At 32.2% G+C, this 229,531-nt stretch overlaps 8 protein-coding genes, 1 long non-coding RNA gene and 1 pseudogene across 10 annotated transcripts; 3 read left to right on the forward strand and 7 right to left on the reverse strand.

Moving 5' to 3' along the window:
* Positions 1-1,804: 1,804 nt before the first annotated feature.
* On the reverse strand, positions 1,805-15,122 carry LOC113401311 (RYamide receptor-like). The gene is made up of 6 exons (XM_026641164.2): positions 14,437-15,122; positions 8,724-8,922; positions 6,462-6,530; positions 5,088-5,246; positions 2,416-2,506; positions 1,805-2,051 (listed from the first exon to the last, which is right to left on the reverse strand). Exons 1-6 carry the CDS (start codon positions 15,069-15,071, stop codon positions 1,855-1,857), a joined length of 1,350 nt encoding a protein of 449 aa, XP_026496949.1. The 5' UTR covers positions 15,072-15,122; the 3' UTR covers positions 1,805-1,854.
* Positions 15,123-45,904: 30,782 nt separating this feature from the next.
* On the reverse strand, positions 45,905-50,000 carry LOC113401237 (uncharacterized). Its single transcript, XR_003369124.2, has 3 exons — positions 49,849-50,000; positions 46,030-46,104; positions 45,905-45,956 (listed from the first exon to the last, which is right to left on the reverse strand). It is a non-coding gene; the product is annotated as an uncharacterized LOC113401237 (long non-coding RNA).
* Positions 50,001-56,681: 6,681 nt separating this feature from the next.
* On the forward strand, positions 56,682-70,409 carry LOC113401280 (leucine-rich melanocyte differentiation-associated protein-like). Its single transcript, XM_026641119.2, has 6 exons — positions 56,682-56,838; positions 65,719-65,804; positions 67,970-68,111; positions 68,718-68,857; positions 68,938-69,143; positions 70,086-70,409. Exons 1-6 carry the CDS (start codon positions 56,788-56,790, stop codon positions 70,163-70,165), a joined length of 705 nt encoding a protein of 234 aa, XP_026496904.1. The 5' UTR covers positions 56,682-56,787; the 3' UTR covers positions 70,166-70,409.
* Positions 70,410-71,999: 1,590 nt separating this feature from the next.
* Positions 72,000-94,991, reverse strand: LOC113401310 (SH3 domain-containing kinase-binding protein 1-like). The gene is made up of 15 exons (XM_064215412.1): positions 94,794-94,991; positions 91,072-91,216; positions 89,491-89,596; positions 88,860-88,980; positions 86,128-86,310; positions 80,832-80,958; positions 80,069-80,192; positions 78,917-79,023; positions 78,558-78,755; positions 78,042-78,121; positions 77,249-77,459; positions 76,721-76,838; positions 76,399-76,492; positions 75,886-76,121; positions 72,000-75,699 (listed from the first exon to the last, which is right to left on the reverse strand). The coding sequence occupies exons 1-15, from the start codon at positions 94,816-94,818 to the stop codon at positions 75,547-75,549; spliced, it is 2,028 nt and encodes a 675-aa protein (XP_064071482.1). The 5' UTR covers positions 94,819-94,991; the 3' UTR covers positions 72,000-75,546.
* A 1,481-nt stretch (positions 94,992-96,472) lies between these two features.
* On the reverse strand, positions 96,473-97,401 carry LOC113401126 (NADH dehydrogenase [ubiquinone] 1 beta subcomplex subunit 2, mitochondrial-like). The gene is made up of 3 exons (XM_026640869.2): positions 97,195-97,401; positions 96,786-96,912; positions 96,473-96,634 (listed from the first exon to the last, which is right to left on the reverse strand). The coding sequence occupies exons 1-3, from the start codon at positions 97,290-97,292 to the stop codon at positions 96,548-96,550; spliced, it is 312 nt and encodes a 103-aa protein (XP_026496654.1). The 5' UTR covers positions 97,293-97,401; the 3' UTR covers positions 96,473-96,547.
* Positions 97,402-98,601: 1,200 nt separating this feature from the next.
* LOC113401125 (uncharacterized protein) lies at positions 98,602-104,424 on the reverse strand. Its single transcript, XM_064215325.1, has 4 exons — positions 104,248-104,424; positions 103,903-104,046; positions 103,461-103,542; positions 98,602-98,808 (listed from the first exon to the last, which is right to left on the reverse strand). The coding sequence occupies exons 1-4, from the start codon at positions 104,266-104,268 to the stop codon at positions 98,687-98,689; spliced, it is 369 nt and encodes a 122-aa protein (XP_064071395.1). The 5' UTR covers positions 104,269-104,424; the 3' UTR covers positions 98,602-98,686.
* A 3,931-nt stretch (positions 104,425-108,355) lies between these two features.
* Positions 108,356-143,460, forward strand: LOC113401121 (protein draper). The gene is made up of 18 exons (XM_026640861.2): positions 108,356-108,587; positions 123,211-123,427; positions 130,001-130,296; positions 130,982-131,228; positions 132,235-132,366; positions 132,579-132,696; positions 133,053-133,264; positions 133,485-133,630; positions 134,183-134,333; positions 134,885-134,991; positions 135,715-135,876; positions 137,951-138,157; positions 140,499-140,657; positions 140,760-140,936; positions 141,601-141,768; positions 141,844-142,173; positions 142,412-142,537; positions 142,748-143,460. Exons 2-18 carry the CDS (start codon positions 123,342-123,344, stop codon positions 142,939-142,941), a joined length of 3,018 nt encoding a protein of 1,005 aa, XP_026496646.1. The 5' UTR covers positions 108,356-108,587; positions 123,211-123,341; the 3' UTR covers positions 142,942-143,460.
* LOC113401308 (SCAN domain-containing protein 3-like) lies at positions 119,625-121,392 on the reverse strand (annotated as a pseudogene).
* A 7,977-nt stretch (positions 143,461-151,437) lies between the features above and the next one.
* LOC113401124 (uncharacterized) lies at positions 151,438-152,849 on the forward strand. Its single transcript, XM_026640865.2, has 2 exons — positions 151,438-151,548; positions 151,621-152,849. The coding sequence occupies exons 1-2, from the start codon at positions 151,507-151,509 to the stop codon at positions 152,743-152,745; spliced, it is 1,167 nt and encodes a 388-aa protein (XP_026496650.2). The 5' UTR covers positions 151,438-151,506; the 3' UTR covers positions 152,746-152,849.
* A 1,852-nt stretch (positions 152,850-154,701) lies between these two features.
* Nachralpha4 (nicotinic Acetylcholine Receptor alpha4) lies at positions 154,702-210,853 on the reverse strand. Of its 2 annotated transcripts, none has more exons than XM_026640864.2 (10): positions 210,603-210,853; positions 188,830-188,984; positions 184,338-184,518; positions 181,958-182,073; positions 172,882-173,050; positions 170,475-170,611; positions 164,692-164,838; positions 159,892-160,086; positions 158,286-158,499; positions 154,702-156,401 (listed from the first exon to the last, which is right to left on the reverse strand). In XM_026640864.2, exons 1-10 carry the CDS (start codon positions 210,789-210,791, stop codon positions 156,207-156,209), a joined length of 1,698 nt encoding a protein of 565 aa, XP_026496649.1. In that variant the 5' UTR covers positions 210,792-210,853; the 3' UTR covers positions 154,702-156,206. The 2 variants fall into 2 exon arrangements, with proteins under 2 accessions (XP_026496649.1, XP_026496648.1); XM_026640863.2 differs by lacking the exon at positions 184,338-184,518 and adding an exon at positions 184,573-184,753.
* Between the last annotated feature and the right edge of the window lie 18,678 nt (positions 210,854-229,531).

A 229,531-nucleotide genomic window follows, 5' to 3' on the forward strand; every position in this document is an offset into this window, starting at 1 on the left:
TAGACTAAACTAAATGAAAATGTCGAGATTGTCCATTAATCATAAAAAAACAAAATTTAAAAGTTGAACTGCAGTAAAAAGTAAAATTGTAAATGAAAATAAAATGTATGTCTCATATTCTCAATTCTATTATAGTCTCAAATTCGTGTGTTATTGGAGTAAAGTTAGAAATTAATTATTTTTGTTTTTGTATTTTTCATTTTTGATTGAATTGTCACAAATAGTATTGATTTTATTAGTCTTTTTAACTCAACAAAATTTTCGTAACCATAAATATGGAAACTTTATCCGAATAAGCCGCTCAAATTGTGACATGCAAAGCTAGGATTAACGATCGAAACATTGCTAGAAATTCAAATTTAAGCTAGTCAACGCTTTCTAGATTAACGAAGGTTTGTAGAGAGGTTCTTACAAAAACAGACCTTTTACCAGCAGAACTTGACCAACCACTTGTCGTGACGACCGATTTATTGTTTCAACTTCCCTACGAAATCGTTTACTCACGTCAATAAACATCAAACAGAGCTGAATGAAGTGCGTGGAGTAAACGTGAGCACGAACAATAAGAAGGAGACTTAAGGAAGCAGCAATCACCCCTTTTAGTCCAGCAAATAGTCAAAGCTATCTGCAGCTCACTGACAAGCTCGTTTAAGATTTGCGCGTGTACATCTTAATTTTACTGAAGAGCAATGAGCCTCCATATTATTCACCGATGAGTGTAGGCCATGTTTAAATGATGCAGACGGTCGCAGAGAGTTGCATTGAGGAGCGTGTTCTTTTTTTAAACCGGTTCGTGTATGATGTGGGGTGGCATTGATTGTGGGTTTGATGGCACAATGCTATATAACAGAGGTTTTAGAAGCTTACGTGGTACCTTACATGAAATAAATAAACGAAAATTTGATGTAATGCAAGATAAAGACCCCACGCCGTTGCACAAGCTAAACAATATTGCGAAGAGATTGGTATACGTATCATGAATTAGCCAGCACGCAGCCCGAATCTTAATCCCATTCAATATGTTTGGGACAGTTTAAAAAGCTGTTTATGCGAGAAATCCTGTGCCCACGACAGTGGCAACACTAAGAACAGCTAGAATGGAACAATATTCCGCAAGAACGTTTAATAATCAGATCTATTCGGATCCGATTAGAATTATGATATGGGCACCTGGATGCAATGCAAGGTGTATAATAATATTAAAAGAAAAAAAAACTTCGCTTCAACTTTTTTTTTAATATATATTTTTACAATAAACCAATTTTTGTTACATTTATCGTTTTTGTTCAAAAAATGTGACGGTCCTTTCCGTTATAAGAAGTTAATTAACCAAACTATAGGTTTAAATTTAAATTTATATAAAAAGTTGGAATACTTTGTTAAAATGTTTATTTCAAAGGCGTCTTGAACATTCAGTTATAGTTTATGACTAGTCAAAATTCTTCTCTGAAACACGCTGAATATAATAATAAAAATAAAAAAAAGTGATACGCGTTCCAAAAAATTGCGAAATTTAAATATAGATTAGTATTTATATACCATACGTATAAAAATCTAATAGCCTTTTTGAAGTAAAGTCTTGGGAGTAAGGCCGACTCATGCCGTGGTGGCAAACGGTTTGATTCTCTCGTGCGTGGCGTGTACTATATAATATTATTATAATAATAAGAAAAATATATTTATTCCATTAAAGAAACACAAGTTTTTTGTTTAATTTAATCCATATTTAATGATTGTATTCTTTTTTTTTATTATAAAATATTTCAATTAGCATCAATTTCAATGTTTCACATCATGTTAAATATCTAAATTAAATATCATGTCAAAACAAAACGATCGTAATTTTTCAGTGCACTAGTCGAAATGCGAACGAACTGAAACAGCGCGCGCCGGCGCAGGTGGTCGAGACATCGTAGACGATGATTGCCGTAACGATGTACATGAAGTACATTTTCTATTTAACTCAGAACTACTTAGACCATCTCGGGTGATCTTACGTTTGCATCTGCTAAGACTTCTTTGTGTTGAGTATCTATTCGTATCCATCAAATCTGAAAAAAAAAATTATTGTTAAATTTAAAAACGAAACTTAATTAATTTTATCATGTAGGTATTTCTTCCAAGCAACATTTTATGTTATTTATTTAACATTTTTAAGGACATACGTAAATATTCAATCGATATTTTTGATAATATTGATTTCCAGACCTTAGAAATGTGTGAGTTACGGAATAGCACAGTGCACTTATATTTTCGCACATACTTGTGCGATTGGAGTGGATTGCAGATGGTTAGTCTTCCTTGAGAATAGCTGCCATGGCGGTAATCAAGCAAGTGGAACATGTTCAGTAATAGTATTATTGAACCACATCCAAAATTAAACGATTAAAAATGTATGAGTTAGTATAATATTACCTGACAGTGGAATTCTCTCACAAACACTCGATCGATGACACGAGCGGCTGCCTGCACTATTGTTGTTCAAGCGCAGAAGTTTACCGAGAACCTGTCGGAAACAGCATTGCGTGTTAATCTTGTGTGAAATTCACGTGTGAAATATGTATGGGGCAAAGGTTAAGCAAAAAATTTGCATTGCAGTATTTTGTTGCTACGAGAATGTGTTTTTTGTGTCGTTGCCTTTTATGTAATATTTTAAACTCCGGTATGTTCAAGTTGAAAAAATGAAGACGTGTTCGTGAAAACGTTCTACAACTACATGAATTTAATGATGAATAAATTTGATGAATTGAGGATAGCGCACACTCATGTAATTGTGGAACCAAACTAAGACTCGCGTTCACGAACGAAACTGGTGCTACTAAACCAGACTAACAAAAACAGTTAACTAAAGTCAATCAAATAAAGTTGGGATTATTTTTTTTTAAAAAGTTTTTTAAAGAATATAATAATTTTAAAAATTATTTTAAAATTATATCTTAGTTAAAAGTGAGGTTATGTTGCCATTTTATTGTTTCCAATATACTATAAGAAGCTACTAATTATTTTTTACTACTAATTATTATTTTTTATTACTATTTATTTATTATTTTTTTTATTTTTAATACATACACATAAAAAAATAATCTTTGTAAAGCTATCGTGTTATTATTTTTTTAGTATAGTGACTCGTGCTTGTACTTAAAGCTAGTGACGGAGGGATACAACAGAGAATAGCAGATTACCTTTAAAATAAATAAACATTTTCATTGTAGTCCTTATTCTGTTTGAAACATTATCTTCAGAATGTTATAGGGCAGCAGACACTAATTTTGAGGGACTCTATACTGTATACTGCTGTTGAATTCTGACCGCTTACCCACAAGGGGCCATTCGTGTTTTACGTAAGCAGAATTTTTGTAATTATTAACCTGACCCTTACCAGCATGAGTATGCAACGCTCATACTCAAATTCCAATATTCTTACGTAAACATTGGTAAATATTTATTTTTATCTGTTTAAGTTTATTTTTTGTTATTTACAGTAAGCATTACGTGAGTTTAGAAAAAATAATTTATAGGCTATAGAAGAATTTGATTCACATTTATCATTTATTCAAGAGATATAAATAGTGCTGATATAATCACCATCCATCCTCCGCCCCCGTCCCCCGTGTCATCAAAAATAAGCAATGCAATAACCCTTTGATGTTTACCTAATACTTGAAGGGACCCCAATTACTTCATAATAGGCTTGCTTCATAAATGCTTGTCTATTCCAGGTCGAAAAACGACAAATTAAAAATAAATCGTTTGAACCTGAAAAAGTCTAGTCGAAAAAATATATTTTAAATTTGATTTTCATGAAGTTGAATTTAATTGATTTACAACTTAAAGTCCTCAATTACATTTTAGGATAAACTTGGAAACCGAATTTCGTCGTTCGATCACGCATTCTTATAAAATGAATAAAAGCGCATTGATTTTATAAGAATGCGTGATGTATAAGTTTAATTAATATTTTACAAATGAAAGAAGATTCTTGAAACGTTGAACGTCTTGAAAAGTTTGTATAACTATTGTCGAAATGTTATCTTTGCGAGACCACTGAGGACATTTCCTGGATTTAATTTGTCCAGACTCAATGATTATGTTATTGTCTTTAGCATTATCAAATTAAAACTATCGAGCTTTAATTTGAAGATTTGTAGAGACAAGTTCTTTCAAAAGGAGACCGCTAAGGTACCGGTCGAACCCAACCAACCGCCCTTCTTGGCAACCGATGCTAACCTATGCTTATTTTGTTAGCGTTGCAACTTCCCTACGAAATAGTTTCCTCACGGCAGTAAACATCAAATCCGAGCTCAGTGAAATATGTGGAGTAAACGTAGTGGGAGGCTTAAAGGAGCGGCAATTACCCCTTTTCGACCAGCAAATGGTCCAAATCTGTTTGCAGCTCATAAACAAGCTCTTTTACATTTGCTCGTGAACATTTTAATTGGGCTGAAGAGCAATGGGTCTCCATATTGTTCACTGATGAGTGTATGACTCTAATGTTAAAATGGTGAAGAGTCTATCGTCGACGTGTAGACGGAAATATACTCAAAGCTGAATTAAGGATAGTGTACCATTTGGATGCGGTTCGTGTATAGCGTGTGGTGGAATTTCGATGATCGGGTGAACGGAACTGGTGTTCATCGACATGTTTCGTCAAAACGGTAGATGAGGTGATTCGACGGCACAACACTATATAACAGAGGTTTTTGAAGCTTACGTACCTTACCTGGTGGTGGTTTAAAAGGCGAAAATTTTCCTGTAATACAAGATAATGACACCACGCCGCTGCACAAGTTCGAGAATCTTGCGAAGAGGTTGGGATGCGGATTCGGAAATAAACTTTTATGCTATGTTTTTCTCATAGTAGATAGAAAGTTTCATTGTCCAGAAAAATTACTTTGGTTTCGAAATAGTACTCTTATTGTAAAAAGTCAGAACCAGTGTAATTAAACAGTAATCCCAGTATAATTATAACATTATTGGAAATCTTTCATAATATAAAGGTACCATTAGAAGAAGAAGACCCTCGTTTGTAACACATTTATACATTAAAAATAATGAAAGATAAAAATAAATCTGACAAAAACAATTACCTGTACGAATCCGCTGCGGTATCTCACGTTCATGTAGCAGTAAATAATTGGATTGTAGCAGGAATGCGACATAGCTAAACAGTGGCTTATGAACCAAACGTACGGCATTCCCGGCCATCTGCCCCATTCCTCGTCATCTTCGTGTGCCGTCCACAATAACTGATAACAACAAATAAAACACAGCACATTAATATTATCCTACTGGCACATTAAAATTTCATACGGAATGAATAATTACGACTTTTTCACGGTACTATATTGAAAAAATGATTCTTTTTGCGAACGCGAAATTCAAAATTATCCCAATAATCGTCCTATAAAACGTTTTCAAAGTTTCGTAGTTGCATAAGAACCTATAGGAACGGCTTGTTACACGTAACTTTAAACCAATCGGTTACTAATTTATATACAATAACGTAACGAACCCTAAATATACCATTGAATTGTTTATATAATAGACTTTCATACTTGATAACGTCTGTAATACCGCCAAAAACAATATTATGGAATGACACATAAGTAACGAAAAAAACAAAGTAATTTAGCATGATATATTTCTTTAAAATAATATAGCTCTGACATACACGTAATATATATACGTATATATAATATCATAATTTGATAAATACCAAATGCTTAATAATAATGTTCGATACTCAAAAATACAACTCTTGTTCAAACAAATAGTTTCAAATAAAATTGCTTCGGTACTGAAAGAATGATGAGAGATGATATTATTAATGATCTCATATTAATCTTTGACATGAAAACGGTAATATTTTATTTGTATTTTCAGAATAATGTTTACTATTAATGTTACTCGTGAATGGATTATTTATTTATACTTAGCCTACATAAATACCTACATTTTAGAAATGTTTCAAAAATAAGATTATTATTACAATAAAATATCGTGTACGCATGCTCTATTAATAATAATTATTAAACTAATTCTTATTGGTGAACGATTAAAACATTGTTCATCGTATTTAATCAAACGCAGATTTCCTCTGTCTTTCGTTATTGATTGGACATTTAAAAGGCTAAGATACAGTATAGATGAATTCGCTCACGAAAGCCCCTCTACGTTAGATTATTATCAGTGTGCATTAGTACGAGTGACGTTCATCCTTACACAATGTCTTAGTGTGCGTGATACGGGTAAGAGTAAAGTCAGCAAAAAAAGCAAATTACCGGTGTTATATTTATTTTGTCTAGTTTATTTTTATTAAAAAATAATTATATGTATGTACATATTTTTAATGTGGAAGGGCGTATAGTTTAACTAATTATACCGTAAACAACATAAGTACATAAAGTCATAAGTATGATAAAAACATAAATGTAATATAAATAAATTACAAATATACTTACGATAAAAATATTCAAAGGTAGCCAACACACGGTGAATACAACCACAACGGTTATCATCATTTTAACCATCTGAAAAAAAAGGGTCAGTGTAATATTTCCTCATACACATTATGCGTGAACTTAAACTATGATTTATATATCGCATGTAAATCAAATCGTACGAATCAAATGCATAGATATCGCATGTTAATCAAATCATATGAATACCAAGTGTGTTTTCAAACCAACTCTGACGTTACGAGAACAATTTAGTGTTGGAAACGCATCTGTAGATCAAACGTCGATTATTAACTATGACAGCTAAGGAGATGATTTAATAAATAACATCCTTTTAGCTATATTCTGTTGGAAACCAATCTTATGAGCAGTAAATTAATATTTCTTAAAAACCATTTTATAAAAATATATTACCATTAAATTTCAAGACAACGTTAATAAAATCAAAATATTATTAGTTAAATAGTATACGAGCTGGTCGTCCCAACGTCTCGGTAAAATAACAATTTTATTTACTTCCCGTTCGCAGCGCCTCCTATCAGATCGAATCTAAAATATCTAGGGACTCAAATACTCACAAAACCAGACATCGATATCGATCCAACCGTTTAGAAAGAGTTCAGTTACATACACACGTACAGAAGTTATATATATATATAGAGAAAATATATAAACATTAACATATAACATAGAGAAAATATATAATTAGCACTGGATGGAATTTAATGTCGAAGCTTATGCCTCAAGAAGATTATTAATCATTCATAGAGTATTCATAATGTACAGCACGTGAGCAGGTATTAAAACTTGCTCTTTAACTTCTTTTCAGTTAAAAAATAAGTTCTAGAAAGTTCAACAAGTAACAGTGAGCACTAAGGCCACAAGAGTTTTGAAGCAACTAGAAAAGGGAATATTGAAGGGATTATTTAATTAACACTTTTGGATGAAGTTTTTACCTTCAATTTCTTTAATTTTCAGTTATTGTTCATAAAAAATCCGCCCATTAGTACAAATATATACGTATTGTTAAAGAAGACGAAACAATTCGTTTGATGATATAAACACATTTTTTAAACTCAAGTTCTTAAATTCAGAAAATCATCACCAAATATAAAGTATATAAATCGTAGTTACAAATTCATTATCCATAACAAAGTTTCAGTTTATATATAAGGTATTGTTAAGGTATTATGAGCTTTACGGTGACTGTGTCGGATATTCTCATTCTTCCATAACAAGCCAATCATAATTAATTATTACTAACTATGAAAGTAACAAGGGACTGTATATATCAGACAAAAGACAAGAATCTTGTGAATGAGAAATTTTATTTTTATACTTTTAATATAAATGTAAATGAGGACCCTCTTTACACAAAAAATACTGTAAAATTTTTTGATTCTTAACTTAGTGATTATGCTTCAAAGTTATTTTAATTAAATCTAAGCCTAACATCGTTGTGGGCATTGATGGCGCCCTTCAAAAGATACTCCCTCGATAGCACGCTCAAGCATTGAATCACGATTTGTAGTCAATACTGCGTGAGTCAAAAACGCCTAATGTAATACAAGCAAAAACGAAGGTTATACGTGGTATGGCTGGGGTATTATTAAATCTGCGTTAATCTGGATAAAGTAAACGCCACCTCGATCGCCAGAGCTTAAATTTGGTTTACAATAAACACGAAATAAGTTGTTCAAAAAATCCAATATGATAGGTGTATCATAAAATACCTCTGAAGTACAATGGTAAATTAAAGCAACGTATGGCCTAAAAGTTTTATTGGCAATTTTGACAAAAAGAGGCTACACTAAGTATTACCAAATAGACGAAGTATTAAAAAACTTCATCAGTTTAACTGGTGAAGTTTTTTCTATTATAGTATTGTATATATGTATATATTGTATATATTGTATTGTTGTATAATTGCCTAATTTCTCTTTGATAAAAAAACAGTATTATTTGTAATCACAAGATATTTTTTAAATTCTTGTAACTTACATGCCATTTACGAGATTTAGTTTAAATAAAATCCCGTTATGTTAAATATATTGTGTTAATACAGTCCGTCATAAAACGGGCATTCAAACACTTTAAGACTTTACATCCAGTTTACATGTATAATCTAAATATATAAATATAATTTCATGACAATTTTTTTGAAAAAGTTTATAGTTATAATGCGAATATCCGCATATACATACCACATCACACAAACAAGGTATTTTTTATATATAGTACTATGTTTTTTATTGAAATACTTACCTTTCGCTTAGAGTGTTGTATTCGCATATCCCGTACACTCTCCGCCTCTCCAGGTGGTCGAACGCCCCACACTACATAAGCAATACGACCGTATGAACAAACGAGTGCGGCGAGCGGTAACGCAAATTGGAATATCAGTAACGCATAAGTGTATTGTTCGCTCTGGTCAGGATAGGCCCATTTCTCGCTGCAAACATCCCTAAAATTAAAAATTAATTGTATGCATCATTTTATCAATAGTTTATCAATTATTATCAATCTATCATAAATCAGAAAATTACACTTTTTTTTCTTATTTAAACTCTGTACATATATGCGAATATGGTTCATTTTTGGTTCTTGTTAGAAACAATAATAATACTTCAAGAAAGTTGCGTCGACGTAGTGGTGAGTGGATATTCGCTCATCCATAGTTCTTCAAACAAGGTACTAAGGTAATAGTTAAAAGTGATGTTTTCCAGTTTAATTAAAATTGTTGATTTCGAATACTTTATTTCTATTTTTTATGCAAATGAGCCTGATATGTCTGTGAGTAAGTGGTCACCACTGCTCCTAGACATTGATACTATAAAAATATTAATCATTCCTCATATTACCAATGCGAAACCAACTTTGGGAACTAAGATGTTATAACCCTTGTGCCTGTAGTTACATCAGTCACTACCCTGCAAACTGGAAAACAACAATTCTAAGTATTCCTTGGCGGTGTATTATCTGATGCGCGGGTGGTAACTACACGGACGAGCTGGCCAAAGCCCTATCATCAAGTAAATATTATTTTCGCACTTTTAACCGTCTCTCTTGCTCTATGGCATTCACCCCTTCCCTTTCAGCTTTCAACGATTGATTACAAACACAATAGTTTTCGGCGTATTGATAATGTAATGAATACATTACTCCTCGGAAAGCTAATTATCAATGTGTTAGGAGGCGTAGCTGTTTTCCTACGTACAAAATAACAAAAGATAGATCATATATCGATGTGTTGATGAGGTAAATGTAATAAAACATGTAGTACTAAGCTATTGTTAAAATTACTTTTTTTATTAAATTGGAACGAAATTGCTTTTTGTTAAAGGTGGAATAGGGCGGTTCCTTTTCCGTTGATTTTGCATATATCATTTTGTTCGTTCACAGCGACGCGTGTAAACAAAAAATATTAAACAAAAATGACAAATTTTTTGATTACAGAACCGATTCAACATTGTGAAATATTGGCATTCGGCATAGAAATTCCTCGGGTAAACTTTCTTCATAGTGAATATGTCTGATATCACCTTTAACAATATAGATATATCAACCATACTGACTATTGTTACATTATATAGTTTGTATATAAAATAAAGGTCTCATCTGTTTAGACGTTGATAGAACCATCTTTGGGACCTTGAAATATATTTTTCTTTTTAATATTTACACTTCTCTATTTTATATTATACGTATTTCACGATACTTTTATGGATTTCATATTATAGTTTACTTAAAATTTTATTCAGATTTTGCGAGTTATCTGAAGTTCGGTTGGGTTTTCCCTTGAGACAAAAAATTGCGACCCATTGTAATAAGCATCATAAACCCTTAAGTATTACCAAGAACTTTCTGACGCAATAATACCATTTGATGTTATATCTAGTAGAAACTTACAAATAATAATAAGAATCTGTATATTTAATCTCATCGCGTACAGGCGCGTCAGGAAGGCTTTATTTTATAATATTATTAGTAACAAGAACATGAAAGTCCCGTCAATAGTCTAAATTTAAAGCGGCTGAATCAGCTAATCTCAGCTTCTTTAATAATAATCATTTCATATTATAAAGTCCTCCTGAAGTGTCTGTACGCGATAAGCTCAAAACTACCAAACGGATTTTTATACGGTTTGCACTAATGTACGAAGTGATTCATGAGAAAGGATTAGGTATGTAATTCATTAAAGTTGTGTAAATTGGCTGAAATATGATTTTGATAGAGCCGAGACGGCCTAGTGGTTAGAACGCGTACATATTAACCGATGGTTGCGGGTTCAAACCCAGGCAAACACCACTGAATTTTCATGTGCTTAATTTGAGTTTATAATTCACCTCGAGCTCGGTGGCGAAGGAAAACATCGTGAGGAAATCTGCATGTGTCTAATTTCAACGAAATTCTGTCAAATGTAAATCCACCAACCCGCATTGGAGCAGCGCGGAGGAATATGCTCCTTACCTTCTCCTTAAAGGGAGAAGAGACCTTAGCCCAGCAGTGGGTAGTTTACAGGCTGCTACTATTATTATATTATATATCATTATTATTCGTTTGTTTATTACCGTAGAGTTGGGGTTGGGGTATTTTCTTTTCCTATTCGTTCTACTCTATCTCGAGTCATAAAAGTCACAACCTCATTTATTACTCTTGTACATGTTATCCTTCAAACAGTCCAACCGTTTTTTTTTTTTATTTTCTTACTTATCTTTGTTGTGAACGTAAACACACGTTAACACTGTTTTATACGAATGTACTCGTATTTCTATAATTATTGTCTCATTTAGCTTAGTGCTGACTGAGAGGGGTATTTCATTTTATTGAATAATAAAGCTTCTCATACACAGATAAAAAAACTAATCAATGTAAATAAAACCGCTACCTCAGTTGTGATTGGTAGTTACTTATAATCAGCATCACATCTGGTTGTTCAACGACTTTCATTCAAACTTGTTACTTTTAATAGTCTAAAAAGACTCGGTCAAAACAAAAGAATTAAACAAAGGTCTCCCCAACTAGATGAATAAAACATGGAAAAACAGTCAAAGCGTGGCTGCAATGCAAGCTTTGAAGCTTTAAGATGTAAAATCTTATTAGTAATGCATATTTTGAAATTATGAATTAAATAAACGCGGAGAATATGAGCAAGTGATTTATACTAATGAATCGATTTAATTATAATTATAATATACATACAAGTCGATTGATAAATGTCTAGACGTTACACTAAATGACAAATCTTCCCGGTTTACATGCATCATTTAGATAGATCCATTATGCTATTTATTACAGTCATATTGAACCCTCGTATCACGTGCCATTTTATGGCCCTTCGACGGCTTATTACCGTCATATGAAAAAGTGTTGTTAATGTGTTATTCGAGCGTTATTGGAAAAAAAAATCTTTATTTACTTTACTCTTATGTAAAGTTAATAAAATGTTTTTTAGTATCTCAAATCTCATCTTTATAACCCATGTTAAATATGTTCTATAATATATTTATCTTACATTGAAACAGCCAATTTATAGCTGAGTAAGCGCGGCTGTGTTGTCTCTTTATAGCAGGGCGTATAGTGGTACTCATATTTAGTACTTACTGTTTCGGTCATTCGTATCCAGTAGAGATACTTCTTAATGAATGGGCTATTGGGCTATCGAAAGGAATAATGGTTTTTTATAAACTCTTCAGCTTTGTTATATTATATTCACGCTATAAATTATAATAGAATAAGAAATATAGAAAAATAAAATAACCTTTTATAAGTAGGTGCTTATATCGAAATAGTCGTACATTTGACTTGCCTTGCTTTGATAAAAGCTTTGGTTCAAAAACATACTACAAAGTCTGCTAACCTTTTTTTTAATTTGAATTTATTTCTAAAAGAACAATAGGTATGCTGATGGTTTTAAAAAGTAGCATTCCGGGTTACGAGTTTTTTTAATTACATCAGCGTGTTTTGGAATGAAAATTAACACTCGAGTTTCGCTATTTGGTTTTTACGAGTCAGACATAACTTTTTTGTATGTTTACACGAATCGTGCATTTTGAATGTTTTAGAAATACCGCATCCCTAATGAATTATGTTTACCTTTTATTCACTTATTTTTTCTTTGAGCCAGAACTGTATATAATAATTAAGTTTTTCAAAAATCATTTTTTAAATAAGACAATAGAATAATAATACAATAAACAATGAAAGTAAATTGAAACAGCTTGGTGAGATTAAAGTCAAGCCTTTCTCAAGGGGCCCTTGTCCAGGAATTTAAGCATTAAATATCTATTGCTTACGTAAGATCTATAGTTAATTATTATTGATCTCTACTTATTTCTATATTTACTATACTATATATATGCCTCTATATGTGCCTCGTTGGTCTTGTGCCTATAAAGCCATAGTTCCCTAGGTTCTCGTTTCCCCAGGTCGGGCCGATCAAAAGTTATTGTCGTAATATAATAAAGTCTAGAACTTATAAGTGTGTACACTCCATTGCCTCGGATAACACATAAAGCCGTTGGTCCTGCGTCTGAACTCTTTTCGGTCGTGTCGAATTTGCCGTCCCATCAGATTATGAGAGTGCACCTATACTTGCACAAACACTTGTGCACTAAAATGTGGTACCATCCACTCATCAGATATTCTGCCACCAAGCAGCAATACTTGGTACTGTTGTGTTCCGGTTTTAGATTACCGTTTAGTTGGTGTTGGAGTATTTTCTTATACACACACACATACACACACACACACACACGCACGCACGCACGCACGCACGCACGCACGCACGCACAAACACACACACACACACACACACACACACACACACACACAAACAAACACACACACACACGCACGCAAACACGCACGCACACACACATACATACATACACACACACACATACATACACACACACACACACACATATATTAATACATATACATTAATAAAAGAAAATTTTATTGCGTGAAGCTATTATGGCATTGGAATGTAATTGTGTGTGTAATCCCAAAAATATTTCAGGAATCACGTTTATATCGATTATTACAAGCCTTTGAAATTGAAATATTATTTGCAATTCAACTTATCAGTACGAACAATGCTGGTCTATAGAGGCAACGTGAAATTATTTTGGAAACACAAGGGCTGAGACTGAAACTAAATTGACACAACAATCACATTTCGCAGAATTTCAGGCCGTCAATCAAATAAAGGACATCGTCCTTTATGGCCCAAATATGAAGCTGCTGGACAAAACAACTTTTCCTATATTCTGTTATTACTGTATTATAACACCAAATGGAGGTCCATTATGTTTTAATTGCGTTCAAAAATCGGTAATTTTTCTAATAAATGTAATGTTTCAAAGTTCCTTATTTTAAATTTAAACCAAATAAAAATACTAGCAGACTATCTATCGTATTATCTATTGAGATATATTTTATTAAAGATACGATACATCCACATACTTAATTTAATTTAATTTAATAGCGCTGTCGTTCTCTGTTCTCTCTCTCTCTCTCTCTCTCACTTCCATTATTATTGATTTATAATTTAAATTATTGTATTCCTACGGGAAATCGATACATTAAAAAAAAAAAGAATAAATCTTTGATATATCGATAACTTTCCGAGATAACAATACTGGAAGATCGATTGCTCGAAGCTAGCTACCGTAAGGTGATCGCTTAAATGGTTTAGATCTGATGTATACCCCATACCAAGACAGCGCCAAAAATGAACCTTAATGATGTATTGGAAGATTTTAGCAGGAAACATAAGAAAACTGCTTATATAAAAACTTATATTAATATTATGATTATATACCATACCGTTATTGCTGTAGGTTTTTTGTAGAGTCCAAAATTGAAACATCCATTTGTGTACTAGATATAAATCCTGGATCCATCCTTACTCTTGTTTTGTCTTTGTAATTAAAATATTAATTTAATATGTAAATATTGCTGTCATACTTACAACTCGCAAACTTGGTGCCATAAAGAAGGTTTCTCTAGTTGAGAAACTATTAATATAGGTGCAGCCGTTGCTAAAGCCCCGCACCAAACTGAACACATCACTAGTTTAGCAACCGTTTTTCCCATTCTCGGCTTCAAGGGTCTTGTTATCACAAAATACCTATCCACTGATATAGCTAAGAGTGTATATGCACTCACTAACACTGACACCGCCTGCGAATAGTTCACCAACTTACACATTAATCCACCAAACGGCCAGTAACGTAAGATGAGCATTGACACAAACGAAAATGGTACACAGAATAATGTCATTAATATATCACCCACAGCTAAGTTCATTATAAAAAAGTTCGTCACTGTCTTCATCCGCGGTGACGATTGCACAACGAAACAAACTAACCCGTTACCTAAGAGTGCTATCACAAAAATAACACCATAAGTGACGTAGACGCAAGTCTGGAAAACACATGTCGATAAATAATCTTCCGACTGTGATTCTAAAACGCAAACGAACTCATGTGCCGTAAAATTTAAATCAGTTCCATTCAATGATTCATTTCCGGTATTTTCAGGTAAATACAAAATTGCAGGCAATACAGGTACAACATTATCTGTTAAGTTATTCAGGTGATTCATACTTATCTGTTCTCAAGCTTTTGCCATTTTATCGAAACCAATTTCGACTTCCATTATCTGAAAAAAAAAATGTTATGATGTGACAACGCATAAAGATTCATTATTAAAAAATACAGTGCTTTTTACTGGATAATAGAAATTTTAATATGACATAAAATGTATTTTATATTTTATTTGATTTAATACGAAATTGATAATTATGTATTGGTATTATATGATATTGTATTTTAAATTAACGATCGAGTAGCATCCGTTAACAAGCATTTATCCAATAGTATTTAATATGTAATATTACTTAAAATAAAAAGGTTAAAAAATATAATAAAATAAATATTTATTATATGTGTGAAACAGTATGCTTTTAAATATATTTAATGAGGAGGAGGAGTGTTATTGTATACATTGTATTTAATAAGTACACATACATATAATAATGTCGACGTACTAAATATAATGTCATGAAATACATTTTTTTTAAATGTATATGTATAATGAATATTTTGCCGTGCAAAATTGATTTTCGCAGTGTTTTGATTCAGATGAGAACAGAATATGCGGCTAATTTTCGTTAAATTATTAATCTCTGTTAAATTATTAAAACAATTTGATCATTATTTCTGTCCTCCTACACACTATTGATAATAACAGGTGACTTTAATTGCATTCTATGATTTAACTAATTGTAACATTAATAATGAAATAATATTGATGCCGATCATACAATATCATATTTAAATTCGTGTGACAATGTTTTTTTTTTATGACAAAGGTAGGCGGATAGGCTAAGGGGCCAACTGATAGTAAGGAATCACCACCGCCCGTAGATATTGGCGCTATAAGAAATATTAACGATTTCTAACGACAAGATTTGATCTGTAGTTCCAGTGGCTCACTCACTATACCGTAACACAACAAACGCTGCTTGGCGGTAGAATATATGATGAAAACCCACACAAAACCACACACAATCCTACCACCAAGTAGAGAATGTGAGTTAAATTACGGTACATTCAAATAAAACGTTAAGAAATTTAAATCAACTAATAATTGTGTTGATACTATACCATTTACATAGTGATCCTTTGTGATAGGGCTTTGTGCATCACATGGTTCCCAAGGTGAGTGGAGCATTTACGATGTAAGTATTAGTTAATATTTCTTACAATGTCTATGGGCGTTGATGACTACTAATAGTCAGGTGGCCCATTTGGCAGTGTGCCTATATATTAAAAAAAACCATTACAAATTTCCATTGAAATCAAGATAGAAAGTCTATTATTATTAGGTTTTACTATTTTATATCCCATTATCTAGAAAGGCCACGTCCATAGAGACATAACTCTATTTGTGTAGACGACACACTAGCAAGTAGTAAGCACGTATCCATTCAATGTTTTATTAAAATCCTTATATACTTTATATATTAATTTATTATTATTCACCAGGAAAAAATACTATAATTTTAATATTATATATATATATATATATAAGGTATAGCTTTTGCGAAAAAGAATAAGCAATTAAATAGCATAAATAAGATCATCCAGTGACAATATTATCAGTTATGTTAGCATAAGTACATAATAAATTTTATATGAGGTTATTTTCAGAGATAAATATAATGTAAAAACCTCTTTCATTCCTCCTACGCGGCTTACGTTAGCGGTTTATAAGGGTATAAATATTTTATTTTTTATACCTTAATTTTCTTTTAGTAATTTGTATATTTATTGTTGATATTAAAATAAATAATGGTTTAATTTATATTTAATATTTGTAGGTTTTATACTTCCTATGAGAGCTTTTTTTTTGAATGAGATAATATAATCATAACCGTGTTGAATTGCAGTTTCGATCCCCTGGACAAAAAACGAACCAGCCCCCTCACTTGCACTGTTACTCCAAGGATCAAGTGACTCAACTGCAAATGGAACAAAGTCATAATTTGAAATAAGAAATGGATATTTGGATCGTTTAACTTTTACCACGATTTTTTTTTGTTCTAAGATTCCAAGGTATTTGGTTGGGTATTACGCTGTTTCATTGTATTTTACTATTAAATAAATGATTGGGTAGTTAAAGTTTAAAATTCTCAAACCTATCGACACAGCTATCAGTAGCTTGTGGAAAACATAGAGCCGTTCGATAAATCACGCAAATCATGTTCATAATCGAATCACTACGATACATCTATATTTAATGTACAGTTTTCGGTAAAATAATATTAATTTTACAAAAACACTGTCATACAAAATAACATTTACAGATAGAATGTGACTGAATGAGTGTTTTTGGATACCAATTTTTTTAGGTTTTTTAAAATATATTTTTATCTGAAGTCAACATATTTTGTTAATGTGTATTTTAAACGGCCTTCCGTGGATTGACAACCCATATAATATCAGTGATGAGAAAGGTCTACAAAAGGAATGTTTGGAGAAAATTTAGCAAGTATTGTCTTCAATCTTTTACAATCATAATTACCGCGCTTTTATCGTGTTAACCGATCATCGAGAACCGGTTCTGGGGCCTCATTTTTGCTGATTTGGGTTCACCGTAGAATGCTCCCTACGGTCTATTTTGAGAGAGCCAAATCACCTAGAAATCCGTTTATAGTCCAAGACAACTTCAGAGGAGACTTATGATGACTGTTGGTGTTTTATGCACTTCCTACGAAACAAGAATCTTTGAATAGTTATAGCTAACACCCCTTTCGTTAATTTCGTTTTGTAATATTTACTCGGCTTCCGCCGGCGATAACAAACGCCTTGGCTAGTGACCGCAAACAGACTTGATCACAACCCTAGTGCTATGCTTCTGTTCATAGCTCTCCCTCCCGTCTCCACTGACCACGTTCTAAGCAGAGGAGCAATCGTATAGGATACCCTTAAGCCTAGGTACAGGCATTAACTGAAACAAATATGGTTGTCTAGTTTAATTTTCATGACGTATGGTACGACTTTTGTGGTCACTGATTTTAAAGAAGTTATTTGGTATGAGTATTTAAAGATTTTTTGTATAGCACGAGTAGACCATGGGACGTGCAAATAGGCCATCTGATGGTAAATGTTCACCACTACCCATATAAATTGGTGCCGTATGAAATTTAAACGATTACTTACTTAATTAATGCGCCAAAAACCTGAGATATTATGTTCCTTGTGCCTGTACTGGCTCATTCGCTGTTCAAAATGGAACACAACAATACTAAGTATGACTGCTTGGCGCTAATATATCTAATGAATCGTGTTAGCTACACAGACAAGCTTGCATAAATCTCTACGACCAAGTAAAATAATTCTGTAAAGAAGTGTAATCTAGTTTTATTTACGTCGGACCGGACTTACTAAAATACAATAAACCATCTATGATTAGGGCATGTAGTGATTCACTGTGCACTCTCGCTAATTGATGTAATGTCAACATACTGAATGCTAATTGATATGAAAAAATACGCTTCATAATTCATTTGCTCTGTCTAGACTAGCGTATCTGTGTATAATATGTCATACTTCTAGTCACTTTGTTTTATACTTACCAATTTATATAAATAGTTTATTGTAGTGGATAAACAAAAGGTATTCATTGTCAACATAAATAATAATGTTATTAATAATGTATGTTCTTCCGGTTCTTCTCGTTAGAATCTACATTCCGAACCGGTGGTAGCTTTACTTTAAATAGTTTGTTAAATGACCATTCAAAAGTGCTTGTAAAAGCCTACTTGAATAAAGTATATTTTGATTTGATTTGATTTGATTTGTCTATTATATATTAAAAAGTAAATAAAGTGAATGTAAATGAAACCTAAAATAATGGTATTTAGACAGTTATTAGGTATACATATATTTGTATTTTGTATTTGAGTTGTGGTATAGACGTATTGTATATACTAATATTTGCCTAGTGATGGAAAACAGACCATAACCTTTATTGAACATTCGAGGAAAACGGAAATGAATTTACATGTTTTGAATATTTTTACTGGTAATACTGAAACTTGTTATTAGCTACCAAACAAAAAAAAAATTGGTTGGCAGAGGGCTACTGAACTGTTTTGTCTTTGCCTATTTATAGAATACATAAATTAAGATATGTAACATCATAGAAACACCCGTTAGACGTTGCCCTATTTGTGTGATTATCGCAGATGACTAGCTAAATTAGCTATTCAATTAACAGCCCAGCATTTTTACACAGCCTAGCATTTTTACTAAGAGGCGCCGTTCAATGAGCGGTCGAAAAAAACCTCAATTCGCAATTTTTTACATGTTTCGCACTTTTTGCAATGTTATTTAATGATTTTAAATAAAATTGCAAAATGAACATATGTCCTAATCTAACAAACAAAAATATTTTAACTAAAGCAAATTACCCTGTTTAATGAATCATGATGTTTACGTTGAATATTATTTGTATTAAACGGCGCCGTTTAACTACAAAGGCTAAGTTTATAATTAAAAAGCTAATTAAACTAGTTGGCTACGACACACGTAATATGTGAAAATAATAATATTTATATAACATTTTTAATATGGAATAGTATCAAGGAGATTCTTAATATTTGTCTTTTCTTTGAAACTAGTTAGAAACAAAAAAACGGTTTTTATTTTTCTTAGAAAGTAAGTACTTATATAATTACCTACATGAGCCTTAAATAGCGACAGTAGTACATAAATATTTCAGATATTTTGAAATCACAGGCAGATATTTCAATTACGTTGTATAAATTACATTGCATTTCTGCATGGTGTTAGAAGAGATCACTTTTCGCCTGAGAATTATATTTGCAATTCAACGAGGAAATGCAGCTAGCATTCTTGCTTCCCTTCTACCCGGTTAAAAGTATATCTAATTTTGATTCGTATACATTTTAGTAAGTCCTTTATATAAATATTATTATGTAAAAAATGGTTGATAAATTATATTTGGTAAATTATAATTTATAAAATTATTTTTGAACCGAATCAAGCTAGAGACGGCCATTGTATATAAGTTTTTTTTTTGCGAGATTGTTCAAGTGTAAGTGAGCCAGTGTAACTTAGGCACGAGAGACATAACGTTTAAGTTCCCAAGATTGCCCATTGGCGTTGTAGGGATTAGATATTTCTTACAGCACCAATATCTATCATCGGATGGGTCACAACCCGTTCACCTTAAAATAATATACAAAAATATTTAAGATAACTTTTTTCTTTTAACCTTATTAAAAGAAATAAAACTCCTCGGCGAATACACTTTTTTTAAAACAATAATATCAATGCTGCATATTTTTTTCATTCCCCAATTTAGCTTAAAGTTTGTGTTAGGAGTAGGGACGACAATAGCCCAAGGGATCAGGATCGAACTTGTGACTTTACATTGCGGCTCGTAAACTATAGAGCTTTTGACGTGCTACCTCCATGCGCCATATTGTGCCACAGAGAAAGATGTTTTTATTACACAGACTCTTGCAACGACGACATCACGCTCTACGCCCGGGAGGCAAATAATGCTCTAAGGCTCTAATTGCGCTGCTTAGCAACGCGATAAGAAATTTGGTTTCTAAAACTTACTAAGACCGAGGTTTAACTAAATCTAACTCCTCGTAATTTGGATCATTACGATAGAAAAAAAAAATATGGCGCAGAATCCACGATAGAAAAAAAATAATTAATAATATTCAATGCATTGTAGTTATTTAGTCTGTGTATAAGTTACAAAGTTGTTTACGCATTTAAAGACGTGTCACTGTGAATGTTACCTATATTTATCAGTTGTTAATTTTGAATAATTAGTGATAAGTTGATTGTGTAACTATTTGAATGAATAAATAAATATTTTATATTTGTAGATCTATAAAAATTAAATGCATGATTTAGAATATCTGTATCGTCTTCTATATCTTCTATAAATATAAATCGTAACTGTACATGGAAGATATTTGAGAAAAAATTGTATGTATTTATTAACGCAATAGATCATAAAATATGATTTTTAGAATTTTTGTCTGTTTTTCTGTTTATCTGTTCGTTAGTTACCGCTCATCTCGGAATCGGCTTAACTGACCGGTTTTTTTTGGTAGTAAACTCGGGATAACATGTAGGCTTTGTTTTATTAAAATCGGTTCACAAATAAAAAAGATATGTCAATTTAAAGAAAATTACTATATCAATTATTATTTAAATATTTATTGTAATAATGTCGTCAATTTGATTTGGTTGAAACTTTAGTAAAATGGTTATTATTGACAGCTGATGTAAAAACTGATAGATTCGGAGAATTTGTAATTTCTAATTTGTCTAATATAAGTTGAGCTCTCATCAATCATATGAATAGGGTTCAACGTATACTGGTCACACCTGTCGCCGCTGCCTATAGTATTGAATGACTGCAAACGCGCGCACGTATTACAATATTATTTAAAACGCTTGCAATGTATTAATTCTCCGTAATATATTTGATAAGAGCCGAGATGGCTCAGTGGTTAGAACGCGTGCATCTTAACCGAAGATTTCGGGTTCAAGCCCAGGCACCATTGAATTTTCATGAGCTTGCTTGGCGGTGAAGGAAAACGTGAGGAAACCTGCATGTGTCTAATTTCAACGAAATTCTGCCACATGTGTATTCCACCAACCCGCATTGGAGCAGCGTGGTGGAATATGCTCCAAACCTTCTCCTCAAAGGGAGAGGAGGCCTTAGCCCAGCAGTGGGAAATTTACAGGCTGCTAATATAAATGTAAATGTAATGTAATATTTGATAAGATAGGTTAATACGACCTAATCGTAAAAAACAATTATAGGTACATTTTTAAATCATAAGTGTTTTTTTCTTTCTTTTTTTAATTTCTGAATATTTTTTGTTTATTATTTCTTAACTAAGTACAGTACGGTAGGGTTCATCGAATGGCTTTTATTTGATTTAAATCTATCTATATCTACTACGAAAAGGGGGATGAAAGGTTTTAAGTTGTTGAAAGTATTGCAATTTTTAGAACAAGAAGCATAAAACTTATATTTTAGGCTGTACACTTATAAACTAACATATCATGACTAGGGATTGCAATCCGGAAAAACGGATCCGGTAATCCGGCGAATCCGACATCATTATACGTCTACCGGATCCGGTACCAATATACCGGATCCGAGGAACGGATCCGGTGCTAGCAATTTTGAGAAAATGATAGAACTGTTGCATGAGTAGACACTTTAAATGCGCTTAATTGTTAAAAACTCTTTAATCTAGGCTTGATTAAATTACATCGTTAATGTACTGCAGAACATACTATCAGCACTGCTTAAAAAACTTCGGTTTTGATATTAAACTGATATTATTGGCATGAGCAAGAGTCATGGTCAAAGTAGGTAAGCTTATGAATTGTTATGAACAGCTGTGCTTCGCACATTAGCTATGATTAGCTATGGTCGATATTTTATATAAAAATAATGAAGAGAAGGCAGATGACCGCCTGGCAACAACGCCAATAACATCAAATGAATCAGATACAGATGACGAAGACACAACGAATGATGATGAACAAGGAGTTACAGTTACAATAACTGACCCTCGTCATCCTTATCTTTCTAAGGCAGAAGTAATTCTTAGATACAATGAGATTCTTCAATAAGTGCGAAAAGTGGTAAAGCTTTTCAAAAGATTGTCTACTAAAAACGATATGTAACTGCAAACGTTTGTGACAGACGAAACAGGTAAAGAATAACGCCTTACTTTGGATTACCGCTAAAAACCTAATTAATTTTTTTTTTACCGTTAGTCGTTGAAACTATTTTTTTTTATTTATAATACAAACTCATTACTGTGGTAATTGTGCCACTCGTTAGACAGATTTATCAAACAGTATTTAACTGAACCGATCCGAGCGGATCCGGCCGGATCGATGGGAATCCGGTCGAATCCGGCCGGACTGAAAATCACGCCGGATTTTAATCCCTAATCATGACACCCACTAAGAAACGAATTTTGAAAATTCTACCCCTAAAGGGGTGAAATAGGGGTTTAAAGTTTGTATGGAAGTCCGTAATTTTTTAAGTTAGAAAGATGAAACTTTATTTTTGGGATACTGATTAAAAAGGAGTAGATATTTATTTAAGTGTTTCTGCACATTCTACCCCTACGGGAGTGAAATAAGGGTTAAAAGTTTGTATAGAAGTCCGTCATTTTTTAAGAAAGAAGCATGAAACTTTATTTTTGGAATAATAATCAAAAATGAGTAGATAAGTATTTAAGCATTTCTAAATAATCTACAACAAAGGGGGTGAAATAAGGGTTGAAAGTTTTTATGGGAGTCAGTCATTTTTTAAGTTAAAAACATGAAACTTTATTTTTGGGGTACTGATTAAAAATGAGTAAATACATATTTAAGTTTTTTTTGATATTCTACCACTAAGGGGGTGAAATAAGGGTTGACAGTTTTTATGAGTGTCGTTATTTTTTAAGCTAAAAATTTGAAACGTTATTTTGGGATGCTGATTAAAAATGATTAAATTCGTATTTAAGTGTTTCTAGATATACTAAAAAATTCTCTAAGGGGCTTAATAGGGGTTGATATTTCTTATATAAGTCAGTCTGGTAGTCCGTCATTTTTTAAGTTAGAAGCATGAAACTTTATTTATATGCTACTGATTAAAACTGAGTAGATACGTATATAAACGTTTCTGGATATTCTACCTATTAGGGGGTAAAATAAGGGATGAAAGTCTTTATGGAAGTCCGTCATTTTTCAAATTAAAAACAGAAAACGTTTTTTTTGGGATACTGGTTAAAAATGAGTAGATACGTATTTAAGCGTTTCTGGATATTTTACGCATGAGGAGAGAAATTGGGTAGACATTTCGTATACAGGTTAGTCTGGAAGTCCGTCATTTTGAATTTAGAAGAATGAAATTTTATTTTTGGTGAAAAATGAGTTGATTCGCATTTAAGCGTTTTTGGTTATTTTACCCTAAGATTGATGAAATACACACCAATGTGGTATACAAAAGATCTTAAATTAACATTTTAAGTAAGTTTGTAAATATATTCATATTATACACGAGCAAAGCCGCGTGTAACAGCTAGTATATGTATAATGTAACAAAACAATGGATTTGATTTCCTTCAAACTATATTTTCGTGTTTTTAGAACATTTAAAATATTTAATTAAATAATCTCATTACAGTTACAGATTTTTTATCGTAACATTTAATCTGGTTTAGATGAAAACATACTCTGGGAAATGAAACGATCGCCTCAAGGTTGTTTCAAACAGAATAGGATATAAAAAAAGTATCGCTGATCTTTTTAGACGGTACACCTCAGGCCTGAGGTGTTTCGTTTCGATCCAGTGGTAGATTTTATTGGCAATCAGTAAGTAAGAGTACCTTTCTGCTTCTACATATCTCTCAGAATACAGATTTTTGACGTTAAATTTAACGACTGTTGAATATGAAATAATGAGGGTTGTTTGTTTTTGCTTTTACGGATCAGTTGCATTGAAGTTTATTTAGCTAGATCTTCTCATGTTTGAGCATTACCTTCGAAAAAAAGAAGGCAATCGACAATCTTTTTAAAACACTAAAATCGATGTCCAATCCTATAATTTACAAAATAAATAAACTACTTTTTACCTTTAGGCGTAAAATATCAAGAATCGCTTAAATACTATTAAATTAGTCACATGCAGGTTTCCTCACGATGTTTTCCTTCACCGCCGAGGATGAGATGAATTATAAACACAAATTAAGCATGTGAAAGTTCAGTGGTGCTTGCTTGGGTTTGAACCCGCAATCATAGATCAAGATGTACGTGTTGTAGACAATAGGCCATCTCGGTTGCTAATACGTTTTACATGTATGTCCTTGTCCTTGCCCTTTAGCATGCCTCTAATACTTTCCTTGGCTCTCTGAATTTTGCGCTTTGAAAGAGATAATAAATTGCTGAAGCTGCTTAGTCATACTCAAATGCAATTACTTTACAGATAAAGTTGTCGAAATCTGAAATTATCTGCCTCGTATCAAATTACAAGCCAAGAAAATGACATCCCAACACGCTTATAAAAGTCGTTTGCATAATATATATATTATGCTTTTTTATATTACATTATAATAAGTGTATATAAAATGTTTGCATGTATGTATCTTTGTAGACATACATATGTATTGCTTATGTATCACTTCTTATTCTTAAATTTTGTAGTCACACACGTTAGTTTAAAGTGCACATTATCCAGCATTTCTGTTCTACCTTAATCCTGAAAAGAGGTTGCCTAGCTCTAAGTAAGCTATTATTTTTTTATTTTATGCTATTTAGACAAATTAGTCTAATATTGTATTTTGCGACAAATAATTCTAAATAATATTTTTTAAAATGAATCGAAAGTCTCGCAAAGAAGAAGAGTGATTTCAACTGGATATCACTTTATTAGGAACTAAGATATATAAAAAAAATTAGGGCTCGTGAATCAGTTAAAAATTATTTTATTATAGACATAATAGGTACTATAGCCACGAAATTTGAAATAAATTCAAATAAATAAATACATTTCCTGCAAACTATAAGTTTTAAACTATATTTTTTCTCGTATAAATAAAACAGCTTAATACAGTAAAACCATAAATTATCACAGTGATAAAACGTATCCTTTCCTATAAATAGGTAATTACCAATTTCACAAGGTCTGGAATGGGCGCGGATTATTAAACCTTCCTTCGCATTATTGAAATTAACTCCACTGAAAGATCCATAGTAATTAAGCGCTGTCATAAATGACTCAGCGTATATTTTGATAAAATATATATTAAAGTAAATGTTAAAAAAAATACTACTAGATAAATTTTACTGTTAGTATAATTTTCCGTGCAAAGGACGAGTACATAATTGTATACCTATATACATTTTTTTTTTTAATTTTACTACAATTTTTTTTTTTAATTAACGATATTTTGCATTATTTATTTTTAATATTGACATGACATTGTAAGGCGTCCCCTACATTTTATCATCGAAAACGAAATACAAGTGCCACCGGGCTGTGCGGTACTGTGCAGAGTCTGGGTGCTTTCAGTTCCTACCTAGGAACTGCTGAGTTTTTGAGCAACTATTTGACAATACAAAGATATTGTCGAAAATTTTCTCATTTTTCACGATACCCATGTACAATGTAGACTATAATTCAATTTTTTACCTGCGATTGTCTTTAAATCCCAATTTTGGCTTTAAAGTTTTAAATGAAAAATGTGAAAAAATTTTTGAAAGCCAAAGCTTGTTTTACCTTTATTCCGTGGTAAGTAATATCGAAACAACACCCTCAGTAATTCTGTATATTAACTTTAATGATGTCAGTTTAATCCACGAAGACGCGCCCCATTATTTTCCATGGTGAAAAAACGCGGAGTGCGTGAAGCACAACCCAAGCGTTAGTCTCGAGTCGACCACCGCTCGGTGTACATTAATTAAGCTTAATTCCTAATACTCAGTCATCGTAAAATTTGCTCTTGTACGTTTATTTTTTCGAAATTAAAAAGTGGTAAAGGGATAAACTTATATGCTAATTTCCAAAAAATCCACTAGTTGTCTTAGATAATGCAACTTACCTGAACTTCTGTTCGGAAAAATACCAAGTTCCAAATCCAGGAAATTAGAAATGCCATACGCAAATAATACAAAATTTATCACATGAACCTTAATCCAATCAAAAGCATATGGGTCATAACTACGAATTACGTTGCCGGTCATAATATTGTTCAAAATTATACTACCCATTTAAAATGAAGTTTTCTATACATTAAACAGCGACGTTTAGTTCAATATTCATATATATCGTCACACTGAAAAAAAGGGAACGAGTATATGAAATACTTTGATTTAGATTTAATTTTTATTATAACTAATGATCCATCGGGCATTTAATTTAAATTATAAATGATATATTTCTTGGTACAGGGATATTTATTTCTTTAAACTTATAAGAACTTACATACCCGGTTAGAATGAATTTGCTTTGGCTGTATATTATGTATTCAATAACAGACACAGAAATAAAGTAACAACGTTTGAAAAATTATTAAATATCAGTGACAATATTCTTATTAAAAATCTCTTATTGCTTTGCATTTGCATTGCAGATATATTGAACTATATATCTGCATTCGATATACACTAATAATGTAACCAATGTAAAAAAACGCTACAAATAAATAAAATTTATTATAAAAGGATGCGAAACTTATATCACTGATATCATTGAAAAGAAATTACGCTGTACGTGTATACGAAAAAATTGGGACTGTTCCAAAAGAACATTGAATTTCGGTCAAGTGTGTACAATATCAAAATATATATTAAGATATGGATGTCAATGTCAAAAAAAAAATCGGTTTTAATTTTATTGTAATAAATTGCTGGTGATACTCCATTACCGTTATAGTGACGTTATGTGTTTAGAGTGTTTATAAGTTTATACAGTTAAATGTTATATTCTAATAATGATAGGTCAATCATTAATTCCCAGCCGGACCACTTAACATGTCCCCAATGTACTAATGGAAGGCTTTTCAAAAGCCAAAAAGGCTTAAAAATTCATACAACCCCGCTGCCATAGCCTTCCATTAGGAAAATCAAGTGATAATTTTTCTAATTTACCTACTAATGCAAACAGTGACTTAGATTCAATTTATTTTGAAAATCTTTTAACAAAATGTCATCAAAATATTCCATTAATAAAAAGAATTCCTAGGGGAGCGAGAATATCTCTAGCTAGATCTTTATTCATTGTACTTCAAAAATGTATTTCTAATAGTAATTTGGCATGGCAAAATCTTTTACATTTTCTTTTAAATTTTTTCATGTCGATAAAACCAAAAATGGCTCCTTATCGACTACATTAAAACAAAATAGTTTATTAGATACCCAATTTTCAATTCCAAAATACTTACCAAGACCACAAAGTTATGATTTCAAAAAATATGTTGAGAATAAAGCAATGGATGGAGATTTTAAGAACGCAGCTCACATTCTTTTTCTAGCGATACCCTCGCACCGTTTAATGATTTAACGTTAGAATCCTTGCAATAAAAGCATCCTTTGCCAAATACAACTGTGCTTCCAAATCCGCCTACTCAGAACAATTTTTTACAGATTAATGATGAGAATACCTATGCCGCCATTATGTCATTCTCTAGCGGGTCTGCTGGTGGCATTGATGGTATCACTCCACAACATCTTAAAGATCTTGTGAGTGTCTCGGCCGGTGCCGCTGGCAGAGCCCTATTGAGTGATATAACTAATCTTTGCAATTTTATCCTATCTGGTAAGATGATTTTGGCGCATAAAACAAATAAAAAGTCTGAGAAAAAGTCTTCATTATCCAACTTTAAATTTTTTTATCTATACTATCATTATAAATGCAGGGCCCAAGAATGGACATAGCTTCATTTTTCTACCCTTCAAAGGGATAAAGTTCGAGATGAAGGGTTGTATTCATGTTCTTATAGGATTTTAGTCACAAACTGGATTCCAAAGCGCGCGTTTAGGTAGTAAAGTATATTTAATGACTTTATAAAAGGAATGCAAAATAATATGACGACAAAAACAAGACTGATTTCCGTCAAGACTACAATTATAAAATCATAATAAAATGTAAATCTCAAATGAAAAATATAAAGTTCAGAATAAACGTATAATTAAATTCAAACTTTTTATTACAAAATACAGTTTACCAACCTAGATTCCAGGATAACTACAACTTTAAGTTACCATTATTCCTTAGAAAAGCCGCAGGGTAAGTTAAGGTTACCTTTACTGTATTATCTATGAACAAACAACAACATTGAGTATAATTCTTTTCTATACTAAGTAAATATTTTACCAAGAAACAATGCATTTCAAGAAGAGCGATGACTTTAAAAAATAATTACTCTTCAAAAAATAAATGGATCAGTCGAGTGACTGCCAATTAGGCTCTTTTGACCAAAAGTTTTTAAGTCGACTTTATAAAATAAATAATTTAAACCTTGACATGGATTTATGTGCATCGGAAGCTGCGATCTATTATATCTCTGATTTATATTTTACCCCAGCTCCTTGCCTCCAATAGTGAATAATTCAAATTACAGAAAATAATTGCGCAAAATAAATACCGTAAATTAAAAGTAGATATAAAACGTCAAATTGGTGTGAAAGAAATGTCCGCCAGACGTCCAACACGTAAATAATAAATTACGGAATAAAATAAAAAAAAGACAGGCGTCGTGAGGCTCCCGATTGGAACGAAGTTGCTTTCGCTATGTTGTATTAAAATACAGGTACAATAAAATAAATTAACAATGTTTGACAACCAAGAATTCAATTACAAGAAAGAAAATTTGAAAATCCCGAGTGAATTAAAACAGTAACAAATAATAACTTTAATTAATATTATGTAATAGAAAGAGACCGAAAGAAGGAGCAGGACAAGGAAAAGTCGCCTGAGGGAGATCGTAACGTTCTTTCTTTACGTGACGATTTCTGCCAAATCACTCTACTGTAAGCTACGTAAAAGAACTTCGTTCCGAAAAAACATTCATTACTAAACGAAAAATGAACGAATTGATTGGCGATAGGATATGTTAGTCGTATAATCTGTTAAATCAATATTTTAATTTTCTTGGCGAAAAATATGCTATAGATCTAATCAGTTCGGCTTCGTGGCCTTTGTGATTCCTTAATTTATTTTATTTACAGTATCACCAGTATTCATGCTGTTTCGTATATGTCGACGCATGGATACAAGGAAGGCCGTTGACGGACTATTTATTATTTTAATTAAGAAATTAAAGTATTCACTTTATCTTATTATTATAAGAAATATAAGAAATATTATAAGAAATAATCATAATAATAGGTAACATTGCTTTTGTAATAGTTGTATTTATAACTTGAAAAGGGATTTGTGATTGTTTGTTTTCGTCTGTGAAAACAAGCTTCTGTAATTATGTTTATAAAAATAATGATTAAAAACGAAGTGTCTGCACTAATAAAATAATATCTATTGGTTTTACAAATATTGAATTTTATTTGATTTATAGAAGCAGTTTAACTTTAACTCGAGCTATGTGAATATTGTTATTAAAAACTTATTGAAAAAAAGCCGAAGGCGCCATTGTGCATTGAAAACTTGGTGAAAAAAAAGCTGTGGGCGGAATATAAGATTATTAACTGTTAATCACAGTTTAAAAATTACTAGATGTTGTTATTTTGTTTTGTTTTTATTATTTTCAATTACGTGTGACAGAAAATGATGATGTGTTTGCAGCTACGCCAGCTGACGTCATCATTAATAATCCATACTAATCCATACTTCCCTACTAATATTATAAATGCGAAAGTAACTCTGTCTGTCTGTCTGTCTGTCTCGCTTTCATGCCAAAACTACTGGACTGGAATGCAGAATGTTGATTTTTTGCTACTAAATATAACTACCAAGAAATTAGTTCTTGTAATTATAAATTTAATAACTAAAATTTGTGCTTTGAATAAAAAACAATAATTACATAATTAATTATTATTACAATTGTCTAGAAATAATTGTAGTTAGATCAATCATTTAGAGTATGTTTAAGTTTGCAAGGATATTTTAGTTAACCTGTCGGTTCAATAACATCGATCAAAAAGTTTTGTTAGGCCTTGTAACACCGATGTTTCTGATACCTATATGAAATAATATTGCTATCGAGTTTTGACTAAGCCAAAACACTACCTTCGTGACGTTGTCGAAACCTATATCTTTGATTATCTATGTATCGGGTATATTAAATCTAACAAACACATTTTTTGAAGTTATACTTCTTTGGGCACGTTTTGAAAAAATATTGAGAGCACATTTATAAGCCTATATAAGTAACTCACTTTTTTTTCACGACTGTTCATAAACATTGCCACTGTAAGAAATATTAAACATCCCTACATCATAAATACACCGCTAACCTTATAGCCTATTACAATGGAAGTAGGAACAAGATATACAAACCTTAGATTTACGTATTTCACGCGATTTGCCAATAACTCAGCTATATTGTACACTACTAAGAGTTTATGATCAATATATCTTTAATGAGCCAAAATGGCCCAGTAGTTAGAATGCGTGCATCTTAACTGATGATTGCGGGTTCAAACTCAGGCAAGCACCACTGAATTTTCATGTGCTTAATTTGTGTTTATAATTCATCTCGTGTTCGGCGGTGAAGGAAAACATCGTGAGGAAACCTGCATGTGTCTAATTTCAACGAAATTCTGCCACATGTGTATCCACCGACCCGCATTGGAGCAGAGTGGTGGTGCTCAAAACCTTCTCCTCAAAGGGAGAGGAGGCCTTAGCCCAGCAGTGGCAAATTTACAGGCTGTTAATGTTAATGTTACATCTTTAATTTTAATACACATTTAATTATTTATTTCCACTTTAATTTTACTTCCAAAATTCCGATAACAGTTTCGTCAACAATCAAAACGCCTTTTTTGTGCAAATCCATAGTGAATATCATAGATTATTCAAGCTCTCAACCAATGATATCGCGTCAATTTGCTGTCAAATGTTTTTTATTTAGCTTTTTTCCTGTTATGGTTGGAATAGAGAATACGAACTAAGATACACCTTCCTATCCTCTGTGCCTGTAATTACTCTGGCTCACTCATCCCACAAACCTGAATACAAGTTAAGTGAATATATGAAGTAGGTGTATAACCTACCCAAAAAGGCTAGCAAAAAGCCTATCCTACCAATAGTATTTTGTCTTGTAAATAGTTATTTTTTTGTAAATATTCAATTATAATATTTTTTTGTAGTAATTATATCCAAAGATATGTTAAAACTTATATATTTCAATTTCACCATTCAAATGTTTGGATTTAAGTCGGACTCAATACTTGTAGATTTTATGATTTATATGATTTTTATTTAATTTAACGATTCGTTAGGGATATGAGTAAAAAATGGATATAATGATAGAAAACGGTATGCCCTTGTCAGTATTTATATATAAATATATAGACTTTATATTTAATTTACAGAAGGTTCTTACGGAAATGCGCAGAAAACTGGACATCAGAAAACTTAAGAACATTCATAGCGTATTACAGCGTATTGACATGGGTTTTGTAACAGGGACTGTGTGCCATAAAAATATATAAAATTACCCTCGTGTCAAGCCGGAACGGGTCGCAATTTCTCAATAATTCCACTTAAGGGTTTTGAAATATGTTGTATTCCGTATCTACCGGTGGTAAGCTTTGGACGTTAACGTTATATTGGAATCAAATAACAAAGCATTTGATGTGATATATTTATTATTGTTGATTTATAATTAAGGCTCGTAATTAATTTCTCATCAGTGCTTGTGATATGTTATCGGGTGCCATTTAAAACATATATGAGCAAATATATTTTATATCTATTTATGTTTGTCTTTTACTATAGACTTAGGGTCGTGGAGTAATCGCAGACTTAAACGCAATCAGTATGATAGATGGGGTGCGGCAGCAGTGCTAATAGCAGTAGCTCCGAGCTCATATGGACCGCGTAGGTCCTATAGGCATATATTATATCTATAATGTTCATTTACTACATGCCTCTAAACTGAGTTATATGTTATAAATATTTGAATCTAGATTATTTCTGGCATACATTCAGTAGGACCCTAGGGCGCCACATAATACTCTTTAGATTGTTATGCGCCAGTTTCATTTATTCCACGGTAAAGTCAAAAGAATAAGGTGCACGCTGACATCTTTCTTACATTTATCATCCTTGCATTATGTATAGATATTCATATTAACGTGACGCGTTTAGTCCCGCCCTACCACGGTAGATCATTTTAACATTTTTGCACTCGGATTATGCGTACGCGATTTTATATCGATTACATTTTTAATATTGAGTACAATGTAATTTTTTACACTATTCTTATTCTTGCATAGTATAGAAATATTCCTCTTATGAATCCCCTATGTTAATAAAACATATTACATAAATTGAATAATTTCCATTCGAGTAACATTGGATAATCGTTTTCGAAATAATTTATAGTGATAGTGAATATTAAAAAATATATTTAAATCTGCCTTTGATCTATTATTTTACATAGCGAATGCACTTTCTTAACTTTATTACGTACAAATATAGTGTACTTAGAAGAAATTAAGGCCTGTTCCTCCGTTATTTATTGAGAAGAACAATCAAACAAAAGTCAGCGGAACTTCTCTGTGACAGGTGATTTAGTTTAGACAAAACAGTGGAACCTCGACAGTTGGTTTGCCTTAACGCAGCAACAGAGTAATATATTGACGTGATTGCTTTGATGCTTTAAGGGCTGAAGACTGACAAACGTTTTACATAGGATGTTATGGCACATTGTATACTAAAATATTATCCACAGATTGCGGGCATTCCCGAGCAAGTATTCAAATTACCATGTGCTTAATTTGTGTTTAAGATAAACATCGTGAGAAAACATGCCTGTGACGGATACAATTTTGAAACATGTGTACTCAATAATCAACGCACTGGAGTGACATAACAACAGGGCATGAAAACAATGTCCACCGTCTTTTTCTAGACCATGACGATCTCGCAGAAGAAAGTCACGGCCAACGGCTCTACGCCAATTCCCTGTGGAGCATTACCGATACGATTGCTCGCATGAAGAGGTCTTGTCCAGTCTCTCTGACCCATATTCCATGCAGGGCAGGTCTCCAGCGTATGCTGAGCGGTATCCAGTCTATGCGTATTCGAATAAGCCTTGCCCAACAAACTCTAAAGTTAATTTAACGGGTGTCAATATATTTAAAATTGCTATTATTAAGGTCAACAAAAAATCATCATAATATTATAATACCTAAAAAAATATGGAACTGTCTTAACGCTTGGTCGATAATTTACGATCACATTTGTAATGACCGTCTGTAAGTCTTATGATAGCCGATAATAAACTACGGTAGCCGATTTTTATGTCGATATTAAATCGATTTTAAGTTATACTATGGTTCGATGATTCTTATCAAAACATACAATTGTTTAAATAAACCTATTCTTTAATTCTAATAAATTGTAAAATTTCCTAGAACTAGCGGAACAAACAATTTGGTAAGCTAAATTCTCGTAACCAGGAAAATTGTTTATAGCAAACAAAAAAACATTTGATTTGCAAACAAACATTTGCAAATATTATTCTAATGGGGTTTAGGTATACTATTGTCGTCTGTAATTCTATTGGTTCATTAGCCCGCCCAATGAGATCACTTATATATTATCCAATTAATTCTTTTTATAAAAAAGATTGATCTGTCACGATAAATAATGAGATGATTGCGAGGGATTGTAATATATATGTCGGCGCAAATAATAAAAAGACGCTGATTTGACTTTTTTTTAGAGGCAAAGTGCATAATGGCGTGGCAGTTCGAACTAACGGACGAACGTCGGGGCCAGCTCAGAGTCGGGAGACACAGTTCTCGGTCAACAAGCGTTGGGTGCAATCGCATTCCTCCGACGGAACGCTTGCCTCGGTTACTCTAACCACTTATTATCTAGTTAAAGACTCGTGATTAAATTACTACCAGAAACGCTTAAATGCGAATTAACTCACTTTTAATCGGTAGCCCAAAAATAAAATTTCGACCTTCTAACTTCAAAATAAAGGACTTCCAGACTAACCTGTATACGAAATGTCAACACCAATTTTTCCCTTTAGACATAAAATATCAAGAAACGCTTAAATATTAGGCGTAAAATATCCAGAAATGTTTAAATACGTATCAACTCATTTTTAATCAGTATCAAAATAAAAAAGGTTTATGTTATTGATTTAAAAAAAATGACGAACTTCCATAAAACTTTTATCCCTTATTTCACCCCCTCAAGAGGTAGAATATCAAGAAACGCTTAAATATGTCTTTACTCATTTTTAATCAGCCTTTTTAATTTAGCCTATGGTCCTTTCTCAGGCTCTAGACTATTTGTGTACCAAACCAAAGCGAGACAGACAGACAGACACAGCTACTTTCGCATTTATAATATTAGTATGGATTGTGAATATTACTGTGATTACTGTGATTTATTATTGTGCTAATTGTGTTTGTGTTACTATCTTCCCCCATTAGTTGATAATATTACCATGTCTGATACGAAAGATAATTACAGTCCTGATGTTCTTCCGATATATAAAACGTGATTTAATTTTGTCATCTTAAACTACTGAAATTCCAATATATTAAGTTAATAATAATAAACGTCTTAAATCCCGTGCAAAGCAGCGCGTAACAAGATTTGGGTGTAAGAAGCAATTTTTAAAACCTATAAAAACAGTCACTGTTGTCTATCTATAGTCGATTGAAATATTTTTGTAACAAAAATACAATAAACATTTTAAATCAGTGTGATGTGTAAACCTATTTTTAAGTCAGGTAATAAGTATTTAGGATTTTTTATAAAACCCATTTTTTCTTAAACTTAGTACAGACCGTAAGGGTTCCACTGATGAACAAGGCTTCTGTTATAAAGACGATTTAGAGCTGTTTTTGTTTTGAAACATAGATAGGCGGACGGACAAATGGGCCACCTGGTATTAAATTTTCACTAGCGCCCATTACATATTCATGTAGACATTGGCGCCGTAAGAAATTTAAACCATTTCTTACATCTTCGACGTGCCAACAGCATTGTTATGTATTTTCAATCAAGTCGAAAATTTGCGTGAATTTAAAAAATTGATACATTTATTCCTATATACTGGTGTACCGATTTTCCTAAAAATACGTCGTAAAAGAGACAGTGTTTGGTAAGTGGCCTTTTTATTTTTTGCTTGTTTCTCGAAATATATATAGCTTGTCTCAAAATAAAATATAAAAATTCTACAAAACATCACATATGATGATAATAAATAGATGACTTTAGTAGATATGCTGCCACTATATGACACTTTTTACTAGTGGAAATTTGCATTATTAATAATGACTAACTGAATGATTATACTTGTTTTTTTATGCTGTCTTAATATGAGAAGGATTACATATTAATAGGATAATCGTGGGTTTTGATGCATTTTAAATTAACATATGTTTGATTTTTGTTTAAAAATATGTACATATAATGCTTAAGCCCCGGGAAAGGCCGTTAAAAAGGATATTTGGCCAAAAAACAAAACAGGCCAAAAGGATATTATTGGTTTATTTGCAAAGACAAAGTATAGCGTAATTATATTAATTATTATTCATTATGGTTTGATGGAAACTTGTAACTTCAAAGACACATTTTCTACTAATTTATCCTACATCTTATCACTTACTTCCTCAAAATAGTCACAACATAAATAAATAAATATTTATCATATTAATAACATACATATAATCACATACATAATAATATTTCTACTTCATCTTAGTCGTGAACTATTTCACAAATATTTTGCCCTTTTAATAGTGTTTGTAGCTTTTTTTATCGACCTGTTTTGTATTTTTATGATTTATTAATAACTAGCTGTAGACTATGAATATATTTACAAATTAACTTAAAATGTTACGTTAATGTAATACCTCTTTGTATACCACATTGGTGTGTATTTCAGCCCATAGGGTAGAATATCCAGAAACGCATACATGCGAATCAACTCATTTTTAATCGGTAGCCCAAAAATAAAATTTCATGCTTCTAATTTCAAAATGACGGACTTCCAGACTATCCTATATACAAAATGTCAACTCAATTTCTCTCCTTAGGTGTAAAATATTCAAAAACGCTTAAAAGTGACTCAACTCATTTTTAATCGATAGCCCGAAAATAAAATTTCTAGCTTCTAACTTCAAAAATTACAGACTTCCAGACTAACCTGTATACGGAATGTTAACCCTATTTCTCCCCTTAGGCGTAAAATATCAAGAAACGCTTAAATACGTATCTACTCATTTTTAATCAGTAGCCCATAAATAAAGTTTCATGCTTGTAACTTGAAAAATGACGGATTTCCAGACTTACCTATATAAAAAAATGTCGTACCCCTATTAAACCCCTTAGATGTAGAATATATAGAAACACTTAAATACGTATATAGTCCTTTTTAATCAGTATCCCAAAAACAAAGTTTCATATTTTTAGCTTAAAAAATTACTGACTCCCATAAAAACTTTCAACCCTTATTTCACCCCCTCAATGGTAAATTATCTAGAAACGCTTAAATACGTATCTACTCATTTTTTATCAGTATCCCAAAAATAAAGTTTCATGTTTCTATTATAAAAATGACGGACTTCTATACAAACTTTCAACCTTTATATCACCCCGTAGAGAGATATGCAGAAACACTTAAAAATGTATCTACTCCTTTTTAATCAATATCCCAAATTCCCTCCTGAGTGGGTGTCATGATATATTATTTTATAAGTGTACAGCCTAAAATATAAGTTTTATGCTTCTAGTTCTAAAAATTCTATAAATGACGATACTTCCAACAACTTATAACCTTTCATCCCCCTTTTCAACCCTTTACAGCACTTTTTTCCAAATAAAAAGTAGCTTATGTCCTTTCTCAGGCTCTAGACTATTTGTGTACCAAATTTCATTTAAATCGGTCCAGTAGTTTTGGCCTAAAAACGAGACAGACAGAGTTATGTACTTTCGCATTTATAATGTTAAGTATAGTATGGAAGTATGGATTGTTATTTCCCTCGCTAGAGAGCTCCGATAATAACCGCGTCCGATCGCTGTGCGATCAAAGTGCTACAGGGAGAACCGCGGCCTCCGACACGCCTATAACACGCTCCCGCCGCCCTGGCCGGCCGGTACCACCGCAAACGCTACGTTCCGCAATTTTTAAATCTGTAATATCTTCGAAAATATTCATTTAAATCATATGCTGCAAAGAGCCATATAGATGAATATTAAATCAACAATGTATTTAAGGTATTTCATTGGATAAGGATTAATGCTGTATAGGTTAAAATCGCTTCAAAAATTATCCAATATTTGTGGTAAAAAATAAATGACAAATGTTATTGTGGGTTATCTTTAAGAGATAGACATATACCACCGTGGACTTTTTTGTAGACATTTTTGAGGTGTACAATTCTGTAGTACATTATTTTGATCTATCTCAGTGTTCAGCCAGCGTTTGCAATATATGCGCAAAAAATGTGTCTTTTTACGACATCACATTAGAAACCGCTAAAATTTTCAGTGTTTATCTACTATATTGTCCACGTATTATATATACAAAATCATTATCTTTCAATCACTCTACCTATTAAAAAAATCGCATCAAAATCCGTTGCGTAGTTTTAAAGATTTAAGCATACAAAGGGACATAGGGACAGAGAAAGCGACTTTGTTTTATACTCTGTAAAGATATATCAAAAGTATGAAGTTTGAAAATTATAGTTTTTATCAGAATACTCGCTTTCTTCAAAGCATTTTTATAACAAGTCATGTGATTAAGGTGATTTATAAAAATTGTATATGCGTAATTGGTTTCGTGCTCCGTTGACTTTAGTGTTGGAATATCGTTATCGTAAATACTATAAATTAAATGATATTTACTATAAAAATAATATGGATAATAATTGTACACACATTTTAATTATATGGCTTGTCCAAGGTGATCCCGACATTCAATTTCCTTGAAATGTATTAGATATAATGATAGTAATATACATATCTGTTTAATCACAATTATGTAATTTACTAGCTGCTCGTCCTGATTACATCCGAGTAAAATATTATAATATTTCCCGTTGTTGGTTTAGGTCTAATCTAAGTAAGCTCAAATACACACAAAATATTTAATCTAAATCAGTCCAACTATATAGGAGGAATTGAGTTATATACGCACGTAAAGTAATCTTTATAGATTTCTTTTTCTTTTATAATGTAGGTAAGCGGACGGGCAAATGGATCACATGATTGTGTTATCACACGGCGCTGTAAGAAATATCAACCCTTCCTTACATCGCCAACCTTGGGAACAATGTCACAACAACACTGAGCACTACTGTTTGGCGGTAGAATACCTGATTACGGGCTTGTACAAAGCCCTACCCCCACGCAAAACTATATTCAGTTCATAATAATACAGTAGTATATATATATTTTTAGTTGGTTTAAATAGATAGAATTATGACACAATAATAATCTTTGTAATTGATGATTGGAAAAGAAAAACTACTGTTTCTTGTTGGTTTTTCTCGGTACCGTCTACATGCCATACCGGTGGTGGCTTTAATTCGTATCTGGCAAAGCTATTTGAATAAAGTATATATATTAATATGAAATAGCAGAGCCACTATGCTAGCAGTACTTTGTAATATTTATAATATTATAAACCAGCTTATACACACTGTATGCTAAATAGTAAGTGATACCGTATAATAAATATAATAGTTTTACTACTTTTTAATGCACCTTATTTACATAATTATATATTTTAATATACTACAAGAACTTACTTAATTCTTCATAAATATCCACTATACAAAAACTTTTTCGAAGTCACAAAACTGTTTAATTCACATATACTTTTAACAAGTATTAAAATTAAAATCAAAGAAGTTGACGCAAATTTTACAACTACACTGTCATTGTGCTAAACTTTTTTTTATTAGTTTTTTGTATCTTGCACGAAAGTTAACGTGAATAGCATGTAAAATTTATTAGACGTCGCGCCTGCCCTTCCTCCTACAACGGTATGCAGTTAGACGGCCGCCCGCCCAGCGGCGCATGCCCGAGAACCTGTAGGCAATCTGAAAATGATTACAAACTTTGTCGGAAATATTAAAAAATAAATAAAGAAAATAAAGATAGAAAAATATTTAAATTGATTAATTGTAAATGAATACTCTTAACACCTTTGGTTAATTCAATAAATGATATAAACAGAAGTCACTTTTGACGTTTGTTAGCTAACTTCTAAACTAAACGTTGGATTTTAATGCGTTTTTGCTTTAATATATTTCTTAATTTACAGTATCTCATGTTTTGTATTCGAGCCATTAAAATATTTTTTTAGGGTGCATCAAGTTTATTTAATACTAAATAATACGGTCTTAACTTTACATATATATTATTAGATTATAAATATTTATTCATCCTCTACATATTTTTCACGCTTCAAGTCTGGATGGCGGAAGTACATTATGATATGATTCTGTCATTGCAGTTTAGCATACAAGGAATTTTCAACGAACTGCAAATGTGGCAAACAGTATGTGATGTTATATACCTGTGCCTGTCCCTTCGAAGAACTGAGGCGAGATGTTACATTATACAATAAAAACTAAATGAAAACAACAACTCATACAATTATTTTTGAACTTTTTATTTCAAAGAACATAATATCCATTACGTATAATTAATATATTATTATCAATGATACAAGTAAAAAGCCAATTTAATTCGTAATGCGTAGATCCTAAGTCCAAAAATATACGATGTCACCTGCTTGTTTGTGCCGGGCTAAGCAAACAACAGATATAAAAAAACACACCAGAAAATATTCGCAATTCGCAAACGACGTGCTTGATACTTGATATAACATTTAATTGATAAAACGATTATTCTAATGGTTTGTACAAAAAAAGCCCATCACACACTGAAAAAAGGTATACGAGATAAGAAACAACAAATAGCAGAATCTAACGATGGCATGACATAGTCAATATACAACTAAAACCCACTCATCAGATATTCTACCGCCAAACAACAGTACTCGGTATTGTTGTGTTCCGGTTTGAAGGATGAGTGAGCCAGTGTAACTACAGGCACAAGGGACATAAAATCTTAGTTCCCGAGGTTGATGGCGCATTGGTGATGTAAGGTATGGTATGGTAATATATCTTACAGCGCCGTTGTCTATGGGTGGTAGTGACCACTTACCATCAGGTGACCTATTTGCTCGTCCGCCTACCGATATCATAAAAAAAATAGTACTTAGGCACTTTGTATTGTAATACTTTGTAATAATTTTATGACAAGGAACTAACTTCTGACGCACGGGTGACGCACAGTTCAGGAGTCAGAGCTGTTTCTTATAATATTTATGTAATGGATTACAATAAAGTATTATTACTAATATTATTAAAACAAATAGCAACTAATGTCAAGATCCAAAATTGCCTCATTGTAAAAATAAATGTGCAAGAAAATAACATAATTATTAAATTTTAATAAATTAAACTAATAATTGTGGCATTATGCGTATCGAATCAGGACCTCGGAGTAAATATCGCATCAAAAATAGTAATTGTAAAGATTTATTAGTTACATTTTTGCAAGTCGATTTAATGAAATCGCTTCTGATTAATGTTAGTTATATCTCTGTAATATCCGAAGTAATTAAATACGACATACAACATACAATCATTTAAAAGATAATTATTTTAGGTCAGACAAAAACCACATCTGAGCAACGTCAATCTACATAAATTACCAACTTTTATGCTTAACCACATTATTTTATTCTATGTGATAGAATATAAAAACAATATTGTATTTATGAAAACAGTAGAAATAAAGACGATTAACGCCGGTAAACCAAATAAAACGCCTACATTTTCCTGATTTATATTCGAATATAATAAAATAAAAAATATAATTATATAATATAAAGTTTCATGTCTCTAACTTAAAAAATGACGGACTTCCATACAAATGTTGAACCCCTATTGCACCCCCTTAGCGGTAGAATTTCCAAAATTATTCCCTTAGTGGGTGTCTACTCAATGAAACTATCCTGACTGACTAACTATATAGCTTTTCATTATAAAAATATAATCGATTCTATGTAATGATCCAGTCGATAGCCGATGCTACTGTCAAATTAACGCAGATGAAATATATCGATATATTTGAGTCAAACCTATTTTTAACATGTTTATTTATTTTCAAAATAATATCTATTCAGATATACTACAGTTGCCAATACGGTACTATAGTAAATTAATAATACAAGAAATAAAACAATTTGATGAATTATAATATAATTATACAGATACATCGGGTAGCAAGTGATAAGGAAACCGACGCGAATAATCTTGCATTGGTTAGGTATGTATTAAACCTATTTGCGAGACATTCATAGAATGTATTTAAGTTTTGTTCGAACACGAATTTCAGCTTCATTTGTGGTAATTTTATTTCGGTCGCTTTGAAATAAGTTCCTAGTTATTATACATTTTTGGAAACCTAAGACAACGGTTATGTTTTTAAAATATTCTGCAGGACAAGTTTCATACCGATTTTTTTTTGTTTTTGTGGAAAAAAAAATGGAAGTAATATCGTTTTCCGTCTCGCATTTTTACATTTATACCGATAATTACTGTTTTAATATTGGCAAATAACCAGTGTTTCATTGTTTTTATAAATTAGAAGGAAAATAGATTTTAATTGATACTTTTTTTTAAATAAGTTTTTGTAGTTGCATTTTTGACTTATTTTGAAAATATCTAAACGTAACGATGGTGTAACGACGCTCAAATATGAACACGGAATTTTGGTATAAATATCATACGTTTATTTTTATAATTAATAAAATTTTGTACGTTGCAGCCCGTAATTAATTTAAGTAAATATATCGTAAGCGTTATTAATTGACGGTAACAGATAGCTTATGTATATTGTATTTTAAATTTAAAAATAAACTCCATTAAGAGTTGAACATTCTTATTAAATCGATAAAATTCAAAATGAAGTGTGAGAATTATAAATTATCTACTTAATTAAATTTTATGTTTTTTTTTTATATTTGGTGCGATTATTTTAACACTTTTGTTGGATTAGTGGCCTGTGGCCGTAATTCGAATTACCTAATATAATTGGCCATTTGATAAAATCGGAAAAAAATATATGAATGCATATTTAAATATTTTTTTTAGATCGAAATGTTTATTAGTAACTGTGAAACAAAATCATATCGGTTGACAAATAGAAGACCAAAAAATAATATACTAATATAAAATAAACAAAAACTATTTTGTCTTTGCATTTTATATAGTGATTTAATTTAATGTTATTAACCATGTTCTGTTTTCCAATAAGTATATATACATATATTGTTTATATATATTATTTTATAATGTTTTTTTTTATGCGCCAATCACGTGAAAACTATTGAACATATCGGTATGAGTCTACTTAAGGCCATTATTTCGTTGAATTCCATCCAATTTCCCCCTTCTTTCATCGAATACCCAAAATAGGACATATAATATACAAAGAGGACGAGTATCAGCTAGTATACAAATAAAACAAAATATAAATGAGTAAATTACTATCGCACTAAAAATGATGTATGTATAGTAGATAATGCATAAAAGTTATTTATATATCACGCAGATTATTCTCGAAATATAATACATACGGCTACGCAAACAGCAGACGTACTTCCTCCTTTCAATTAAAAAATATACTGGGCCGAGAGAAAAATGTTTATCGTTTGCGATAAACTATTTTCATTTAATAAATATAGATCTAATGCCAGCTGTCAATCTCGTATTTAATTTCGTTTGTTCGAACCACAGCTTTTAAAATTAACTGAATGTGTAATTCACAAATAAAATGTTGTAATGGTGTGTAATTTGTAACTGACACGGTGGATGACTACTACATAAAATATATTTGTTATAAAAACTGTAATATATATCTTTTTTCAGCATATTAAATTAATGTATTGTTAATCATATCAGAAATCGATGATCGCGATATACACGGTCTGCCTGACACGATTATTAATTGTATTTTAAGTACAAAGGTGAAATAAATATTCAAATATCGATCATGGAAATGTTGAACATTAAAACGATTCCGTAAATAATAGAAAAGAAGGGTGACTAAATAAAAAGAGATCATTGTCGCTTTCGTAATGAACGCAATGGCGAATGTAGCCGTTTTAGCTAAATTGGGCGAAAATATTCATAAGTTTGTCAATTAGAATAATCCTAGATAAGCACAGTTACGAATAAAAAGACGACATAAATCCAAATTTAATTCTAATAATTATACACAGATTTTTACATTTAATATAAATATAAAAATAGTATGTAAATCATTTGTGTTTCTAACTTAAAAACTAACGGACTTCCATGCAAATTGTCAACCCTTATTTCACCATCTTAGGGGTAGAATATGCAGAAACGCTTAAATACGTATCTACTCATTTTTAACCAGTATCTCAAAAGTAAATCTTCATGTTTCTACCTTAAAAAATGACAAACTTCCATACTAATTTTCAACCCTTATTTCACCTCCTTATAGATAGTATATCCAGAACTGCTAAAATACATATCTACACATTTTCAACCATTATCCTAAAAATAAAGTTTCATGTTCCTAACTAAAAAAATGACGGACTTCCATACAAACGTTCAACCCCTATTTTACCCCCTTAAGGGTTGAATCTCCAAAATTCCTTTCTTAGTGGGTGTCTACTCAATAAAAAGATCCTACTCACCAAATTTCAAGGCCCTACTTTTAATGGTTTACGCTCGGCGAGGATGAATCAGTCAGTCAGGACTTGTTATTTTATATATATAGATAATACACATACATATGAGTTGATGCAAACTTCACGACAGTAAAACATTCGAATATCTTTATGGTCAACAATAAAAATATTAACGACAACTTTTCGTTTATGTTGCAGGATTATGTTCTCAAAATAAACACTGTCGACTTATAGCTTGGTGCAATACATTGTGTTTACACAATTTTTTTATGCACATGAAACAATCAGTTAAAATTAATACAAATAATATTAAAAACTGAAGTGATAAACTGACAAAGGTTCTTATGTTCCTGTTCTCGAATGAGTACAATATATATTTTACTATTAGAGATTTATTTCATAGACCACAGTAACGTAAATAAACTTCTATGGGTATTTATAAAAAAGTTGATGTTTTATATACATATACCTATATCTGTATTCGGCAAAATTGACTAAACACTAAACACCACAAAAACCTGCGATCTCATTTACAAATAAAACCATACAGTTATGCGAGTCTGTCTAACTATTTGTTATTAACAAAAAAAACTGTCATGTAAACGAGGTTTGAATGGCGAAAAATATTGTAGGATTATTAATCTTACTGTAAAAACAATGGATAATATTAAAAAAAAAAAAAACATTTATATATATATATGGTATATTTTTTAAATAAATATAACAAATTACAGTATACAATTTACGTCATTTAACCTAAAAATCAAAATCATAATTTCCTTTGTTGGTAATAAGGCGTTTTTCAAGGCCGCCTGGGTAGGTACACCCAGCTCGTCTTAATATTAATTCTACCGAACCAAGCAGCAATACTATACTTGTATTGTTGTGTTCCGATTTGAAGGATATAAAATCTTACTTTATATTTTTTAAAGTCAAATTTTCTATGTGTGGCGGTAACCACTTCAGGAGGTCTCTCCAGTCTGCCTAGCTATTTCATATAAAAAAATACCCATACTTTTTATATAAAGTTATTAACTTCATAAAACTGATATGCATTCAATACATCATTAAATAAAAAAACTCCACATAATTGGATACGATAGAAAGACCGAACTATGGTTAAATTATCCTTAACACATAAAGACTTATATGTTAAGGATAATTTAACTACTATATACAATAGTTAGAATAAATAATTAAAATACGGCAACAGTACAAAACAATATCAAGTCATTTTTTAAACAATGATTTTAAATATTTTATTAGCAATTATAATATTCGATCCCTAGAAGCAATTTGTTAACGCTACATTAGTATCGATCTGTTTTTAATTAAAACAAAACATCAGTCTTAAAAGCTTTATCAAAACTTCAGCAAGAAAAACTCGTTAAAAGTCCTTTGATAATGCCATTGTAACTGTTTTAACTTCCAAAACATCAACGCCGTTCGTCCCGCTGGAAATATAGAAACTAATTAACAATAAATAACTCACTGCTATTGAAATATATTTTAAAATTAACGACTTACTTTTCTCTCCCAATGCCAGAGTCCTAAAATCCTCCAAATGGAACATCGGGCTTGAACTTTAAATAAGTGTTGACCCTAAAGGTGACGTAAATATTTTGCTATAATTTTTTATCGACAAAATAATAACGAAAGTCGAAATACTCGGCTGTTTAATCTTCTCAATGATAAAAACCGCATTAAAATCCGTTATGTAGTTTAAAAGATCTAAGCATACTGAGGGTGGGCAGCGACTTTATTTTATACCATGTAGTGATAAGTAAGTATCGTAAACAGTAAATTGTTTTATTATATATATACAAAATAATTTCTCGGAGGCAAAACGACTTTGTAAATAGCAATACAAGACAGACGTAGCCTTACCGGCTTAATACATAGCAATCTTAATAGTAATCGGTATAAATTCAAAGTGCAGTGTCATCTAATGACAAATAACTGAAAATTGGATAGCTATCTCCACATAAACACATGCATAGTATATGTGGCATTTTTCTATTAATTATAGATTAATCTATATTAAATATAGATGAATTGTGATGAGACGCTAGCAATAAAACCGATGGTATTTAAACATCACCAACTTTAACGACTAGCCACCAACACTGCGGTAAGGCTCACACGTTGATCAGTGCCATTAAAATGTAATTTTACCATACGTAGATAAATTTCTTGTTATTTTTTTTAGCATACACAGACGTATAATTATATATAAACTTTTCTGTATAATTTTCTACGTTATTTATTCACTACGTTATTCAGTATTAAATTTTGTTGTGAATCCTTAATCTATTCTTCTATATTTTAATATTATAAATGCGAAAGTAACTCTGTCTGTCTGTCTGTCTGTCTCGCTTTCACGTCAAAACTACTGGACCGATTTAAATGAAATTTGGCATACAAATAGTCTAAAGCCTGAGAAAGGACATAGGCTACTTTTTATTTGGAAAAAGTGCTGTAAGGGGCTGAAAAGGGGGATGAAAGCTTGTAAGTTGTTAAAAGTATTGTCATTTTTAGGACTAGAAGCATAAAACTTATATTTTACTCTATATACTTATAAACTAACATATCATGACACCCGAATTTTGGAAATTCTACCCCTTCGGGGGTGAAATAAGGGTTCAAAGATTGTATTAAAATCCGTCATTTTTAAGATAGAAACATGAAACTTTATTTTTGGGATACTGATCAAAAATGAGTAGATACATATTTAAGCGTTTCTAGATAATCTGCCTCTAAGGGGGTGAAATAAGGGTTGAAAGTTTTTATGGGAGTCAGTCATTTTTAATTTAAAAATATGAAACTTTATTTTTGAGATACTGATTAAAAATGAGTAAATACGTATTTAAGTGTTTTTTTAAATTCTACCACTAAGGTGGTGAAATAAGGGTTGAAGGTTTTTATGGAAGTCGTCATTTTTTAAGCTAAAAATATGAAACTCTATTTTTGGGATACTGATTAAAAATGATTAAATACGTATTTAAGTGTTTCTAGACATTCTACCTCTAAGGGGTTAATAGAGGTTGACATTTCTAATATAGATTAGTCTGGAAGTCCGTCATTTTTTAAGTTAGAAGCATGAAACTTTATTTTTGGGCTACCGATTAAAATGAGTTGATTCGCATTTAAGCGTTTCTGGATATTCTACCTAAGGGTTGAAATACACACCAATGTGGTATACAAAGAGGTCTTAAATTAAAGTAATATTTTAAGTTAATTGGTAAATATATTCATATTCTACGCGGGCGAAGTCGCGGGTAACAGCTAGTTTCATATATTTATATAAAATTAAGAACTCACAACAAAATTGTAAATAATATATTCAACCAAAAAAACAATATGTCTTTTACGTTAAGAGTGTGCGACGTTTATGTTTTAAATTAGATTACATTTCAAATATTACTATGACGTGATATTAACACATTAACAGAATTAAAAGAACATTAATTTCACTTATAGTTTTGCGAGTTCATCTTATCTGATTTACTCCACCAGCTATAACATTATTCGCACATCTAACGACATATTCGTTGATTACTTAGAACAATTGTACGAAACATTCTGTATCTAACAAATAAATACTCTAATTAAAAATAAAATTAAGGTAAAACGCTAAAGCTAACTTACTTAATAAAACTACCACTGACTGACTGGACACGCACAGACTAATGTGGTCCGGTGGGATGAAAAGTGTGTAATTTCGCACGCGAGTAAGGAATTTCTATTTTTTTTAATAAGTACTTTACTTGCTGGTAAGGCGTTGTGCAAGCCATTTACAAGCGTTTCTGAGTCGGTACCGCCCACTTATCATAATTATATTATACCGCCAAACAGCAACAGTTAGTATTTTTGTGTTCTGGTTGAAGGGTGAATGAGACACTGTAACTAGTTACGTTACTCTACGTACAAGTTGGTGGTAGAGCTTTGTGCAAGCCGGTCTGGGTAGGAACATAACATCTTAGTTCCCAAGGTTGGTGGCGCATTGCCGAAGTAAGGGTGGTTAATATTTCTAACAGCGCCAGTGTCTATGGGTCCATTTGCCGATCCGCCTACCTATTACATAAAAAAGTGTTAGGAATAAATAATATTAGTAAAATGTATTATTTTGTTCTTTGATTACTGTATATCATATTTGACAGTACGGCCAGACGGCTGTGTTGGAGTAAGGTCCCGAAGGACTCTGTAGTAATAATCGGTATATAGTATAATTAGTAACTAATCAAGGCCTCAATAGTGATCATTATATAAGTGTATGCAAAAACACAGATGCATCCTCGATCCTTCACAACCAGGCCAACGGCGATTATCAGATTCCTGGCCTCTACGAGAGTTTGTCGACAGAAAAACCCAATTACTTTAAATAGAGCTTGGACATAGGAAATCAGAATCTGTGACCTTATAGATAGTAATTACACCAACGAGGCAGTCCAAAAAATATAAGACGCATCAACATAACAGAGTACCTAATCTTTCATAACATTAATAAAATGAAACTCGACTACAGAAAAAAACATAAGATTCTAAATTGGCGGAACATCGTTAGTCATATCAGCCATATTGAATCTAATATAAAATATAAAGTCTATGACATGCAAAAGCTAACAACAACTCAATGGTCAAAATATTATAAGTACTTGTGTCTCCTACCAAACGAGAAGAACTAAAAAAATTTTTAACACTAGTTTCTAAAAAAAACCTAAAACAACAAAATATCATATCAACCATAGAAAGCTAACTTATTTTTCAGTACCAACTTTATAGTTCTTTATTTCATAGACACCTTGGTGAGGTTATCGTAGTTTATTTCTCTAAGAAATAAGTGTCTAAAATTGAAAGTAATTATTATTAATTAGTAGTCTAAATATTAATCACCATAAGATATTCGGCCTCTGCTTGGTTTTTTCTTTTAAAATATTTAATTAAATACGCTAATATTATGAACCAACCCGAATAACGAACCAGACTTATACGTGTATTGATAATGTGGTTTGTCATTGTAAATATATGAAGAACCTTTTTTTTAGAAATTTAATATTTGACCACTGTTGAAAACAAATTTTTTTTTTTCTCAAAGAAGTCCCCAAACAGACATCATCCAAGTTTGTATTTAACTAACTTAAAGTAATTAACTAACTTTGATCTACTATTATAAATAATAATACGTATTAAGTGATTAATTTATTGTCTACACGATTTGGTAATTATATATAATGACCAATCATTTATATATAATAGCTATTTAATTACTATGACTGTAACATATACAATAATGAGAGTTAATAAAAAAAACTTTTTTGGGCTAATGTTTTCAAAAAAAGTACTTACCAAACTATTCCAGCATCGACATGTGTGCTAAACAGCATAGCATTATCTAAAGAAGTTGTAAATATGCCAGCTGTGAGCCCGTAGTTAGAAGCGTTTTCACGATCTACTACTTCCTCTAATGTTTCAAATTTCAGAATACTTTGTACCGGTCCAAAGATATATCAAACACTAAAAAAATCTTTATTATTTTTTAAATACTGAAATGAACAGTTTATAAAATGTACATATCACAAAATAGTTTAGTACAAATTACTCCTAATTAAAAAAAAACTTGTTTGTTATTTGACTTGTTTGAATTATGTAACAATATATTTAAAAAATATATTTAAACAATATATTTGAAAATATATGTTAACTTACTAATACATTTTTAACTTAATCTTAAGTATTAACTTAACATGTTTTAATTGCTGTAACATTGTTATCTATAAATTATTGTACTTATGTAAATTCTTACTTACTATTGTTTTATCAACGTATTTTAAATATTGATGTACACATTTTTACAACTCTGGAAACCTTTCCACTTATACTTACTAACTCTATTATTTAAGCAAAATAAACTTAATTCGTCATCTCCTTAAACAATCATGTTTCGGTACAATTAATTTTTGTATTTAAGAGTTAAATAAAACAGTTAAATAACGATTATCTCTGAAGTTTGTAAATATAAACATAACACAAATTTAAACAAGCTTACAAAGAAATGATAATATTAGAATTCCGAATGTATCTGCCGGGCTTCCCGCGCCTGTACGTATTATTTGATTACAGACTTATCACAATATACAGTATTTAAAAATGTGTCAATTTGAAATATGCTATATTAAATAAACATTCGTGTTATAGGATTTAAAAAAATGTTCTTAGCGATATTGTAGATACTGAATCCTCAGGTCACAAGCACTCCCATGAAAAAACTGTTTATCTCATAAATCTTGATGAAATATATGTTGTAAACTTCTTGCTACTTTAAATAAAGTGTACACTTATAAGTAATACCTTTAATCACGCAGCATTAGCGCGATAATATTGTTTTCTAAATCTATTACGTACAAAATTGAAATAATTAAACAATGGCAAAATATATATATATATATATATATAGTTATTATTTTTAGCCACTTAGAATAAGTAAGTAATAAGAAAAGTAATATACCGATCAAAATTCAACGTTTTATTTCATATAAGTGTCTAAAAGCTTTTCCGAATATTGTTTAACTATACATTAAAATAGTTACATTGATTAAATAAACTAATTCCCGTTTACGAAGCTTAACTAAATCTTTATTAAAAATCTTAGACAGAACAAGAAAAATGTTATTAGTTGTGTTGTAATGTGGATTTCTGAACATATAAAACAACTGTGAATTGGATGCGGTAAATTATACCATTTTTGTGGGTAGTTACACTTTCTTCTGAATTATTTATGCTAATTACCTATTAATTAATTTTAAATATTAAATGTCCCACTATGAGTAAAGGCTACAAACAGTTTGTTCCACTTCACTGGGACTTGTTAGATAAACATGTGCCAGATTTATCCGATACGTGCATTTCCTGATGTTTGATCAGAAAACAGCTAATAATATTAATATAATATTATGTATTTCATACGAAAACTCAGTGCTCGGTTATTAACTTGCTTTAAAGATCTTCGTGTTTTATCAACTGGATGGCCCAGTACACTAGACTAGGCTTTTGTTTCTATGAAATAATTAATTCTACTACAACAAATACGTATCTGTAATATTTATCCTAACATTAAAAATAATAACAGTAGAATATAAGATGAAAAATAAACAATCTCAAAAATAAAATTTGAAAAAGAACAATATTTCAGATATTTGACCCCACAGATAAAAATGAAAAAACTACGTATTTTATCAATCACAAATGTAATTTTAATCATCTTCGTTTCCAGGTATTACTTTAAAGCCAAAATATAATACAAGAATAGCTTTATGGTGAATTTATACTCTTGTGGACTAGGAAGACAAAAGCGAACAGTATCGATGTATTTTCATTGGGCATTCGTCATGTCAAGAGCCGAGATGGCCCAGTGGTTAGAACGCGTACATCTTAACCGATGATTTCGGGTTCAACCAGGAAGGCACCACTGAATTTTCATGTGCTTAATATGTGTTTATAATTCATCTCGTGCTCGGCGGTGAAGGAAAACATCGTGAGGAAACCTGCATGTGTCTAATTTCAACGAAATTCTGCCACATGTGTAGTCCACCAACCCGCATTGGAGCATCGTGGTGGAATATGCTCCAAACCTTCTCCTCAAAGGGAGAGGAGGCCTTAGCCCAGCAGTGGGAAATTTACAGGCTGCTAAAGTATTCGTCACGTGATGTGATAACATGTATTTTAAATAATGTTCTATGTTTAATTATAAAACTAAATTCATTAATAAAAGTAGTTACTGGAGTTTGACTAATTACTTTGGACTAGGAAAACTTCAGTTTCATTAAATTGAATTTCGAAGGTCCAATTCGGACTTTCCTAGAATTAGACACAAATTCGTTAGTCAAAGGCAACATACTCTTGTTTTAATCTGTAAGGCTTATCGTGAGATCTGAGAGAGTAGTCAAGCTAACGAGCAACTGAATATCGGTCTTGAACATAACACGTATAATATAAATAATACATTACACGATAAAATATTGTTGAATTATGTATTTTAAGTACACATTGAAAACGACTAAATTATATTTTGCTAATAAATTTTCAAAATGAGTGGAACTTGTGTCACTTTGTATTTTTAAGCCTTTTTGGCTCCGGAAAAGCATCCCGTTAGTACATTACCACATTCACATGCTCTGCTTGGAGAACTCCTCCTTCTCCATGCTGGTAGTACGCATGGACTTGGTTCGTCAGAGTGAAGTCTACGCGTTCCTCTGCAGATCCCACAATGGTGACTTGTTGTTTGTCCCCCAGGGTTCTTTGATTTCCCCCACACTCTTTTGTATATACATGTTATGCAGATGATAGTACAGTGCATAGGGTGTACCATGGAAGCGCAGTAGCCGGGCGAGCGGAAACTGAGGAGAGGTGGAAAGATCTTGTTGTGGAACTCGATAGGACATTAAAACTCTATGTCAAATGAGGTTCTGATAATAATGTCGAGTTTAATGCTAAGAAAAAGCAGGTATGCGCTTTCACAGCGAAAAAGTCAACATTTTCCCTTGTATGGAAAGGAAGGTGGCAATACGCTACTGATACAAAACAAAATTGCCATGGTGGGTATTGTGGGTGGGTGTATGTACGTTCGTTGCGACCTTAATCCAAAGGATTATATCGAGGCTGCGTCACGAAAACACGGAGTCCCGAACAAGGTGTGGCGTTTTTTGACGCCACAACAACTGCTCCTGTTATATAAAACGCAGGAGCGGTCTTGCGTTGAATTCTGCTCTCATCTTTGGAATGGCTCCGCAAAGCACTTAAGAGAGGCCTTGGATCGGTTGCAGCGATGTACGGTCCGCATTATTGCCGACGTAAAAGACCCAAACACTTCAAACCTCTACAATTGCGTCGAAAGATTGCGATAACACACGTGTTCCTCTTATAACCTGGGTTCTTTCAAACGAGCCATGAAGAGGCACCTTGCGGGTCAGCATGACGGTGGCTAGTGCAGTTTATTCTTCCTGACTGTACTGACCGTCCTCGCATTTGGTAGTCCAAATGGACACCAACATTTACCATCAGGTGGAGTGGAGTCAGCCTACTCGATAAATATATAAAAAAAGAAAGAAAAAAAGTAGTACCTGTTGCATTATATAATTATTTTTATGATTTATAACTTTATTATTTTATCTTTAACGAAAAATATTTAGGCGCAGTGGTCCAAGGTTAGTTTGCTTAGTTTTCCTCGCCATATTCAATAAAAAATGATTCAGCTTTAAAAGTTATGGGGGTTAAAGAAGGAATAACACCCGATTATAAATTTATAATTTAATCTTGTTACTAAAAAGTTATCATGAATTTGTCTAACTGCGTAATGTATAAAAAAGAAAACAATAATTATTATAATGATTACAGTAATGCTGCTTTGTACACGATATTACACGTAGTGCTGTCGGGGATTAAAGCATAATTTTTTTTGGAGTTGCTTACACATGACAGCCACATAAAGCTAGCCGTGCTCAAATGAGTGATCCGAGGTATTACATTGAATCACCTGCGCCGCACTCTATTAAAATCGCTTTCGTGGCCTTAAATTTCTAAGAAGGGCTAAACGGCGACTTACAAATTAAACTTATGACCTGCCAGGAGCGCTCAGGGACTTATAACTTAACTAGATAGTTAGTAGAATTAACCTGTTTCATAACTCTCTTAATCGTGTTAAACTCTAAATTAACCCCTGGTACAAATCGTAGAATTTCTATGTTTATTATAGCGGCTTGGTCGTTATATAAGGTCAAAATAACTCATTAGCAACGCCAGAAATTATTAGATAACCAGATGATGATGAGCTCTTGCATCAATGAAACAGTACAGCAGAGGTTTTCACTTAAGAGCACATTTCCTAGTTTCTGTGGATATATATTGTTGTCTAGTAACAAATCTGAATACTTTTGCCCGATTCGCACTTGTATATTTATTGTCAAATGCCTGAAGGATGATGTAACACCACTGGAACTCTTTAAAAAGTTTTAAACCGCATTAGCCCTGCTTCCACGTGGTATTAAATTCTGAGTGACTAATGTCACCACAAAAAAGTACAGTAATACCCATGGTGTGGTCATTTTGTTTTGGCTCTATATACTGCTTCCACCGTTTTGCGGTTTGCCATAGTGCATTAAAACCATATAACAGTCGTTGTTTCTTGAAATATGTCTGCGCTGTCTAAATCGATTAGAATCTTAAATTAATAGAAAAACCTTCATAACTCTTGGACATCCCATGGAAGAATGGTAGTTCCTGCCTCAGTTTCAGAGTTTTCTGGTGAACCTAATGGTATTTTATTTAGAGTATGTTCAAGTCGAATGACATTAAATCGTGATAGACGTTGGTGCATTTAACTTACTCTTTCTCTCTCAGCTTATAAATAATTATCTTCACTCTGACACATTGTTCATAGTTGTTGTTTGCAATCGTTGCCGATATTCGTCTTTTCTTGAGATTTCTGACGATGTTGTATCGTTCATGATTAGCTATTAATAGAATTTCTCGTTCTGAGTTAATTTGAGCTATTGCGTTATCCAACCTTGAGAATTTCCTTCAATAAAGGCTTCAGACTCACATGGTAAAGTATGAGCTAAGTGATCGGCAATCCGATTCACTCTACATTGTTCAGACGTCTCCTGAAACTGAGCATTCGTCGTCAGAACTCTCTAAGAATATCACCGAGATTCTGTGCCAGTTACAGTCTCGGACTCACGTATCAGGGACGTACGGCATTTCGATCAGCAGATAAGAGTGTCTAACGTTGTTGATTATTCTCTAAAGCCAGAGAGGACTCAAATAGTAATTCAAAAACGCAATTGCTATTAATGCTAAGCCAGGATTTCTGTAGTACGTAATTCGGCCTGACGCTTTTGAGATGCAGTAAATCTCGCCTCATAATCTTCATTCTTCTTCTTCAGATTATTGTGATCGAGTTAGTTTCATTATTTCGGGAATTTTTCTTCATATGTAGGTATTGGTTTGTTTTTTTTTCAAGGCATTTTTATAACGAATAAGTACTGACACGACAATTTGTAAAATTGTTGTATACCAAGAACAAAATAACGTAGGAACTCAACTTGTCGAAGTCAAATCTTATCGACCTGATAAATAAGAAAAAAAAGTAAGTTTTAGTAATAGAAATCTAAATCTTTTATGTTAGCAATGTATACTATGATATTCTTTATATACACATATAAAATATAAATAGCTCTTACCAACTGACGATTATTAAATCGATATTCTTCTCATCCATAACACATATATATCTAATCCATAACACTCTTGTATTTTATAATTTTAATATTTGAAACTGTAACAGGTTTTTATTATAGAAATTACATTGTAGCAGTAAGAATGTATTGACTTTGCAGAGTTAGCAACTTATTATAAGTTTTTAACTTGATTTACGATAGATCTGACCACTTGAGGAGAGTTCAGACTGTCATTTCAGCTGTTTTAATGGGTAAAAATCCTACATATGGAACCAGAGAAAAGCGGAGTTCCCCCGTCACCCAGGTAACATTCTGAAGGATTTCAGTGCGTGAAAACAAGATGCCGCCTAATAATATCTATTAGGTAGTAGATACATTCAATTACTTTTGGTAATTTTTTGATAATGATAATTTGAGCTGCGCGGTTTTTTTGCCTTTCTAGTAGTTACGATCACCACCGCCATCCATTATAGACCAACAGTGAAATATATTATTAGAAGAAAATTAAAATCACAAATAGCAACACTGGGACTGGTTATATAAGGACGACGGTTGGCGGTACTCGTCTATCCGTTTAGCTGTCCGAATATCTAGCGATTGCCTGTCATAGAATGAAAATGTCGGTTCGCTGCCATTAAAATATTTTTAAAAATATCATTTCATTTTCTATTTGTAATAATATATTAACGTTGTCTCGACATTGCCGGAGAGTATTTTTTTTTGTTCTAGATATTAAATTTAGAATCAGTAGTGGAATACATCATATAATGTGGAATTTGCTTCTTTATTTCTTTTCACTAGCTCTTCATTACATGTTCATCAAATATAAAAATCGATACATCGTTATTTTGACATATCGATGTTCTGTTGTTACATTTTTCTTGTTTATCTAGATATACAATAATGACAACTGTCAACAAATAACTTGTTTTGCTTGAATTTCGAATTGTTGTGACATGTGAGTGATATCAGCCTAAAGTTTTATTTGTTTAAAAAATATTGTGTATTACTTTTATTTGCGTTTAAATGTTTTTTATAAAAGTTTGCATCGAAAATGGAACCCTCCCACATTAATGCCTTTGCATTGTCCTTCGATAAAAATCGAGTAAGTTAAGAAAATTATTTATTTATTCCAAATTCATATAATATATTTTAAGAGCATGTACTTTTTACTCGTCGTGGACGCAATTCGATTAAACTTTTTCTTTACTCGTTTTTACCACTGTACTTTTCTAATAACATATTGTGAAGTTCATTTTCTATTTAAAATGAATCTTAAATTTTATTTCATTAGGAAATTAATATTTTAGCAAAAAAGTAAAAAAAAAATGAGCACAATGAGGTAAAAAGTACATAGCTCCTGGAAGCAGTAGTAATTAATTATTTATTCAAATAACTATAAATTAATTGCAATTAAATGTATTTCAATGATATGTGTATGTCTCATGTACTTTTATTATTACTGTTTTGATTATTATACTTTATTTAATTCTTCTCACACCAAACTTTTTATTTACTTAGCATAACTACATATAGTAATAACCTTGGAGTCAGTATAAAATTAACATATTGATCAACAGTACATTTACTGTAGTATTAATAACCGCCCTAGGACAAAACTGCATCTTGTATGTTAAAGATAATATATGGAGCTTCAATCCACCATGATTGAAATCCACCAATCCATTTAAAGTGAAAATATATCACCTGACCAGTGTAGGATTCCTCACATTGTTTATTTCATTGCTGAACATGTTATAACAAGTGGAAACTGAGTGATGCATGCTTTGATTCAAAGACTGTACTATGCTGTTCTGCTAAAAGGCACATTTCCTACCGCTCAGCTATGTGATATTAAAATATGATAAATACAGTCAAAATCTGTTATAACAACGGAAGTGACTACTCACATTTAGCTATAAAAACCATTGTAACAACCGGTTATGTTTTCGAGGTGCAAAATATTTTTTTATGAAGAAGTTGTATTATTGAATTTGTCAGCACATATAAACCGATAGGTATTAATAGGAAAAATATATTAATTTATGAAATTAAATTATATTTTGTTTATTTCAATGAAATCATATAAAATGAGAGAACAATATTATTTTTCTGTCATTAAGTCTGTAATTATAGTTTACGATAACAGCCATTGATAATTATACTGCCCCCATTCAAATTGTGTACAATACGGCTGAGCTAGTCATTCTAAAGATATAATTTTCCGAAAACATCAGTCAAATCTGGTTGCTTAATTCAATATGTCGTAGAAAGCAATGTTTTTGATAAGGTGGTATAGCATTCAACAGCGACTTTTGATTTTGGTCAATATATTGTCAATTTTAACTGTATGTAGGTGATAGTGTGGGCAGATCAATACACAAACAGTCTGAACTTTGTGACTTAATAAGTGATTTTTTTTTAATGTTTATATGAATCTGCAATCTTTTAGGTGCAATGTACAGTCAGAGTGAGAAAACCTTCGTCAGTTTTCAAATTAATTCTTTTATCAAGTCGTAAACTCTTAGTATATTTTGAAACTAAAGCATTAAACAGAAAACTGCACAAAAAATTAAACTAACATACTATGATAACTAGGTTCAAAATAGTGTACATTGCGACGCAATATGTCATACTCCATCCGTAAAGCAGGTTATCGCGCATACTGAGCACACGAAAATAGACTTACCCCGACTGTACATATGTGCATATTGGTACATACATATGGACTATTAATTATCAACTCATCAGGATACTCATGCACTTGGCCATCTGGTTTTAACTATGTTAAGTACAACAAACAACTTTTTTATAATAATAATGTTTGTATATAAAAACATTAAAATTATATTATTATCATTATTGATAAAATTAAAGCTCATTATTATCTAGCAAATAAATTGAAATCAAAGAAATTGGTTCATAAATAAGAGGATATAAATGTATTGAACTGCTATCTATATACATAATGTTTATAAACTCTTATATGATCTGGCGTTCAATATTAAATTTACTATGTCAAAGTGTATCAATAATTGAAAACAAATAAGATAAGAGTATATCAAACCAATGAGTATATTTTATAGATTATCAAACCCAGTTAGTCATATTTATTAACCAACATAATAGAGATTGAGTTATCAATGTTTCAGTTTGAATTGTGATTGCGTATTCAAGTAGCTACCGTATATATGATGATGATTTATGTTTTTGTCTGCCTGTCTAGCCAGGTCGTTATTTATTTATTTAATAAATTGAAAGTTAAAAACCTTTTTAAAAACAAGCTTTTATTAAAATGCGCTAAAAAGAATGAATACATTTCTACGTTAAAACTTTTACTGTTAACTTATAACGGAATTTCACATTTGACACAATTTATATGATATAAAAGCTTGTCGCGTTAAGTAAGGAAATTTTTTCTTAGAGCAAAATGTGGCTCGTGAAATATTTCGATGCCAGACAGGTATTGATTACAATATTTAATTATATTTAGATTGGTTTTCGAGATAAGTTTTCGCGACAGGGGTGTGAAATATTTTCGACATATAAGAACAGGGATATAAAATATTCCACTCAACATTACTACAAAAAAGTTTAATTATATTGCCACTCGCCTCCTAAACGTTTAATGAATCTAAAATTTCCGGCTTTTTCTTCCTAGTGTATTTTACGTGGAAGCATTTCTTTGCATTTAAGATCGTACTACTGCAATTAGTGTTATCCAAATAAGATTCAAACTTAATCATTGGTTGTTTCATACCATATTGTAAAAATTTGTTTACTAGTTGACTTATCGAAGGCACTACCGAAGTCTGTCTATATGGCGTCAATCTGTTGGCCCTTTTCTTTATCTGATAGAAGATCAGATCCATGCTGGTAAATGGCTCAATTTATCAATTTAATACAATATCGGAAAGCATCAAAGGATTGATCTAGGGCGACATTTTAATACCCATTCGATCACCCTTTCTATAGACTACAACTATTTGCGCTTTCTTCCATTCGTTCTTAAGTCTTAGTCTCTTTCATTCTTTCTCTGTCTTCAAGGGATTGATTAAAAATTATTATTGGATAAGCAATTCCTGACCCACATCGCTTAATAAAAATAGGAGGAAGCCTACCACCAACTTATACGAATATGAAACGCTTAATCTCAATAATTTGCATTGCATTGTATTTTCGGTTTTTAGAATGAATAACTCGGTATAAAAACTCGCTAGCATGGTTGACATTACGAAGACCGGTTTTTACTTCCACAGTCCCAAGGTGGACCACCTACCATCAAGTAACCAGTCTGCCTTCCTAAAACAAATTAATAAACGATGCGCATTTCTAAATAATGGTATTTCACTTTAAAATATGATTAACTACGAGATACCATTACTTCGGTATTTTGATTTCTTAATAATTAATTATAATTATTATGTCGATAATATATATATGTAGATGATGGCAATTGTTTTGACATAACTGTGCCTAATGATAAAAATTATAGGTTTCATTTTTTCAAAAATTTGCGTTCAATATTTCTGATTTATTTCGACAAAAGACGTACGCATTATTTTTAAAACGAGCTATAGCCTTTGGGATTCTCTAAAATATTTGAAATATCTGTTCACTTAATATTTGCAATTATTTTTTAACCACTATTCAACTCAGTATTACCGTAAAAGAGATAAAATAATTCTATGTTCTAAAAAGGCGCATTTACGCCTCATAAAAATAAGAATATTTTATACGAATCATATAAATAACAATGAAAACAAAATAACATATAAAACAATCAGCTCCTTCCAATATTTTTAATAACATAAAATGATTATCATATCGTAAACATCTCTTACAAAGAGTGTTAAACTCATATACGTATATGTTTATTTCTTTGGCGCACATAACTAATTATAATCAGTAAGAGCAATATATGTATAATCAAATAAGTGATAAAGGTTTTATCTACTTTTGTACCTTCACCGTTTGTGATACTTTAAGATTCTACATTATATTATTTCATCGTGAGTAAATGAATTAAAATAAAATATATAGCTCGAAATGACTGAGCATTTGAGCAAAGTGTCTGCCAATTTTTTTCCCTATTCAGGAGATAATGAATCAATTCAAGGCAACGTGAACAAACTTTAATAAGATTTTTTTTCGACATTTTATAACTACGCCTCCTATAAAGTAGAGGCCTTGGTGTTTGTTGGATTTTCGTTTTTAGTATGGTCTTGATCATAAGTTCGAGATACATTGAAATACTCATCAACTCTTTAAAAAAAAATACCGAATTTACAACTTTCTTCATAACGAATCTACCTACCTGTTTAATAGTGAAATATTATATACATTTAGACCCCTCCAAAAATAGCTAAAGAATACGGCGACGACAACGTTAAACGCGGTATAAAAACTTGAGACAGTATAGTAAAATTTTATGAAGCCCGCAAACGACAGATTCCCCTCAAATTACCTTTCTTTTATGTCTAGTTCAATTGTAGCTACAAAAGTAATTCAGAATATGAACGCACGTCTATCAAAATTTGATAACATATAGCCATACCTTTTAGGCAAAAGACAAATCTTAAAACCTTACGAAAAAAAGCGGTGAAAAATATGTTTACCGTCACTAAATGGACATCTCGTATGTTATTTTTATTTCTTAACAAATACTTTATCATATTATGTTTTTGATTAAAATTACATATCTAACAGGACAGCAAAATAATTTAAATTTTACTTAGCTGACTAAATGGTACATCATGGTCGTTACGAGTATGGAAAACCACAAAACTTCAGGGATACTTTTGTTTTGGAATAATCAGAGACAAGAAAGGGAAATTAAAAAGCCTCCGGATTTTACTATTCTTTTTTTTGCAGAAATTACAAAAAAATGGCAGATAATAAATATTACAAACAAAAATGTAAAATTAATTAATTTAATCTTAAGTTATAAAATATCTAATGAAATAGTAGTAGAATCGACCATATAGTGTGTTGGTGACATTCACTTTAACAAAATCAGATGACTGCCTCGCTACCATACTCGCTCTACTCACGAAGCTCCGCTGGCATGCCAGCAGTGCGATTCTGTAAGAATTCACTTCGTGTCACACTCGTGAAATATTGATTACCGATTTATAATGATACGCCATTTTCACGCATGTATTTTATAAATATTATAATTATTACTTTAATTCTCTTCGTTCTTAAATTTCACTCTTATTTTTTTATTTGTATAAGATCTTCGTTTGACGAATGAAAATATCAAGTGTTAATTGTTAAATATTATACATTACAAGCGACCATTGGCAGTGAGGAGCGGTCGTAGGTAGTGATCAATTTGGGGGTGAATGGCAACAAAAGAACATGTTTGTGATAATTTAAAAAATAATTTTTAATTTGTTATTGTTTCGTATTCAATGTTATTTATGAGATTTTTTTTATTGTTTTTTATTCCTATTCACATTTTTTATTTTCCATGTAAATTGCATTTCCGTCTATTTTAAAAGTTAAAATTTAACGAAAATAACTCAAAAATAGCATAACTGTTTATCTACTATTCTTAGTTGATTTAAACATTTGTGTATTCATAATGTGCATTCTGTACAATGCTTAGATTAAGGAATACACATTAATTAATTTGCGCCATATTTAATACCTACCTAATGGCTGTATCAAATGCATATATAATATTATTAAAATGTTATAATTAGAAAACTAGTTTGCATAAAAAAGAGCTTATTTTATTTTATATGGACGTGTGAGAAATTCAGAAAGCCACCGGTTTTTTGTTAATTATTAGTCTTTTGATAATCTACAAAACTCATACGCTCGTTTTACCTCGGTCTCGGCACACAATAACCTGTCAGTGTATAACCTGCAACAAGTAATGAAAGTCCAGATTTGGAGTATTATACATACATTATATATATGTTAGGAAATTACCACAAAATTTAAATAACATTTTTTTTATTTATAAACAGAAGCTTAATAACTAATTACCATATTTCTAACTTAAACAATTAAAAACTTCCATACAAACTCTTGTTCTCTGTTTCCTTTTAGATGACAAATTTACAGAGGTCATTTAAATTTATTTAAGTCGTTACTTATTATTATTAATATTCGGTTTGCCTTTTAATTAAATTTGTATTTCTTTAAAATACTTATGTTTTAAAATAAAGTTGTTATATACTCAATATCCCAGCCCCAGAGCCCAGAGCTCAACATTTACATACATACATACATTAGCCTGTAAATTTCCCACTGCTGGGCTAAAGCCTCCTCTCCATTTGAGGAGAAGGTTTGGAGCATATTCCACCATGCTGCTCCAATGCGGGTTGGTGGAATACACATGTGGCAGAATTTCGTTGAAATTAGACACATGCAGGTTTCCTCACGATGTTTTCCTTCACCGCCGAGCACGAGATGAATTATAAACATAAATTAAGCACATGAAAATTCAGTAGTGCCTGCCTGGGTTTGAACCCGAAATCATCGGTTAAGATGCACGCGTTCTAACCACTGGGCCATCTCGGCTCAACAGAGCTCAACAAGACCCTAAATATCAAAATTAGTTTGAATCATAATTTTATGGTAAACCATATAAGTAAAGAGGTTGTTAAATGGTTTAGAAAGAGAGAGAAGATACAGACATTAACAGACAGCGACATATTTTTATACAATTTATTATTATTGGAATTGCGGTGGTGGTCGATTTTCTGTTTACATTGAGTTAATTTAAAATGATTCCTAACGCATCCATTTGTCATTGCTATACCGTGCTGCGAACATAAAGAAACAAAGAGATAAAAACAATTTTAGATTGTAAATTGAAACCGTAGTAAGGGCGAGCACTTTAGCAAAAGTATTGTGTTATACTACCGACCTAAACCTTTCTTTCTGCGTCTAATGAGGTGCTTCATATCTTGTTAATATACAACAATTTAACATTTTTATTAATCGAATATGTTTATATATATATTAATAATTTCGACGAAATTCTGCCACATGTGTATTTTACCAACCCGCATTGGAGCAGCGTGGTGGAATATGCTCCTAACCTTATCCTCAAAGGGAGAGGAGGCCTTAGCCCAGCAGTGGGAAATTTACAGGCTGCTAATGTAATGTAATATTAATAATGTTATGTATTATACAGATGGTATATAAGTATAGATTTTGGATTCAGTTAATTATCAAAAATTTATTAAGATCCACAAATATTCGTTTCAAAGTGACATTTCAAGACTGGTATCCTAAATTATGAAATGATGAATCGGTTAATTTTCTTGAAAACCTTATTAATTAAACATTACACATAACATTAACAGCCTGTCAATTTCCCACTGCTGTGCTAAGGCCTCCTGTCCCTTTGAGGAGAATGTTTTGAAGCATATTCCACCACGCTGCTCCAATGTGGGTTGGTGGATACAAATTTGGCAGAACTTCCACACATGCAGGTTTCCTCACGATGTTTTCCTTCACCACCGAGCACAAGAAGAATTATAAACACAAATTAAACATAAAAAATAGTGGCGCTTGCCTGGGTTTGAACAGGCAATCATCGGTCATTGGTTATAATGAACGCGTTCAAGCCACTGGGCCAACTCGGCACTTATTAAAAATAGTTTATTAAAAATAAAATACATACATACGTACATCTCCATTACCAAATCGGTTATCCATCGGGAGCTGTAGCTATACACTTCCAACTTACAGACTGATCTCCAGATCCTGAGGGATCTGCGAGGTATTATCTAGTCAATATACCAACAATGCAATAGTTTTAAGCTACCAAGTAATCTTACTTAATATCTTAATAAAAAGAATATCATAATACGTTCCCCCGTAGTACCAAAATGAAATGTACCTAAATAATCTAATTTCACTTGAATTTCTAAATCGGTTCAATCTCAAATCAGGGTTCGTTAAGATCAGTTTAAAATCGAGTTTCTGGAATTTAACTCGTTTATAATATTTTATGATTACATTTTACGAATTCATATTTTTTAATCAGTAAAAAAAACAAATGCACTAAAATATCGCGGCGTACCCATTAAACTTACAATACCGACAACAAATGGCCTTTTACCAAAAGCAATTGCATTTTAGTTATAACAATACAATATACTGTAATAGATAGACCCTTCGTTTCTTAATGAATGTACAATATTGGAATATTGTAATATCCAATTAAGTCCACAATGTCAATATACGGACTATTCAATTATTATTTTAAAATAACAGCACAAAGTCAATTAGTTATGAATAGCCGAATGAAAAGTCAACAGTTTGAAGGCTATTTCAATTATGACACATTTTGGTTAAAGTTGTACATTTTCATGATACGCTTGACTTGTAATATTCCGTTTGATACACTTACTAGTAGCAGTCTTCTTAACTGGACGTAAATTTAAACACATTTGTTGACAAAAAAAATAATTAAACAATATTACATGAATAATTATAAGTAATCGTAATATTTTATTTTATTAATTTATGATTTAAATTGATCGCTGGCGTTTAAAGAGATGCTTAAGAGACACAAACATTTGGGTTTTTGTATCTTGGATACTCTATCACGCTCCCAGCTGGACGAATTCTTATAATGTTGGTAAAATTTTATTATATGTTCGTTGTTTATTTACATATTCATAGCAAAAAAAAACTACAACAAATTTTAAAGACCTTCGGTGTTTTCGAATGTAAGCCGAAACCAGTTCCCTTTTGGTTTTGTAAGATAATTTATTTATAATAAAATGAATTTGTTTCTTTGCCTTGCCTAAAGTAAAAATTCAAAAAAATATATAATTTACATTAATTACATTCGTAAGATAAACTACTACGCTATTTTAAATTCGTTCGATAGGATATTAGGTTGTTTTGCATGACTTGCGTCTTAAAATCAACCTTTAGGTCAATACTTTCTACTCGACGAAAAATTTCAGGCATTTAAAATACATTATTGAAATAAACGTCCTTGTTTCAGTTGAGCTATTGCGGCCAAGACTGTCAAAGGATACCGCCATCTTTATGGAATATGTATGGAACTAAAGTTTATTACCTGGATCTAAGGTAAAAACTCACTATCTACTTGTGGCTCATTAAATAAATATATAAATACATATATATTGGACAACATCACATACATTACTCTGATCCCAATGTAAGTAGCTAAAGCACTCGTGTTATGGAAATTCAGAAGTAACGACGGAACCACACACACCCAGACCCAAGACAACATAGAAAACTAATGAACTTTTTTCTACATCGATACGGCCGGGAATCGAACCCGGGACCTCGGAGTGGCGTACCAATGAAAACCGGTGTACACACTACTCGACCACGGAGGTCGTCAATATTATCTATTTCGTGAACTTAACATGTTAATGTTACCAAGTTTTATAATTATACCTCAAATTGATAGACTATTTGTATCATTTGAAAATGGTCAACATAATATCATCATCATACCTAATTGTAAATCAATAATATATACATTCAGAATAATTCTCATAAACCTAACAATATGTATCTCATTGTACAGTCAGAGTAAGAAAACCTTCGTCAGTTTTCAAATTAATTCCTTTATCAAGTCGTAAATTCTTAGTATATTTTGAAACTAAAGCATTAAACAGAAAACTGCACATAAAATTAAACTAACATAGTATGATAACTAGGTTCAAAATAGTGTCCATTGCGACGCAATAGGTACTCCATCGGTAAAGCAGGTTATCGCGCATACTGAGCGCACGAAAATAGACCTTAAGGTGACGAACCTTTTCTTACCCCGACTGTACATTAATATGTGAATTGACTAGTCTCTTTCGAACCTAAGTCAATGATATTTTTTGGTTGTAATCCATACTTTCATACTAATAATATTATAAATGCGAAAGTAACTCTGTCTGTCTCGCTTTCACGTCAAAACTACTGGACCTATTTAAATGAAATTTGGTACACAAATAGTCTAGAGCCTTAGAAAGGACACAGGCTACATTTTATTTGAAAAAAGTGCTGTAAGGGGTTGAAAAGGGGGATGAAAGGTTGTAAGTTGTTGAAAGTATTCTCATTTTTAGGACTAGAAGCATAAAACTTATATTTTAGTCTGTATACTTATAAACTAACATATCATGACACACACTAAGGAGCGAATTTTGGAAATTCTACCCCTAAAGGGGTGAAATAGGGGTTGAACGTTTGTATGGAAGTCCGTAATTTTTTAAGTTAGAAACATGAAACTTTATTTTTGGAATACTGATTAAAAACGAGAAGACATTTATTTAAATGTTTCTGCATATTCTACCCCTACGGGGGTAAAATAAGAGTTGCAAGTTTGTAAAGAAATCCGTCATTTTTAAGTTAGAAAAATGAAACTTTCTTTTTGGGATACTGATCAAAAATGAGTAGATACATATTTTAAGCCTAAAGGGAAAAAGTAGGGATTGACATTTTGTATACAGGTTAGTCTGGAAGTCCGACATTTTAAAGTTAGAAGCATGAAATTTTTTTTTTGGTTATCGTTTAAAAATTATTTGATACGTATTTAAACGTTTCTGGATATTTTATGTCTAAAGGGAAAAATAGATGTTCACATTTCGTATACAGGTTAGTCTGGATATCCGTCACTTTGAAGGTAGAAGCTCGAAATTTTATTTTTGGGCTACCGATTAAAAATGAGTTGATTCTCATTTAAGCGTTTCTGGATATTCTACCCTAAGGGGTGAAATACACACCAATGTGGTATACAAAGAGATATTACATTAACGTAACATTTTAAGTTAATTTGTAAATATATTCATATTCTACGCGGGCAAAGCCGCGGGTTACAGCTAGTTTTGAATATTTTTACAATTTTATGATGTCTGGAACCGAATATCTGGCTAATTAGCGAGATTATGATACTCACGTTATGTTGTTATTTTTATAAAACCATTCATTAGTAATTTCTATTCTTCTTTTAATAAATAAAACTGTCAAAAATACGACGTTGATCTCAATACTTCTTACATACAATAGTAATATTCCGAGGGGCAATTAGATGTTCATTTTCGCAAATCATCTCATCTAGGAGACTAATCGAACTCATTTAAAAAAAAAAAAAAAGCTGGATATTTTTTAGATTAGGTAACTACATATTATTAAGAGGTTTTAATATACTAAGTGACATATTTAAGATTATATAGATATATAGTAAATATTATTGAAGTAAATAGTCATATTTTCTATGTTGTTTTCAGTTACAATAACATTGAAACTTTAAAAGGTCTGGAAAATTTCAAGGGATTGGAAGAATTAATATTAGACAACAATAAATTAGGCGACACTGTTAATTTTCCACACTTACCGAGATTGAGGACTTTATCGATAAATAAGAATCAGGTAATCCTCTAATTATACATTAATCAAACACCAGGTAAAAGTGACTTAAATATTAAAACAAAGCGGTTTGCTTACCAATCGCAAAATATTAATATTTGCTGATAATTTGTATGTAAATAAATTGCCTGTGGCCCGCGGGTAAAACCCGCGTTAGAGTTGCATTATACATGCTTGTTCATACAATTTGTCAAATTGATTGACGGGAATGATTACCGTTCGAGCTTCCTAAAAAATGGGCTATCTTAAGTAATCATAATCAATCAAATAGGACTTGTAGACTGTCAGAGTAGCGCGTAATGCAAATTCCAGTATAATAATTTAAATTGGTGCACTTGTTTAATAAATTGAAAGTATTTTCACCTCAGATTTCTTGAGATTATAATGTTGAGTCCAAATTTCAGCCATTTCTTAATATTATAGAGAACACTTGATTAAGTTTTCTTTGAATATATATCAAGCATTTTTGTTTTAATAATTTTATTGGAACAAAAAATGTTTTCTTATGTTAATTAAGTTACGAGTGCGGACAGAACGAATCGCATTCATTATTGTAAGGTAATATATTAAATTACTTTAATTGATCTGTGTTTGTAATTGTATTTTCAGATATCAGATTTGGATAGATTGATAAATGAAATAAGTAAGAATTTCCCATCACTGACATACCTGAGTCTTTTGAGTAATAAAGCATGTCCGAACCAGCTCTCTGATAATGATAAAGACGACGCTGACTACCAAAGATACAGGTGAAGCATAGGAACTAGATTCCTTTCACATTTTGCTATAGATTTACTTAAAGACCTTAAAAATTCTTCCTTGATTTCAGATATTTTGTACTGTACAAACTGCCAAATTTACGGTTTTTGGATTCAAAACGAGTTTCAACGGCAGAAAGTAAGGAAGCGGCCACACGTGGCGAGTTTATGCGCGTGCGCAGACCCACCGGCGATAAAAACTCCTCCGTGGTGTTGCCTACAGGCACCACTTTGAGACCCTTACCTGTGGACCTAAACGCATTGGGCAAACATAAAGGTTACATAATTTAATACAATTTTTTTTTTTTTTTATTAGAGACTTACTCGTATTTAGGTCAGACGCTAACATTGTGCATTTAAAAAAAAAACTGTTCTTATTATTTTATTAACCTATCAACAAATTAAAAAAATATATGAAAACATTGTGTCTATGATTTATTGAAATCTTATTACTCATTAAAAGAACACTTTACGGATAGAGATGATTGAATTTTAAGCTCAATTTCCAACTCAGGACTGATCAAGAACAGTAAATGTGGATACTAAGCTCATTGCTTTAAAAGACCACTTGTGCGAGTTTTTTTGCCGTTTTTGCTGCCGTATCTTCCGGCTATTTTTGGTTGAGTTAAAATATCGTCAATATTCTAAAATGCTTTATTTTTAAATGTTACTTAAATAAAATATTATAGATTTGATTATGACTAATGCTTATAACAATACAGCCATTTTTATGTCACACTTAATCTTTACAAAAAAATCATACTTTTGTTTATTAATCAAATCAAATCAAAATATACTTTATTCAAGTAGGCTTTTACAAGCACTTTTGAATCGTCATTTAACAAACTATATTAAGTGAAGCTACCACCGACCGGTCGGTGGTGTAGATTCTACCGAGAAGAACCGGCAAGAAACTCAGTAGTAATGGTTCTATCATTAATGATACTGATGAGATCTGCTCCATTGTTGGCTTTATAAAAATTTTAATAATTAATAAAACTAGTTGTTGTCCGCGTCTTCGCTTGCATTTTATAGGTTGGTCAACTGATATTAGACATAAAAAGTCCAAGTCTTCCTTGGAGTGCAAGCTTGCTTCATACGAAATTTCATCAAATTCGGTTCAGTGGCTTGGAAAGAGAAACAGACAGACTGACAGATAGAATTACTTTCGCCTTTAAAATATTATAGTATGTTATTCATATTTACTCTTTATTTTCAGGTGCTTACGGAAAATGCCTTTATAAATATACGGGCAAACATTCAGAGGGGAACAGGTTTATACTCAATAGTGATTTATGATCATGATATATCAAGATATTGGTGATGTAGATAGTTATTTGTATAATTATATTGATAAACACACGCAACAGTGTACCAGATATTTACTTTTCAAATATATGAAAAACTATTTTGGTAACGAGATTATGTCGCACTAAGGTCTACCCTCCGTCTGTGGAGGTTTCTATTCCCCGACAATGCCTGTCTATTATGGTAACTAAAAATAAATCTCGGAATTTGAATTTTAACTTTAATCACCGATTCCTTAGTAATATCCTTTTTGTAATAGTTAAATATATATATATATATTATTTCCAATAAAGTATCTAGATGATGCTAGTATAATAATCTCAAACAATACTAAATTATTTATACTGTAGAAATTACGTTATATTTGTATACTTGACGGATATACCTGCGTATGATATCACGTTAATGTTGTAATTGTTGCGTGTATAGTTATTCTTTAATACTGATGAATCAATTGTTGCCAGCACTAAAATATTTTATTTTATTGGAACATGCCATATCGTTTTTCATTGTAATTTAGTAATATTATTGATGAACTAATTATAATTTGTTTTTTTTTGTATTTTAGCCATAAGCGCACATATTTTTTAAATATAGATTTTATAATTTTTTTTATAAAATTGTACTTTTTTGCCTAGAGCAAAAACTGCCATTTTTACATCTGTGATTATTGATACATAATATTAAAGTTGCGTCACAATTTGTAGTATTTGTTTTATTATCACATATTAATCCCTACTTACAAGACAAAATATGGAACATATTTTGTCATTACATCACAAATACACGAAGCGAACGTTCGACGCGGTTTATAAATATCAATCGTAAAATTATATAAGTATAGTAATATGTTTTAAATAAATCTTATTATATTGTACTGATTTGGAAATATTATTATTTAAATTTCGTGCTGATTTCAATATAATGTTAAAAATAATTTCCAAAACTATGAATCTTTACATAAACAAAAGTGGCGTACCTATTCGAAATGACGCTTGAAATCGATTGTAAAATTAAAATAAACTTTAAAAATAAATCAGTTATGTGATACATTCAAGATGTATATTATTTCCTTTAAACTGTCTGTCTCTTTACTTGAATAATGTACGTACTCATCACTATATGACTCAAAGCAGGTTCCACGATCAACATTTTGTTAAAAGTTCAATTGGCATTTTATAATTATTAAACAATATTTTTGGATACTGTGTCAACTCGACCCGTGGTCAGTTATGATAAAGGGATGATCAGGGATGAAGTATTCTTCTAGGAAACGTCTTCTCTTTTGCTTAAACTCCAAGCAAATAACAATACAACGAAACAGTCCGAACATTACCTTCCAGTGTCTGCTGTCACGAAACTTCCGGCGAATAAATGATCATACACAATGTGCATTGAAATCATGGAAAGTTTTTGGTATTTTTTTTAAGCTTCGGGTATTATTGTTCTCGACGAAGATTCCTCGTCTGCCAAGCCTTTATAGTTTGTTATTTGTACATTCTCTTTGAGTTAAACACTGACATTTTAGTAAAAATATATGTGTGTTTAGTGTCACAATAAACATATTTTCTGTGACAAGTTATTAAAATATATAATCATTTAAACTCGTAAATAAACAGAATCAACACATACCCATCATTAAAATGCAAATCACGCCACTGTATTCAGGCAGCATTGTATTCAATTATTTAATGAACTGGTTATGGTACACTAACAATCAGAAATAAGCTTTAAAGTTGCATGCCTCGAATTTCTTGATCTTGATCTATCGAGAACTTAAACATTTTTGATCCAATATAATTGAGGAAATAAATAAAAGAAAACATAAAGGTACAATCATAAATTTATTTATAATAATACGAATGTAATGATTCGAACAACTTAGGAATGCAATGGACCGGGACAGTATATGAAACATAAGTTAAGTACTAAAAAAATGTTCTTTATCATACAACTAACTGTGGTTTATCTTATAAACCTACGTGTGATAATCAAATTTCGTACTTCCCGACAAGTTTACGTACATTTAAAACATCTACAAAATATTTATATGTATATACATGAAGAGTTAATAAATGCAATTATTGACGTGAATATAAATCAAACGCCTCAAAATTTCACAAGACAAGAATTGACACTAATTACTTCATACGAAATGTTGTTGCATCTACCTCATTCTACGCCTAGTGCTAGTATTTAACGGTAGTTATTATATCGTATTAAACCTTCAGTCATGATTATGTTTTAATCTGAAATAATCTTTTCAATTGTTTTTTTTTAATGAAAGTCTACCAACATAATCATATTCTTTCTTTAGGGAGCGGCAACCTCGCATAACTAATGTAACAATATAAAAAATGTCAGGTACACGTATTTAAAACTCGTTATATAAATGAATATTTTTCAAGCAGTACTGGTTATTATTTTTTTCTAATAAAATTGTATTCCGTCATTTTGTGTTTCTTTTTTTTAATATTTCATAATACTCGGAGGTCATAGACTAAAATAAATTACATATTCATATCGTGGTCTTGTTTGTTAACATTTAATGACATAAATTGTCTCTCGCGACGCTGTTTCTAAAATGTTGAAACACGATTGTTCCGAATTAAAAATACGAATTCGTTTTTAATCTTTGATATTTATTTAAGTGCTTTTATAAAACCATATTCTTTAAATATTATTGTCAAATTATAAAAAAAAAAAGAAAACAATAATTGTAAGTAGGATTCATAAAATACATATCTGTTCAAAACATCCTGATATATATCAACGAAATGACAATGAACGTGTAAAATCACACGGAGATAACTATGAAATATATATTTGAAATGAATATGATAAGTATTAAAATCATGAGTTTACAAAGTAAACTCTGCATACACTTCAAATCTAAATTAAATGTTTACAAATAAGAGCAGGACAAACAATATTCAAATAATACATTTCCAATTTCATATACACGAGCTATTTAATAATGACAGATTGTCATAAAAACAAGTCTACAATTAAATTTACAAGTATCCAATACTGTCATATTGACGCTATTAAATTTTGTACTACCTATGTTATTATAAATGTGAATATTTAGTTTCTACACGTTAGAGTTCTGCGTAATAAAAATTCTATAAACGTTTATTATTGACATATTTGTGCACTATTAAAGCCATTGAAACAATTTACATATTAATTTTAGTATATGCGTTAGGCAATATTTATCACAAGATAACCAAAACTACGTCCTCTAAAGCGATACTAAGCAATTCATAACGACTCAATCCAGTCCATCGCTATATATATATTTAAAATTATATTTTGTTAGAAACCATCTCATAATAATAATTTAACTGGCATGTCTGTAAAACTTTGATGCTAAATAGTTAATTAGGCACTAATTAATTATTATATAAACATAATTTATTTTATAATATTAAAAGTAGATCTTTAAGATGTATTAATTTAGTTAATTTCAACGGAAGAACTAAATAAACATTCTAAGTGTAATAGGATAAAAACACAAGACGTGGTCACAGTTATATAAATAATGGATGGTACAACACAACCTTAAAAGTTAATGTTACATACAAGTTACCGTTACATTTTCTTTATAATAAACGTTTTAATCTGTATCGAATGTAAATATTAATTATTTATAATGTACATGAAATAAATACAAAGATATGTTCCAAGAAAAGGTACAAATATGGGGTTATATGAAACCATATGGACATGTATGTTTGTACAAATACAAAAATATATTAACTACATGTATAATATGGCTTTCATAATATAATATATTCCCTAAGTATTAAAGGGAACATTGGTTAGTCGATAACAAATATTACCTATTCAAGTTGAAAGCGCATTAAAAGAGAATAACAAACACTATGTTTAATATTGAACTTTAATTTTAATGACATGAATTTTATTAGAATGATATCAATGTCTTATTACTTATGAGTAACATAGCAAGTTTAATATAAAATTAAAGATAAATACTAATTGATAACCGCATGTGCGTTGTGAATTTGGCCCTAAGATGTCATAAGTATGTACACTTTGCTTACGAACATGGAATGTGCAAATCACAATAGATGATCACCACGATGGTACCATCTATTTAATCACAATCTTTTTACCATCTCTATAGATAACTTACTCAATTTACACTTGCGAAAAGCAAAATTAAATGGCACGATACTTTTGTAAAAAAAAAAATGACTGATCAAACCTAATTTCGAACGACTTACATCACCAATATACGAAACCCCACAGTATAAGTACAATTAGAAAGAAACCGTTTAGTTTAAGACATTTTACATTATGTTATATTTTTAATTGGGTTCATATTAACTTCATACAAGACATCCGAAGCTATTACATACTATTCCATATAGTCACTGCCACGATGTCCCAGCCAACTTGATCAAAATGCCAAAGAATAAATATCGCCAATGATTTAATTAAAATCGCTGCAAAATTAATGTTTTGTATATACATAGATCTCTGCAACATATGTAAATTTATATCGGCAATGTTTTATCTGTCGCTGAACGGTTTCTTGTTTATGTTGAGCGTTAGATGATATTACCAGTTCGTTACATAAGAGCGACCAAGTCATAGACGCGATAATTGCGCAGTAAAATAAATTTTATCCGCTATTTTGGCCGCGACGACAAGGATGCGAGATGCAGAGTAATATTCGCCTAACCTACATTCCGACCTCATAATATCTTATATAAAAATTCAGACTACGTAGTAGCACTTAGAAAAACAAAACAAAATAAAGAGTACTATTAAAAATGAAAACATTCTCAACAACACCTCACATAATATTAAAAATCGAATTACCTACAATAATCTTACCTAAGGCCCTTACCCTTTCTTCTAGAATGTACATACGGACTTAAGTACTGACATCTCATTAAACTGTCAAGGAATTTATTATATCACAAGCGTTTAAAATATTAACAATTCTTGTATAATGACGACATTAAACCGAATATGTATCAAATGCAGAGTACACAAAAATTCTCATTGATTAATAAGGTACTATTATTAAACAGTCAAATTATTATCATAATATTCTGTCAATTAGTTAAAAATGCGGGATCCTCACGCCTGCGTGGTACTGATGGGTTCAAACAAAACGACTTAGAATATATCGATGCTACTGTAACATGAAATTCGTTCTAATTATTTCGCCAGCCGATTGCAATTTTACGGCAATTGTAGTATTTATCGCATTACTAATAATTCTAACCTTTATTATTAGACTTCATATCGAATATAAGATCCGATTTTACTCGAATGTCATTTCAATCCCAAATTTCAATCCACTTCGCGGGAAAATGTCTATAGAAACACTTACATTACACTTGTGTGACGCAATGAGCGAGTTTTTCTATTTCTAACTGCAGCGCTTGACGTTTGTCGGATTCTTGTTTTAATTTATTTGTTAGATCTTTAATGGCAGCGTTAAATTTCTCATTTTGTACTTCTAATAGCTTCTCTAGGTTTAATATCTGAAAAAAGTATTTATAGAGTTATAAGTATGTTTACAATTTTTGCACACATTTAACGAAATATTGGCGCGTGGTCTAAAATAGTTTGACAAATATTAAACTTCCATAATGAAGTCTTCAAATTATTTTATTATTATATATATGTATGGTAAACATTTGTTACGAATAAAACAATCATCAACTCACCCTGTCATTGAGCTGAGCTATTAACACCTCGGAACCCTCGGCGTCGGCGATGGGGCGGCTCGGCGAGGGAGGCGCGGGCGGCGCGGGCGACGCGGGGGGCGCGGGCGGCGCGGGCGACGCGAGGGGCGCGAGGGGCGCGGGCGACGCGGGGGGCGCGGGCAGCGCGGGCGGCGCGCTCGGCGGGGGCGGCGCGGGCGGCTTTTTGATCTCGTCTAGCATCGAGATTATCGTTCGACCTGGAATTGTTTCGTAAGAATATAGATTATACATGAAGATGATTGGAATGCCTTTTTGGTTAAGAGAAAAGTTAGTAATATTGCGGACTAATTAGTGATTAGGTTTTTCTGTTAAAAAAATTCTCAGTAGCAGTAAGCAGACTGTCCTTAAGACTCCGACTTAAACCCCATCGAAGGACATAATAATTCGAAGTTTCATACTAAACGAGTTCGACGTTTAAAGAAATCCTTTAATTTAAAAACAACGAGACATTCATCATCTAAGTAATTAACGTACCGGTGGCGGTGGAAGACTGTAGCGTTGGCGGTTTGCTCGTCGGAAGTTCCGGTGGAACGTCTTTCTTAGGTTCTGCAGACTGACGCGATGTCGTCTGAAAGTACCAAGATAAAAACACAAAAATCACAAGACTGACTGCTCTATAATAATAACTATGATAATTATTTATAAACAAATTAACCGAATAAAAGATAATTATTAAAATATTACATTAAAATAAGATTAAATAGAATGAACGAAAGAAAAAGCTATCAATAAAAACAATAATAATCCCACTTTGTATCATTATATTAGTATGTTCGTATAATTGTAAATAATTTACCGCTATACTGAGCTCTAAGCTCGCCAGCACAGATATTCTATTGTTTATTGATGAAGTACTCTTAGACATTTCCATGGAATGTGACGATCGCTTTTCTTCTAAGCCACACTCCAAAATTCTGTCAAATAAGAAAACAAAATATTAGAAAAATCACTGAAAACCATTTTTTAGATAATTCCCTAGGAACGATTCGACTGTTACTAAGATATTTTTTTCATATTTCTGCTTTTCTACTTCTTGTCTCATGACACGAATAATTACATCACGATTGAATCATTTAACAATGACCTTGTAATCTAATTCAATGTATATAATTAATTATAATGGCAATATTATATTGTGTCATGGTGTAATGACTAATCTCTATTAAAGTAGCTATTATCATCATAAGGTCATCCCAGCGCCGTAGCGAAAAATCAATAATTATCAAAGAATACTTTTTTCTGAATAGATTAATTTAAAACTTTCTAAATCTGGCTGTATTGCTAAAATCTATAGTCAGAGAATATCTAACGAAGCTGTTATCACCTGTCCGTGCTTCCCCCGCCCGCTTTACTAGCAATACCGCTAGCTTCAGAGGAAGTGGACACCGATCTCGATTTGCCTTCGAACCCGAAGCTCGTCTTCTTCGCTTGGTTCAACTTCAACTCCTCCATCCAGGGTGCTTTGTGCTTTTCCCATTCACGAGTCCGAGGTTTTGTCTCCTCCGCTTTCTCCGGCGCCGGCTTTTCCGAGGGAACTGCTGACGAATCTAAGCATTTCAATAACCTCTATAGCTTCTATACAAATTATTATTGAACTCAATTTCAGAAAGAAATAAATGTACAACAGGCGATTAAGGGCTACATTTAGATTGCAATGTGTATAATATATCATAGAAATAGTTTTTTAAATTCTTTGAATACTAACTACAGCCTGTCTAAGAACCGACTGAGGGAATTTTTGTTAAGCGTAGCCATCAATTGAACACGTAAGCACCTCGACCATACATATACAGCCTATTCCAATCGAAGAACGAATTAATATAAATAAACCTTCGATTACATATTCCATGGGATTTGTTAATAGTACAGCTAAATGTTGCGCTACTGACCGTTTTTGATAAATGTGTCTTTATTTATAATGAACATAGAACATTTAGGCCTCGACCAATGATCGAACCGAAGGTTGTTTGTTTGGCCTTTGTCTTCTTTTGGTTGGAATAGACAATATATGATGGTCACAACACACAGACAAAATGAAGGCGTGTTTAATTTTCGGATTTGTAAGAGTCGGCGTTAGGCTGGCAGTGTTTAGCTTAAGGACAAGCGAAGCGGCTCACCCTCGTGTCCGTTGGTGAGGCCGACGTGCGTGTCGTCGCGCAGCGCCTGGCTGGGCGGCCGGCGGCGCGGCGCCCTCGCCCTGACACACACACACACACTCGCATCACTTCACCCTTGGTTGTAAAAGGAACTACGTCATCTGGTAGTGAGTGGTCATCCCGAATGACATGAATTAACAATGTTAAAAGTATTGCTCACCCTTCAAACTGCACAACAGTAATATAAAAATATTTATGTTTGACGATAGAACAACCGATGAGTCTTTCCCAACAGTACCAGACTATTACGCCAAAAAAAAATATCTTTAGTATTTTTGTGTTGCGATGTCCAATAGACACAAATGACCACTAACTGACCCAAACCTATTCACTCGGTGGCACTAAAAAAATGTTATATTAACCAACCCATGGCAATCACGTTTAACGAATTAATAATAATTAAAATTCGATTCAATAATATACGCTTTAGAACAGACATATCTATACTCTCCAATAAATAAATAATTCGGGTCACACCTGCCGGCCCTCAGATCATTCAAGATCGAATTCCTTTCGATGTGATCGAACGTAGTGGCTGTGTTGGCATTGGCGTTGGCATTGCTGTTGGTGTTGGCGCTGGAGTTGGCGCTGGACTTGCTGGCCGCGCTGCCGTCGGTGCGGTCCCACTCGCCGCTACTGCTGCTCCCACTCGATACTGTCGTCCATGATTTCTCTCTACAAAACAAGATTTTTTAATCAATAATAAAACATTTAACAGCGATACTTATTCAGATAGAAATAGAATATATGTTTTAGAGATAAATAGGTGTCGTATGAGAATGGTGGTGGAGAATGTGAAAGATATGATTATTTAAAATAATTAAAAAATAACTCACGTCTTCTCTGATGATGGGATAATTTTGCTTTTCAATCCACTGAACAACCCACCTACGCCTGAGGTCGGAGTAGGACTTTTCTTTAATGGCACTGAAGGTTTCTTTATCTACAAACAGATAATGACTTTAAAGATAATCTTACAAGAAACTTTATACATCGTAAGTCGCTTCATTTGTCTGTATCGAGGAATGTTATTTAATATGGTTTCATTTGACAATCAATAAATAAGTGTAATGCTTTTATATTGAATAAAGAAATTCAGATTTGACAATTTTTTGTTTCTGAATATGTTGGAGTTAATGAATGCGAATGTAAACCCTATTTTTATACTTTTATAACGAAGTTTGGAAAGGTATTCGTTTAATTTAAAAACATCTTAAATCAAAAATCAAAAATCGTCGTTACACTAAAAATGGATAACTATAAGATATTACATTTGTTTTTTGCATCGCAACTCTTTCATTATTAGTATTTAAGTAGTTGTATGCATACGAGATATAATGTCGGGCCCCTAGCGCTGTAATTAAGCTGGGTTACTTATTAATTATTCAACAGATCACAGTAGAGGAAAGTATTCGTTTAGCGCTATTCACGGGCTGCACTAAGCACCACCGGGAAGGCTAACGGCGTTAGGCGTCGTAATAATGTTATACGAGTTGTTCAAAGTTTCCTTAATCATAATTCGTGAGTAGTATGTAACTTGTCACAGATACGTCTGACAACACTACGAATTTTAAAAGAAACCATTATTTGGGCATTGAGTGATTCCAGACTCGAAATAACTGGAATCCAAATCAGACACTATTCTAAAAAAAAAAGCGATAACACGCGCGAGACGAGGGATTTCCCGAATAGTCAATTATTTTTGTTTCATTCGACATCATAAAAATCGGAGCCTCGCATAGACACTGAAAATGATTGACACGGTAAAACTCATACTTGAATACATTAGTATTTAATTCAGCTCATTGAATTTAAGGTTTATTCTTGACTTCGAAACCAAAGGGGTCTTGCACAGCTGAATTCGCCAAAGTCCTCGTTTGGCAGTAAATACCCACTACAATTATTGAGTTAGTGAGGATTTTAATGAAAGAATTCGTTTTATTTTGTTCAATATAACGACATAATATAGTAAATATGGCTCATCTTACATGTTCTAGAGTTCCATCTATAACCGTCTCACTTTGTATAACTTTTTCTGATTCACTTTTGTATGTGTGCGTGACTGCACTTTGTGTGCTGCTTTCTTTGCTTAATGTATTTTCTTTGTGCATGCTGGAACAAAAAAAAAATTTAAATCCATACAATATCAAAAACAAATGAAAATATTTTATTTTAGTACTTAGGCGAGGAACCGTTAGAAGACGAATTAAATAAAATCGACATTATTATCCAGTGTACTCACTGTTTGAATTCTGAACAGAAGTTATGTTACGAATTAACATAGTATTCCCAGAAATGATATCGGAGACATATCACACACATCAAAGGCTCATTATAAATTCACAAAGAAATGTTCGATCAGCGCTTTTGATATCTATTGCTTTTAAAGAACATTATCCCCATTACAAGGAATTACTAATATTTCTATCTACCATTCCAATGAAGCATAACGGGTTAGGAGTTGGCGCAACAACAGTCCAAGGAGTCAGAATGGATCCTGCGACTTTTTATATCACTAGGCGGCCCTTAAGCCATTGCACTATGGTCGCTATAAACTTGTATTGTTGAAGTTTCCAAATTTCTCCATCAACATTGTTATTGTTATATATATATATGTATATATAATACAAAAATGTGAAAGTTTGCCTGTTGCCGCCAAAACAAAGCCAACATCAATTACTAGGTTGGATTTCCTTAAAACTAAATTACTTTATTTCTGAAATATTTATTTAGGAAAGTTTTTTAACACACCTTACTTTAGAAGTAGTCAGATCTTTAACAGAGGCGGTTTTCTCGGTGAATTTGTTGAGTACGGGATAGAGCTGATTCGTCTTCGCAGGCGTTCGGTCTGGTTTATTTTCTTCAACCTCTTGGGCGACTGGAACAGTTAATATAAAATATATTTATTTTAATTCAAATAAATTTAACATACGATCAGGTATATAGCCTTCCAGTAAAAAAATCCTACACGCACTAATTAATAGACTCGTCTTTTTTAAAATATCATAATTCATATTTAAAACGAATGTTCCGCTTACAAATAAACTTTTTGTATGCTTTTTGGATTAAACTGATTGAGATTTTAATGGAATAGATAGGCAGACGAGCAAATAGGCTGATGATAAGTGGTCACAACCGATCATAGCCCAAGGCGCTTTAAAAAAATATTAACCATTCCTTATATTGCCAATGCACCATCTTGGGAACAAAGATGTAAGGTCCCTTGTGCTCACCCCTTTAACGAGAACACAACAATGATTAATATTGCTGTTTCGCGGTAGAACATACGATGAATTAGTGCTACCTACCCAGATAGACTTGCACAAGTTGATTGAGAATTATTTCAATTACTCGATCTTTATATCCGTCTTAAAATTATAATAAAAATGTTCTAAAGAAATAATTATTAACAGCGTCTACGGCCGGCCGCGGTACGATAACAAAATAATACGTTTATTATATTTAAAGAGCATGAAAGATGATGAACGTTTGTTCATCAATTAAACCTAAAACAACAAGGAATTCGAATCTCTTTAAAGATAAAATTAGCCTAGTACATTTTATAATGATACAACGTAAAAAAACTATAATACTAAGTATTTTATATTGTACAAAGATAATACTGTATTATATTGACGATAATATTTCAAAATATTTGTTAACAGACCAGACATTATAGCAACATACTTATTTTAAGATGAAACAAGGATATCAACAACCATAACGCAATCACCTGTATCTTTATTACAAAACATATTTATTAATAAAACGTATTTAATTCAAATTTTTAATTTACTTTTTTTATATTTTTTACTATAATTTATTTAGGACAAAGGATATAAAGTAATCGATTATCGTATAAGTATCTATTATTTTATAAAATCGATAACTCTTATGGTTCTTTTAATTATTATGATTGTTTACATTTCAACACACTACGACTGACCTTTGCAACAACTTAAATATGTGTTGAGGATATAAATATATACACATATACTGTATTTTTTTTCTATTATGTAATCTCTCTCAGTTTGGGTTGATTGATGGTGGCTCATTAATAATAAAACTGTTATACGACGCAACTATTAACTAGTATTGATATCTGTATTATTACTATGTTATAAAATAAACTACATTAATAATAAAAGTTGATAACAAAACATTTTTGACGTTTTTACATAATAAACATTAACTTAAATAATAAAAGAAACTATTTTCAAATAGAGTGCGATTTTTTAGAAGGTTGACTGACCTCTAGCATATTAAAAACAAAATATCTTAAATTACTTACCATTGAATGCAATTAAAATCGTAATTAATTAAATAATGTTCGAAATTACTTTTCGCACGAGAAACTATTTCAATTGATCGTCGATGAGACATAGAAATAATTAGTTTTTTAAGTGTCAGAAACTCTACTAGTACGTCTATCGTTTCGTAGTTATTAAATTCATCGACTCATCCGTTAAAATAAACCTACTAATGAAAATACGGCAAAAAAATACTGATAATATAGAACAATATAAGCACGAAGTCGCGGTCGCATACGATTATTTACGCGCACTACTATTCAATAGATGTTATCGATATACTGATAGTGTTGTTTTTAATCGTAATAAAAACCATCAATTAGACTTGATAATCATGAATAATTCAGAACTTTTAACTTTATTAATACATTTCGTATTGTTTTTACCAAAAATATGGAAACACAATAAACAACTCACTCTCTGAGCCCATATTTGGCGCGCACTTAAATTAAAACTAAAACGAAAATTGAAACGAATCGAATATCGCTACGGCGTTCACTCGACACTATTAAAATACTGCGCTAAGCCACGACACGATGATGTAAGGTTACGCAAAATCACGACTTCGTCCACTCTCGAGTCGCAACCTTCATAAGAAATGTCAATAGCAGAACATCGTGTATTATCCGTGGGCGTCCACTGCTAATATAATTAAGTCAGTGTATTTATGTACGCGCCACACGCACTATTAAGGCTTTAATTGGGTTAAACTTCGAATTATTTTCTTCAACAAAGATATGCCTTTGCGCTATCGTAGTGGGAGAGTCAAGGACTGTTTACATCACTACATTATCATATACGTCTAATTGATAAGCAGTTTTATTAAAGTTCTTTAACCGTTAATTTACTTTGATCGAGAAATAGTGTATATGGTATTTATAGAAGCCTATTTTTCATTTTGAAATTTCAATCAGTAATCTATGATTATCTATTATTACATAATTACATATAATAAAATTGAAATGTCTGTTTGTAATTTTAAAATAACTGCTTTTTACTAAATGCTTTTTACTAAATGTATGTATACAAGGTATGTACATATACCAAAATAACATATTTAGAAATTTTTGTCTGTCTGTTTGTTTCGGCTAATCTATGGAACGGCTGTACCGATTTTGGCGGGAGTTTAATTGACAGATAGCTGATGTGATGAGAAGTAACTTAGGCTAGTTTTATTTTAGAATTATATATATAATAATAATAAAGTCACGCTGCAATGTCTAAATACTGTCCAGTACCGCGCGAAGCACTCGCGCATGCCACCATTCCGCCGTCACGTCAGGTGCCTCCTACCAACGATTTAATATCACAAAATCTGCCTAATACAGAATCAATAAGTTAAAGTAAAATCTGCGAACTGAACAATAACTTTTTTGATAAATTCAAAAGCGAACGAAGTCGCGGACATGGCTAGTAGTTATATAAGAATAATTTAGGTTAAAGCTTAAATTAGTAATCAAATCACATTTTATCTCAGTTACGCACATCTTAAAAAAATCATGATAATAGGAAAAATCATAATTCCATATTTGAAAACCTCAACGGCTTTGCCCTTAGTCGTCCTACACTTAATAATAACTTGGATGTACTTTGTTGCATTAATCTTTAAAACCGATAATAATATTAACTTTTATCGACAAATTAAACATACGATATAAAAATTATTTATGCAATGTTATCGAAATTATTTCATTGCATTCGGGTATTTGTGAAATTAATTGTATCAGTTGAGAGTTTTGGTTGATTTCTTTTGTACATTTTGTCACAGAATTACGTGCCTTTTTTTACCTGTTGATGGTTAATATAATCAAATGGCTGCACTGTTCGATAACTATTACGTTTGTGTATTTGTAATGCAACCATGAAAACTGCCAACGCTGCATGCACTAAGGAAGATCAATCTTTAAACACCGCGATGTCTGTTTTTATAGCCATTGTCAAATTAAAGGTTACCTGGAAAGGAATCTAGTCCTTACATTGAAAGCACATGAAGTCTTGTAAAAAAATTTAAAAAGTAAAAGGCCGTTTTATTTTTAGGCACTTCTCATTCTCGCAAATGTTTGCGCAATACATATCCTATTCCTGCTTAAGATGAGGATGCGAATGTAAATATTTGATAAAGCTATGTTTGTCATACAACTTGAAAGTAAAACCAAGTGGTTACTTAAGTTTATAGAGTACACTGCAAAAATATATGACAACAAATTTTATTTATCACGATAATAAAATATTTGTTATAAAAATACTTATAATTTGATAAACAAAAGATTAAAATGGATACATTCCAAGTGTGACATACGGCGAATGTTTATCGAAGTTGTCACACTTGCAGTTAACCTTGTGACGACACATTATTGTAACAACTTTTACGTCAGGTACCGACTAATCGGTCACGGATTTAATTCCTCCTTCTCATTTTTTACGTTTATTTTTTACCATTAACTTTCCATATTCATAGCTCGACAAAAAATAAAGAGTTTAAAATTATTTAAAAAAGCGAACATACATAAGAATTAAAATAGATACCAAATTTATACATATACATATAAATATTTAAGATTTTACAATTATTACATGGCTATATATATACCTATAATAATAAGTCATATTTTCGAAAAGCGAACCAAATGGAGCCAAGGCTTTTTTAAAATTAAAAATGCGGGTTGAAATCCGGGTAATAAGTCATATCGAACTAGGCGTTGAATGGAAACAATGAGGAAAACTGCAAATTTCGGAAGAACATGTGTCATATGTGGATCACAATCAACATTTGAGCAGTACCGCGCTGTGGCAAACGAGCAGGAGGCTCATCTGATGGAAAGTGACTACCACCGCCCATGGACATCTGCAAAACCGGGAGGTGCGTTGTGTGTGAGTATCTTGAAGGTTCTCAAGTCTTATCGGTCGGAAAAAACCGCAGGCGAAAGCTGGTTCCACAGAGTGATTATGCAATGCAGAAAATGTCTTAAAAATTCCCACTGTTGAGGCTTTTCGGACAACTACGTGGTGCTGGTTTAATTCGATAATTGTTCCCCTGAATAGTTCAGTTATTATAAAAGGGTTATTTTTTGATACTTTACAAGTTATTTGAAAAATACAATATTAAGCTATATATTAACACCGCCAAATGAGTATGCAAATTTTTAACTCAATTAGTAATTTTTCAAGCCATTAGTATCATTCACACATAAAAAGTCGTCACAACATTTCTTTTAAACGGATACATTTTCCAACAAAAAGCACACCCTAACACACCGCAATTTTTCCATAAAGCATTTTTTTTTCAATCAACGTAACGATTTCTTTTCCCTAGCTATTTATATTAAAATTCTATATTTATAGATCAATCAAAATATTTTGCGATTTTGCGTCCGAAAGGTTAAAAGTATTCTCGACCTCAAATCCGCCAAAAAGTAACACATGATATTCAATTCAATATTTTAATTAACTTGTGCGAACTTTTGTACACCTCATCGGAACTCCAATTACAACCCTCTGCCCAAAGGTCGTCTTGAACGGATCGCTATTTTAGCGATAATACCGCCTCTTATAGATATTTATGTAACATTTATCTCTGTTTATTATTTTATATTGTTGGTGTGTAATAAAGTATATTTGTTCTCGTTTTCTAATTCCGGATCCTCAGGTTATCCACTTCCAACAATTGAACAGCAACTAAATGAACTTGCTCTACATACAGATGAGGAAAAATAGGTGTGTAAAAAATGTAAACTCACCAGCCGGTAACAACTGCACGAAGTTATCCGGAAACAGCCCCACTCGCCCGTGCAGCTCGCCCCTCCACCAGCCGCGGTCCAGGGTGACCTTCGACACGATGTTCACTATGTCGCCCTCCGACAACGATATCTCGTCGTCGTTCACCGCCGAGTAAGGGAACAGCACGCGACATTGCTCCTTTACTGTAACAATTGTACATTAATACTTAAACAGTTTTACTTAAAACGTTATTCGTAATATAAACTAGTATAAATGATATCAATTCACTTATATCTTACTAAATGTGAAAGATTGTCTATCACACTATATTTATGTTATTAAAAAGTTTTACATCATAAATGATTATGAATAGTGCTAATTAAATTTTATTTGAAGTAAATCTGAGTATATATTTCACTTTTTTTACGATCAAACATCAAAGAAAAAAAATACAGAGACGTGCCGTTTTCCTTGAGAAAGGAAATTATAAATTTTTATTGATTAATAATCATTCGACACCTAAAACAAGACAATAGAATAATTACTACTACTTTAACAGCGTATATTAATGACTAATTAGTCGTCAACGACTTAGCGATTGAGCGGCGTCTGCGCAAAAAGTATCTATGTACCTGCTTTTTGTTTCTTTTATATTTTGTTTTGTAATTATTGTATAGTTTTAAGTCTATAAGTGTTGACAACGAATACCTATGTACGGATAAATCCAATAGGGTTTTTGTTACATCGTTTTAAATACAGTACAATATAAATAAAATGTATATTCACTTAAAATAAATAAAATCACTATCATTATCACGTAATTTTGGTTCATAGCTAAAAGCCAAGGTTTATGCATCTCATTTCAAATATAAACATACATTTAGTAACTCAGTCGTACAACAGTGCCTTTTGAAATTTGTTACATTACAATTATAAGATTGAATCGAAGACAATGCTTTATCATTATCAGACGCCTTGGAACCATGGCGAGGGATGACTCAATGTTGACACATTATCTTATTACAAGCAATAAACGCAGCGCAGACTGAATGAACTGAATTATGTTCCTGTTTAGTCACTGAATCAATTCATATTACTAACACCAACCGCTGACGTTTCACACCACGCAAGTGCATTAACCCTAATAATAGGATTAAGTATATTGCGCTCTTGAATTTGGTCCGATATATATCAAAACTGGCGTTATAAACGCGAAAGTATCTCTGTCTGTATGTCAACTTATAGCGACTAAGGAATGTATAATATTGGCTTAGTATTAAGTAAGGTGCTAATTTTATTTAGCTCAAACTGCGAAAAGTAAAAACGTAATATATATCATCTATCTATGTAAATAAATATTAATGATTTTTGAATATGTGTTCCTAAGCCATTAATCCGATGGTGATGATTATTTAAAAGGTTCTTCTGCGTATGTATAACATAAATGTTTTATGAAGATACGGGTAGACCCTTATCTATCAGTGCAAAGACGAGACGGAAAGCTAGTATTCACCTAAAAAAATCGCATACGTTCCTATACTATTCATTCAATTGAGATGAAACATCGTAGTTGTTGGCAGTTGCATCGAAGTTTCTGGCAATCTACCATGAAAGATAATTGTTTACAAAAAAATTAAAGACGAATTACAATGCATGTCGAACATCAGTCAATAATAGAATACACATAACGTTTTTATAAACTGCCAAGCATTATCATATCAACCATTTTGGTAAAAAGCACCAAACTTGTATTGTGTATTTTTAATAGTCAAAATAAGAAGGTTGATCAGCTATCCTGTACATAGGAATGTAGTTTCTTGAAACAAAACTAGTTAATAAAAGAAAAGTAAGTGATATCATCGTTTTTTCTAGTTGTGATGAGAAATTCTTAGAAATTCGTACCCATATAGCGTTATAGAGAATAAAGTCATCAGGACTTTTTCCGTTACGCATTACGAGTAAGACTTGTATCAAATCACAGACGACAATAATATATGCGGTTAGTTTTACGCTGAAATAGAAACAAACGACACTTTGTCACAGTATGTACACCGGTAATGACAGTCAGTTATCTACTTTAACGGATTTTGATGATTCTTAAAAGTGCCCAATTGTTCTAGGCTATCCAAAATGACGTCATGCGATCTTTTTTTTCGCACTAATTAATTGACTTTAAAAAGGAGATGTTTCTAAGTTTTTTTTGGACAATTTTGTTTTCCTTTATAGATAGTAGACTTGTCTTCGGAACTGAAATGCGACGTAAAAACCCCTAGGATCTGATCAGATATAACATGAACCGTTTTACAGACAATCTCATTAACAAATAAAAACTCACGGTAAAATGACAAAAACACGTTGATTTTTTTATTAACATGTTGATATTAGTAAATTGTTTGAGATTTAACAATGGACCGCGTCTATAGTCATTGGATTTTTAGCAAGAAATATAAGCACAACCCGTCTTAAACACAACAAGCATCCGGGTGCAAGCAGTGTTCTCGCTATCTCCTCTACCCTCCCCAATAAGATGATTTCGGGATTTTGCACACGAAGACGGTCTAAAGATAAGTTATATTTCTAGTTAATAGTATTTACTCGCCCGTACCTCCGAAAGCACGTTAAGCATGTTCATCATGCCTTTAAACTTTTACCAGATAGCAGCTGTGTTTGCCCGTATACTTGTCGTCCGCAATTTGGTTCCACTTATTTCAAAAGATTATTAATTTATACTTGAATTTAGTATAAAACTCACCCGGTTTGGGCGGCAACGCCGGCGCGGGCTGCGCGGGCGGCGGCTCCATCATCACCACGAAGTTGGACGGGAACACGCCCGACCGCTCCGCGCGCCGCCCGTACCACCACCCCTCCTCTACCTGCACTCGATACGTTGTTCTCTTTGTTTGATTAATCAAAGAAATATCTCTGCAATACATAAAGCACTCAACATGAGCTACTGCGCCCATTCGTTTAAAGGTGTGATGATAACCTTTTCATTTCCGCTAATAAAAGTCGCTACGTTAACCTAGTATCATTTTATCTTATAATAACCATACAACGTGAATGAACAGGCAGGTCAAATACTGTATTGCCATAATTAAGTTCATAACAATTTTCTTTTTAAATTACTTTTCCGCAAACAATTATTTTTGTTTAGAGAATTACACTTTCACAGTATTTTTAAATCATACTCGAAATGTTTATAAGCAAAACAAACTTTAGACTTACATCTACAAATCTACAGGAATCTCGTATGGTTTTTTCATTGACATACAAATACTTATACTTACTTACTTACTTACTTACTTACTTATACTACATAGTTCGGAATGTTTAGCTATTGGATATTAAGTTGTACCAACAAAAATGCAAAACATTTTACATACCTCTCCTAGTACTTCCAACACGTCACCCACACACAGAGGTAACTCATCAGGGTTGGCAGGTTGGTAGCTAAAAACGGCCCGACAGCGCACTGGCACCACACGCGATCTATACACAACACAATTCATTATAATTACAATAACAAGGTATTAGTAAATGAATTGCCCTAGTTTTAAGCAATTGCTTTTCAGAAAATCTACATATCCTACGTGTTACGAATAGGAAGTATCATGTTCAATTTATTAAAGATTTTATTTACATTATTTCTGAAATCACTGTATATCCTTGATGCACCTGTTTATTAAGTAATTCTTACAACTTTAACACTGTATAATTGCTGCATACCTCTAATTTTATAAATAACAACTATATCAATTTATAAAAGTTATTACAATAACGAAAAATAGCTAAATGTCTTAATATATTCACTAAATTAACTTGTTTAAAGCTTATAATTTAGCAATAGAGGAGTATAAAATGTAACTAACAAACTTTACTTGACTAACACAGCTGGCAAACATTATCAAAATCATATCTAAATTGATAAGATAACATGCACAATCATTATTATTCTACTAATCGGGAGATACTATAGAACTAGTCATTACAAGTAAATAAAATTAATTGATAGTATTAAAATATCTAACATTTCCAAAAGTTTATACAAAAACATTTATTGTATATAAGTGCATTAGTGACTATAAAATAGTGTTGCATATCGATAGTCCACTATCGATAGACTATCGATAGTTAAGGTGTAAGCGATACTATCGATAGTCTATCGATAGTATTGTCACGTGTCAATACTATCGATTGTATCGACACTATCGATAGCTTCCCATGAGCAATACAATTGATACTATCGATAGTTTTGTGCTATCGATAGCCAGTAATTTCCGATAGTATTACTTTCTCAAGATAAGTAATTTAGTAGGCCAACTATAGTGTATGTTTAAATAAATGAAATTAAATTTACCACAATATTTGTTTTTAGAATTAAGACATTTTGTGCGGAATAAGAAGTAATGAAAAATTTAAATGTGAAAAATGATGTCAATATTTTTTGTGTTTGATTTATGAATAAACATTATAAATACTCATAACATTAAAAAAACTTTTAGGAGGACAGTGGCATTACAATGAAAATTTTTTGTAGTAATCTTGAGTTTAGCGATTAGAATACATTACGAATACATTACTTACATTAAAAAACTAATACTATAAAAAAATCGCTGGCTATCATAGTCTAAAACTATCGATAGTCTAAAACTATCGATACTATCGATAGTAGCAATAGTATCGCTACTACCAATAGTATTGCTTACAGAGAGCTAGCGATACTATCGATAGTATCGATAGTATTGCCACTATCGATAGTATTGATCACGGAGAGCTATCGATAGTATCGATAGTATTGATCAATACGATACTATCGATAGTACTATCGATATCCTGAATAGTTTTCGAGGTCAACTATCGATAGTCAAACTATCGATAGTTCTGCAACGCTGCTATAAAAACATCATCTGTTAACCATAAATTCCTCCTAATCTTAAAGTTACACAGATAATATAATAATATACCTGGCATTATTATGTTCAGTTAGCACCGATACAAAGTTATCAGGAAACATTCCACTTCTTCCTCTCAATTCTCCATTCCACCAGCCTGTCAGTCTTTCCAAGTCTCTTAATATGTCACCGGGTCTCACCGTCAACTCGTCTGGTTCTAATGCACCATTTTTACAAATGTATAAAAACACTTGTCAAATTTTTACATAATTAATGCTGTGTAATTAAATTTTAATTTTTAAGTAAAATTGTAACCTTTCGTACTGATTGTAGTTATAATTTGTACTATTCAAAAATATATACTTTAATATATGCAAAAGGCACATTTCATGTTAACTTTTTCGTAAGATTTATTATAGTCAAGGCAATTTCAAGGTAAGTATGGCTTTGTGAATAAGATTGCAGCTGATCAAAATAATTTTGAGTAATGTATTTTAAGAGTGCTTATAGTGTCTGTATTAAATATATTAATTTATTTAACCAAATTGATTGTAATAATTATTAATAAAGAAGAAATTTTACATGAAGAGTATTTATTGTATTTATATATTTAGACAAAAATATAAGTGATAAAAATAATCAATAAAGGCTTATCAATGATATACAGTAGATATTTATATTTGTTTAAATTTAAAAACTAGTAGAACCCAATAACACATGAAATAAAAACATACATATAATAAAATCCCTATTTTCTTAAAAATAAAGAACTGTATCATTAAAATACTTAATTCACCAAGTTTAATGCAACTTTTAGCACATAATTATCAGTACCCCTAGTACGAGTTTCAATACTTCATGCGTTAATAACGTATCGACTTCTCGAAAACGTTTACGAAGTATTTGTATTCGGTAGTATGAGTTTGACATTACACGTTTGCGATAAAACCATGATAACCATCGAGCTACTCGAAATAGACTACACCACAATTTATATTTCCATCTCACTTACACGCGCAATAAAAAGTGAGAAAAATATATTCGGCCATATTTATTGTATGTGACATTTGTATTTTCTATAAGTATTGTCTCTAAAATTTTGAAGGTTATATTATCTTATTTTACAATGTTTATTTTATTATAAGAAATAAAAACTGAATGTATTAATTTGTAAGTGTTTTAGTAGTGGTGAAAAAAGAAGAAATTACATTGAAACATGATTGGCTTAAAGATTAATTTATCGGAGTTTGAAATTATTATAAAATTCATCAAGAGGTATGTAAACATAAATTTATTATTATGCTTAATATACAATACGAACCGTTATAATTGTAAGGACCGTAAATTTATAATAGAGATTAGAAACGTTTTAAAAACTTATAAACAGTGTATATTGTTTTTAATATAGAGGAATTTCATTTAAACTGTAACTAACCTAACCTACAAGTATTGTAAATTTAATTTCCTTACAATTTTACGTTGATATACTTATACATATTTAAATTGTTGTTCTAATTTGTTTATAAAGTTGAATTTGAAACTAAGTTGCTTACTTTGCATTTAATTACGATATCTTCAGTGATAATTTAAACAAACATACATAGATTAATTTAAATAAATTGTGTAAAAAATTCCATAATAAATCAAACTTAACCAATTCAAACTTATGTGTAAATGATTATGTTATATTGATAATACCCAAATGATGTTTGCGTTTCAGTATATTATAATAATATGCATATCTAATTATCATTAAATATATAGACCTAATATTTCTATTATTAGATTATAATTATTCTATGATCATGATTATTTTATATGTTTGTGAATGTTGTAATAATAAAATATTGTTTGTGATTACAGTTCCAAAGAAGAAATACAAACCTAGACACTACTACAAATATATACATCCATGCTGCATTTTCCAGTGTGATGCTACATCCATAACTTCAAGAACCTTTGTAAAAATATAGTTTAATATATTTAAAACAAATAATAATTATTTCATAATTTGTGTTTTATTTTTCCTAAAATATAATTATATGTACTACATATGTACATAAACTTTTTATTTCAATTAAACAATAAAGAGTTAATAGTTTTAATTGTCTGTTTTAATACACCCAATTATTGAAAAAGTATAAATAACAACAACATAGTATTTTACTAAACAATAAGAGTGTTTTTGAAGTTGATTATTTATTAGAGTATTCATAACAAATCACAATAGTGAATAGTATTTATATATATGTTTGTATAGATGTTTCTTATATAATGATGCAAATTTTTTAAATAATTCTTAATTCAATTTCATTTTATAAAATCACAGGAACCATATGTTCAATAAAGAGACAATCCATTTTTTAGTATATTTATTGTTTGAATTAAATAAATAGGAAATTAATATAGAATTGTAGATTGCAGTTCAATGCATGGTCACTTGTTTTTTGGATGTTGTCTGCACCAAATCATTGTTAATAGCGTATCTGCTCCAAATAAAGGATTGGTACACTGATAGCCTGAAAAATATATTTATTTTATTTTAAAATGATTACACTAACGAATAATTGTTAATTAATAATACTATGCATGATCCCCATCATATCTTCAAAGCATTCTCAACTGCCATAAACCAATGAATATAAAAAAAAAGTAAAGAATTTTTATTGTTTTTGAAAATGAGTACTTATTTAAACAATATACATATCACAATGATATCTTTTGTTTTAATATTTAGTTCTCTGATATAAGCAAATTAATGACATTATGATAGTAAATTTAAATTATTTTACACAATTATCATTTATTTTCAATGTAATTAAATAACATGTTAGGATGCCATTTAAAAATAAATTTTAAATTTAGACTCACCTTGCGTTTGTATCATATTTGTAAATATATTTAAAATAAATTAATATTTATTATTCATTTCTTTTTCACATGTTAACACAAATAATTTTTTCTGAGGCAATTCTCAAGAAAATATGTTTGTTTAAAATACGGCTAATTAAAGATAAATTTCACCACAGAATTCAAATTTGTTGCTTTTTATTGTTATAAAAGGCTACCATAACGGTTGTAGCTAGTCTTCAAGCATAATATTGCCTCACACGCTTAATAGTTAAATTTTAAAATGATGTTTCACTTGCTCTCACCTAAATAAATCAAGTGAGTTCAAACTCGATAAGAAATTAACGTAAACGTCAATTTACATGCGTAAATCTGTCAAAACTGTTACTCGTACTACCAAAATGTCGAAAACCGCCCGTTATTTCGACTTCAAACTCGATAACGTTGATTATAAAAATTCGTACTATTTTGGGGCGCTGATAGGATTTGTATGAAAAAAAAACCGAAAGTAAATTACTTGAAGTTAACTGTCAAACTCGTACTAAGGGTACAGATTTGTGTATGAGTAAATTCTTTAAGAAATGTCATATGGTTTGTTTATTAACATTAGCATGCATATGACATCACAAAGCCATGAAATGAATCATACCATACGACAAACTTGGCAATACTCAAGAACGCACGTATGTTTTTCAAGTATCTTTTGTATGTATATGTTAAAATACAGTAACTAATGAAATAGACTAGCTACTCAATGAAACGTATGTACTTCCGTAAGAGTAGGTGATTGACCTGCATTATTATTGCTATATATATCACATTAATGAAAAAAAAAAAATTAAAGCAGGTGTCGTACTGCTACCTAAATCATGTCGTAAGTTACAGTTATTCATATACAAACAAGACCTAAGCATTACCTACTAGGAGTGATGACGGATACTCACCCTTTTGATTAGCAATAGGCTCCATTTCAATGATATATATTTAAAATCACATCATCTCATTTCTTCGAGAAACTTTTTATATCACATGCACAAAATTATGTTTCAAATAAATTTTATTACAATCAAACGAGGGCGACTACGAAATATTTTCGATTCACGACTCACGTCAAATCACATTTCAGAACTCAACACATATAATATGGAGGTTGCCAGATTGTAAAATTATAAACCACAATATAAATATTCAAGCTTATTCGAATGAATACTTTTTAAGTATGTTTATTATTTGTTAATTAATCAATAACAAGGTTCTTTAAAAAAATTCAACAGTCAATTTCATTTTAATTTATCTTAATAAAATATAATCTTATAAAAACTTGTAAATATAATATATCAAAATCCTATTCAAACAACAATTAAGAATATACAATATGTAACAAGATTATTTAAAAAATATATTAGAAATTATCATACAATGACACAATACCGATGATTAGGTTTGTCAGCCTTTATATATCAACATGTAGTTTATTCACTCAGATTATTTCAATAACATTATCTTAATTACCAGGGCTGGATTTAAAGACTGGAAGACTAAAACAAAAGCAAAATGGAAGCCCCACATATTATTTATTAAATAAGTGAAAAAATATGTTTTTATCTCATTTTCTTTTATTATAAGAAATGAACGATTTTTTTCTCTTTGAAAGAACGGATGATTTTTCTTGTCTATAAAAATGTATTATTCTTATATTGTGAGGGTCACGGTGCTAAAGCAGAGAGCCTTTGATACCCTCCCCTAAATTAGGCTCTGTATTATACTATTAGAAATTCTTAATACTTTAGAATACCTATATAACAAAGTAACTGACTAGCTATATATCCTGACTTACTTAATCAATTATTACTAAGTTATCCATTCCATATATTCCACTTAGTACTGGTGAAACTTTGGGTTAATTTTAACCCATTGTATTTTCTAAAATTAGTTATAAATGTAAATACTATTACACTGTTCTGACACTGCACTAATTCATCTTACCTCAAGGATGACATATTTTTATTGCATAAAAGTTATGTTTATTTAAAATACTTTTGTCATATAAAAACTACTGAGTATAATAACACTGTAAATGGGTATTTTCATAAAAATATATATGGTGTATATTTTTAAAAAGATAGTATTGTGTAATATTTGTATGAATAAATTAAAATATGTATTTTTAATACATATACATATTTAGCACACTTGATTTTAAGAAATCAGAATTTCTATATACTACAATAAACATTATATATATATACTCTCTGTTACTATATATTTTGTATTTCATATGAAGAAATTACTCACAATAATAGAAATTTGCGAAAAGTAACTAGCTATATATAATACATAAACTATTAAATTGGATAGAGATTATATTAAAGCAAGAATAACAAGGGATATAAGTTATATGAATCACAAATATTTTTTGTATTATTACCAAAACAGTATTGAGATGTGCAAAAATTATGTGATCAATTGGTAATTGATAACATCAACTTAAATAATCCTAAGAAAACATTATATGTAGCTTTACAAGTACTTCCAAATTACATTAAAAAGCAATTTTCTATCCCTCACTTGAATGGTGAGGAATTCATTTCTTCTATTAGAATTCTTGGGTATTTAAAAAATGTTATATTATATTGATTAACAAGATTTATTCACAAATTATATTACACTACTAGCGATACACATTATTATATTTAATTTAATTTTTTAATGGGCCGTTAGAATCTGGAGGAATTCCTAATTCTTCATCCGACCAAGTGCTTGGATCTATATATGGCCATTCTCCCTGCAAATTTAAAAATAATTTAATTACAAAAGGTATTCATTTTTAGTATTTTATTGTAATATTATGTATATAACTGAAAAATCTTTATGGTAATAATGGTTAATGGGTTAAATAAATACTGGTTAATACTTCATTTACATGGACTACTTACATAAATATGTTCAGGTTCAGTAGCAATGTGGTACAGGATCCACCACCAACATATTCCTCCAAGCACTTCAGCTAAATAAACAATTTTCTTTGATGCTGGGGGAGGAGGCACCCGATAGGTCCAAACACTAAAAAACATTATTTTATAAAAAAAATATTAAATATTCTATGATAAACAGTAACAGCCTGTTTAGTCTTACATTTATATTTTATTTTTAAACCAAATATTTCGGAATATTTGTATAATAAATATACATCATTTATAAAGATACGTAAATCGTTGCATAATACGTATACATAATTTATTATATCGTTTTATATATATTATCAAGTCTATTTCTTGATATCGTTATATGTAGCACCTCATGACATAACAACTAATCACGGTATTACAATCACAAATTACTAACCCATGGCTTCCATTTCTTTTGACTTGTTTTATGTTGGAAGCAGCATCTTTCAATGTTTTTGTAAATAAAGCCCTTGTTAGAAGCGTACGTCCTAACATTTTGTGTAAAATGAATATTTAGTTTTGTGTTAAGACTGTTTTTGGCCAATAAATCTGAAAATCCGAAAATCTCAGCTGTCAGAAGACAGCTGACTGACAGTGACAATACTGACATATCATTTTACATATTTTTTTCTTGAGATAGACATACAAACGTAGAAAATTATACCTCCTAGGTCAGGTAAGTTCTATTCAAAGATGATTTCTCATTCCAATTCCCATTTTGCTGTCACTCTGGTGCGTGTAACTGCGTGTGTGTATAATCATAACTACTAAAATCCAGTCAATCGATATACAGCATCGTAATGCTATTAAATTATTTCTTTTGTATATTATATTTTTTATAGATTTTATTTTCAATAGTATAGATAATGAAATTACATACGAATCATAATAGTAGGTAGTAGGTTAAAATAACTAATCAAAGAGCTAACACTAATACAAAAACATAATCAAATTGAGAAACTACTTTTTTTTAAGTCGGTTAAAATGTATTATAATCAGTAAAATGTGTTTTTTTATAACTGATTTTTTTTATATATAAGTTAGAATTCGATTTCAATGCTGATCATTTGATGCAAGAAAAAAGTAAAATAAAATGCCTACTTGCACTATTTTGAGTGAAATTAGTGGATATCATACTAACTATTATAACTGTAAAACCAAACTAGACCTTTATATATGGTCATTTATTAAGTGCTGCGAAATTGAACCGAATCGGTTTACAGAAATATCTTACAACCCGTTTTTATGGGTAAAACAGAGTTAAAATCACACTGAAATGTTAAATTTTTGAAATCATGTACTTTTACCAAATAATTTGTCAACTATACGCAATGTTTATTTACGATTTTTTAAATATTATATTAATAAGAGACTAAGCTTTAGTTTATCTTTTTTGCTCAAGTATTTGGCTCAAAATCCATTTAAAGAAAACTCGCGAAAACTGCTAATCTAGCATAAACACTCTTAATATTACCAATATCGTATTTTCTATAACAAAAAAAAAGCGCCAATATAAGTTGCTTGTATATTACTACATTGTATTTGTTTAAATTAAAATATATATCAATATCATTTTAAATAGTTAAGCTATCATATTAAAAAGTTAATGAACCACAGTGTTTCCATTATCTTTGGTTAGAAACAGAAGTCCAGTCTTTTCATAAACAGCATTCTTAAAACTTGTTAAATTTGAGACCCTGGTATAAAAAGTAAAATATGTTAATTCAAGTAAAGTTTTTTTGGAAACATTCCATTTAATGTTCAAAAATAAGGATAAGGCAGGAAAATAATAAATATTATAATGAACAAATAAATATTATTATTTAACCAAACATTTTAATCTTATCTAATGACTATACACTATAATACATAAATTTTATGTGTTATATTTAGTTTTTATTTGCTTGATCTTGGCAACAGGGTTGGCCTCCATTTATACCATCATTTATTATTGCTGCATCATTGTATGGAATATTATCAAGCTTAACTGTGTCTTCTGTAATTTTAGCCTCTGGAATAGAAAAATATATGGTTTATAATTAGTTGACTATTTGTATAGTTCATATTTATACAAATATTAGACAAGAAATACATAAAAACTTGAATTTCACCTCGACCATAAATAACCTGATATAGAGCCAAATTAAAAGTTATTATTTATAGGTAGCTATTGCCTACTACTTTGAAAGTAATACTTTGTAGGACATTACTACAATGACTTAAACTTATATCTATAAATCTTTATCTGAAAAAAGAGATACACATCACAAAAATACTACAAGACTGATTTTAATGAAGGTTTTGTGTTTTAGACACATATATTTTTAAATTAAAATTAAATTAAAACATATTTATTAACAACCAGCGGCAAATTGTTGTTTTAAATGCCACACAGAGTTGTAATATTAAGGCACAGATAATAAAATATTAATATAATCTTATATATAAAAATAAATGGCATTTTTCGTTGTCACTTTATAACTCAAGAAAGGGCTCATCTATCATAACCAAATTTTCAGGGTTTGTTCGGACTATTTAGTAGATGGTTTATGTGAAGTTTGCACAAAATCGGTCGAGTGGTTCTTCATTTATCACATTTTTTGTAACAAATGATTTCAATAAATGGCGGGTCATTTTGTTAATGGAGATTTTTAGAGGGGAATTGTCTGTCAAATTAAAAGTAAGTATCAATTAAAAATGAGTACACTCAACCACCAGTTTCAATAGGTAATACGTCTTAATTCAATTTATTATTTCCAAATAACCCATGGCATAGCATTAAATACTGGCATGTAACACAATTTCTTATTTTAAAAATGATTGAGCTGTCATTAGAAATAATGCAAAAATCAGAACATCGATTAATTTCTTAAATAAATATATTACTTAATTGCTAGCTATTTAAAAACTAAAATCATATAAATATTTATTTACGTTTGTCGATTTAAAAGTAGCGTGTACTTTCAATTTTTAAATTTTACTCAGTTTTTTAATGCGCTGTCGGTGTTTCATGTAGTTAGCAGGCTTTATTTGAATTAAATTGTCAAACGCATTTACACAAACGGTAAGTTTTGAACTGTTGAAGTGATTACATGTATGTGTGTTTCTTAATTTGAAAAAAACATATTGTTATGATTTTATTATTTTGTAATGGATTATTTTATTGACATTTTTTTAAACATTGACAACGAACGCAGTTATATAGGTACAGGGTGAAATTTTGTTGGTTGTTTTCCCGCAAAGAATTGATTTAGTATTCAATACCTACTCCTTTTGTATTTTTATTTTTACGCGAAACCGAATCGATATCTTGCGGGAAAATAACCACCAATATTTCATCCCGTATATTTCCAGACACACATGTTTTAATACTGATACACCACTATTAATGTAGCAATTTGTTTTCAATTTCATTTTTTCTTTTGTATATGAAGGATGAAGGATCAATGCCACGAGCCAGACGAGCGAGATAGGTCGGTAGGTAGGAGCGTAAAACAAATTATGTGACATCACAAAGACGATCACAGACTGCAGATGAACGCACACAAGCTAATGCATCGCAGCGTGAACGTAGTGCATGAAATAGATCTGCTGACCCTGTGCCTGTACTGAATCTTCCACGGCGATCACGAATACGTCGTGCTACTTTGACTGAAACGATGTGTGCTGCTTTTAATTACAACAGTTAGATTGATTATACTATGTACGGATACATAGGAATGATGGACGTAATATGTCCACATTGTGATGCGGCAAAATTTTCAGGTGAATCGCCTAATGGCAAAGTTAGATTAGATTAGATTAGAAATTCCACCCGAACCATTGTATTCATTAATATTTGGGACATCTCAAACATCGAAGCATTTTTTGAGTCATATTCAACAATACAATTCGGCATTTCAAATGACTTCTTTTGGTGCTACTAAAATTATTAGAGATAATTTCATGCCGACGTTTAAGGTAAATACTTCAACTGGATTGTCCCATATTTATATCAATCTTAATCATAAAGTATTCGATAGTTTTAAAAATTCTTATCCAACAACCTAAATTGCATACATGTTACAGATTCAGGGCCAGATTTATCATCAAGTTGGTTCGTTATTGCCGTACCCCGACGTTGATCATCAATTTTTGCAAATGTATTTTATTGGTGATGAAAATCGTGAATTGAATCAACGTTGTACAATTGTTTCTAATACAAGATGAGAAATTTTCGAGAGCTACAATGGTTTTTCCATCAGCATAACGCATTAGTTCAATTGTTTAAAATTGCTCTCGATCGTATACCATCTGATAATCACAAAATCGTAATAAGGGCTAATAGAACACCTTTTGTAGAGCATGCCAGGCGATTCAATGCACCGACAATTGATAAGGTTGCAATTGTAATTGTTGGTGATCAATTTCAATTCCGTGATATTGTACTTCATCGCAGAAATGAGGAATTGCAACGTGTTTCGGAACTTCATCGTAGTTATGATGCATTACCATAACCAATATTGCATTGAAAAGGTGATGATAGCTACCATATCAATATACCAACGACTGATCCACAAACCGGTAAATAATTAATCCTATTTTCTGTGTGTTGACATTTTCATTTCTATAATTTTCCAAAGTCACATTTTGCATTTATTTTCAGGTCTACATATACAGAAAACAGTTAGTGCCATGAATTTTTATTCGTATCGATTGATGGTTCGTCCACAAGCACAAAATTATATCTTGAGATGTGGTAAACTATATCATCAGTACGTCGTTAATATGTATGCCAAAATAGAAACTGAACGTCTTAATTTTATTCGTTTCAACCAAGCAAAATTAAGATCCGACGAATATATTCATTTGCAAGATGCGATAGCGAATGATGCTAATGTAAATAACATCGGGCGATTGACTATATTGCCAACTTCATTTACTGGTAGCCCACGGCATTTGATCGAATATGCACAAGACGCAATGTTTTATGTACGAAACTCGATCAACTTCTGCTGATGAAATAAATGCATGTTTGAAGTCTTCTTCAGAATTACATAAATCATGTTTGGTTGAGAGAACGCGCCATTTTAGCACCAAAGAACATTCATATCAATGCTATTAATTTTCAAATTCAAGAGAAACTGCCAGGTGTATTCACGACATATAAATTAACTGACAGTGCTATGAATCAAGATGAGGCATTGAACTTTCCAGTTGAATTTTTAAATTCATTGGAACCGGTTGGTATGCACTGCTTAAATTTTCTTTTTCTTTCATTATATTATTGCGAAATATTAATCCACCAAAACTGTGTAATGGCACCAGATTGGCAGTGAAAAAGTTATTGCCAACTTTGATCGAAGCTACGATCTTAACTGGTAAATCTAAAGGTGAAGTTTGTTTGATACCCCTTATCCCTATGATTCAAACTGATATGCCATTCGAGTTCAAACGATTACAATATCCTGTTCGTTTATCATTTGCGATGTCCATCAACAAGGCCCAAGGGCAAACACTTCACGTTTGTGGTATGAATTTGGAAGAATCATATTTTTCACAAGGCCAACTTTATATTGCCTGTTCCAGAGTAGGTACCCCCAGCCATTTGTTTATTCACACTCAAAATGGAAAAACCAAAAATATTGTTTATCCAAATGTTTTGAATTATTTTTTTAAATAGCTAACATACATAACGATTGACGACCTCCTTGGTCAAGTAGTGTGTACACCGGTTTTCATGGATACGCTACTCTGAGGTCCCGGGTTCGATTCCCGGCCGAGTCGATGTAGAAAAATTTCATTAATTTTCTATGTTGTCTTGGGTCTGGGTGTTTGTGGTACCGTCGTTACTTCTGATTTTCCATAACACAAGTGCTTTAGCTGCTTACATTGGGATCAGAGTAATGTATGTGATGTTGTCCAATATTTATTATTTATTATAACATAACATAATCAGCCTGTAAATTTCCCACTGCTGGGCTAAGGCCTCCTCTCCCATTGAGGAGAAGGTATGGAGCATATTCCACCACGATGCTCCCATGCGGGTTGGTGAAATACACACGTGGCAGAATTTCGTTAAAATTAGACACATGCAGGTTTCCTCACGATGTTTTCCTTCACCGCCGAGCACGAGATGAATTATAAACACAAATTAAGCACATGAAAATTCAGTGGTGCCTGCCTGGGTTTGAACCCGAAATCATCGGTTAAGATGTACTCGTTCTAACCACTGGGCCATCTCTGTTCTTGCTAGCAATTAAGTAAATATATTTTTTTAAGAAATGAATCGATGGTCTAACTCATTTTTGTATTATATCACTTTATACATAGCGATGCACATACGGGCCACTAGTATTAAATATAAATGTGTAAGTATTGTTGATTCATCCCTTTATGACATCATAATTATATTAAACAACTTTAACCTTATAAGATAGCTTAACTATTTGAAATCCCCTGCTACATAGCAGGGGTTCTGTGTAAGTTTTTATAGACTGGAGGGAGACAAACTAATAGGATTCCAAGGATTCACAGTCTGTGTGTCTTGTCCTGTTCCATTGTGTGGCAAAGAGAGAAACTATGAGAAGTTCAAGGAGTTCTGATTCACTAAATATTTAGATTCACTTAAAATTTCACTTGAATCAAATCAAACAAATAAATGTTAGGGCAATAGTTCCTCACCAAATACACCTGGTTTGACTTGTTTTGCTTGAATAACCTGAGTTCTCAGTTCCCTTTCAACATCTTCTCCATATTTAATCAACTATAAAAAGAAGAAATTGGTACCATCATTGTTATATTTACTACAAGAACAATAAGAAAATACATTCAATCATTTTTGGAATAAATAATGTTAAAATCTAGTAATAAAAATTCAGTTTAAGCAGTATTATTTAAAGTCTATCAGCAGAAATTTACTGATTTTCAATCTGTACCATAGACGAGTATACCATTTTAATGCTTAAGCAGAATGTTTGAAGCTTATTCCAGCACAACACTTTTTTATCAATATTACATATATTTGAATTTGAATATAAATGAAAAAGTTATTTTAATCCTTGTTGATTTGATTATTAATGAGGCTTAACATTTTCAAAGTTCAAACTATATTCCATAAGCTTACCGCCTCTATTGCTTCTTCATTTTCAACATTTCTATTTTTATTGTATTCATCATTGATTCTCAACCTAGCTGCAGTTAAAGCTCGTTCATCTCCAGCAAAAACTCTTAATCTAGTGCGGTGTAATTGTTTGAAGCTTTTGAGAACCTAAAATACTTTATAGAATGAATCTCCTAATGTAATTCTTTGCTTTATATCATATTTGATCCTATTGACATATTTTATATTTCGATGATTTCTTCTGGGATGACTAGGAAAAACTCAAAGAAAAAAGGAAATGCAAAAAATACATTTTCAAATACTACACACAATATTGAATAAGGATTTTTTTACCGATCATAACATTACCATTTTCTTTAATGAACTCATAATTTATATATAAATGGGTACATAGACTTATATTTTTTTTTTAAATATAAAAGGTAAAATTAAGTCGTAAATAAGGTACTTAGTTGGCTATTATTAAATTAATATTTTTCTCGCGCATTCTGACACAAGTCACAATTGACATAGGTATCTTAGAGAATTTCACTGATACCTGCATTTGACAGTTACATTACGACATTAAGACAAAAATGCGTTCTGTTTCTTCATCAAAAGCATAACACTTCGCCTTATTGTTTCCACTGGTTGTCACTTGGAGTTTGACTGGACTGAGGAGAAGGACTGTTTAATTTTTTGTCCAGAGGATCGGAATTGCAATTCAACGGGAAAATGCTGCTAACATTCTTGCCACCATTCCACGTAGTCATGATTTATATAGTAACTATTTTAAATTCTTCTAAAATTATATTTATATATAGCCTTAATATTAATAATTCTTATGTAAATAAAGGAGCCGAGATGGCCCAGTGGTTAGAACGCGTACATCTTAACCGATGATTTCTGGTTCAAACCCAGGAAGGCACTACTGAATTTTCATGTGCTTAATTTGTGTTTATAATTCATCTCGTGCTCGGCGGTGAAGGACAACATCGTGAGGAAACCTGCATGTGTCTAATTTCAACGAAATTCTGCCACATGTGTATTCCACCAACCCGCATTGGAGCAGCGTGGTGGAATATGCTCCATACCTTCTCCTCGAAAGGAGAAGAGGCCTTAGCCCAGCAGTGGGAAATTTACAGGCTGTTAATGTATGTATGTAATGTAATGTAAATCAAGTACTACATAGATAAAGTATAGTACGATTTTGACACATTTGAAATTAGATCTGCATAAATTAAGCTTGGTTCCCCTACTTTATTAATATAGTATTAAAACAAATGTAAGTCTTACCTTATATTATTAAAGATCATTGAAAATTAGAACATCGGAGTAAAGTGCTGCAAAACAAAAAAGCTAATATGTTGTAATTACGTGGCATAACAAAATATACTTTGGCAGCCCTGAGGTTTTTAATTTATCTGTGGTCTTAGGTTGAATTTGAAGTTTGATATCATCTTGTTTATTGTTCTTGCATTTTGTCTTACTTATTATTTAAATGTGTACTCAGGGGGGTGACAGTGAAGTACAAAAGATATTTGTATGGAAACTAGTACCATCTAATATACAAGGCGTGTCGTCTAAGCCACCTAAAAACGCTTAAATGACACTAGATGTCGCTACAGAGCCTGATCTTTAATTCTTGTAATTATTTTTATTATTATTACATTTTAAATATGCAAATTGAGAAAATCAATATTAAAAAATTGTTTATAAAGTAAAATCAAAGTCATTGTATACTTATACTAGGTTTCCTATTTATATGTTTAGTCGATGTTTTTTCTAAATTAGTTTGTATAAATTAATGACTAAATAAGGGCCGATTACCGTTGATTCTCAAGTATTCCATTTAATATTTTATCATATTTTTTTTCTTTTACCTTTTTGTAAATTTTTATCAGTATACTTGGCATGTAGGTATTATGAATTTTATTATGTTTAACTAAACGATCTGGCTTTAATACAAATATTAAATTTCAGGTCCACTGAATCATTTCCCTAAGCCTCAAAAAGATGTAGAAAGGTTTGAAATCTGGAAAGCAGTGTTAGAGAATGACACTACAAAATAAGGAAATATGTACATCTATAACCAAATGAGAGTATGCAATAAACCTTTTAAAAATTATTACATATCACCAAGCAACAGGCTAACAAGAAATGCTATTCCAGTTCTGTATATTAAGAAAGGTGAGAATCGGTTGACATATTTATCAATATCATTTTATCAGTCATTCACATAATTACAGAATCAAAACTATTAATATAACTCAACTCTATAAAAAAATCCTTCTTTATTGATCTTAGCAATAGAAATGCAAAAATAGATTTAAATTCATGCTATACAAGCTGTAGGTAACTTATAGTACATTCAGTGGTGTACTTGTATCCCTCCTTAATTATATATATTAATATTATAAAGACAAAAGATTTGTATTTTTGTTTGGATGACATTTGGCACACAGATAGCTTATAACCAGTATAAAAATGTAGGCAACTCATTGTTCCAACAAAAAATGTCCACCCACATAAAGCTGCTACAAAATTATATGCAAGACAATTTTTATTTGTACCATGAATCACATCTCAAGACTATATAAAAATATTACTTGTAGAGAAAAATTATAACATAATTCTTGTTGTTACAGGTGATATGTCTATTAGTGCATCAACACCCACTGAAATATCTACTGAGACGGGTACTGCAGTTTTGATGGATCAGGCCACTACAAAAAAAAAAAAAAACTAAAAACTTAATAAATTGCAGGTGTGATTTCTCAATCCTTACTTGTAGTAACCATAAATTGATATTAGTTAATTATTTAATAATTTATCAATTAATTTAATAGTCAATAGTTGGTGTAAAGGAGTTAATAGAATTTTAACAGACAGAAATGTAGATTTTGACAATACTGATAAAATAAAATTACAATCTTTCAATTACAATAAGTCATAGGAAACAAAAGTAATATAGCTTATGTTTTCTATATTCATATATGTATAGTTCATATTGTACCTCATTATAATTTATTATTTAATTATATTTTAACTAAGCAATCAACAATTACCAACTTGTGTAATTTAGTAATGTAAGTAAACATAAATAATGTGATTTTCGTAATTGTATGGATAATGTATAGTGCGAGGGACACACCATGATTTTAAGTAACACTATGGTTGTTGCAGAAATGTAACTTATGGAATATACTTTTTAAGATATAGAGTGGCCATAATGTTGAAGAATTGTTTAGACTTTTAATTTCTGAGCATTTTATAAATGTTAAAACTTGATTAATCATGTATGTTTAAAGAAAAATACTGAACAATAAAAAAATATTCTACCTTTTTACAATTGTTTATGTTCAAAATATACAACATGTAAAAGTTCTACTAAACCAGAAAATACAATGTGATAAATTTCTTTCCAATTTTTGTTTTTCTGTTTTAGTAAAACTTTTACACAACATCCCTCGAAGTAAATAAAAAGTAATTATAATTTAATATATATACACGCTCTAAGAAACCAGCGCCAACTAGCGCAGAGGGCGGGTAACAATAAATAGCTGATTCGCTTGTGGCGCGTCTATTTCAGTACTGCGTTGCAGAACTATCGATAGTTTGACTATCGATAGTTGACCTCGAAAACTATTCAGGATATCGATAGAACTATCGATAGTATCGTACGATCAATACTATCGATAGCTCTCCGTGAGCAATACTATCGATAGTGGCAAACTATCGATACTATCGATAGTATCGCTATCTCTCTGTAAGCAATACTATTGGTAGTAGCGATACTATTTCTAATATCGATAGTATCGATAGTTTTAGACTATCGATAGCCAGCGATTTTTTTATAGTATTAGTTTTTTAATGTAAGTAATGTATTCGTAATGTATTCTAATCGCTAAACTCAAGATTACTACAAAAAATTTTCATTGTAATGCCACTGTCCTCCTAAAAGTTTTTTTAATGTTATGAGTATTTATAATATATCATAAATCAAACACAAAAAATATTATCATCATTTTTCACATTTAAAATTTTTATTACTACTTATTCCGCACAAAATGTCTTAATTCTAAAAACAAATATTGTGGTAAATTTAATTTCATTTATTTAAATATACACTATAGTTGGCCTACTAAATTACTTATCTTGAGAAAGTAATACTATTGGAAATTACTGGCTATCGATAGCACAAAAATATCGATACTATCGATAGTTTAGGTTAAAAGTAATGGTTTTTACAAAACTATCGATAGTATCAATAGTATTGCTCATGGGAAGCTATCGATAGTATCGATACTATCGATAGTATTGACACGTAACAATACTATCGATAGATTATCGATAGTATCGCTTACACCTTAACTATCGATAGTCTATCGATAGTCTATCGATAGTGGACTATCGATATGCAACACTATTTCAGTATATGTATATTATCTATGGGTGTACTGAAGTGGACGTGTAGTGAAGTGGACGTGTAGTGAATTGGAGATGTACTGAGGTCTTATTTGATTTTCAAGTTATGTATATTTATTTGTCATAAGGAACAGTGGAACTTATAATCAGTTATTTATTGTATTTAATTACAGACTTTTAAATGTGTGATTTATACAGTTGCTACTATAGTGGTTTTCAAGTGTAAATTAGTGAATGATTGTGGTGATATCTTCAAACAATCAGCTAATTTGCAGTTTCCGGTAAGAGATAAAGGATAACATTAAATTATATTTGGGTATGTGGTAGCTTTCGTTTAATAATAAATTTATGACAACTATGTATACAATATTCAATTTGTCAACTGCTAGAATCATAGTTTAACACAAAAGAAACGTCAATATCAATGTTTTAAACAGATCTCAAAGATATATTTATAATTTGTCTAAAATTTGATTGACATTTGCCTAAGTTATAGAAATAACGTATAAAAAAAAATTTAGGTCATATCATGAACTTTGGTGTTATTTTCTTTTTTCTATATTTTTGTATTAAAAGATTATTTGACATTTAACATAGTTATTAATTTCTTATTTGATTCTGTCATTGACCTTGTTTTATATATATATTAAAGTATTAAAAAACTAAGGTAGTACTTTGAGTGTCAGCTTTATATATACTGGTTACTATCAAATACACTAAGTGCATTAATAACGCAGTTTGATAGTGATCAAGTTCACAGATGTATCAAAAGATAATAATAAACAGTTATCAATTTCTAGACAACATTACATAATCTTTTATTATTATACATATAAAAATAATACATAGTAGAACATAAAAATTAATAATGTAATTTCAAGTACTGATAATTGACATTCACTTAAACAAAGTCCTATCTGTGACTAGTTAGTCAAAAGATACTCAATAATAAATAATAGCCAATATTGATAATATTTACAACAGATAAGGCAATTAATTGAATTTATTTATGTTATACCTTTTCAAGCCTAAAGTTTCAAGTATAAATAAATAACTTTTTAAATTGATATTCAACAAAGAAAATACTGTTAGTATTATTTTCAATATATATTTAAATGAGTATTTGTCATAATAGTATGTGGATAATTAATAATTGTGTAAAGAAAAATTGTAACAATAAAGTTGTTAATCAAAATATTGATTGATAACATGTTTATCACAATTTTTAATAAAACATTGTGTCGACTTTTGATCATAGGTCACATTAGTCATACTATCACTGTTATATAAATATAAATAATACCACATGTGCTTATTAGCTATTCAACTTAAAACTATGATACCTCCGTTTACTGGAACTTATGAGTAATACTGAATTGTTATAATAATTTATTCCACACATGGTTACCAGATTTTCTACAAAGCATTCGTAGATATTTTAGTATTACATTTTTTGTTCACATGTCTGCTGTAAATAGCATAATGTCAAAAGTGATCTGCTTGAAGAATTGCCTTTACTGTGAATTGTTAATATATGAAATCAATACAGCACAATATTTATCTTTCTGTCATTTGACAGCAATATGTCACATTCATTTATCAAGTATAATGGTTCGAAATTGTATTTAAATTGGATTATTATTGAAAACAATTTAAGTTATTTTGTTAGTCTTATTGTTTTCATTCAGGCACGCAATTAAAGTTTAATATTATTTTCGTTTTCAGCAACCAATTTTATTTTTGTGGATAGAGATAGTGGTCAGACATAGAGACGACATAGGGACCTATAATCGACACATAGCACTTTGCGACCAACTCTTAAAACCAAGCAAAGCGGTGTTCGAGTACAATTATTATATAGTTGTGCTTGTTTGTTTCATTTGAATTCACAGAAAACTGAATTCAGTATTAAGAAATTCGAGTTTTATAATGTAGATTAACAATGAGAAGGAATGGAATTAATACTTATAAATTATAAATGTTTGTTTATAAATAGTACATTTTAAGTGTTATAGTTTATGATAGAAATAAAATGGGTAAGTAGGGTCTTAAACAAAGCAAAAAAAACAGATGTAGCAAAATACCTTTGTGTAAGTAAAAATCTGATATAATATTTGTTAAATATTCAGTCAAAAATAGAAATACAATATTTGTAAGTTTATATGATTTGAAATAACATATTAGCCTTAATCAAAAAAAATAAAATTAAAGTACGCATCAGAAAATATAAGTCAGGAGTTATATGAATGAACAACCAGGTAACAGCTATTGTCTTGGACTGTATTTTGGCAAAAAAGTTAAAAAAATAAGTAAATAATATATTTATTAAATTACCAGGAGTTAGTAGTTTAGTGTAAAGCATGTTTTATTTTAAAAAAATATTATTTAGTATTTGTGTCGGCAGTAAATATAATTATAATTTAGTCATAGTTAAACATTTAATCAATTCATAAAAAGGCGGGAATTCTATACGTAAATATGCAGGAGATAATATTAAAGTTGAAACAAAACAAAATTAGTATCAACAATCTATTTCAGATGTTTATTTATATAAACTACCATTTATTTACTTCCAGCACCGGTGCGTATCGTAATTCAAACTGATTGTACTCAAACATTTCTTTTTTCCTGGTAATTGAATGTTTTATCATTGTTGCATCCGGGATGAGATGGTTGACGTGTCAGCGTTATTCGTCCGTTGTCTGCACGTACTCACAAGATAAGTTACAACCTTACAGGCAATTTTTAATGCGCTCATTTAAATGAGTTACGAGGCGAACAACTCATGCCATACGCAACTTAGGTAATTCAGGTAAAAAAATAAGTCTTTTCTATATATATATATATTTATATTATACGAATCAGTTGTTTTTAGTATAAATATTTATCTTTAGTCATAGACATGTAAATAAATATCGCGAATACTAATGTAACGCATGTCAAAGAGGTTAGTCAGTGCCATACCCACACGTAGTGACCTGTTTAGCTCATAACGGTCATAATTGTTTAGCTCTTCATCATCGTCTGGTGTTTTGTCAATATATACGTGACAATTGGATGGTTCTCGCGTTTCTGTTTGATATGTTTATGTTTATAATACACATACTCCGGTTAAAAGAATCAGCCAGCGAGTGACCTCTTTAAACTGATTAGGTCATCTTCAATGTGTCTAACGAAATAATTAACTACAATAGATCTATGTAGTTAAATTTGTTGATTATAACGCGAAGTAACGGTATCAATAAATTGAACAGCTAATTAGCCGTACCTACATAGTTTAACAATTTTTTTTTGTAATCCGTTGATCATTTTTTTAAAGAATTTGAAATAAATATAAAACTCTTTTTTTTTTAAATCAAATAGTTGTACACATAGATCACCCAGATTCCAGAAGAATAGGCGAAAAAAACTTGCTGACAGTTACATTCTCATCTTAATACACTCTATCTAAGCAGTACAAAGCAAATCAGTTTGGGTAAACATAAGACCATCCCAGACAAAAGTACATCAAGCAGTAACTCCCATTACAAGTTAAATGTTGGGAAGAAAAATAGATTTTTTTAATTATCTGTAATACAAAATCATGTAAGCATTATAATAGTAACCTTATCTTTTTAGATTTGTCGATGTATTTTATTCGTTAACATCGTGCTTCGTGTACCCAGAACCTTATTTTTTTATAAACTGTTAATATCCGAAATTTTTCATAAATAGTTATGTTAAAAATAAATTGACATAGCGTCTAAAGTTATTGATCTACGTAGTTATTTGTGGCGCAAAAACGAGGTAACCTACTTATATTGCTTTCACAATTTCTTTTAGTGCAGAATTGCAGGTACCTATTTGTTATTACTTAAGACGTTAATTATAATTAGGATTCTCTATATTTCTTTAATTACGCAGCGTTATTTTGATAAGGTTGTATAACTGCTTATTCGGTAATAGGTCTGTTCAAGTGTAAATGTTGAGCCAGTATAATTAGATGTATACAGAGTGAAGTGATTAATAAATATATTTTGGGGTTTATGTTCTGGGTCGAAACTATTAAAGTCCTTAATAATAACAGCCTAGATTTTGGAATGTTTCTGTGTTTATCTAGTCCTGTGCAAAGTACGTACCACCTTTGGCACTTTGCCTTAACTGTTTGGGAGGACACATATTATTGCGCGTTAAACCTTATACAATTATCTTACGCCGTTGGCTTGTCTCCATTGAGTATAGCCGTCGTATCCGAAATCGGTCAGGAGAAAATAATATTCGTAAAAGCGAAATAATAAATAATATGTGAAGAGGTAAAATATTTATAAAATATGTGTAAGAAATGGAAAAATAAATATTTTTCCTTCTATTGTTATACGGTCATAATAACACGAAAATAAACTAACAATATTTTTTTACTTGATACCACATACCACAATTGCCATTGGAAATGATAAGACCAGTATAAAAACAATACTACGACACATCGCACCCAAAGCTACCGAATATCATCGATTAATTTATAGATAAGCAGCATCCGAGTTGAACTACCAATATTTCACAGCTTTTATATAGTCAGTCAAACAGATAGAGGGTATTACCTGGATTCTTAATGTTGTGTTTCATTAATGTATTACTAGCAATCTGTCTTAGCGGATTTTCTGTCACACTCTTGTAAATAATGAGGTATTATACATATAAACAAATATTACATAACATAGGTAACCAGTGACAGGAATCGAGCCATGTGTTAACTTTGAACTGTGTTACATCCTTATCCTAACTCTTAGGCCCTATATATCTCGTCTGTAAACATCACGTGTCTACGAAATTTCTAAATAAAATATTGATGTATTTTTAAATTAAATCTTCCCAGATAAATATCAACATAATAATGAATACCGCATTAAAATAAAACTTATTAATAATAGTGTAGAATACTTTTTTATTTTTATTTAACTGATAATAATAAAGATTTATATGTTTGTTAAAAAGTAGACTAAAATCTAATGTGTTTATTTTAGACCTAGTACTTAAAGTTCAAAAGTTGTAAATAGTATGTATCGTTTTGTTCAAGTGGCATTTGGTTAAAAGCTAGAATGGACTAAAATGTAACGGATTCCAATCCCATAGAGTTTTAGTACTAAGTATTTTTAGATTCAGCCCACTCATCCAGTTTGAAGTTGGTTCGTTCGCGTTCTGCTATAATATAGTCTATAAAAACATCGACAACTGTTTCGAATTTTATTTGATGTTTTATTTTGTTAATGTCGTTTCAAATTATTCGATGGAATAAAATTGTATCTTCTGTTTGCTAATTATTTAATACTTAAAAATACAAATATTAATGAATAAAGTATCACGAGTATTAATAACATATTTTTTTCTTGGATATAAAATTTAAGTCTAACCACGTGTTTAGTAGCTTTTATCTATATGCAATAAAAATTTTTCATGTTAACAGTTTCCTTGTCCAGATAGCCGTCTAATAGTCCACAGATGCTAAACAATATGATTTAATCGTAAGTGATACACACACAGTTAATAAACCATTGGATGAAAAAAAAGTAAATAAGGTCGATGTTGAAAATACTGCCTTTATTAGCGAACCGTAACGAAAGTATACTTGGTGGTAGGGCTTTGTGCATGCCCGTCTACCCAGACGGGCATGCACAAAGCAGTAGGTAGGTACCACCCACTCATTAGATATTCTACCGTCAAACAGCAGTACTCAGTATTGTTGTGTTCCGATTTGAAGGGTGAGTGAGCCAGTGTAACTACAGGCACAAGGGACATAACATCTTAGGTCCCAAGGTTGGTGGCGCATTGGTGATGTAAGGAATGGTTAATATTTCTTACAGCGCTATTGTCTATGGGCGGTGGTGACCACTTACCATCAGGCGGCCCATTTGCTCGTCCGCCTACCGATAACATAAAAAAAAAGTACAGTATCGTACTTTGTTATGTTTTATATAATATATATTATATACTTAGCTACTGAACTGTATCTAAATTTTATTTTAAATTTGTATTAAGTAAGTTAAGTAAATAAGTAAGTTTTTTTACATTGGATATTATTTTAAATCAATTTTGTGGGAACTTTAAAGAGCGACCTTTAGTACGAATTCGGTCATGTTCGAATACGAATTTCCACCAGCGTCCTTTCTGATCATTTTATTTCGGTTGCTTTGAAATAAATTCCTAGTTTTTATACATTTTCGGAAAGTTAAGTAAACGATAAAAGAGCGTACTCTTTCCTGAAAGGCCGGCAACGCACCTGCATGCCTCCCGGTCTTGCAGATGTCCATGGGCGGTGGTAGTCACTTTCCATCAGGTGAGTCTCCTGCTTGTTTGCCACCTCTAACATAAAAAAAAAAAAGATTATGTTTTTAAAATAATCTGCAGAACAAGTTTCATAATGTTTTTTTTTTGTTTTTCAGGCATATTTGAGGGCAAAAAATTAAAAAAAATATTGAAATAATATCGTTTTCCGTCTCGCATTTTTAAATTTGGGCCGATAATTATTGTTTAAATATTGAAAAATATTTAGTGTTTAATTGTTTTTATAAATCAGAAGAAAAAAGTAGATTTTAATCGAAACTTTTTTTTAAATAAATTTTCGAAGTTGCAATTTTGACTTATTTTGAAAAAATCTAAAAAACGTGATAACTCAAAAATGGTTCACTTTTGCATCATGCATATTTGGGTTAAAATTATCGGAAATAGTCACCCCCTATCACCTCCTAACGGGAATGCGTCAAATTACCAATAACCCTATATATATAATCTAATTTGGAAGGTATGATTACTGTCGTGTGTCACGCGTAAAAATATTTCAAACCAGTTTTTTTTTTTTTCCAATAATTAGTGGATAATCCTTGAGGTTAGTTTATTCAATTAAAACTATCGATATCGGGTCTAAATCGGTTAAGATAATATGACATACTGATTACTATTAAGAAAGTTAAAAAACAGTCGTTGCATATTAATTTATACGTCTGTACCACTGACATTAACCACAGGGCCGTCTTAGACCATTCCGGGGCCTCAGGGCAAACGAAAATATAGGACCGGTAATGATTATCAGTTTGCTAAATTGTCAATATCAAGTTTCATTCATAGAATGTTATATAGTATATACCTTCATTATGTTTACAGTGACGCCAGTTCATTTACAATTTCGAATCAGGGAGTTGCGAGTACACGAGCGTGCAGCGGATCTTGCCAACATTTTACCCTTCCGTAAGATTGAACAGTTCTTTGTTCTAACATTGTATAAAAACGGAGTTTCCTTTGATAGTATCTATGATGTTTTCCCTAGTAACGTTTATCAATGTATTATTTAAATTAAAAATAAACAATAGTTTCATTTGACTTATTTTAAAATAATCGGTTGATATAATTAGATTTTCTTTCATACTTCTATTAGTCCGATATGAACTAATGATCCATTAACAATTATTTACGCTATTGACCATTATTATCACTATCGCATTTTTGATACAGTATGATTAGTAGAATACAATTATATTGCTTTCACCAACTCGCATTGGACCAACGTGGGACCAGGGAGAGAAAGCCTTGGCCTTAGACATTTACAGGCCGTTAGTCTTACTTCATCTGGTCATTCTGTGCCGTGTACCCAGAAGATGGATTTTATAATATTCATATACATCATTATGCCTTACCTTACCCTACCCTGTTGGGTAAAGTAGAATTAGCTAGTTTATTATACAATCAAATTATATTTTATCAAATTAAATTAATTTCTATTCAGGACATAATTATGATGTATGTCATTGAAAAGAATAATTACTGAGTATCTTCCTGGTTTTTCTCAGTAGAATCTTTTGAGGAGGCTTGGAGCTTATTCGACTTAGCTGCTCCAATGCGGGTTACCAATTGTGTATCCAGCATAATATGACGGAATTTCAGTGCAATTTGACACATGCAGGTTAATTCACGATGTCTTCCTTCAGCGTCAAGTACTAGATGAATTATAAAAATTATGCATATTGTGTTGCTTGTTTAGATTTGAATCCGCAACCACCGGTTAAGAATCACGAGTTGTAACTACTGGACCATATCGACTTATTAAATAATTACTTTATTTCGAAACATAAGTGCAAACTAGGATGTATTTGATTTGGTAACTGTATTGGTAACATTCAATCGATTGCAAATACTCAAATGCAATATAATATTGTGCATTATATACTATACTAGCTGAACTTGCGACCTTAGAAAACTATACCTATAGCAAACAAATGTTACCTCCCATTTTATACCCTCGAGGGGTGAATTAAAAAACGGACTATGTTCTTCTCCGGGACTCAAACTATTTCTTTTATAAATTTTATCTAAATCGGTTTAAAGGTTTAAGCGTGAAGAGGTTACAGCCAGAGTTACTTTCTGATTTATAATATTAGTATAGATTATGTATTATGAATAGTTACAAAAAGTAGACTTAACCCTTATCAGACCATAAGGTTATTACCACTTCACTGAACTATTGAACTACAGATTCGTAGTACCTTCTACTTTGATCTATTTTTAAACAACATATGTATAAAATAATATCAAAATCAGTGCTAAATAATTTCATATCATATATGGGTTAACTAAATTAAAAAACATTTATTTTTACACCTAAAACACGGTAAGGTGTATTAAGTTCGTTGACCTCACTTGATTTTAAACGTTTACGTATAATTTACTCGCTTTATAAAACAACCAGCTTGTGCATATCGATGCAAATATTGCAACCGTTATTTTACTTCTTGCGGTTTGATTTTCCTAGTATCGATGTGGTCTCTGTTTATTTTTAAAATATTGAATATATTATATAGTATGAAACATGAAAATAGGATACAAATAGTTTTACTCTTTCGTAGAAGAAATGAAATGAACGAATTAATAAATTTGATACTTTGCAGTAACATTCTATAGCTATTAAGTTAATTATATTATTTAAAAACTTATGTATAATAACATTTTGTGTATCAAGATGGAGTGGATAGAACACTTGGATCTTTATATTCAATGATAATGGGAAACGTCGTGAGAAAACCTGCATAATATGGGGGCTCTAATTCTACGTGTTCTATTAACCTTTATTAAAGAAAGGAGGAGGCACTTGTCCATTTTAGGGAAATCAATGGGATGCTGTATAATTTTGTACGTATTATCACTCACAAAAGCAATGATATCAAAAGTTGACCACGTGCAAATATACCGCTCATATTTTGCGATGGTGTGGGACAAAGTACACTACAACGTTCACTTTAGGTATTTGAGCACACCAGACAAATCACACACCACAGCCACCAAACCACACAGATAAATATATTACACATTATTAATTTTGTGGATAACATCATTATCATCCTCCTGCCCTTATCCCAGGTCGGCGCAGCATGTCTTCTTCTCCCATACTTCTCTGTCTGACGTCATCTCACAAGTAACATTAACAGCCATATCGTCTTTCATACAATCCATCTGTCGTTTCTTTGGTCCTCCCCTTCCTCTATATCCATCCACGTTCATGCTCAAGACCTTCCTCACAACATGGTCCTCATTCCTCCGCATAACATGCCCATACCATGACAGCCGGCTTCCACATAGCTTCTCGGTTACCGGTGCCACGTTCAAACTTGTGGATATTATTGTAAGATATTACCGTAAGATTTACCGTAAGATATTAATGTAAGATATCATCATATGATTTTCAGTGTAAGTGATTAATGACTAATTGATTAAAAATTTGTACATTGCAAATAAATTGAGGATTTCCGAAAGATTCGAGATCATAGAGCCGAATAGACACCGATATACTACAGATATGGTTATCTCAACGCGTGTAATAAAAATGCTTCAATTATTCTGTTGATTAATTTGAATGTTAGTTTAATACATTGAAGTACTAGTTTTGTTACTCTGCACCTTACGTCACGGATTATTATTCAGACTTCGTTGGCCTTGATCGGTTTTAGCGGAATTGTAATTAAACGAATCGAATAAAATCAAAGAACTAGGTTTCCTTCGATATGCAATATGTACGTAAATAAAATATGGTAGAAATAAAAATCAGAAAAACTTTAAAAATACTCTTTTTTCCTGCTGTCTTCAAGCCCCAATCTCAACCGCCATTACTCAAAATCCTGTCTACTCCAGTCCTCGATTGAGTCGAAAGTATTTTCCTACAAGTTTCTTTTTTTAATATTTTTAAGAGTGTACAATAAATAAGAGTACTAGTTTTAAGGTTATAAATTACGAAGGATAGTATCTAAACCTCTTCAAGTTAAACATTTACTTCCGAAGAAACCTCTCTAAGTAAAAAGTTTTTCGAGTTTCCGCCGAATCCAGACTTACCGAGGCTACTTTAGTATAATGTACATACGTTTATTATGACAAATAATGATTAATCACAAATGTCAATTTCACTTATTAGTAAAAAATATCCTAAGAACTGCTTAACGTTTTAAATTATATTTATAATCTTCATGTGGGCCATGCTTAAGAGTCCGTCTGATTCGAATCTTATGTCTTTATGACAAACATATATATACTTGTTCTTTTTATTCCGGGAGTTTGAAATTATTACCATACCATTACATTAACTTTGAGAGACTAATTATTATGTTGAGGCCGCATACATTAAGATACCGCGAATTTTCGTGCAGGGAAACATTCGGAACAAATTTCAGAACTTCATGCCAAGCCGAAAACATATCGCTGTGCTGCATCGTGCAGCTTCGTTTGTGCCAGGGAAGATATGGATATGTTATTGAATCGAATCTGAATACGGATATGTGAATAATATTTTTCCGGTTACGTATACAAAATTATTTTGGATTATCCAATTGTTTCGGATAGTTTCAATTACCTATATTAGTTAATTTAAATCATAAAAGAGAAAACAACACCGGTTACGGTTTCGCATAGATTTTTCGGATGTGTAACTTACTTTCTCAAAAGATGAATTTTAAATTGAACTGGTAATCTGATATACTATGATTTTATTACGGCCCATTTTTATTCTACTGTTAGACAACACTAATTACTTAAGCTTAAAGTTAAATTGAGTCAGTGAAATTACAGACATTTTTGTCGTGGACCACTTTCAAAATTTTACTGGTTTCGGTGGTGCTGCTACATTTCTACCACATTCTTAAAGTCGCCAAAAAATAAAAATTGTGTCGCTTCTTAGTTCTGTCCCTATATTCCGATAGGTAAAATAAAAACGAAAAATGGTACATTTTATAACACTTTATTTATTAAAAGAATAGAATTACATGAAAAAATTAATAAGGTAATATAGGTTCAGGTCATAATTTTAATTAATGGGAAGGATGTATTTGATGGAGTGTCAGCAAACAAGTCAATGTTTGGCTTTATTTTTGTGAGCAATAACCGCAAATGCCCCGGCTCTATGATGTTTAATTTGTTCCTTTTTTTGTTAATAGGTTTGAAACGGCACTAAAACTCCTTTCGACAAGGTATGACGAGGGAAAAGCTATTAAAAATTTCCTTGCGATTTCCCACAGTCCAGGATATTTTTCGGGTATTTCTGCTTGCAGCCAAAATGTTTGGTAGCCTTTTCTAAATTTCACCTTCAGCTCCTCATTGGTGCTTAACTCGAGCAGCTCATCTTGTAATACAACATTGGCCACTTCCGTTTCATCAAATGGATTTATGATCCATGGTGGTATATCCATCGTCAGCATATCTTCTAACCTGGTTTTGAAGTCATCATGCAGGGCACTTAAATGTTGACTGTAGGTATGGATATCCTCATCAATACATCCTACCTGCGACAAGTTTGGAAATTGAGAGAATTCGCGCCGACTAATGTTTTGCTTCATAAATTTCAATTTCCCAAGAAAAGCCGAAATTATCCCCTTTGTTTTTATTAAATTCAGGCTGTCACCTTGTAACTGCAAATTAATATCATGATTTTTTTTAAACTAATCTGTCAAATACGTAATGTCTGCTTCGAATTTGATCAAGTTTTCTTTTAAATCTGGATCTTTACTTTCTAGGAACTCTAATACGGAATTGAAAACAGAGTAAAATCTCGTTAAGCATGCACCTTTCGACAACCAGCGTACTTCAGTATGTAAGAGTAGTCGTTGGAAGTGTTCATCATTTTCGTCGCACAATTGAGCAAATAAACGCGTATTCAATGCATTGCATCTGATTTTGTTGACAGCTTTTATTACAAAATGAAGAGATTGGTTCAACCTGTCACTTAAATGTTTTGCCACAAGATGTTGTCGGTGCATTACGCATTGAATAGCTGTAAGTCCTGGTATAATTCTTTTGAAATGACTTATAAACCCACGATATCGCCCGACCATTGCAGGAGCTCCGTCTGTTGCCACTGAAATAATGTTTGTAAATGAAATCGATTTTTCCGTAAAAAAATTACTCAGAACATTAAATATTGATTCGCCTTTAGTGTCAATCTCCAAAGTTCTGGCAAATAGCAATTCATTCTTGAATTTCTTCCTCCATAATAAATCGGACATATGCCAATAATATTGCTTCATTGCCGGGTAACGTTGACTCGTCCAGTTATATAGAAAAATGAGTTTTTTGCAGATGATTGCACAAAAAACTTTCGATATCAGAGCTCATTTCATCAATGCATCTTTGTACAGTATTGTTACTTAATGGAATTCTTTTAAGTACGTCAAATGGATATTTGTGCAAAACAGTTTTTAAAACCTCTTCAACAGCGGGTAAAATTAATTGTTCTCCGATAGTGTACGGTTTTCCAGATTTTGCTATAAGTAATGAAATATTGTAAGATGCCCGCAAGCCATCATCGTTACTTTGTGATGTTGAAGCGAACATACTGTGCATGGTGGGTCTCTCTTCATATTTTTCCTTCAATGTTTGAAAATATTTTAAATCTTTACCTATTTTATCAGTATGACACCTTTTTAGATGATCTTCGAGCTTTGATGGTTTTATAGAGTCATTGCTCAAAACTTTGTTGCATAATAGGCACATGGGCAATTGTTTGTCTGCCTCTGATGGAACAAAATCATATTTCAAATAATCGACACTATATTGTCGACATTTTTTCTTTGCTGTGGCCATAACAAAGTTTTTTTTGAAGATAGGTATCACACCGCAGGCTTTGTCAGCACGCGGAAATAGAATTACGGCTTTTAAAGGGACCAACTAATAAACCGCTAAGACAAATACAGACGTTTTCACAAAACGGTAACAATTTTAAAGTACCTAATTTACCACTAATTTTTAATAGTACAAATAAAAATTGGTGTACTCAGTATCGAAAACTGATCATATTTGTGTAGGAAAAAAAAAATCGAAATACCAAAATTGTCCATAAAAACGATAACTAACATTTCATCAAATCAATGAGTTCACGCGCTCCGTGTATTTGCGTATTTTTTGTCTGCGGCTTCATTGTTAAAACGTGACAAACTGGCATCGAAGCTCAAGCCCTGCCCTTTTCCCGTCGCCCGCGCACCGCTCGCTCTTTCCGAAAAGGAATAGTCTTGATAAAATAGTTACTTCAAAATCAATTTAAAATGACTGTGAAATTACTGTTTTATAAAATTAGTAGTTATTTGCAAGAAAAATTTCAAAATTAATTGCTCTGCAATATTGCTTATTCGGCCTTTTTAGACAGGTAGTGCTTCTCTCGTGAAAAAACAATTGAATATAACGTGCTGTGTTTGTCTTCAAATCGAAAGAGGACAATTAAAATATCTGTAAGTTACTAAGTTACCTATCTATACAAGCAGTTGTGATCAACCGACTAGTACACGTAAACAAAATACTTAAGTACTATAACAAAAAAAAGGTGGGTACTTACTTTTCTCCGGCACTAGCAAACACTGATATCAATTTTCTCACACCTTTTTTACATGAAATTGTACGTAATATCGAATACGCAAGTTTGGACAAGTAACAGTCGCTTGCCATAATAAAATATTATCTGCTTAGTTAGGTACTTAAAACAATGTAGGTAGGCCCTTATAAAACCTATGCTTACATTTTTGTTCTTTACTATCAAAAGCAGATAAATTTTCGTGGACCCCCATTAACATCTTATGGACCCCCATTTTTTATTCACGCCTACGTAGACCCCCAGCAAGTCTCCCGTGGACCCCTGGGGGTTCACCTGGACCACTTTGGGAATCACTGGGATAAACGTTTAAGTTTATTAAGACTTATTACAACGTTTAAGTGGTGGCATTTATCATATTCATCATTTAAATCTTGTTACTAAAATAAAAATAATAAAGATTAATAATTTAATTTACACTTATGACGAAACAAACATACTGGTGAAGTTGAGGTGATCAGTAATTAATTAAATAATAACAAAGATAACATGATCCATTAAGAGCGTTTATGCTGGTTAGCCTTGTTCACGAGTTCTTAAAGGGACTGTTAGCCAAATATTTATCAGTTACTTAATCAAAGAATGCTGTCCAAAGTTTAGTCTCTTACTAATAGAATTTATTGAAAATAATCTATTTTTTATAAAAAAGAATAGTGTATATAAGGAATTACTAAAATTCCTATTTACCATTGCTTTTAAGCTTATCGCTTGTTAGGAGTAGAGCAGTCAATAGTCATAATAGCCATTGTGCAATTGGCGCTTAATATATATAAACATTACTCATATTTGACATTTTAGTTAAAAATACATGTTTTCAAAAATTATACAATCTATTATCATTTGTTTTTGCCCATAACAATGAATTGTAAATTATTTGTGATTTTACAAACATAGGGAGTTACACACACTCAAGCTTAAAATGCCAAAAATTGACAAGCGGCAATTGGAATAAGCAGTCTTAATTTAGCTAAGAAAAGATTACTCTGTAAAGTAAATGTGACGCTCGATTCATTGTATTTGTTATTTTTTCTTTGTTCTAGACAAAACAATTCATAATTTGCTACAACAGGCAACGAGAGGAAAGGCTAAACAAGCGCTGAATGCATATCGTCACGTAAACAATACATTTGCTATGGAGTTGTGGTTTAGAGTTGTTTGAACGGTAGCCGATATGTGGAAGACTATAGTTTTGCTGTCGCTCGCTGCAACAGTCAGCGCCCTGCTCGAAGGACCAAACGTTTGCACCAGACAGGAGACGTGAGTATCCTTTATGTAACTCTTGCTGTCGTTTAATGACCACTTATGTAAACTAATAAGCAATACTTAGATCTTCCGTCTTGGCTATTTGACAAAGATTATTGCCTACAAAAGTTTGTATATCATTACATAGATTCAGATAACATCTGCGATAGCTGAATGCTATTACGATTCTTTGTTTTAGGTTTATGTTTTATGTATAACCTGCACAGTGAAATCTTATTTTGTGTGTGTCAGCAATATAGACATTTTGTTTTAATTAAATGAAGCTACAAAAGCGACAATTTTTCGATTTTACAATACGTAATCCCTAAAAGGGCACTGCAGACATTATTTTATTTTAAATTTGATTCATATATGATTCATGAATTTTATGAATGAATGGCTAAAGCTAGATTATTAGTCGCGCTATGTATGTCTTACTGGTGGGGAAAAGACTTTCTAAAAATCTAGTTTGGAGCTTATTGCACCCGTCTCTTTCAATCGACGTGTTTAATAATCTTGGTGATAGAACTTTTTGCAAATTCGTCTGCTTAGGTACCACCCACTCATCAGATATTCAACCGCTAAACGGAAATACCTACTTGTATTGTTGTGTTCTGGGATATAAATTCTTTGCACCCATGGTTGGTGGCGCATTGGCGATGTAGGGTATGGTTAATATTTATTACAGCGCCAATGTCTATGGGCGGTGAATTATTTCCATCAGTTGGCTGGTTTTGCCAAGAGCCAACCTAAGTTATACAAAACAAGACATTTAAATGTGTCAGATTTCCTTAGGTTTAAGCATAACATGAAAACTCTTGGTACCTGCCGTTTGGCTGAATTTTTGCACCAAACAAGCATGATTATATTTATTATGACTATTTGCTAGTAGGTATACTGCTAAGGAGGTTTAAATATTTGGAGGTTTTTGAATTAAATATAAGTAATACATATATATATATAAATATGTTTATTAATTGAGCGTTATTCTTTTATTTCTTTTAACGAGCATATTTCTATTATTTCTTATTGATATTTTTATTGATTTCTTATCGTTTAGGCATGTAATCAAGGAGTGTTTTATACGCTTAAAAAAAAAAATCGATAAAATTATGCAACACATATATGTATGTACATATTAGTCTTAAATAAATAAGATATCCATTACGATGGTAATGCGTAAGCGTATTTAGTCTAATTGATAAAAACATTGAGTGCACATTATACACAAACGAATACTTTTATTGTTAAATATCTTTCTGATAATTACAATTTCTGTACTTATTGTGAAATAAGTCTCTTTAAGAAGTAACGTAGGCATCTCAGACATTATAAGTAACTGGTTACAATATGATATAATAAAAAATGTTTGAGGAAAGAGTAACAAAAAATAACAAAAACTTTGTATAATAATTTTAAATTATTAAATAATTGTTTTAACATATACAATGTTAAAACAATTATATTATACTAGCGGCCCGGTACGTGCTTCGCTACGTATAAAGTGATATAATACAAAAATGTGTTAGAACATCGATTCATTTCTTAAAAAAATATATTACAACTTAAATACAATTTAAATAGACTATGGAACAGGCAACATAAAGTTGGCCGTGAGAAAAACATGATTCTTCCAAATTCACACCGCAAACGTGAAGTGTTTGCCCTTGGGCCTTGTTGATGGACATCGCAAATGATAAACGAACAGGATATTGTAATCGTTTGAACTCGAATGGCATATCAGTTTGAATCATAGGGATAAGGGGTATCAAACAAACTTCACCTTTAGATTTACCAGTTAAGATCGTAGCTTCTTTTTCACTGCCAATCTGGTGCCATTACACAGTTTTGGGGGATGAATATTTCGCAATAATATAATTAAAGAACCAACTTTTAGATTTAAGCAGTGCGGTGGCATACCAGCCGGTTCCAATGAATTTAAAAATTTCAATTGATTTATATGTCGTGAATACACCTGGCAGTTTCTCTTGAATTTGAAAATTAATAGCATTGATATGAATGTTCTTTGGTGCTAAAATGGCGCGTTCTCTCAACCAAACATGATTTATGTAATTCTGAAGAATATTCGGAAAAACACATTCAATCAATTCGTCTATCGATTGCACAATAGTACAAAAATTGTTCGGTATAGCGATCAATCCATTGGTCCTGTCGATTTGTATTTTGCCATCACCAATTTCTAACAATTGTTTTGAAAACTCATGGACAGCTGGATCATTTTGTAGGTTAATACGCATATTCATGTTTAGTGTAAATGTTTGTACATATCATGTTTGTCCAAACAGGCATTTATTTCATCAGCAGAAGTTGATCGAGTTTCGTACATAAGACATTGCGTCTTGTGCATATTCGATCAAATGCCGTGGGCTACCAGTAAATGAAGATGGCAATATAGTCAATCGCCCGATGTCATTTACATTAGCATCATTCGCTATCGCATCTTGCAAATGAATATATTCGTCGAATCTTAATTTTGCTTGGTTGAAACGAATACAATTAAGACGTTCAGTTTCTATTTTCGCATACATATCAACGATGTACTGATGATATAGTTTACCACATCTCAAGATATAATTTTGTGCTTGTGGACGAACCATCAATCGATACGAATAAAAATTCATGGCACTAACTGTTTTCTGTATATGTAGACCTGAAAATAAATGCAAAATGTGACTTTGGAAAATTATACAAATGAAAATGTCAACACACAGAAAATAGGATTAATTATTTACCGGTTTGTGGATCAATCGTTGGTATATTGATATGGTAACCATCGTCACCTTTCCAATGCAATATTGGGTATTGTAATGCATCATAACTACGATGAAATTCCGAAAGACGTTGCAATTCCTCATTTCTGCGATGAAGTACAATATCACGGAATTGAAATTGATCACAACAGTTTACAATTGCAACCTCATCAATTCTCGGTGCATTGAATCGCCTGACATGTTCTCCAAAAAGTGTTCTATTAGCCCTTATTACGATTTTGTGATTATCAGATGGCATACGATCGAGAGCAATTTTAAACAATTGAACTGCTGCTTTATGCTGATGGAAAAACCATTGTAGCTCTCGTATTATTCCTCGTCTTTTATTAGAAACAATTGTACAACATTGATCCAAGTCACGATTTTCATCACCAATAAAATAAATTTGCAAAAATTGATGATCAGCTTCAGGCAATAACGACCCAACTTGATGATAAATCTGGCCCTGAATCTGTAACATGTATGCAATTTTAGGTTGGTGGATAAGAATTTTTAAAACTATCGAATACTTTATGATTAAGATTGATATAAATATGGGACAATCCAGTTGAAGTATTTACCTTAAACGTCGGCATGAAATTATCTCTAATAATTTTAGTAGCACCAAAAGAAGTCATTTGAAATGCCGAATTGAATTGTTGAATATGACTCAAAAAATGCTTCGATGTTTGAGATGTCCCAAATATTAATGAATATAATGGTTCGGGTGGAATTTTTAATGCTGGCAATCTAACGTTGCCATTAGCACAACACATGCCGGGCGTTTCACCTGAAAATTTTGCCGCATCACAATGTGGACATATTACGTCCATCATTCCAATGTATCCGTACATACTATAATCAATCTAACTGTTGTAATTAAAAGCAGCACACATAGTTTCAGTCAAGGTAGCACGACGTATTCGTGATCGCCGTGGAAGATTCAGTACAGGCACAGGGTCAGCAGATCTATTTCATGCACTACGTCCACGCTGCGATGCATTAGCTTGTGTGCGTTCATCTGCAGTCTGTGATCGTCTTTGTGATGTCACATAATTTGTATTACGCGTTCGCCGGCCTAATATTTGCTCGTCTGGCTCGTGGCATTGATCCTTCATCCTTTATATACAAAAGAAAAAATGAAATTGAAAACAAATTGCTACATTAATAGTGGTGTATCAGTATTTATACATGTGTGTCTGGAAATATACGGGATGAAATATTGGTGGTTATTTTCCCGCAAGATATCGATTCGGTTTCGCGTAAAAATAAAAATACAAAAGGAGTAGGTATGGAATACTAAATCAATTCTTTGCGGGAAAACAACCAACAAAATTTCACCCTGTACCGTTATATAAACTGCGTTCGTTGTCAATGTTTAAAAAAATGTCAATAAAATAATCCATTACAAAATAATAAAATCATAGCAATATGTTTTTTTCAAATTAAGAAACACACATACATGTAATCACTTCAACAGTTCAAAACTTACCGTTTGTGTAAATGTGTTTGACAATTTAATTCAAATAAAGCCTGCTAACTACATGAAACACCGACAGCGCATTAAAAAACTGAGTAAAATTTAAAAATTTAAAGTACACGCTACTTTTAAATCGACAAACGTAAATAAATATTTATATGATTTTAGTTTTTAAATAGCTAGCAATTAAGTAATATATTTTTTTAAGAAATTAATCGATGTTCTGATTTTTGTATTATTTCTAATGACAGCTCAATCATTTTTAAAATAAGAAATTGTGTTACATGCCAGTATTTAATGCTATGCCATGGGTTATTTGGAAATAATAAATTGAATTAAGACGTATTACCTATTGAAACTGGTGGATGAGTGTACTCATTTTTAATTGATACTTACTTTTAATTTGACAGACAATTCCCCGTCTAAAAAATCTCCAATAACAAAATGACCCGCCATTTGAACCACTCGACCGATTTTATGCAAACTTCACATAAACCATCTACTTAATAATCCGAACAAACCCTGAAAATTTGGTTTGGATAGATGAGCCCGTTCTTGAGTTATAAAGTGACAACGTAAAATGCCACTTATTTTTATATATAAGATTCCAAGGCTTCGCGCCTTGGAATATAATATAATTGTTTATTGGAAGATATTTGGTGTCTATTTCATAAAGCTGCTCCAATATGGTTTGTGTTTTAGTGTCCTTTGTGTTCCACCTTAAGTGCAAAAGATCGTATGTTCTATGAAGTTCCAATTTGAATGTTAAAAAAATACAATTTTATGTTTTTATTAACTATCTTATTACTGTGTGACTAATTTACTTTTTTATATGATAATATCCTCGTATCCGTATTCGGCCTCGGGCGGTTATTCCAATGAAAATTATTATATATAATAACGTAAAGGGGCGCACTTTCGTGAATGAATAGATCTAAACCACCGACGACCTCCGTGGTCGAGTAGTGTGTACACCGGTTTTCATGGGTACGCCACTCCGAGGTCTCGGGTTCGATTCCCGGCCTAGTCGATGTAGAAAAAGTTCATTAGTTTTTTATGTTGTCTTGGGTCTGGGTGTTTGTGGTACCGTCGTTACTTCTGATTTTCCATAACACAAGTGCTTTAGCTACTTACATTGGGGTCAGAGTAATGTATGTGATGTTATCCAATATTTATTTATTTATTTATTATTAAACCAAAGAGACAGGTGGACAAGGACTAACATTTGCTTGCTCTTTTTGTATAATTATATTATTTATATTTAGTTTTCCTTCTCCTCGTCCATTAAGTTTGTTAGGTATGGACTTGTTTGCGTCATTGCCAACAACAAACGCATGATATCCATTGAGTTCCTGGATATAAAAAACAATATACCACAAATGTCGCACTGACTATATATTGTAAATTATTTTACAATAAATGTGTTTGATTTTCCCGGATGTATATGAGAGTTTTTGGCCCAGCAACTTAATACAACGTCCATTTAAATTAAAATGGGATCTCCCTAATCCCTAATTTTAAGTATAATGTTCCTTTTTAAATAAATATTGAACTATTTAATATATGTATGAGTACTACTGAACTTTCATACGCCTAATTTGTGTTTACGATTCATTTCGTGCTGGAAGGTGAAGGAAAACATCGTGAGGAAACCTACGAATATCTGCCACATGTATTCGCCAAACCGCATTAGAGCAGCATGGTGGAGTAAGCACCAAATCGTCCACAAAAACTTAGAGGAGGCCTTAGCCTAGCAGTGGGACAGATGCAGGTTGTTACATAGAGATGTATCTACCAAGATTTCTTGTTTTAATTGGTAGTATATAAATCCTGAAACATAATGAACGCTGTCCTTGCTGATACAATGACATGAAGTTAACAAAGTTGTTTTGAATATTTAAAGGGGAAGTTTGTAAGGAATCGTTAATATTTCTTAGAGCGCTAATGTCTATGGCCGGTGGTGCTACATACAAAGTGGCCTATTTACTCGTCTGCCTAGCTACATAATAAAAAAAGATGTTTTAAAAAATGTATATCTTTGATAAAATGTACATAGCAGTGTCATTTAACGAAATTGGATTAATGATTTCGTTGCGATACTGATTTTTGTTTATAAAATATTATTACAGTAATAATATTTTATAAACACAAATAGTCTGTCCATAACGCGCTTGTTATTTCAGTCAATGAATGATAATGCTCCAGCTTATGTTACACATTTTTAATGCCCATACTTATCTCCTTTCGTTGGAATATAATCCTTTGAATGAGTTATTCAGTAGTCAGAACAATGAACTGAAATGAGAATGAAATTTAAAACCAATTCTATATCTTTAGGTATACGACAACAATCAGAGTATCCGAGCAGAAACCATTTCAAGTTAAAGAATACGCCTGGTGTTTCAATGTACCCCCACGATGTTCCAAATACAAGATCAAGTTCAAGCAGGTTTTGAAAACTCAGATTCTGGTGAAACAGAGGCCAGTCGAAGAATGCTGTGAAGGTTACGCGCCGGATTCCGATGGGAAGCAATGTGCGCCTGTGTGCGTCGAGTCGTGTGTACACGGGAAATGTGTGGCGCCGAATACGTGTGCGTGTTCGCACGGATATGGGGGACCCGCGTGTGATATATGTAAGTATTTTTTTTTATGTGTTATATTATCGTTATTCGTAAGTCATAAGCAATTGCTCCTTAATAGAATGAGGTCGCGAAAAATGTTCAATAGCCATATAAATATTAAAAAACCATCACCAAACCACAATAGTATATTAACATATTAGTTTGATTTTTTGATAAATCAGACCTATGAAATGACGACAACGATATCAAAGTAATTTTTTTAATAAATAATCGAAAAAGTTTATGAGATTTTGATTGTATCCTAATTAATTAACGAACACAAGCTATTTATCAAATATAATTCTTCCATAACTGGAAAAGGGATAAATATTGTAATTAAGATTCGCAAGTTATATCTCACGCGAGTGACGGATCAAAGTTCTCCGTACGATACAATGAATTAATCACTATCATTTATATTGTCATTCGTTTGCCATTTATTGCATTACTGTATTAATTTTACTTTATATATATAATTAGTAATAATTATTAATATTTAAATATTTTAGATTTTTTTTTCTCTGATACGACATACTCTTAATATTTTATTATTTCCATAATTTTAAAGATAAGCACATCTATTTGGAACAATTTTGTGCTAATAAATTAACTGCGATTTCTCCTATAATGTCCAAGAACGCCCTGCGATTTTATTTGTATTGTAAAGAACTAGATTGAACTTTGTATACATTTTCAGCTTGCCCCGATGGTAAATGGGGTCGAAACTGCCAAAATGAGTGTCGCTGTATGAATGGCGGTACGTGCGAGCCGCTGACTGGCGAGTGTGCGTGCACGGCCGGCTGGCGCGGTGACGCGTGCGAGAAAGCCTGCGCGCCGCCCACTTTTGGTGACAACTGCGACCAGAAGTGTGAGTGCAAGAACAATGCTACGTGTAATCCTGCGAGTGGAGCCTGTGAATGTTTCCAGGGTTTCACTGGACCTTTGTAAGTATTTTATGTGTCCATTCTTGATCTGATGATGTGATAAGTTTAAAAATTTGCTTAAAAATTTAGTTGCGGTTCAAAGAATGCCGGTGGGGCTCTTATGAGTGTGTTAATTAAAGACTCAAGAAACACAACATTCTGTTTTCGAGTTTGATAGTTGCAGTTTAAGGAATACTTACAAATTAGTGTAAATGTTTATTACCTACCGTGACCACGATACACCAACAACTATTTGTTTATTAAAACTAAATATAAATTGGTCGCCATCTATGAAATTGTTTACTCGATTCGATTCGATTTCGATTGATTGATAATCCATTTTTACCCTTTGTTTTAGATGCTTACCTCATAATTTGTTTTGTCAACTATTGATAGAAATGTTATTTGTTGTTTTTATATTATAATTTCCTCTTGTTAATATGAGTATTGTTTCAGTGTAGGCTTTCTATAACACAAACAATTAAAAACAATCGCTCCATGACCTCTGCAATTAGTCAAGGGCGTGTTAAACAATAAAATAATTCAATCGTCTGTCGAAGGTCTTATCAGCTGTAATGGATGTCTGGGCTAATAAATTGACTGATTCCTTTGTATTGTTATCTCGGCTCGGGTCAATACGTTTAGATCTTGATCTTTTTTTTTATGAACGCGTATAAGAGCAATCGAACGATCCAATACTAATAAAATTTTAATTGAAAATTATGGATATGATTATGAAATATGTCAATTCTTGTAAATCGAATAAAACACAGAGCGCGTATGTCTCATACATTTGGAAAAGACTTTCTAAAATATACAACGGATTACTTTTTTTAAAATCTTATTAATAATATTTTTGTATTGAAGTTATATGTTCTTTTTAATTCGATAATTTGATTGTAAAGTAATGTAGACATTAAAACACTTATCGTACGCAGAGTTCAAACATTGGTATCCTTATTTTAAACGTAGACAATTATTGTAAAATGTGTAATTAACATTTATATCGTCACGTTATTATTTTTAGATGCGAGGAGAAATGTCCTGTTGATGAGCCATGCCCGTTGCGATGTCGCTGTCAGAATAATGGGAAGTGCAACTTCTTCACCGGCGAGTGTGAGTGCACCGCCGGCTGGACCGGCGAGGTGTGCGCTAACAAGTACGTGTGCTATGTACATATATAACTCCCCAGCTCCTGGACTTTGAGTTACGTGTCATTAATAATAACGCTTCGTTAATCCTTATTGTGTTAACCTTTAATAATAATAATTAGATAGTAAAACAAATTTATTCTTAAATTAATTTCTTTAGGTTCATACATCTGTTAATTAGTATTATAATTAAATTAAGTATTTCATTTTCTTCTTGCAGATGTCCCGCTGGTAGATGGGGTGATAAGTGCGAAAAGACGTGTGAATGTGCCAACGGTGCTGGATGCCATCATGTTAGTGGAAAATGCCAGTGCGAAGCTGGTTTTACAGGAGAAAAGGTTCAGTATTTTGTAACACTCTACAGTAGATATTCTAACGATTCCTTGAGTATTGCGAAAATAAAAGAATGTTTCGTCTCCTAGTCTTCATCCTTCAATGCAATATTTTTATGAAAATTTTTCTTTCACTGACCAAATTTAATTTGGAACTTTTTGGGACTGAAAAACGAACGGGATCAATAGTCGGGTGTAATTCTAAACAAATATTTGTACCAACCGGAATGATTCAAACGGTTTCCTTAAATAGAATGAGAGCCCTCACTACAGCCGGAGGGCTCATGGGTCTTTAATAAATGCTTTTTATTTAGCGTCTGTCGAAGTAGAGAGTGCTAACGAATGTGGTTCCGCCGGCGCAGTGCCTGGAGGCGTGTCCGCTGGGCACGTTCGGCGTGGAGTGCCTGGGCGCGTGCGCGTGCCGGCACGGCGGCGAGTGCTCGGCGCGCGACGGCTCGTGCGCGTGCCGGCCGGGCTGGCGCGGCGCGTGGTGCGAGCGCCGCGCCTGCCCCGACGACACGTGGGGGCCGCGCTGCGACCACGACTGCGAGTGCAACCCCTCCACCACGGACATGTGACTATTCCTCTCTCTGATGTTTGTCGAGCTCTAGAACACATTTTTGGTTTGCGAAAGCGATTGAAAACTATTCTATATGAAGAACATCGACTTTTAATACGTAAATCGGTGTAGCGAGTATGTTTGCGGAATACAAATGCCTGTTGTAATATATGAAACGATTGGGTATGAGATCATACCCGATTCGGCGTGTGTTCTCGAGCTGTGTCCGTCCCAGGTGCGACCCGTGGACCGGCGCCTGCGAGTGCTCGGCGGGCTGGGTGGGCGAGTTCTGCACGCGCCAGTGCCCGCTGCTCACGTACGGGAAGGGCTGTCGCGCCACGTGTCGCTGCGAGAACAGCGGACACTGCTCGCCCGTCAACGGTCGGTAGTCCACGCTCTCTGACCGATAGAATGTTGATAATACTTTAATAATTCTAGATATTGTACTAAAATTAAGAAAAAGTATTCAAATTATAAACCATTTTTGGTCCTTAAATATAATTATAAAATATTTATTTTGGTTACAAGTATGGGAATCTTCAGCGTTCGAATGGTGTAAATTAAAATATTTATCGAGTAGTAATTTAATCCTGCAGCTATGATGATTTTTCTACCCTAAAATCTGTGAGATAAGTTAACGTAACAATGATAAGCAATATAAAAAAAAAAAATCTGTATTTTTTTCATATTTTAACAATAATTGTAATTAAATTTGTATGACGAGGTATTAATCCCATCCGATTTTTTTATCGGCTACCGAAAAATATGAGAGCCTTTCTGTAACAAATAGCTCGAAATCCATAAACCAACTGACAAGCTTGATAAATCTAGAATTTGAACCCCGAGGAATAACCACACTCTTACTTGGCACTCGTCGTATGACACAACACTAAAATGTCTCTCTTGATATATCACGAGTAGTGTAACCCTCAGGCTCGTGCCTGTGCGCGCCCGGCTACCGCGGCCTGCGCTGCGAGGAGCCGTGCCCCTTCCCGCTGTACGGCGACAACTGCGCCGACACGTGCGACTGCCACAACAACGCCACGTGCTCGCACGAGACCGGCCAGTGCGACTGCAAGCCCGGGTCAGTTCTACTGCCTGTCCTACTGATTCCGAATGCCTATACTCAGCTGTCACTGGTCAAATGCACTCTATTCCCACATTTTCCTGATTTGTGGTGGTACGTTGTAACTTACACGGTGGTAGGGGTTCGTGCAACTCATCATATATTCTACTACCCAACAGTAATACTTATGTAATATTGTATTTCGATTTGAAGAGTGGGTGAGCCAGTGTAACTATAGGCAAATAACATCTTAGTTTCCAATGTTTATGGTACATTGGTTACATGAGGAATTATTAATATTTAATTACAGTACCAACGTCTTTGATTACCACATACTCATCAGTTGGCTAATTGCCAATCGAACAAAGATATATCTCGATGTTACGGCCACATGGGAGTTGAACACCAACTTTATATCTCTGGTCTACTAACTAACTAACTGCCTAGCCATGAATCCAAAGAGTTAATTAAGATAAAATTTACTATTTTGGCTCAATATTGGTAACAGTATAAATAATATATAATTGTCATTGTGTCAAATAGTGGAAAAGTTTTTTTTTTGTTTATAGTTTCGATGGCTTGAAATGTGATCGACCATGCAATGGAAAAACCTTCGGCCACAGATGTCTACAGCCTTGTGAATGTGAGAACGACGCTCCTTGTAACCCTGTCAATGGTATGTTATAATATTACATATAATGCCGTAAACGTTAACAAAAAAATGTTTAAAGTTTTAATGGTTATAACGGAATAATTATGTACTATTAAAGATTTTTCTAAGAAATAAATTTATTCGAATAACATTACGACATAACTTTAGATCTTTCGACACTCATGAGCATGACTGGACGTTTGACATTATTTTTAAATTTATTTTTAATAAAAAAACGTATGTAAGTTTAAATATTAAAATCTGACAGACAAAAAACACGCCTTCGCACTTAAAGTATGAAACAAGTAAATATTCCTGTCATTATTTCTTCACCACCTATTCAAATTATTTCTCATCTAATAAATAGACAACAGGGGACGATCGAGATGCTTCTAACGATACTTCAATTATCATATGTAATTTAGAAGATGTGCGGAAATTGACAAACATATACATGAATTGCCCACCATAGTCAGGTGAACAGTATTAAGAGAGTAGGAAACTTAAATTTAGGGTCGACCATAAAACGAGTGACACAGCATCGCGCTAACCCTAGTGGTTAATAGTAATCAACAAAGCGAAGCTTTAAATAGTATCTGTGCAAACCACCTAATAAATAATAAAAATAGTATTGTTTTGTTCTTGTTGATCCCTTTGTCGTAACGCATTTTAAAATCTCAATGATTCTAAAGAAGTTTCACTTTAAATATATAAAAACAGGGTATTAATTACAATGTTTTTATCCAGGTGAATGTGTATGCAGTCCAGGATACGAAGGCGTGCGCTGTGAGCGTCGCTGTCGTAGCGGTTTCTACGGACACAACTGTTCCTTGCCCTGCGACTGCTCCGCCAACGCCGTCGGCTGCCACCACGTCACCGGAGCTTGCATCTGTGAAACCAGTTGGAGAGGTCACCATCATCATACTTGATTGATCGTATTCTCTAAGTGTCATACATTGGCGCAGTTGTTAGTTACATTATTCTATAATATCATCTACATCCGATTTAAATATAATTCAGATCGGTTCTGCCGTTCTGTCGTGATTGAGTAAAAAATCGATGGATCCATCCAAACTTTCGCATTTATAGTACGAGTAATACAAGATAAAATAAAATCCATATTTACCAATATAACGATTGATAGTAAATTAGGCAGTCAAGTAATAATTAGGCCGGAGCTTTATCATTTTTTTTATCTTAAAGAGTTTTACAATATTTTGATGATGATAATTTTGGTAAACAAAATGGCAGATAAGATACAGATAATATTTCAATGTTAAAAAAAATATATTGAAGGCGTTATTTAGTTATTTTAATATTATAAACTCAGTGTTAAAATATTTCAAATTTTATAATTAAATCACTTAAAACAATTTACAGACAATCAGGTTCAGATCAATTATGTAAATTAAGTTTTCTTAAAAAAAACTATACCATCGCTAAAATTCACATAAATTTGGGCTTAATAATCATTTCTTGTATTATTCGTCAATAAATCCTTCAAAATATTCTTTATTAATGTTACAATATTGAATTAAATTTTAAGCTTATGTGATATGGGTAGAAACTAATTCAAGACGAATATTTACTTGTCCATACTTGGTTATAATAATATTTTACCAATACATTATTTCACGATGACAAACCTTTGCCCTTAGTGTTAATAAGTTTTGCCATGAATGTGAAAGAAAATACGAAAAGTGTGAGAGTAAGAGAGACATATATATTTACACAACTGCGCCTCAAACGTTTGTTCAACAAACGTATCTCGCTGGCTGGCAGTACAATGTGCATTGACAATAACCGTGCATGTACATTGTATATATCTCCCTCATAATTAGAGTAATATTTAAAATGCGAAAGTATATGTGTATGTGTGTTTGTTACCGCATTCCGGCAAAATCATTGAATCGATTGTAATTACATTTTAGATAGAGATAGTCGAGGAATTGAATAAGGGTAAAAGAAAAAAATAAAGATTATTTGAGGAAATTCAATTCGACGCCGATGGAGAAGTTAGACCATTAGTACAATGCTAATACATTTATACAAGAGTAGTATAGTAGTTTCGAGAAAATTATATTATTTATTTAATTACAAATAGTCAATGTCATTATTCGTTAAATAGCTAATAAAACCACAATTGCATCATATACTCATGTTCAGGTCTTTCCCGGAGGATCGGTATGTATGAGAAATATACTAAAACACCTTTTAATTTCATATTTTATTTTAAAACAGATGTTATTTGGAACACAATAATATACGATACTTGCGATAGATCGAAAGCGAATTCTTATGAAGATATTGATGAAATTACCAAAAACATACTAAGCGATGAGCAAGGATCATATTTACGAAAGCCCGCCAAACATAGCGTTGAAACTGAAAATGTTAACAATATGTTAAAATCTGCAAACAAAGCTTCTAATACTCTATCTCAAGATTTTTTATCTAAGAGTCATGTCAAAATATTTCAAAGCAATTGTTACGCTTGGAAAATGAATAGACATAGTTTCAATACGAATGTGACCATTCCAGATTTAAGACATGCTTTTCATATGTTGAATATCGGAAAAGCTAAGGCTCTCGTTGTCATAGCTGATGGTGATCTATCTGATCTCTCCGTTGAAGATATGTGGAGTGTTACTGTTGAGAATGAATCAGTGCAGTTACATCATTTGTACTCAACATACAGTTATAAATAGATTAAAAATTAATATATGAAATTGTTTGTATTTGTTTTTGTTTTATATTTTAAAATCACATACTAGTTAATTAACACCTTTCAACATTAGTTGGAATCATAACAGACTATCATACATTTTAGATATTGCACGTAGTATGTAAATATTAATATATGTAGTACTCAACATATACAATATTTTAATGAGTCGATTCTGTATTTCAAAAAGACGATAAAATATAAAATAAAGCCGTCGGCGCAGTAAATGTACAAAGTAAAGCTTGTCCCCTTCGACAGGCGTGCGATGCGAGACGCAGTGCGAGGCGGGGCAGTTCGGCTCGCAGTGCTCCGAGCGCTGCCCGTGCGCCAACAACTCGTCGTGCGACGCGGCCAGCGGGCTCTGCCAGTGCGCGGCGGGCTGGCGCGGCGAGCGCTGCGACCGGCCCTGCGCGCCCGGCACCTTCGGCGTGGCCTGCAAGCAGACCTGCCCCTACCATCCGCTGGGTACGAACACGCCACCACTACCACGTTGACCGTCGTCACTTACTTAAAAATCATAGTTTTTCTTTCGTATTTTCAAACAACCGAGATTGTTTAAGTCAACATTACGAGAACAATACGTAAAATTGCATAAACAATGTTCAATGGTAGCGCTATTCGTGTGACCATATCACACTGTTAAAGAACGGTCGCTCATTTATCACTTAAGAGGACTACAAGAGCTAAATGCCCTTGAGAATCGCACGCACACACTTACAAAATCGACAAAAACGGCATGCCCGTGAATAATGGTTAAGCGAGGTAACGAGGTTACGCCCGAATATTCTAATAGATGGCGCCAAACCGAGCGAAGTAAGGTCAATTATAAATCTCATAAAAAATAGATAGGACAACAGAATTATTTTTATTTCTTTCGATGTTAGTTAACAAATGATTATAAAAAAAAACGGATTCAATTAAACATACAATATTTTTATTTATATTTTGTATACAATAAAATAGACAGTTAGTTTTAACCTTTTTTTTTCTTTTATTTATATTATTATTCCACAAATAATTCTTATACTAAATATTAAAACATACCAATTTTTAACATTTTATAAAAGTTTGATAATATATTTATATAATAAAATCGTAAGTATTCGAAAATCTGTAACGTAGTAACCGTGGGGTAACATATAGCGTAGTGTTTGTTCGTTTTATTAATATCGGTTCACTCACACATATTCGAAAAAATATATATTCAATTAAAAAAAAAACATCTAAATATTTACTAAAAAAAATGTCGTCAAGTCGATTTGGTTGAATTATTGGTTAACTAGGTCAATCATACTAGGTTTCAAAGTCAAAGTCAAAGTCAAAGAGAAGAACCGGCGAAAGAAACAGCGGGATATATATATATATATATATATATTTTTTTTTTTAATCATAAATCTCATAAAAATAGATAGGATATTAGAATTATTTGTATTGCTTTTGACTGTTATTCGAAAATGATATTACAAACAATATTACACACAAATATTGCAAACAATATTACTCCCACTTCCACTGAAGCTATGGAGCTGAAAGTTGGCACACATATTTAGTCTCGATGACAATCCACGATTCATGAATTGCTGCCACATTCAATCCAATATGGCGGACGTTACAAAAATATTAAAATTTTTGAATTACGTACAAATGACACTTCTAAATATTCTAGTTCTCTGGTTCACAACAATTACATATTTTTTTTGTTACGACTTTACTTTTTTTTTATTATTAAAATTAGTTCATACATAACTTTAATTCCTATTATAAACAAAATCGATAAAATTAAACTCTTACGCAATATAAATAGCTTCCGTTTTCGACGTTCTATATCCTGTAAGAAATAAATATATGTTAGAAATTATATTTTTATTAATTATAAAAGTATGTATTTAAAAAATATGTATCTAAATATGCCCCATAGTACTTTTAATGAAAAATATCATATTGCTTCGAGTTCATGGGGATCGAATGTAGTCACTCTCAATTGATGTTTTTCTTACTTTGACCAAATACGTAATATTTAAAGAATAGCTCGAAAAATCTGATTCTATGCGAACTGATTGCACATTTTTTCTAATAGGTGTTTTCAATATTAATAATTTATAAAAAAAAATATGTTTACTAATAAAATACTCTTACCTTTTAATATCGTTCATATGTATGTTCGGCGCTTAATTTATATAAACGTTTTTTAGTTTTCCTCACGCGTTTCACTTTATTTCCCATATTTACACAATTAAAATTTATAACAAATAATATAATAAAAAACAAATACCTAATTACCACTACAGTATTTTAACTTAATATATTTATTTACAAGAAAGAATAATATTTATTATAAGAAAACATGAAACAATGAATTTACAATTAAAATTACAAAATAATATCTCGTAAAGTAATGATGCGGCGAAAAGATCGACAAGTCTATATATCATCAGGCCTCGGCCGGCAATGTACACGGCGTTTACGCAGACATGCGTACGCATTTTGTTCGAAAATAAAAATATCTGATTTTAAAAAAATCTATTGATTTCACTAAAAAAGTGACACAGAGGTAAAGTAGTATAGTGCTTGTAGAATATTCTGACAAAAAACCAGAATTTATTGTTAAAAGATTTTTTTAGAGGCAACTTTGTGCTTTTTTTCTATCGTACCAAATTAATTACATCATGTTTTCAAAATAACAAATAACTAGCATGTATCCCGAAGATTATCATATATTTTTATAATTTGGTTTACTGCATTGGGTCAAATACTTTTTTGCATTATAAAACTTGCATTTAGCTCATGTAGTCCCCTTAACTCGTAGCAGGGAACGCGACGTGCGACCCCGTGACGGGCAAGTACTCGTGTCCGAGTGGATTCACGGGCGTCAACTGCGAGTACCCGTGTCCGCTCGGCACGTACGGAGAGGCCTGCGGACAGAGGTGCAACTGCAAGAACGGCGCGGACTGCCACCATGTCACGGGTAACTCAATTATATTAAAAAGTTAGACATTCATAACATAATACAGAATCATCAAGAGTGATAGAACTCTGACGGAGATAAACAAACCCCGTATGCCCCCAGGCGCGTGCCAGTGCCTGCCGGGCTGGCGCGGCGCGGCGTGCGGCGCGGCGTGCGGCGCGGGCTGGTGGGGCGCGGGCTGCACGCAGCCGTGCCGCTGCGCGCGCGGCGCCGCCTGCCGCCCCAACGACGGCTACTGCCGCTGCCCGCCCGGCTACACCGGCAGCTACTGCACGCAGTGTCAGTGTCGCTTCCGTACTCACTCTGCGCCTCCTCGGTCCGGTCGCTGACCCCGGGTCGGCCCGATGAAAAGTTATTCTCGAGGTCTGGAAGTTGGAAGTGTGTGCACTTCCGTGCCTCGGAAAGCACATAAAGCCGTCGGTTCTGCGCCTGAACTCTTTGCGGTCATGTCAGATATGTCGTCCCATCGGGTTATGGGAGTGACGGAATACAGAGTGTTTGCACACACACTTGTCTACTATAATATACCCTGAACTGGACAGTTGGCTGGTCTCCCATGAGATTGGCAGGGATGTTTTGTTTATCTCTCTTTGTGGTGTACAATAAACTGACCGCCGTGACCTTAAGTGGCTGGACGATATCGCTACACGCTTGTTCTCACTTTTAATTGCGATGAAAGGTAAACAAACGACTTAAAATAATAGCAAATAGCAAAACTTAGTATGGTTGTACTTCGGTTTGAAAGGTAATTCAAGATCCAATCCAATTGTAGGTACGAGGGACAAAGTATCATAGTTCCGAAAATTGTACCATCGTTAATGCGCCACATTGACGATGTTAGTCTATAAGCGGTAGAGACAACTTTCCATCAGGTCCATTTCCCCGTTCTACAAAAATAAATTCAGTACGAACAATAACCATGTACGTGTGTTATTGTATGTAGTCTGCCCGGAAGGCTACTTCGGCGATCACTGCATGGAGGCCTGCAACTGCTCGTCGGAGGGCAACTGGGTGTGCAACCCCGTGAAGGGCTGCGTGTGTCACCGCGGCTTCATCGGCGAGAACTGCGACCAAGCGGCCAGCGACGCCATCGTCATCGACCGCGCCAACGGTCAGTACTCGCCCGGAGCGCTCACCCGTGTATGAGTACGTCAGTGTCCAGTACGTGCGGCTCGTGTGTCGGCAGGCGGCTCCAACGCGGGCCTGACGGCGGCCATGGTGGTGCTGGTGTGCGCGTGCGCGGCGGGCGCGGTGCTGCTGCTGCTGTACTACCGCAAGCGCGTGCGCAGCCTGAAGCGCGAGATCGCGCACGTGCACTACACCGCGGACCCCGGCTCGCAGCCGGAGCAGCAGCACTTCGACAACCCGGTCTACACGTTCCAGAGCTCCACGCGCGACGACTCTGCTACGCTGCTCAATAACGCGACGCACATCTTTAACAATCTGGGCACTGGCAGCAAACTGAACAACGCCACCGTGGAGCGGTTGAGACTGACTGCGACTAGCTCCAACGGAAGTTAGTATCGTCCACGATCGCTCTGTATTATCTCGACTAATATTTAGGTTTGAGTAACTGAGATTGCTAATTGCTGTTTCGATTTATAAACCCAAGGTACTGCAATTAAAAATATACTTTCGGATTCACGTTACGCTACATATAACTTTTCTTCGATTGAATGAACATATTCATTGGTATTTTGAATAAATAAGAAAGAAAATTGGATAAAAAATTAAATAATCGCTAACTATTTTAGGCTACGATCCAATGTCACTCAAGAATAAGGATGCTGATTTAACTAATCCAAACTTGTACCATTGCATAGATGAAGACAATAAGTTGGACCATGTCTATGACGAGATAAAGCATAAGGAGGGATTCGGTGAGTTAATATTATAACATAGCATACATAACACATATATCAAAACACATTTATAAATATACTTCATTTTTTTATTATTTAAATCCTATATTTTATTAATGAATTAACGTAACTACTAAGAAAAACTATTAAAAAAAGTCGATTAACAGCTTCACTGTATTCGTTATTTATCTTACCCGTTATTACAAAATATCAAATATAATCGAATAGAAATGGAGTACGACCACCTGAACTACACTCCGCCGGCGAACACCTGGAAGCCGCACTACCAGAGGATGAACAACGGAGTGGCGGGCCCCGCCCTCGAAGCGGCGACGCCCCCCATCCCGCCGCTGCCCAAGCTGCACGCGGCGCCCGCCGAGCCCGACGACGAGCCGCGCGACGACGGGGGGCCCACGCCGTGACGCCGAGGCGCCGGGCGCCTCGGAGGTCTGTCGGGTTCGTCCCCGTTTCGTAGCCATTTTAACTCATTATATTTTTGAATTACAAAGAATCTGAAGTCGCACCTTTGTTTTAAAATGGAATTATCATTATGCGGTTGTGATTTTACGACAATATATGAAAAATATTGGAGTTTTCGCCGAAAATGTATAGTTTACTCGGGGGCTTAAACATTTTTTATTTATGTGATATATTAGTGGAAACAAATTATATTTTGATACGTATATTGAAAGCTCCTCGGTTCCTCGAAAACCTCGGTATTTGGTTATAATACATGTATGTTATGTAAATTACTCTACCGATACTATAAAGTGTATTTTGATACAAATAAGGTAAACATTATATAAGTCGACAAATTTACTTTACAAAAACAAGAATTAATATTAAGGTCTAGTCTAGAGAGTGAAAAATAAACTTATTTTTGAAAACGTTTAAATCAGGCTGAGTTAACCTTATTAGATTTTACAATAAAACTCTTTCTTTGTTTACTTAGTAGAAAAAAAAACATTTAATTCGTTTAGAGTTTTTGTCTCATATTTAGAGGGAGCCAAAGTCTCGTCCTAAAAAAAAATTCCCCTGATAGACAAATAATTTTCGGATTGCTCGCCGAACACAAATACGAAACGACATATTACAAAGGGAGGGAAAGGGAGCTAGGGGTTTGTTACGCGGTAATTCTCCACCTTTTGCTAAAAATCGGTAATTAAAAAAATTGCGACTATTTGAAAAGACAGGCGCTCGTCGCTCTAATTTGTCCCTATACACACGGCTATATAATTTTTATATCTATAACGTATTTCGTCACAAAATTTTTGGGGATGCTCGACGCTATAAGACGTTGAAAAATGTTTATTTTTTTTTACTCTTCGAATGATCTAGACTAGGCATCAATCTTCAACGGGCAATTAAACATATCTTTGTTATATCGTGAAAATTGTAGGTTAATATTTTTCCCAATTCGCGTTTAAATATAACCACTAGTAAAAAATCTAAATTTATCTTGACTTTTTTATTATTCTTATTATTTTTATTTTTTGTTATTCTTGCGAATCTTGCGGTTATATTTGTTCTACGTTTATAAAAAAAAAATACTTTTACTTGTCATAAACTGAAAACATACATTTTACGCATGTGTCTTGTAACGCGTGGAATATTCCGTAATTTCCATAGTTTCGTGTCTACCTCGAAATGTGTTAAGATTTTCTTTTTGTTGCCAGATAATTAATTCTTATTATTCAGTATTGGTTACATTATTTTATATTTTATATTATTTTATATTTATTAACGAATCTCCCAAAATAAAGACTCATTTTAATTATTTTTATATAAAAATGTATATATATATATTTTGTTTTAAATCTAAAAAATATATATTGAATGAGTGTTTTATCTGAAATGTCAATAAATTCTCGAAACAAGTATTAAATATATAAAATAAATTTAAATGATTGCGTATTAAAAGTATACTACTAGTATTGTGATTAGTTTTCGCATTGTTACGCTTTAATATAATGCGATATGCATCAGATGATCCTAAATATTCGTGTGTTCAAAAATAAAATAATCAAAAACATTTAGATAAATCTGATGATGATCGTATTATTTAAATTTTGTAAAAATGATTATACTTTAGAATAATTATTATAAGTTAAATCAATTTAATAGATGACACCTGTTACATTCCAGATCACATTTTATTTTAGGCGACAGGTTTTCGTTTAAAAATAAATATTATTTAAATATTGCCTCTTGTATAAATTTTATTTTAATTGCCGAAATTAGTTTTAACATATTTTATATTTTTAAATTATCTATTTGTAACGGGTCTTTCTACAAATTAATTTAATTGAATTCAAATTGAATTAAATAATTAATCAATAGATGCAGTGTATTGGGAAGGGCGTAATAAATACGTATTTGTATGTAATATTAAGGATATTGAAATATTATAAGCATCCGTAAATATACTTTTGGGAACAATATTTGTATAATTGATAAATGAATATTATGTTCGTTTCTATATGTATATCTAATCCTTCAGTATTTTTTTTTTATTATATGTTTTTGTACGTAATATAAATATTTTATGCATTTTTGTTGATGATTTGGATTGATATTATTGGAGCAATAACAGTTAATACTTTCAAAGTGAGTTAGGACTGTATTCGAATTTTTGCTAATAAGTTCAGATTTTGTTCCCATTGTGTATGCTTCAGCGTTGCAGAACTATCGATAGTTTGACTATCGATAGTTGATCTCGAAAACTATTCAGGATATCGATAGTATTGTATTGATCAATACTATCGATAGTATCGATAGCTCTCCGTGAGCAATACTATCGATAGTGGCAATACTATCGATAGTGGCAATACTATCGATAGTGGCAATACTATCGATAGTGGCAATACTATCGATAGTGGCAATACTATCGATAGTATCGCTATCTCTCTGTAAGCAATACTATTGGTAGTAGGGATACTATTGCTACTATCGATAGTATCGATAGTTTTAGACTATCGATAGTTGTAGGCTATCGATAGCCAGCGATTTTTTTATAGTATTAGTTTTTTAATGTAAGTAATGTATTCATAATATATTCTAATCGCTACACTCAAGATTACTACAAAAAAGTTTCATTGTAATGCCACCGTCCTCCTAAAAGATTTTTTAATGTCATGAGTATTTATAATGTTTATTCATAAATCAAACACAAAAAATATTGACAACATTATTCACATTTAAATTTTTCATTATTCCTTATTCCGCACAAGTCTTAATTCTAAAAACAAATATTGTGGTAAATTTAATTTCATTTATTTAAATATACACTATAGTTGGCCTACTAAATTACTTATCTTGAGAAAGTAATACTATCGGAAATTACTGACTATCGATAGCACAAAACTATCGATACTATCTATAGTTTAGGTTAAAAGTAATGGTTTTTGCAAAACTATCAATAGTATCAATAGTATTGCTCATGGGAAGCTATCGATAGTATCGAAACTATCGATAATATTGACACGTGACAATACTATCGATATGCAACACTAGTATGCTTAAGTTTTAAGAAGTTGCTCAACACGTGCCAATACGGTAACATCAACGAATTGTGATCCACACTAGCAGCTTGAGATGGCTTTATTTTGGTTTGATATTAATATATAGTAAAAAAATGTGGTCATATTTCAATTTATTTTAGTTAAAATTATAAAATATTCATATAAAAAATGTATTTCTTTATAGTTTTGATTTGATTGACGTAATGTTTTTTTTTAAATTTTTTAAATGGAACCGTACTAGAATATACTTATATTTTTTTTCAAATTTTATTAATGAACTGTTTTAATTTAATTAATTAATTTATTTGTTTTGAAAATTATTTCTATCAATTTAATAATTCACCGCTTCATTGCAAAATTTTAAAATATTTATTGAAATTGGCATTCCTTTTTATATTTTTTATATTTTATAAAAAGGGATCTTTAAAAAAATATTAAAATACAAATGGAATGCCGATTTCAATAAATATTTTTAAAATTTTGCACTGAAGCGGTGAATTATTAAAATGATAGAAATAATTTTCAAAACGTAGAATATATCATTAATAGACCGATGCGGTAACTATTTTTCGCATTGGCATAGGATCGCTGGGGGATAAAATGGCTTGATTTTTAAGTTGTGGTGTTTTATGATATCAATATTTTCATTGTCTTACATATGCTTTCTTCCTTGCGCCTCCGTCTTTATTTTTTATTATTTAATATTTGTTAAAAATAAATATCCTTTTTTTAGATATCATAAATGCTATTTTGATTTATTAGAAGCATAATGTATAAGATAGATGACACAAAGACTACATTATATAATTTTTTTTTAATTCTAATATAAAGTTTAAGTTCCCTAAAGTTTACAAGTACGCCATTTTGTCCCGTCTTGTCATAAAATTACCTGACGTTATTATCTACTGCCTAAGTTGTTGAAATTGATATTAACTTTATAAGTAGTACTAATACGTTTGGACCGAGAGTGAGAACGCATCATAAATATATAATCGTCATTTAATGATATTCAATAACGACCATATTATATGTATATTTTCTACTGATCATATTAAAACTATACTTTCTTTTAGAATATCTCATAGTCAGGTATGTGTAAGTGCGTTCTCGCTGTCTTGTTCTAGTTAATTTATACATTGTAAATTGATTGTAAGTTTATAATATACTACGAAATTATTATATAAATTGAAAATAAAATCAAGTTTTTAATGAACATAGTTTAGTAGTATTTTATAAACAAACTATTTTTAACAGTTTAATATATGTGATACAAGAGTGTGTAGGGTAGATATATTTAAATAAATAATCTTTACTTCTAATTATACAGAACTTTTATTTATTTTAAAACTGGCTTTAAGCTGACTGTTACCCGCGGCTTTGCTCGCGAAGAATATGAATATATTTACAAATTAACTTAAAATATTACGTTAATGTAAGACCTCTTTGCATACCACATTGGTGTGTATTGAAGCCCTTAGGGTAGAATATCCAGAAACGCTTTAATGCGAATCAGATCATTTTTAATCATCTTCATCATCAGCAACAGCAGCCCATACTCGTCCACTGGACATAGGCTTCTCCAATTGCACGCCACTGTGATCTCTTTTCGGCTACTCGCATCCAGCTCCTGCCAGCCGTCTTGCGCAAATTGTCTCTCCACCGTGCCTGAGGACGTCCTACACTACGTTTGCCGAGACCCGGTCTCCACTCTTGAACAGGTTTTTCCCAACAGTTATCGGTTCTACAACAAATATGGCCGGCCCACTGCCCTTTCAGCTTACTAATCCGGTGGGCTATGTCGATGACTTTGGTTCTCTGATGGATCACCTCTTTTCTGATGCGATCCCTAAGAGAAACTCCGAGTATAACCCTTTCCATATCATGCTGAGCGACTTTAAACTGGTGGACCAGCCTTGTCGTGAGTGTCCACTTTTCGGCTTCGTATGTCATGACGGGTAGGACGCACTGGTTGAAGACTTTCGTCTTAAGGCACTGTGGGATCGACGATGTGAAGATTCGACGTAACTTCCCAAACGCTGCCCAACCTAGCCTACTTCACCTCGTCCTCAAAGTTGTTTCTACCTAATCAAAAATATGTCTACCTCGGGTAGATTTTCGGGTATTTCCAATTTAATAAATTATTTTTTACTTAAAGATAAAAAATTTATACCCTACTGCTCTTAAATTGAAAATGATGTTCAGTGATTTTTATAGTCTACCTCGGGTAGACATATTTTTGATTAGGTAGAAACAACTTCGAGGACAGTACCGTGTATCGCAATCGGTTCCGGTAGAACATGATCATTGAACATGACCTTGGTTTTATCCAAGTTCATCCGTAGGCCGATGCGCATAGAAGAATCAGCCAGCTCATTCAGTATCTGTTGTAGGTCCTGCAGCGTTTCTGCCATGATGACGATGTCGTCTGCGAATCTCAAGTGAGAGATATATTCGCCATTGATGTTGATACCACGTCCTTTCCAGTTCCGCGTTTTGAACATATCCTCCATTGCATTAGTGAACAATTTGGGGGAAATAACGTCCCCTTGACTCACTCCTCGATGCAAAGGTATGGGATTTTTTTGCTGATTCTGTACTTGGACGGACATGGTGACGTCTTCGTAGAGACATCTCATCACTTGGATGTATCGCCAATCAACTTGGCAACGCTGCAGGGACTCCAGAACAGCCCAGATTTCAACCAAGTCAAAGGCCTTTTCATAGTCCTCGAATGCAAGGCACAGAGGCCGATTATACTCATTGGACTTCTGTACAATCTACCGCACTATGTGGATGTGGTCTATGGTGCCGTATCCGCTCCGAAACCCGGCCTGTTCTGGGGGTTGAAATTCGCCGAATCTTTGCGCAAAACTGTTTGTGATCACTCTTGAAAACAGCAATAGACGTTGCTCAGTAGGGATATGGGTCGATAGTTCCTCAGCAGGGTCTTGTCTCCCTTTTTAAAGAACAGGACGACCACACTCCTACTCCACGCCTCTGGAGTTCTCCCTTCGAGGAGGACAGGGTTAAAAAGCTTCAGGAGCTCCCACAGGACGGGTTTACCTCCTGCTTTCAATAACTCTGTAGTAACGGCGTCCTCTCCAGGGGCTTTTCCATTTTTAAGCTGTTTAAGACCCATCTCGATTTCGCCACTACGGACTTCTGGCAGGTCTTCGGCCGTAACAGGCCGTAGAGGTCCTCTACTTCCGAAAAAACTGCCGGCTTGGAAGAAACGATTTCTCCACTTGCTGTGGTCAACTTCGTCAGGTGGGTCCTTCCAAGACATTGTACGAACACCTTACACCCCCGATTCTGCTCGATCGCTATTTCAATCGCAAGAGTATTGGAGCACCGGAGGTCATGGCGTACGCGCCTGCTTGTCTCTTGGTTTAGTTGCCGTTTCTCTGACGACGTGACAGGTGGGTTTTGACGTCATTTCTTCATTAGCCCTAAAGTCTCTTCCGAAAGTTTGGAATCCTGCCCTTACTCTGCATGCTACAAAATCTCGTGCCTTCTACACTGAGAATTCGAACTACATTTTCGAGGTTGTGGTTTACGTCTGTTGTGGTTTTACGTTTTCATTTTTAATCGGTAGCCCAAAAATAAAATTTCGAGCTTTTAACTTCAAAATGACGGACTTCCAGACTAACCTGTATACGAAATGTCAACGCCTATTTTCTCCTTTAGGACTAAAATATCAAGAAAGTCTTAATTACGTATCTACTCATTTTTAATCGGTAGCCCAAAAATAAAATTTCATGCTTCTAACTTCAAAATTACAGACTTCCAGACTAACCTGTATACGAAATGTCAAACTATATTTCTCCCCATAGGCGTAAAATATCCAGAAACGCTTAAATGCGAATCAACTCATTTTTAATCGGTAGCCCAAAAATAAAATTTCATGCTTCTAATTTCAAAATTACGGACTTCCAGACTACCTTGTATACGAAATGTCAACCCCTAATTTTTCCTCCTAGTCGTAAAATATCAAGAAACACTTAAATATGTATGTATCTACTCATTTTTAATAAGTAGCCCAAAAATAAAGTTTCTTGCTTCTAACTTCAAAAATGACTGTCTTCCAGACTATCCTATATACGAAATGTGACCCCTATTTCCCTCCTTAGGCGTCAAATATCCAGAATCGTTTAAATACGAATCAACTCATTTTTAATCGGTATCCCAAAAATAAAATTTCATGCTTCTAACTTTAAAAATGACAGAGTTCCTGACTAACCTGTATACGAAATGTCAAGAACATCAAGAAATGCTTAAATACGTATTTACTTATTTTTAACAAGTAACACAAAAATAAAATTTCATGCTTCTATCTAAAAAATAACGGACTTCCAAACTAATCTATATAAGAAATGTCAACCCCTATTAAACCCCTTAGAGCTAAAATATCTAGAAACACTTAAATACGTATTTAATCTTTTTTAATCAGTATCCCAAAACTAGAGTTTCATATTTTTAGCTTAAAAAATGACGACTTCCATAAAAACTTTGAACCCTTATTTCACCCCCTTATTGATAGAATATAAAATAAAAACACTTAAATACGTATATGCTCATTTTTTATCAGTATCTCAAAAAAAAAACTTAAAAAATGACTAACTTCCTTAAAAACCTTCAACCCTTTTTCACCCCCTTAGTGGTAGATTATCTAGAAACGCTTAAATACGTATCTACTCATTTTTGATCAGGATCCCTAAAATAAAGTTTCATGTTTCTTCTATCTTAAAAAATGACGGACTTCTATACAAACTTTCAATCCTTATTTCACCTCCGTAGGGGTTGAATATGCAGAAACACTTAAATACTCCTTTTTAATCAGTATACCAAAAAGAAAAGTTTCATGTTTTTAATTTAAAAAATTACGGACCTCCATACATACATACGTTCAACCTCTATTTCACCCCTTTAGGGGTAGAATTTCCAAAATTCGCTCCTTAGTGGGTGTCATCATATGTTAGTTTATAAGTGTACAGCCTAAAATATAAGTTTTATGCTTGTAGTTCTAAAAATGACAATACTTTCAACAACTTTTCTTTCACAACTTTCATCCTCCTTTTTAATCCTTTACAGCACTTTTTCCAAATAAAAAGTAGCCTATGTCCTTTATCGGGCTTTAGACTACTTGTGTACTAAATTTCATTTAAATCGGTCTAGTAGTTTTGGCGTGAAAGTGAGACAGACAGACAGACAGAGTTACTTTCGCATTTATAATATTGGTATGGAAGTATGGATTTTAAAATTCTAGAATTAATTATCAATGCCTAATTTAAATTACTAACGTGGTAATGTTTAACAAATATTGACACAAGTGTCTCACCGCCCGTGGATACTTTGTGTAAATTGTCGTCATTTATTTTCTTTGTAGTAACTGATGCGTATAAGACTATATATAATTTCTTGCAATAATTCACGAGTAACAGTTGTGTCTATTGAGTAAAATTAACTATGAAATTGTCTGGAATTATTTTCAGTTTTCTGTACATACAAGTAAGTATTTTTACGTTTAATGTCATTTATAATGTTAGGGTTACCACATTTTAAAATATACAATTATTTCAGGTTTCTTCATCACTCCTTGGTGATTTTCGAAATGCGATGTTTAACGTTGAACGCGGTTTTGGTAAATTATTAACAGATGTCGTTACCGACGTAAAGGATACGATTCATTGTACCATATCAGCAGTCGAGCAAGTTTTGGTGTTAAACGGACTTTTGGACAAAACTTCTAGATATAGTTACAGTTGTAGCGGTGTAAGTAAACCAACTGAACCAATACCCTCGCCATCTAAAATCCGGGATCAAAGAAGCTTGCTTGGTGATTTTCAACGGTCGAAACATGCCAATCATGGCTTGGACTATCTTAACTCGCCAAGGCACATTTCAATGGAATTAGGAAAGTCCATCGCCAACGTTAATAAAACAATAAACGATATTCTAGGTCATCACAAAGCCAATAGCAATTTGAAACTTATATCTAAAACGATGAAAGAAGAAACTAACCGCCTAACTGAAATAAGTAAAATACTTAAGCGAGAATTGGAAAACATATCGAGTAATATCAAACTTGAGATACGAAAATTACTTTTTGATCGACAAGAATCTCATTTTGAATCGGTTTGGGATGAAATTAAAACATTACACGACATTCAACAGAGAAGCATAAATGAAACAGAGATTGGTGAAATACGTCATATTTTAGATAAGGTAGTGAATAAACTGCATTTAAAATCTGAAAATCAAAAACAACTCGGCAGCTATGATTTAAAAGAAATAAGAAAAACACTGGAAAAATATTCTGATGGTCAGGATAAAAAAATTCAAAAAGATAATGCCGATCATTCAAGACCACAAGATCTATCATTTGAAACACCTACTACAAAATTACCGCTAAAATCTTTTAAAGATGTTGCCAAGAAAATATTTGATCAAAAGAAAAACACTAAAATAAATCCGTCGCATTCAAAGGAATCTATATTTAATTTAAATATGCATTCATTCGAACATTTTACACCATTTTCGACAACAGATAATATTAGTAAGAAAACGATAGATGATGCTAAGAAAATTATTGAAGACAGTCAACGTACCGATAAAATGTTAAATAATATTTTTAATGAAAAGCGAGCAGCCTCAAGTGTCTTTAGCAATCCAGAAAACAATCTATTTGATTTTAGTAGCAGTTGAATGAAAATGGCCTGGAACTGTATTTCAGTTTTACATGATTCTTTAAATAACATATGTGACAAAAAGTGACATTTATTACTCGTAAGTGATATTAAATTTGAATTATAATAATAAGTTGCTTCATATATAAGATAATGTTTTAATATTGGTTTTACAAAAGAAAAACGTTTTCTCGTTTGTTTTGTGTATAATTTATTTTTGTATTTAATCATGGAAGAAGTATTAACTAATCCATATATTTGATAAAATCTAAATTGTAAAATAAATTATATAAAGATTGAACCAGATCACACTCTTTAGTAAATTAAATGTTAACAGTTTAAATGACGATTTGAAAGCGCAAGCAAAAAAAGCGTTATGTCTCCAGGCGAGCTTTCCCTCTCTCTTTGTGATAGTATTATATATCACTATTTTAGCTAATTTCTTGTTATTGTTTTAATTCACGCGATTTTTAAATAACTTTGAATTCTAGTCATTTCATTATTTTCAAACGCTTTTAGTTTAATTCTTTGTATCTGTTAATGAATATATGATATAGAGTGAAAGCAATTCGTTCCAACCGGCTGTCTACACTACACAACTGCTGTTGTGACCGAATTTTATAATAGTCCTACTCAAAGACTAAGCCTAAGACTAAGTACAGAAGATGAGGACAGTAAACCTACAGAGCGAGGTTAGGATCAGTACCATTGGTTTTACTTTGTAAGATTTACATAATAAGTCAAACAAAATACCGCATTTCGTATATAAAGTACACGAGCGAGCAAGCGTATATGGCGCTCACCCGTCGCACTCTTACAAAATCATACGATAATACTGAAACGTTCATTGGTTTAAAAACCTAATATTTCATTTGTAATTCAATGTCAAAAATATTTTCAATGTTAATGTACAACTTTTAATTGGCTGAATGTTACTTTTGTCGTGTTCATATTGTATTAGTTTTTATTGGTAGAATTTTAAGCGTTTTTTTAGACAAAAAATTGTAAATATCTAGTTTAAATATTTTTATTGGTCAATTCTATTTTAAGTTTTTGTATATATACTGACACATTTTTAAATAAATTCATTTCGATCCGACAAGTAAGCAAGTGTTATTTTATTACCAAGAAGAACTACAAGTAAGCTAGAGACTAGTACCCCTACAACTTACTTTCTAAGTAAGAGACTTTGTCTCCGTAACCTAACTTCTTTTTAACTCTTATTGACCCAAATTGGGATATTAACTTTAACTTTGACTTTGGGATCTACAGTCTTGTTAGCCCTAGATCTTTACCCATCACTTTACCAATTTACACCGGGGTGAGAATATAAATACCAAACATCTCTCTAGTCTAAGTGTAAATCACATAGTTTTTACCAGGTAAGAAATAAATACAGCCACATATCTTATAACGGTTTTATTAACAATATAAATAGATAAATTACAAATTTACTTTTCTACAATTGAGCTGCGCTACTCTACTGCGAGCAGTCCAATGTGCTTATTATAATTTACTCTAGATATACGATGTCATTTTTTCATTTCCAATGTGGGACTATATGTAGGTATACTATACACCCGCATACATATATGTACATACATAGGAATCGACTCTTGGATGCGTTCACTTAAATATAAATCATTAAATACAATATATAATTTCAAAGATAGTATTAATTTACGTTTTTTTTTAATATTCGAGAATGCAAACGTAGTTGAGTCGATTAAATTAATGATTTACATTAAAATTATAAAATAATATTTTATATTATTACCCATACGCACTGTATATTCACCTAATAATAAAATATACACTTACAAAATGTAAATCATTATCGTCGTACGACTTACATAAAACACAAAAGTCTTTAAACATCATGTTTTTATTCGATTTTATTTTTGTACATAATTTTAAATTTAGTGATCATTTTTAGTTATGATTTTTTTTTTAATTTTTCAATTCCTTTTCGAAATATGGCTTTTTTATGCCAAAAGAATACTAAAATTAATTACACTAAATATTAATATAATATCATATGTATTTATTAAAAATTAAAAAGATAACCTTGAATTGTCTTATGACTGGTTCCTTGCTAGTGAGGACTCACAACAGTGCAACATTTTAATTGTAATCTAGACACTCGTTGACAAAATTGAGCAATTATCACCTAAATAAAATCGTTATATTGTACTTATTATCATAAGGATATTTCTTAATTAAAGTGAAAAAAATAATAAGTAAAAATCTAATGTCATATAGGTAAATAACTGGTACAAATATTCATAATTGAATTCGAATATATTATGATAATTGATCATTTGATAAAATAAAAGCTAATTAATATTCCTGTTTTATAAGTGTGAATTTTTGACTTCATATTTCTCTTATAAGTAATAAAATCGATATATTTAAGTTTTCAGTGTACATGTTCTATTCTACGACAAAGATAGTAAGTTGATACCGCAGAAGAGTTGAAGACATTACGTACTCAATGCAATATTATATAACAGTAAAGGTATAACACGTATTTTCTTAATCTAGACGATAAGCATTAAGAAGTAAATATAAAATAATAAATATATTGAGAGTGATTTGACATTTCAGGTTATGTTTAAAGATCCTAAATGTCGAAAGTGTTATGACGACTACTGCTATGATATGACCTATTTATGTTTTTGAACACAGACAATATTCATTTGGTGGTTTTCGCTTTTTCCTTAAATATAACAATGACGTAGCTTTATTTTACGAGTACTATTTTAGCAAACAAGTATATCAAGGACATATAATATATTCTAATAATACGCTATTATAAGCACATTGAATTCGATTTCTACAAGCTATTTACTTAAACGAGCGTCTTTAAAACATTAATCTTTCATTATTACATTAAAATTCAAATGTCTAAAAAAAACTTGAATATTTTAATTTGAAATTTTATTTTAATGTTTTTATAAAATCAAATAGTCACTGTAAAGCCTGCTACGATATGATCGGATAGATTGTGAACAAATTAAATAACTCATTGTTTGATGCAAGGGCGTAAGTTAATTTATATAATACTACTCGACTATTAAATATGACATTATGGTACTACGGAAGTAAGATAGAAGATAGAAGAGAACTACTACACATACCCTAGAGTAAAATTCGTGTCGTGGAATAGAACAAGTGCCGGGCAGGACGGGTGTGCGTTAAGGTCCGTTACTGCGGTGACCGTCAACGTTTATGACTGTAATTTGTTTGCTGTCCAAGCAAACCGTTTGAGTTTTATACTTTTACGTTTAACCTAAACATGTACAACTTTACGAAATACACAATAAACGGAAAAATAAATAACTTACTCAATGACATTGAGCACGATACGCTGATGTCTATCAACAATAGGCACGTAGGTATAGTTTATACCATTAAATATTATTCCATCTTATTACAAACAAATTACAGTATAAGATCAGTTGTAGCGACTGGATTCCATTACGAAGGCGGCGGACACCGGACTAAGGACGATGTGGCGATTTGATTGAAGTGCTTATCTATTGGTACCCGGTCATCGTAGAGTGTGGGCGCCTGCAGGATGATGCCAGCCGTACCGACTAGGACGGCCAGTGTGAATATCCATAGGAATAAACGATCAAGCACCATAGCCACGTATTTCCAATCTTCTTTAACCTGAAATGCGAGTTATTTTTTTCGAATGCTTATGATGCTGTACTCGGTAATATAAAATTATAAATTTTAATTGTTTGTTGTGCAAGCTGCACAAAATCCATAACGAATGGTGCTCTGCGGTTAAGAAACTTATTTTACCTTTTATTTCAGGTCACCATATACACATACAAATATACGTAATTTTATACATGTCACAATATATATTTTGTGAATATATATATTATTTTTGCGTTTTGCAATAAATTAATAAATATCACGATGAATTGAATTGAACAAAAATGTTGTAACAATATATTTCCTAATATTAATAAATATTAATAATGTTCAGTCAGCTTTTGATAAATAAATAACCTAAACGTATTCCACAGTTTTTGGTTCGTAGTCGGTATAGATATTGCATCCATTCGTATCAACAAACCTCAATTAAATTTTGTGACACTACATACGTGACATAGATTTCAAACACAACAAAATGTACCGTGTTTTATTACATGTTTGCATCAACATTTCATATTGTATCTATGTTTTTTTTATATGATAAAATGTACAAACTGGCTAATGGATCACGGCCCATAGATATTGGCCTTGTTAGAAAAATCAACCATATAGTTTCCAAGGTTGGTGGCGCATTGGCGATGTAAGGAATGGTCAATATTTCTTGCAGCGCCGTTGTCTATGGACGGTGGTGACCACTTACAATGAGGTGGCCCATATGCTCGTCCGCCAACATATGCCATAAAAAAATCCCATTCGACTTTAATTTCCAGGATGTTATGTCCTTCGTAGTTGTTGCACTGGCTTACTCACCCTTCAAGCCACAACACAACAATACTAAGTATGCTGTTTGGTGCTAGAATATGTAATGAGTGGGTGGTATATGGTATAAATGTTCTGATGCAAACGTCTTTTAATATAGTAATAATTCGACTGCAGAAGTTGTTATAATTTTTGACGAGAGTCGTAGTAATGGCTATTTGCCAATTTTTATATGATTTTAAAGGTTACTGCAGGTGCGGTTCAGCTGAGCTGGCTCCATCTCTATATTGGAGATAAGCGATATACTACTACTGACTTTATAAATAATAGACATTTGACTTCGCAGGATAGGATCGGGAATCTTCCCTCCGGTACGAAAAGTCTATAGCATAATTATAGACACCCAAAATAGCTTATGTCCGCTTTGTACGCTTTTTGATTAAGACAAAAACTCCTAACGCTAGAGAAATAAAGTTTATCAAACGTTTATACTTTCTTTTGATGCAAACTGGGCTTTGTTAATGTATATTCGATTAGATTTGGGCTATAGCAAATCTTGATGCAATTTGGCTCTAGCAGTTAAGAATCTACGTGATAAGTTTTTATTGGAGACTGGCAGCGTTCCAAAATCATGTATTACGCAACTATACAATTCACATTGACTATATTCGACCATTAACAATATACTTTTAAAACAGGTGTACCGTATTTCTTTTTACACTGGTCGGAGCTTCATGAGAGTCCATCTAGGTAGGTATTTATTCTTCCTCGAAATACTTTTTGATACTATTTTGGTTTGGACGGTGAATGAGGGAGTGTTATTACAACCAACGAGATATAACAACTGGTTATCCTGGTGGCGAATTGACGATGGAAGAAATCGTTATCATCGGGTTTGCTGGTTGACTTCTTATAAATTTTATAGTAAAAAAGATTGTAAAGATTTAAATCTTTTTTTTATTCAATCTATAATAATAATAAGATTTTTCTTCTATTGCTGGACGTTTAAACAGCTATTATACTTTTGTGTGTATACATTGTCAATATGCTGACGTAAGAAATATTTATAGAAGTGAAACAAAAAATTCTACTGCTTTAATATTATAATGTCAACAAGAGTACTCGTACCTTAGTCGAGTCTTCAAGCATTCTCGTGTGCTCAGCGATGAAGCGAACGCAAAAGCATGTTCGATGCACCTCTGGTGGGCAGGCCGAGTGACTGAAGCCGGGCGGCGGTTCAGGCACGGGGCTCAGCGCCTCTTCCTCGGGCGGGGCCAGCGCGCCGCCCTCGCTGGAGCCGTGCACCACGCAGCTGCCCCCGAAACGATTGCTTTCACCCAATCTGCAATACATCTTTCAGTTATTATTGATCATCCCTGCTGTATTACTACATGTAATGGATGAACATCGTACAATTTACAAGTCTCATATTCTAGCAACAGATAAAAAAAATCTAAAGTTTTTTTTGTTACTACCCATTACCTAATACAAATAAGATAGTTAACCCTCGTTTACAACCTCCTAGTTGGTTGCTGGAATTGTACCTGCGAGCTCTTTCGAATATGCTTACTAATAAAGTAACATACAGGCTTTTTATTATGTTGTATATATCAATGTTATAGAAGTACATATTATGTATGTATATAATGCGGTCTTATCGCTACCAGCGATTTCTACCAGATACCCGAACAAATAAAGAGAATTAATAAAACGGAGAGGAACAATTGTGGAATATCCACATGTATGTGAAGAAATAAAATTTATTGTAATTAGTTAAAATAAATACTAATTAGCTAAATAAATGCCAAGAAAATGTTATTAAATTGGAAATACATTTGTTGTACGTTCGGTGTCAATAAATAATTCTCGAGTAATAATCTACGTCGCCGCGAGAAGCCTTATCAGAATATAGATTCTTAATCGTCTTTGTTTTGTAAAATTTAGAGTTAATAGAATTTTAATACAGAGGTACCGAGTGTGATGATTATTATTTTCATGTTTAATTCGCGTGTAAATAAGCAAATCATCGTCGTATCATAGAAGAGAAAAAAGGAAAAATATGTACTAGAAATAACATGTAAAAAAAAGATATATTAAAATTATAAAAATATACATACAATAGATATATAATGATATGTATATATATAACGGTAATATGAAGGCTAGATTGATATATTTTTAAATCTGTAAATTGGGATTAACAAAGTGCCGCTTAAAGCCTGAAGGCGATTTTAAGTATTAAATAGAGGGAGTGACGTTCGCTTAAAAAGTGACAGGCTAAAACTTTTCAGAATATTAAGAGGGCTAAAGATTCATTAGCGTTTATTAAAATAGACGACAGAGGACTGGAGCGGCTCGCTTGGCGAAAGAGAAAAACGGATAAAGCAAAAGATAATCATCATTCATTTTATCGAAAACCTGATATTTTCCTGCCGTTCATTATCTCATCTTTTCTTTTTCTAGTTTAAGAGTATAATAATAGAGTAACGGTATTATGTACTTTTTCCGATAAAGCAATTAATCAACTCGGTCAGCCATTCCCCGAAGGACAATTTCTTATTGGTTTATATTGTTAGCTTTTGTTTTGATTTTTCTCGCATTAACTTTTCTCATAACATTCGGTGTAGGGGAAGGGCTTACTTTCAACATAATAAACGAACATAAAAACTTACATCTAAAATGAATCGGGTGTTAATTTGATATAACTGAAAATATTTTTCATATTCATACTAACCCTGATTGCACATAAGTCGTGTGTGTGAGGTCCTCCTTGCTGGGCGTGCGAGTGAGGGGGCGTGTTGGTGCGGCGGGTGGCGGCCACGCGCCGGGTGCGCAGCAGTCGTCATCTGCGGCCGCTAGCCGGTACGGATACAGCGGCCGAGCTGCACCGCCGCAGCGTACTACTACTCCGCATGTCGTGAAGCGCGATCTGTACGAATGGACATGTAAGAACACACTTATTGTGTATCTTCAAAGATGGGATCATCCATCTTCAATAGTATAAATTGTCCAAAAAGAGTTTCATTAGAAATATTCTAGCGTTATTTATTAAAACTAAGTATATAGAAAAATATATAATTGTAGTAAGATATTATAATAAGAATATATAGCTAGCAATTTAACTAAACCAATCTTGGTAATATATACTACGAGTATACACATTGAGTCTAATAAGGGGGAAAAGTTTTGATTATTATTGTACAGCTAGGTCTCTAGGGGAAAAGTTATATTCGGCAATTTTTAACCGACTTCAAAAAGGAGGAGATTCTATTTTCTTATGTTCATATTGTTTCATGTATGTTCGGGTATTATTCCGATATGTATAGGCGGATTTACAGGAAAAGGTTTGAAGAGTTTCGAGACAGACGGAACTTTCAATAAATGCTATTTTATTGTTATCTACATGCTATTGAAGTCAGTTTGGTTTGAGTAAAAGACTTTTATTATATAATCTACTGCGATACACATGCTTGTAAATTATATAATTTTTCTTGAATATTTTCTTGTGTTTAAAACCATTAAAAATTATTAATTTCAGTATTTAACAAGTTAAAATTAAGCTGTAAAGTGACTCTTTTAGATTACATATGCACGTTTTAAGACATTTAAATATTAAATATATTACAATAATAAAATGTTTACGAAGGTTTCTGCTGAATGTTTAAAGAGGCCAAACCGTATTCAAAGCTCCGTCAGAAAGCCATTTACGTAACGATCTGTGGCCGCAGTGGGAACCGACTCGTCTATTGTATCTCTCGTCATAATAATAGACCAAATCCTAAATTGAATTACAATCGCCATTTATTAGAAGTCCAAACTTATTTTTTCATATTCACTTCTGCAATATTATGTATGCTTTATTTACGCATCACTTCCGAAAAAAATGCTTTATAAAAACGAAGTGTCAAATTACTAATGTTGTATCTGTATTGCTCTCTTTCATGAATCTTATAATCAAGAGATGAGACGGCAATTCGACACAACTGGAGAAACAAGGCTGGCTTGCGTCCATTGCCGTCTCGTGAGCGTAACAACGCCTGCTGCCTCCATTTGGGTTGCCGTTGATGCTGATAATATGTTGGCAATGAAACCAATAACTTTTTTTTGGTGATTTCAAATCAAATCAAAATATACTTTATTCAAGTAGACTTTTGAATCGTCATTTAACAAACTATTTAAAGTAAAGCTACCACTGGTTCGGAATGTAGATTCTACCGAGAAGAACCGGCAAGAAACTCAGTAGTTACTGTTTTTTTCTGTTTTTTTTTGAATTTAAGTCCCTACTTTTTTAGACTTTGTAATTTGGCAACGTATAAGTTAACCATTAACCGACGAATCAAATATGTAACGTGTTAAAGGTGTAATAAATAATTAATAATTTCTTGATATAGATACAATCTAAGATTAAGCAGCTAAATTAAAATAAAGATATTCTGTATATTTTGAGAATCTATTTTATAAAAAACTTGTCATAGAGGAGTGGTTTTAAAAAGCGAATGTCTATGTAGGTTATGTTGAAGCCTAAACTTTTAGTGTACAAAAACGCTGACAATAGCTTGGGAAGATGATGCATCGTTGGGTACTTTTAATACTTTTTTATGAAATATAAACTAAATTAACTTTAGTGACTGATATACCAAACTTTCTCAAACGTCTTACACTAAATATGATTAAAATTAAGCTTCAATTTTTAATTTAATAATTTTAACGGTACCGATTCTCTTGTACACAGGCGCCTGGAATAGATAGTGAGGGTTTTAGATTTTTTTTTTATGTACAAACAACAACACAACAATTGGCTTTTATATCTTAATTTTTATGTTATTTATATGATTTTATTTTATGTTATACTCCTATATTTAACTTTTTTAATTTTTAACGAATAATATAAAACCAGTATATTGTAGAGGCTAGCTTAAAATGCCCCAGATCCCGAAGTGTTGGGTTCAAGCCCCAGTTCGAGTCGATAAAGTGTTATTGGGTTTTCCTGCCAATAAGTTTTCAGTCATAGCCTTGAGTTTTGAAGTTTACAGTGTATAGCCTCGCAAGTCCTGAACCCTATCCGGTCGTGTCAGATTGTCATTTGATGTTATTATGTGAGTGTGGAAATATTGAGTATATCTATGTACACAATTTTGTACTATAAAATCAGCTGAGCAATTGTCTTATCTTGTGTTGAGACTTTAGCCCGCTGTCGCGGAAATGAGTCAATAGTTTAAAAAATCGTAAATTAGCAATACTAAATTATAAGTTTGTCACCGTATGTCGTTCAGAATAGCTACCAAAACACGAAGAACATTTTTAATGAAAAATGAATGTCTTTACCTCTAATGCATGTTAATCACTGGGTTCTCAGATCGTGATTGTGATAAATTATGATCTCAGATTGTGATACATTCCTTGGACAAAAAAGGTTGTATATCAGATGTAAACATATATAGCAAGCGTCCAGAAGCGCTCCATTTCAAGCTTTCACCACTAGTGTAGCCATTCTCCGCTTTTTTCAGATCGCCATTGTTGTCGGGCACTTACTATAACTTCAACTAAATACAACGTCACTCATTTTGTCTTACTTACTCACACTGTCGGTGGTCCATGTCACTTCTACTCTTTCGAAAATAGACAATGGCTTATTTATCGGTGAATTAAAGTGCTTCACTTTAATCCACCGCTAGAGGCTGATGGTGAGAATGGAATACGTATGAGGCCAGCACTCGATGAGTTAATAGATTGAAAGAACTGAGAATGTAATGGGCGAAATAGGACGTGCGCGGCGACGCACTTCTACTGAATACAGCCACCTATAAATACGTATAACTCTTGAGAATTGACCGACTATTACACGGACTCGAGTTACAAAAAACGGAAATAATATGGAATTGTATTTATGAAAAATTAAGGTTGTGAATTTTATCATAGTTTTATATAGTTAGATATCTAGAGTGAAAGCATTTAAAGCTAGGGTCGTTGAATTTTGACCGGCGAAACGTGAAAGCTGCTCCAAGCCGAATTTAATTCACATACCTGAAAATTGTGTTAACCCAGCTGGCTTAAGCTTATTACTATTAAGATGTAGAAGTTTCCCGGTGCGGCGATAAATATTTAAGTTCACCGTACTTCAGTCGCCAGTAACTTGTAATTAACTTGTAGCTGTTAATTTTGTTATTAGATTTAGATACAAATAACTTAATATTTCGTATCGTATTTGTATTTGAACAATGTACTATAGTTTTATAACAAAATTAAAGATCAACTTTAATTTTACACAAAAATAAATTTTGATTCATGTTTTTCATAAATAACTATTATTATATAATAACTACTAAAATATTAAATAAAAACCCAGCTTATCGATATTATCGTGAAAAAGTACGACACTATTTGACTTGATATCACATGTCACCGTTAATTAATATTTAATAGGGAATTGCTTTACATTAGATTATAATGGATTTATCACGTGTTAAACAAAACTATTACTTGCTTGACCTAAAATAATTTATGTAATAAATATTATAATTACTCATTATATTTCATTTTATTATAGTAGGTACATTAGATGCCTAATGTAATCATTTATATGTATTATACAATCAATAATTCGTATATACATATATAAAATATATAGTAAAAAGAGTAAATGACTGTATTTAAAGATATTTTAATTGTCGTAGTCAGGTAAGGAATGAATCATCTTACGAAGAAAATTTTGTAAATAAAATTTGTAAATAATACTAAATTCTTAATGTAACTTAAATATATCGATTTAACTTAATTTTGTATAAAATTTAATATAAAATATGACGAAGAGACAAGTGTTTCGATTTACGGATTTTAAAACGTACATTATTTGGAAATTCATGGAATCTGGAATGAAACTTATAACCGTATATTATCTATTGATATTATCGGATGATTATCTTCTGTGGAAAAACTTGTCTACTATCAATTAAAAGAAAAAACATCCGTTTCCATGATGTCTTGGACCTAATCCTGTTTTTATTTATTTTATAAGACTTTTTAATATTATTCAAAGAGACATACAAGTGAATCTCGGTCTAAAATGTACGACATCATTCATTATAATTATTACAAAAAATATTTTAGATATTTGTAAATAATTTCAAAAGGAAAATATCTGGATATATTTATTTTGGTTTTTCTTAGTTTTCGTATATATTCTGAACGTCAATAGCACTTTTGTACACGCAAATTATAACAAAGTAATAACAACATAACATAGTATTTCTAACAAATTCAAACAGAGCGTTTCATGGTCACCATGATGCGATCCTTCATCTCTGTTATCAAATTCAAATCATATAAAAACTATTTTCTTCTTCTGCTGCTTTTACACATCGAAAGTAGAACTTTGTACTACGACTTTTATTGCCCGACCGTCTTTTCAAAAATTGTCCACTCAGTTTCGAAAGCACAATGACGTTTTGTTCAACGATAGATTCGATCAAACGGGACAAAAGAATTGGATCGACCGAGGGCACTTTGCTGTTCTTAAAGTAAAAGGTTATCTTACCTCGTTGTGTCGAACTTATACTGTGGTCGTTTCATAAACAGCAGCCGTGGTAAGATGTGTATGAAAACGCGTTTCACCCACGGAGCCATTCTGTGGGTCTGTGGCGATCGGAAATGGACGTTTAGTACCACGACTGTGACGCATATGCTGTAACAAAATTATGTAATTAACTTTTGTTGGTTGCTCATTGTATATGTTTGGTGATATAACTTTATGATAATGATATTATGGGGGGTCGATTGAATTGCCTGTTTGTAAGGCTTAAATTGTAACTTAAGCATTGTAATATAAATATATAAAGTATGATATAAAAGCGACTTTTTACCTACCGATTTAAGAAATATGCAAAAAAAATCCCAAACATTTATGTTGGTTGAATATATCTGAAGTCATAAAAGTTATACTGCAAGGCAATCTTTTAATTATTTAAGTATGGTAAAGCATTTTAAATGGTACATAAAACATGAAAATGATATATATTATATTTAAGATATATACAGAAAACATGTTCGTGCTACAAATTAATGATTTCAATTCCAACACACCACAACCTCTATCTGCAGTTTAGCGAAGGAGCCTATCTAAATGGTAGCAGTTAATCAAGATATATGGTCCTAATCCTACGAGCGGTAAGGATAAAATTATGTTCGGGCCGCCGGAATGGCTGAGTAAGCAGTTTACTTATTAACTTTGTATACGATACGCGCAATATCTTGTTACGACTTAACGTGACCATATCAAGAATTCTAGTAATCATTTCGTTATCAATGCAATTTTATTAACGGCACTTAGCGTGGAATGGTAAATAAAGTCTGATTCAAAGTTTACCTTTGTAACACAATCACCGAGATCCAAATCTCTTTGAGAAGATAACTACGGTGAAAGTTGAAAAGGGGCTCAGCGATTATCATTTTCTTTGAGTACAAAGTTATGCAATCAAATATCTGGTTTAAACGTCGAATTCTAATTTATATGGAAATTCTGCGGCCTGTTGAGGCTCCAAATTCAGCGATCGGTATTTAAATAAGTTTTGTGCGAACAAGGCGGAGTTACGTTTGTCGTCGGTATTTTGTCGGCACGCAGATACTGTCAGGTAGAAATGAAACACAGCTTTTATTGCGAAAATACTCCGTTAAATTCACGCAATATTAACTTGAGATGAATAATTATTTCGTTCTTTATCTAAAATGTTTGTTATTGAACTTTTTTTAAATCAATTCGTAAATATCCTACAACTGTCCTATTAAATCCTGTTCCCCGTACATTCCACTATTTTTCCATTTGAAAGAAATTAATACTACTTAAACACTAATGCTATACAAATATTAATAGCACTGAATGTGAGCTGTTAGTTATTATAGTTTTGTTTTGTTACAAGATCATGTCATCTAGTCAACTTCAAGCTCGGGTCAAGAATAACAACCCAAGATTCTAGACAAACACAAAATACTAAATTGTAAATAAACGCTAGCTGACGTTTTAGTGACCCAATTTGCTTGTACAAGGCGTCTATTTAATGTAACGGCATTAAAAATAGGGTCTTCTATGGTAATAGATTAGATCGAATCGAAAAAGTAATCTTGCCGTCATTAAAAATTTGTTATCATTAATAAACAAGCACATCTTCATAGAACTATTATATAAGAAGAAACTCTAAATTCACCGCAGAAGAAGAGCATGAAAGGTCAGACTATTATATTGTCGTTGCGCCTGCAAAAGTCGTTATGTGTTTTTTTCATATTTTTAGATTTTTATCTCGTTTTAATCGTTATTTCAATTTATGTAGCTTTCGATGGATGAACGTCACATAGCTAAATTTTAAAACTTTTAAATTATTGAAGTTATCACAAAACTGTTTTTACAGAACGTGCGTATTGAAATAACGATTAAAACGGCATAACAATCTAAAAATAAGTAAAAGCACACAGCGACTTTTGCAGGCGCAACGACGATATGTGACATTGACATAATAATAAGTATAAAATTTAAATGATACACAGGTACTAATGTGTCGTATCGCAGCTCACCGTAAACCGGTTGTCAAGATTTGAATACGATAGATAAGTAAATTCTTACAGAATAGCACTGCTGGGAATGTACTATCTATCTTTTACTTTTTCTACTATCAAACAGCAATCCTTTGAATTACTGTGTTCTAGGGTAGATTAAATAAGCTAATGTAGTTACATACGCAAGGTATGTATGGGATCTTGTTCCCCATTAACGGTGTAAGGAACAGTTAATATTTTTTGCCGTGAGAATGTCTAACAGCGGTGGTGATCACAATATATTGGCTTTATTTTTCTTGTCTAATTAATAAAAAGATATTAATTTCTGTCTAGCCCAGTCAGTCAGATAACTACCATTACAGAATGGAGGTATTTCCATACATACGAGTAAGTATACGCTATAAACAAACATATTACGCAATCTAATGCGTATAAGACTCCATTTTGAATCTTTTATTTATATTCAAACTAGCTGTTACCCGCGGCTTCGCTCGCGTAGAATATGAATATATTTACAAATTAACTTAAAATATTACTTTAATGTAAGACCTCTTTGTATACCACATTGGTGTGTATTTCAGCCCTTAGGGTAGAATATCCAGAAACGCTTAAATGAGAATCAACTCATTTTTAATCGGTAGCCCAAAAATAAAATTTCGAGCTTCTAACTTCAAAATGACGGACTTCCAGACTAACCTGTATACGAAATTTCAACGGCTATTTTTCCCTTTAGACATAAAATATCAAGAAACGCTTAAATACGTATCTACTCATTTTTAATCAGTAGCCCAAAAATAAAATTTCGAGCTTCTAACTTCAAAAATGTACTTCCAGACTAAGCTATATATAGATATATAGAATATAAGAAATGTCAACCCCTATTAAACCCCTTGGAGGTAGAATATCTAGAAATACTTAAATACGTATTTAATCATTTTTAATCAGTATCCCAAAAAGAAAGTTTCATGTTTCTATCTTAAAAAATGACGGACTTCTATACAAATTTTTACCCTTATCTCACCCCCATAGGGGTAGAATATGCAGAAACACTTAAATAAGTGTCTACTCCTTTTTAATCAGTATCCCAAAAATAAAGTTTCATGTTTCTAACTTAAAAAATTACAGACTTCCATACAAAAGTTCAACCCCTATTTCACCCCTTTAGGGGTAGAATTTCCAAAATTCGTTCCTATAGCTGTGTGTATTTATTCTATATGTGAAACTATTTATACTTGTGACTCCTCCGATTGCAGACATATTCTAAATATGCCATTCCCTCGAATATGGTCGAGCTTACTTTACTGGCACGGCCCCAGAGAAAACAAAACTATTCAAAATGAGAGAGATTACCATCTATTCTAGAGAACATTACACGTCTACGATCAACGTAAAACTCTACTACAAATTAAGCTAGGTGGTGAGATTGATATAATGCACTAATCGTGCATTGCATCTGAACGTTCTCAACATTCTTTAATCGGGGTGAGGAAAGCGATTGATAACGGCAGCTGCAGTTAAAAATGTAGATGTAGACCAACTTGTAGATTGTAGATTAGATAACTTTGTATACCTTGTTAAACCCTTCAACATTATTATGATTCTGTACAAAAATATACAAAAAATAAAATCTCATTGGTAATCCGACGTACCTGCACAAATTTAGATTTTATTATGTTGTCGAAAAAAGTTCATCAATACAGTCTAAATTGTAGATCTTGAATATTGCATTGAAAAGCATGCAGTTTTTTTAAGGTTTTAGATTTTTATGTACCAAATAGAACATCTAACGTTAGGTATAAAATCTTGGGTGAGATTCATGAATCTTTGCTGTTATATACCATGGTATATCACTTTTTCCAAATAAAAAGTAGCCTATGTCCTTTCTCAGGCTCTAGGCTATTTGTGTGCCAAATTTCATTTAAATCGGTCCAGTAGGTTTGACGTGAAAGCGAGAGAGACAGACTACACGTCTTTAAATACACGGTAAGTGAATTGTAACATCGTTTCTACTTAAAAATTATAGAGCACTCTTAAACAAATACGTGTAAAATTTTACAAAAACTGGCTCAAAAAGGTTGTAAACGAAAACGACGTAGTTGACCTCGAAAGCTATGTAACAAGTAAATCAACTACAGAGTGACGAAGGAAAGTAAGTGACCATCGGTGTTTCCAAACAGCTCTAGATTCTCTCCACATTCTTCCGAAATATTTGAGACTTTGGATAATATAACGCAAACAATAAAATGTGCTTTACGTTTCGAGTATAATTTTCTTAGGGTATTTTTAATGAAACCCCGGTACCGAGTTTAATGTGTTAAACCTCCGTTAATACCGTGTTATTTCGTATCGAAATACCGATGGCTATGATAAAAAATGCCATGATCGTATGGAGACCACGTCCCGGAAAAGAAACGATACGACGTCTTAACCAGACCAGACCGGGGTAAACCGTACAGAGAGCGCCCATTAATGAAAGGCGCGACCTTTAAAGGATGGATTAGATGGATGGAATATCAATGAAGCAGAGGATTATGGTAATTTATAAGCCTATGTGTTTTTTGAGTATAGCCGGTTATCACTTTCATTTGCGTTCACATTAAAATACTCATATATAGATTTGTGATCGTATAATGACTGTAGAGTAATACTTCATAATCATGCAGTTAGTGACAGGATGTGTGGTTGACGTGGACGGATAAAAAGGTACTACTGGGTCTCCCGCGAAATTTCGCGTTAATTCAAAAGATTTTTTAGGAAATTCGAAACCTATGACAAGTTTTGTTTTGTTTTCATTTCATTGTAAACTGCAAGTCACTCATGTACATTTGACGCCAAAATTTTTAATATCAAATATTATACATTAGATCAGTTAGGTTTGGAGTTTGTCAAAAACAATTTACTTTAATTTTGTTTACGTTTTTCATTTTTTTCTTATAAATCCGTAGCGCTGCTCTCTAACTAGCTCTAACCAGCAAACGAGATTCTTTGTTAATTCGTAACAATTTAGTAAAATGCCATCAAGAATCCTCTATAATTTTGCACATATAAGGCTCTTCAAAATGAGACTATAACCGATTTTTTATATGCAGTTATCGCCCCATAATCAGTAGGACAAAAATTGGCTTACGCTATGAATATATAAGATGCGGGCTAATTGCCGTGAAGTGTATTCATATTTATAATATTGCTCTATCCTAGGAAAAATGTTTATACCTTCAGCTTTAGCTACAGATTAAATTAACCTTTTATATGTACTAATATTCAAGCAGTAACACATAGTACCTAAATAAGAATGGCGCATAACGATTTAGTATTTTGAAAATAATATATGAGCCTATGCAGAATTATGTATGTATATTTTTTAAATGCTTTCAAGTTATTAAACTACTGATTTACTAAAGTAAAAAGGTGCATGTTTTTCTGTACGCTAGTGGCACACATGAACTTTGCCAAAAAGAGGCATAAAACGAAACGCCCATCCGTATCATACAGAGGGAACATTATTCTGGCATTAATGAAAGTTTAGTGGCAGAAAACTTTGTTGCCTTTGTAAATATCGAAGCTTGAAAATTATCGCTCGCTCTTTTACTACGCTTGACGGCTGTTTTTTTTGTAATTGTAAATAATCTTATTCTATTTAACATCATGTAATACAAGGTTCCCTTTTGTGTAAGTATTTATTAGTCGTTATAAAGTGTAACCTTTACTAATTCAGGTTATAGAATATAAGAGATACACCATTGCATTAGATAGATTAAATATTAAATAGCTTACCTTATAGAAACTAATATCATCGCGAAAATAAGATACTTTCCAAGGAGAGGTACGACGAGTGACGTCGGTGGTATGATTTCCACCACCAGTAGGAAGAACACGTGGAGACTGATGAGAATCGAGATGGAAAGCGTTACCTTTTAACAAAAATATTAAAAGTTAAAACACAATACAATTAAAAAATTAAACGATTAAAAGTTGTTAAAAACTTCAAAATAATATTTATTTTTATAAAATAGGACCAGTCGGCTTATTATATATTTCATTAAGTATATTTTAAAGTCCGAATTAAGTTATAAATAAACCTCGAATGTGTGACGACTGGGTAGCGTTATTTATGTATGATGTATTTTGTATACGTAACAGATGTAGCTTTTATTATTATTATTATTTTTGACATGACAAGTTTTGATAAATCAATAAAGTTTCTATAACTGGGGTTCTGTAAAATTGAAAAAAAATTTTTTTTTGGTTTTATTTGGTTTGGTTATAATTGTAATATATTTAATAAAGATTGGTTAATTTCTTTTTAAGCTAAAATAAAAAACCGAGAAAAAGTTAAGAGAACATTAGTATTTAATAAAGTATACGCCATTCAATGGAAGTGTTCAAAAATAGTAAGAAAATAATGCTGAGTGGACGTGGAATGGATGGTCTATAAAATACACGATTTCGTATTGGAAGCCCCATTTGTGAGGACGTACAAAAAATATAAATGGTAAATTTTCTAAAGAATGTTTGAATATTTTACACGAACACTTAAATGACGAATCCAATCACTATATAGTATAATATAATAGTAAATCTTACTTTTCATAGAAGAATCATTTATAGTAAGAGAGCGTTCAAACATAGTACCAGAGTGGTGGTTCAAAATTGTTATTCTACGATTGTTGATGTTCGTTCTCATTTTGAACTACCGAAGTAAGTCCGTACTACAGTCTATTATTTTTCTTGTAGTTTATACGAGGAACGAAGTCGTAGTTTTCTAAAGTTTTGTATTTGTTAACTGACATAAAAATACTAACTTTAGAGAATTTTCCAACAAATTCAGAATATGTTTTAAAATAAAACTATTAAAATGAAATTCCACTCTATTAAAATATGTTTTCAAACCTTATTTAACCATAAATGCGCCTGAAACTGAAGTTAGGGTCGTTATTTTATGTTATGTGTTATTAAAATGTATTTATGTAATGTATCTTATTAATACAATAATTTAGAGGATATATTATATATAAATTAGGACAGCATAGGGTAGCTGAAACAGACCCATTTATCTAATTGTAAAAAAAAAAATCGAAAATATGTTACTAGAATACTAGAGATCATAAAAGTAAGGTAAACGTGATGTTTTGGGTGAGTTATCATGAGCATTGATAAACCTGGTCGACTTTGGACTTTGTAACAGCTTTTAAAATTGACCAAAATGAAAAAAAATTATCGAATAAAATTTTCATAAAGACATGTTCTATAAATTCATTCTGACCTAATTTTGTGCTAAAATGATCAGAAAAAAAGTTATTAAGCAAAAACGAAAATTTTTGAGCAAATTTTCTCACTTTTTACTTATAACTTTTTAAATTTTATGTTTATGGTAAAAAGTCACACAGACATAATTGTAGCCACAACGATTTGCTACAAATGATGTCTTTACAAAATTTCAATGTATAGTTTCGGAGATATAAGTATAAATATGTTTCCACCCCTTTTTTCAAGATGGCGGGCGGGGACAAGGGCGCCAACCCTACAAACTTGGGGTTAAGGTTGTATTGACCCCCTACATGTCCCGCAAATAAAATTGCGTCCTCTAGGAAATGTTCAGTCAATGTGACATTTCAATGGACTATGAGTATTAGAACAAAGCATATGTCAAAAGCTGTGTAAAAAGATTTTTATAGACATTACTATAATAGGGCAGTTGTTTTTTTTTATTTTGTTATACATATATGTCTATCTGCTTTTCTGGTCATACTCATCATCATATTGTATATTCTTTGCTCTTCAATTTAAACAAGCGTTAAAATATCAACTTTAATGAATGTATATTGTTAAAACTTAATAATTACTTAGCTGTTGTATGAGTTATTGAGTTTACTTATTAATGATCTTTAATCTGGGACATGAGCAAGAAACATAACACGAGCCCGGCCGAAATAGTTCATCATATTTTTTTTAAAGAATACTTGCAGTGCCCCGAATTAATTAAGGAATTACTAATATTCCTATTGAAAAAGGAGGGACCTTATAAGCTTCTCACTTGTGTTAGGAGTGGTGACGATAGCCCAAGGGGTCAGGATCGATCCTGCGACTATTTAACATCGGCCCGTAAACCATTGGGCTATCGACGCTTTCATCATATCAACAAATTGATTTGTATTAGTTGGTATTATTTATATTCTCTTACCTTTTCGCCGCTGTCCGAAGGCAAGTAAAAAGTTAGTACTGTGAGAAAGGAGATACCCATGCAGGGTATGATGATGTTGACTGTGTAGAATAGAGTTTTTCTTCGCATCGTTATATTGAAGGTGATGTCCAGGTAAGGCTCATCGCAGCACGTGTAGAACTTCTCGTTTCTGCATTAAAAATATTTCCGTATTTTGTATTTATTGTGACAAGGTGTTTTACAAGTTTAATTGTCTGGCTCGTGTGATCTATTGACTGATTGACCTTATAAGACCGCAGATTCTGAACTCTAGGGTTTGAATTATGAATGTTAAAGCTCGATACATACGACTTTTTACTTTTCACTTTGATCCTGGACCAGCAAGTTGCTGCTAACATTTAAGGTACGATATAATTTTGTGATATAGTATAATTGTTATTGCTTGTTAAATTATTGATGAATATATGAATTGTGTTTTTGCAATTAACAATATACAAAGTTAGTATTGTATGTATATACAAAGTTAGTATAATTGTATTTAATTAACATGACTGTATTTTTGGATACTGGAAAAGAGTAACTACTGAGTTTCTTGCCGGTTCTTCTCGGTAGAATCTACATTCCGAACCGGTGGTAGCTTTACTTTAAATAGTTTGTTAAATGACGATGGTGCTTGTAAAAGCCTACTTGAATAATGTATATTTTGATTAAGGTAATTGGTTTTATTGTAATTATTAATTGATACAATATTACGATTACTACATCTATTATAATGGCTAAAATATTTGTGTTTCATATATAATATTTTATTGTCTTATAACCTTAAATATAATAAAATAATAAAGAAATAGAAATTATTCTTAAAATATCCTGACATAATGTATTAAGTCTCTATAAAAAATCTAACAAGCTCATACTTATGCACTGTTATATGTCCTGCGCAGTTGCCTAGTTTTCCTTCACACGCGTCGTGGCCGAAATCATAAATAGTATTGTTGATTATTAAGATCAAAGATCAAGAGTTAGAAAAGTCTTAAATTAAAATACATAAATAAAATTAAAATATTATTACATTTGAAAACATTTCTTGATTAAGTCTGTTTTTGTGTATGGGTTAATTACTTATGTCCATAACTATTATGTACAATAAACATATATAAAAGATAAGAGAATACACAGGAGTTTATATGGAAGATTAGGTATATAGGAATATTATTAAGAAAAATGGATATAACTTTGTCAACATACAACGTATCCTTATAGCAATCATATTTTAGATGTGGGTTGACCCTACATTTTGTATTCTACGACGCAAATAAATACATATGCAAGAGCAATTTTATAGAGTGACTCGTAAAAATATTATTAGGACCTAAGTTACAATATCTTAACGAAAAAGTTAACATTTTAATTATAAATTTAAGCCTCGCTGATCGGGTAATATTTAAGGTAGATTTTTATACATAAGATATAGCAGATGGCACACAAAACAAATAAAACAAAAAAACATAGCTCTCCGATTAATAATCTATTAAATATACTTGTATATTATACTTGTTTATTTTCGACTACAGACTTATCTGTATACATTTTTGAGATGAACAGATCTTTCTAACAAAGTTTTCTTGTATCTTATAATCTTGGCAGTGCTCGCTTGGAAAGCGCTAAGACTGACGATTTTGCTCTCCCAGTCGAAGTTCTAATGTGAATGTTCCATATCTATCGGATTAATAATTTTTGCGTGAACACCGAAGTCTAAATAAACTACCTTTTTACATATTAGTGTGGTACTTACATTGTAATGCTTGGAAAATTGAGATAAAAATCTAAAGGTACTCTGGTAGATATGGTATCAAAATATGGTAACATCGTATATAATATCTTGATGCTGGGCTTTATGCAAGCCCGTCTGGGTAGGTTAGGTTAGGTTAAATTAGTATTGTTGTGTTATCGTTCGAAGAATGAGTGAGCCAGTAACAGTAACTTTTTGTTCAATGTTTCACAATAAAAACACGACTCAAACCAATATTTATATCATATATTTTTCATTATTTTACATACGTATATAACTATATACATAATAAATATATAAACGTCATAAATCAAATGAATACTGTCTCATTTCTCTAATAATCATCCCAGGAATATATTTTTATTATTCCTTATAATTAATTTTGACCGTCTCGTTTGTATGGCTTGCAGACCTTAAGGTCCTGGATTCAAAGCTCTATTTGGCACAGCAAAAATATACTTGGTTTTTCTGCCAAGAAATTCTCAGTCTCCGCAGCAGCAGGTGTCAGTATGCGTTAGTGGGTAGTGCACCGAATTTGTACGGTTCTTAATCGTTCAAAACTATGATTATATCAAAAAGTCATACATATCTATAGAAGTGAATGACCTGAAATGATGAATAAACCTATAGAATCCAGTCTCTGGCATAAACTAAACAAATTTACCGTTTTTATTTCGTGTTATTATAAAGCGCGACGACTATAAATAGCGAAACAATCAGCCATCAAAACAGACCATAATCTCGAAATCACGTAGAATTAGTCTACGTCACGTAGACCATGTAGCGCTCGCTACAAAAATAGCGTAGGTTTTCAATTCATTTTGAAAGATACAAGCCAATGTAAGCGAGTTTTAGATTAAATATTTAATTACAATAATTATTATACATAGCAGTACAATATTATTTTTATTTTTTTTCTTAACTTTTGCTTTTGTTATTAAACTATATTTAAATTCACATTCATTTATTGCTACATATAGACTCATAATTGAATCTACTAAATTATTTAATGTTTAGTAAATTAAATTTTGATTAAAAATTTTATTTTGCCAGTAACATAAAAATATTCAATTATTACAAGATTTAAAATTTTTCTAATGTTTAATTTTTTACTTCGAATACTAAAGAATGTGATAATAAACACACAGTTACCTTTAAGTTTCAATATTTTAAAATACCTTGAATAAATTTGGAATACGACACTAGGTTGGGAACAAAACAAACATTGTGTTGAACCGTTTATACAGTGAGCGAGGTCATTTCGTGTTTTAGCCTCTGTAACAATGAAACCCATGCAAGGGACCACGAAGGAATGAGATTCTATACTGAGATTAATGTATTAATCGACTTTAAAAGGAATATTATGTAGCGATATTATTACATTTATTATAAGTCTTATCACAGGATATATATAAATGTAATTTTTATTAATTCGTGTAAACTTTTTAATTAAAACGCTGGAAAAGAGTAACTACTGAGTTTATTGCCGGTTGTTCTCAGTAAAATATACTCTCCGAACCGGTGGTAGATTTACATTTAATCAACACTAACATGACATACATTCTGACTCAAAAGTGCTTTTATGAGCCTCCTTGAATAAAGAAATATTCGAAAAATCTTCGGCTTCAATTAAATTACAATATTAATAATGGTCATATTTATCATTGTTATATTTATTAGTCGAGTAGAACTCGCGCGGAGTTTCAGTTGCTATTATAATAAAAAAAAATAAAAATGGTGCAATAAATAAGATTTAAGTGGAAAAAATGACATGTTTAATTTTTTTATTAGTACAATTTTGTGCTAAATTTTAATAAATAAATAAATATTGGACAACATCACATACATTACTCTGATCCCAATGAAAGTAGAGCTGAAGCACTTGTGTTATGGAAAATCAGAAGTAACGACGGTACCACATACACCCAGACCCAAGACAACATAGAAAACTAATGAACTTTTTCTACATCGACTCGGCCGGGAATTGAATCCGAGAACTCGGAGTGGCGTACCCATGAAAACCTGTGTACACACTGCTCGACCACGGAGGTCGTCAAACTCGGAGGTCGGTTTTAACTCAGTAGTAGTAGTTGAGTAGAATTGGTTTACAAGATTTGCCCAATACATACCAACAAGGTGAAGTTAAATATGCCGATGACTTAAAAATTTATAAGTATATACATTTAAGATACTAAATGTTTACAAAAATATTCAAATACATTTGCAAAATGCTGTATTAAAAATTGTATGAAATTAAATTTAACAGTATTATGTTTAGCAGAAAAACCTCAAATATAAATTATGATTATAACATAAATGATACTAAAAATATATACCACATAAAAGATATAGGGATAATAGTTGATTCAAAAATGAGTTTTATTCCGCATATTGGCGATATTATACGTATGTTTTTAATTACACTGGGGTTTATCAAAAGAAATACATAACACTTTAAGAAATCAAACTCTATGGTTACTTCGTTTAACTCATTTATAAGAAGTACGTTAGAATACTGCTCAGTTGCATGGAATCAGTTTTATCAAACTCATAAAGACAGATTGAAAAGAGTACAGAAAAAGTTTCTAAAATATTTGTGTAATAAAAACAAAATTAAAAAATATTTGAATGAATACTTCAAATTGTTAAAATATTACAAAATGAGTACACTTGTCGTCGCAGAGATAGGATGGATTTGTGTTTTCTACTTAAAATTATATCAGGAAATATAGACCGCCCCGATCTTCTGACTCAAATTAAGTTAGTTATTCCGAGACAAAATGCAAGGCTTATCGATACACTGACTTCCAAATGTCGATTTTCAAAAACAAATTTAGGTGGAACCTTATATTAATATTCACAAAGAGGCAGATTTAGATCTATTTAGTGACAACATTAAAACATACAAAATTAAAATTAAAAAATACTACGACAATTTATATACAACTTAAATCGAAAAACACCGCCACGAATTGTCCATACTACTTTCGCATCGAATGTGTTTGTTTATATTTCGGTTTGGATTATTGTACATTGTGTTGGCTTCCTATTTAATAAATAAAAAAAAAACGTATAAATCAATAAAAAAAACATAAAATATTTAAAATTTATTAAATTCGACAAAACGGCTACAAAAATAAATCTTTCGTTGCGTGAGTCGCTATAAATAGAACCCTATTTATAATAGACTATTTTTGATCGCTCTCATTCGATTTTTGACTTTGAAATCAGTTTTATTTTTAAATTTTACTACTCACATATAATATCACAGTTCGTTAGCTAACAAATAATCTATGAAATGAGGGCTAAAAAGTAATAACAGAGAATGGATCGAAACACGGCCTATATTGCGGGATATTATTGAAGCACTTTTGTGTTACAATTTGAAATGAACAATATCGCTGTGCCATGAATGCCGGTGTAATGGATATACAACGTTCTGTAATCACGACCTTTGTATTTGAGCATCAGTGTTATGGTCCAGTTAACATAATGCTGTTGATTTCGTATATTTACAAAATAGGCTGAAACATATATATTTTAACCGTAGTTAAAATATATTGATTATATATATGCATATGACCAATATATATATAACTCCGAATCTACAAGAAGTATCGAAAGATGATCGAAATATGTTGAAAGAAGAATTCGGCTGATTTTCATGAAAACTAAAATGAATTATTACATATTTGAAATATCACCACAATCAAGAAAAACATAACTTTGTGATATGGACTAAACGAAAGTATTGCTAATAAGTGAATACTAAAAGTGAGAGAGAATTATAAACTAAAATCATTTATTACCATAAACCAGTCATGTATCAACAAGACGCCATTATCCAATATTTTCCAATTATTGTAAAAATAATTAAATATCTTGAAAACATTTGAAGTGATATAGATTTATTTTGTTTTTGGTACCTCTTTTCTAGCTTGAATAATAATATTAAATGAGTTTCGAATGAAATACTGCTGCTTCACTCATTAGTTTTGTTCAAACCGAGTGAGACTGCGCTATTACGAGTGAAGGTCAAAGAGTCAACGGAATGCTGAGGATAGGGATACTTACTTCATACCCACGTAATAGGGAACTCTTAAGTATATAAACGATAAGAAAAAAAAATGCATAATTTGAACATCGTGTTCAAACAAACATATTATTAAGGTTTCAGTGGTAATTAATGCAATGAAAACCTTTTATGAAACTGGACTAGTAAAACCATGATTCGCAAATGTCATGTCATCTATATAACAAAGATCGAGCTATTATCGAGGATGACCCTCGCTTTGGTCTGCCGAGAGGCTACTACGTCGGACATCATCGAAAAACTCAAAAGATATTTGTATTAGAAGATAGATCAATAGTCAAGAGGGCTATTTCGACTCATTTCAAGGGTAATGACTAACAATATTTTTTTAAGAGTTTGAAAAGTTATTATTCCGGCCTGTTAAACGTCTTGAGGGTAAGGTACAATTGAAAAGAAAAATAATATTGTTATTGTATTTAATTTACAACGCTTCCATTCCGCATAATATTAGACCTCCCCTCGTGACTTTGTGCGAGGTACTTGACGAAATACATTCATTACAACAATACATAAAATTTGTCCGTTTCAGTATCAAGTATTAAATAAAATGGAAGCAACATTTTTATTTTACTGTATACAAAACAAAATACTCATTAATAAATTCAACATTATGGATTTTATTTTATTTATTTACTAAGACAATTAAGGAAACAATTTAAATTGCTAACTTACGCATCAATTTCTCAATCAATATTATTAAAATTACTTAAAAATTACGAAATTACAAAATGTATATAGACAAAGGCATTTTTAAACATTTGTATCTAGCTTGACTTGTTTGTTTCGTTGGGTCACATTTTGTGATTGAAATTCAATCCCCTTCCTCTTGACCTTTAGTTTGATGACAATACAATGAAATATACTAAATGTCATTTAAAGTCGAAAATGGCAAGTCCGCACACAGCATAACCAGCGTAACCTGATGTATGAATATACGTCCCACGATTTTATATTTGAGTCTGATCAACGCCCCAATTTGATGAGAAGAATGGTGTTACGACCGGTACCTCGGACCTATCTAATTATTTTTTAGCTTTTAGTACATTGTGTACATCATTATAATCTTTCTTTTGAATAAAATCTTTTAACTTCAAAATGTTTTGTTTTAAGTATTTTATTTATCAAATGGTAATTAACTTTTGAAAATATTGTGACTTACAATATTTTGTCAAAAAGTACAATTTAAACATAAATTCTAAAAATATAATATATTCAACTTGTTTTTACTTGTTTCTTTATTTTAAAAATTTATAATACATAAAGAAGAATATCTGAGTACATCATTTAATTAAAAAAATCTCTAAACAAAGTTCTAAATTGCCCTTAACGTAACAAAGCGGGAATTGAAGCATCACTTTCGGTACGGTTCGTCAATTTTGGTGTACGCAAAGTTCCAAGGGTTCATTATCAGCATTTTTATCTTCTGTCTATAAAATGTACAATAAAATTGTTTACTCTTCATAACGTTATGCTTAAGATATATAATAGAGGCCAACATTTAATTCTTAGACGGCTTCACGCCAGTATCATTCGCTTGCTACGTACAGTGCGATGGTATAAGGTAAAGAGTATTTTAAACAATATTCAGAACACTCAGAACCTTTCTCTTATTATCTATTTTTTCGCCTGTCTAGTGGTGAAAATCTAACTATCTGACGAGCCTACTCAATGTACATCTTGCGTTAAACAAGGACTTAAAACAAAAGTGCCACCGCCAATTTTCAGTTCTCTTAAAACATCTTGTCGTCACTCAAATATACATCGTTTTAATAAATCACTCATAATATTATATTGACGACAATCAATAAATAGTAAAGCCGTAGTGCGAAATATTTCAAGCGATGCAAATATGAAAGTCAGACCAGTAAAACAGCTATAGGATGCAAATGAAATTTGCCATATTGGTTGACGTTTATAGTTACTGCTCTTTTTCTTTTTTTTTTCGTCGCATCAAGCATCTTTAATATAGTAAAACTTTAAATCGGACAGATGAGATAAGTACATTCAACCCTTATTTTAAATATTTTCCCACTTCATAATACAAATACATATTGATGTTCGTGTGGCTGTATTTTTTACAACAATTAACATATATTTCTTATAAAGAAAAACATGGCCAGACTATATTACAAGTTTAATTAATTCAAAAAAACAGTATAAAATACATCGTGTATATTAATACTATCTCGTGGAACTACTGTTACTAAAGTTAATTAAATTGTCATGATGCACGTCGTCGTATCTCGTTTCTTTACCATTTTTGCCGTTTTTTCAGGACGAGATAAAACCTAATCTCATTTACGTCGTGAAGTTACCCCTGCTTCGTATATCTCAAAATTAAAAAGGCTTTTCTACGTTAACCTGGGAATATGGAATAACAACGGCACTTTTTAATACAATAAAATCGCTTGCCACAGGAATTTGAAGCATAGTATATACTTATATACACGACAAGCAAGAAGAAGAATAATCATGCCTATTTGGAAAGTGTAGCAATAAAAACTTTGAATTCGGTCACGTTCCGCGTTCAATGTTCGAAGTATTTTTTTCTCCCTCAATTTTCTTATACAGATTTTACAAATTTGTTTTGAATGAAAAAATTTAATTTTTTTACCGAAAGTTTTTTTTATAACGTATGAAAACAATGCGTTCTTTGACTCATATTGTATTATTAGTTGGATATCTAATGCGAGTATCACGCTAGAAATCGATTTCACTTCTTGTTCATATAGGACAAATCCGCAAATAAATCTGCTGGTTGTTCAAATAGCTATGAATTATTAAAAATTTTAAATTTAAATAAATGGAATATAATAAAGGAGCCTTGGCATGATAAAATGTAAATGTGTGTGTTGAATTTGAGAATGTATTTGCTTTTCATGACTGTCGGCTTACATAAATATGACATCCTCACCGATTTCGGCCACGGAAGCCATAATCATAATTATCTGCGTAGGTTTATAGTATTATAGTGCACAAAGTGGTTGCAAATACACCTTAGTAATTCGATGACACGGTAAATCTGACACCTTGTTGATTCTTTACGAACTTTCCGAGGCACGGGAATGTATGCACTGCTGACTACTAACTCTGCGATGGTACTGAGAATTTATTTAGAGAAAAAAACCCAATAACTTTGTATTGGCCCGGGATCTAGAATTTTATAAGTTAGCCTCTAATCTTATAATACATATAGCACAAAGATAACAAACCTGACAGCGGGCACCTCCAGTATGTCCCATTCGACTGACATGTAGAACTCCGAGAGGTCTACACCGACGGACACCACGTTGCTACCAGCCTGCTCATCCATGTGCCTCAAGTCCACCTGTACACACATCCTCATTCCAAAATTTAAGCGAATTTTACTAGCATTGTAATATTGAAAGCGACGTTTCTAACTCTAACTATCGAAAAGTCTTTAATTTTTTTTTTTTCTCAAGTATCATTTATGTACGTAACTGCAATGAAGTAACTCTGCTATATCTTGAAATATCAAATTAATACGTTTTTTCAATTTTTTTTTTTTATAAATTAAGAATACTCTTTTTTAAAATAACTTATTGCATATGATTTCTGCATAGTAATTAATATTCGAAGCACCAAATACAAATACTTAATGTAAAACACACAACAAATATACTGACATTTAACTATCTGGCATAATTTTGAATGCTATTTAAATGAGATTAGCTTTTAAAATTAACATTGTCGTTATTTAATATTTACGTCGAGCAAAAATATAACGTATTATTATGAAGTGCATATCGCATAACTCTTGTATTTTTGCTCAAGCGTAAATTAGTTTATAGATTTTTTTATTTATATTTCCTTTTTAATTTTAATATTTATAAGACATTTCATTATTTAGGTATTTTGTTTATCAGATACATGCTCCCTGTCACACAATGTGTAGTCACCTAAAAATCAAGAATCAATTAGTGATCTGTAACAAGAGTTTATGACATCGACTTCCTTCTTGACGCCTTTCGAGATAATTATTACTGAAATCATACCACAAAGTGTGTCAAGTACCTGTATAAAATCGCTTTTAGTTCATTTATTTAGAACGACACTGAGCAACAAGATCTCGAATCATGCGAAATAGTAACAACGCGAAACACAACACCTAGATCAATTTTATGAGCTTTGAGTTTTTAACGAGTAATAATGGAGGCTGACCCCTATTTTTCTTTAAATCTCTCTAGCATCAGTGTAATAGTATCGACTAGGGTGGACTCCATTGTGTGTGACTCGTCAAAAAACAAGGACAACGGAAGCACCGGCTCCGCCGCGCATGTGTGTGTCGCGCGGGAACGGCGTGAAGCCGCGAGTGTGTCTGTCGCGTGGAGGCGAAGCCGCGCGACTATCCATATGCCACTCGCCTCAGCACAACAACGACCGGGAGCTAATTACTAACACAAATCAGTATCACGCAATGCAGACTCTATAGTCTATACTAAACGCGGTCGTTGTTGCTTTGAGGCTCGAGCTTTGTTCTTGTGTAGCGAGTGCATGCAAGACTGTCTCTTCGAGTGAAGTCGATGTGCAAGCATCGCTTCAATCGACGACACGGTCGCTCTAATGTTGACATCTATTTTAATTGTGTATCGTTTTATTCTGTTATAGTTTTGTTATGATAATGACTACATGCAATGACCAGCGACACCGAATTCTTACAGCCACTAAAGTCGCTAATAGGGAAAGGTATAAAATATGCAATAAGATGGCCGTTAATGCTCCAAAATATAACGAATCAAAATGTGACGGTTATCTTTTTCAGACTTCGTGTAGTGCTTAAGTTGTCCACGTGTAGTTTAGTGTAAAGCTGTGTAAGAGACGTGGTCACGGTTTGCGGCTCTCGGCCGTGTGATCGGGAATGCAATTGGTTCGGAACTAAGCCGGAGACATGCAGTGTGTGCACCGTGTAACACAGAGGAGGCATGCAGCAAGCACTTGTGTCAGCTGTTTGTGTTTCAGAAAGTGTGTATAGGCGCGAGCGGAGCCAGCTGGAGCGGGTGAAATGAACGGGATAAAACCATTCCGCGCTACGAGTCAATCTTATACCATAGATCTTTATAAATAACCTCTAGGGCGGAATGATATAGTAAATGTGAGGATATTGGATAAGGATCAAGTTAAGTGACGTTGCATCCCATATCACCTGACATTTAAAATTTTATACCTTTCCGTGTCGAGCGAGGAAGGCCGATCGAACTAAGTGGAACCGATCGAGGATATTCTGGAGCATTCGTGGACACGCACGTTGACATACTGCTACTCCACATACTTAAAAACATCACCATCGCAAAGGTTATGTAAACTTGCAACTTGTTAATGCTAAAGAGCGAGGTATAGGCGGCTAGCGGGCGGCGGCTAGCGTCGCGCGCTCGTCGCCTTTCGCACTAGCACCGACGCGAAAAGTCAATGTGTTTAACATTATTAACATACCACACAGACAGAATAGTAATATTAATTACACGACGAAAAACGTTCGAGCCAACAAGCTACTGCATGGACATGGGCCGGAGCGGCGGGCCCTACGCTACAGCCCGCGCGCGCGGCGCCAAGCGGCGTACAGCGGGGCGTCACCTTGAAGCCGTCATACGTCCAGCTGCCTAACTTAAGCACACAGGTTTGCACGTCGTAAGGAAAGAACTCGACGTCGATAGAGCAGGAAGACTTATAGACTGCTGGCGGCTGCCACACCACCATGCCATTGTGGTACACCGTGGCCTTGGTCATCAGCGTCACCTCGTAGTTTCCATCGGCGCTGCGGACAAACAGAGTGGTCAGCCATAGCGGTGGGAGAGACCCGGTAAATTACCTTGAATCCGTCGTACGTCCAGCTACCGAACTTAAGAACGCATGTTTGCTCGTCGAAGGGAAAATATTCCACATCTATTTCGCAGGAAGACTTGTAAATAGCAGGCGGTTTCCATTCGACCAGCCCTTGGTGATAGATGGTTGCCTTGGTCGCCAACGTTACCTCGAAGTTGCCGTCGGCACTGCAATATTAACGCACATTACAAGCCGGCACGGGCCCCACGCGTCAGCCCTTTAGTTCGCGATAGTGTGTTCATCTGTGGCGTCGTCGGTTGTTTATGTTCATCCTTACATGTGTAAGTGTGAATTGTTTCCTATAATACGAGAATCAAAATATAACATAACACTTCTGTTTTCACTCGCGTTAACTTTGTGGAATTGTTCTGTGTGTACAAGTGTGGCTGCAAGTTAAGATATTTACAATATTCGAGTGTTACATTTTGTATTTCTAAACAGCTTCACGTTACATTTTTTTGTGACTTATGTGAATGAAAATAATTTAATTTTAAAATTTAACGTGGATATAAAATACAAACAATAAATTCGTCATATTTACATATTTATTACGCAAGCGAATCCCCAATGAAATTAATAAATTCACGTGTATTAAATAATACTTTATTCAAATACAACCTGCGTGTGTTTAAAACGTGATGAAGAGAAAAAGAGTAATTTGGAACAGTCTTGAAGGATTAGGGTAAAAGGTTCACATTTGAAAGAGACATGACCTAAGAAGGGAGCGGCCGGAAATGAGCCTGGATTGTGCCGAGGTCATTTATCAAAGTCCGCCTCTTCATGCGGCACATAAGACTAATCGAATGTCTTCTCAGAATTGTTTCTAATTAACATCCACTGAAATCATCTGTCATTAGCATAAATTAATCAGGAAATAAATAACACAATTTAGAATATTTATCGGTTATTAATTATACATTAAAGACATACAATAACTTATCAATCACTTCTACGAATCAAAATATCCACAGCCTTTAATGTACAGTTTAAAACATCGTCCAAAACATCTTTAACGTCACTTATTAAGTTACTGATTCCAGATTTAACTCTATCGAATATTAAACTAAGACCATCTACAAACGTAGGATCACTTTTGACCTAAAATAAATAAACGTTTATTAACCTTAAAAATATAATTATTAAATATATTAGTTTCGAAACCTTATTTACCAATTTAACTAAAGTATATGACATTAACAACGCTAATATGATTTTCATGACAATAAATAATTAACAAGCGTTTAAATTACTGCGTTACAGACGCGCTTATAATTTACGACTGGTGAATAAACATGATATAGTACGAGCCGTTATAACATATTACGTACGGCAAATATTTAACGTTATACGTTTATAAATGAAGGGTTCGTACGTCACATTAAAATGAATTTTCAATTCGTTGTGTTAGAAACAGACTATAAATTCATTATTGTTCAATGTTACACGAGAAATCGTTCACGAAGTTATAAACTTCGTCAAATTAGTTAAGATTGGAAACTTTTATCTTATAACGAGTTTGAAACCGCTTATACCTATATATTATTTGTCTGTGAATTCTGGCGTGAATTTATAGAAGCTTGACAATTTGAAAATTATGGCATTTTATAATATTAATTCACAAAATGATCTATCTAATAGCATGACATACGTCGAAAAGCATTTATCAGACTTTTGTACTGCAACATCAATGAGGCTGAAGGTCTAATAAAGTGACGTATCTATACTAATGGCGCAACGATCAATAACGCATTCAAGCACAGATAACGGGAACTATGAGAGCTCTAATACCTTTATATAAAAGCCGGTGATATATTTAGGAGAAAAATTTAAACTTTGGTTATTTAAAGTGTGTTTTTAAATGATGGTATTATTATAAAATAGGGATTAGTGTGAATATGACGAGTACAGAATATGCATTTTGTTTTTTATTTCAATCAGAAGTAGTAGTAGTCCATCATTAAAATACTAAGGAAACATGTACAAGGGAGAGGACCTTAAAGCTCTATGTTTGTTTTGTAATTTAGAATACAAAATATAAATTATACTATAAAATTTTAGAACAGTACTTTAATGTAGACTATGGGCGATGAATGTTTTTATGGCGTATGGAGAAGCGATACGGCGTAGTGGAGCGATGAATACTAAACCGCGCGTGACTCGGCATCATTCATAACTATTTTTGTTTTTTCAACTATTCCGGACAATGCCAGAAACTATAGAGAACTTAAACTAATCGAGTATACTCGAATTGCTACAGCTGGCAAAAATGTAACGTGTAATATTTTATGATTTCTTTGATTTCTAAAACTAAATAAATATAATAACTTGGTTTTTGACGAAATCTAAGCTAAGAACAACAAAAGTGACATTTCGGTTTGTTTTCAATATTTGACCAAACAAGGTCTATGTTTATAATTATATGATGAAGCAAATACCTATATTTACTTTAATATAAAACTCTAATTATTATAGGCACCTAAAATACATACCTGTTTGACCGCTTTTCGTGTTGTAAAAGGTAATGAAGACACGTATAGATCTATTAATAAATGTTAAGTTATGTTTTAAGTTTAAAAAAAAAATAAGATGGCTGTTTCGTAAAACACCTAGTTGGAACGTAGTTGCTTTCGCTTTATGTTACCTACTTATTATAAAACATACACAATGAAATAAATTAACAATTTTTGAGAATTATTGAATAATAAAATTGTTATTAAAAACCGGTGCGAATTAAAATAATAACATAAATAGCCTTTATATTAAACCGTATATAATTGAAAGTGAAAAAGATCGCCCGGGGATGACGTTTTCTGCCAGTTCACACTATTATAATCCGCGTAAAAGAACAAAAAGGTAATCATATAATTTAATTTGTATATTTTTTGTAATATTTACTCATAGTTTTCTAACGTGCCCTAGGACTTCTTGTAAGCAAGAGCGTCACTTAAAACTAATGAACGCCGATCATTTAACACAGTGGGGAGGGCGCTAGAGTTCTAAAGCATCCAGTTGAAAAATAGGCGATAAATAATGCACCCTAACATCATTAAGCAAATCGCGAACAATGATCAGAATCCGTGACAAGAAGCAATAAATAGGCGAGACTATGTATTAAAAACTAAAATCATCGGAAAGGCAAAAAAAACCCGCGTGCATCTTAACCGCCGATTACAGATTAAAAGCAGGCAAGCGCCACTGATTTTCATGTGCTTAATTTGTGTTTATAATTCATCCCGTGCTTGCATGTATCTAATTGCAATTATATTCTGAAATACATATTTCAATACAAATACAAATACACATGTATCCACCATCCCACAGTGGAGCAGCGTGGTGTAGACTCCGAAACTTTTCCTCAAAAAGGAGAGGTGGCCTAAGCCCAGCTGTGAGCCATAACAGGCTGTTACTTTTTTTTTAAGCCGTCAATAAGCAAACACAGGTATGGTTGAGTACATAGAGTGACTGATTTTTTTCTATTTTTGTTATATAATTTTTCATTTTGGCAAAATAGATAACACGTCGATTACGTTTAGTTATACTTAATTATAAATAAAGAATAATTAATGATTGTATTAATAAAAATCCGATCCGATTTTTTTTAGATTGATAAGAAAACTCTCTCTAAACAGCTTGAAATTGCTTCGTGGAGAACGGGAAATAGGATTGGGGTATAAATCCATTTTTTCAGTAACTTTATTATAAGTATTACTGAAACCAATTTATTTCCAAAATATTCCATTACCTTTTTTTTGTAAATAAATATTTGACATTTTTTTTATACAGGTATGCAGAATCTGGCATTGTCAATTGTAATCGCAAAATACTGAGCCGATGAACAATTTCAAGAAGTTGATGTGTTTCTAAATATATCATTATCTATATAGTTTGAATTTTTTTTTTTTTTTTTTTAATTTTTTTTTACAAGGATTACTTAAATGCAAAATTTAAATAAAAAATAATTTCTTATAAATATAGACATCTTCGACGCGGCCGTTCCAAAATTATGGAAACCGCATCTCCGAAAAATGTATTTCGCAATATGTTTCTCATTAAAAGTAAGGCAAGTTAAACCGAATCATTTAATCATTACATTTTCAGCGACTCATACTTATGAAAGTGAATAAGAAGGCCGATCGAACAGAGAAAATTTGAAATGAGTGAACCGATCGCTTTTCCATCACTAAAATTTAAATTTATATTAAGAAAGCATTTAAGATATCAATCAGGAGTTTATATTTCTCACTTGTTATAGAGCACGATGTCCGGTCGCCATATGTGGTCGGAGGGCACGTGGAGCATATGCACACCGCCGTACTCCCGCGGCTCCCAACGCAGCTTGTAATCGTACCACGACTGCTCCACCCACAGGTTTGTTGTCATAATTTGATTCTTCAAGTTCTGAAAGAATGTAAGCAACTTAAAACGTTCAATTATTTTGCTACAAAAAGTTATGATATTAGCGTGGTATTCCTCGTTTTAAAAACAAAAATGTCGCCAAAACTAGTGTAGCAATATCTAGAATATGTTTTACAATAGGCTTAGACCACAGTAAATCAAATCAAAAATACTAAAAAAAGATATAAATATGATTTAATAGATTATTGAATAAATAAAATAAATATTAACTTTAAAGTGTTGATAATTTTGAATGATATACTTTTGTAATTATTTTTCTAAAGATGCCCGAGCAAAATAGGTGGTAAGTGGTTTTGCTCATAAGCAACGGCACTAAAATGTGAATAAAAAACTTTTTACACCATCAACGCGAAATGTAACTTTCCTTGTACCACGTTCGTTATTTATTTGGTGGTAGGGCCCGTCTGGGTAGGTACCACCCAATCAACAGGTATTAATATTAAGTAATACATAGTACTGTTGTGTTTCGTTTTAAAGGGCGATTTACACTGGTAACTACAGGCACAAGGGACATAACATTTTAGTTCCCAAGGTTGGTGCTGGATTGGCGATGTAAGGAATGGTTAATATTTGTTACAGCGCCAATGTCTATGGCCGGCGTTGAAACGAAAACAATAATTACACTTTCTAACTCATCATTCATATCGGGGAACAGCGATTCTATTTATATATATATATTTTTAAATCCTCTTGACTATGACGTGCATGTTTTCTGACATAAGATGTAGCGTAAGAAATTTCGCAACGTGAAAGTGATTAATTACCCCTTGTGTTGTGCTAAACATTCCGTTGAATCATGCTTTGAATATATTAAATATTCTACATATGCAGTAATATAGTATGCGACATATTTTTATTATATATAACGTATTTTTTGGTATTTTATCGATAAAGCATTCATTAAAAAGTTTAAAGGTATGTTTTAATATAGAAGAGTTATATGAAAAGGAATTCTTTAATGCATATTGGACAAAAAACTTGGCCCGACCGGCCTGACCTGAGGCAATGTAGAAATATTTTTGATATCTTCCAACCCAAAATTTGAATAATACCACCAAAAATAACATTTATTGGTGCGGTTGGGATTCGATTCTCTAACCTTTGTAAATATAAATTATATTAGTACAAGTATAGAGATATGTATCATACTTGCCTATTTAATTCAATCTCACTTTATTATTTTATATTCAATTTATTGGAAGGTTTACTCACATAGAAGAGGAACGGAGTTGTAATAGTTCTCAAGACTAGTATTTTTGTAACGGTCATTAAATTTACGAGGGATAAAACCAAATAGATATATTTTTTATACTACCTAATTGTGAGATTACTTAATACAGTAGTATCGTATGTATCCTAAATACATTGTTATTGTTTTGAAAAGATAAATAGCACACATCAAAACCTTCTACCTTTTCTGCTATATTTAATATAATGATGTACATAATAATTCATTTCCAAATATTGTTTAAATGTTTTGTGTTTACTCAAATATTGTATAAACAGTTTTTATTTTTACAGTTTGAAAATTATATATTTGTATTTAGGTTTAGTTTTAAAATTAACACCACGAGTCTTGATATGAGTAAAAAAATTGTATTTGTACATAGATATTACTTTTTGCAACTTGCTGTTGAATATTGAATAAATAAATTGCTGCCCGCAGAACAAAATATCTTGTTTTTACTGCATAATTATTCAATAATAAACACATAAATTCGTTATATAAAAATACGCGACCTTTTTTGCATTACTACATACATTTTACACGAATATAAAGAAATTGAAGCGTGAAATAATCCTGAGAACAGAACCCTTTGTTTGAGTTTCGTGTTTTACTGGAGGGAAGGCAGCTGTGAAACAGTTTACAGATTTTATATTTTACGGTTATTAATAAAAGTCACCAACTTTGTTTACGGTTTAAATGTGGTATTAGTATGTTAAATTTATGTAATGGTCATTCTGTTTTGGAAAAGAATTAGAAGTGTGTCAATATGCGGCATGCTAATTAAATACTTTTAATAATATAAGGGTCAAAAATCTTTAAGAAATAAATAATGAATTATTACATATATGCAATACTCATTTTTAAATTTTTTTTTTTTTAATTTATTGTTAATGAACTTCTTGTGGTATATTCGAGAAAGGTGGCATGAGACCACGGTTTTCTTTGAACATCAGTATGAATATCAGTCTTAGAGTGATGATAAATTGAAATAATTAAGTTGTCTATTTACTAATAATAATTGAATAGATGATAAGAATTTCGGAGAAGAATATGGCTTGTTTCGTACTTTTCCGATTCTAGTTGTTACAGTTATTTTTTATTACAATTGTAATTTCCTTTAGATATAAAGAAATAGTAAATTATATTTTGACTTAACTCGATAAATTAAAGCAATTATAATATAATAATAATTATTATAAATATATTTTAAATTGTTGTCCTTATTGTGTAATAAATTTAAAAGCGATTGCAGCAGTCGAGGTTTAGAACTTACTTTTTGTTAGAAAGTCAATATTATATATTCAACGTAGGCACCGGGATTGTTAGTTCAACAAGTAATTAACTTTGCCACGTATATTTACTCTTATAATCGCTTAATACTGTTGCCGGCACATTTTTTTATGGTACAGTTAGGTGAACTGTCAAATGGGCCGGTTGCCAATACTACTAATACTCATGGTAAGGTGTTACCTCAATATATTTACAATAACACTTACTTCTGAGACTCTCAATCTATCAACTAGAACGAGGCAATATAAAATGTTGATTGAATTGGTATTTGGCAGGAATATAATAACTGAGCAAGTGGTACCTTACAAATATATATTACTAATGAATATACATTTTATGAGGACATTTTTAAAACTCCTAGCTTGAGGCTGTTGTTCCTAAATGTTACAATATTGTCTACATATTTTATCAGTATATTTTTTTCATTATTATATTCATTCGTCAGAGTTTACGCTTAATAAAAACCGCACAAAATTTTCCATTTAAAAGCGGACCGCAATGAAATTGAAAGATATCTAAGCTGTTAAGACTTTCTTTGACTGAGAAAATTTAATATTCTCAGTTTTATCAGAAAACGTAAAATATGATGTTTAACAAAATATAAACGATACACAAATTGATATAGTTAATCTTACAAACCCATTTTTTGAGAGTCTTAAAAATAATAAAGGCTTTTTTTAAGTAATAGGTAGGTGGCCGGGCCAATGGGTCATTTGATGGTAATTGGTCACCGCCGCCCATAGATATTGAAGCTGTAAGAAATAATAATCATATCTTACATTACACCAATGCGCCACCAACCTTGGGAGCTAATATATTATGTCCCTTGTGCCTGTTACACTGACTCACTCACCCTTCAAACCGTAACACAACAATACTAAGTGTAGCTGTTTAGCGCTAGAATATCTGATGAATGGGTGGTTCCTACCCAACGGGCTTGCACAAAGCCCTACCACGAAGTAAAAATACATATGTTATTTAATGTTTATTTCCTTCAATAATATTGTAAGATGCTCTAAAGTATCTCATATAAATATTGTTAATAGACACTTTCAATAATCGCTATATCATATTGATTTCAGACACGTCGAAGTAACGTCACAAAGACAGATAACTTGTTCAACTGCAAGAGATTTTATGTCAAATAGAAATATTTCAAACTGAGACTGTAAGCGGAAATCGAAATCGCATCTCCTGAACTAGAAGGCAATGCCCACTCGGATCCAGACGGTCATTGCATCTCAATCTAATAAAGGAAAATGCATCGATTGCACGGGAACTTGAAATACAATTGTTAGTTTTCAATCTCTGAACAAGAACAAATCTTTAACTTCGCCTTATCCTTTATTTAAATTACATCTAGAAATGTAATAATGTTAGAAACATTTCATGTAAAATTAGGTTAAATTCGTTTGAATTTACAGTACCGTTCAAAGATATTCTTATTAGTTTAAATTTGTGGTTATTTTGTTTCCATGTAGTTCATACACAATTATATGATTACCGAGTAATAGTGTATTAAAAACAAGTTTGAACTTTTTATTTACTTTACGAAACGTGTCCAAACATACTCTATAGTATTTTAACAAAAAATCCGTTCTCGTTTGTCGAGGGTGTGTGTGAGGGTTGTGTTTAAAATTTAGAAAGACTTTTCTTATAAATAGTTAGATATTATTTATTTATTTGACAACACCAACAAATAGTACAACAAAAATACACAGTAAACCAAAAGTCATAATAAGTAAATGGGTAATTGCCTACTTTTTTACAGGTGTTCTAAGATTACTTTGGTTACTTTACTTACTTACATTTACTAAATATAGTCTGAAGAATATTGTAATGACTCAACAGATAATTGAATTTTTTTATCTCAATTGATGAAATACGGTATGTGAGACGTTCTAAAAACAAAGGATTTGATGTTCAACACCAAATATCTACAGTAAAATATGAATGTGCAATATGGTCTAGGCATGTTTTTTTCGCCATGGACCTTAGAGTTAGAGTAGAAGGGATCGTGAATCGATTTATTAATACAGATATATTGTAAAAATCAAATGCTACCGTATGCTAAAGATAAAAAATTGCTGTATAACAGCAAAATACGATCCCAAACACAATCTAAGTATTAGTACTTAAATGACTTCATGAGACGTATGAAAATGAAACTTCTGAAGTGGCCAAGCTAATGAGCCGATTTAAAATCCATAGATAATCTTGGGCGAGGAATAGGATCAGAGCGTGAGATCTAGAAACTATTCAAATTAGGATGTCTTATAAGAAGCAATGAATGGGGCTGAATCTCGGTTGATCGTAATATAATTTTAAAAAAAATCAAAACAATTCGCATTACGAGACTATCGTAAAGGAACTCAATTTATCGTAAAGGAACTGAATTAATTTATACCGAAAAAACAGATTTAAAGCTGATTATTTCAGTACAAATTGATTAAAAAAAACTTTTGTATCAAAAGTATAGTATAGTATAATTAAAAGAAATTTGTTAAATATTTCATTATGTATTCCAATTTGATAAACATATACCTACTACTATAAATAAAGAAATTTATGAAGTTATTATTAATTGTTTTTATTTGTTTTTATAATGTAGGTATCTAATAAAATACACATATCAAAATATTTTTGAGTGGTACTGTTTGTGTGGTTGAATAATAAATAGGGAAATTTTGTTCTCCTCTGTCAAACTTTTGTTTTTATTGGACGAGCACAAAACTTTGAAACGACTTAATTAATAAAACAAAGCTCGTTGAATAGCTTGAATTTAATTTGTAAACTCTTAATTAGACGTGCGCAACTTAGTTAAGTGCTATGGATGAAATCCAATCACAAATAGAAGACACCAAAGCTTCTCTTCATAATTGTTAAATCTTCAAGTTCTAAGGTTAAAATCAATATTGAATAGAAATTAGGATATAAACTCCCTAACAAAAATCGATCAAAACTTTTGAGTTTTAATTAACCCACCGCTTCACCTTACAAGTAAATTACCACCCACTCATCAGATATTCTATCAATCTTCATTTTACTGAATTGTATTAAATGTACCACAATTGCTACCACCAGTTCGGAATGCAGATTCTACAGAAAATAATAGACAAACAACACAGAAGTTACTCTCTTCCAAAATTTGAAATTCAATTAAATTATATAAAATAACCTGCCTGAAATTGAACAAGTATTAGCGCCACGCTCTTTTATAGTCTATATAATCTTGAATTGAATAATTAGCCTTATTTAAAAATGTTTTTTAACAAACGATGTAAAATTATAAATCGGCAAAGTTATATTGGCTACCCGGTTTTCTTCGAAGGAGCGGGTCAGCGGAGGCACTTTCCTCGCCCTGCAGCCACCTTTTGTGACATAAAATTTTCGCAGAAAGAAATCATCTTCTTCCAACCTTGCAATTTAACGTGGCGTATCTCCAGCGAGAGGCCGATAATTGCTACCAACATACTCCATAAGGGTGTGGCGCCCCGAGTCGACACGCCATTCTACACTCATAAAAACTGAATTTAGCCCTGTAAAATTAACAATTTCGCTTAGAAACCGAACTCTTACCTGACGTATTCAACGATAAACGACATAAATAATCTAAAATAATTTTCTTAATTAATTAATCTAAAACAATACAATATTATATTGTTTTTTTGTGTACATATCGTAATTACTCCTATAAGAAACGTCTCTTAATAAAAGTTTAATATACACAAATAACTCTGTACATTTTAAATACACGTACATATGTATATACGTCACGGATTACGAGTATATCTTGTGGTTGGAGGGATGTTCGTTCAGTCAACAGGGTACCAGTTACCACTGTGTTGTTAGCGAAATTATAAATTATTCAGGGCACAATTTCGAGAATTTGTGCTCGCGTTCTATCGTCACGTTCACAATCTTATACCCTTAGATACGTTTTTCTAATGTTTTATAACAAAGAGCGAACAATTTATAGTTATCTTGAAGCTAAGCTCTAGTGTCTATCTTGAGGATATATTCGTTAACTATGTTGCTTTGAACAAAGAATAAAAAACAGGAAATGCCAAATGTAACTTCTTTTATAAATCTGCGATGGCTCAATGATTATAATCTTAGCCCAAGAATAGGTCTTCAAACCTGGGTCAGCATCACTGAATTGTCATGTGCTTAATTTGTTTGATTCGTCACCCTTAGCCCAACAGTGAGGCGATTACAGGAGGTCAATTCAATTGTTTTTTGAAAAAAAAAAATTTTAGATAATGTCCATGCTAATGAACAAAAAATTAATATATTTCATGCTGTACGCTATAGCGGTTGAAAGAAAGTTTGTTGAAATCATTTATTATACTTAGTTAATTTAGTTTATATAAACCGAATCTATTTTAACATTCAAAAACATTAAGGCGAAAAGGGAAACAAAGCGAACTGATAACGTAAATTATAGCAACATATAACTTCAGTTTAAATCAAGCCTTTCACATTTTAGAGTTAAATACTAGCAGAATTATTAAATAACAAAAACATTCAAGTTTGACTAACATTCTGAAACTGATTTAGTTTCAGAATGTTAAAATTTAATTTATAAATTAATGCAAATATAAGTCTTTAAATCAATTTAAAAATTGCTTTATTTGGACTTTCACTTAGCGTTTAATATTTTATACAAAAAAGAAACAGCGATTAAATAGATGATTTAATGATGTCCTCCTGACTGTTCACGGTCACGGTTGACATTCTCAAGGGAGACTAGGCAACTGCTCGTGACATATTAAAATACACAAGTGTGTGCGTAAACCCATGTGCACTCGTATCTCACGCTCATAATGCCCGTTTTTAACCCATGACCGGTGCGACTGAACACAAGACAAACATAGCAATCCATTGATCAACCCAATACTAAGTATTGCTGTTGGGCATTCGAATGTCAGATAAGTACCCACTTATATGTATGTAGGTACGATAAGGTAATGATAGACGGCTGGGCTTGCATAAAGCCTCACCACCAAGTCGCACCATATGACGTGAGAACTTGAATAATAAATAAGGGCAAACTTGTGTTCCTTTTTATGGTTTTTATTTTTTAATATACTAAGTACAATATCTAATGTATGAGTGCTACCTACCCAGACGGGCTTGCACAGAACCTACCCACCAAGTAAATATCGAATAACGATCATTGTTTCGAAAATGTTTTTGTTGATTTAGACTTTCCTTGCACGTAAATACAATCCTCTATTAAATATTTTTAATAGAGGATTGTATATAATCTGTTATTTTCAATCATTAAAATTATGATTCAGGTTGAAAGCATTTGTTTCTTTTGCCAATAGCGTACAGAACTTGACTCAGCCGTGTTCTCTTTCGGTACGTTATCGAAAAATGCAAATGAAAATAGGAGCAAAACATTTTATACGGAGCTACTGTTGTAATTAAGTTTTAATAACACTCGACCTGTAAAAACTACGGTCATCGGTTAAACGGACTACGAGTTTTGGATCGCAAAATTTGTGCAATTAAATGTTTTAATTTCGACTTCATGTTATAAAACGCAGTTATTCATGTGTAAAGGTCAGAAATTGTCGAATGCCTGTAAAAATTGAAATGATTTTTTCTCAAAATGAAATATTGTTTGGTCTAGTTTCATAATGGGTAATTTAATGAATATAGATTACTATATAATAATAGTAGTTACTATATACTAATAGCTTACAAGCATTTCGTATTAGGCAGAGTAGTAGTGCTTTAATTTTTTTAATTTTAAGGTGACCTTTTTGCAAATTTGGAATCACGAAATCAAAAAGGAGCAATTTTTGATTTCGTGCAATCGATATATTCAGAATTAAATTAAAAATATTTGTTTAGCAACCAAAAAATAAATATGACAAGACAAATATGTTGGACAAAAATTTCACACTAGTACGAGTATAATCTATATAACTTTTTTCAGGTGATGTTTCGACGAGTGTGTAGGTCTACTAGTAAAATATATTCAAATAATTTATTTATGAAACAACTTCCGCTCGCGGTTTAACTCCCGTGTGCGGTAGTAGGTGTTATATAGCCTATGTTTGAAGTCCGGATATAAGCTGTCTCTATTTAAAATTTCATCCAAATTTGTCCAGCCGTTTTGTGTGTCTGAGTAAGAAACATTCAAACATACAAATTTTCATATTCATATATCATTAGGATAACGAACGTGTTTTGTTGGGTAGGTTTTCCCGATAATTAATCTATTAAAAGATACTCTTTCCTCGAGAACTAGCTTTTTTTATTTCAAAAAGTTATTTATTGGATGTAATAAATTTAATTCGCCGGAATGATTGTAACGTGATTGAGGAGGATTGAAATGTTATACTTGACATTTCGTGAAAAGAAAAAACAAATGGCTACTTTACGTTTTGTAGAATAATAATAAAATTTAATTAGTTATTTAACAATATTTCATTATTTTAGAAATTAAATGTAAGTTTTATAAAATAATTGAGATAATTAATACGCAATAGTTATTAAATTCACGTCTTTGTTCTAAGGAAACACTTTAACAATTAAAATTCTAAAGACGATCTCAATTGATATCCGTTCTTTTGAATTGCCCACACTGCATTAACCATTTATTATTCTCTTTTAAAAGATCGCCCGTCTCAAGCTTTTTGTGGATAAAAAGAGTTGAAAGATTATAGTAAAATGTAGGATAAACCATCAAATTTGTTTTATTTTATTCGATGTTATGGTACTCATAATTATTTATTTATTAATTATTTGTATGTTCCAATTAACAATATACGTACGTGATATAGGTACATAAAAATATATCAGTATTTTACATACTAAAGCAGCGATGGCCAACGATGCCTAGAAATATTTGGGCAGAAAATATTTAATTTAGAAGGACGAGGAATTGGGAGGAAAGTAAAGAATAAGGCCCTTAGTTGGTCGAAGCGGCAACATGTTAATCACTCATTGAGACAGAGTACATATATTGTAATTCAGAAGAGAAGAATATGAGTATTACTACGAAATACGGTCATACAGTTAGCGAAGTCCTCAATGAACCGATTACAGAAATTTGTAACCACTCGAGTTTTTCTATTAAAATTAACAACATAAAATGTGTTAAATTATATTAACAAACATTGTCAAAATTCAATATACGCATGCTCAAATAAAGTAATAGAAAATATAGTCCTACAAAACAAATTGATTCTATGGTACAGAAGGAAACTGCGACGAACGATATTAACAAAAAAAAAGAGGAAGAAAAACCCTAACAACGGAAGTAATCAGCCAAGAAACGTTCAATGATATCATGAGAAGAACGTATAACGTATCAATACTCTGAAAACTGTTGACCATTTGATTCACGACTCCCAAATTCCCGAGCCTTTGCACGCCAATTCACCATTTATAACAAATAATTGAAGTACTACGTTTCATGATTCCCAGATTGCCAAAACCTCCACAAATAGGGGGATATTCCTCATATTGCAAGCGAATAATATAAATAATAAACGAATTTCTCGATCAGTTTCCTTGTCAAAGTTGAATCTACTGAGCTATATGAACTATAGAACTGTAGGTTACCTATAGCTTCGGGAGGTTTCCTTTCGACGTTTACGTTCCAGTACGACATGCCTGATTAACATAACCTTGCACATGCAGGCACATAAAAAATGCAAGTTAAAGCAAAGGCACAGACAACATCTCTTTAGAGACATAAAAAAAGAACATGACCTTTGTCATCGCAGTGAGCTCAGGCTACGTAGTATTCTGGCAAGTTGTTAGAGCGACTCAGCAAAGTTAATAATATCGTCGGCAAATCGAAGTTGAGAAATGTACTCAACGTTTATATTCGCCAACTTTAGACGAAGATGTCTTTCGACTCATTGGTGAACATTTTCGGCGACTTCCATTTCTCACCCGTCTGCGCAGTTGGGGCGTCTTCGTCTTACATACTTCAATTTAGACGGTAATTGTAGTGGCATTATACAAACATATCAGCAACTCGAATATCCAATAAATATGACATATGTATCGTTTCGATAGAATCAAGTGCTTTCACGTAATCCACAAAATCTATACATAGTGGTTGATTGTACTATTTGGTCTTCTGCACAATCTGCCGAACGATGACTTGCTCTAAGGGCTGAGACTCATCAAGCCAACAGCAAATGCGTGGCTCAGTACAAAGCTGGGTCTGTTGTTTTTCAAGAGGGTTGGATCATTTTGCCTTGTTGTATGACGGAATTAAAGAGGCTAGCAGCACCGCAGCAGTATCTTTCAGTATCAAGACAGGAGTCCCGCTAAAATAAAATAAAATATCGACCTATAAATGTACGGTCAAGGGCCTCCTTTTTCATATTGTCATAATTTATTTTGACCTTGTCCTATAGTCTAGTCGTAATCTTGACTTGTCATAGCTTTTTAAAGACATACTTTATATATATTCATAACCTCATAAAAATAAATTCATTTTTTATCTTAAGCTGAAAGAATAGAAAATGAAACAAATAAATCTAGATCACAATAATTCATTTTCATCTTATGGTCTGCGAAAAGAAAGACTACACATACTATTTTAATGCTTGATAATGGCCGCGTCCACTCAGCGCAGCTGGTAACATTTTCTCACGCTACATTAAATATCAAACATAATTATTATACATGGCTTAACTAATTTTCCAAGCGATATTACAAAGAAAAAACCTAATTGTTCTATTTAATATCAATTATAATAATTTATATTTTCTTCTATAGTGAAGTATATAGGTATATAATATTGATAAGAACATTAATAACATTTAGTACGAAATACGCTTTTACGTAACTATTTCGATTGGACAAAACCAAATCATATTTTTAAGGTTTCAGTTAAATATGAGTAACTTCATACAAAAGAGGTTCGCTATCGGTATTTAAAGCTGGCTCGTCAGCTCTGAATTGAAGAGGAAATTTTTCTAAAAATGAATATTTCTACGGAAAATAAATGTTTCAGTTGAATTATTTTTACACATATGAAAATAAAACGTGAACGCTGAAGTGTCGCTTTTAAAAGCAGCTTAAATATACTTTTCATTTGGAATTCATTGCATTTTGTAAGAATAAATTGTGGGTTTATATATTTCATGAAGTGTTTTCGAATTTCACTCATATTACAAACTTTTCATCTAATGCTATTTATTTTGTTAAAAAATAATATTTTATAATTGTATGGGTAGACAAAGGATAATTGAGTGACATTTTTCATTATTCTTAATAGTGAAATAGCGAAATTACGCTCTTGTTTTTAACGATTAGGCGTAGTAACGGCTCTCGCGTCTACGAGCTTCAATTGCCCGCAGTGTATTAAGTAATATAATTGAATACGTGAGAAGTTACGAGTGTAAGTGGGTATACTTGTGTCTTCCCTACACGTTCGATTCTAATTCAATTTTGTTTTGCCGACAGTCGTAACTTTCGATTACAAGCATGGTGTTACTATTGGTAAAACGCTCTTAAGAATATAGATTTAATTAAACTAATATAATAAAGGGAAAATATATTTATTGTTTGTTTATATGTTACGGACTTAAGAGAGAACTGCTAATTCAATTAACAGAGAACGTCCGCTTGATTATAGTCTTTGTAATTGTACCTACGTTTTATGTGATAACTCATTATGAAATTAAATCAAAATGAAAATATTCTTTATTCAATTTAGCTCATAAAGTCCCTTTTGCATCGTCATGTTACAGTGTTGAATTAAATGTAAAGCTACCACCGGTTTGGAAAGTAGATTCTACTGAGTCGAACCGGAAAGAATTTCAATAGTTACTTTTGTCCATCATTGTAATTACAGATTATGTCAATAAAGTACAATTACATTAATATACATATATCCTGCCTAGAAATAAATACAAAGTTTACGCTATTTTATCATTAATCTTGTATTTTATTTGGCACATTTTGTTGGAATAAAATGTACATACTTGTGAGTACATAAAGTTTTTTCAGCAAGCAACTTAACTAAGCAGTAAGTCAAAAATATTTTCATATGCATCAATTTCACAGATAGATGGGAAACATTAATGATATAATATACCTATTTTTTTATTTTTAAGGTTTATAATATAAAGGCGATACAATATATTCCAACTAGCTGTTACCCGCGGCTTCGCCCGCGTAGAATATGAATATATTTACAAATTAACTTAAAATATTACCTTAATGTGAGACCTCTTTGTATGTATTCCACATTGATGTGTATTTCAGCCCTTAGGGTAGAATATCCAGAAACGCTCAAAAATAAAGTCTCATAAGTATTTTTAACTTAAAAAAAGTCGGACTTCCATAAAAACTTTCATCCCTTATTTCACCCTCTCAGAGGTAAAATATCAAAAAACTTAACTACGCAATTACTCATTTTTAATCAGTGTCACAAAAATAAAGTTCCATTGTTTTAACTTAAAAATGATTAACTCACACAAAAACTTTCAATCCTTATTTCAACCCCTCAGAGGGAGAATATCAAGAAATGCTTAAATACGTAATTAGACATTTTTAATAAAAACACAAAAATAAAATTTCATACTTCTAACTTAAAAAATGACGGACTTCCAGACTAATCTATATAAGAAATGTCAACCCCTATTAACCCCATAGAGGTAGAATATCTAGAAACACTTAAATACGTATTTAATCATTTTAAATCAGTATCCCAAAAATAGAGTTTCATATTTTTAGCTTAAAAAATGACGACTTACATAAAAACTTTCAATCCTTATTTCACCGCCTTAGTGGTAGAATATCAAAAACACCCAAAATACGTATTTACTCATTTTTAATCAGTATTTCAAAAATAAAGTTTCATGTTTTTAAATTAAAAAATGACTGACTCCCATAAAAATTTTCAACCCTTATTTCACCCCCTTAGTGGTAGATTATCTAGAAACGCTTAAATATGTATCTACTTATTTTTGATCAATATCCCAAAAATAAAGTTTCATGTTTCTATCTTAAAAATGACGGATTTCAATACATACTTTCAACCCTTATTTCACCCCCGTAAGGGTAGAATATGCACAAACACTTAAATAATTATCTACTCCTTTTTAATCAGTATCCCAAAAAGAAAGTTGAACCTTTCTATTTTAAAAAATGACTGACTTCTATACAAATTTTTACCCTTATCTCACCCCGTAGGGGTAGAAAATGCAGAAACACTTAAATAAGTATCTACTCCTTTTTAATCAGTATCCCAAAAATAAAGTTTCATTTTTCTAACTTAAAAAATGACGGACTTCCATACAAACGTTCAACCCCTATTTCACCCCTTTAGGGGTAGAATTTCCAAAATTCACTCCTTAGTGGATTATAAGTATACAGACTAAAATATAAGTTTTATGCTTCTAGTCCTAAAAATGACAATACTTTCAACAACTTACAACCTTTCATCCCCCTTTTCAACCCCTTACAGCACTTTTTACAAATAAAAAGTAACCTATGTCCTTTCTTAGACTCTAGACTATTTGTGTACCAAATTTCATTTAAATCGGTCCAGTAGTTTTGACGTGAAAGCGAGACAGACAGACAGAGTTACTTTCGCATTTATAATATTAAATATATATAGTATGGATATAATAGATATAATAAAACATTTAAAATTATACGTAAGAAGACTCGAATACTATATTCCATTTAGCCCCAAGATAAAAGTAAAGCCGGCGGGACGAAAGTAACAAACGCTCTATAGAATAACAATGACCAAAACGATACGCTTGACCGTCAAGCTGACACTTAGTCATATTCCCCGTGCTTGCGATCAAGCTGTTAGGTTTTTTAAAGGACAAACCATTATTTTAAGTGCTAAAAGAATGTTTCCTTCATTTAATATTGGCGCCATATTAAGATTATGCTATCAATATGACCTATTTGTCTAGTAATTTGTTATTAGAATGCCTGATTGTTATTCTCGTGTTTATTTAAAGACTACTGACATAAATGCAGCAGATAAATCGTATTTATATACAAAAGTAACAAATAATAACGATAACATATATAACATGACCCCGTGGACTACACGCTACTTTTCTACAGCCGATTCATTTTTCACCCCGAAATAAAATCTGTAGCGCGAGCTTGTCAATATCCGAAGAGTTGTAAAAGAAGGTGAATTTTTGAAAACTCTTTGAATCCTGAAAAAAATCCAAAGAAATATTGCTGAGAAGTCAATATTACAACCCACTGCGCAAAAAAGAAAGTGAAAATTTATAATTTTAAATGGAAAAGAGCAGAGAAATAATGCAAACAGTATTTTTTCTGATGAACAAGATTTGTCCCGTTTGCTTATGATCTATGAATTATTTTCAACCAGCAGCGTTACAGAATCTTATTGTATAGTTTTATAAGGTCACACAATATTACAATAAAATAATATAAATGGGATTGATAACAGAAGAAGAGAATGCGAATAGAATATATTAGCTAAAAATTCCAGTAGTTACACTGGCTCAACTTCAAACCGGAACAGAAGAATACTATTATGCTGTTTGGCAGTAGAAAACGTCTGTCTGGGCAGGTATAACTCATACCTAGCCAGACAGGGCTTGTACAAAACTTACAAAGTAAAATTATCCATTGATTTATGAAAATGATTACTCCTAGTTGTTATAGCAGTCGAGTATGTTATTAAAAATGTTATATGTTAGTATAAACAGTAGAATTTAAGATATTTTATTCGTTTCTTCATTTAATCGATTGTTTTTTTTTATTATTGTTTTTATAATGTACATAATCTGAAGGAGTAAAATCTTTAATAATTTTAAGCGAAAGTGTATCTAAGTGAAGATTCAACGCTTATTACCACATTTTTAAACATCACAGTAAAGTTTAACTAAAACAAACTTATTGGGCAACAACAATCAACGAATCTAGAATTGATAGCGTTATAACTTAAAATAACCTTCATTTAACCTGCACGCAGGAATAATAAATTTGTCTACACAAATTAAATAATTACTTCGCATTACAGATGTAATAATAGCAAAAAGGCGCTTATTTATTGAAGATATTCTTAACAACAAAGGAACCAACCATAAAATGCATAATCTTGTACATAAAAATTGTATGCATGCAGTGGGTTCCAAGAAGTTGAGCAAGTATATTTTATATTTCTTAAAACAATAGTTATAAAAAATTATAAACACGAGTTTATGTTCTTGATTGTTCAAGGGTTTGATAACCGGATATGACTTTGACAATGTAACGGTGCTCTCTTCAGCACTTATCTTAAAGGCACGATCGAGACATGTTATCCGTTCAATATCCCGCAATATAAGCTGTTTCGCTTCATAAATCGAAACAAGGAAGAGATATTATTACGGTCAGAGATGATTGTATAACAATAAAATCGTTAATCGCCCTGTTCACTACAACAAGGGTGTAGGTTTTATGACGACAGTGATGATATTATATACATATTATCGATCATAAGTACAATGATGAGACATTTCAATAATCATCATCCCATGTAATATCAAATATTATCTATCAATACAGTATGTACAACTTTCCCTAGAGTTATTTGTTTTCGTCTAAATGGGGTTTCTAGATAGATTAAATGACTTTACAATGCTCACCGGACCGGTAGTAACTTTTGGCAGAAAAGACAAGAACGATTAGCAGAATGATTTGTGTTGGAATAAATGGAAAAAAATATGAAGTAATTTTTTATCGTATTTAGATTTATCAGACCTTCGAAGGTTACTTTTTTTTATATTTGTAATGTGTGTTGTATGAATGTAATGGTTTATGTCTGTTATATTATGTACAGTTGTGATTACCAAACCGTCTTTCAAAGTGTCTATATGGTTGAATGTAAAACGAGCGCCGAGCAGTTAGTTTTTTTAAATGTACTCGGCTTTTTAACTGTTCAAGTTTCCAAAAGACTAGTATTACCAAAAATGATGTGTATTTAACGTTGTACCGTTACGAAAGATTACTGTGTTTATTTTTAAATGTTTATTAGACAAATATAAATAAGCGTTGTATTTTTAAGTTATTATTGTCAATCAGATTACCTAGCTAAAAATATCGATTGTAAGCCTTATAAACCGTGTGGCGTGTTTAGTTGATTAATAGCTACCATTTTATAGATATTGCAAAACATGTCCGTTTCGAGAGAAGCGTTCCCTGCTAAGAGTTTCCCCTCCCCGCTCTCGTTTCTAATGCTTTATCCATCACTGTTAAGACTAATGGTGCTCAAAATTTGCGGAGACATAATAAATTGATAATAAGGTTTGTTTTGCTTTTAGCGTGCTATATAAAGTTATTTTTTTTTAAAGTAGACTGTGTTATCAGTGTAATTTAAATTATAATTCGTAAAATAACTTTTTTTTGACACTCATATTATTGCGAAAATATATTACCTACTAAAGGGATAGAAAGAGGAGAGTCCAAAGAGTATTACGATATATACAACTTAAGATATTATTAAATTTCTTAAATATAGACAATTATTCGTAGATAATATAAATTTACACCGCTCGATAGAATGTCTATTCTTTAATCATTTGTATCAGTATAACAATATGTTGAAAACTTTATTATTACAAAGTATATATGCGAAATTATTCTGTAGTAATTAACAATAGACATTCATACAGAATTTTATTGAAAAACTTGCGATGTGTCATTAAAATTTCCCATCAGCAACATTGCAGGAAAGAAAGATAAGTTTCGTGTAAATCGATTAAGACTAAAAAAGGCTAAAAAAGATACTCTTACAGGATGAATCTCTTTTACTCATTTACAAAAGTCCCCACACACACTTTTATACCCTATTTACAACCTTAGGGGATGAATTAAACTAAAACAACTCGCAACAACGACATACTTTTTTTTAAATTACACTGCATAGTATATCTACACAGTAAATGAGTTAGCTAGTTCAAAAATATAATACAAGCCGTTGTAACAAAGAAAACTTGAATATTTTAAGATAAATTAAAGAAAAATGATGTCCGGAAGACGAGAATACATTGCAAACGATCGTGGAGAAGCGAGTATTAGGTCAAGTAATCGGCACATGTTTTGCATAATGGCCATCGATTTATAGCCATACCATCAGCTCTAGATTTAACTTCTCGCCTCACTATGAATGTTAATAACTAGTTATATGAATAATGACTTTTAATTATCATAATTTTATGAATATGATTTAGTATATTTTTAATCGAGTATATTAAAATTGAAGCTATGATATATTGTAAAAGAAAAATATATATTTTTATACAACATTCGACATTTAATTACTTAACTTAGATATGGAGTTAGAATTATTAAAGGTTGGAGATTTGAATTGAGGGTTGTTTCTGTCGAGACTTGTAAAAACATACCTCCCAAACCAACTGATGGTGTAAGATAAGAAATGTTAAAAAGGTAGATCTTAACGTAAAACTAAAATCAACAACCGCTAACGAAAAAATACATATATGTTTAATATATTACTTAATTAATTATATTATGGTGCCTTCAGGTTATAATTATTAACTATACCCTATCAATTCATTGAAATTTCACTATTTAATTTAAATATAACTTCACATTAGCCTTAAATTAAAAAAAAACGAGCATTTATCACCATCGTGTCCTCTGTCAGGGAACCGGAAACAGTTATGAAAGAACACAAACAAACTTTGACTCTTTGTATAAATAGATAAATATTTTGCCGTGCGATAATAATTGCAACTAAAAAGACTTGCGCGAAAATGAAGACATAAATTATTATTTAAAGCAAAGTTCTCTGTAACTTTGGTATACTCGGTATTCTGTGACTGTAACTGCGACGGAAATCCAGAGGCTGCATGCGAAATTATCTACATTTTCCTCGTAGTTTAAGAATTGACGGTCGTTATGGTACAAAGACACGATCTAATAATGTCAAGTTATGTCTTTTATTGGTATTCGTGCTTTTAATTTGATAAGAAATTAAATATAATTGCAATAAAACTTATTTCATACTACCTTACATACATTATATAAAATCTCAATAGTTAAGTTCAAAACAGTGATGTAAAAGTCTCTGTTTGGTCCTAACCCCTTTTAGTACCCAACTGTAGAAATCTTATAATACTAACCTCTTATAGCATATAATAGTACTCACTACTAACTCAAAGTTCGCGCTTGATTCTGGGATCAAAAAATATTTACATACTCCTTTATTCAAAAAAAATAATTAAAATGACAAGAACGATGAGTTCATAATAATTAGATTTAGATAAGTCTTATTTATAATAATGACTTATCTTACAGATAACGGAATTTCAAAAACTGCGGTCCATTATAATGTGATTTTGACTTTGACTAAACAGTGTAAAGTAATTAGATTAATGTACAGCGAATTGATATTATTGATTGTTACCAAACTATATTGATTTTAATTACAGAATAAAAATATAAAAACGATAATTCGATCTCAGAGAACAGAAATTACTTGCCAAACACTAAATCTTTGTGTACACTATTATTATATTCAACAATATAATTATAATCTATTTGAGCGATGTATGTACTAAATACTTTTAAACAAAGCAATGTAACAACTCTTAACTAATCTTAATTAACCTAACGCAATTTAGTTCTGTTATCTTATTTCAAATCGAGAACCGACTCCTGAGCTGACAGTTATCTAATTAACATTGAACGCTTTGGATTAGTAAATTGTAAGAATTATCATTTATTTGTTAATTATATTTACTGTAAATTAATTACAGATATATTATATAATTAACCGTACACAAGTTTGTGTAGCAACTAATATAATGTGATCTCGAAATACGTTTCAGTTATAACAATAGAATAAAGACTATTCTATGAAATTACTTTATTTTGGGTTTGGAAATAGTGGAGGTATCGATCTTCTGAAATTTAAGAAGATTGCGTTTTCGCTTAGCGTTAAACGTATCGACGATACCACATACATATCTATAGCCTATTCCAATCGAAGTAGGAATAGATAAACAAACCTTAGGTGTTTCATGCGATTTGATAATAACTCTTCTATATTATACACTAAGAGTTTATGATTATCATCTTTATGTATAATACAACACTTAACTACTTTAATTATTCTTCCAAAATTCCGATAATAGTTTCTTCGTTCAAAACGCCATTTTTTCGCAAATCCATAGTGAATATCATAGATTAATCAAGCTCTCGACCAAAGATATCGCGTCAGTTTTGTGTCAAATATTGTTTATTTGGCTTTTCTCCTCATGTGATTGGAATAGAGTATAGTAATTAGTAGTTACGCTATGTCTAACTCAGAACAAGAGCACAGACATAAATAATACTTGAAGTTATAATAAATATAATGCAAACCATTTTCTTACATATTATTTTTTAAAACTGACATCTAAAAAGTATCGACTTGCACAAAAATAAATAGTTATAAAAGAATCGACTAGAAATATAACTCATATTAGAATTTTATATGGAAAAACTAAAAATAAATAAATGTAGTTTTAATGTTTTCCTCCTCCATTTGGCCGATGATGGCTATTTAATCGCTCCTTATTTATGATCTGGATAATCCAGGAAACTCATCTCTCAAAGTTGTCAGTCTGCCGTCTTAACAAAAAGGTACCTGAAGAGATTATATTATGCTTTTGAATTGTATGAAAATTCACAAGAAATACTTACTTATCTAGGGGTGGTTTAAAACTACAAAATATTTTATTTTATCATGCTTTCAAGCTTAATTCATTGCAATTTTACATAATATTCATTTATTATATATTTATTTTAGTGGAAATGAACTTGTTTTATAACGATTTTAATATCTGCCAACAATCTTCGTTGAAATTTATAAAAATGTAGATATTAACTTAAAAAATGTCATATATGTTGTCCTTGTCATATCTACTTTATATAAAAAGCTAGTAATATATTATACACATCAAATAATTGTGTTTTTTTTCTATTTACTATTAGGTAGACTTTCAATAAAATCGTAACAGATATTAATCGACTTATTCATTAATGTAATCGATTGTTTTAGTATTCATTTTAGGGGAGCAACTAGGCGAAGCCACTGCAAATGGGATCAAAACGTTTTGTACCGATGAACCTGTAATTACACTGGCTTACTAATCCTTTAAACCGGAACGCGTCTTACAAGGTATTGATGTTTAACGACAGAATAATCTGTTATTGAGTTGTATCGACTCAAATCGTCATAAAGACGTACTACCAGTAGAAATAAAATATAAAAATCGATAACAATATTGCTACTAAACTTCATTAATTTTACGAATTATACTTTTTTTTTACATAATAAATGTATAGCTATGTGTTCGCGCGAAAAAATCGCTTTACTGCACTAGCCTAGCGCTAGCCTAGAGCGATTAAAAGATGTGACGTCACACAACTCCGTTGACCTAACAAAGTTAATTAGACAAAGCGTAACTTAAAACTTTATAACATTTTAAACATATTTTTATTACATAAAGCTTTGTTTAAACTCTTTAGAATATGAATTTAAAATTCTTGAAGTTTAACACTAATAGTTTCCAGAAACTGAAGACGGACATAAGAACTAAACATTTTACTGTCAGAAGTTATATTTATTTCGCTTTGTATTAAACTTTACCTATATGAAGATAACTTTAAATATATGAAATGGATTTGTTGCGCAATAAAACACGGTCCACTTGCTACAGTTTTATAGAAATTATATTATACGAATGATATCAAAGACGACCGCAGTTTCCCCTCTGTTCGGAAGATTTATAGAATGGGATTCAAAATACATAACGAGAGACAGCGCGGCGCCTTGCGAGAATGGAGATATGACGACGCGCGAAGACGACACTTACTGAATATTCCCTCTTCAAAGCTTTTATAAGATTTGAGTAATGCCGCTTTGTTTTGCAGAAAATGGGGTCGGTAGTCGTGATTTGTGTCTATTTAAATTCCAAATGCGGCGCGCAAGTGCAACCAAGTATGCATTCGCAATGCACCCTCAGCTGTCGATTTGGGTCAGCGGGATTACACGACAAACAATGGGAAACAAAGTATGTTTACATTTACTTTAATAGACTTACGACATCGATGAGCTGACTGAGTTTGAGCTTAATGCAGACGCGAAGGACGTCGGTGGTGTTGACGACGGGGCGCACGAGTTTGTTATAGTTAGAAAGAAGGTCATCGTAGAGACGCTTGGCGTCGGGGTTGCCGGCGGCGACGGCGCGCACCAGGCAGCAGGCCGCCAGCCACCAGACGAGCGCGGCCATCAGCTCACGGGCTCGAGCATCGTTACGTAAAGGCCGCGGAGGCAGCGGGTGGCCCGGGCGCGGCGCGGTACCGACTGCCGGTCGACACGCCTCACGCCCCGCGACCTCTCCGCCCGCCCTCGCCACCTCACCACTCGCTCCCTGTCAGAGAATCGTAGCGTCCTCCACTGTAAACTCTTTGCTATTTTGATCAGGTTCCTTGTAATTCTTACTAAGCGTCAACATCTTTCCGCGCCGCTATGAATTTCAAATATCATTAAACTGTTTAAAATTAATTAGTTATTCAAGTATCGCCCAACTAAAATTACTACTAAATTAGTGACAAATTTTTAATGAAAAATTGTATTTTTAGTGTAAAATAAAATAAATTTAATAGATCCACCGCATTTATTTCATTGAAAAGTTTGTTCAAACTTTATGTATAAAGTAATATCGTATAAAATAAGGTTTATATTATAATTATTACTTACTTATGTTTTCTGGTAAATAGCTACGTTAGTATATCTATAAATAATTTTAGTCCATAGAAAAATGCACTTTTAAATCGAAAATGTATTACTAAAAGCTGAAAGATAAATATTGACAGAGCATAAGTAAATTCTTAAATAAAAGATAAATTAAGCAAATATGATAACATTAATTAATAACTTTAAATTACCTTAATTAATAACATTCCAAAAGTCGAAAATAAAATATGTTGATTTCATAAAATTCTACATTGTTATATCTTATACTTTAGAATTAATATTACAATACTTCTTATATTACGATGAGGTTAAAAAAATATATCCAAAAACTTCATTTCCATATTCGACATACAACATCAATTTAAAATATTGTACCACACTATAGAGGCTTCGACGTCTATATCTCGTTTAAGCTTTGATCTACAATCTTGAAATTACTAACTTTTTCTTTGATTAGAAAATAAAATAAAGAAGATAAAGACGGAAACATTTATATTTGTCGTGTAATTAAAAGAAGTCTTATTACAATTTAAATAATATAATATTTTTTTTATATTAATAATTAATACTTCTATTAATTATCTATAAATAATATATAAATATAAATATTGGACAACATCACATACATTACTCTGATCCCAATGTAAGTAGCTAAAGCACTTGTGTTATGGAAAATCAGAAGTAACGACGGTACCACATACACCCAGACCCAAGACAATATAGAAAACGAATGAACTTTTTCTGCATCGACTCGGCCGGGAATCGAACCCGGGACCTCGGAGTGGCGTACCCATGAAAACCGGTGTACATACTACTTGACCACGGAGGTCGTCAAATAATAGATATAACATAGTATACATTATATATTATTCGAATATCAATGTGCAATGTATTCAGAAATCTCATTACTAGTTCAGTAATTGACAAGGGATAAAAAGCTATTCAAATTATCCAAATTCAAGTTTAATATGCAAATAATTGAATGTTAAACGTACGTGTATACCAACAGGAGGTATGTATTGCTCCTGCGGTAAGCCGGTATCGTTGCGGTAAATTTAATTTCTGAGTATCGCAAATCCATACTTCCATACTATATTATATATATATTATATATTATAAATGCGAAATTAACTCTGTCTGTCTGTCTGTCTCGCTTTCACGCCAAAACTACTAGACCGATTTCAATGAAATTTGGTACTCAAATAGTGTAGAGCCTGAGAAAGAACATAGGCTACTTTTTATTTGGAAAAAAGTGCTGCAAAGGGTTGAAAAGGGGGATGAAAGGTTGTAAGTTGTTGAAAGTATTGTTATTTTTAGAACTAGAAGAATAAAACTTACATTTTAGGCTGTACACTTATAAACTAACATATCATGACACCCACTAAGGAGAGAATTTTGGAAATTCTGCCCCTAAAGGGGTGAAAAAGGGGTTGAACGTTTGTTTGGAAGTCCGTAATTTTTTAAGTTAGAAACATGAAACTTTATTTTTGGGATAGTGATTAAAAAGGAGAAGGTACTTATTTGAGTGTTTCTGTATATTTCACCGCTACGGGGGTGAAAAAGGGTTGAAAGTTAGTATAGAAGTCCGTCATTTTTTAAGATAGAAACATGAAACTTTATTTTTGGGATAGTGATCAAAAATGAGAAGATACGTATTAAAGCGTTTCTGGATATTTTACGCCTAAGGAGGGAAATAGGGGTGAAATTTTGTCTGTCTTTTGTCTGGAAGTCCGTCATTTTTGAAGTTAGAAGCATGATATTTTATTTTTGGGCTACCTATTAAAAATGAGTTGATTCGCATTTAAGCGTTTCTGGATATTCTACCCTAAGGGCTGAAATACACACCAATGTGGTATACAAAAGGTCTTACATTAATGTAATATTTTAAGTTAATTTGTAAATATATTCATATTATGCGCGAGCAACGCGGGTATAAGCTAGTAGGCTATATTTTAAATATAATTCAATAATAACTTATTTATCAGTTGAAGTACAAAGCATTAGAGAAATATATTTTTGCGAGAATATTTGCATATTTTACGGTGTCATGAATGATAAGTAAAAATGTGCTACCTTCAAGATATGAGCGCTTTATTCATTGAATAAGCGGCTTAAATTTTGAGTCAAAAATATATAACGAAATGTCAATTCTATGAGACTTTTTTATTTAACGTTATTATACCATAAAACAGATTTATACCGAGATAATATTTCCTTTAAAATCACCGAGAAAATATAATTCGTTACAATAAAAACATATTTTTTTTTTGGTAATTTCATTGTCATCATCATCAATAAAGTAAATGAATGGCAATTTTATCTTATTACAGTTTACTAAAAATTAACATTAATTTTGACCTTTTTAGTATTTTACAAACAAAAATAAGGAATAACTTTTTAAAAAATAGGTCAATGAAAATCGTTTAATTTGTCCGTATTTGGGAAGTTGTATATTTAAAAATTGTCTCTCTGATAAGCGTCATTTGTTTTAATAGGGACATGTCGCGTAACATTTTTACTTGGCATGTTCGAGAATCATTAAGATTGATTACTTGGCAAAGGAACCAATATACCTTACTCTTTACACTTATTTCGTATATAAATGAGATTCTTAGTACATCCAAACAAAACATCCGAATAAGGTCGGCAATACGTTACTTGTTTCGCATTCATTCGGAATTATATATTTTTTAAATCGTATTCGTATTTTCTTAAGGCGTATTGTTAATTATGATACCTGCAATTTATATACCGACCCGACACGTAAAATTTATTTGTGTAATTAGAAATCATCCTTTGGTCACTTCTCATTTAAAATCGTCGTGTAAATTAAAAATAATGACTGAGTCCTATAGAGAAATAGTCGAACATACACAGACACGAAGCGAAGTTTCATTTTATTCAGTCTTAAAACCGAAACACGTCACGGGTTAATAAAGCATGTACATGCAGTGATATGGTAACTAATAAAGCTCGAGTAAACTTTAATTAAGAAATTTAACTTCTAAATATTCCCAGTCGTAGACGACCGTGCAAAAATAATTCGTCAGGCAACTTGTGTCAGACTAGAGTTTCTCAAAGTTCTCAAATTTATAATTATAAAATGAAAAATAATAAATACAGCTGAAAACTTTTATTCAGTTTGACATTTATTTAAAAATGACCAAAATTTACAAGGGATACGTTGACAAAAAACGAAAATAATAAAATAAAAGTGTATTATATTATGACTACATCATTGTACTTTGTCTTCATTAGCCTAATTCTAATAATTTTATATGTTCATCAAGTTAATAACAAGATTTTTGTGCCAAAAACAAAAGAGGTTTTCGTATAAGCCTTCGTTTATTTTCGTTTGATTATGCAGAGTACTCTTTGTTGTCACAGTTTTTGTTTTATGAACACGCAATACCTACCATTGCATAAAAATAATGTAACAGTATATTAAGCCATCTCTAATGTAGCTCTTTTTATTATGCAAAATAAATTAATAACATCAGCAATGATTAAGATGAACATATATTTAATTAAAACGAAAATGTCCAGTAAAAGGCAATAAGTTTCGAAAATATTAAGCTGTATACATAAAACGAAAACTAACTGTATAAGTTATTTTTTGTAGGATCTAATGAGAATGAAGCTATTATTTTAACAAAAAATCTACACATACAATTTTATCTTCCTTACGATTATATAATATACAAAATTATAGAGATTATAAGCACAGTTATGTAATTTAAAATTGTCATTTTATGTCACGGCGTACCATTATTGCTTTGGCGCGCTTTTTAATACTTAACAATTATAATGTTATTGATAATTGATTAAAATTGTAATACAGAATATATGACATATTAAAAAAAATACGAAATATAAAGACACAATAATCTGATATCGTTTATTATTAGCTTACTATAAGGCTTTGGAACATATTCAAACAACAAAAATAAATGAAATGAATTGCTATTAGCAAAACACCGGTAATTGGATAAAAGGCTCATCAGCTAATTACGAGAAATGGTAAAGCGTGATCCGACAATAGCAACACTATCGTTATATATTGATATAATGACGAAATATACATTAACAGCATCATACTTATTCGTGTCTCATATTATATGTATATATATATATAATTTTCTTCATTGTATTGATATTTACTTTGTAGGACCCTGGTTATACCCGTGAAAGTACAACCTCTCATCAATTCACCATCCTCTTATGAAAGATTTTTAGTGTTGCCTGTTTCGGTTTAGTTTAATAATTATTAGGCTCTTTTGTTTTCTAGCACAAATGTACACAAAATGCACTGAGCACCCATTATTAGCATAGCAAAATAGCTAATTAATTTATAATACAGAGAGCTATGAATTTATATTATGTCTCAAATATGCTAATAAGAAATTAAGAGTGACAGTTAAGATATTAGAAAATGACACTGATAGATTACTTTATTTATTAAAAAAAAAACTAAATTATTCACCTGGGACATTTATAAAGTCGGTACGCCCCGAGCCCTCTTTAGGATAGATTACATGATCTAACTTATTTTACGATATCGTACATCATAATATAAGTATCGTAATACGCCATAAAAAATAAAATAACGCTTGACATTAAAATTTTATATACACTTTGGTGAGAGCTTATCGTTAATGTAGAATTCCTCAATTGTGTCTTAGAACTACTGTCATGTTTCTCGATTTTGAATGGAAATTCATTAACTTCAAATGTATTTTGTCTGATTTCTAAATATAAAAATTTATTACCTATTTCTCAGCTACATCAAAGCAATAAGTAAAAATAAATACTTTCTACTGGAAGGGATGAACCTGGTTCTTTGATAGTTATACAATGTGTGGCGTCAATTTAATGAACTTTGATCTTACATTTCCTTGGATAGAAAAGTAAATATAAGGCTGTCATCTTGCAATTGCAATTTAACGTCATTAAATTTACTGAATAAACCTTGTTAATCACAGATTATAAAATATTTACCCACTCAACAGATTTAATACCTCACATACAGAACTACTTAGTATTGTTGTTCCCGTTTGAAGGTACTATATAAATATTGGACAACATCATAAATAAATATTGGACAACATCACATACATTACTCTGATCCCAATGTAAGTAGCTAAAGCACTTGTGTTATGGCAAATCAGAAGTAACGACGGTACCACAAACACCCAGACCCAAGACAACATAGAAAATTATTGAACTTTTTCTACATCGACTCGGTCGGGAATCGAACCCGAGACCTCGGAGTGACGTACCCATGAAAACCGGTGTACACACTACTCGACCACGGAGGTCGTCAAATCTCTATAACTCAAACTCACTAATCTCAAACTATATAACTACAGGCACAAGGGACAACATCTTAAATCAAATTATTGATTTTCTCATTGGTGATGTAAGGGATTGTTAACACTTCTTACGTCATTCAAAATAGAAAGTTGTCAATAAATTCGAAATATACAAAATAGCCTTGAAAGGGATTTTTTTTTATATATAATATATCTAAATGACTAATATTTTAATGTAAGGATATTTGTTTTCATATACTTTATGCAGATAGGAAAGGAAATTAATTATAAATAACATGTTGTTTTTATCATAAACGGTTGATGGTTAATCGTTAACATATATCATAAGGTTTAAAAATTTAAAACAGATGCCAGGTATACTAAAATCAATAATTTCAATTCAAGTTGAACGTCTGCGGAATAACTTACTTTTCTGTATGGAACATACTGTCACATATGTTAAACAATATTCTATTTGTATAAATTACTTTTTAGTTGATTTTATTAAAGCTTACATAAAGCAATACGTATAAAATATAAAACTTATCAAACCGTACTTGACCATCCCGAAAAATGAAAATGCTAAGAAAAGGAAAGACTTAAATTAATGAAATCATAGTCAAGAATGATATAACTTACTTGATTGATAACTTCAAGTCTTTTAAGTTAGAGCCGAGCAAAAAATGACGTCATTAATGTGGGTTCGTAATCAACTGAACGAAATCTTTGAGAACCTCGAGGGCTCTCAACTCGTTTGTTGATATCAACACCAATACCCAGATATAGATATATTTTGTGTAAGGATCTCGAAAATTTTTAATAAATAATTTCAACCAAATATAACCTGTCAAAAGTTGTTATTGTTATATACATAGGTATATAAAAATGAAATGTAACACTTTTCAGTTAAAAAAAGTCTCTTTATATCATTTATAAGATATTTTGGTACGACTTTTTTTATTTATATAATGTATATGGTTTATAGCCTTATATATTTTCGGTTCATTAATATGACATCTATTTTGTAGAGTATTTCTTTATTTAAATGGCATTAAGAAATCTAAAATTTTCGTAATAAGTAATGGATATTTTGAAGAAAATTCTTAGCACACTCTATCGTGAAACATAACTAACGTATAACATCTCAGCGTACAGTGACATCTAGCGTCAACTTAAAATACTTAAAGGTTCTCTGCGTATGTGGCAGAAAGTTCGTAGTTCATAAATCTGCCAATAAAACGTTGGCAATTGTAACAAAATACTATTTTGACATTTATGGCGTATCACCGTAAGACGGTTGTCAACATATCACGAGTGAGATTCGATTTTACAGAATCACGCCTTTTGGTTCTCCATACAACCACAAGACAAATTAGTATTACAAACTCTTCTCCAAGAAAACACCAAAGTAACGTCTGTATTATGTATTAAGAAATTATTGTTTACTTTATTTCTCAATACAAAGGCTTATTTTAAAGATACATTAAATATCAGCTTTATACAATTCAAAGGCCGATATCATAGCCGAGTCGATTGTCGTACCCTACTCATATCCTTTAATCAAATCTTTAATCAAAGTACAAAACCAGCTAAGCAAAAGATAAAATACATACATAAACATAATCAGCCTGTAAATTTCCCACTGCTGGGCTAAGGCCTCCTCTCCCGTTGAGGAGAAGGTATGGAGCATATTCCACCACGCTGCTCCAATGCGAGTTGGTGGAATACACATGTGGCAGAATTTCGTTGAAATTAGACACATGCAGGTTTCCTCACGATGTTTTCCTTCACCGCCGAGCACGAGATGAATTATAAACACAAATTAAGCACATGAAAATTCAGTGGTGCCTGCCTGGGTTTGAACCCGAAATCATCGGTTAAGATGCACGCGTTCTAACCACTGGGCCATCTCGGCTAAAGATAAAATATTAAATTATTTTTTTATAAAAAATCTATACTTCTATACTAATATTATAAATGCGAAAGTAACTCTGTCTGTCTCGCTTTCACGTCAAAACTACTGGACCGATTTAAATGGTTAAATTTGGTACACAAATAGTCTAGATCCTGAGACATAGGCTACTTTTTATTTGGAGAAAGTGCTGTAAGGGGTTGAAAAGGGGGATGAAAGGTTGTAAGTTAGTTTTCTATAATGTCTTGGGTCTGGGTGTATGTGGTACCGTCGTTACTTCTGATTTTCCATAACACGAGTGCTTTAGCTACTTAAATTGGGAGCAGAGTATTGTATGTGATGTTGTTCAATATTTGTATACAGGTTAGTCTGGAAGTCCGTCATTTTTGAAGTTAGAAGCATGAAACTTTATTTTTTGGCTACCGATTAAAAATGATTTGATTTGCATTTAAGCGTTTCTGGATATTCTACCCTAAGGGCTGAAATACACACCAATGTGGAATACATACAAAGAGGTCTCACATTAAGGTAATATTTTAAGTTAATTTGTAAATATATTCAAATTCTACGCAGGCGAAGCCGCGGGTAACAGCTAGTAAATAATAAATATAATTGTTTTATAATTTGTTGTTACATTAGAAAATATAACACAATATATTGATTATATTTCATAGTCTTAAGGGAATAATTGTTAACTTTCTTTTAACAACACTGATCACGCGACTTTCTTTCTGTTAATATAATAGGTTAGAGAAAAAAATATTTCAGTTTTTCTTTATAGATTAACGTAAAGTTACAGGTTTCTAGTAATAAATATTGTAATATCTAGTAATACTATGCAGAGAACATTTTAATATAAATTGAGCCTCATTCGTATACTTAGGTAAAAGTTACTTTACTTTAAAAATAGATCATTTTCGCCATATTTCACCTTTTTACTTCCGGAAGGGAAAAAGTGCAGTACAGGCTTACCGAAAATTATAAAGTGCTTATGGCGACAAATGCTAAAGTGAACGCCAGTGTCCGAATTGGTTTACTCGTTTTCGTTCCAAAATATTTAATCTCAAAGATAAACCTCGCTCTTGCCGGCCAATCGTTGAATATATCGATGAAACTTCTCAAAAAGTTGAAATAGGTCGACATATTTCATCCCGTGACATTGACCATCAAATAACTTTAATCCATTTACATAAAATCGGTTACCAAAGAATACGATATTTTGTTTCCACACGAATTAGCAGCGAAAAATTCTATTTGTGAATCACAGTTAAAAAGGAATGAAACTGAGTCATTTTTTTAAACGAATGATAGTGGTGATGGTGACGAAAAATGGATCACATTTAACAACAATGTGCAAAAAATGTCATGAGAAGCTCCACTAGCAAAACTCACATTGACGAAAAGGAAAGCAATGCTGAATGTTTGATGGGACTGGAAAACAATTGACCATCATGAGCTGCTCGCATCTGGTTAAACCATTAATTCTAACCTCTACTGCCAGCAACTAAAGTGACTGCAGCAAGCGCTTAAAAAAACGGAAAAATATTATTAATAGAAAAGGCGTAGTGTTCAATTAAGACAATACTAAACCACGCATATTTTTAGTAACAAATAAATAACAATAAAAAATTTAGAGACTTTGGATGAGAAGTGATGATGCATCCAGCATATAGCCGGAACATTGCCCTAACTGATTACCATTTGTTTCTATCAGTACAGAACTCTCTTAACAGTGGAAAACTAAATTCAAAAGAGACTTGTAAAGATTATTTGATTCAGTTTTTCACAGAAAAATCTAAGAAATTCTATGATTATGAAATAATGGTTTTACTAGAAAAGTGACAAAGATATATATGTCACCGGAAAATTGTAAATACCGTCAGATTGTAATCTATCTCCCGAGATTGTAAACTGCCGAAATATTGTCTAACGGTATTTACGGTAATTCTACGGTGATATATATAATTTATTAGGTATTGACATAAGATGAAATTAAGGTGATTAATTACTTTTGAAAAATGAAAAATACTGAAATAACTTTTTCGTCAACCTTGATATATATGGATTGCTTGCGTCATACTTGCGAGTATTTTTGAAACTTTAAAAACATTATTATTGTTACTGATATAAGTATATTAGACAAATAATTCATCATGAATAAGAAAAAACAATTAATCATTATGAATATTGTTACAAAGTTATTGAGCTTTTTTATTCTCTTAGCCATAGTCTATTTATATAATATCTAGATAGAGTATCGACAGAACTGAAACAAACGACCAACAAACCAACTTTATCATCATAGTGTGCGTGCAACGTGCCCAATGTCATACTATTTCACTAGAGTGCGTGTATCTTAGTCAAATATGACGCTTGGCAGTTTCTTAACTACAAGAACTATTGTATAACAGAAAAGTAACGAACTGTGGATACATTTTACACCTTACTCCCATGTAAAAATAGTGAAATGACCAAGCCGCATATTTTGACTAAGGTGTACAGTTTGTGAAGAAAGGCCTTGTAGATTTAGGGTGTGTAGAGTCAGAAACTTGTTTCTACATGAGATCTGATAACTTTTTGACAGTGTGAGTCATATGGTCTTGGCAACATTGATCAACATCTCACAAGGTGTTATAAATAGATTAGCTATTTTAAACCAATTTATTACAATTTTATAACATAGCTTATTTCAACAACAAAGTAAATATAACTCATGCAAAGAGATTTTTTTTAATGTTTAACCATTGTTTAACCATTGTCTAGTCTGTCTGTAAAGAAAAAGTCAAACTCTATTAAATATATTTGGTCTGTATAATAGGGAAACTCTTTAAGAACGACTAAAATGGCTTAAAATAATCTTAGATTGTGTATACTCTCATATATTTTTTTTTTTTTTTTATGTTAGAGGTGGCAAACGAGCAGGAGTCTCATCTGATAGAAAGTGCCGCCCATGGACATCTGCAACACCGGGGTGCTTGCAGGTACGTTGCCGGCCTTTCAGGAAAAAGTACGCTCTTTTCTTGAAGGTTCCCAAGTCGTATCAGTTCGGAAAAACCGCCGGCGAAAGCTGGTTCCACAGAGTAGTTGTGCGAGGCAGAAAATGTCTAAAAATCGCGGTGTTGTGGATTTTCGGACATCTAGGTGGAATTTTAAAATTAATATAATTGTAGGTTATTTATCCTCTTCCAAACTGTCTATAACATAAAATTTAACGGGACATATTCATTTTGGCATCGACTTCAAACAGTTTTATTGTGCATGTGCTCAATACGAAAACAAAATCAGTCTTCCTTTTTTTTAATTTCTAGTTTATGTTTTTCTATTTTTGATAGCAGTTTTCTTTTTTTACTATTTTATTTTTAAAAGCGTTTGCCGTTTTATAGTTTTTATGTTACTAAGAGCAGTAACTTGAATTGCTATAATTATATATTTTATTAATCTTGCTGTATATAGTATAAATGCAAAAGTTATGATATAATTATTGTATGATATAGCACTAGGATAGATTTGTTCTGGTTTTCATCAAAATCTAGGGATTGACATGATTTTTGCGTATCTGTAGTTTAGGATCAAATGACATACGCTATATTTTATTCCAGAAAATGCACGGCTCCTATATATCATAACAATTGGATATCATAACAATTGCATCAGGAATTGCCTATAAATGGCGCTTTACGATGAGTTTTCTATATCGTAAGATGTTTTTTTGCGAAGGCGTAAAATAACCAAAATCGCTGAAATACGTGTATACTAATTTTTAATCGGTAGCCCAAAAATAAAATTTCATGCTTCTAACTTCAAAATGACGGACTTCCAGACTAACCTGTTTACGAAATATCAACCCCTATTTCTCCCCTTAGGCGTAAAATGTCCAAAAACGCTTAAATACGTATTTACTGATTTTTAATCGGTAGTCCATAAATAAAGTTTCATGCTTCTAACTTCAAAAATAACGGACTTCCAGACTAACGTTTATAAGAAATGTCATTCCATATTAAACCCCTTAGAGGTAGAATATCTAGAAACACTTAAACACATATTTAATCATTTTTAATCAGCATCTCAAAAGTAAAGTTTTAATTTTACTTAAAAAAATGACTGACGTCCGTAAAACCTTTCATCCCTTATATCACCCCCTCAGAGTTAGAATGTCAAGAAACACTTAAATACGTATTTACTCATTTTTAATAAGTAACACGAAAATAAAATTTCATGCTTCTAACTTAAAAAAAGACGGACTTCCAGACTAATCTATATAAGAAATGGTAACCCCTTAGAGATGGAATATCTAGAAACACTTAAATAGGTATTTAATCATTTTAATCACTATCCCAAAAATAGAGTTTCATATTTTTAGCTTAAAAAATGACGACTTCCATAAAAACTTTCAACCCTTATTTCACCCCCTTAGTGGTAGAATATCTAGAAACACTTAAATACGTATCTAAGTAGATATGTATCTAAGTATATACATATCTAATTAGATACGTATCAAAATAAGTCAAAAATAAGTATTTTTGATCAGTATCCCAAAAATAAAGTTTCATGTTTCTAACATAAAAAAATACGGACTACCATACAAACGTTCAACCCCTATTTCACCCCTTTAGGGGTAGAATTTCCAAAATTCGGGTTTCATTATATGTTAGTTTTTAAGTATACAGACTAAAATATAAGTTTTATGCTTCTAGTCCTAAAAATGACAATACTTTCAACAACTTACAACCTTTCATCCCCCTTTTCATTCCCTTACAGCACTTTTTCCATATAAAAAGTAGCCTATGTCCTTTTTCAGGCTCTAGACTATTTGTGTACCAAATTTCATTTAAATCGGTCCAGTAGTTTTGGCGTGAAAGCGAGACAGACAGACAGACAGACAGAGTTACTTTTGCATTTATAATATTAGTATGGATTAACATTGTTTGAAGTTGTTGTTGAAAGAACCTTTGTACGTTGTTTCACAGTAATATTTCAAACTTGCTTTTATTAAAAAATAATTTTTAAAACCTAAAAAGTTATAAATACTCTTAAAAATAAAATAACCGCAAAACAAATCATACTCGTAGATACTGAAGATGGGTAGATTTAAAGCATCGAAATAAATAGGAATTGTTGTATCTCGAGAACTGGGGACGTTCGCCTTCTATAAAATGGAGCTCAAATTAAAATACACGGTACAAGAATATACCTTAGCATATACATGATACGGATATTATAAAAGTCAAAGCGAATTTCATCAAACGTAAAGAGTTCAAAGAATACACAACTGAATGATGAAATAAGACCTTAGAATCTTGCTTTGTCGACATTGTTAGACGTTCAATTCAGAAAGGTACATTTTAAAAAATACGTTGTTGATCTAAATTTTAAAATAAACAAAGCGTCTGTCGCTACTATTTTTTAATATGAAATAAAATTGTAATCCATACAATTTTATACATCATCTCTACTTTATCTTATTTTACAGTGCATCAAGAAATTCTGACAACGAATTTTTAACTAATATCGGGTCACTATATTCAAGAAACAAAAGAAAAATATATTATTTCAGATTAGCTCTGCTGGACTGACTTTATATTCGATAATCAAGGCACGTACATAGCTCGCAGCTTTGCCAAAGCTGGTAAATTAAGGTTATCTGACCTATACATTTTTTATCTTGCTTTTTGCAAGTGGGCAAAAGCAAGGTACGTGTTCCTTTCATATAGGTGAGTCAATTTGAATATTGACTCAGATACGAAATTTATTCGTCCGATAAAAAATGGGAAGTTATTAATATATATATGCCTAATGGCAACGGAATAAGCCTACAAGTATAATAAATGTGAAAGTAACTCTGTCTGTCTGTCTGTCTGTCTGTCTGTCTGTCTGTCTGTCTGTCTGTCTGTCTGTCTGTCTGTCTGTCTGTCTGTCTGTCTGTCTGTCTGTCTGTCTGTCTGTCTGTCTGTCTGTCTGTCTGTCTGTCTGTCTGTCTGTCTGTCTGTCTGTCTGTCTGTCTGTCTGTCTGTCTGTCTGTCTGTCTGTCTGTCTGTCTGTCTGTCTGTCTGTCTGTCTGTCTGTCTGTCTGTCTGTCTGTCTGTCTGTCTGTCTGTCTGTCTGTCTGTCTGTCTGTCTGTCTGTCTGTCTGTCTGTCTGTCTGTCTGTCTGTCTGTCTGTCTGTCTGTCTGTCTGTCTGTCTGTCTGTCTGTCTGTCTGTCTGTCTGTCTGTCTGTCTGTCTGTCTGTCTGTCTGTCTGTCTGTCTGTCTGTCTGTCTGTCTGTCTGTCTGTCTGTCTGTCTGTCTGTCTGTCTGTCTGTCTGTCTGTCTGTCTGTCTGTCTGTCTGTCTGTCTGTCTGTCTGTCTGTCTGTCTGTCTGTCTGTCTGTCTGTCTGTCTGTCTGTCTGTCTGTCTGTCTGTCTGTCTGTCTGTCTGTCTGTCTGTCTGTCTGTCTGTCTGTCTGTCTGTCTGTCTGTCTGTCTGTCTGTCTGTCTGTCTGTCTGTCTGTCTGTCTGTCTGTCTGTCTGTCTGTCTGTCTGTCTGTCTGTCTGTCTGTCTGTCTGTCTGTCTGTCTGTCTGTCTGTCTGTCTGTCTGTCTGTCTGTCTGTCTGTCTGTCTGTCTGTCTGTCTGTCTGTCTGTCTGTCTGTCTGTCTGTCTGTCTGTCTGTCTGTCTGTCTGTCTGTCTGTCTGTCTGTCTGTCTGTCTGTCTGTCTGTCTGTCTGTCTGTCTGTCTGTCTGTCTGTCTGTCTGTCTGTCTGTCTGTCTGTCTGTCTGTCTGTCTGTCTGTCTGTCTGTCTGTCTGTCTGTCTGTCTGTCTGTCTGTCTGTCTGTCTGTCTGTCTGTCTGTCTGTCTGTCTGTCTGTCTGTCTGTCTGTCTGTCTGTCTGTCTGTCTGTCTGTCTGTCTGTCTGTCTGTCTGTCTGTCTGTCTGTCTGTCTGTCTGTCTGTCTGTCTGTCTGTCTGTCTGTCTGTCTGTCTGTCTGTCTGTCTGTCTGTCTGTCTGTCTGTCTGTCTGTCTGTCTGTCTGTCTGTCTGTCTGTCTGTCTGTCTGTCTGTCTGTCTGTCTGTCTGTCTGTCTGTCTGTCTGTCTGTCTGTCTGTCTGTCTGTCTGTCTGTCTGTCTGTCTGTCTGTCTGTCTGTCTGTCTGTCTGTCTGTCTGTCTGTCTGTCTGTCTGTCTGTCTGTCTGTCTGTCTGTCTGTCTGTCTGTCTGTCTGTCTGTCTGTCTGTCTGTCTGTCTGTCTGTCTGTCTGTCTGTCTGTCTGTCTGTCTGTCTGTCTGTCTGTCTGTCTGTCTGTCTGTCTGTCTGTCTGTCTGTCTGTCTGTCTGTCTGTCTGTCTGTCTGTCTGTCTGTCTGTCTGTCTGTCTGTCTGTCTGTCTGTCTGTCTGTCTGTCTGTCTGTCTGTCTGTCTGTCTGTCTGTCTGTCTGTCTGTCTGTCTGTCTGTCTGTCTGTCTGTCTGTCTGTCTGTCTGTCTGTCTGTCTGTCTGTCTGTCTGTCTGTCTGTCTGTCTGTCTGTCTGTCTGTCTGTCTGTCTGTCTGTCTGTCTGTCTGTCTGTCTGTCTGTCTGTCTGTCTGTCTGTCTGTCTGTCTGTCTGTCTGTCTGTCTGTCTGTCTGTCTGTCTGTCTGTCTGTCTGTCTGTCTGTCTGTCTGTCTGTCTGTCTGTCTGTCTGTCTGTCTGTCTGTCTGTCTGTCTGTCTGTCTGTCTGTCTGTCTGTCTGTCTGTCTGTCTGTCTGTCTGTCTGTCTGTCTGTCTGTCTGTCTGTCTGTCTGTCTGTCTGTCTGTCTGTCTGTCTGTCTGTCTGTCTGTCTGTCTGTCTGTCTGTCTGTCTGTCTGTCTGTCTGTCTGTCTGTCTGTCTGTCTGTCTGTCTGTCTGTCTGTCTGTCTGTCTGTCTGTCTGTCTGTCTGTCTGTCTGTCTGTCTGTCTGTCTGTCTGTCTGTCTGTCTGTCTGTCTGTCTGTCTGTCTGTCTGTCTGTCTGTCTGTCTGTCTGTCTGTCTGTCTGTCTGTCTGTCTGTCTGTCTGTCTGTCTGTCTGTCTGTCTGTCTGTCTGTCTGTCTGTCTGTCTGTCTGTCTGTCTGTCTGTCTGTCTGTCTGTCTGTCTGTCTGTCTGTCTGTCTGTCTGTCTGTCTGTCTGTCTGTCTGTCTGTCTGTCTGTCTGTCTGTCTGTCTGTCTGTCTGTCTGTCTGTCTGTCTGTCTGTCTGTCTGTCTGTCTGTCTGTCTGTCTGTCTGTCTGTCTGTCTGTCTGTCTGTCTGTCTGTCTGTCTGTCTGTCTGTCTGTCTGTCTGTCTGTCTGTCTGTCTGTCTGTCTGTCTGTCTGTCTGTCTGTCTGTCTGTCTGTCTGTCTGTCTGTCTGTCTGTCTGTCTGTCTGTCTGTCTGTCTGTCTGTCTGTCTGTCTGTCTGTCTGTCTGTCTGTCTGTCTGTCTGTCTGTCTGTCTGTCTGTCTGTCTGTCTGTCTGTCTGTCTGTCTGTCTGTCTGTCTGTCTGTCTGTCTGTCTGTCTGTCTGTCTGTCTGTCTGTCTGTCTGTCTGTCTGTCTGTCTGTCTGTCTGTCTGTCTGTCTGTCTGTCTGTCTGTCTGTCTGTCTGTCTGTCTGTCTGTCTGTCTGTCTGTCTGTCTGTCTGTCTGTCTGTCTGTCTGTCTGTCTGTCTGTCTGTCTGTCTGTCTGTCTGTCTGTCTGTCTGTCTGTCTGTCTGTCTGTCTGTCTGTCTGTCTGTCTGTCTGTCTGTCTGTCTGTCTGTCTGTCTGTCTGTCTGTCTGTCTGTCTGTCTGTCTGTCTGTCTGTCTGTCTGTCTGTCTGTCTGTCTGTCTGTCTGTCTGTCTGTCTGTCTGTCTGTCTGTCTGTCTGTCTGTCTGTCTGTCTGTCTGTCTGTCTGTCTGTCTGTCTGTCTGTCTGTCTGTCTGTCTGTCTGTCTGTCTGTCTGTCTGTCTGTCTGTCTGTCTGTCTGTCTGTCTGTCTGTCTGTCTGTCTGTCTGTCTGTCTGTCTGTCTGTCTGTCTGTCTGTCTGTCTGTCTGTCTGTCTGTCTGTCTGTCTGTCTGTCTGTCTGTCTGTCTGTCTGTCTGTCTGTCTGTCTGTCTGTCTGTCTGTCTGTCTGTCTGTCTGTCTGTCTGTCTGTCTGTCTGTCTGTCTGTCTGTCTGTCTGTCTGTCTGTCTGTCTGTCTGTCTGTCTGTCTGTCTGTCTGTCTGTCTGTCTGTCTGTCTGTCTGTCTGTCTGTCTGTCTGTCTGTCTGTCTGTCTGTCTGTCTGTCTGTCTGTCTGTCTGTCTGTCTGTCTGTCTGTCTGTCTGTCTGTCTGTCTGTCTGTCTGTCTGTCTGTCTGTCTGTCTGTCTGTCTGTCTGTCTGTCTGTCTGTCTGTCTGTCTGTCTGTCTGTCTGTCTGTCTGTCTGTCTGTCTGTCTGTCTGTCTGTCTGTCTGTCTGTCTGTCTGTCTGTCTGTCTGTCTGTCTGTCTGTCTGTCTGTCTGTCTGTCTGTCTGTCTGTCTGTCTGTCTGTCTGTCTGTCTGTCTGTCTGTCTGTCTGTCTGTCTGTCTGTCTGTCTGTCTGTCTGTCTGTCTGTCTGTCTGTCTGTCTGTCTGTCTGTCTGTCTGTCTGTCTGTCTGTCTGTCTGTCTGTCTGTCTGTCTGTCTGTCTGTCTGTCTGTCTGTCTGTCTGTCTGTCTGTCTGTCTGTCTGTCTGTCTGTCTGTCTGTCTGTCTGTCTGTCTGTCTGTCTGTCTGTCTGTCTGTCTGTCTGTCTGTCTGTCTGTCTGTCTGTCTGTCTGTCTGTCTGTCTGTCTGTCTGTCTGTCTGTCTGTCTGTCTGTCTGTCTGTCTGTCTGTCTGTCTGTCTGTCTGTCTGTCTGTCTGTCTGTCTGTCTGTCTGTCTGTCTGTCTGTCTGTCTGTCTGTCTGTCTGTCTGTCTGTCTGTCTGTCTGTCTGTCTGTCTGTCTGTCTGTCTGTCTGTCTGTCTGTCTGTCTGTCTGTCTGTCTGTCTGTCTGTCTGTCTGTCTGTCTGTCTGTCTGTCTGTCTGTCTGTCTGTCTGTCTGTCTGTCTGTCGCTCTTTCACGGCCAAACCAATGAACCTAATTTGACGAAATTTGGTATGAAGCAAACTTGAACTTTAAGGAATGTCATAGGTTACTTTTTTGCCTAGCACATGACAACCAACCCCTAGACTGCGGGCGAAGCCGCGGGCGACAACTAGTAATTAATAATCTAGCCATATATTCGATAATACGATGTATATAACTTATGATGATTATGATAATGATGACACTAACCTTCTAACACTATTCGGCCCACGAATTCATTCTCTAGGGAGAAACACAAGCGTCTCGTATCGTATTGCGTCACTTGCATAATCAAATCCTGAGAATAAATCGAATATACAACCTACATTACATTAACAGCCTGTAAATTTCCCACTGCTGGGCTAAGGCCTCCTCTCCCGGGTTGGTGGATACACATGTGGCAGATTTTCGTTGAAATTAGACACATGCAGGTTTCCTCACGATGTTTATCCTTCACCGTCGAGCACGAAATGAACCCGCAATCATCGGTTAACATGTACGCGTTATTACCACTGGGCCATCTCGGCTCAATGATTAACCTAATCACTATTTATTAGTTTTCAGTCCAGTTTACATTATAAGCTAACCACAAGACTATCGAGGCTGTCAATATAGCTTATACCATGTGATTATGCGTTAAAGTTTAGAAGTATGCAATAAATAATTATTAATCACCCGACAAGTTTGTTTAGACATGAGTATATTCGATGGGAAATATTTATAAATATATTAAATTATGACAAGATTTTTCTTTAATGGACAATTTATACATGAAATAAAATTGTAGTGTCTGTTTGTAATATTAAAATAACCGCTTTTTACTAAGTATATGCATATGTATGTATATATTTATACCAAAAAAATAACATTTTTTACCATTTTTGTGTGTCTGTCTGTTTGTTCCGGCTTATCTCTGGAAAGGCTGGACCTATTTTGATGGGACTTTCACTTGCTGATGTAATAAGGAGTAACTTAGGCTACTTTTATTTTAGAATTATATATAAAGTCACGCAGCAATGTCCA

This window comes from Vanessa tameamea, chromosome 7 (assembly GCF_037043105.1).
Source record: "Vanessa tameamea isolate UH-Manoa-2023 chromosome 7, ilVanTame1 primary haplotype, whole genome shotgun sequence".
Lineage (NCBI taxonomy): Eukaryota > Metazoa > Arthropoda > Insecta > Lepidoptera > Nymphalidae > Vanessa > Vanessa tameamea.

Bases quoted from the DNA above. Each gene is read 5' to 3' on its own strand.
- LOC113401311 (XM_026641164.2), bottom strand. From the start codon at position 15,071: ATGAATCACCTGAATAACTTAACAGATAATGTTGTACCTGTATTGCCT. The intron at 5,247-6,461 runs GTAAGTATATTT...TGTTGTTATCAG, and splicing joins TACCTTTGAATATTTTTATC to TTATTGTGGACGGCACACGA. The intron at 2,507-5,087 runs GTAATTGTTTTT...TGTTTCCGACAG, and splicing joins ACCGCAGCGGATTCGTACAG to GTTCTCGGTAAACTTCTGCG.
- LOC113401280 (XM_026641119.2), top strand. From the start codon at position 56,788: ATGGAACCCTCCCACATTAATGCCTTTGCATTGTCCTTCGATAAAAAT. The intron at 68,112-68,717 runs GTAATCCTCTAA...TTGTATTTTCAG, and splicing joins TATCGATAAATAAGAATCAG to ATATCAGATTTGGATAGATT. The intron at 68,858-68,937 runs GTGAAGCATAGG...CCTTGATTTCAG, and splicing joins GCTGACTACCAAAGATACAG to ATATTTTGTACTGTACAAAC.
- LOC113401310 (XM_064215412.1), bottom strand. From the start codon at position 94,818: ATGGAGCCTATTGCTAATCAAAAGG. The intron at 80,193-80,831 runs GTGTGTTAAAAA...TTTTTGTTCCAG, and splicing joins CTGACTACTTCTAAAGTAAG to CATGCACAAAGAAAATACAT. The intron at 76,839-77,248 runs GTGATAACAGCT...CTTATTTGACAG, and splicing joins GGCGGGGGAAGCACGGACAG to AATTTTGGAGTGTGGCTTAG.
- LOC113401126 (XM_026640869.2), bottom strand. From the start codon at position 97,292: ATGTTAGGACGTACGCTTCTAACAAGGGCTTTATTTACAAAAACATTG. The intron at 96,913-97,194 runs GTTAGTAATTTG...AATGTTTTTTAG, and splicing joins AAAAGAAATGGAAGCCATGG to TGTTTGGACCTATCGGGTGC. The intron at 96,635-96,785 runs GTAAGTAGTCCA...TTAAATTTGCAG, and splicing joins CTGAACCTGAACATATTTAT to GGAGAATGGCCATATATAGA.
- LOC113401125 (XM_064215325.1), bottom strand. From the start codon at position 104,268: ATGAGTTCATTAAAGAAAATG. The intron at 104,047-104,247 runs GTAATGTTATGA...AAAGTATTTTAG, and splicing joins TGAGTTCATTAAAGAAAATG to GTTCTCAAAAGCTTCAAACA. The intron at 98,809-103,460 runs GTGAGGAACTAT...TTTCTATTCCAG, and splicing joins AGTCAAACCAGGTGTATTTG to AGGCTAAAATTACAGAAGAC.
- LOC113401121 (XM_026640861.2), top strand. From the start codon at position 123,342: ATGTGGAAGACTATAGTTTTGCTGTCGCTCGCTGCAACAGTCAGCGCC. The intron at 134,992-135,714 runs GTATGTTATAAT...GTTTTTATCCAG, and splicing joins TCCTTGTAACCCTGTCAATG to GTGAATGTGTATGCAGTCCA. The intron at 141,769-141,843 runs GTCAGTACTCGC...GTGTGTCGGCAG, and splicing joins CGTCATCGACCGCGCCAACG to GCGGCTCCAACGCGGGCCTG.
- LOC113401124 (XM_026640865.2), top strand. From the start codon at position 151,507: ATGAAATTGTCTGGAATTATTTTCAGTTTTCTGTACATACAA. The intron at 151,549-151,620 runs GTAAGTATTTTT...CAATTATTTCAG, and splicing joins TCAGTTTTCTGTACATACAA to GTTTCTTCATCACTCCTTGG.
- Nachralpha4 (XM_026640864.2), bottom strand. From the start codon at position 210,791: ATGGCCGCGCTCGTCTGGTGGCTGGCGGCCTGCTGCCTGGTGCGCGCC. The intron at 182,074-184,337 runs GTGACGCCCCGC...ATGTGTGTACAG, and splicing joins GGACGTATGACGGCTTCAAG to GTGGACTTGAGGCACATGGA. The intron at 173,051-181,957 runs GTTTGTTATCTT...TTTTTAATGCAG, and splicing joins CTGGAGGTGCCCGCTGTCAG to AAACGAGAAGTTCTACACGT.